Source organism: Pelophylax lessonae (assembly GCF_965119305.1).
Source record: "Pelophylax lessonae genome assembly, chromosome: 10".
Lineage (NCBI taxonomy): Eukaryota > Metazoa > Chordata > Amphibia > Anura > Ranidae > Pelophylax > Pelophylax lessonae.
In genome coordinates, this window is record NC_138777.1 from 44,663,382 (window position 1) to 44,951,739 (window position 288,358).

General features: G+C 44.4%; 3 protein-coding genes across 11 annotated transcripts in view; 1 reads left to right on the forward strand and 2 right to left on the reverse strand.

Annotated features, from left to right (window-relative positions):
• Window positions 1-13,669: 13,669 nt before the first annotated feature.
• On the reverse strand, window positions 13,670-240,583 carry AMBRA1 (autophagy and beclin 1 regulator 1). Of its 3 annotated transcripts, none has more exons than XM_082271115.1 (19): window positions 240,327-240,581; window positions 210,809-211,029; window positions 199,784-199,842; window positions 198,725-198,908; window positions 195,006-195,178; window positions 185,807-185,873; window positions 173,669-175,146; window positions 120,750-120,836; window positions 118,589-118,768; window positions 103,045-103,125; window positions 102,705-102,805; window positions 71,406-71,516; window positions 71,114-71,302; window positions 68,810-68,964; window positions 51,091-51,230; window positions 32,049-32,138; window positions 29,589-29,779; window positions 26,741-26,848; window positions 13,670-16,026 (listed from the first exon to the last, which is right to left on the reverse strand). In XM_082271115.1, the coding sequence occupies exons 2-19, from the start codon at window positions 210,941-210,943 to the stop codon at window positions 15,665-15,667; spliced, it is 3,891 nt and encodes a 1,296-aa protein (XP_082127241.1). In that variant the 5' UTR covers window positions 210,944-211,029; window positions 240,327-240,581; the 3' UTR covers window positions 13,670-15,664. The 3 variants fall into 3 exon arrangements, with proteins under 3 accessions (XP_082127241.1, XP_082127242.1, XP_082127243.1); XM_082271117.1 differs by having other exon boundaries at window positions 15,854-16,067; window positions 240,327-240,583; XM_082271116.1 differs by lacking the exon at window positions 32,049-32,138 and having other exon boundaries at window positions 240,327-240,583.
• An 8,427-nt stretch (window positions 240,584-249,010) lies between these two features.
• Window positions 249,011-280,867, reverse strand: HARBI1 (harbinger transposase derived 1). Of its 2 annotated transcripts, none has more exons than XM_082269727.1 (3): window positions 280,849-280,867; window positions 272,221-272,965; window positions 249,011-249,408 (listed from the first exon to the last, which is right to left on the reverse strand). In XM_082269727.1, exons 2-3 carry the CDS (start codon window positions 272,888-272,890, stop codon window positions 249,035-249,037), a joined length of 1,044 nt encoding a protein of 347 aa, XP_082125853.1. In that variant the 5' UTR covers window positions 272,891-272,965; window positions 280,849-280,867; the 3' UTR covers window positions 249,011-249,034. The 2 variants fall into 2 exon arrangements, with proteins under 2 accessions (XP_082125853.1, XP_082125852.1); XM_082269726.1 differs by lacking the exon at window positions 280,849-280,867 and adding an exon at window positions 280,440-280,458.
• Window positions 280,868-286,397: 5,530 nt separating this feature from the next.
• Window positions 286,398-288,358, forward strand: part of ATG13 (autophagy related 13) — a 65,586-nt gene continuing 63,625 nt past the window's right edge. For all 6 annotated transcript variants that reach the window (XM_082271125.1, XM_082271126.1, XM_082271129.1 and 3 more), the window contains exon 1: window positions 286,398-286,494. The gene's annotated coding sequence lies outside the window, so the exon portion shown is untranslated. The remainder of the gene's footprint in view (window positions 286,495-288,358) is intronic.

Below are 288,358 nucleotides of genomic sequence, written 5' to 3' on the forward strand. Positions count from 1 at the left end.
TTATTTTTTGCGCTATAAACCAAAAAAAGCGACAATTCTGAAAAAATATATATATATAAATTTTTCACATTCTGCTATACAACATTGGCAAATTTTTTTTTAAAAATCCAAATGTTTCATCCTTTTAGGCCAATTGTATTCTGCTATATATTTTTGGTAAAAAAAAAAAAAATATAGCAATAAGCGTATTTTGATTGGCTTGCGCAAAAGTTATCGCATCTACAATCTAGGGGAAAGATTTATGTAATTTTTATTTATTTTTTTACTAGTAATGGCGGCGATCTGCAATTTTTAGCGGGACTGCAACATTGCAGCGGACAGATCGGACCCCTAACTGACATTTTTGACACTTTTGGGGGGACCAGTGACATTACTACAGTAATCAGTGCTAAAAATATGCACTGTTACTGTAATAATGACATTGGCAGGAATGGGGTTAACCTAGGGGTGATCAAAAGGTTAAGTGTGAGCCTAGGGGAGTGTTTTCTAACTGTATGGGGGAGGGACTTGTGAAATGATCATAGAGACCTGTGTTCCTATATAGAAGGATCGCAGGTGCTCTGTGATCATTTCAGAGAGAAGAATGGTCGGCTGTGTTTACAATAGCGGACCGTCCTCTCTTAGCGGGGAGCGAACGCGGGTACACGGTGGGAAATCGCGGGAGCCTGTCCCGTGGATCAGCATCCCCGCTGCCTAGTGGGGGCAGAAAGCGTGCCGCCAGGGGTGCGCGCTCGCCCCCCACCACCACTCCCACGAACCAACGTATCCTACGTCGTTTCGCGCAGCCGAGCCAGCCTGCAGCAGTAAAACTGGCGGGCGGTCGGCAAGTGGGTAAAGAGGAATTCCATGGATGGATATTTTATACATAGTTACTTACATTGGTCCGTAAGTATAGGAAACAAAGTAGATGCGTAGGCTTAGCGCATTTTACTCAAAATATATTTTATTAAAGGGTATAAAACGGAGGTGAATGTATTCACAAACCAATGCTTGAATCATAGCTTAGCCATATCATCTGTTTAAGTCCATATATGTGAATTTACAATGCTCGTAGACACATCGGCTAACGAGTTTCGAGGTTACCCTCTTCTTCAGAGCCTGATACGTGAAGGACACCCCCTGGACTGACTGCCTAGAGCACTTCCAACACTTCTCTAATCAGGCTCTGAAGAATGTAAAGAGTGTTCACAGCCTATAACTTGACCACTGCAAGTTATAGGCTGTGAACACTCCAAGCAAGATCGAATCTCTTCTCCTGCAGCATTAGTGGATGATGACTGGATGAGCAGCACGGCTAATTTCTAGCAAGACACTGTTGGTGTTGGAATATGTTAGAAGCCACTCCCAAGCAAGATGGAATCCCTTCTCTTCTCCTGCAGAATTAGTGGAAGTCTGTGGAAAGGAGGTCTGATTTAGTGTGTGCAGCGGGGATACATCAAGGTCGTTTGTTTACACCCATCATCAATACCTTTGATACCTGCTCATTGTGCTCTTGTGTGAGAACACCTGAGCCACTCTATCTGGTGAGTTGCCACTTCTACTGACCCCTCGGTGTGACACTTGGTGGTGGTTGAAAAGGTGATCCATTAGTAACATCACTCATTCCTGGATGGTCTATGGACTTTTAAAGGACTTTTTTACCCTCATTTGAGTGTTTTAGCAACACCCTTTATTTATGGTTGTATTGTTTTATGCATTTCTTAAGTCAAATCTGAGTGACTTTTTGCACTACTATTCTTTTTATTTGTGAGTACATTCACCTCCGTTTTATACCATTTAATAAAACATGTTTTGAGGATAATGCGTTAGGCCCACGCACCTTCTTTGTTTCCTATACTTAGCCCTTAAAAGACGTCCCCAGTCTTTTGAGGGCAGTGAGGAGCACATTATCCACATGCAGTAATTTGTCAAGATAGGAGTTTGACACCACGTTGAGACTTATCACACAGAGCAGGAGAGTGAATATAGCGACATTTTCAGACTTGCATTGGTCCACCTTGGATCAATGTACCTATGTAAATACCATTCCTGGCTGATTTCCTGGAAGCTGGAAATCAATTAAGTACACACCACTACTGCAGTGATCTCCACTTGCTTCAGGGTCCCGCGTTGAACAGCTGACCTGATGCATTCTAAACACAGAAGGTTCGCTGTTCTGCCCCACTTTCATGCAACGTATCTGTGTTGTATTGAATTGCATTAGGTTCTTATTATTTTGTAGTATGCGAATATCTAGTAGTGGTTTTAGGCCATTGAAACTGGTTTATAATGTGGTTTTGGTATTTTCCTCTGTCCCCCCCGTTTAGGGCTAACTAGTTTAGGCTACTCCGTTTGTGGTACATTTTTAACATGACATGGGACTCAAAAACTGCACTAAACGCACCATGGGTGCATCTTTCATGCTTTGTGTTTTTGCAGAGTTTTTCCATTGAATTCGATGGGGAGGTACGTTTATTTTTTACTGCGCCAAAAATGCAGCAAGCAGGATTTTTAAAAAATGCACCTAACCTGCAACAGATCAGTGTGAAGAGTTTCATAGGAATACATGGTCACCCGTTTTTCTTCTGCTTTTTTTTTTTTTTTTTTTTAAACCCAAAAGCTGAAGAAAAACAGGTCAATGTGAAGGCATCTCCCACTTATTCCATATATGAGACCCACTACATCTGGTAAGTTACCCATTTTATAGATTGCTGCATGGGAAGAAGGCATCGAGCACCTGCACTTTTACCAGTCACCGTTTAATTTTTATGAAAGCACCTGCACAAAGTTTTTTTTAGAAAAAGAACTATCACGGAACTTTGGCAATAATTCACATATATTTTTAAATTTTATATTTTGGTACTTTTGATATTCACATACGATTATATTTTTATCTTTGCAATATAAGATGGACTTGAATTAATTTTTGTATGGATTTGTAGGAATTTGGTATTGGATTGGCACACAATTTTGCACATTTGCACATATTTATATTTTAATAATTGCACAATTTTTATGTTACATGTTTTTACTATTTTAGCAAGCGCGGTAGATAGCCCTATTTTTAAGACTATTTTTTCTTTCAATCTATACCGTTTACACTACTGCTGCTGCTATTTAAACACACTTGTTATCACTTATATTTAAAGCACTTATTCCTAGGCACGGGGAGTACAACTTTCTTTGAAAGAGGTACTTGCTCTCACACACCTTTTGGTAAGAGGCAGTGTTGGAGGATCTATTGTGAAGAACACTTTCTGCTCACTGTGTCCTGAAGCTTAGATGTGCACTCCATGCTCACTGTGTCTTTAAGTTTGTATATTACCAAAAGTGCCTTTACGCACATATGAACTTTAATGTCATCCCTGTCTTAGTCCGTAGGGTTCAATATTGAGTTGGCCCACCCTTTGCATCTATAACAGCTTCAACTCTTCTTGGAAGGCTGTCCACAAGGTTTAGGAGTGTGTCTATGGGAATGTTTGACCATTCTTCCAGAAGTGGATTTGTGAGGTCAGGCACTTATGTTGCACGAGAAGGCCTGGCATGCAGTCTCGAACAGGTGTTCGTTCCTCCACCCCAAACTTGCTCGTCTTTGTCTTTATGGACCATGCTGTGTGCACTGGTGCGAAGTCATGTTGGAACAGGAAGAGCCAACCCCAAACTGTTCCCATAAGGTTGAGATCATGAAATTGTCCTTAAGAGTTCCCTTAACTGAAACTAAGGGGCCAAGAACAACCCCTCAAAAACAACCCCACACCATATTCCCACCTCCATCAAATGATTTGGACCAGTGCGCAAAGCAAGGTCCATAAAGACATGGATGAGCGTGTTTGGAGTGGAGGGACTTGACTGGCCTGCACAGAGTTCTGACCTCAACCCGATAGAACATCTTTGGGATGAATTTGAGTGCAGACTGTGAGCCAGGACTTCTTGCCCAACATCAGTGCCTGACCATAATAATGCTCTTCTGGAAGAATGGTCAAACATTCCCATAGGAATATGCCCTCCAGCTGTTGCAAAACTACAAGTCCCATCACGCCTCTGCCTCTAACTGTCCTGCTAAGCCTCATGGGATTTGTAGTTCTGCAACAGCTGGAGAGCCACAGTTTGCATATCCCTGCCATAGACACACTCCTAAATACTTTTGGTGATAAAGTGTTTATTCTATGGTTGAGTATTTTAATTGCTTCACACAGGGCTGCCATTAGAAATCACTGGGCCCTGTACATCCTACCTGACAAGGCCCCCCTCCCCAAATTACAAATATTATAATTTTTTTTAAATATTTTTTTCTAATTTTATTACAATTTTTAAATTAGTTTTTACAATGCTATTCGGGGGGTTGAATGAAATACCACTAACATCACACCTTTGTGACAGAGAAAGGAATTAAGGACACAGATTCTTCAATTCCTTTCTATGTAGCCTCAGTTGCACCGAAGATGAATGAACAGGAGAGAGAGGCTCCTGTTCATTCATAAACTGAAGCTATGCTTCGTTATAAATGGACACAAGAGTGATCTGTACTGATCGCTCACTGTGTTCAATTCAGAAAAAGGTGCCGGTAAATTACATTTTCTGGCCGCTTCGCCCAATCTCCATCTGTGCATCCTGCAGCAGCTGGAAGGGGAAGCCGGTGGCGCTGCGGAGGGGTCAGGCACACAGGGAATCAGATGTGGGCAGCACAGGTTGGGGGATCAGTGCAGTGGGACGGGATGTGTCTGTCTCTCCCTCCCGCAATGGAAACCTGGCGAGAGGGAGAGGGGAAGAATCTGGTTTTCAGCTGCTGGAGGGAGACACACAGACACAGTGAATTTTTCTGTATTTTTATCCTGCCACACCAATCCCGCTGCTGTCCAGGTCCATCTGTGTGCCTGAGCCTCCTGTAGGGGGTCCGGTGTCCCTGGCTTCACCTTTTTTGTATAATTCTATTTGTTAATTAACAATCAGTGTATTGTGGTCCCTATTCACAGGTATTTAATTATATGACATTTGAAGGAAGCACATCTGTTTGTATATAGGTATTGCTTTACAGTTGTGTATTCCAACTGTCAGTGTGCAGCATCCAGGGGTTCAAACAGCGCAAAAATACTTTTATGTATAAAATATCCATACCTGGAATTCATCTTCAACATACATTTTACAAAATATCCGAGGAGGAATGGGACCAACTTATAATAATTGACCGTTCTTGGCCACATACATTAAGTGAATAAAAGTTCTAAACTGGACCATCACACGTATATGAACTACATTTACGATTAAGCCCTAAGTGGGTGAAATGCATCAGATGGGTGTGGCCACAGCTGCAGACTAACTATAAACCAGTCTGTGGGCATAAACATCAAAGAGTGAGGTCATCGGTGTGCAATCTTCCTTGGATGATACCTATATGGGTTCGTTGCACTTCCTGTTCCAAGAGCAAGTAAGAATTGTTGCCTTTTCGGCACAAACCACAGTAGTAAAGTTGGGTACTGATGTTGGATGAGAAAACCTGGCATTTTAATTCATTCACAAACCTGTTCAGTAGCGTTGAGGTCAGGACTACGTTGAGACCAATGAAGTTCCTCCACACCAAACCCCTCAAACCATGTATGGAGCTAGCTTTGTGCACAGGGGTACTGTTATTGTGGAACAGAAAAGGGCCTTTTCCAAACTTATCACAAGACTAGAGTCACAATTGTCTAAAATATCTGCTGTAGCATTATGGATACCCTTTAAAAATGACTCAATTTATCAGGGTGTGCACAATGGAGTTTTGCTCTCACTGGCTCCCAGGATCAGTGTACAGTATAATTGTTTTCTATGGTTTCTTGGGTAGGAGGACAAAAGGCCCATTGGTGACCTGATCTGCAGAGGTGCCTGTTGGGAGTGTGTAGTGGAATAGTGGTGTTTCTATGAATAGGTCCGAATCACGATGTTGGATGATTAAAGCAGTAGTAAACCCCAGCAAACAAATGCCAAGAAATTGTAAGGCCACTATGCTATTTCTTTATGTACCTCAGTACTAGTTATCCCCATAGCATGTTTCTTACTGCATTTTTCTGCTTGACTTCTTGTTCCTGAGTTCCGGCCAAAGCCGGCGCCATATTTGCGATGTCCGATTCCATATAGCAGTAAACTTTTGTCTTTTTTCTTGTGTCTGTGAGATAATCTCGCACATGTGAATAATAACAGTAATGGGTGTGAACTCTCATGGGATTGCTATGCAATGCAGTGGAGTGCCACAATGGAGGCATGGCACCTATATGAAGAGATTGATGGCACAATAAGTGTGCCGTCAACGGGGGGACAATATGCGCATGCGCCAGTGACATCATGCAGACAAAAATCAGGCGAAATCTCCTTAACAGTGCAGATTGGGATAGCATTAAAGACACCTAGATGTAAACCATTTCACAATGCTTTACATGGTACAGAGTGGCCCAGGAGACTTTACTACCACTTTAACAAACAAGCTTTATCTCCATGAAAAGATGGGTTTTATGGCTCACAAATGCCACTTCACCAGTTTAGGGTGGTATACAACAGTTTTCACTTTCCTCTTCCAGGAGTATGTTTATGTGAGGAATCTCAGACACATCCAGAGACGCACCACTGTCCCACTACAAACTCTAATGGGTGCCTCTACTTAACAGATCGATGATCAAGAGCCTTCTGTCCTACCAAAGAATCCTGCACGATTTCCCCCTGAGGACTCAGGATCAGGACCTCCAATGTATTAAGAGTGACACAGCTTATCCTATATTTATCTACACCTGCAATCATGAAGGACTGCGTTCCTTATATTGCAGGGTGAACTCAAGTTTTTTTTCCCTACCTAATATCTTCTTTTTTTGGTTTGATTACTATAATACATATACACACACTACACTGGAAGGGCTCTCATCCCTCTTGTCTTTTTCAAGTGGACATTCCAAACCACCCTATGGGTCTATAATTCCTTTTTTTGGCTTGACCCATTGGTCCCCTGAGGACCACCACCAGCACTCACAACCCTGCTTCCTGAGGATCACAGTTCCACACACCCCTAGTGACAAGATTTATGAAATTGAACCTAACAGATGTTTTTCCATGCATGCCAAGTAATGTGTACAAATATTTATTACCTCTCTCAGAGATCACAGCACTCCCCTTGACAATGCCTTCCTCCGCTCTCTCTAAATGGACAGTTCATCCATGGTCAGCATATAGCTCCTGGCCTGAGATGCTGGCTTAAAGTGGAGTTCCGGCCTATTTTACAACTTTAGTGATTCCTGGAGTGCTCGCTATGCTGAACAACAACAATTGGGCATTTTCAAATTTTTTTCGGGGATCCCTTACCTTATTTTCAGGGCATTTTTGATTGTACTTCCTCCTTCACCCCCCCTCTGTGGCCACAGCCACCGACATCACTTCCGCCTTTGCATTGCATCCTGGGAGCTGTTTGTCATCACTCCCAGTAGGCTGGAATCAGGAAGAACTCCCAGAGCACTCCCTGGAATCAGGAAGAAGGACACAGCAGATTACACTGCGGCTTCAGATGCCCACATCCAAGATGGCCACGCCCAGACGGCGTTTTTAAAAGTAAGATTTTGACTAAAATCCAATACTGTACACCTTGAGTATGAGAATAGCGGGTCTGTAAAGGGCGATGGATTAGTATTATTGGGGTATTTTTAGTTAAAAAAGGTATTTGAGGCCAGAACTCCACTTTAAGGATGAAAAAGTAATGTAAATGCTGGTGTCTGTGCAATTTTTGGCTGTGTTCACAAATGTCTGATACAGAGCAGTCCCTGCTGCATTCTCTCACCTTGTGACTAGCTACAAAGGTTATATTGTTGTGTAATGATTACTGGAGGGGAGGGGAGGAGCAGGGCTGCTGATAGGGGGGGACAACCAGTCCTGTAGGGTGCCCAGGCACATTGGGGAGGCCCAAACAGCAGGGGAAATTCGTGTGGTCGGGCGGAGGGGCAATTACTGAAGGATGCGCTGTGCAGTTCTCTGCAGCAGCTGAAAGCCAATTTCTCTTCCTCCCACCAGCTTTCAGCTGCTGCAGGGAGAGACGTTGACATAGGGCACTGTTCCTGTAATTGCTTCCCCGGCCCCCTCCCTGTTCTGTTTCTGATCCCCCCGTGTGCCCCCCTGTCAGTCTGACACCCCCAGACTTTTAAACATTGTAATAAATAATTTTTAAAAATTGTAAAATAAAATAAAATGGTTTTAAAAACGTAAAAAACAATGAAAATTCACACAGGTTCTCTGTTATGTTTGTGTCCGCTAATAATGATTTTAGTGTATTTTAAGTGAAAATATTGCTTTGCTATATTCAGAGGGGTCCTGCCAGGTAGGCTGTATGGGGCCCCATGAGTTCTAACAGCAGCCCTGGGGAGGAGACTGAGAAAAATGGATTTTTGTAAAATCTTACCGTAAAATCCTTTTCTCTTAGCTCATTGACAGACGTAGTCCTCGGTGATACAGCACCTTCGGGTTTATGTTGCCTCCACAGGAGTAGGACTAGACAGGAAATAAAATGCTCTGGCCACACCATAGGGGCAGTCCCAGAGGGTATATCCTCTCTCTCTCTGCCTCAGCAAATCAGTTATGTCATAAAAGCAGTCTTTAGAGAATTTAACCCAACCCAACTCAAAAAAACAGAGGGGCGGGTACTACGTCTGTCAATGAGCTAAGAGAAAAGGATTTTACGGTAAGATTTTACAAAAATCCATTTTTCTCTATCGCTCATTGACAGACGTAGTCCTCGGTGATACAGCACCTTCGGGAAGTCCCAGAGCAGTATCACAAATGAGGGGTGGGAAAATGGAAATCAAATCCAATCTAGAAGGCCCAACCGGTGCCAACTAGAAGTTTACAATGCTCATCCTTAATGATGAGACTCAACAAAAAAAAAAAATTTTCAAACAGAAAAAAACCCTCGAGGTAGACCACCGGTCTCCTCAAATAGCGGCCTGCAAAACCTTGCGGCCAAATGAGGCATCCGCCGATGCCATCACATCAATTTTATAAAATTTTGTAAAGGTATGTACCGACGACCAGGTGGCCGCCTTACATACCTGGACCACTGACGCCTGATGGCGAAAGGCCCAGGAAGTACTGAGCGCTCGAGTGGAGTGCGCCCTAACAGGGAACGGAGGACTCTGACCCTTAATAGAATAAGCCTGTACCACCGTTTGTCTAATCCATTTGGCAATCGTCGCGGCAGATGCAGGCAACCCCTTTCTGGGGCCATCCGTGATCACAAAAAGTGAATCCGTCTTACGGAACGATTCCGTAGCTTTCAGGTATACCCTGATTGCCCGAACCACATCCAAGGAATGCAACGCATGTTCCCGATGATGATTGGGCTGAGGACACAAGGAAGGTAGAACAATATCTTCATTCAGATGAAAATCTGAAACCACCTTTGGAAGAAAGGATGGCTTAGGATGAAGCACTACCTTATCCCTATGTATGGGGACTGGCATGATAAAGCAGCCAGTTCTGACACCCTGCGTGCAGAAGTGATAGCCACCAAGAAGGCCACCTTCTGGGATAATGTAAGCAAGGGAATCTCCCTGATGTTTTCAAAAGGAGGTTTCTGTAGAACCGACAAAACCAAATTAAGATCCCAGGGCGGTAAGGGCGCGCGGACTGGTGGAGCCAGGTGCCGCACCCCCTGGATGAAATTCCGCACCAAGGACTTGGTAGCTAAAGGTTTCTGAAAGAAGATTGCTAATGCTGAAACTTGACCCTTGATGGTGCTCAAGGCTAGCTTCTGCTCAACCCCTTTCTGCAGAAAGGCCAATATTCGAGTCACCGAATAGGTACGTGGAGGAAATCCTAAAGATTCGCACCACGAGATATAAGTCTTCCATGTGTGATAATAGACCTTGCTGGAAGTCGCTTTCCTTGCTTTAATAAGGGTAGGAATGACTGAAGCTGACAACCCTCTGTCCTTCAGTACTTGGGTCTCAATGGCCAGGCCATTAAAACCAGCGACTGTAAAGCACAATGGTAGATTGGTCCTCGAGACCGCAGACACTCCCTGAGACGCAGTTCCCACGGAACGTCCGCGACTAGCAAGTCCAAGTCGGCCAGCCTAGAATTTCTAGGACCACTGGCACTGACGGGATTTGAACCAGGCGTCCCTAGAGCTATCTGGCCCCGACCATCCGAGAAAGTCTGGTCGTTCCCTGTTCCCACACATTTATCCGACACCTGATTCCTATCAGGAACGGTGATCTCTCCTGGTTGAATCTCAGGGACCGAAGTCACCCGGCTAGAGGCTTCTTGGTCTGTCTGGTCAACCAGATCCGATTCCTGTGGGGAATTGAGACTAATCTTAGGAAAAGGTAAAGTAAAAGATCTGTTCAGGGAACGGTGACTACCGCTCCCTGTAGCACTTAAATGTTGGAAGGGAAGAATCGCACCGGTAGTAGTAGTCAATGCTCGATCTAATGTCCTGAATACCGGTGAAAACGTCCCCCCACCCTCAAACCGGGTGGGGGCGCACCTTCAGGCTGTGTAATCCTTTGCTTCGGGTTTGGCTGAGTCGGTCCTCTGTTTGTCCGACCAGCCTTTCTTGAACCCTCCTGGAGGAGTCTTGCCTTTCCCGCTTGTTCCAGCCGGGCGTGCGAACCCTTTATGGGCGGTAAAGAAAGGTCCTCGCTTGTTGCGAGGTCCCTTAGCTTTAGCAGCCTGTGGCAAGAAAGTGCTCTTGCCCCCAGTGGCATCTTTAATGATTTCATCTAGGGTGGCCCCAAATAGGCGATTCCCCTGAAAAGGGAGATTCGTCAAGGTCTTTTTGGAACCTAGGTCAGCTGAACAGCATTTTAACCACAGCACACGTCTGAGGATTACCGCTGACATAGATGCATGCCCTAATAGGGGAGTAGTGTCCAAGGCTGCGTCACAGATAAACTGTAGCCCTTGTATAATCTGTTCTATCAAATCAGATGTTCCCTGGGGGATATCTTTTCCCCTAAGGTCTTGGCGTACCAATCTCGCCCATTCCGTGAGTGTCTGGGAAACTAGACCAATAACAATTACTGGTCTAAATGCTGACCCTATCAGAGAGAAGATAGTGCGGGACTCTGCTTCCATCTTCCGATCCACCGGATCCTTAAAGGACGAAGTGTCCTCCACTGGGATAACCGTGGCTTTATTCAGCCTGGAAATAGGTGGATCCACCACTGGTGGTACCGTCCATTTTTTAATGAGGGATTCCTCAAACGGATAGCGTCTAGCAATACGCTTGGAAATAGTAAAGGTACGTTTAGAATGCTCCCATTCTCCTTTAATTTTATTACCAAAACACTTGGGTACAGGAAAAACCTTCACCGTTTTGATGGGCTTGTTAGTACCAAAGGGAATCTCTGTTTCAGTTGCCTCTGCCAGTAAAACCAAGTTTTAAGGTTTCCCGCACCGCCACAACTAGTGCGTCCACCAATGCTTCTTCCTGGATTATGGCGGAAGAATGCACGTCCTCATCACTGTCTGAGGGAGCTTTACCTGAGATAACAGCCCTTGCAGAGGGACCTGCAGCTGCAGTGACCATCTCTGAATCTGAGTCAGAGGTGTCAGATATTATAGGGGTAGGCGGGGGTCGCTTTCTTGACCCCCGTCCCTGACAGGCCGCCTCCACCCGAGCCACCATAGACTCCAAAACTGCTGTAAATGCATCCATGCTCTGTGCACCGGCGGGTCCCGAGGCCCCCTCGAGGGAAACAGGTGGGGGTACTTGTGTGGCAGGGTCCATGATTATTCCAGTAACTACCCGGAAAACTTCAATCCAACTTAAATAAAAAACTTTTTTTTTTTTTTCCAGACCCCCAGCGCCACAAAAGCCCCTCAGTGTTACCTGCTAGGGATCCCTATCGAGCGAGCGAGAGAGAGAGAGATAGACCCCCAGGCTCACCATTTGATGCTCAGAGTTCACTTGCAACAGGTTACAGCGCTGTGTCCACAAACAGGAAGTATTTTGGCTGGCTGCCCAGGAAGAAAGGAGGCGGCTCCGCCCCTCTGCACGCCTTCCGGCGCCTCCCCTAGCTCCACGAGGTGTTGGAGTCACCTCAAACATGGCCGCCCCCATGCTGCAGACACGAGGCTACGCCAAAATGGCGGCCTCGTGCGATCTACGGCGGTTTGCACAGCATAGCGGCGTCCTGCAGTAACTAGGCATCGCAAAACCTTTCTCTCATGGAGATTAGCTTGACCGGCGGTACCGAACCCTGGCGGAACCGCATGGCCGTCGGGAGACCTGCTTCAGCTGGAGGAATGACCTGGCAAGCCGCATCCTTGTCCTGTGACTTCTGACAGGTAGGATACTTCTTGTAACACAGTAAGCTTCCAGTGCTGCCACATATTACAATCATTTAAACATACTTTGTAATTAGATTGTCAGCTCCCAAACCAAGCCTGCTGGCTTTTTGTACACAAAATCACACTCAATTAGGGGGATCTGTGACATGTTATAGGATAGAGGGGAACCCATCCTTACCATTACAGAGAGGGGCCCGCGTTCACCACAAGACCCGTCAGGGGGAAAAGGGGAACATACTACTCACCATACCGGAACCAGGCGGGCGCCATTCCTGACAGTACCCCTCTCCACCGAAGTTGGAGGGCTGTCGACCAATACGGACGCCGTGACTCATGGTCCTTGGCGTTTCAGCGAGACGTTTAACTCGCAGGGTCAGTCCCTCCAGTGGGACAATGTCGCGGCCGACCCAGCGCGGAGCTATGGCCTGCAAGCGCTCGTAGGCTGAACTGGGGTGACCACTGGATCTCAACATCCCGCCCGTCGCCCAGTTCAGCTTTCTTGCTTGAAGATCTCACAGGAACACTGGAGAAAAAAAGCTGTCTAAAAAATCTTTTCTAAGAAAAAAATCCTGCCAGGACCGAAGATCCCAGCAAGGTATCTAGGTCCTTACTCCTGACTAGACAGAAAAAAACTGATTTGCTGAGGCAGAGAGAGAGAGGATATACCCTCTGGGACTGCCCCTAAGGTGTGGCCAGAGCATTTTATTTCCTGTCTAGTCCTACTCCTGTGGAGGCAACATAAACCCGAAGGTGCTGTATCACCGAGGACTACGTCTGTCAATGAGCGATAGAGAAAGTGCTTCCTGCTGCCTGCAGCAGACTGATGACATCATCTTGGTCTAGGCAAAATCACTTGACTGGAGCTCAAGGCCTGTTTTTTTTAAAGATAAAAGGTACAATTTCTTGGAAAAATATATTCTTGCTGCATCTTTCCTAATAGGTCAGAAATATAGTCATCCAGACTCGTAAAGATACTTGAAGGTACACTGTAATGTCACATTGATTTTTGTATTCTACAAGCTGAATTGCCGTTCTGTGTGACTCCACCCACTCATCATAAATACCAAATAAATCCTTGTGTGTCCTTTATTTGTGATATTATAAGGGCCTGTGTTGATTTTGTGTTTACTTCAGACAGGTTTTGTATCCCCCTAAGAGTCTATATGTAAGCAAACCCTGCTTAAAGCAAGTAAAATGCAGGTCAGAAGGAGGTCAAACGCACCTGTCAAGGATTTATTAAATGAACAAGGTGAACACAGGTCCTAAGCGAACAATACCGTACCTGTATTTGCAGAGGGCTTCGTGGTTTCCTCTTGGCACATCCCGCAATAACATAAGAAAATGCTCTGATCACACAAACAGAAATCAAACAAAAACAGAGAATCTTAGCTGGTGTCACAGGGTTTTACTGGCGCAATGCTCTGCAGATTCAACAATTGTTACATGAATTGAGTCATGCCCTAAAAAGGTCACAATGCGTTATTGGAATGATGCTTTTTGCACAGCACCTTGAAAAAAAAAAAAAACAAAAACAACAAAAAAAAAAAAAAAAAAGTGTTACACATAAGAGCAAACCAACCAAGCATTACGGTTTACTGGAGCAATGCTCTGCAAGTCTTATAATGTTACAGCGGGGCACTGGAGTGATGCTCTGCAGGTTTGAATGACAGGAGGAAAGAGTAAAAGACAGTCAAGTGAAAACCTTCCAGTACTCACTGCTACATAGTACACTGGAGCAATGCTCAGCCACTGAGATTAATGGTACAGCAGGGGTTAAAAGCAATGCTCTACGATAGACACTAGCAATAAAGCCGTTACTGGAGCAATGCTCTGCAGTTATGTTAATACAGGCATTGGCAGTTATTGTAGGCGGGGTTCAGTGGTGCTGCTGTTCACACTGAAGGAGGGAGGAGCTTTCATAAGAGGGGGGGGACCCAGAACAGCCCAGTCCAGAAACTGTCTCGAATTGTGCATCCTTCCTGCCAGTATGCAGCTCCTCACCGGCGCCCCCTGTATCACCCTGGTGGGTTACTGCAGGTAGAATGATGAGTTAAAATCTGCACAGCTGGAAATTTAGGATTCACATCAGCGGCTTTCATTGTATTTCGTTAAAAAAAAAAAAAAAAAGCTTTTTGTAGTTCACATGCAAGAGCTTTCATTAAAAACCCAGCCCCTCCTGTAACATTTACGGTTAATACTGCCAACATCTATTAGGGTCTCCAAGAGACCGTGCCAAGTGTGCGTTAGTGGGTGCATACATCCAGATGAGCTCGCCCAAATCTCATAGGTTAAGAGGAGCGACTGGTTAACTGATGCAGCTGCTGGCATGCTGCTGTGTGGGTCTCTGGGTAAGCTGCTGATTGGTCTGGAAAGGTAAGGGTTAACACGAGCTGTGCTACTGGCCTCTGGCAGGGATCTGGGGGTGACGTATTCACACAAAGTGGGGGGGACATTTATCCATCAGAATCAAACACACACACACACACTGTAGACAGAGAGAGCAGATAAAGGAAAAAAAAAGTTATTTTAGACCCGCAAAGAAGCACAGGTCACATTTGCAAAAAAAAAAGATAAAGAAAAAAAAAAAAAAAAAGAGAAAAGCACATCTGAAAACTGTAATCGCAGCATTTTTCTGGAGCTGTTTGGCAATTGGGCAAACCATTGTAGTGAATGGGGGCTGATTATGGGCTTGTGACCACTGCAGGAGAATGAGTGTCATACTGAAAACAGATAGCACTCTTGTGTGCATGTGGTGGAGAGAAAAACCGATCGTCAGCGTGAATCGCTGAGTCTGAATGGAGGTGCAGAGCACCCGGACACGCAAGCCTGGCGTAGAGGAGAGGCGGCTTATAGGCCTCGCCCTTCCCTGTAGTGCATGCATCCCTCCTTGAACTTCAGTCAAAGCAAGAAGGGCAGTAACAGTCTTTTAGCAGCTCCTTGCACTGGACGGGGAAGGTTAGTGCTAGTTCCCCCGCCATGACCAATATATAGCTTTGGAAACAAAAACAAAGAAAACAAAAAAATCTGAACGGGGATTCTAATGGATAAGACTCTTCTTTAGGTTCACCTTCAAGGGAGCCGAGGGAAGAGTAGGAGCCTCAAACCCTTTCCTAAAGGGTGATGGCGGATGATGTCTTTTTGCTATACAAAGTAGGATGGGAAGAGAAGGGGCAGTGTGATATAGGTCAGCTGCGATTTTTACACTTCTCTGCACCTCCCCTCCGCACACTGGTGGAGGGTCAGCTATCAAATAAAATTTCACTGAAAGTCTATAGCACCATAATCCACAGCTCGAAAGCCCCCCCCCGCCCACCGTAAACAGGAGGTGGGGGGGAAGGGGGAGATCTGTCCTTACAGCAGTACCAACTTGGCGGCTTCACGTTTTCTACCTCTCCACGCCCGGAAAGTTGCCGCTGTTCGGAGGTCGGGCATTTAGGTCACCGTTGTTATTGGTCAACGGCACTGGCAGTATGGATCGGCTTGGCTGAAGTGGAGAGAGGCGCCTTTCCAGTTCTGCTACGGTCTCTCTAGACGTGGAGGGCTGTGCAGAGTGCGAGGTGGAGGCGCGCGAGGCGGAATCTGTTGCCGTCTGGGAGCTGCGGTGGATTCGGTGGCTCACGATGATGTTGTTGCCGAATCCCCCCATCGATGCCATGGTTGTGCTCTGCTCCCTCTGGACCACTGCAGTCATCCCTCCTTCTGCCATAAGTCGCTGGATTCTGCTCAGAGCGTCCTCCTGTCCCTCGCCTGTCGGACATGAAGGGGCAGAGTATGAGGGAAGCGAAGGACTGTGGTATAATAGAGAGAGAAGCATAAACAAGTCCGGTATAAGAGGTCAGCTACAAAAGACAGCACGTTTGGGGAAGGTACCCACCCAGGAGCAGTGATAAAAACAAACCACATTGTGACAGTTCAGTAACAAAATAACAAAGCTCTGTACAAGAAGGGCTCATTTACATCTGCTTTGACTTTTTTGACCTAAAGCTTCAACATGCTTTTTTCATGCTTCTGTGATGCTTCAGAGATACTTTTTTGAAGCTTGGCAAATAACCAATGTGTGTTGATTTTTTTCAGCTCTGCTGATGCCCCGCTCAGTAGAAACCCCAGCTCTGCTGATGCCCCGCTCAGTAGAAACCCCAGCTCTGCTGATGCCCCGCTCAGTAGAAACCCCAGCTCTGCTGATGCCCCGCTCAGTAGAAACCCCAGCTCTGCTGATGCCCCACTCAGTAGAAACCCCATCTCTGCTGATGCCCCACTTAGTAGAAACCCCAGCTCTGCTGATGCCCCACTCAGTAGAAACCCCAGCTCTGCTGAATGCCCACTCAGTAGAAACCCCAGCTCTGCTGATGCCCCACTCAGTAGAAACCCCAGCTCTGCTGATGCCCCACTCAGTAGAAACCCCAGCTCTGCTGATGCCCCACTCAGTAGAAACCCCAGCTCTGCTGATGCCCCACTCAGTAGAAACCCCAGCTCTGCTGATGCCCCACTCAGTAGAAACCCCAGCTCTGCTGATGCCCCACTTAGTAGAAACCCCAGCTCTGCTGATGCCCCACTTAGTAGAAACCCCAGCTCTGCTGATGCCCCACTCAGTAGAAACCCCAGCTCTGCTGAATGCCCACTCAGTAGAAACCCCAGCTCTGCTGATGCCCCGCTCAGTAGAAACCCCAGCTCTGCTGATGCCCCGCTCAGTAGAAACCCCAGCTCTGCTGATCCCCGCTCAGTAGAAACTCCAGCTCTGCTGATTTCCTGCTCCGTAGTAAACCCAGCTCTGCTGATCCCCTGCTTCATATTAAACTCAGCTCTGCTGATCCCTTGCTCAATAGTAGCCTCAGCCCTGCTGATACCCTGCTAAATAGTAACCTCAGCTCTGCTGATACCCTGCTCAGTAGTAACCTCAGCTCTGCTGATACCCTGCTCAGTAGTAACCTCAGCTCTGCCGATACCCTGCACAGTAGTAACCTCCAGCTCTGCTGATCCTCTGATTTGCGGATCTTCCTCTCTGGTCCCTGTTCACCTCTCGCTATGTTAGTCCCATGCTGCTCACCATGTGTGATTTTTGCTAGTTTCTCCTGTTCTGTTTCCCCAGCTCTTCTGATCTCTGCCACTCCTCTCTCCGGTCCCCACTCACCTTCTGCTATAGTGTTTCCATGGTGCATACCATGTGTGCCGTTTGCTAGTTGCTCTGCTCCAGTCCGTACCCTGCTCACCTTCCTGATGCTCCTTGCTGCCCACCAGATGTGACATCTGCACCAGACACTTCCAGAATATATACACATGACCTGGAAGTGACTGCTGATGTCTTTTCGGTTCGCTTGTTGGTTTCCCAGTACATTTTGGGATATCTCATACGTAAAATACCTCCAATACAAAGCAAAGCTAACGCTAAATAAAGCCCTCAAAAGACTCAATAGACTTCTATGGAGGCCTTAGAGACGCTTTGAAGCGCCAAGAGAGCAACACGAGGTATAATTTGTGAAGTAAAGCAAACACAACCTGTCAACTGGATTGTAAGGTAAGCATATTTTTTAGTGACAGGTGCTTTGGATTGGCATTTAAGAGTGCTTTTAAAAAAGCAGGTCCAATGCCAGATTTTGAAGCAAGTGTAAATGAGCCCTAAAAATGTATGTCCAACCAAATGTTTACGATTAGTTAGAGGGGGGAAGGATTAGAACCCGTGCCAGATTGCTGCATTAGATCGTTTTCTTCTAGCTTCCTGTCCAGCTGACGTTTACCATACAGAAAAAAAGGAAATTCCCAGCAGCAACAAATACATAAGAAAAATGTTCTTGGTAATATAGCAGGGGGAAAACTTTAACACTTCAATTACTTCTGTCTTCATTCATATTGATTTTTTATTTTTCTCACTTCTTGTCTAGTGAAATTGTCATCAGCGAGACAGGAAGTAAGGGGAAATCTCTCTAAGACCACATTCACATGGGCATACGATTATATGCATTTATAGAACGTTTTTAAATGGACATAAATGCATGTAATTATTTTAAATGGTATAATGCACACCTTGCATTAACTTGTGTTTAGGTGTATTTGCTTTAGCCCCATTTAGAAAAAATAGAAATCAGTGCAACCAGGAGCAGATTAGATAGTCTATACATCTAAATGCATGTAAAGACATGTTAACTTGTGAAAACACATGTAAATGCCGGAGAAATTGAGCTGGAAGTAAATGTTTGGTTATATTTCCCAGATCAATTTCTCCAGTGTTTATTAAAATAAATGCAGGAAAGCCATGCTAATGAAGGCTAACTGGGCCCCGGATAGCAGTAAAAACCCAACAGGAGTTCTAATCTTTCCCCACTCTATTCAAAACTAGAAAAAAAGATTTAGGCTTGACATCCACTTGCACAGGCAGGGTTTAGTCTGAATGAACAGCATGTACAGCAAGCTTTTACAAAGCATTTGCAAAGCTTTTAACCCGCTTCAAGCAGCTTTGCTGAAGACTTTAAAGTGACCTTCACATATACTTTTAGTGATGTAAACCGACATTAAAATGTCACTATCGCAACACTTTTTTTTTCCATTTAGTTTTGGATAGAGTGGAGAGGGTTTAGGACTCTCTTGTCAGGTTTATTGCTGTCTGTCAGTGGCATCACTATGGGGGTGCGAGTGCAGACCACACCCAGATGACACCCGCCAGAGGGTTGACACCATGGGCGGATCTAGAGGGGGTACTAATTTTAGTTGTATGCTGTGCCTGGCAGTTGAGCGCCTTTCCACCTATCTCGGCACTTACAGCCGGGACAAGGGGAGAGCAGCCTGGGGCAGTTAAATTCGTAAAGGAGAGGACAGAGATCAGAGAGCCGAGAGTGTGGGCGGTGTTCTCCCCTTCCAGTCAGCAGAGCGATCCTCCACAAAGCATATGACACAGGATCGCTCTTACATCTAACAGCGTTTGCTTCAATCCCTGCTACCGAGAGATGAGCGGTCATTGGAGGAGATAGGGGGTGGGGTAATCAAACTGTTTACAGCCCGATCCTGTGTCATCTGCTGTATGGAAGAGCGCTCCACTGACAGCAGTGAGAGAGCACAGCAAAACCCGCACTTCTACCTGGTTTCCTATCTTAAGTTGGGAGTGGGGGAGCTCACAGGCCAGGGAAACTTCACACAATAAAAGGGGAGGGGGGGGGGGGGTAACAGTCATTGGTGCTGAGATGAGAAGTTTGTGCAGGTGATTCGGGGGATTTGTGCTAGGAGGGGGTATCATTGCTAGCAGAGGGGGTTGGGGGGATTTTTTACAATGGGGGTTGTGCTGGGAGAGGGGATTGGGGATATTTGTGCTAGGAGGGGGTATTTGTGCAAGGAGAGGGGATTAGGGGGATTTGTGCTACGAGGGGGGATTTATTTGGGGGGGGGGGGGGGGTTTGTGCTAGGATTAGTGGCAGGACACAATGGTGTCACCCCCATCCCCGGGGGGGGGGGGGGGAGTGAAACCATGTTTTACTGCACCAGGTGACACCAAACCTTGTGACACTGCTGTCTGTGGCCCCATTAGGCAGATTCACCCAATTTGTCCTGTTTATTATCGAAAAAAAGAAAATCTCAAATTTTAGGTTGACATCAGTCAACACTAGTTCTGGTGTCAAAACCTGACGGTTATAACCCTCCCTTACTCTATCCAAAAATGGGGGGGGGGGGGGGGGGGAGTTTCGCATATAGTGGCAATTTAAGGGCAACACAGGCTGTCAGGTTTAAGAAAAACATCATCTGAATGTAACACTTAATTTAAGCCTGCTAGCAAGGTGCACAATCAGCACTGTCATTTAGACATACATTAAAGTAAAACTAAATGTAAAAAATTTGTACTTATCGTAAAATCCATTCCTCCGAGTTCGATGGACACAGCGTTCCATAAATCATAACTACTGGATTATATTGCCTCCTCCAGGAGTAGGACTAGGCAGAACACCTGACCAGGCAGAAACACCTGGCTACGCCCATGGGCAGTCCTCGGTTTGGTATATAACCCCCCCCCCCCCCCCCCTCTGCTGCAGCTAATCAGTTTAGTAGCAAGCAGGATTAGAAGTATCAGAACTCCATAGAGGGGTGGGTGCGGTGTCCGTCGAACTCAGAGAAATGGATTTTATGGAAAGTACAAAAATCCCATTTTCTCATTTGTTCCTCAACGGACACAGCGCTCCATAAATCATAACTACTAGGACGTCCAAAGGCTGTGCTAAAAGGAAAATGAAGGGTGGGGAAAATAACCCAAGTCCTAACATAAGAGCCCTTAACCAGGACACAGGAGCCTTAACCGGGTCACAAGAGCTTGGAATCTCCCGGGGAAGATTTAAAAGATCTTTTTCCCTTATTCTCCGTCCCAGAAGAACAAAATAATTTTCTATGGGCTGAGACGACGGTCCCCGTCTGCGGCAAGGCTCCTTCCCTTTCCTTGACTGTGGCAGGAAGGTACTCTTCCCTCCCGAGATGCCTTAATGATGTCATCCAGGGTAGCCCCAAACAAGCGATCGCCTTGAGCCCTGGTTCACACTTGTGCGTGTGCGGGGTTCGCATGTAATGCCGGAGTGCACTGCTCCGACATTACATGCGATCGGCTGTGCGGTGCGAGTTTAGCCATACAGTTTGTATGGCTAAATTCGCACCGCAGCCGCTCCAAACACGCACAGGGACCCTTTTTTCTAGCCGCATCAGGATCGGATCGCACAGCGGTTCACACTTGTGCGATCCGATCCTGTGCGAACTGCACGATCGCACTGCGATATGCGATCAAACTGGGGGTGTCGTTAAGATTACATTGACCCCCCCAGCGTATCGCATATGGCAGTGTGAACTGCCGGGGGTGCGTGTGCGATGCGGGAACAGGCTGCGGATTCGCAGCCTTCCCGCACTCGCATAAATGTGAACCGAGGCTTAAAGGGCAGCTCAATGAAAGCTTTCTTAGAGGCTTTCTTTGGTCTGCGGACCAATTCTTAAGCCACAGCAAGCGCCTAATCACCACAGCTGAAACAGAAAGTTTGGACAGGAGAGCAGCAATATTCAAAGCTGCATCACAAATAAAATGCAGCCCATGGGCCAACTGGTCTGCTAAATCAACATAAGCAGCGAGGACCCTGCTCACCCCCCAGGCCCAAAAGCTTGGCCCATTCAGTTAGAGTTTGAGACACCAGGGCTGAGGGAAAGACTGGCCGCATTACCAAACCAGCCATAGTAAACATGCTGCATGCCACAGCCTCCGCTTTGGTGTCAGGATGGGGATTCCTCTACTGGGATCATGGTAGCTTTATTCAATCTGGAAAGGAAACAGGAGGGTCCACCACTGGTGGACTAAGCCCACTTTTTTTTTTAAAAGTGACTCCTCAAAAGGGTAACGTACAGCAAAACGTTTGGGGACCACAAAGGGTAATTTTGGTTGTTCCCATTCCTTACAGGAAAACCGGTCAAAAAGGGGGCCCCAAGGAAACACCTTTGGAGTACGATGTGACTTGAACGTACATAACGACACAGCCACACCCATGGCTACATCAGCCGCATCCTCCATATTTAAAGTCTCACACTGCAGTGATAAGTGCGTCTACCAGTGCTTTTTCATTCGCTGCTGTGACCATGGAGGAATCATTCTTACTATTGATGATCAGGAGGTGGGATATTAAAACCCCTGGATGAGCCGCATCCACGGTGGCATCAGGCACAGAATCAGATGAGACAGCCTGAGCAGGGGAAGGTGGGGGATGCTTCCTCCTGGGCCTTTGCCCACACGCCACTTCCACCCAGGACACTAAGGACTGCCGTCAGTGCAACCGTGGGAAGCTGGGGTTCCAAGGGACCTGCCACCTCCATGAGGGGGTCAGAGGGGAAGATGTGACTGAGGCTCCATAAGCAAAGGAAGACCTTGCAGTACAAAAAACAGTCTTTTGGCACCACTAAAGGATCCCCTCAAGGCACCTATCAGCAGAGAGAACAGGGACCCCAAAAGACTCACCCTACCCACCGGAGGAGCGCTGAAAATTAGAATCCATTATCATGGATGCTATCCCTGTTCATATGTCCCAGGCACAGGAAGAGGAAACTTAGGAGGAAGAGAAGGAGCTTCGGCATCCCCACGAGATTTCAGTTGTTTTCAGCATCTCCCAGACTAAGGAAAAATGGCCCCCGTGAGTGACATCATCCGGCTACACAAACATGGCCGCCAACAGGAGACCAGCCAGAATGAGGGAAAATGGCCCCTGTGACATCATTCGGCTAAACAAACATGGCCGCCAACCGGAGGCCAGCCAGGTTAAGGGAAAATGGTCACCATCAGCTACAAACGTTGAAGCATGTTGCCAGGATCTTCCCTGTGCCCTCTGCAAGGCTGCACCCTCTGCAAGGGGATCTCCCCCCCAACCACCCCGGACATGTTAGGGGAGACTCCGCTGCGCACTCTGCACTGGGACCCCCCTGTGCTATACCCACACTGCAAACAGTAGGGCATGCACCTAGGGGTCTCCTACACTGAGACCCCTCCAGACTACCAGGGCAGGACAAACACTATCCCAGGACCCTTACAGAGTGGGGATAGCGGGGGAGACCCCTGGGGCTCTGGTGCATTCTCTGCACTGGAACCCCCACCAGACTCCAGGTCCAAACAGGGGGGAAAGGGAGTGGGGGAAGCACGGGTCACAGAGTGATTTTTAAGGATTGGAGGAGGGAACCTGCAGGCAGGTCCAACTGTCCCTGGAGGTTACCAGCATCCACCCCAAAAAAAAACACCAAAAGTGGAGAGGGGGGACTGTACTTACCCTTCCATGGTGCGGGTAACGCTCCAGACAGAATCCTCACCACAGAAGTAGGGGAGCTGTCAGCCAAGGGACCGCTGTGACTCAGACCCAAGCCGGGTCATATGCAACCCTGTGAGACGTTTAACTCGCGGGTCAGCCTCTGTCTGTGAGGCTATGTTGTGGCTGACCTAGTGTGTAGCTGCGGTCTGCACATGCTCGCTGGCTGCACTGGGGGGGATCACTGGATCTAGATTGTCCAGCCTGGCAGTTGACTGTAGATCTCCCGAGAGAAAAACAAAAAAGATGTAAGGAAGGAGAAAAAAATTGCTAGGACCAGAGATCCCAGCCAGGAGCCTAGGTCCTTACTCCTGACTAGACAAATTAAAACAAATTACCTAGAGCAGAGAGGGGGGGTTATATACCAAGCGGAGGACAGCACATGGGCGTAGCCAGGTGTTTTATCCTAGTCCTACTCCGGGGAGGCAATATAACCCAGTAGTTATGATTTATGGAGCGCTGTGTCCGTCAATGAACGAAAGAGAAATTTTTTTTTTTTTTTTTGATAGAGCAGAGGGGGATTAGAACCCCTGTCAGTTTTTATTGCTGTCTGTTCCCATTAGGAAGAGTCACCCTCTTTATTTGTCCTGTTTGCCATTATCATTGAAAGTGAAAGTAAAAGAAAATCCCAAATTTTGGGTTGTCCCCAGACATCTAATAGAGGAGAAATCTTCCCATGAGAAATACTAGCTTTGGTGACCTGAGGCGTCCCCAAGGAATTCCCCTAATTGCGGGATTTTCTCTCACTTCCTGTTTGGCTGTGGAACAGGAAGTGAAGGTAAATCTCTGCAATAGTAGTTCTACTTTAACATCCCTAAAATGCAGCTAAAGGTTTATTCAAAAGCTTGAACAAAGTCTCCCAAAGCCTTCTTAAATGCTTACTGTACTGCCCACATATAAACTGAAGTCTGTATGTCCAAGGCCATATACAGGACAAAGAAGGACTTGTGTTTAATTCCAATTTCGCTTGGCTGCTTCACGTAACACTGGCGCCCCAATTCAGAACAGTGAGGTGCGTGCAAAGTCTAGATCTACAGATATATATTATTGAATATGTCGTTGCTAGAGCACAGAGGGTATAACACACCCAAATGTTCAATTAAATATGTCTAATTATGAGGAACCAGCTAATCCTGATGTAAACAGTTAGCCTAAAATATGTTTATGCAATAGGCAGTGGGCAGATGGTTAGCTGGCAATACTGCAGTAGAAAACCCAACTCCAACCCCGTTTTGGAAAGAGTGGGGAGATATCAGAACCTCTATTAGATTTATATCACAGTTTTTTTACTGCACTGGGGAGATTCCCCCATCACTCTATTGATACCAACAAAATCAACAAGGGAAATGAGTGTCAATGGCTAGAAAAACATAGTAGCAAAGAAAAAAAAAAAAGACCCAGCCTCCCTTAACTGTACTATGTTTTTGAAGCTGTGTCCCTCTTGGAGAGATTTCCCATTGCTTGCTTCCCCTCTGAGACCTTAATACTATTTTTGATCAAACTCGAAAGTACTTTCGGGACAAAAGACAGACCTGTCAATTTTAAGAGCCGGTTCACATAGGAGCAACCCGACTTGCTGGGGCGACCTGTGAAGTCACGGTGCACAGCGCGCACCGCGACCTCGGATCGGCATGCACAGACTTCATATCATTGAAGTCAATGCAGGTTGCTCCAGGTCGCCCCAAAGTAGTACAAGACCCTTTTTCTAAGTCGGAGCGACTTGTGTCGCTCCTATTAGAACGGGTCCTGTGCTAATCTATGGCAGGCAACCCACGGCGACTTGTCAGGCGACCAGGTCGCCTGACAAGTCGCCCCAGTGTGAACCGGCTCTTAATGTAGTGTTATCACAATAAAAATAAAAAAAAGGCGGGTTTTAACCTTTACTTACGCTATCCTAAATTAAAAAGTATTTTGGCTTTAGATAAAAATGTATATTTTCACCACCATCAGAATGATTTTTTTCCCATCTATATGTACTCAATTTAGAGCAGTCAGATCAAAAGAGAACTTTGTAGGTTGCTATAAAATGCTGCATTTATATTACCTAATATTAACAGATTAAACAATATCATAATATGCCAATGGTGGAACAGGGTGTGCCAAGGCTAGGACATGCTATAAACCACAAGTTAATCGACAAAACTGGGGAAAAAAAAAAAAACCTATTATCGTAAAATGTTTAAAAAGAAAAAAATTACAAGGCAGGTAAAAAAAACAACACTCTTCCAGGATAATGCATTAACCACTTATTTCTGGATAAAGTCCCAAGGAATTGAAACCTGTCATCCTGGAGAGCATGTTTTTATTTTTAACCTCCAATTATGGTCTTTTAAGGGATTACCGTTAAGGATTATGTTTTTTATTGTAGATGTGCTGATCAACTTGTGGCTTTAGACTTGGCAATGTAGAGTAGCGCACACATCATGCAGCCAGGATCTATCTCCAATGACAGCACATGGAGGGTGAGATGGTTTGAGTATGTATCTGGGACATGCTATAGATTAAATAGGAATCTCCTATTCTATGTCTAGTCCCAGTCACCTAAAGGCTATGCTGCTACTTAAAGTGTAAAGCAGGCAATACATTGCGCAATTCTCTTTTCTTCCACCACGGTTTGAAGGAAAGAAAATTGCTAGATTTCCCCATAAACACATTCAGTGTTAATGGGGGAATTCGTCCCAAAGCTCTTTTGTGTTCTGCCAGCAGAGAGCACGGGGAGCCTTCCCTGCCGGCAAATCACAATGATTAGTGTTGCAGCTTATAACTGGCGGCACACACTGTTCTACCGCTGGCATATTAGGATATTGTTTGATCGACTTGTGTACAACCAGGATGCCCACACTTGGATCAAAATTCGTCTGGTCCCTGCTGAACCAGACAAATTTCATCCATGTATTCCGGCTTTGGTTCAGCTTTTCAGAAAAAAAATGAAAAAGGTGAACACCGTACACCCTTCTCACCACCCAGTCCCTGCTGTACTTGCCTCTGTGGGTGATGAGCTGTCAATACCCATGCAGCTGGTGCAGTGGTCCAGGGATTTCAAAACCCCACTCTTCTCCCTTGTCTTTCTGCAGTGTTTCTGGGACAGATAAGCACAATTCTGATAGATCAGCATCAGCATCGAGTATTTCTCAACCTTGGACCACTGCACTGCCTGCATGGGCATGGACAGCTCATCACCCACCAAGGTAAAGTACACTGGGGATCCATAGGGGGGTAGGTAAGGCGAACAGCGTTAGTTCGCCTGTTAATTTTTTCAGGAAACTAACCCTTTAAAAGTATTCTTTAGCAGGGCTCCAACAATTAAACTGAAAAACATTTTTAGAGGGCTCTATCCAAGCTTGAGTTTTTTTCTTTAAGAGCACAGCTCAGTACTATTCATTATGCTTTTTTAATTTGCGTTAACAGTTAATTTTTTAGGACAAGCTTTGGAGTTTAAGGGACTTGCACATATCTGGGGGAATCGCTGCTGGGTGGAAAAATCTGGGGGAAAGGTTGGTCATCTTTAGTGTAAGATCTGAGACCAATCTATCCAAATTTGTTCTCCAATAACACAGACTGCACAGTATAAAGAATACCAATAAATTTACAAATATTCCAAATCCTGCAAGTGTCAGTGAAGCGTACTAGTGGATTTCAGGAAGAGAGTACACAAGGGAGCATTTCCTCACCTGATCCAGGGATCTCTGTAGACTCCACATTCCCTTCTTGTAACTCCACTCTATTTCCCACATCACTGGTAGAGCTGCCAGGCTGTGCTGCCTGCTCTATACTGGAGCCTGCAGGTACAAAAAGTTTTTAAAAAACGTTAACGCTAAAAGCAGAAACAGAACACACAGCTAAAATTGGCGGAAAACTAACAATTTCTAGCTCCACTTAGCATCTTACTGACTAGAGTGGTACGAATTTTTATAGGTTAACTGTGCTTTGCATTACCTTATTTAACAAGCCTGTTTATGTGCACAACTTAAATCACAAAGCTAAAAGCTCCATAAGCAGTATGTGTTCCTTTAGAAAAGGATTTTAAATTAACTGTTTGCATGACAGAATTGCTATTGCTGCACATCACTTTGCAGGGGGTTGAATGATCAGGTGAAAATAAGTCAGCTACCCACACCAAGTCCACTATCCAAATCATGGAGCCCCAATAGAAATCTTCTTAAAGTTAAAGACTAGCAGGAAACCCAGGACCATTCCACCCCATTGTTCATTCTGATGAAGAATGGTACCTCTCTCCTAGACTTCCTCTTCTCTCCCAGAGTTGACATTTTGCACCAATTTTCAGTCTAAAGTATGCACAGTATACCAAAAGTATGAACAAAGAGAAAACAGAGGCGCCTCTAAGTGTAGACTTTATAACACATTTATTAATAAAAATATGCACTCACATCTGTAACAAAGTGCTCATGAGGAAAAAACCCATTCCGATGGTTCCGAGATGAGATGGGTGGTAGACGTGATCATCTGAATGGGTTTTTTCCTCATGAGCACTTTGTTACAGATGTGAGTGCATATTTTTATTAATAAATGTGTTATAAAGTCTACACTTAGAGGCGCCTCTGTTTTCTCTTTGTTTGTAGCCCTGTGGAACCCCTGGCTTTGGTTTCTTGAAGGCTGCCCTAAATTGGTAGACTTTTTTCCCCTTCCATCTCACTCAGTGACTGTATTTGATCCATATGGACTTTGGCCTATTGTGTGACTCATGCGCCGGTTACATGTTTGATACCAAAAGTATGATCTGTGGAATCTTTCGGTAAATCGTTGTCAATGCATGATCTGTAAAATCCTGAGGCAACCAATCACAATGGGGAAGAACAAGTTCTGGCAAATACACTACAAAAAACTGTCAAGAGAGGACTTAATCCTGACACAGCCAAGTGGTAAAGAAGGTAAATTTAAGGCATGGCAAGCGAACACTGATTCCATCACTGGATCGTAAGCTCCAAAATCACAACAGCTATTACAATGTAGATCGCTTACCCTCTTAAAGGACAAATACAATTTTTGTCATGATGTTTTCACACATTGCTAAAAATAGCGGTTAACTACAGTGAGTATAGAAAAGAATCACCCCCTTTAAAATAATTACATTTTGTTGCTTTGCAGCCTGAAATTAGGACAGAATTTTTGCTTTATCCAGCTGTATTTACTAGTAGAACTTAATACATCCAAGTGAAAGATCTAACAACATCATGTCAGAAAAAAAAACACCTCTGGAGGGAGTCTATTTCACATTATCACAGTTCTTACTGTGAAGAAACATTTCCATATTTGGAGACAAAATCTAATTTCCTCTAGACGTAAAGAGTGCTCTCTTGTCCACTGTGATGAACTTAAAGTGAACAACTCAACACCAAGTTAACTGTATGGACCCCTTATGTATTTATACATGTTGATCATATCCCCCCTTAATTTCTCATCTCAAGAGAATAAATTCAGTTCCTCTAATCTTTTTTCATAGCTGAGCTCCTCCAAGCCCATTATCAGTTTGGTTGCTCTTCTCTGCACTTTCTCCAGTTTCCGGATATCCTTTTTAGGAAACTGGTGCACAAAACTGAACTGCATACTCCAGATGAGGTCTTACTAATGATTTGTACTGGGGCAAAATTATATCTCTGTCTCTGGAGTCCATTCCTCTGCTAATACATAAAAGGACTTTGCTTGCTTTGGAAACCGCAACTTGGCATTGCATGCTATTATTAAGCTTATGATCTACCAGAACACCCAGATCTTTCTCCGCTATGGATATCCCCAGTTGTACTACCCCTAGTATGTATGATGCATGCATATTCTTACCCCCAAGTGGTTAACTTTACATTAATCAACATTAAACCTCATTTGCCACAAAGTTGCCCAATGAAACAGTGCATTGAAGTTGGCTTGTAAGTTGGAGACATTCTGTAAGGCAGTGGTCCTCAACCCTGGCCTACAGGGCCCACTAACAGGCTAGGTTTGCAAGATAACTGAAATACATCCCAGGTGATATCATTTGCTGCTCAATGATTGCAGTACTCTAGTCTGCATCTCCCCAAGGTAATACTTAAAATCTGGCCTGTTAGTGGGCCCTGAGGACCGGAGTTGTGGACCACTGCTGTAAGGAAGTTATTCAACTGCAAAGCTTGGTGTCATCTGCAACATATTACAAGTCTCTAAGAGATCACAGACACGAAACTAGCTAAAAAAAAGGGCCAGTATTCTTTTCACATGAATTACTATTATCAGGAGAGTATTTTTTCTTTCAAGGTAAAGTTATAGCACCAAAGCCTGCAAATAAATGCACCTACATCTTTTAAGCATTCATAGGTTGAAAACTAGACTGGCGAAATCTACAGTTAAAAAAACCCTAGGAAACAGAGTCCATCTAAATTAATCTTGATAACAGACTGTGAATTTATTTTATCCTGAACACTAAAAAAATGCACAGGAAAGCTTATATAAAATGTGCAGCCTGAGGGTGTGATCAGAAGATTCAAGTGAGTCACTGAGAATGTAGATGACAATATGAAGTTTAACTCTTACCTTCAGAGACTGAGACAGCAGGTCGAGTCTCTGGTACCTCCCGTTCTGTCTGAGTCTCTGCATTCTGCAACTGTGGTGCGGGGGTCTGAGTGCCCTGGGATGTCACTGACGTGCTAGGATTGCGTGGCTGGAGACCAATAGCATTCATCAGACCCAAATCACGATCTGACCTCCATGTGGCACGGCTGGTCCTACAAGAATAAGAGAAATATGTAACATGACTAGCACAGAGCTCATCAAATATAACCTATAATCAGTCTATTTACTGTGTTCATTTAAATCAGAAGGATTATCATTACTCTTATGCAAGTACAGATGATCCCTTTTTACCATGTGCTTACTTTTATTTGAGAAAACAAAGTTTTGTATCTAGGCCCCAAGCTGGATCATAAAGTCTACCAAAACAATTAAAGCTGAACTCCAAGCAGATATAAAAAGAGACACAAATTAATGCAGCCCTATATTTATTAATACATCGTAAATGTATCTTATTTAAAAAGGTAAGCAGTGTTTGTATCCAAATTCAATTCAATACCAGCCTTACAGACAGACTGTAGGAGGGAGAAGCAGCACACAGAGCTAATCAGGTGTGTTGTAGTGCAAGGAGCATGCTGATAGAAAGAGAAAGCAAAGTGACAGGGAGCTGAGCTCATCAGTTTCCCGCTTCTTCTTTCACTTTTCAGTCCCAGTTTGGAGGAGGAACCAGATCTGTAAGTGTTACTTAACTGCAGCAGAGAAAAATCAGGTCAGAAGTTCAGATACATGTGTATTCTACATGATAGAGAATCCACTGTTCGAGTATGCAAGGTATTGCACTGTAATGGCCACAGCACTGGTGAAACCAGACAAACTAAATAGGAGGGATAGTCATAATTAAAGTAGTACAGTCAAAAGCCCATTTAGCTGTACTTCTCCTGTGGATGACAGGAGTGCAGTTCGTTCTGCACTCCTGTGACCAGTTTTCAGCAGACATCAGGCTGAAATCCGCTGTCGGCTGACATCACAGAGCCGGTCCAGGCTGGGGAAAAATCTTGACCCTGTGGTCAGGATCCACCCAGGAGCCTAGACTGACACCTGGCTAAGCCTCTCAGTGAGCCGTCAAGAGGAACGGACCACTGAGAACTGAGCGATCAGTGGTCTTTGATCACTCAGTTTTCAGTCTTAGAGCCGGCGGGGGGAGAGATGCAGCATCGGACCAATGCTGCAACCACTTAGGTAAGGATTAAAAAAAAAAAAAAAAGCCTCTTTTAGGTCAGATACTGAAGTTTCTATGAATATGTGAACACTTGGGTCTCATCTACAGAGTGCCTTGGGATTCCCCAAACCACTTAGGGAGATCATAAACGCAGCATGCCTAGAACTGACCACTGCACTAGACTGGTATCCACCCATCAAGGCATTTAGGTAGCTGCATACTAACCAGCCCACTGCTTGCATAAGGGCTGAGGACTCTTGACAGGAGTACAGAAGCAGGTTGCTGTGATTTCAGGAAGCTATATTCAGCACCATGTTGCCCACAAACATCCCCCCCCCCCCAAGTCATAATATGCCTGTATTGTATAGAGCAGCATTTTTCAACCAGAGTGCCTTCAGGTTTCTTCAGGGGTGCCTTGGCAAATTGCCCAAAAAGTGTATACAAGTGGGATCAAGCCTGCCTTTAAATTCCACAAAGTCACAGGTTTTCATTGTGCACAATTACAACCTTCCAGGTGCCAGTGTCCCAACAACCGATGACATCAGTTCATAAGGACGACATCAGGCGCCTGCAAAGCATCCTTGTTTGCTCCTGCTGATTGTAGTGCTGATCAAGTGGGGGAAATCTGATAGGGCGGATTTACAAGTGTCGATTGGTAGATTAACTTTTGAACAACTGCATTGCCCATATGTTGATTGATTGAAATTTGTCTGGTCCCTGCTAAATCAAATTCCCATGTATGGCTGGCTTAATTCACCTCCAATTCTGGCTGTCCTATATGTGCGATTATGTAAAACTATTAGTTTTGTTTTTTCTATTTTGGAATGGGGTGCCTTGAGATTGTGAATAATTTTGTGTCTTGATAAGAAAGGTTGAGAAACACTGGTAGAGCGAAGCACAGAGAACCAGTGAGGACATCACCAAGCCTCAAATAGGGTCATAAAAATGGAAAGGTCTTTATTTAGAAATGTCAGTAGCACATTGATGAGCAAGGAAGGAAGTAGCAGGAAAAGCAAAATATAAACAGTTCAAACTTTAGCTTTAATATCTTCCTGGAGTTCAGGTTTATTTAGTCTTCACGAGTGGCATTGCTAAAGTTAAACTCCTCACTTTGACAAACTGAAAACCTTACAAAGACGAATTTCACTTTAACAGAATATAACCTTTTTCTTAACACTGGGCCTTTAATGTATTATAACCCCATGTAGGCTAATAAAGTCTTTCAAAAAGGGGGCTCCACACCAGTGATCATTCATGTGTCTCACCCAGGTCTCTCGCTGCTCCGAGTAGTGCTATGCTGTAGAATAGCCTCATTCATTTGCTCCCAAAACTGGTCACATACATTGTCAAATGCCCTACATAATAAGAGAAAAATCAAAGTAAGACAAGTTCAGAATTAAATCCTTTGAATTTCTATTACAATTTAGGCATTTAAAGCGGTAGTAAATCTGCTTTTTATTTATACCTACAGGCAAGCATAGAATAAGGCTTAGTAAAGTTCTCCTAATCATGCACTGTTTAGGAGATATTTACTTTATTAGCAGCAAGTGACATCCCAAATGCAGGCGCAATGTTCCCTGAATGGACGGTGTCATCACGGATGCATGCGCACTGCACCCTGAATGGACGGTGACATCACGGATGCATGCGCACTGCACCCTGAATGGACGGTGACATCATGGATGCATGCGCACTGCACCCTGAATGGACGGTGACATCATGGATGCATGCGCACTGCACCCTGAATGGACGGTGACATCACAGATGCATGCGCATTGCACCCTGAATGGATGGTGCCATCCATTCAGAGCTCTGTGCGGCAGCCGTGACTCCCATGTGTATGCATGGGACTGACGTCCCTGTAGCGCAGCCAAACGACCTAAACCCTCCAACCCGGAAGGAAGACCGAGTGGAGATGGAAGGGTATATAGGTTTCTACTGTTACTTGTGTCCTGCTTGAAAGATTTCCCTTCACTCCCTGCCTTGGAGGCCTAAAAGGAAATTAGAAGAAATCCCTCTGAAGAAAACAGGATTCCCATCTAAGGCCCTTTCAGACAAAGTGGATCCGCCTGCTCAGCGAGGGATCTCTCCACTGAGCAGGCAGATGACAGGTCCATGTCCACTCCGCTATACAGTGCGGACACAGCCACCTCTCCTCTATGGGGCCATTGGAGGGAAACGGACTGCATGTCATCTGATCCACCATGTATCGCCGTACGTCTGTTCTTGTCCTGACCAGCAGGTGTCAGAGGACACATGTCCGCTGACACAGAGAACAATGGGTGGTCCAATCAGGTATGCCTAAACAACGGACAGGCGGAACCAATCAGTCCGCTTGTGTGAGGGAGGGGGCCATAGGGAGTTGTCATAAGAACGTGTTCCAGTTGAAGGAATTCCCTCTCTTCTTGCTGGGGAGACAAGTCTAAAATGTTGGATTTCTCACCACGTTCTGTTTCGGGGTAAATGATTAGCAGAAGAAACAGGAAAGAGGTGAATCTCCCTAGCACAGACAGAAATAAAAACCTGACGGGGGTTATCACACCTTTCCATATTCTACTCAAGACTTGACTTAAAAAAAAAAAAAAATGCCTTTACATACACTTTAAAACTGAACTCTGGGATAAGCAAATATTGTCTAAATACAAGAGTAATGTGTATTTTTCCTTGAATCTTGGTGTGTTTAGTGTATTTCTTCCAGATCTGTGCAGTAATTGTGAAAGTTTGCCTCTCTGTAATAAAAGACCATTCACTGCTGCTCTCCCTCCTTGTGCAGGATGACTGGTCTGGTCTCTGCCCCCTCCTGTAGTTTTCTGCAGGCAACCTGTAGCGGGTGGCGCCTGTGTGGCCCCTCCCACAGCTCTGCTGTCTGAACAAGCATGTACAGAAAGGTGATGTCAGTGCTACTTTTACAAGGTAACTAGGTTTGTAAAGGCCATTGGTGCATACAATGTGGTTTCATATCATAAGTGGCTACTGAGGAAATACATTTAAATGAACATTTCTGTGCCTGGAGTTCAGCTTTAAAGGTTAGTGGTAAACATGAAATTCTGCACTTATTTTTTTAATGTAACAGTTCAAGAAAAATAATACAGCCAACCATAGATGGTCAGATGCTGCCTTAGAATGATTGGTTGGAATACATCTAGCAGTTTCTTGCGTAATGGATTAGGGACACATTCTGACCATTCTAAATCCACAGGTAAAACAAAAAAAACCTTTTAATTGCCTTTACACACCATTACTCATAATACTAAAAGTGAGCTGATAATCCATATTCACGTGAATATTAAAATTTACAAACAAAACACCTGTGTTCTCTGTGTGCGTGCATCAGGCATACTGAACTGCATTGTACTGGCCACACGGCCTCAACAATAGCTTTTAGCGTGATGCTGTGACTTCCGCGGTGCTGCAGAAACCAGCCATAAGCTCTGAAAATAGCTGTATGTTCTCTACAATAATGAATTGTTTTGATCGGCACTGCCTCCTTCTCAAACTTTATCCTTTTGAACAAAGCATATTTCCAGCGGTTGCCAGGCAACGCCTCTGATGCCAATGACTGTTGTGACTATAAAGAAGGATTCTGGCAAGCCTTTGTCTTCGTCATCTGATCAGGATACAATTAGACGGCCAGCCCTAGCGAATTTCAATAAGCCCTGCTCAGGGAAAGTCAGGGCGATCTTCTCCGAGCTAAATCCATGGAAATGTCAACAAGGTTCTGTTATCAAGGTAAACCTGGACTCAGCAGTCTTAAACTGGCCATAGACAGTTCAAATCTCGGCCGTTTCAGCAGGGACCAGCCGAGATTCGAACCATCTATGGGCAGGCTGAATGTATCAATCAACTTGGATAAGTCCAGCCTGTCTAATTATTTTACATGTAATTATTGCTAGCAGCTATTATAGCAGTAAGCACTGTGTTCTCCCAGTGGGGATTGCGTCCCTGTGGTTGCAGGAAAGAAAATCGCTCTACATATGGCTGGCCATACATTAGGCAATCTTCTTTCCTTCAAACATGGGTTATAGGAAAAGAAATCCACTCGATTTCAACAACATATTCAGTGTTCTTGGAGGAATCCCTACGCTATTGTATTCTGACAGTGGGAGGTTTCCAGCCATCAGAATACGATCACTGCTGGCAGCTATAGCCGTCGGCAGTAACGGAATGAAAAAAAAAAAACCCCAACAGGCTGGATGTACCAAAGTCGATTAAAAAAAAAAAAATCAAACTTTGGTGCAACCAACCTGCCCATAGATGATCGAAATTCTAAGGCCGGCTATATATATATATATATATATATATACATATATATATATATACACACACATACACAGAGATGCATACACCAATCAGCGATAACTTTATGACCACCCACACAATATTGAGTAGGTCCCCTTTTACTGGAAAAATCTACTGAGGCAAAATCCATCGAGGCATGGACTCCACTAGACCTCTGAAGGTATGCTGTGGTATCTAACACTAAGCTGTCAGTAGTAGATCCTTGAAGTCCTGTAAGTTGTGAGGTGCAGCCTCCACTGATCAGATTCGTTTTTCCAGAACATCCCACATATGCTCAATTAGAATGAGATCTGGTGAATTTGGAGGCCAAATCAAACTCCTGTTCCTTAAACCATTTTTGATCATTTTTTTCAGAATGTGCAGAGTGCATTATCCTGCCTAAAGAGGCCACTGCCATCAGGTAATACAGTTTCCATAAAGGAGTGTACTTGGTTAGCAACAATTTTTTAGATAGGTGGTATGTGTTAAAGTAACATCCACACGAATGGCAGGACACAAGGTCTCCCAGGAGAACATTGCCCAAAGCATCACACTGCTTCCACTGGCTTGCCTTCTTCCCATAGTGCATCCTGGTGCCACCTCCTCCCCAGGTAAGGGACGCACACACTCCTGGCCATCCACATGATGTAAAAGAAAACATTATCAGACCAGGCCACCTTCTTCCACTGCTCTGTGGTCCAACTCTGATGCTCACTTGCCCACTGTAGGCGCTTTTGACTGTGAACACGGGGCAGCATGGGTACCCTGACCAGTCTACAGCTATGCAGCCCCATAACACAAAATACAATGCCCATCTTTTCTGCTTTCAACATATCAACTTTATGGACAATTTTACTTGCTGCCTAATATATCCCACCCACTTTCAGAAGGCATTGTAATGAGATAAACAACATTATTTACTTACCTGTCAGTGGTCATAAAGGTATGACTGATCATTGTGTGTGTGTGTGTATGTTTATATATATATATATATATATATATCTATATATCTATATCTATCTATAGGTTTTATCTTTTTTTTTTTTTTATTGAATTTTAAGTATACAAAAGATAGAAAGGCGACGGGTAAAATAACCCGAGCAGCCTGTACAGAGTATAAACATAACAGCCATGCTTGAGCACAAGAGTTAGTGGTAGAGGTACAATAGGTAAATAAGTAGAACCTAAACAAACAGAGGAATAAGGCTATCATAGAGAAAGCTGCCGTAAAAAAGAGTAGTAGTGGGGTTGAGCTGGATGGATCTTTGTAAGGGGGGGGGGGGGGGGGAGGTGCTAAAAAGTAAAATGTCCAATGATCAATGATGATTAGTATCAGAATGCAGGAGGGGGGGCATTATAAACCCAAGATACGGAGCTCCAAGAAGGGTATGAGCCATAGAGGTTTTATTTGTTATGTGGGACCAGTATCTTTTACCAATTTCAAGCAGAACTAAATCCATCATTTTAATGGTTTCCCAAAACGGTTACAATCAAGGCATGCTGTAAATGAAAACTGTCACAGTTTCCTCTGCCCTCACCTGAACTGTCAAGCCATCAGATGGCTGGTTTCATCACATGTGCGGCACCATTGCAACTGCAGATCAAGCAGAGGCTATGATGCTTCTATAGCTTGGACTGGAGGGTTTAGTTCTGCTTTAAGAGCTTTATATGACCGCTGATAATTCTATATATTTAAAGACCTGCAAAATGCTTTTATGTGTGCTTCTCACAGCAACTGTCACAACAGCTCCCCCTTCTTTTGACCTGTAACCGCAAGATGTTCTAGAAATCCATAACCGAGAAGTGAAGAAATAGTTTATTATAAAAAGAACTTGAATATCACACAGGATAAAGTTAGTAAGTTGTGGTTTCCTTTTTATCTACATTCTGAGGCCAATAGCTAGGTCCGACATGGTCCACAATTTGTATTTAAAACTGAACTCCAGGCACAAAGACTTCTATATAAATATGTTCCTCAATAGCTACAAAGAATGTTAATCCTTTATGTATTAATCAATTGCCTTTGCAAAGTCAGTTATTACCTTATAAAAGTGATGGTGACACTATCACTGTGCTGCACATAGCCTGTAGAGCTGTGGTTGGGGACCCAGTAGGCCCACCCTCTTCAGGCTCTCTGTAGGAAACTATAGGAGGGGCGGATACAAGACCAGTCACCTTGCACAAAGCGAGAGCAGCAGCGACCGGTCTTCTTATAGGAAGCTTCTGCACAGAGGCAAAGTGCAGGAGTTGTTTTATGATGGATTACTGCACAGGTCTGAAAGAAATACACAAAGGACACCAAGATTCAAGTAAGAATACACAAGCTTCTTATAATAAGACAATACTTGTTTAGCCTGGAGTTCAGCTTTAAATGGTTCCAATACTATACACATCAAATCTGCTGCTGCTTACAATACACTGCTAAAACAAACATTGAGAAAGGGCCTTTGTTGACGGGCTTCTTTTCGCCTCAAGCAGATATTGCAGTCCCAGACAAGTCAAAAAACATCTTAATTCAGGTCAACTGCACCTTTCAAAGAATTCTAAAAAACCTAAGAAGGATCTCAAATTGATGCCATCGACACAAGGCCAAAGTCTGCCGGCACACGCCCTAAATCTGCACCAATAAGCTCCAACCTTTTACTAGGCAAAGGTTATCTGGCATAAGTAGGTGCATTCATGTTGTTTTACCTCATTAACCCCTGGTCTCCCAGCGCTTTAGAAACTTTCAGATGATGGGAGGCAGTATGGGGTTTAGGATCATGTGAACACCGTGATTGGCTGTCACATGATTGGAAAGCTCCTGATCACAAGTAGCGATCGGGAGCTTTCCATTAGCCCCAAGTGCAAGGAGCATGCAGGGCGTGCGCTCTCAGCACAGCTGTATTTACATTCTGGTACGCAAATTTGCAGCTGCTCAGCGTTAAGGCCCACCAGCCAAGAGGCCGCATATTTGTGTACTGTTGAGGTTAAAGACTGCAAACATTCCATTGTTATCAATTTGATAGACCTCATCTGTGAGATAAGGGGAAGCAGGAAGCTAAACCTGCTTATGTAATGAGCGCATTTTTAAAATAAATATCTTTACGCAATTTTGCATTTAAAAAAAGGCGATCTCTACAAACATCTATATGTTCTCTTTAAAGGATAACTAAAACAAAAAAGCAATATATTGCAGCTTTTAGTCCATAGATGTGGTGGTTGGCTGCATTCATTTTTTTATTTTAAGCTAAGAACATTTTCAGCAAATACAGAAAATACCTATTGATTTGGCCAGACACGCAGCGTTGTGTCTTCCTGTTAGTTGCATAGAATATCATCTTCCTTCCTAGCTATCCTCCTAATTATGGCTTGCCTTGTTCACCCATATAATGGAGATGAAGAGATAAGGATATGTTTGTAGTCCAGATCAGGAGATAACTAGGGTGACAACCATAGCTCCCGTCCATAGATACAGTGGAGGAGTGACATAGCCATCCAGGCACAGGAAGTCTGTTATTTGCAGGATTACCAGGTGAAAATAAAGCAAAGAATGTTGGGAATAAAATAAAATAAAGTCTCGACACCAAGGACTAGTAAGCGGTTTCCTTGTTACGGCATATAAAATATTCCTTCCTAGCTATCCTCTGTAAATGAACAATTGTCCTGTCCAATATGTAACTGAGATGAAGAGATAAGGACATGTTTGTAGTCCATATAGCAAGAGACACAGAGTAACAACTACAGCTCCCTTCATAGATACAGTGCTATTTGCAAGATTACCAGGTGAAAATAAATCAAAGAATCTTGAAAAAAAATAAAATGAATACAGCCTCTATATACCAAGAACTAGTAAGCTGTAATATATTATATTTTTTGCTTTATACTGAAGAGATGTGACAATTTTATTGGAGGACAAACACACACAAACTCAAAAGACCATTGCCAAAACAAGGGGCTGACTGGCAACTTTCGGCCCAGGGGGCAAGTACAGTTCAGAGGCCCATGGTGCAGCGATTCGCACCCCTCCCACTTACCCTCTTCCCGGCCTTCTTCTGACCCCCATTCTAGGCTCCGCTCCAGGTACTCCCTGCCCACTGTCCAAATCCGGGTTCCCAACCTGGCCAGCAGGGAGCGTTTGGGGGGAGCTGGGACAGCTCGGTCAGGGCTGGCTGGGGGAGAGCCTCCAGTGGGGCATGCAATCGGCCTCTGCTCAGACACAGTTTACGCCATCCATGGCTGGGGGGGGGACGGAACGGAACGGACGAGGGACCTGCAATCTTTTCTTGTCTTCACCCTGCACTCAGTAGGTCAGCAGTGGGGACTTTTTACTTCTCTCCACTAGGAATCATTTAGGCATGTATGTGGCAGAAGTGGTGCAGCCTTTTTACAGGGCATCAGAGTGGCCCAGGGTGGACTGCCCCCTGGCCCAGTCCTCCCTGGCCAAAACTTGACAGGTCATCTTGCTTTTTTTTTTTTCTCCTCCCTCCAATCGTGTTACATTCAGGCTGATTCATTGCTGTTGTGCCAACTACACACAAACTCCATTGTACGTCTTTTGTACCCAATACACAGTTGCACTTTTGGTTTGCTGACGTGGAAATCTGCCACGTTCTGCAGGAACATCCGCCCATGGCAGATATGAACGGAAGGAGCAGACAGCTGCTGAAGGCTGTCAAAGTTGGCGGAGAAGTGTTAGCATGAAGATCGCAGATCTAACAGCGGCCTCAGAAGCCTATGGATGACTCAGTCTATTGGTACCTAAAATTGAAATACGGTAGCTCTTTTGGATGTGACGTTTCGGTTTTAAACAAACACCTATAGACCGGAAAGCAGATATCAAATAACGAACACGGCAGAACACTGTGCCCTCATCCCCCTGCCTACTTCATGTCACCATACATCCTCATTGCTCCTCTTCCCTCTGCTAGGTGACAGGCTTCACTGGAAGCGGCATGGGGGAACACAATTTTAGTGAAAGGCTCTTGTTAATCAGGGATATTGATCACCTAAATCAATAACCGCAGGAAGCGATAAGCTAATGGTGCTAAAAAAGATGAAACCTGATTTTGTACGAATTACGCCAAACTTCATAACATTAAACTGACACACACAGAGCTCATTAGCAGCCATGTGCATACAGTGCGTCTCCCGGGGTGGCAGTTTGATGCCCCGGGGAAGCAGCTGATGTACTGGCCAGGCACAAAAAACGAGTGACTGTACAAAGGCTTAACAAAGAGTAACCTGAAAGAGAAGCAGATTTCCCTTATAATCCACTATGGAGTAGCAGGAGAAACGCAGGATGAAAAGCAGTCAATTTCTGAGCTAGGAGCATTTTCTTCAGCTCATGACAGTTTTATAACTGTAATCTATTGAATGTCAGAGACAAACATTTAAGAGCGAAAACCTGTTAAACAAGATTCATCTCTTCAAGTGCCATCATCATCTCATATTCAGTCAGTCAATTTAAGTGAACCTTAGTATAGGGCAAGTATGACACATTCATAAGCAAAACTGCACAATCGTAAACATTTAAGACTGAATACTCAGATTCTTGCAAAAGCCCAGCTGTGATCGGTTCACTGTTATGGCCAGATATATCTTATATTGGCCAATAATGCAAGTAGTTCAAGTATCATTTTCTCATCAGATCATACAGGTGTTGGGAGACAGTGTGCCCTCGTAATTTTATTTTTAGAACTTCTACACCAAAGTTTAATTTTTTTTTCATATTCTTATAACTAGAAATGCACTGAAAGGCAGTGGCCAAAAACGGTATTAATCGCAGTGATTTGGACGCAAATTCCCAGCGATTTTGCGACCATTTTACCACGATTTTACTTCGCTTATGGTTTGTTTTTCATAGGTCATGTGACATCAAAAACGTAACACGGGGGTGTTAATGATGTGTTCTTGCTGCGTTTTCAATGCATTTCAAGGGGGAAACGGGAAATGCAGCAAGCAGGATTTTTAACACCACAAGGGAAGCGCAACGGACCAGTGTGAAGATATACATAGAATTTAAAGGGATACATTTTTCTTGAGTTTTTCTTGCGCTAAAGGTGCCAATCAGAGGCCGACAAACTCATGTTCATTTAAATTGATATTAATTAAAAAGTCGCAAATAACACAAAAATATATAAAAGTAATGGGATTTTTGACTTAGCGTGAAATCCATTTTTCTGATGTTCACTGACAGACACAGCTCTTGATCTTCTTAACCATTGGGTTATACTGTCCCCCTACAGGAGTAGGACACTAGGCAGGAAAAAAAAAAATCTGGCTATGCCTATGGGCAGTCCCAGGGGGTATACTCCCCCTCTCTGCTATAGGTACTCAGTTTTTGTTACAAGCAGTGTCAGAAGACGGACACAGCTCCTGATTCTTCTTAACCATTGGGATGTCCCAAAGCAGTATTAACCACTTCCCGCCCGCCCTATAGGCAAATGACGGCGGGAAGGTGGTTACATTATCCTGACCTGATGTCCTATCACTGACGTAGGCTCTTTACCATGTGACCAGTTGTGTCCAATCACAGCTGGTCACATTGTAAATAGGAAGTGCCGTTGATCGGCTTTCCTCAGTTCGTCTCTGCGGCCCTCCTGACAGGGGGGGGGAGGTCGTCTGCACTGGAAATCAGAGCACTGATTACCAGTGCAGACCCTTAGGGGGGGGGGGGGTGCCACTAGGACCACCAGGGATGCCCACCCATGACCCCAGGGATGCCCACCATGGATGCCCACCATGGCCACCAGGGATGGCAATTAGGGCTCAGGGAGTCCACCAGTGCCCTCCCCATCAGTGCTGCCCGCCAGTGCCCTCACCATCAGTGCTGCCCACCAGTGCCCATTATTGACCACCAGTGCCGTCTATTAATGCCGCCTATAAGTGGCACCTCTCAGTACCCAGCCGTACCGCCTATTAGTGCCCACTAATGCTGCATATCAGTGCGGCCTCTTCAGTGCGGCCTCTTCAGTGCGGCCTCTTCAGTGCGGCCTCTTCAGTGCGGCCTCTTCAGTGCGGCCTCTTCAGTGCGGCCTCTTCAGTGCGGCCTCTTCAGTGCGGCCTCTTCAGTGCGGCCTCTTCAGTGCAGGAAAAAGCTATCTATTTACAAAATATTATAACCAACAAAAAAAACTTTTTTTTTTTTTTCAAACTTTTCGGTCTTTTTTTTATTTGTTTATCAAAAAAGAAAAAACCTTGCGGGGATCAAATACCACCAAAAGAAAGCTCTATTTGTGGGAAAAAAATGACAAATTCAGTTTAGGTACAGTTTTGCATGACCGCGCAATTGTCATTCAAAATGTAACAGCGCTAAAAGCTATAAATTGGCCTGGGCAGGAAGGGGGTGAAAGTGCCCGGTATTGAAGTGGTTAAACATAAGGGGTGGGAAAAAAAAAGCAGAAAAAAATTCTCAAGGCTAACCATAGCCATCCAGGTAACATGGAGCTCAACCATAACAACTGGAGCTCACCTGAAAAAAACAATACACCCTTGAAGAGAACCAGGCCCTCTAAAACAGCAGCCTGCAAAACCTTGCGGCCATAGGAAGCATCCGCAGATGCCAACACATCCATTTCATAAAACTTTGTAAAAGTGTGCATGTACGACCAGATGGCCGCCTTGCAAACTTGCATCACTGATGCCTGATGACGGAAGGCCCAGGAGGCACTAAGCGCTGGATAGAGTGTGCCTTAACAGGGAAAGGAGGAACCTGACCCCTAACTAAATAGGCCTGAATCACTGTCTGTCTGATCCATCTGGAAATGGTAGCAACAGAAATGGCCAACCCTTTTCGAGGTCCAACAAATAGTGAGCCTGACTCCGTAACTGCTATGTACACCCTGATTGCTCGAACCACATCCGGGGAATGCAGAGCAATTGCCTTAGGATGTTTAGGCCTGGGACATAGGGAATGCAACACAATGTCTTTATTCAAATGGAAATCGGAGATGACCTTTAAAAGGAACAATGGACAGGAACGAACAACCCCCTTAGCTCTGTAAACCAACAGGTAAAGTGAACGGCAAGACAACGCCGCCAGCTCAGACACCCTGCAGGCAGAAGTAATCACCACCAAAAAGGCCATCTTCAGGGACAACTTAAGCAGGGGAACCTCCCGATATTTTCGAAGGGAGATTCCTGGATAACTGAAAACAACAAGTTGAGGACCCACGGCAGTAATGGAGACGGCACTGGAGGAACGAAGTGTCGAGCTCCCTGGATAAAGGTACGCAGCAAGGAAAGTGTGGCCAATGGAAAATTAAAGAAAACCGCCAAGGCCAAAACCTGGCCTTTGACGGTACTCAAGGCCAGGCGCTGCTCAATACCCCTTTGGAAGAAAGCCAAGATCCGAGCCACTGAAAAAGAGCAAGGGAGAACCCCAAAAAACTCACACCATGCAATGTACGTCTTCCAAATACGATGGTAGATCTTCCTAGAGGTATATGTTCTAACGTTTAACAGTGTAGGAATCACTGATTCAGACAAACCTCTATCCTTCAGCACCTGGCTTTCAACAGCCAAGCCGTTAAAGCCAGTGAATGTAGAGCAGGATGGAAGTTTGGCCCTTGGGAAAGCAGGTCTTGCTTAAGAGGAAGTCTCCAAGGAGCATCGGCAAACAAGCTGTACCAGATCAGCGTAACAAGACCGGCAAGGCCAGTCTGGAGCCAACAGAAAGACTGGAATCCCTTACTGCCTCGATCCTGCACAGGAGTCTTGGCAGAAGTTTGAGAAAGGCATAAATAAGATGATACTGACGCCAAGGAGCCACTGATGCGTCTGCGGCGTCGGCCAGAGTATCCCAAGACCATGTCACATACCTCTGTATCTTCCATGGAATGTGAGCAGAGAGGGTTGGAAAGATCGTTCTGCCCACCTTGGAATGCAAGCTACTTCCCGATCCACCAGGACACTTCTTGTGCCCCCATGGTCATTGGCATTGTCTAATTAAATTCGTACCAGACACCCCTGAAGACGAATCGTCCAATGATCCAGATAAATACTGAACTCTGAGTTCCAGTACATTGATCAGCAGTCTGGACTCTTTCCGAGTCCAGACCCCCTGAGTACAAACTATGCCGAGGACACCTCCCCACTCGGTCAGGCTGGCATCTGTAGTGATAACCACCGAGTACAGGGGGAGAAGGATTTCCCTGTCGAAGTGGCGGAGAACTAAGCCACCTCTAGAGCTGAATCCCAGAGTAATCTCCAAGGTGTCTATCAGAGCAGTTGGAGACACTGCTCGCAGAAGATGATCATCCATGAAGTAGCAAGTCTTGCACTGCCCCAAAGTGACCCCGTAAGCGACCTGGGGACAAGTGCAGGTTAAAAGGGAAGAACCTTTCCGGAGGAAAAGACAAACTATCTTGTAGCTGGACCGAATTACTTTGTGGACCCACTTGTTATGTACCAGGGAAGTCCACGGGTCTGGGAACCAGCGAAAACGTCCCCCCCACCCCAGAAATGGGTGAGGGTGCACTTTCATGCTGAAGGCCATGTCGTCAAAGCCAGCGACTGTAAAGCAGGCTGGAAGATTGGCCCTTGGGACAGCAGATACTCCAACCAGCCGCACCAGGTCTGTGTACCAAGCTGGGCAGTGCCAGTTCGGGGCCGCTAAAATGACCGGAATCCCTCCTGCCTTGAGCCTGTAGAAGTCTTGGCAGAAGCTCGAGAGGAGGGAAGGCGTAAATCAGACGACACTGACCCCCACGGGGCCACTAGCGCGTCTGCGGGGTTCGCCAGAGGATCCCTTGACCGAGCCACAAACCTCTGCATCTTTCTGTTGAGCAGAGACGCCAACAGATCCACCTCGATGGTGTACAGGGGAAGAGGACTGGATTGAACCGTTCTGACCACCTTAGAATGCCGGCTACCTCCATAGCCGCCAGGACACTTCTCGTGCCTCCCTGGTGATTGACACAAGCGACAGTCATGGCACTGTCCGATTGAATGCGCACTGGACATCCCTGAAGACAATCCGAATCATGGTTGCTTTGTTCAATCTGGAGACCGAAGCGTCCACCACCGGTCGAACAGTTCACTTCTTAAGAAGGGACTTCTCAAAGGGGTACCGCATACCAAATCTCTTAGGGACCACAAGAGGACGTGTTGGTCATTCCCACTCTTTAGCGACAATTCTGTCAAAAAGGAGGGGAAGGAAATAACTTTCCTGCCCTGGATGACTTGTAAGTGCCAAAGGGAACAGCCGCAGCTTCAGTTGTGTCCTCCATTTTTAAGGTCTCACGCACAGATACAATCAGTGCATCTACCAGTGCCTTTTCGTGCGTGGCTTCAGGAGTGAAGGGATCAGCCTCACTATCTGAGAACTCAGGGCGTGTGGCCGCAGAACCAGCAAGGTACCCCACGTTTGCGGCGGCCGAATCAGATTTAGGATCTGAGGAGACAGATGAGGCAGGGAAAGGCGAGGAGAGCTTTTTGCTAGCCCGTTGCCCAAAAACCACCTCCACTCGGGACACAAAGGACTCCAGGACCGCCGTCAGTGTTCCAATGGATGGTTGGGACCCAAAGGGCACTGCAGCGTCAGAGGGGATAAGGTAGGGAAATGTGCTCCAAAGACTCCATGAGTCAATAGGGGGACCCTACTAATAAAAGGTGTAAAACACTACTAAGGGACACCCCCACCGCTCCGGTAGCACCACTCGGTCACCAGTAACACAGCACCTAATCGATCCTCAGCAGACTCACCACCCAGCAGAAACAGGCACCTGCAGCCACCAGGATAATCTGCACTCCACGTACGGCGATCAAGAAGTAAAAAGATCCAGGAATCAGCACCAGGAAATGAAGAGGGGCTCTCACCACCAAAATCACTGCCCATAGGGCTCCATTGTCATGGCCGCCACTATTTTCAATGGCAAACCACTGCAAAATGGCCTTCAGACTACAAAAACACGGCTGCCGTGCATTCATGTAGCACAGGCTACATGAAAATGGCGGCACCACGAGTCTCCCAGGGACCCAGGAGGGATCCCTAGGCTTCAGAAAAAAACAGCACAGGCAAAAAGGGGGGCCCTGGCAGGAGCACCCACCAGGAACAGAATCCCCCCACAGCCGATCGCCCACCCCCGTCGCCCAGGACAGCACCCTGACCCCAACCCAGGCAGTCTTCCAGGCCATCACACAGCCCCAGCGTCAGTGGAAGGGGGGTGTGGGAGGGTGGATGGAGGGTGTGATGGCCCACAGGGACCACCAGACCGATATGGGGGGTGCCTAAACGGGAAGGAGGGGAATCCATGGGGCTGACCGTCCCATGGAGGGGCCCAGGTCCACCCCAAAACCCTCGGGGGGTTACTTACCATACCAGGAACCAGGCGGGCACCGCTCCAGACAGAACCTCCTCTCCATCGTATATGACCTCGCAAAACATTTAACTCGCAGGCCAGCCCCCGTCTGGTGGGGCTATGTTGCAGCAGAGCTTAGGTCTGCACGCGCACACTGGCTAGACTGGGGTGACCACTGGATCTAGATTATCCAGCCAGTCGCCCAGTCCGGCAGTTGATTTTAGATCCCACAGGAAAAAAACAAGCAGAAAAAAATCTATCTAAAAAGAAAAAAATTGCCAGGACCATAGATCCCAGCAAGAAACCAGGTCCTTACTCCTGACTAGGCAGAAAAAAAACTGAGTACCTATAGCAGAGAGAGGGGGTATACCCCCTGGGACTGCCCGTAGGCATAGCCAGAGTTTTTTCTGCCTAGTGTTCTACTCCTGTAGGGGGCAGTATAACCCAAGGTAAGATGTTCATTAGCGGTGTCCGTCAATGGACGAAAGAGAAATACATTTTTTGAAAACGGTCTTTTTTGGCCAGGTGCTTTCTGCATTTTTGGTTTCGGCACAAAAATTTATATTCAATGCACCTCTACTTCTCTACTTATAACTCAGACTTCTTAGTTTGTCTCCCTAGTTCTTCCTGTGCAATAGTTGAAAATGCACTCATTCCACTGCAAAATGGTGCAATCTTGGCCAAAACAACATCGCCCTGGCATGCTATCCCTCTATTGATGCTATGTAGCTATCCTGCAAATTTCATAAGTCAGGTGCACACTCCTGGTGCAGATTGCGGCTCAGCTTTCTGTGCAGTCATGTGAAAACAGACAGTCACAGTGCTCAACAAATGTAAATAAAGGCATGGCAACTTTGCAAGGGAATCGTAGCACTGCTGGCAGTAAGCTCCCACACTGTGACCCAGCACTGTTATAAGACTGAGTGAGGATGTGCTGGGAAGACATTCTAACGTGGGGGTCAGCGATCTACCACCAGATCGCAGACTGGACTTGCTGACCTGCCACCCCAGAGAATCAGACAGAGTGCAATGCTGAGGGATTACTTGTAAAGTTGGAGCTGTAGTAGGGAGCAAGAGCCGCATAAGCCAATGCCTCCTCTGTAGTGCTGGATCCTGCCCATGCAGAGTGATACCAACTGCACTCCACCTCTTATCCCGGCTAGCCATCTCCAAAGTGGTGCCAGCAGAAGGAAAGAAGAGATCTTCAGGTCAGTGTGAAGTAATACACTGGCCATAATAGTATAGGGCTGCTTTCACACTAATACACGGCAGTATAACCACACCCTGGGTACAGTGTAGTGTACCTGCAGTTTTCCTACAGGGTTGCTGTGCTTAGCCATAGACTTCTATTATATCCTGCTATTTTATCACCTCCCAACTTTACCTGTGAACGAGCCCTAAGGGTGCCCCTGTCGAATGCAACTATAGGCTCATTCACAAATGCAGCAGGAACTGCTGCTCCTCTGAAAAGTGATCCTAAGGGTGCAACTGCCGAATGCAACTAAGGGCTCATTCACAAGTGCAGCAGGCACTGCTGCTCCACTAAAAAGTGATTTAAGTTTGTGTTGACAGGTGGTAAGGAGGCGATAGCTTGCCTTCTCATCACCTGATTGAAATCCATGATTGCTGTGCAATGCACAGGATTGCGACATGTTAGTATGGCAATTAGAGGTTTAAATCAGGAGAAAGGAGGCGACATTGTGCCTGGTGATCTTTGACTTCTCCTGTGTTGTTCTGGTAGATCTCTACCTCAATGTTTGCCTACCCCTGTTCTAACACCTGGTGAGGGCGAAACGTCTCAAGGTGGGACTACGTCCATAATTTCCAGTTGCATAGTGACAATACTTTCGGAGCGGACTTCCTGGCTTTGGAGCACACGTCAACTCTGGAGAGTGGAGCAAGTACATTGCAGGCATCTACAAATGTGAGTGCAAATTTTGCTTTTAATGGTGCATGTTTTTTTTTTTTTTTTTATATAAATACTGCACTATGATAGTATTTTTATCCCTTTGGTGCTGAATTGTTATGTTCTGGGAGTGGGAAGTCATGGCTGGTGTGTGAAGGACCATTAGCGTAGGGGACCATCTGGAACCAGATCATTAGGAAATATATTGGAATAGCGCTATATGACCTTCTTTCATTAAGAAGTCATATATTTCAGGTGAGTGCGCATTTTGGGAGCATGTGGTGTTGGAGAAAGTGGGAGAAAGTTTAAAGACCACCACCTGTTAAATGCACGATGTAGGACATTTTTCACATTACAGAGTTGGACTTTGTGTTTGTGTGAAAAGCCTTACTTTTAATATTTTTTTTTTTTTATTGCATGATGACCTAGAAAACGGGGGATGGAGGGTGGGGTCGGGGCGTGAGTGCTAGCAGAAACTGACATTCCAGAAAGTGTTGCATTCCTATGAAGTATGCAGCAGTTCTAACTTAAAAATTGAAAAATATAAAATTGTGTGATGATAGGGTCTCTAAGGACGTGACCACTTTTCATAAATGTTAACACGGATAACTGGTATTTTGCAATTTAAAGTTAGTAAAGTGGTATTAAACCCTCACTGAAAAATGCATTTTCCCTTTATCTTCACATAACCATTTAATAAGTGCAAGCATCACAGTGGCACCAGGGAAACCTTGCAAAGCACAAGAGCCACCCTACAGGCAGGAAAACCTTGGACAAACCTTTTGCTGAAAGAGTTTGCACGAAAGACATGCTGTGCAAAGGGGACAGCTATACTGCCACTGCAGCAGATGGCTTGTCGGTTTCAATGGACTACGAGGTTGATGATGAGCGCCTTCAGTCCTTTGACACTTTCTTCAGCATTAAAAGTGAAAGCCCATACAGAAGTGAAGGCTCAGAGCTGTAAGCAGTGTCTGCAGCAGCACTGACACTGCACCCAAGACCCACCACCTTTACCTCATTACTTTAAAGCCAGCTAATAATTTCTATAACTAAATAATTAAAGCAGAACTAAACCTTCCTATACATTACAGCCAAGGAAGCTGCCATCTTAGCCTCGGTTTGATCTGCAGTTGCCGATGCATGGTGCTACACATATGCTCAGTTATGACACCAGCCATTTGATGGCTTGACAGTTCAGTTAAAGACAAAAGCGGATGTGACAGTATTCCAGGCACCCCAGGAATGTAACTGCTTTTTTGAAACTATGGCTTTAGTTCCGCTTTAAGTGATTCAAAAATAGTCCACATATTGTAAGAAAGAATTGTAGCACATTTCACTGCAATGGAAATTCACATTAAATTTCTTCTTTCCTGTATGTTGAGTGTCTGTCATAGGCACATGTCTTGAATTCAAATGTTTTGGGAAACAGGTAAAACGATGGGTTTAGTTCCGCTTTAACTGTTGCCCTTGTAAACATGGCAGTCGGAGAGGTTTTGTATACAGCATAAAAAAAACTTCCCGAGAAATGTAATTTCCTGTTCTTGTGATTATCTTACTGATTTTTCCATACTGGAACACTGGAGCTCATTATGTGACTATGACAGACACTCAACAAACAGGAAGGAAGGAACTTAATATTTAAATTTCCAATTAAACAGCAGGAAGTAAGAGTCTGTAGTGAAATTTACTACAATTCTTACAATAAGTATAACTAAGGGCTCTTTCACACATGGAGTCCGTTGGACGGACTCCGTTTTTCTCAGCGGGGGATCGATCCGCCGATCCCCCGCTGAGCAGGAGGATGACAGCTGTTCTCCGTGCTGTGTGCGGAGACAAAGCTGTCAGGTCCCTATGCATCTCTATGGGGGAATCAGATGGGAACGGACAGTCTGTCCGTTCTCATCCGATCCGCTGGATGGATAGAAAATAGGGTTTCCATCTGTCCAGATTTAAAGGATCGGATGTCAGCAGACATGTCTCCGCTGACATCCGATGCCCCATTGAGATGCATGGGGTGACCGTACAGATCCGCCAAAAAAACTGACAGGCGGATCTGAACGGTCCGCCTGTGTGAAAGGGGCCTAACATTTAGAGGACTATTTTTGAATATCGTAAAGAGGAACTAAACCTATAGTTTCAAAAAATCTGCTCATTCCTGGCATGCCGAGAGTGCTAAATGTCACATTTGCTTGTACACTCAACAAAGAAATCAGTCCCTCAAATGGCGGGAGTCATAACTAATCACACATTCAGCACCATGGCAGCTGCAAATAAAACAGAGGCTAAGATGGTCGCTTCCTTGGCTGAAAAGAATAGGAAGGTTTAGTTCCACTTAAACAACTCCAGCAATAAAAGATCCGTTTTGTATGAGCTTCTCTTACAAATTGGAAAAACAGAATGTGAGCAAGACTTTCAGGCCTCATTCACATTATGGTGCAGAGATGTCAGTTTTTCTGCACGCGTTCTGCAAGGGCTCAAAAAAACAAAAATAAATGGTTCTCTATGTGCCCTGTTTACACCACATTGTGCAGATTTTTTTGCACAGAAATCTGCAATGTGTATGCAGTTTTCTGCATGGAAAAAAAAACGACAGAACATTAACATTAGTGGGATAGGGCACAAAACTGACACACTTGAAAACTAATGCCAGCATGCATATAAACGAATGTCCACGTGCAGGGAAACTGATGCAGACTGATGTCTCTGCAAGTGAAATCTGCACAGTTCTCCCACCAGGTTTCATGCACATATGGTAAGATCGGGCCCTAACCGTTCTTGATTTGGGGAAAGAAGTCAATCCTGTACAGCTGGGTTTAGTCAGAAAATATATTTTATACTTACTCGGGTCGGCAGATCACCAGGTCTCCCTTATTGGTACCATACGCTAATCCCAGTCCAGGCTCAGGCAACCACCGAGCTGAGTTGATGCTGACGTGTCTCCTTTGGTCGGCAGGCATTGGGTACAGCACATTAAAGACACGCTAAAAGAAAACAAGAAAAAAAATCAGCAAAGGTTCTAGATCACCGCTAAAATGTAACCTGCACCAGGTTTTACATTCTCCAGGCCTGAAACTGGGGAAAGAAAAGTGCATGAGTGGCTGACAGAAACCATATTCCAGACATCATGTTTTCAGTACATGAACAAAATATTAGCTGGCACACAATATGCTATAGGCAACCAATATCTACCTTGTCTACTCGATTTTCTTGAACCTCTTCTAGAATATCCTTTTGACTTTTTTAAATTTATTGGTTGCCAGGCATGATATGCACATAGAGGACACCCTAAGGCTTAACTCTGGGATAAGCAAATATTGACTAAATATATAAAGGCATCTGCATTCTTATTTGAATCTTTGTACCCTTTACCGATTTCTTCCATATCTGTGCAGTAATCCAGCATAAAAAAAACAAAAACGTCTGGACATTATCTGTGCAGAAGCTTCCTGTAATAAAGACAGGTCACTGCTGCCCTCTCTCCTTTTTTCACGGTGATTGGTCTGGTCTCCACCCCTTCCTGTAGTTTCTGCAGACAGACTGTAGTGGGTGGAGCCTGCTAGGCCCCTCCCCACAGCCCTGCTCTCTGCACAGGCTACCTTTACAAGGCAACAATGGGTTTACAAAGACATTTGGTGCACACAAAGTGGATTTAGAACCTTTTCGGACGTTGAAGAACATATTTAAAAGAAACGTTTTTGTGCCTAAAGATCAGCTTTAACCTCCCTGGCGGTATGATTCTTTTGGATTTTAGGTGCTGAAAGCGGTACCATTATTTTAGGTGCTGAAAGCATGTAATTCTTTTGAATGAGCAGCCCAAACAAACTGTATACATTTATTATACATATTATATATATATATATATATATATATATATATATATATATGTATGTATACATATATTATATATATATATATATATATATATACAGTTGGTTTGGGCTGCTCATTCACAAGAATTACGTGTATATATATATATATATATATATATACACACGTGTATATGTATGTATATATATATATATATATATATATATACACACACATATACATATATATGTATATATATATATATATATAATATATGTGTGTGTATATATGTATATGTGTATATATATATACGTATATATATATATATACACTGTATATATATGTATGTATATATATATATATATATATATATATATATATATATATATATATATATATATATATACACATATATTTACATAAAAAGTACAGTAAAACTGCAGGAAAGGGCACTGGGGGGTAATGTAATGTGATTTTATTTTATTTTGAACGATATCAGTGTGTTTGGTGCATTTTACATTCGAATTTGCCGCCGGTTCCACCCCCCGGCGGACGTCACGTCGCCGGAGACGGAAGTCGGGGCTCGCAGACGATCGGGAGAGAGCTCCGCCGCCGCACACCGCTCGCAGTCTTCGCTGGATCCCGGAGAAAAGGTAAGTAAAACCTCCTCCAGCATCCAGCGATCTTCTTAGCGCTACCCCGAGTGTGACTCGGGGTTACCGCTTTTGGCACTAAAATCTAACCCCGAGTCACACTCGGGAATACCGCTAGGAAGGTTAAAGAAAGGTCCAACAAAGTTCCCTGCAAAAGAAAGTGAATGATAGGCACCCCTCTGGTTGGCAGACACAACTATCTTTGCGCTTTTAAAGAGCTAAGGCGGCAGAAGAACAATTTACCAAAACGTCCAGATGTGTCAGGTGCCTGGTCCCCCCTGCTGTATGCTGTGGTTTTGACGCCTCTAGGCCAATTTTGCCGTCATAGCTCTTAAAGAGGGTGAAGACAGGAATCACTGCCTACCAGAGAAGTACTGTTCATCTTCCTTAGCAGGGAGCTTTTCTTAAAGTGGTTCTAAAGCCTAAACGTATTTGTCAAACTCCCCCACCTTATACTTACCTGAGACTGATCTTGATCCAATAATATTCACAAGAGCAAAGGCTATTTTGGCTGTCTCTCTCCTCACCCGCTCAGACAAAGCAGTGGAAGCCATTGGCTCCTGCTGCTGTCAATCACAGCCAGTGAGGAGGAGGCGGTTGGCAGGTCTGAGTCAGGCTCTGTGAGACTTAAGGAGACAGAGCTGGCTTAGGATCGAGAATGCACAAGTGCCCCCATAGGAAGAGGCTTGCTATGGGGGCATTCGATAGGGGGAGGAGCCAGGAGGGCCAGCAGGGTACTCCAGAAGAGGAAGATCGGGAATGCTCTGCCCAAAACCTCCAGGCAGAACAGGTAAGTATAACTTTTTTTTTTTTAAATCACTCACTTTAGGCCCCTTTCACACTTGTGCGACCTAAAAGTTGTGCGATTTTGCTGCAATTTTGCTGTGACTTGAAGCAATGCCTATGTCTTTGGACCTCAAAACACATTCAAATTGGCCAAAAGTAGAGCAGGGAATACTTTGAAGTCGTTGCGACTTGAAGTCATACAGATATGAACGGTACTCATTGGAAATCATGGCGAACGACTTGTCATGCCACATTGCAGTCCAAAATCGCAGGACAAGTCGCACAAGTGTGAAAGGGGCCTTAACATACTTTGCAGTGACGGTTGCTTTCAATGTACAAAACAGATTGTCAGCTGGAAATTATCTTGACAAATATCCAGGAGGCATCCTACAGCAGCCTCAGAAGAAAGGTGTTTAAAAAAAAAAAAAAAAAACGAAAACCCTCCCACGCTTCATTTTAATTTTACACACAACACAAAATTTCAGAAACAAAAGTTATAAATATACATCATATATGGTCAATTTTTAGATAGTACAGTATGTGTAAATAAAATCAACAATATCTGTGGAATACATTTTTTGTTCCTCCACAAAGTGGGAAGATTTTCTATAGCTGCAGCTACCATGATCATTTTTGTCTGTAGTGTAGAATAGGGAATGGACAGGCTGGTAATCTCTATCTGGAAGGATGAGGACACGTAGAATACTAGGTCCAGTGTGATATCTCACTAGTCTGGCCTTATCTGCTGTATGATAGGGGGGTTGCACGCAATGTGCCACTGACAGATAAGCCATTAAGATTTCATGAAAAAGAATCAATTGTGGCGCAGGAATACTGAAGTCTGGAGCAAGTGGGTGGAAGCAGATGTATTAAATGTCCTAAAGTCAATAAATGGCTTAAACCCAAGGTGCCAAGGTCCCCCTCCTATAGGTTATTCTATGCATGTACAATGCCACTAGCACAATTCCAGGAGAAAAAACTGATAAGCTTTCCATCAGATTGGCAGCGGATTTCTCCAAGCTCTTGCACTGTTAAAAAAGAAAGCACATCTGCCAGATTCCTGGTGTTATAAAGTGTTCTGGGCTAAAAGAAAACATATAATACATCTCCGCAATATATGCACATTGTCCCAGGGTTATTTCTTTAAGCACTATAGGTGCAGCAAAATACCTGCTCATCTCTATAACATAAAAGATGGGTTTGTAGTCCAGCAGGCAGGGCTGACAACACTGCTCAGGATTTCAGTCCAGCAGATGCAGCGCTGTCTGCTCACTGAAGGCCAATTCACACTGAAGTTGCAGGGCAGCCGGAGAGATTCAATGATTCGGCCGCTCTGAGTTGCCGCTGTGCTAGTGGGCAGAGTGATGCATTAATCACATTGCAATGCCCCCCCTCTTTTTTTTTTTTATTTGCTCTAACAATCGCGACGATAGCTCCCACGTGTGGTTTGAACACCGTTTACATGTGTGGGATCGACTTGCGTATTCATTCGCTTCTGGAGCGCGAGCTAACGGGGACGGGGTGATTTAATTAATTTTTTTTCCAATTTTATCTTTTATTTTTGAACTGTTTTTAAAAAGTTTTGATCACTTCTATTACAAGGAATGTAAAGGTTCCTTGTAATAGAAATAAGCATGACAGGACCTCTTTAATGTGAGATCTGGGGTCAAAAAGACCTCAGATCTCACATCTACATTAAAAAAGAAAAAAAAAAAGTCTTTCTTTTCATCTTGAAAAAAAAAAATGGGCTCTTTAAAAAATCGGTTGCTCTAAAGCGATGTATGACGTCGCTCCGGTCCTCCAAGGACAGAGTAGAGTGAGGGCCATCTTTCCCTCACTTGACTCCCTGCCTGAGGGGACAGCAGACCGGATCATCTTCCCCACTACCCGCAGGTCTGGTAAGCGGGAAAATGACCAGGCACCTCTCCCGCCGCTCAAAAGGGTGATCCCGTGGCGAATCCGCCACTGGGACCACCCTTATGTTAAAGCGGACCGCCCGCAGCTTCAAAAAATACAAGGGTTATGGCAGCAGACCCTGGTATTTAACGTCAAAGTTCCAACGCAAAACTGCAGCGGGCGATCTGGAAGTTGTTAAGGTAAGAGTCAGATTTTTGGCATCCCCTGCAACAAAAATGTCATTTTTGGTGGGATACTCCCAACAGAAAATCACATCTAAAAGGGATGCAGACACTGCAATTTTCCTCAGAGCCCTGCAGGTGCAGCAGCTGGTTGATCATTTAAAAAAAAAAAAAAATTAGATCAGTGGTCCTCAAACTCCGGTCCTCAGGGCCAACTAACAGGCCAGATTTTAAGTATTACCTTGGGGAGATGCAGACTAGAGAACTGCAATCACTGAGCAGCAAATGATATCACCTAGGATGTATTTCAGTTATCTTGCAAACCTGGCCTGTTAGTGGGCCCTGTAGGCCAGGGTTGAGGACCACTGCATTAGATTACCTTTCTACATGGACACAAACACACAGGGATTTCTTCTAAAGGTAGGAATCTGCAACAAAGTTTGTTAAAATCCATGCAATATACAGAGATCACCCAGAGGGAATTTTTTTTTTTCTCAAAAGTGTTTTATATATATATATAAATTTTTTTAAGATATATATATATATATATATATATATATATATATATATATATATATATATATATATATATATATATATATACGCCAAGTACATGTGCAAAAACCTTGTGTACTTTTGTGTGGCTCCTCCATCTCCTTGGCATGCCATAGCTGAGAGGAACTAAACAAAGTAAAATGCTCCTATAATGCACTAAGAGCACGTCGGGTCATACTTTGAAGGTATGCTTTTAATCTGAATGATAAAGTTTTGAGCACAGGGTATAGAAACACTTGTAATCCTATGACAAAGAACAGTGGTAACCGGTTATATTTAGTGAGGGTCCTACATAGCATGTTGCCATTTTAGAACACAAGCCGCGGGGTTGTCCTTCGTTTGCCACTATAAATAGCATGGCAGATGATTGTACGCTTTTGACATTTCCTTGTACAGGTCTGACCGGACATCTTCAGAAGTGTCCTTATTCAAGAAGAATAATTTAAAATTTCCCTGGGTGTACCCATAAATTAAATGTATGGGAAGTACATGTATGTATGTATGTATGTATGTATGTATATGTATGTATGCATGTATCTGTTCAGTCGTATCAAACATGGGGACCATGTCTGTTATCACAAAGAGAACTGTAGAAAATGACAAGATCATTTCACATAAGGACAGTGTGTCCACTGGCATACTTGGAGACATTAAACTCTCCTTAGTACTTTGTGTTTGTTTTAGTTTTCTAAACTGGTCATTAAGCTCCAGAGTCTGTGCCTGCTTTCAGCGTCTAACCTCCGCTCCTTCCTCGCGTACATTCGATCCCCAGAGAGCTTTCAGGCTCATGATGCCGATAAAGGCTTATCCATTCAACCCCTGTGCGGAGGCCGTATGTGTCATAATTACTGAGGAAGCTGCTTTTAATCGCATGACACTGTTTTATACAGAATTAACAAGATTGGAACGTTAGAAGACAATCAGTGGCACCGCCTGTGCAACTGTACATTCCCTAAACCCCAGCCACTATCCAGCCCGTGTCCTCTCCTCTTTGCAAAATGTCATTTGCAAAGCCCTCCACCACGGCCTGCAGCGTTGCCTTAAAAACCTCCTTCCTGATAGAGCCACGAGCGTCGCTCTCATATTCCTGCACCTGTGCCCTGCAGCCTCGATTGCTTCTTAGCTCCGCACCCACATATAGCACCTCCAGCTCACCCCAACGTTCCCCAGTGGGTGCAGTTGCCATGGCGCCAGTGTTAGGTTGCAAACAGCTCCTTATAATTAGAGCACTGACCTGCCGACCATGACCAGCTAGCCGGATCCTTAACAGTGAAGGTTCAACTTAATTACCTTGCGGGTCAGCTGCCACTCATTCTACCCTTCAATATTAAGTGACCATTAAGCCTATGAACCAAGGACCTAAAGAATCTGCAGCAGAAACAATGACAAGCCAAAGCTTTCTCTATGAGAAACATTGTAGATTAATATGCTACTATGGAGAAGGCAATTCTGCGTGCATGAGGAGTACTTATGAAGAACAGAAGCATTTTCGTGAAATTTATCTTTGCAAGAACAAATGCACTTGTCAGATTCTGGGTATACTAATGTACTGACCAGCAAATGGCTATAAACATGACTATTAATTTAAAGTATAACAATGTCATCCTACAGTCAGTTTTCAGTGATGAATGTACTTCAGTTTTCACCTCTATAACAGATTTTCTCATTTGCCTATCTTCATCTTCCTCTGATATATTTCTCTACACTTATTATTGCTGCTTTTCCCTGCAAAATATCCTCATTTTCAATTAGTAGTCTGTCTTTTGTTAAAATAAGTTTATAGGTTATGTTTAAAGCAAGTGTGTAGTGGTTCTGTACATATATTTATACACGCATGCGTGCGCACGCACGCACACACTTTACCAAAAGTATTGGGACACCTGCCTTTACACGCACATGAACTTTAATGGCATCCCAGTCTTAGTCCGTAGGGTTCAATATTGAGTTGGCCCACCCTTTGCAGCTATAACAGCTTCAACACTTCAGGGAAGGCTGTCCACAAGGTTTAGGAGTGTGTCTATGGGAATATTTGACCATTCTTCCAGAAGCGCATTTGTAAGGTCAGGCACTGATGGTGGACGAGAAGGCCTGGCTCGCAGTCTCCGCTCCAATTCATCCCAAATGTTTGAGGTCAGCAGTGGCGTAGCATGGGTTGTCAGCGCCCGGGGCAAGGCAAGTAATCTGCGCCCCCTAACATGCGGACTTTTAGTACTCCCCGAGTCCCTTCCTACAATAGTACTGACCAGCCCGATTCCTATACTGACCTATCAGTCCACTACGCTAACATACCTGATTCCTGTACTGGCCACTACACTGACCTACCTGTCCTCGACACTGACCCTTACAATGACCTACCTGATTCCTACCTGACCAATACACTGCACACTACACTGCCCACTACACAGAGGACACCACCGCGTCATCGAGCCCTTACAGGGGGCGGATCGGGGAGGATTGTGAGAGCTTAGAGGAGGCGGGACAGAGGCACATGCAGGGCTGACTTAGAAGATGGCGAGGCGGGCTCCAGAAGGGAGGCGGGGCTCTGCCACTGGCCAGCCCCGCTGCCGCACATGACAATGTTGGCCCAATCACAGGGCGCCGTCCAGCCATCGTTTAGCCTGAAGATGGCGGCCGCTGAAGTGACACGCTAGGAAGAATTTTTAAAGTTTGCTAGAGTGACACTGGCGTGGAATGCGCCCCCCCCAAATGTTGCACCCGGTGCGGCCGGCCCCCCCTGCACCCCCCACGCTACGCCACTGGAGGTCAGGACTCTGTGCAGTGCAGTCAAGTTCCTCCACACCAAACTCACTCATCCAGGTGAGGTGGACCTTGCTTTGTGCACTTTTCCAAATCATTTGGTGGAGGGGACCCGTAAGAACACCTTTGGGATAAATTAGAGCAGAGACTGCGAGCCAGGCCTTATCGTCCACATCAGTGCCTGACCTCACAATTACACTTCTGGAAGAATGATCAAACATTCCCATAGACACACTCCTAAACCTTGTGGACAGCCTTCCCAGAAGAGTTGAAGCTGTTATAGTTGCAAAGGGTGGGCCAATTCAAAATTGAACTCTACGGACTAAGACTGGGATGCCAATAAAGTTCATGTGCGTGTAAATGCAGGCGTCCCAATACTTTTGGTAATATATTAAAAAAGTGGTGTCGCACTCCCAATGTGCTAGTATCCCTTTAAATCTGTTTGCATAGCAATTTTCAGAACCAGCATAACATATCAAACCATATATACAACAAACAAAACGCATTAGTCCATAAAGTGTCCTTTGGTATGAATTTGTTACATATGCTCAATCTTTCATAAAACAAAACAGGCTTGTGTTCACATATCCAAACGACTGCTTCCTTAATTAGTGTTAACCACTATGTGCTCCAATCATCCACATACATTAGTACTAATCCCCTCATATCCGATATATCATATACACCAGTCTGTGTGTGTGTGTGTATATATATATATATATATATATATATATATATATATATATATATATATACACACACATATATATATATATATATATATATATATATATATATATATATATATATATATATATACATACACATACACTCACACACACCGATCAGGCACAACATTATGACCACTGACAGGTAAGGCCCATTCCACACTGGTGTGCTTTTGCCACGCTTTCCCAGGGCGTAGAAAAAGTGCATGAAAACTATTCCCTATTTAATCCTATGCAACGGTTCACACTGCAGGTACGCTGCCCTTTAAAAAGTCCTGCCTGTTAAAGGGAAGGTGCCTTTTTGTTGCAGTTTTCAAAAGCGCACCAAAAAGGCATCTTTCATTATAGGTCAAAAGTACATCAGGGTGAAAGCGCCCCAAGCTGCACAAAAGTGCATGAAGATCACAACAGAGTGAAAGGACCCTAAAGGAAAAAAAAAAAAAGCATGGACAATCTTGTTACAATGGCATTTGAAGGTAGGTGGAATAAGTTGATGTGTTTAAAACAGAAAACAGGCAAGCCTAAGGATTTGAGTGACTTTGACAAGGGCAAAATTGTAATGGATATTGTGGGATGTTCCCGGTCTGCAGTGGTCAGGAGGATCCACCAAAAGTGGTCCAAGGAAGGAAAACCAGCGAACCAGCAACAGGGTCATGAACTGCTAGGCTCACTGATGCACACATAGAGCGAAGGCTGGTTCGCGCAGTTTGATTCAATAGCTACTGGCGCTCAAACTGCTGAAAAAGCTAATGCTGGTTCAAATAGAAAGGTGTCAAAACACATAGCACATCGCAGTTGGTTGTGTTTAGAGCTGAGCAGCTCCAGACTTGTCAGGGTGTCCATACTGACCCATGTCCAAGGGTCTACAATAGGGTGAGCATCAGAACTGGGACATTGAGTAATTGAAGAAGGTTGCCTGGTCAAATTAATTAATAAATTATTGAACGCTGCCAAATGTTTGATCCCGAGACACTGGAAACAGATCACTTGTCCCACTTAGGCGGAGTGGAAACGAGAGGTGAATGGAGTCATGGGTGCGGAACAGAGGGTGATGACTCTCGGGGGTCAGCAATCCCTGTTCATGGACGGGCTGGATGTTCCACTCTGATGAGCTTCCGGACGACTGAAATGGTTGTGCATGGACAGCATGCTAGATTTCAGGGACAAGACCATTAACTCTTCTCATCCCCCCCCCCCCCCCCCTAGCTAGCTGCCTCCCTTTTGGCCATGTCTCTCACAGACCCCCTACTCCCCTTTTTCTTTTTCCCTGTCTACCTACTTCTTCATGGCTCCTTAGGGAGCGGTTGTCCCCCCCCCCCCCTTTCTTGATCTCTTGACTCAGAGGCGTAACTAGAACCTTCAGGGCCCTGATGCAAGAAACCATGAAGGGCCCCCCAGACCCCTGGCCGGGGCCCTTACCTTCAAGCCCAGGGCTCTTCCCACTAATCTTGGGGCTCTTTACACTCGTTGCATGGCCTTTTATTACGGTCCCGCAGCAGGATTCTTTCACAGGTTCTGCAGTGGGCCCCCTTCCTGCAATCTTGTGGGCCCCCTTCCTGCAATCTTGGGGCCTCCCCACAGGGGTGCAATGCCAGCGTCCGGTCGCAAGTGTGACCTTTGCGATCCTGGAAGTTCACCCACTGGTTTGCTACCGGGCCCCCTGGAGCATGGGGCCCGGTAGCGATTGCAACCCCTGCAACCCCTGTAGTTACGCCCCTGTCTTGACTATCCCTTTGTTACTCCACCTATATGTATACTACTAATGTGGCAGCTTTATTCTATACTTCATGTCAGCTGTCACAAAGTTACCGGGCCACACCAGGGGTTCTTCCCTGGGGGCCAGGCCCACACAGCTGGGCATGAGTTTTATGAGGTTTTTCCTCCATTTGGCCTAGGAGCACACTCTACATCTCAAGCTACACTGCCCCCTATCTCTGTGGTCACTGACTGTTTTATAATCTGCCAGTGCAATGTACTGATTTACATGTTATTCCTTGGTATTGGTTATATTTCTCTGTACTTTGTTTTAGGGAAAAAAAATAAAAATAAAAAACAAATGAATTCATAAATGGTTTGAGAAACAGAACAATGAGTTCAAGTTGTTGACTTGGCCTCCTCAATCAAATCGTGCCTCTGTGGGACAAGCTATAAAAACAAGTCCAAACCATGGAGGCTCCACCTTGCAACTTAAAAGGTATTAAAGGATTTGCTACTGACAGCTTGATGCCAGATACTGCAGCATACCTTCAAAGGTCTAGTGGAGTCCATGTCTTGACAGGTTATGGTGGGTGGTCATGATGTTATGACTGGCATGTGTGTGTATATTTTATTTATTATGGTCATAACTAAAACAAAAAAAAGTAAAATTTTTAACATTTGTAAGTCAGATAAACATCAGCCAAACACCCACCAAAGAGACTGGCACAGGCAATAGGAAGTGCTATCAGGCGGTTTGGCTTGTGGCATCATAAAGTCATTTTTTTCTGATGACTCCAGGAAGAAGGGATTTATGATGGCCGCTGACAAATGCTTGGGAATACTAGTGCCCCTTTTTTAGGTCTGCGGAGAAGTGAGGTCTTCCACTCTGCTGCAAGCTCAACACTTGGCACCTGCGAGGAGGGGAGAGGGCGGATACTGAGGCCTTGGTGTCAGGGATGAGTCAAAATAAGGAAATGGATTCACTGAAATTAGAAGAGCGAGGGAGGCTTGGCATGTGTTCAGATTCCTATAGAAGCACAGCCAGCCTGCGTGTGCGGAGTTACTGGACTACCCGCCTGCATGCCAATTTATTTCTGGCATCTCAGCGGAGGTCTGAAAACATCACGGTTATACACAAGCTAATGGGCTTTGGGGAATCTCACATTCACTAACAGGCAGCAGGGCGCGAAGACAGTGCATTTAAATGTAGGCAGTATGAACAGGCTGAAAGTGATCGAGAGTGTGCGAAGTGCTGGATGATCACCAGCTACAGAGAAAACACGAAAATCAGATTGTACATTGCAAAAGATCAAACCTGAGCTTTCTTTTTTAATCCTGCTATAGAAAAAAAACGCTGGAATCTGATGTAATGATGGTAACACTTACTTATTACAAACGCAAAATAACACTGGAAATATTCATTTTAAACAGTAAAAAGTATCAATTTATAGCTAAAACATTTTTGTCCAACCTTGCATGGGGGTAAAGAAGTGTTTTTGCTGACTATGTACCATTAAAAGACAGAGAGGCAACAGGAAGTCTGGAAATCTCACAAAGTGAAGGGCATTTCCCCTGTTAGACAAGTGTCCCCATTGGAAGAAGATTTCTGCTTCCCTCTTGTACTGGAGACAACTCTATATAGAGGGGTGAAACTCCCAAATGGGAACGCAAACTTAAGGTGATAAAGTCTTGTTTTGTTTTTTTTAATTACAAGCATGCTATACTTACCTGCTCTGTGCAGTTGGTTTTGCACAGAGCAGCCCAGATCCTCCTCTTCTTGGGTCCTTTGCCAGTGCTCCTGGGAGCACCATAGCCACTGTTGTGTGTGTGTCAATTCAGACACAGAATCCCCCTCCCTCTCCTCACTGGCTCCCTGACTTTGATTGACAGCAGCGGGAGCCAATAGCACCCTCTGCTGTGTCTCAGCCAATCAGGAGAGAGAGCCCAAGACAGCCAAGGCTCTCCTGCAATATCCCTGAATCAAGATGGGGCTCATGTAAGTATTTGGAGGGCTGCTGCACACAGAAGGTTTTTAACTTATTGCATAAAATGCATTAAGATAAAAAAAAAAACCTTGTGCCTTTAGAACCACTTTAGCCACTTCCATACCGGGTGATTTCTGGCACTCCGCTCCTACATGTAAAAATCATCATATTTTTGCAACCGTAGAAAATTACTCAGAAGTAAACCCCCAAACATGATTTTTTTTAGCAGAGACCCTAGGGAATAAAATGGCATTCATTGCAACTTTTTATGTTACACGGTATTTGTAACAAATATTTGTATCAGAAATTTTTCAAATGCGTTTTTTTAGGGAAAAAAATTGTGAATTAAAAAACAAAACAGTAAAGTTAGCCCAATGTTTTTGTATAATGTGAAAGATGATGTTACACCGAGTAAATAGATACCTAACATGTCACACTTTAAAATTGCGTACACTCTTGGAAGGACGCCAAACTTCAGTACTTAAAAATCTCTATAGGCGACACGTTAAAAAATGTTTACAGGTTACCACTTTAGAGTTACAGTGGAGGTCTTGGGCTAGAATTGTTGCTCTTGCTGTAACATTCGCGGCGATACCTCACATGTATGGATTGAACCTCGTTTACATATGTGGCCCCGACGTACGCATGGACGGGGGCACTTTAATTTTTTTTTTTTACACTTTCCCTTTAATTTTTTGATCACTTTTATTACTATTACAAGGAATGTAAACATCCCTTGTAATAGGAATAGTGAATGACAGGTCCTCTTTATGGGGAGATCTGGGGTCAATAAGACCTCCAATCTCTCATACAGGCTAGAAAGCCTGAAAAAAAAAAAAAAAAAAAAACACCTCAGCTGAATGCCGAGATCAGTGCAGTATAGAAAAATGCCAGGCCGGGCGTGACGTCATCACGTCGCGCCCAGGCCTTCGAGAGTCATAGAGACTGCCAGGGGACCATCTGGTCCTCGCAACTTCTGCCGGTGGCAGATTTCTTCTCTGGCTCGCCGGTAGAAGCACCGGAGGGCGGCGGGGGGGGGGGGGATGTCCCTTCCCGCCGCCTGTAAGAACGATCAAGCCACTATAATTGCACTTATGGTGAAGGGAATCGCCGGCGGAAAAAGATTATATATCTGAATGATGCCTGCCGCAGATATCCCCACCTAAAGCACAGGATGTCATATGACGTCCAGCGGTAAGGAAGTGGTTAAATAAAAACTTGACAGAAGGTCTTTCCCTTTCCTACTTTACCCAAAACTTAAAAAAAATAAATAAATAATAATTTTTTGCCTAGGGATACACTTTGACTAATGTTATGACTTTTTTTTTTTTAAATAAATCGTTTAACAAAAATGGCTGAACCTAGAGTATTTTATAAAATCTTTCCTATGCACCCTTTCTTCCTTTAATTCTCCCAATGAAGCAAACTTCTCCTTGCTACCACTGGTAAAGAAGTTATAAACCCTAAATGAAAGGCATTTCATTTGCTAAAGCTCTGTGTATCATAAACAATTGTCATTTTTTAAATAAAATACTTCTCTTTGTCTATTTTACATCTGTATTGCTTCTGAACACTCGAGTGACCGAAATGCAGCAGGGCAGCCGCTCACCACAGGACCTGGAAGCAGAGATCACTGGAGTAGCGTTGTCTAATTCAGTGATTTCCAGCTTCCAAGGGGATCAGCCAGGTATGGTACCATACATGGGTACAAGGGACCAACATTAACTCTGTATAAAATATCCATACCTGGAATTTATCTTTAATTCATTCACCAGTCTGAACAATAGAGAGAATTGTCATGTTAGGGCTCTTTCACACGGTCCGCCTCCGTAGGCGGATCCGTGTTGCTCAGCGGGGATCGATCCGCGATCCCCGCTGAGCCAGGCGGATGACAGCTCCGTCTCCGCTTGCAGAGCGGAGAGGGAGGTGTCTCAGCACCCGCTGCCCTCTATGGGGGATCGGATGAGAGTGGACCGCTTGTCCGCTCTCATCAGATCCGCTCCGCTCCGATTACTGAACGGATGGAAAAATAGGGTTTCCATCCGTCCAGATTTCAGCACAGGATCGGATGCGGATGGCAGCGGGTGTCAGCGGAGGTGTCTCCGCTGACACCCGCTGCCCCATAGAGCTGCATGGAGGATCCGATCAGATCCGCCTAAAAAACTGACAGGCGGATCTGATCGGACCGCCCGTGTGAAAGAGCCCTAAGAGGAATAAAAAACAACATGCATGCTTCTGTGCAAAGAGAAGACTCTAATGGCGCTTTTCCACTGCATGGAACCGAACGGTTCGGCTCGCTTTTGTGCTTTTTCACTGCTGGTACCGCATGGTATAGTGTAGGAACGGTTCGGTACGGTACGGCGGCGTTTTTCCACTGCATGGAACCGAACGGTACGGCTCTCAAAAACAGTACCACCTCGATTGTGGTTCCAAGAGGTACCATACCCGGTACCATATCCCACAATCCTTTGCATGCAGTCACTACTAGCCACTGATTGGTCAGAGAATCCCACCCACCCCGTTGTTATCCCACCCACTTAACTTTAGTACTACTTTAGTGGAATAGCAAACCATACCATACCGTACCGAACCGTTCCAACACCGTACCATGCGGTACCAGCAGTGGAAAAGCAAACCGGGCCAAGCAGGGACCCGTAGAGCCGAGCCGGTACTTGCAGTGGAAAAGTGCCATTAATGCACACTTTGAAATAGTCAAATGTCATTTAACTGGAATCATTCTGTGATACGGACGCTGTTTCACCGTTCACCAGTTCTGAGGAAGCCACCGGCATGAGTGGTACTGGTTCTTCAAGATTGGAGAACAATTCCAGCAAATAGGACTAACTATTGCTAGATATACTATGACCTGGATAAATGAGAACCCTCACAGACATATGAAACCAAACACTGCCCCCCCCACACAGGAAATGTGCTTCCCTAGTATCTAATGTTGGTTCACCCTCTGTACTCGTTTCTTGTATTCATGCTTTTTTGAATCCATCATCTACATCACTCATTACAATGTATGTGGACGTTCCTCTGTTGCGTTTGCATATGCAGGATTCTCATGTTTTGTCTTTTTTCCCCTTTTTAATGCTTTATTAATTTTTCTATTTTGGATCTTTCACTCATTAGGATTTTCATTTTTTATGTATAATTCTTTGCTCATGCTACTCTTATTTCCTTATGTTCTTTCTTATCATTTGTTCTTATTTCATAAATGAATACAGACATTTTACCTAGGTTTTTTTGGGGGGAGCGGAGAGTTTGAGTCTTTTGGAGGATTTTTTTTTTTTTCGCTTATTTTTTCAACCTAAAGTGGTTGTAAACTCTTACATATATCCAGTGGAGAGATGAAACAAATCCTCCTACATAAGTTGTACCTGTTTAACTGCAGCCCTCTCTTCTCTAAATTCAAAGTCCATAATATTTAAAGAGGAAGTAAATGGCTTCCATTTTTTTGCAAAGTAAAGGCATAATGTGCATACTAGCACATTATGTGAAACTTACCCTGCAAATGAAGCCCTCATTGTACCACTGGAGACCACGTCCATCTTCACGCGTCTTCCTCCTAGGTCCGCGGACTGCGGCTGTGTGACTGGCCAGAGCCACGTGACGTCATGTGCACAGGAGCCACTGGTCAAGGCATGGGGCTCTGAAGAAATGACACGTGTGGCCATTCCTTCAGAACGCATGTGCCCATGACGTCATCGGCTGCATATACAGTAAACATCTTCAAAACGGTGCATGTTTAGGAGATATTTACAGTACCTATAGGTACAAGGAATCAATGGAAGTTTACTTTCTCTTTAAAACTTGTCTGAGCTGTTAGAAAAAAGGGGGCAAAGATCTGACTTTATACTCTGCAGAGCTCAGTGAGGAGAGCTCAGAGCTGATTAGAGGGAAGGAACACCCCCTTCCACAAAGCACACAGGAACAGAGATAAGGCTGTCAATCAGTTGGAGGTTCCTCCCGTCACCATTTTTTTTCTTGGGTGTCAGAAGTGAATCATGCAGATCGCAGAGGAAGGAAGCAGCAGACAGAAATTACACTTAGTGCTTTTAATTGTGACGAGTACACACTATAGAGGGATATGCTTTATGTCTGAGGTTTACAACCACTTTAAGGATCTTCTCTCTCTCTCTTTTTTTTTTATGTTTTTTTTGCATTCACATTTTCTACCGATCGCAGGGGCTATTTTGTAGTTTGTTTTCGATTTACTTTTTGTTATTTATGTGCTGACCGAAGCAGTATTTTAAACTCATTGACATTTTATGCATTAATGACATTAATCTTTTTCCAACCCTACTAAGCTTCAGCTGACCGTTCTTTCTTCACTGGCTTTTTATTGGTTGTATCACCGCCTTATGATGTTTAAGTGCCTATCGCTACACCAGATTCCCACCTCCATGACTATGCTCTGTGAGCGGGGCAAAACACGTTGGGCACAGGGCCTGGATGGAGCCACGCTGAAGTAGTGTCTAATGATCCTGTATTTGGGCAGTGCTCGTGTGCGACAGTTTGATCTTTTTGTCCCCTGCAAATATTTAATGTTTGAAAATGTTAAAACTTTCATCAAATGGACATATATCAGCCGTGGCTGGTCTTATTGGTGCAGGCATGTGAAGCTCTTGGATCATTCAGCAACAACCTAAGAAGCCTGCTTTGTTTGGCTGCATGAGGTTTATGAAGCTTAGAATAAATGAGACTGACCATGACAAAAATACAAGGGGTGCCCTTGCTGGCCTCCTCCTTGCCAAATGGCTGTCTATGGCTTCATCATTTACAGATTTGTAACAAGTAGCAAGTGACATGAAATTGAAACTCACAATCTACATTCTTCTACCTAGCGAGTAACTCAAAGTACTGAATCTATTGGATCAGCATGACAGCTACGCATCTAACATTTTATCTGGATGGAGAGGGCAGCAACATTCATAGTATAGGCTTCAGTTATAATGAGGGAGTTTATTACATATTGTCATTTTCTCTTATTAAAGCAAACCTATCATAGGAGAACAAAAAGAGGGGTATTGTTGACCACTAGATACATTCTCCATGTGTGATGTGTTAAAGTGTGTACACCCCTCCCTTGGTCTCCTGCAGCCTCTCCAGACTTGAGTTTTTTCATTCTTACCTATTCTCTCCTAAAAATCCTTTATCTCGCTATTTTTGTACTTCTATACTACTGCCTTTTGTATCCTTTTTTTTCTGAAAATTTTTATTACTCATGTTTTTGAGACAAACATTCCTACAGTTCCTGAAAATGTTAGTTGACTGGCTCTCTGGTTTTAAAACCCTCTGAATCATCTGTATAATATAGGTTGATGACTCAAAGGATTGAAGCCAGAGAGCCAGCGTGACAGCATTTTCAGAACATGTTCCTCTTTAACTCCATGTTCCTCTTTAACAGCTCACTGTTTTTTTTACTTGCTATTTACAGTTGCTCATGAACCAGAAACACAGCTATGACATGTTCACTAAAGAAAATGACAAGTAACAAAAGAACTTACCCTCATAGACGTTTCTCCTCCGTGTGGTTTTTGCAGCCGGAAGACCTGAGCCACCATGTGTTCTGTGGAAGGATGCAGCAGGATTCTGCGTGATGCCAGGCCAACCATAACGTACCGGCCCATCGGGGACAAACTTACAGAGATGGCATTGGGACCTGCACAGAGATAATGTAGTCAAACATCTAACACCCAAGTACACCTGTCCTGATGCAGAACAGTCATTCCTGTGTATGCAATCAATTGTATGTGCATTATTGATGTCTATGGGTATCTAAAGGGGGATGGGAAGACACCTATTCAGCTAGCAAATGCCAGAAAGTTATGTGAAATGGAACTTCAGCCAGTATTTTTTCCCTTGTTTGGATACAGTAATGAAATATTAGACTTTCAATCAGATTTTCTTCATTGCTGCCTGTGTCTCTTCTGGAGCGTTCAGGTAAAGGTGCCCACTGAGGAGGTGGATGACAGGCCAGTGTCTGCTTTGCCTATGCAGAGTAGACACGGACACAGCCTGCTTTCCTGCATGGACGGTCAGATATAAACAGACGGTCTGTCTGTTTCCATCCGACTGTAATCCGATCCGCCAGACAAATGGGGAACAGATCGCCTGTTTTAAACGGACAGGATTGGATGTCGGTGGGTGTCAACGGACATGTATCGCTGTTCCATAGAGGGCATTGGATAGTCTGATCGGGTCCACCTAAAAACAAACAGGTGGACACGATTAGTCTGCTCATGTAAAAGGGGCCATACGCATCTTCAATTTTCTAGTGCTTGGCAAATCAAAGTTTCAAGGACATGTAGGTCTTTTACCAAGGTAATAACCTTTGTTAAAGACTTCCATGCCCTTCAAATATCAGGTTGCCCTAATAAGGGTGCAATCAAACTTGCGAATGCACCCTGGCTGCCATTATATGTGAGAATCCCAGTAGGAGTACCACCAATTAGCTGCGAGAGGCAGCCCCACTGAAAGCAATGGAAGGTTGCCGCAGCTAGTTGTGCCCACTTGCACGTAATCTCTCATGAAGCGATCACATGAGTGATCTGCCCTAAACGCAGACAGTCTGTGTCCAGGGCTGATCACTCGCATGCGATTGCTGCATGAGAGATCACATGCAAGTGGGTGCGATTAGCTGCCAGTAGCCTCCTATTGCTTTCTATGGGGCTGCCTCTCATACTGCTAATCATGCGAACCCCTGCTGAGTTTGAATGCACCCTTAAGCCTGGAACAATCGTAAAGTTTTTTTTTTCATTCAAGCCAGCGTGCTGAATGAAAAAAAAAAAAAAACCTGACAGACCGTCATATTAACACAAGCAATGTTAGTTCAGCGATCTTCCCTGCTGTGTCTTGGTGATCTGACAGGGAGACTGCCCCTCACCCCCGCCAGAACACACTGATCAGCCGCAAGTGCTGATTGGATGCTGGTTTTCCAGCATGTCCCTCCAACAAAAGCTAGCCATTAGACTGTCTTTTGTTGAAAAGACAGCTGTAAACATTGACCTAATGTTGGTCGGTTCCTGTTGAACCGGCTGACATTTGACCCATGTGTACCCAGCCTTCGAGTCATTGGAAATTGCCTGAGTGCTAAATTTCTCTTTATCAGATGTTTGGCTGTGGACCCTTTTTCAAGACGGACTCAAATACATTCTGGAGACATTTCCCTCATTTCATTTATCGATGACATGACAGGAAATCTATACAAAGTTAGCGAAAACCCAACCTCAGAGTAATCATGGAGGTAGGTGCCCCACCCTCTTTGCTATTTGGAAATGTGAACATTGGGATTTTCTTACACTTTGTATCCCAGTGACAACTGAGGGAGTGAAGACACAGATGTTTATAAAACAATGGTTGTAACTCTTAATAAAGGGGAGGACATAGGTCCCTAAGACTCCATTCACACTAGCGCGACTTGTCAGGCGACTTGGTCGCCTGACAAGTCGCGGTCGGTCGCCCGCCATTGAATAGTACAGGACCCGTTCTAATAGGAGCGACACAAGTCGCTCCGACTTAGAAAAAGGGTCCTGTACTACTTTGGGGCGACCTGGAGGCGACTTGCATTGACTTCAATTATATGAAGTCAGTGCAAGTCGCGCCGAGGTTGTGGTGCACGCTGTGCACCGCGACTTCACAGGTCGCCCCAGCAAGCAAGGCTCCAGCAGTGTGTGAAGAGAGCAGTGCAACACAATATAGCAAAATGAGAAGAAGAATCTGGATGCTTTTGGATTAATATTTTTTTCATTACTCAAACACACTATGATCAGAGTACAAAAAGATATGTAAAATTCCAGCCAACGTCTTACCAAAACGCTTAGTGAAGAGGATTTCACCCAGGTTGTGCGGAGCCAAGGAATAGACAGCTAATATGCCTTCGTCTGGGAATCCTCGCTGGCTGCTTGGGATGAAGGCTGCAAGTAGCTGCCCATCAGCAGAGATGTCACAACTGGCGTCGTTATAGATCTTGCAGTTCTGAACAAGTACGTTAGCCGTAGCTGCAGAAATAGGCAAAAAACAATGTCATTCCACAGCAACAGTAAAGGCAACATAGTTGGAGAAAAACAAAAAGGGCTGAGAGTCATTGCAACAGGCACTTACCATTACTGATCTCTGGTAAATCATATTTAGTGAAGTCCCACCACTGCAATCTGTAGGTTGTGTTTGCAATATTACTGGCCACAGCAGACTGTCCATCTCCAATCACAGCACCTACAGAAAGAGCACAACATTCACTTCAATGGGACATGCCAGCAGCTTTATTTTACTTTTGGATAAATGTAAAGTTAAAAGCCCTCTTGCCATATAAATGCTTTTGTTTCTTTTCAGCTCTCCAAGTGCCATGTCTGAACTCTGAAATGGCAAACCAGGGTACTAGAGTTAAACCTACAACACCAGGAATTTTGTGATTCTAGTTAAGACAGAATCAGGGTGGCAGGTAAAACGTGCTGCATTATAGTTTATTGTCAGAGATTTACCAGGTATTTTAAAGAAAGCTGCAGATCTAATTTTTTTAAAAATGACTTTTGAAATCATAACATCCTAAAGCTTACATTTGATTTTGGTGATTGGATTTACATTAACTTTAAATAGAATCTTTACATCAGGCCTAAAAGAGGGACCACTTTAGTTAAAAAGAGGGGTTGCATAGTGTGCAAAAGAAAAATGTTTGCATCATGCAAGAAGGCCTGACTATCATTGTTTAAAGCTGACTCAATGTACGTCTAAGGTTTTTAATCCTAGCTATACACAGCTCAAACTATAGCCAATTCCTTCAGAACTGGATAAAATTCAAGTCGTGGGTAACCCTGTTGCCCAACTGGGCTTGACAAACTTCTTTAGAAAAAGCGAAAGAGCCAGTTGAAAAATTGCAGTGATTGCTTCCTATCAGATGCAGTTACTTTTGTGAGTACCAAGGATGTCTGAATACAATAGCAGGGGGAGGCAAGGGCAGGGAAAATTCCATTAGATTTATGCATGTATGGCTAGCCGTAGTGTCTATGTTAAACTAATTGTACAGGGAAAATTTTTATTTTTTAAAAATAACAAACATGATATACTTACCTGCTCAGTGCAATAGAGTTTGACACCCCTGCATTAGGAAGTGGTAAGGGATGAATCAAAAGAATGGGGTGAAGCTGTGCTAAATCCCATGAATATGTGACATGACCCCATTTTGCTGCAATTTCAACCAGTGAACCCAACGAAAATGGGGACAGCGGTGTTTTATCCAAGGGTGCTTCAGCATCATCACCTGACCAAAGTAAATGAGCGAACAACGCTTAAGTCCAGGCAAAACCTAATGCTAAACCTGCTCTGTGCCACATTCTAACCCCAATTTATCTAACCCAGTAATGCAAAAATCACTGTACTTTCCCAATTCTGCAGTCGATCTGGTCCAGTCCCACGCTAAGCTGTCAGCCCAACGGAAGCCCCATAGTAAGTCTATGGGTGACGTCACTTCCCATTCATTTCACAGCCATTGTCGGTCCTCTCCTGCACACAGCTTCCGTCGCTGGATCCGGATCGGGTGCAGAAAATGTAAGTACAGCGATTTTTGCTTTACAGGGGTAGATAGATTAGGTTTATAATGTGGTACAGAGCAGGTTTAGCGTTAGTTAGGTTTTGCCAAGACTTATCCTTTAAAGTATAACTAAAGTCAAAACTTTTTATTTTTTAGTTTTGGATAGAGTGGAGGAGAATTAGAATCTCTGTCAGTTTTTATTGCTGTCTGTGTCTCTGTTAAGGAGATCCCCCCTCTCGATTTGTCCTATTTTGATCATTGAAAGTAAAAGAAAATCCCAAAATTCTGGGTTGTCCCCAGAAAGATAATAGAGGGGGAATGGGAACACTAGTTCTGGTGACCTGGGGTCGCCAAGGAATTCCCTTAGAGTCGGTTCACACTGGGGCGACATGACTCTGTACTACTTCGGGGGCGACTTGTGCGTTACCATGCACCACGACTTCGGAGCGACTTGCAGGGACTTCATATAATGAATGTCTATGCAAGTCGCTCTGAGGTCACCCCGAAGTAGTACAGGACCCTTTTTCTAAGTCGGAGCGACTTGTGTCGCTCCTATTAGAACGGGTCCTGTACTACTCAATGGACCGCGACTTGTCAGGCTGACAAGTCGCCTGACAAGTCGCGCTAGTGTGAGCCGACTCTAAATTTGCAGGGATTTCTTCCCACTTCCTGTTTGGCTATGGGACAGGAAATTTAGGAAACTCTGCAATGGGACACAGAATGTGAAAATAAATCTGAAAGGAGTTATTAACCCTCCCTTGCTCTATCCAAAATGAAAAAAAAAAAAAAAGTTTGCCTATAGTTCTACTTTAAGTGTCAGTATTTTTTTTTTTTAAATGTATCGTACTAGTATATGTAAACCTAACAATTACTTATCTTACTTGTATCCTTTTGGTTGGATAAGTACATCACTGTACGTGTTTTGTTATATTTTTAGAAGTGCAAAAAGACCTGTTGATTTTGGCAGGAACTTTGTGAACTGATAACTTCTTGTGCTCTCTGCCTGTGCACAAGGAGAATGAGGAGAGGAGGAATGGTCTATGTTCTTTGTAATACATGAGAAAAAAAAGTGGGCAGGGCTGACACCACATGCATAGGATTCAGAAACGTGCTGTCATGGTGAAAGATGAATGTAGAAGCACACTACATTTCTGGCAAGTTTTTTTTTCTGAACTTGCAGCATGTTTTAAGGGATAAACCACTGCAGAAAACTGCATGCATCCCAGAGATATACCAAAATGAGTTTTGTTTTTATTTTTCCTTCAAATTTGCTTTACTTTTACTTCAAACAGGAAAATTGGTACAAGAAAAAGAAGCCTGAAAGGGTTAGATGGGTTACTTTTAGCTGTGCTACACTTCTATCAGAAGCAAAGTCATGAGATAAAAGACCCCTTGCAGCTTACTCTGGACTTTCATGCCCTGAAAACTCTGAAAGGGAACAGACAGGGAGACAGAGGGGTCAGTGGAACATGTCTCAGCCAGCCCATCACTCCAAAGCCCTAGAGGCTGCACACTCCAAGAGCTGCCTAATGGTAAAGAAGGGGGTTATTGCAGCAGACAAGCACTCCTAATGGAGGTCCCATTAGGCTGCCTTCACACTCTGCCAATGCATAACTGTCCCCATGAGGCTGATGGCTCATTAGGGAAACTCATTTGCAGCGTCTCCAGCTAGACAAAAGCTGGACGCTCAATATGGAGATACTTAATGGAGAGAGATTCCTATGCTGGTGCCCTTTCATTTAGGAGAGTAAACTAATTAAATGTCCCAGTTATATTCGCAGAACTGAACCGGAGCAAAAGAGGTCATTTCTGGGTCACAGCATCGACTAGAGACGGCTTTTGTCAATTGCTCTGCAAAGTTTTACAGCCAACCACAAACAGGTAATGACATTAACTTATAAAACTGCATAACATTAACAAAATAAATGAAAACTTACGCAGCTTAAAAAAAACAGCTGTCTATAGAGCACCATCGACTAAATAAGTTGATTGCTCTTAGGATGGTGTAACATTTACAAAAGTAAATCAATTGATCGATCAATAAAAAAAAAAAAAAAAACATTCTTAGCAAGCTGGCAATCAACTGTAAAAGAAACTGTTGGAAATCAAAGCTGATATGTACAAGATACCTAAAAAAGAAACTCCAAAACAGAGACATAGTATGGTTAAGTAGCTGGTCAGCAGTGGCACAGCTACCAGGTATAAGCAGCTACCCAACCTCCAAGAAATTACACACATAGCACTTGTGAACAATTTTTGGAAAACAGAACGCTATTGCCCTGTGACACATCCAGATCTCTCTCCAATCTCGTAGTAAAGGCATTAACAAGTTTTAGGCAGGAGTAGGTGTCCAAAGCCGACCAAGATCCCTCGAAACATTGGACAGAATTAAGTGTCTTGTATTTTATTATATTGTAACTATACTTTCTCCTTTAGATCAGCTTTTCTCAACCTTTCCAATACGGAGGAACCATTGAAATAACTTTCTGGTCTGAGGAAACCCCTGCTAAAACGTACTAGGTCTACAACTCATGGTACATTAGTGTGATGGTCAATAGGAAGAATGCTTCTAACACTTGTGGTCATTGCAAAGAATGCTCCTTACACTTGCGGTCAGTGGGAAGAATGCTCCTTACACTGTAAGATACAGCTAGCTAAAAAGATCAATGGTGTCAGTGGTTACTTAACGGAGAGGCACAAATTGCTCATTAGTCAAGGAACCCCTAGGAACCTCTGGAGGAACCCAAGGTTTCAATGAAACCCTGCTTGAGAAACCCCTCTTAGACTGTGAAGTGCTGCGCAAACTGTTGGCGCTATACAAATCCTGTATTATAATAATCTCTTGATTGGACATATACTCCTTTTCTAGACTGGTTAGCACCTTTACTACTTTTTTTTTCCTACTGATTCTCCAGTCCACTGCCAGCCCTCCTGTGAGAACAGGCTGTCATGAGGTGCATCACATCAGCCTGGGCTTACAGTACAATACTGTAGAGCAGGGCTTCCCAAACTTTTTTGGGCCGAGACCCACTTATGAATACAGATTTGTTTCGGGACCCACTTGCTTGTAATTGAATTGTAAAGTGCTACAGAATTAAGGTATAGCGTGCCCCCTTTCAATGCAGAGAGACCGGCGTGCCCCCACTGCACCCACTGCAGCGGCTTCAATCACTTACCTGCTGTCCTGGGCAGTGGGCTGGCTCGCTGGCTTCACTCCTGTAACTCCACACTCCGGCACACTGCTCCTCTCTTCGCTGACGGCGGCGGAACGGGCGGGAAGGTGACTGAGTCGGACGGTGCGTCCGTCAGTCGCCGCCCCTAACGACGTCAGACGGGAAAAGCCAACCCCCCCCCAGCAATACGTCCGGCGCCCCTAGTGGGCGTATTAAATGATAATTTTTTTTTTTCCCTCACTGCTGATCTGACTGCTCCGTTGTAGGCGACCCACTCAGATGCGGTTCGCGACCCACCAGTGGGTCGCGACCCACAGTTTGGGAAGTCCTGCTGTAGAGAAATGGTGCAGACGTTCGATATGCCCGAGGACTCATGTGACAATCATGACTGACAAGACTGCTCTATTTAAGGTATTTTTTAAAAAGTGTGTGTGGGAGGGGGGGGGGGGGGGTTGGGAGAGAAGGGAGTATTTTTTAATTATTTTAATTGAGAATTACAGTGATTTTTAGACAGCGTAAAAAACCCATTCAAAGATGGCAAAAAAAAAGCCAACAATGTAATGTCTGCCACCCAATAATAAAAGTGAGAGACTCGTGGTCTGTTACATCTCAGCAATCCACCTGTGGTTTGCAATATTGATTAACAAGCCAGGTTTCCTCCTACTCCCAAGCATGGCCGGGTGGCAGCGCGTGTTTACACGTTACCGGCTTTATGTCTAATTATCTTGCTAATAAGCTGAACATCTCACCCACCCCGGCTAGTTCTCTGCAACTGCGAGTCAGTGAAGGAATTGGTAAGCTCCGTGTTAAAGGCCTGCCAAACCCAGACATTTAATGAAGCTGGACACGACTATTGAAGAAAGCTTCTAATTAACCGCAGCTTTGATACCGTACCAAGTTTTTCCCTTGTTTGCCGCAGTCAGGAAACAAACCCTCTATTAACACATATCTGTCACAAACTTTTCAGAGAAAGTTTAGAGGCGATGCTGTAGACTTTTTTTCCAAAACAAAACCTTATTTTTCGATCTTTTCATAAAGGGGGAAAATTTAGGGTTTAATTTACTAAAACTGGAGAGCAAAAATCGGGCACAGCTCTGCATAGAAACCATCCAGCTTCCAGGTTTTTTTATTTTTTGTAAAAGCTTAATTGAACAAGCTGAAGTTAGAAGCTGATTGGCTACCGTGCACAACTGCACCAGATTCTCCAGTTTTAGTAAATTAACCCCACAGTGTTTGTGTATTTACACTATATTGCCAAAAGTATTGGGACACCTGCCTTTATACGCACATGAACTTTAATGGCATCCCAGTCTTAGTCCATTGGGTTCTAGATTGAGTTGGCCCACCCTTTGAAGCTATAACAGCTTCAACTCTTCTGGGAAGGCTGTCCACAAGGTTTAGGAGTGTCTCTATGGGAAGGTTTGACCATTCTTCCTGAAGCGTATTTGTGAGGTCAGGCACTGATTATTGGCTGAAAAGGCCTGGCTCTCAGTCTCTGCTCCAATTCATCCCAGAGGTGTGTTCTATCGGGTTGAGGTCAGGTCGGTCAAGTTCATCCACCCCAAACTCCCCAGTGTAATTCACACACTTGTTTGAAGAGGGATTTTACACTGAAATTCCCCTCACCATGCAGCAATAATGTCATTATTATAAGTGTGTCAACTGCCTGGTTTTCCAACACTGACAATGCCCATGAGGCATTGCACTCCCCCCCCCCCCCCCCCCATCAACCACAGCTCTGCTGGGTTCCTCCCTCCCCTCTCCCGTCGGCTGCTGCGGGGAATCTGTTAGGATGGGGAGGAAGGAAGGCGCTGGTAAATGTGTCATTTACCAGCCCCTTCCTTTTCTGAATGGAGAGTCAGTGATCCGTTCCGATTGCCGACTCCATTCATAACTAAAACATAGTAAACTGGGGAAGCTCTGTACACAGCTATTCCTGTCAATTCATTCAGTGCAGCTGAGACTGCAGAGAAGGAGATTGAGGACTGTGTCCTCAATCTCCATTCTTTGTCTCAAAGGTGAAACAACAGAGGTCTGTTTAGACCCCTGCTATCTCACTAAAGCCCCTCAACAGGGCTCCTAAAAAATTATAAATAAATGGCAAAACATAAATAAAAACAACTACTGACACCAGTGGAAGAACTACCAGGGTCACAAAGGTTTCACTTGCGAGTCCTGGCATTCTGCAACTGGGCTTGGAGAGAAGGGCCCCGGCCTGGGGGGTTAGGACGGCCCTTTGTGGTTTCTTTCATTAGGGCCCTGAAGGTTCTAGTTTAGCCACTGCACCATTTTGTGAATGGTGTATGCACTACAGACCTTTTCAAGGCATGGGTGGCCCTACTAAGATCTGTGCTAAACCATGTGGCCAAACGTGTGCAGATACCCAACCATCAAACCTCTGAGTTTGCTGAATATTCCAAAACCATGGGCATTATTACGAATTAGCTCCCCATTTTTGTGGCTATAAAACCTCCACTCTCCACTTCTGAAAAGGCTTTTCAAGGGGTGTCTGTGGTAATTTGTGCCCATTTAGCCAAATAAGCATTTGTAAAGTCAAGTACTAATGTTGGATGAGATCATAAAGTACACAAGGAGGTTGAGGTAAGAGGTCTGTGCAGGCCAATCCGGTTCCTCCACATCAAAGCATGTCTCTATCATGCACAGGGGCATAGCCATGCATAAATAGAAAAGGGCCTTCAACAAACCCACAAGGTTGTAAGGTCACAATTTCTTTTTAAAATGGTTTATATGTTGTAGCACCCTTTAAACACCGGACTTCTGGAGGCCATATAGTTTATGTAATGGTCAGATGTCCACTAACTTTGTATTTTTAGTTACTCTCAAAATCATTTGACCATGCAAGCTCCACCACTACATCAAAGCAGTGAGTTCTTTGAAGGGTAATTATTATTTTTTTTTTTTTGAAAGTTGCTTGGTGGTAACTAAAACAGTCTAGATTAAGCCATTTGCCTCTTAAATGCCATTAATGCTTATTTTTTCACCTTGCTTATGAGCTCCTTAACAACTCTACCAAAGCAAAAACGTGAGTCTGCTTATTTGATCATGCATGCTCTAAGCTGGGGCGGTAGCCTTCATCTCAGAACCTGATAGGTTAATGAGTAAACAGATGCTCTCTGGTTTGGAAAGAGTAAGGGGGGGCCAGTCTCGCTTTCTTTACAAACGCTTGCTGACCCAGCACTGACAAGCGCTACAGACGTGACATTTCAGAAAGATTCCAAGGCTGACGGCTCATCTGCGGGGAAATTCATTTCCAAATTATCCTCTGAAAACAATTCTGCGGCTGATTTAACGCTCAATCGAGTATTAAATGGCAGGGAGGATCAGGCAAACGAGCCCCCCACAGCAGAAAAAAATGGAAGGGGAAAAAAAAAATTGGCTCGGATATTAAGGTGCAGTGAGGCAGCCATATACCAGCAGCACAGTTCTCATTGTACAAAACGTTCAATTTATTCCGATATCTGTTAGCTCCCCATATTCCCTTACAAAGACTAACACTGAAAGATAGGGAGAGCCAGCACTGAGTCTTATTTACTGCACTGCTTTCAAGGGGTGTTGAATGGCATGCCTGGAGAATGTGTTAACAGTAGGAGGTAGGACATTATGAAAGGCATAAAATAGAATACATTTTGTTTAAACCTCCTTAATAAAAACAAAGACATTTTAACTTCAAAAATCAAAAGTTCTGCCTAACAGTACCTCAAAGCTGACTCCAGGCCTTACTTTCAAGTAATTGTAAACTCTATTGTTCAATTTTTTTTTTTTTTTAAAACAAGCAGATTTACATTTACCTGCTCTGTGCAATGGAATTTCACAGAGTGGCCCCAAACCTCCTCTTTTATGGTCCCCTGCCAGTGCTCCTGGCTCCACCTCTTCTGAGTGCACCCCCATAGCAGGCTGCTTGCTATGGGGACACACCTGTGGACCTGCTCCCAAGCCATGCTGCCTGGGTCTATAGACACCAACAGCATGGCTCAGCCCCGCCCCCTCAAAGGAATTGAATGAAGTGGAAATCAATGGCTCAAGCCTGTGAAAGCAGGGAGGCTACAGACGGGCACAGCACTGGATCAAGTGAGGAGTCAGGCAAGTATTTACCCTAATACAAGGAGTGCTTCAAGGTAAAAAATGTTTAGGCTTTAGAACCACGTTCAGTCTTGCACAGTTGTACTAGCTCCTCTCTTATATTGAAATTACTCTGTTTCACTGCACACAGCAAGCTTTTCCCAGTGTGCTTTAGAAGAAGTAGAAAGTCAGAGAGCGTCTAATTTCCATGCCAGGAGGATGTCTGTGCATCGTGTAGTTTTTTCTTATCCAGCCTTAAAGTGATTGTAAAAGCTCAAGGTTATTTACCTTCATGCATTTAATGTATGAAGGTAAAAAACCTTCTGTGTGCAGCAGTGCCCCCAGGACCTCCTAATACTTACCTGAGCTCAATCTCGAACCAGCGATAAGCACGAGAGTCTCAGGTCTCCAGAGTCTCTCTCTCCTCATTGACTGAGACAGCAGTGGTAGTCAGGGGCTCCCACTACTGTCAATCACACCCAGTGAGCCAATGAGGAGAGAGCAGAGGTGGGGCTGGACACACAGAGCAGCAGCTTGGGAACGAGTCTGCTCAGGTGCCCCCATAGCAAGCTACTTGCTACAGTCAGGTCCATAAATATTGGGACATTGACACAATTCTAATATTTTTGGCTCTATACATCACCACAATGGATTTGAAACGAAACAAACAAGATGTGCTTTAACTGCAGACTTTCAGCTTTAATTTGAGGGTATTTAGATCAAAATCAGGTGAAGGGTGTAGGAATTACAACAGTTTGTATATGTGCCTACAACTTTTTAAGGGACCAAAAGTAATGGGACAGATTAACAATTATACATCAAACTTTCACTTTTTAATACTTGGTTGCAAATCCTTTGCAGTCAATTATAGCCTGAAGTCTGGAACGCATAGACATCACCAGACGCTGGGTTTCATCCCAAGTGATGCTCTGCCGGGCCTCTACTGCAACTGTCTTCAGTTCCTGCTTGTTCTTGGGGCATTTTCCCTTCAGTTTTGTCTTCAGCAAGTGAAATGCATGCTCAATCTGATTCAGGTCAGGTGATTGACTTGGCCATTGCATAACATTCCACTTCTTTCCCTTAAACTCTTTGGTTGCTTTAGCAGTATGCTTCGGGTCATTGTCCATCTGCACTGTGAAGCACCGTCCAATCAGTTCTGAAGCATTTGGCTGAATATGAGCAGATAAGATTGCCCCAAAAACACTTCAAAATTCATCCTGCTGTTTTTGTCAGCAGTCACATCATCAATACAAGAGAACCAGTTCCATTGGCAGCCATACATGCCCATGCCATGACACTACCACCACCATGCTTCACTGATGAGGTGGTATGCTTTGGATCATGAGCAGTTCCTTTCCTTCTCCATACTCTTCTCTTCCCATCACTCTGGTATAAGTTGATCTTGGTCTCATCTGTCCATAGGATGTTGTTCAAGGACTGTAAAGGCTTTTTTAGATGTTGTTTGGCAAACTAATCTGGCCTTCCTGTTTTTGAGGCTCACCAATGGTTTACATCTTGTGGTGAACCCTCTGTATTCACTCTGGTGAAGTCTTCTCTTGATTGTTGACTTTGACACACATACACCTACCTCCTGGAGAGTGTTCTTGATCTGGCCAACTGTTGTGAAGGGTGTTTTCTTCACCAGGGAAAGAATTCTTTGGTCATCCACCACAGTTGTTTTCCGTGGTCTTCCGGGTCTTTTGGTGTTGCTGAGCTCACCAGTGCGTTCTTTCTTTTTAAGGATGTTCCAAACAGTTGATTTGGCCCCACCTAATGTTTTTGCTATCTCTCTGATGGGTTTGTTGTGTTTTTTCAGCCTAATGATGGCTTGCTTTACTGATAGTGACAGCTCTTTGGATCTCATATTGAGAGTTGACAGCAACAGATTCCAAATGCAAAAAGCACGCTTGAAATGAACTCTGGACCTTTTATCTGCTCCTTGTAAACGGGATAATGAGGGAATAACACACACCTGGCCATGGAACAGCTGAGCAGCCAATTGTCCTATTACTTTTGGTCCCTTAAAGCGGTTGTAAACTCTATAAAAAAATAAATAAAAAAAAAACCTGCAAGACAAAGGCATAATGAGCTAGTATGCATCGCATACTAGCCCATTATGTGTAACTTACCTTAAAACGAAGCCCCGACACGGACCCCCGGACATCGCTGCGGGCGCTGCCATGGTCCCTCGTCACCTCTTCCGGGTTCGGCGGCTCCGGCGCGATGATTGGCCGGAGCTGCGATGACGTCACTCCCGCGCATGCGCGCGGGAGTGATTTTTCCGGCAAGCTCCCGGCAACTTAATTGAAGGTCCCCCGGACCTTCAGAGCGCATGCGCCGCTCGCGCGAGCGGCTGCATGCACTGTAAATATCTCCTAAACCGTGTCGGTTTAGGAGATATTATTTGTACCTACAGGTAATCCTTATTATAGGCTTACCTGTAGGTAAAAGTGTCAAAAAGCGGGATACTACCGCTTTAAAAAGTGGGAGGCACATATACAAACTGTTGCCATCCCTACACCTTTCACCTGATTTGGATGTAAATACCCTCAAATTAAAGCTGAAAGTCTGCAGTTAAAGCACATCTTGTTTGTTTAATTTCAAATCCATTGTGGTGGTGTATAGAGCCAGATTAGAATTGTGTCAATGTCCCAATATTTATGGACCTGACTGTATGGGTGCACTAGGCAGGAGGGAGGGGCCTGGAGCATCGGCAGGGGACCCAAAAAGAGAAGGATCAAACAATTGCACAGAGCAGGTAAAGTATAACATTGTCAAAAAGAAAAAAAAAAAGAAATAAACCTTTTAACATCACTTTCAAACAGAGATTCAGTAACACATGTGTGCATTAGCTAGGTGGTCTGCATACAAAAACAAATGACATGCCTGAATTGCACATAGGAGCACAAAGATCCATGAAGACATCACAGGGCTTAAATTAAGTATTAAAAAATAGGAAATTATTTAAAAATGCATGTTGATTTTATATTCATTCTTGATGTTTTGCTATGCTCTGCCTGCATTGTGGGCCTTATCCTTAATGGCATTCTTTGCCTTCAATGTATGTCCCTTTTTGGAAAAGCTTTCAATAAATTTATTGAAACAGAAAAATGCATGTTAATGAGGGAAGAGGGAATGAACTAAGGAAGGCAGAATTATAAGTAGATTAAACTTCAGCTTTAAAAAGGTACGCACTTTTTACCTTTGTTAGACAGAAAGCCCTTTTACAAAAACACACCATGCTTATAGAGTTAATCCAGCCCTAAGAGTCGTCATCCCACTATGCATACATGGCTGTTTTGCTGAGTTTATTGCAGAGTACTTCAATATGGCTGGCTTCTACTGAGAATTTTTGCAACGCACTTAGCTAAAAAGACAAACACAGCCCAATGTAGGTAGGGTTCGGAACTCCCATGCACCCTTACCGCCCACTGAGCACTGAGGACAGACGAAGATCAGTAGGGCTTGGCCCTAAAATCAGAGCCAGACCCCAAGAAACAAATTTAAACTAGTTTCAGACAGGCAAATAGTGCTGTGAAAAAGTATTTCCCCTTTATGATTATTTAAAAAATTTTTATATTTGCGTATTTGTCACACTTAAATTATTCAGATCATCAAATACATTTTAATATTACATAAATATAACTCAAGTACTACTACTACTAACACATTATGAAATATCTACCTTAGAACGAAGCCCTTCCAGCAGCGTTTAGTCACCGCTGACAAGGCTGACATCTTTCCCCTGGCCTTTCTTCCGGATCCTCTGGCTCCGGTGCAGTGAGTAGCCAGAACTGCGCGGGAGACCTCAGTTCTGGCATGAAGCTCTGAAGGTCGGGCATGGTATGCCGGACCTTCAAAGCACAGGAGCTGGTGACTTCGGTAGTTGCATGCAAGGTGAATATCTCCTGAACGGTGAACGTTTAGTAGATATTAATTTTACCTACAGGTAAGCCATATTAAAGGCTTACCTGTAGGTAAAAATACCAAAGCAGGCTTTACTACCGCTTTAAGGGAAAAATTGGATTTTTGACTTGCTGTAAAGTCTATTTCTCTAATGTTCATTGACGGACACAGCTCCTACTCTTAACCATTAGGTTATACTGCCCCCTAAAGGAGTAGGCCACTTGGAAGAAAAAAAAAAGTTTGGCTACGCCTATGGGCAGTCCCAATGGGTATAATCCCTCTCTCTGCTATGGTTACGCAGTTTTGTTAAAAGCAGTTGCAGAAGAATTAAAACTCCACAGAGGGCTGGGTGCTGTATCCGTCAATGAACATCAGAGAAATGGATTTTACGGCAAGTCAAAAATCCCATTTTTTCTTTCAATCATTGACGGACACTGCTCCTGATCTTCTTAACCATTGGGACGTCCCAAAGCAGTGTTTAACATGAGGGGTGGGAATAGCTAAAAAGAAATTCCCAAGGCTAACTATAACCAACCAGGTAAACAGGACCTCAACCAAAACAACTGGAGCTCACCTAAAAAAAAAAAAAAAAAAAAAACAATACTCCCTCAAAGAGGACCAGGTCCTCTAAACAGCAGCCTGCAAAATCTTGCGGCCAAAGCAAGTATCCACAGATGCCAACACATCCACTTTATAGAACTTTGTGAAAGAGTGCACCGATGACCAGGTGGCCGCCTTGCAAACCTGCGTCACTGACGCCTGATAACGGAAGGTCCAGGAGGCACTGAGCGCCCGAGTAGAGTACACCTTGACAGGGAAAGGAGGAACCCAACCCTTGATGGAATGGGCCTGAACCACTGTATGTCTGATCAATCTGGAAATGGTCGCAGAAGAAGCGAACAACACTTTCCGAGGCACAAAAAGTGAGTAATCTTCTAAAAAGACTCCGTAGCTGCCAGGTACACCCTAACAGCCCAGACCACATCCACGGCATGCAAAGCAATTTCCTTTGGATGTGTTGGCCTGGGACACAGGGAAGGCAACACAATGTCTTCATTCAAATGAAAATCAGACAAACTGAGGAAGGAACGACGGACAGGGGCAAAGAACCACCAAGTAAGGTGAGCGTCAGGATAACACCGCCAATTCCAACGCCCTGCATGCAGAGGTGAAAGCCCCCAAAAAGGGCACCTTCTGGAACAGCGTAAGCAGGGGAATCTCCCGAATATTTTCAAAAGGAGGCTTCTGGAGGACAGAATACCAAATTGAGGTCCCAAGGCAGCAACAGAGACCGCACTGGAGGGGTCAAGTGCCTAACTCCCTGAAGAAAAGTATGCACCAAGGAATACATGGCCAAGGGGAAAGAAGACCGCTAAGGCTGACACCTGACCCTTGATAGTACTCAAGGCCAGTTTCTTCTCAACCCCCCATTGAAGGAAGGTCAAGAACTGAGCCAAAAAGAGCGAGGATGAACCCCAAGAGACTCATACCACGCAATGTACGTCTTCCACGTACGATGGTAGATCTTCCTAGAAGTAGATTTTCTAGCTTTTAACAGCATTGGAATCCCCGACTCAGACAAACCTCTATCCATCGGCACCTGACTTTCAACAGCCAAGCCGTCAAAGCCAACGACTGTAAAGCAGGATAGAAGATTGGTCCTTGGGACAGCAGATCCTTCCTGAGAGGAAGCTTCCAAGGAATGTCGGCAACCAGCCGCACCAGATCAGCATTCCGGGGCCAGTCCGGGGCCACTAAGATGACCGGAATCTCCTCTGCCTCAATCCTGCTTAGAAGTCTTTGCAGAAGCTTGAGAGGAGGGAAGCCATAAATCAGATGATACTGAACCCACGGTGCCACCAGCGCATCCGTGGCATCCGCCAGAGGATCCAGTGACCGAGTCACAAACCTCTGCACCTTTCTGTTGAGATGGGATGCCAGATTCACCTCGGGGATGCCCCACCGGAGACACAACTGATGAAACCCCTCCAGATGAGGGGACCACTCCCCTTGGTCCAACGCCTGCCGACTGAGGTAATCCGCCTGCCAGATTCCCCCCCCCCCCCCCCCAGGAATGTGTACGTGGAGAGGGCTGAAAGGAACCGTTCTGCCCACCTTAGAATGCCAGCTACCTCCAGAGCTGCCAGGACACTTCTTGTGCCCTCCTGGTGATTGACATATGCCACGGCCGTGGCATTGTCTGATTGGATTTGCATGGGACATCCCTGAAGACGATCCGTCCAATGTTCCAGGCAGAGTGATCGCTCGGAGTACCAAGACATTGCTCAGTAGTCTGGACTCTTCCAGTGTCCAGACCCCCTGAGCAGAAATTTTGCCGAGGACACCTCCCCCGCCTAACAAGCTAGCATCCGTGGTGACCACTGTCCAATACAAGGGGAAGAAGGATTTGTTGAGCCAAATCGCCGAATGACAAAGCCACCATATCAGGGACTCTTTCATTCCCCGGCTCTGTCGGATCGGATTGTCCAGAGACTGCAGTTTCTGAAGTTTGTCCAGAGGGAGGAGCACTCTGGCTAAGGCCGAGTCCAGAGTCAAACCCAGATAGTCCAGCTTTGTGGATGGAAACAGAGCAAACTTCTGAAAATTCAGAATCCAGCCAAACACTCAAGCTCATATGGTGATTTCCAGGTTTTCCACCAGAGCAGTAGGAGACTCCGTTCGCAGAAGGAGGTCGTCCAAATAGCCCAGTACCATGATCCCCCATTGGCGTAACAATGCTAGCACCAGGGCCAACACTTTCCTGAAGACCCAAGGAGCAGGAGCGAGACCAAAGGGTAATGCCAAACTGATAATGCTCCTCTCCCACAGCAAAGCAGAGGAAGCACTGGAGACCAACACATATTGGAATGTGAAGGTAAGCATCCTTGATGTCGATGGAGGCAAGAAATATCCCCCTGATAAAGGGAAGCAAAACTGACTCCATTCTGAACTTCTGCACCTGCGCAAAGCAGTTCAGCGCCTTAAGGGCCAAAATTGGATGCATCTTGCCTGCCTTCCTTCCTGGGGACTGTAAACCGGTTTGAGTAAAACGCCTGAAAACATTCTGAAGTCGGAAAGAAGACCATCACTCTTTATGGTAAAAGAGCCTGTAAGCGGACCGGGGACAGTCGCGCGTTGGAAGGAAGAACCATACCAGAGGGTAAGAATGAAACCCGATCTTGTAGCTGGACCAAATGACCTCGTGGACCCACCTGACTTGTACCAGGGGAGTCCACGGGTCCGGGAACCAGCGAAGACATCCCCCCACCCCAGATATGGGTGAGGGCGCACCTTCATGTCCGCAGGTCTGGAGAAGCCTGCTCTTGACTTGCCAGACCAAGTTTGCTTGGATCCTCCAGAGGAGGCCCCGAAAAGCTCTGATCCCTTGTCAGTCGACCCTGAGGGACGAAGAAACTTCTTATGAGCAGAGGAGGGCGATGAGGGTCCTTGCTCTTAGTAGCCTGTGGAAGGAATTTACTCCCCCCCCCCCCCCCGTGAGGCCTTTAATGATGTCATCCAGGGTAGCGCCAAACAGGTGATCTCCTTGAAAGGGAAGATCAGTCAAGGCGTTTTTAGAAGTCTGGTCCGCAGACCAGCATTTGAGCCAAAAGACACACCAAAAGACCACTGCCAAAACAGAGAGCCGAGTCACTAGGGGAGACGCATCAAAAGAGGCATCACAGATAAACTGCAGCCTCTGAACCAGCTGGTCCGCCAGCTCGGCAAAGGCAGGGGGAAGCCTACTGCCCCTCCAGGTCATGGCGCAAAAAATCCTAGCCCCTTTGGTCAGAGTCTTCAACCCCAGGGAAAAGGTGAATATCGGCCTCAGTGCCGAACCAGCCAGGGTGTATATATTGTGGGCCACAGCCTGCGCCTTCCCGTTAGCCGGGTCCTTAAAGGCCGGGGACTCTTCAACAGGAATCATGGTTGCCTTGTTCAATCTGGAAACTGGAAGGTTCACCCCCGGTGGTACAGTCCACTTCTTAAGGGACTTCTCAAAGGGGTATCGCCTAGAAAAATCGCTTAGGGACCCCAAAGTGACGCTTTGGTCGCCCCCACTATTTAGTGACAATTCTGTCAAAATAGGAGGGGAAAAAGGAACACCTTTTCCACTTTGGATGGCTTGTGAAAGCCAAAGGGAAACTGCGCCTCCGCCACAGTTGCATCCTCCAGCTTTAAGGTCTAATGCACAGCTACAATCAGTGCGTCCACCAGCGCCTTTTCGTATGCGGTTGCAGAAGTGAAGGAATCCTCCTCAATATTTGAGGATTTTGGGAGCGTGGTCACAGACCCAGCAAGGTGACCCATGTCCGCGGTGGCCGAATCAGAATCTGATGAGACAGGGGAAGGTGGGGGGCCCTTTTTGCCAGTCCGTCGCCCAAAAGCCACCTCAACTTGGGACACCAAGGACTCCATGATCGCCATCATTACATAGATGGATGGATGGATGGATGGATGGGTCCAGGAGGGCCCCGCAGCCTCAGAGGGGGTAAGGTGGCCGGGGGGATGTGCTCTAAAAGACTGAGTCACCAGGGGGACCCAACAAAAAAGTGAAAAACACTGCTAAGGGACAACTCCCATTGCTCTGGCAGCCCATCCAGTTGCCAGCCACAGAGCACCAATCAACCCTCAGTAGAGAGGGAGAGGACCCCACCAGACTAACCACCCTGCAGCCACCAGGAGAATCTGCCTTGCACAAACGGCAATCAGGAAAGAAAAAGATCCAGGAGTCAGCACCAGGGGATGAGTAGAGACTCCCACCATCGAAATCGCCGCCCAGAGGGCTCCACAACCATGGCTGCCGCTATTTTCAATGGCAAACCACCGAAAAATGGCCGCTGGACTACACAGACATGGCCACCGTGAATTAAGCACACAGGCTACAAGAAAATGGCAGCCCTGCATGGCACCACAAGGCTCCCAGGGATCCAGGAGGGATACCTAGGCCTCAGGAAACGGGACCGGCAGGAAGTGGGGCCCCTGGCAAGAGCCCCCACCAGGCACAGCTGCCCCTATTGCCAGCACAGCACCCTTCCCTCACCCCAGGCTGTGGACCAGGCCACCCCACAGCCCCAGCGTCAGTGAAGGGGGGAGGATAGGGGGGCAATATGGCCCACAGGGACCACCTGACCGATGAGGGGGGTGCCTAAGGTGAAAGAGGGGAACCCGGGGGTGCGACCATCCCATGGAGAGGCCCACTTCTACCCCAGAACCCTCCGGGGGGGCAGTCACTTACCATACCAGGAACCAGACGGGCACCGCTCCAGACAGAACTTCCTCTCCATCTAAATGGGGGGGGTGGGGACTGTCTGCCAGGTAGAACACTGCAACTGAGGCCGAGACTCAGTCGTACAGGACCTCATGAAACGTTTATCTTGCAGGCGAGCCCCCGTCCGGTGGGGCTAGGTCGCAGCCGACCTAGCGCAGAGCTAAGGTCGGTGCACTCGCTGGCCAGACTGAGGTGACCACGGGATCTAGATTATCCAGCCCGTCGCCCAGTCCAGTAGTTGATTGTAGATCTTACAGGAAAAAATCCAGGAGAAAAAAAAATCCATCTAAAAAGAAAAAAATTGCCAGGACCAGATAGGAACAAGGTCCTTACTCCTGGCAGAAAAAAACTGGGTACCTATAGCAGAGAGAGGGAGTATACCCCTCTGGGAGTGCCCATAGACAAAGTCAGACTTTTTTTATGCCTAGTGTCCTACTCCTGTAGGGGGCAGTATAACCCAATGGTTAAGAAGATCAGGAGCTTTGTCCGCCAATGAACGAAAGAGGAAAAAAAACTGTGCAAACCTGCCTGGCCCTAGGTTTTGTTTTGGGGGTAATAATGGGCACCCAGTGTTGGCGTATGGTCTAAAGCTCACCACACAAGTTACAATCTCCTGTAGATCTGCCAGCAACTATGTACAGTAGTACAAGAGCCTACCTGATTGGACAGATTAGTTAGGTCCTTATATTACATAGTTTTAGTAAACCTAAAGTTCAATGTACAAAGATTGTACAGTAAGGTTGGAATGTGATCGGTGACCATTAGGCAGTACCTTCTTATGAGTGAGGCAACCATGGCTTCTGGCAAGAAATAGATGGCCAGTTGCAGACTGTAAGCTGTGTAGAGTACTTGCAAAACAGATCTTCTGGGTATTCAGGACTCCCGAGCACTCGCAATTGAGCAGTTGTGCAGGCATTTAGAAGGGTCTGCTTTTGGACCCAGTCCCACTGGTAATGCTGTAAGGCAGCCTTCTTCAACCGGGGTGCCTTGAGGTTTCTTCAGGGGTGCCTTGGCTAGATGCCTAAAAAATGCCCAAAAATTGTATACAAGCCGGGGTGTGGATGAAGGCTGCCTTTTAGTTACAGGTTTTCATTGTGCACCATTAGGCCTCATGCACACTGGACGTTATCAAAACGCCAGTAGAAAGCTGTAGAAGAAGTTTTTCCAGCTTTATTGCAGAAGCGTTTTTTAGCTTTTTTCAGCTGTAGCGTTTTTTTTAGCTTTTTATAGCAAAACTATACTCCCACCAAAGCTTATGGCTCAAAAACCTTGATAAACGCTGAATAGTCAAGTTTTTCAGCGTTTTTAAGTTAGACTGTTTTTGCAGCTGAAAAACTCCTCTCAAAACCCACTAGTTCTGGGGGGTTTTTCCTGCCAGAAAATGCCCCTGCAAAAAACCGCTGATAACAGCTTATGTGTGCATGGATGCATAGGACAACATGCTGGGAGTTTCCTGGCTGCAGAAAAAAATGTCGGAAGCCAAAAACAGCAGCTGTAAAAATGTCCAGTGTGCATGAGGCCTTACAACCTTCTAGCTGGTGGCATCCTAACAACCAATTGCGTCATCAGTTGATAAGGAGGATGTCAGTCACCTGTATAGCATCCTTGTTTGACCCTCCCCTGCCCCTCTCCATCAGCGTTGGGGTCACATTAGCTGAGTGATGGAGTAAAACTGAGGGAAAATAGAAACATTGGAACAGTACCAGTTTGCAAATGTGTATTTTCTTTGGAAGAATAAATCGCCTCTAATGTTGGGTGTCCTACTTGGACTTGTGGATGTTGCTGCATTATGTAAAATGATTAGAATAGTTTTTACATTTTAGGACTGGGTGCCTCGATATCTCGTGTCCATAATTTTTAAAGTGTGCCTTGATATTGTCCAAAATTGTTAAAAAGTGCCCTGACTGAAAAAAAGTCTGAGGAACACTGTAAGGGTTATTCTTGTATGTATTTTTACACACAGTTGTCATAAATACCTGGTTCGGTCTTGATCTCAAACTCCAAAAAACCAATACAAGGCTGAAAGCCAGCAAACAGTGTATGTCAGTCTATTACCATTTCATTGCACGGTGCTGTTCACCTAACATGAAATCTTCACGACAGAAGGTGGTACACATAGGATCACTAATACTTCCTGCTCCCTCAATGTCCAATCACAGGCTAGGGCAGGTCCTAGATTAGGCTTCATTGTCCAACTGCAGTGAGATTTACAAAGGGGTCTCGGGGAGCAGGACCTACATGTTTTGTCTGACTGGGGTGTCCATATCACAAGACAGAGTGAGCAGAACTACAAATTCTTTGGCATGTTGGCAGTTTCTATGCTGCAAGTCTGTTGTATCTTTGAGCTTTTGCTTTGACTCTGCTGGCAACTATTGATACAATTATCTGGAGGAAATCTTTGCAGATTGAGAGAGAAATGCTGAAATAGGTGACATAAGGACACATTACAGATATAGGGAGAAACATTTTTTTACAGCTCTTATACATACCAGCAGTGAAAACACTTCTTTATTCCAAGGATGCCGCAGCTTTAATCACTATTAATTCCCAGAGGAATAAAGCCTGGTAACTATGGCAACAGGTTGGGGGAGGAGGGGTTGGGGGGGATTCTAGCATCTAGGGTGCAAGCTTTGCACACACTCCATAAAGGGCACAGGACAGCAAAGTCCTCCTTGTGTTGTGCTCTCTCAGATAGCATACAGCTGTCTGGGCTCCTGTGTTGTCATAGAAACCAAATCACTGGCTGGATCTCCCTCGTTAGAGCGAGAGGTAATTGGGTTAATTATCCCCTCACGGAAAGGTTTCCTGATGCACCTATTCGAGGGGGGTCACTGGGAAAAAAATGAGGACGGCAGCAGCTGCAAACGCGCTGCGCAGTTTTAAATCCCCTCAGAGAGAATGCCTTTTGGAATCCCCAGATAACGGGAAGCCGAGGGAATTGAATGAATGGGAGGTATGTAGGGATTCACAAGAAACTGAAAACAAACCTTCTGTAGTACCTCTAGAGACCCTTAAATATTAGAATTGATAAAAGCAGACACAGGATTAAAAAAAACATATACTTCCATGTAGACCATAAAGCATTATAAATGCATGACTCATCCTTACTTATATAGGCCAATGGCAGCCATCTTGTGACTAGATCAAAAAAAAAGAGAAAGTGATCTTTTGGCCATAGTTATCATAAAATGTCAACGTTTGTCGCTGGCCATGTGAGGCTTCAGAATGGGCTAGCAAATGCTCCTGTGTGAGGAGAGCTAATTTTTGCCCACAAATCACTGGAGAATTCATGCAACAGTCTCCATCATTTTTAAACAATTGCAAATTTAGTAATGTGTGTGTAAGTGCTATGAACACTCAGTAACAATTTATCATTCTAATTACAAGGTGAGCATCAAAACATACATCAAATTAATACATCCATATGTCATTTGTGACTAAAAGCTCCGACAGTGTCCCCCGGGTCCGGAATAAATGGATTTTTGTAAGAACTTACCGTAAAATCCTTTTCTCTTAAGCTCATTGACAGACGTAGTCTTCTTGATTCTCAAGAGCTGGGTTATGTTGTCTCCGCAGGAGTAGGACTAGGCAGAATGACAAAACGTTCTGGCTCCACCTTAGGGGCAGTCCCTGAGGGTATATCCTCCCTCTCTCTGCTACAGGGAATCAGTTCTGTTTAAAGCAGTACAGAGAATTTAACCCAACCCAACTCAATGATAGAGGGGCGGGTACTACGTCTGTCAATGAGCTTAAGAGAAAAGGATTTTACGGTAAGTTCTTACAAAAATCCATTTTTCTCTATCGCTCATTGACAGACGTAGTCTTCTTGATTCTCAAGAGCTGGGACATCCAGAAGCAGTGCCACAAATGAGCGGTGGGATTGACAAAATCAAATCCAATCTAGAAGGCCCAACCGGTGCCAAACTAGAAGTTTTAAAGGCTCATTATAAACAAAGAATGAGACTAAAGAAAAATTTTCCAACGGAAAAAACCCTCGAGGTAGACCACTGGTCTCCTCAAATTGCGGCCTGCAAAACCTTGCGGCCAAACGAGGCATCAGATGATGCCATTACATCAACTTTATAATGTTTAGTAAAGGTATGCACCGACGACCAGGTAGCCGCCTTGCACACCTGGACCACTGACGCCTGATGGCGAAAGGCCCAAGACGCACTAAGTGCCCGAGTGGAGTGCGCCTTAACAGGGAACGGGGGCTCCCGACCCTTAATAGAATAAGCCTGTACTACCGTCTGTCTGATCCATCTGGAAATGGTCGCGGCAGATGCAGGCAACCCCTTTTTGGGTCCATCTGGGATCACAAAAAGTGAATCCGTCTTGCGAAACGAGTCTGTCGTTTTCAAGTATACCCTGATCGCCCGGACCACATCCAAGGAGTGTAACGCAAACTCCCGAGGATGACTGGGCTTAGGACACAGGGAAGGTAATACAATTTCTTCATTCAGATGAAATTCTGAAACCACTTTTGGTAGGAAGGATGGATTCGGACGAAGAACCACCTTATCTCTATGAACCACCAGATATGGTGAACGACAAGATAATGCGGCCAGTTCTGACACCCTGCGTGCAGAAGTAATAGCCACCAAGAAGGCCACCTTCTGGGACAACGTGGGTAGAGGAATCTCCCTAATATCTTCAAAGGGAGGTTTCTGAAGAACCGACAACACTAAATTAAGATCCCAGGGGGGTAACGGCGCGTGCACTGGCGGAGCCAGATGTCGCACCCCCTGGATGAAATTCCGCACCAAGGAATGAGTAGCCAAAGGCTTCTGAAAGAAGATGGCTAATGCTGAGACCTGACCCTTGATAGTACTCAAGGCCAGTTTCTGCTCAACCCCTTGTTGCAGAAAAGCCAATATTCGACTAATCGAATAAGACAGAGGACGGAACCCCAAAGGTTCACACCATGCAATGTAGGACTTCCATGTGCGATGATAAATCTTTCTGGAAGTCGCTTTCCTTGCTTCAACTAGAGTAGGAATAACTGAAGCTGACAAACCTTTGTCCTTCAGCACCTGGGTCTCAATAGCCAGGCCGTTAAAGCCAGCGATCGTAAAGCAGGATGGAAGATCGGTCCCTGAGACAGTAGATCCTCCCTGAGAGGAAGTCTCCACGGGACGTCCGCCACCAGTCTGACCATGTCGGCGTACCAGGCTCGACTAGGCCAGTCCGGAGCTACCAGGATTACTGGGATTCCTTCCTCCTCTATTCTGCGAAGAAGTCTTGGCAGTAACGCGAGAGAAGGGAAGGCATATATTAGCTGGTATTGCCCCCACGGGGCGATCAGTGCGTCTGCAGTTTCTGCTAGAGGATCGCGGGAGCGAGCCACGAATCTCTGAACTTTCCTGTTGAATCGTGATGCCAACAGATCCACATCCGGGGTGCCCCACCGTAGGCACAACTGGTGGAAAACGTCTGGATGGAGGGACCATTCCCCCTGATCCAGGGTCTGACGGCTGAGATAATCTGCCTGCCAAATCTCCACCCCCGGAATGAACACCGCAGAGATTGCTGGAACAAATCGTTCCGCCCAGCGAAGAATGCAAGCCACTTCTTTGGCCGCTCGGGCACTCTTGGTGCCCCCCTGGTGATTGACATAAGCCACGGCCGTGGCATTGTCCGACTGGATCCGAACCGAGCTGCCCTGGAGCTGCTCGGTCCAGTGAATCAGACAAAGTCTGATCGCTCTCAGTTCCAATACATTTATCGGTAACCTGGATTCTTCCGGGGACCAAAGTCCCTGGACAGATAACTGACCGAGAATTCCTCCCCATCCGGATAGACTGGCATCCGTGGTCACTGTCGTCCAATATATTGGCAGAAATGACTTTCCCTGGCTGAGCATCGGAGACCGAAGCCACCAGACCAGAGACTCTCTGGTCTGTTTGCTCAATCGGATCTGATTGTCCAGGGATTCCGGATTCCGATTCCATCTGAGAAGAATCTCTTGCTGAAGAATTCGGGTATGGGACTGGGCAAATGGGACTGCTTCGAACGAAGCCACCATCAACCCCAGAACCCTCATGCAAGTCCGAAGGGAAGACCAGCTGTTGGACAGTAACAACTGGACTGCAGATTGAATCTTTCGGAGTTTCCCTACCGGAAGAAAAACTCTTGTCCTGACTGTGTCTAGAATTAGACCCAGATATTCGAGCCTCTGGGTGGGAACCAGAAATGACTTTTGCTGGTTCACCAGCCACCCGAATTCCTGTAAAGAAATCATAGTAATTTCTATGTTTTGTAGCAAGGTCTGAGGAGACTCTGCATGAAGCAGAAGATCGTCTAGGTAACCTAGAATCGATATACCTCTTTGGCACAGAAGTGCCAACATTGGGGCCAACACCTTTGTGAAGACCCGCGGAGCCGTGGCGAGACCGAAAGGTAACGCCACAAACTGATAGTGGTTCTCCTCTACGGAAAAGCGTAGAAAACGCTGATGTCCTGCGAAAATGGGAATGTGAAGATAGGCGTCCTTGATGTCTATGGACGCTAGGACATCCCCTGGATGCAGGAAGGCTGCTACCGTGCGAATGGACTCCATTCTGAATCTTCTTATGTTGACGAAAGAATTGAGTGCTCTTAAGTCCAGAATTGGACGCACTTTGCCCTCTTTCCTGGGTATTGTAAACAGGTTTGAATAAAACCCTTGAAACCGTTCTGTCCAAGGAACGTGGACTACCACTCCTTGTTGTAGTAAATCTGTGACTGCTCTCCGCAGATCTTCTAAACGATCTGCGGATAGTCGGATATTGGAAGGGAAGAATCGCGCCGGTGGGAGAGATCGAAACTCGATCTTGTATCCTGACCTTATGACTTCGCAAACCCATTTGTCCGGGATTCTGGAAAGCCATGGATCCGGGAACCGGCGAAGACGTCCCCCCACCCCAGTTATGGGTGGGGGCGCACCTTCAGGCTTTGGATGGTTTATCTTCAGGTCTGGAGGGGGCGGGCTTTTGCTTGCCCGACCAACGACCCCTGACGCCTCCTGCAGGAGCTTTGGAGGACTTAGTTTTTTCACCCGCTGGACGAAAAAACCTCTTGTGAGCAGAAAAAGAAGGCCCTCGTCTTTGACGAGTTCCTCTACCTTTAAAATTTTGCGGTAAAAAGGTGCTTTTTCCACCGGTGAGATCCTTAATGATCTCATCTAAGTTGGCTCCAAATAGACGCTCTCCTGAAAAGGGGATATTAGCCAATGCTTTTTTGGAACCTTGGTCGGCTAACCAACCTTTTAGCCACAGTGTACGCCTGAGAACCACTGCTGAGACTGATGCTCGCGCCATTAATGGAGTGGCGTCTAACGCCGCATCACATACAAACTGTAACCCCTGTATCATTTGTTCCAACAAATCTGATACCGCCTGAGGGACTTCTTCTAAGTCCCGGCGTAACCACTTGGTCCATTCAGTTACAGCCTGCGAAACCAGACCAATAGCAATTATTGGTCTGAAAGCTGATCCAATCAAGGAAAACATGGTGCGAGACATAGCTTCTATCTTGCGATCCACTGGATCTTTAAAAGACGGAGCGTCTTCTAAAGGAATAACCGTGGCTTTATTCAATCTAGCAATAGGTGAATCCACCACAGGTGGTTCTGTCCATTTCTTAATAAGGGTTTCCTCAAACGGATAACGCCTGTCAATGCGTTTAGAAATATTAAAAGTGCCTTTTGGCAGACGCCATTCTTCTTCGATTGGATTGCCAAAACATTTGGGCAATGGAAAAACCTTCGCCACTTTGATGCGCTTTTTAGTCCCAAAAGGGATCTCAGTTTCAGCTATTTCTGATGGAATACCCTGTAACCTTAAAGTCTCTTGAACAGATATAATGAGTGCGTTTACCAACGCTTCCTCTCGGGCTATGGCGGATGCCGAAACATCCTCCTCACTGTCTGAAGAGACAGGACCCGAGACACCAATACCAGATGAAGTACCTGCAACTGCAGAAATAGGCTCAGAGTCTGAATCCGAGGTTTCAGATAATAAGGGGTTAGGCGGGGGTCGCTTTCTTGCGCCCTGTCCCTGACAAGCCACTTCCACCCGGGACACAAAAGTTTCCATAATAGCTGACAAAGATTCAATTGTCAATGGGGTGCTGGAGGATCCCGCAGACCCCTCGAGGGGATCCGGAGGAGATACATGAGTGGCAGGGTCCATGTTAATACAGGACACCTTTGCCAGCAAAACAAAAAAACTTTTTCTTTTTTTTTTTTTTTTTTGTGCGTCTCCCCCTAGCGCAATAGCGCCCCTCAGAGTACCTGCTTCTCGATCCCAGAGAGAGAGAGAGGGACCCCCAAGGCTCACCAACCGATGCAGTGCAGTTTCCAACAAACTGCAGTCAGCGTCTGTCTTACACAGACTGGAAGGAGCTGTTTGCTTTTTCCCGGGCAGAAGGCGTGGCTCCGCCCCCTGTGTACGCCTTCCGGCGTTCCCAGCCCTCCACGAGGTAGCTGGGCTCACAAAACATGGCCGCCCCCATAGAAGAGACATAAGACTCCAAAAACATGGCGGCCGGCGTGACCTGAGGACATACATGCATTCGGTCTACGGAAAAATGGCGGCGGACCGCCGATATCGTCTTCCCAGCACATCCACCTGCACTCTGCTAAGAGGTGACATATGGATCTACAGAGATACACTGCACATAAGGTAGGATTATACCTCCTATGTCTGCTGTAATGTTACAGTCTGCTGGGTAGAGTGTTAGCTCTTGAACCAAGTCCACTTCCCACAAACACATGCTGTATTACAAGGGGGACTTGTAAGTATCAGATATATACTGACCATATATGGAGGGGCCCATAATATATACTGCCTCATAATGAGGAAAAAAGGGAACGTTTACTCACCATACCGAACCGACAGGCACCCTCTCTTCACAATACCCTCTCCACCGGGGTGGGGGTTTGTGGACGCCTCGACTCTCTGGTACCTGGCGTCCAAGCGAGACTTTTAACTCGCAAAGTCAGTCCCTTTACTGGGACTCCGTCGCGGCCGACCCAGCGCACTGGTCTGCACGCGCTTGTAGGCAGAAACCGGGGTGACCACTGGATCTCAACATCCAGCCCGTCGCCCGGCCCCGCATACTTACTTGAATATGTCGCGGCCGACCAAGCGCAATGCCATGGTCTGCGCGCGCTCGTAGGCCGGCTGGGGTGACCACAAGTGTCGCCCAGTCCGGCATTTTTGCTTGAAGATCTCACAGGAAAAAAACACTGGAGAAAACTACCTAAAAAATGTATTTTTCTTAAAGAAAAAAGTCTTGCCAGGACCAAAAGATCCCAGCAAGGAACTTAGGTCCTTACTCCTGACTAGACAGAAAAAAACTGATTCCCTGTAGCAGAGAGAGGGAGGATATACCCTCAGGGACTGCCCCTAAGGTGGAGCCAGAACGTTTTGTCATTCTGCCTAGTCCTACTCCTGCGGAGACAACATAACCCAGCTCTTGAGAATCAAGAAGACTACGTCTGTCAATGAGCGATAGAGAAACACCGTTCTCCATCGGCTCAAGCGGACCTCTTCAGCGGACCGGTCAGATCCTTTTCCATAGGCACCCGGACTTTCCGATTCTTTGGATGAACCCCATGGTCGAATATCCACTGCTGCTTATACTTACTTGTTTGTGAGTATGTAGTGTGTCGAATTTTTAAATAAAATACTAGTCCTATTACACTTAAAGTGGCGCCTGTCTTTCTTTTATAGCCCTCTGCAAGTTCCTCTTCTTCACTTGTGACAGAGCAGCCTTCAAGTGTGTAAAGACTTGCTGTTTTCTATGGACTTTATGGACTCTATATGTGCCATGCCATTATTTTCCATTTTGCCCTAGATGGTTGTTATTGATGGTATCCCTTCAATTTCTTTGCGCCAGTACACCCCCAGTATTGTAGTTTGCAGAATGCCAATCTCATCATACTGTTTTGTAAGTTTTCTAACCTTTCTAATAAATGCTGTATTGAAGATTTTACACGATGCAAGCTTTGTGCTCTCTTTTCTACCTTCCCGGAGTACTGGTCTTGAAAGGTATATACGAGGCGGTAGAGTGACAGATTTGTATATACTGTTGACCGCTGGGCAGATTTGTACAAGCACTTTTTGACTTCTCATTTATTGAGAGTCTTATGTTCTCTAGTAAGCGTATATATGTGGTCTCTCTGGAACAAGCACTGGGTGTTTTTTTACGCTTAACTATCCCATAGCCTAACAGGAAGTGAGAGGAATACTCGACAGCTTTGATCCAACTTTACATTCTCTGGATCAAAGTCACATTAAAGTAGTGCAGGCAACTTTTCAAAGTCGCATAGATGGGAACAGATGCCATTGAAATCAATGGGCTGTTACTTGTCATGCAAATTTGTGTGTCCAAAGTCGCATGACGAGTCGTACTATTGGAAACGAAGCCTAAAGCTCATTACTCAAATGTGACCCCCCCCCCTCCCTTTCTCTCTCAGAAGCTGCTAGCCTAAACGAGGCTATGAAGACAGGAGGAGATCATGTTCTGTGAAGGATAGGAGAGATTGGGGGCAGGGCTGGGCAGGTCTAGGCATGTCTAAGAAAGACCAACAACTTTTTCAGGAAGTGAAAGACAGCCTATCAAATTCAAATAAAGGGAGATAGCGCTGTCGGTGAAGAACAGGAAGAAGCTATTTGTCTAGTTTAGATAAGACTTTCTAAGATACACAAGCAGCTAGCCAGAAAATGAATAATACCAAAGCTAAAGAGGTTTAACATACTATTAATAGGTAGAGTTTCATTTTTGACTGGAGTTTCCCTTTAATGACCTGTTGACTGGTGCATGGATTGTATGTGTGTTTATTTCATGTTATTTATTGGCAGTCTTGCAGATTTACTTATATCTTTCACATTGATGTAATTATTTGATGTACATTTTGATGCTCACAATAAGCATAGCAGGATCCTTTGTAATTAGAATCTATTGTATATGGTATCCAGTACATGTGCTTGCGCATTACTATTTGCACAGTTTATATCTACTTTGTAACAATTTAGCATTATAGAAAGTCTTATGGCTTGCTCGCAAAGCAATGCATGGTAACACACGGTAGAATCGCAGTGCAATGACAATTGCACCACAACACACGTAAACAATGTGCTTCAATCCTCCTCCATTAAGCGCATCACAATGCAGATACATATTGTTATGCTTAAAATACGGCACAGAACCTATTTATTTTGTGCATTGAGGTGCGCTGATAGTCCACTTATTTTATAAACGCAATGAGCCTCAATGCACGAAAACATGCATTGCAGCACACGGTGACAATGTGATTTAGCCCCTAGGGAGTCAGAGGTTGGGCAGACGTCTCAGTGCAATCGGCTGAAAGCGTGTATAATTACTTAGTCCTTGTACATATAGAAAACATTATGTTCAAGAACAGTGCATACCGCACGTTTTAAAAAGCTTTAAAACCAACTTGGAGCAGTATGGATGAAGCTTTTAAAAGCAGCCTTTAGTTCCAGCTTGGAAATGTTGAACACAGGTCCTAAAGGGAATGCAGCCTGTCACTGTAAACAAGCTGCTGCCAGGCTTCAGGAAGCTTCAGCACTATGTGAAACTCGATTAAAGCCTGCCAAAGACTGAAAGCAGCTTGCCTAAAGTGACAGCCAGCACACCTATTTGGATGTGTGGGAAAATATCTTTAAATTGGAGCTGGGGTTTCTCTAAAACTTCAACGAGGATTCGCAACGTTGAAGCTACAAATATCTATATATGTTTTTCTGTGCCCTACGAGGTGCAGGTGGGACCTACAGCTGTCTACAGAACTGAAAGGCTGCTGCGTCCCTGTACTCATGTAAATGTTGATGCTTTTGTGCATCAGCATTAATCTGCGCTTGCCCGTCATATGTTTTTTCAGAATGTGGAAGTTTTATGATTGGGAAATACATGGTATACAGATGCACACAAGCATTCGTGTTTACATAAGTACAGCGGCATACAGTCATTTACTTCCCTGCCTGCACTCCTTCTGGTGCCAGAAAAAGCCAGGAATTTTAAGTTGGGTATATTTTATACATGCACAAACCCTGCAAGATTTTCACCTCAACCCACCAGCGATGCGACAATTCCATCATTAGAAGGCGTTGTCATCTTCACCCCAGGCTTCTTCCAGGTGCTGAGTTTTCAGTCTTTTGTCTGGTCGAAGGGGATGCTGTGATCCCAAGCATGCTCATGGAAGTCAGTCACTCCAGCATAGCCACAGTGTGTTGGGAATGCACGTTGAGCTGCACATGCATTTGTTTTCTATGAACCCCATTCTCACTGGTGCGATTTGTGGTGGAGTGAGCTTCAGTAAAATGCAGTATGTCTACATTTTTCGACTGCGAGCCAATGATGTGTGTGAGCGCCGCTCAGGTTGTATGGCAGGGGTCTCCAAACTATGGCCCTCCAGTTGTTCAGAAACTACAATTCCCATTATGCCTAGTTTTTGTCTGTGTATGTCAGCGTTTTACAATGCCTCACGGAACGTGTAGTACCACAACAGGTGAAGGGCTGTAGTTTGGAGATCCCTGCTGTATTGGAATGAAGTCCTGTGCCCACCGCTGTGACTGCCGGCTGGGAAGGGAGCTTGTCTATGCTCCAGGCATTGGTAGAGATTGACTAGGTGTCCCGGGAGCGGCACATCAAGTCAAGAGCTGTTGTATGATGATGAATAGAAGTCTCAGCCTGCGAACATTTGTACATATGATGTGGCCCTCGTTCTGAAAAGCTTAAGACCCCCTTGTTAAAGGAAATGGAAACGATGAATTTTTAAACCATATGTGGTCAAATTAGTTTTTAAAACGCAGTATAGGCACAAAAGAGGGGAAAAAAAAAAAAAAAGCATTTTAACAAACTTAGTTTACACCATTTAAGTGCTTGTACTACACTGCAAACCCATGTAACTGCAACTCCGTGAAAAAAAAAGAAAAACATCTCACATGCACCCCAAAAGCATTACAAATTCATGTAAACACAATTATGATTTTAGTACCATTTTAAAGTGTTTGCAAATCCTAACATTGAACCTCTTATTTTCTCCGGTCAGAAATCCAGGAAGCTAATCTCTTTTAGTGAGCTGACAATTTTGCACTGAAGACTTAAACACTTATCAGCCCTGCCCAGTTCACCTAAGTGGACTACAGGACACCACCGCCTAGGTTATTGGGATGGGGAGGGACTGTTCTGTATTCTTAACACACTTCCTGCCCTAGGTTGACATTTCTGCTCCTACATAAAGTACAGTGAGCGTTATTACCCCAGGATAGGAAATGTGTTACTTGCAGGATCAGGTAAAAATAATGGAAAAGAAAGCCTGATGGAAATAAATTAATGCAAAATTTAACGACTCAAATATATGTTCCTGGGTTTAGATACACATAAATCTAGATATAAAACAATTCTCTATTTCTACAGTTGTCGTTTAATATTGCTCTTACCCGCCAGGACTCTGTTCACAGAGGAGTGTGTGGCAAGTCCCGGCTGACCCCGCTCGTGGAAAATTCCAGCATATGGAAGGTATTCAGGCAGTAGAAATCTCCTGCAATGAAAGAGGATGATGAATACAGTGTAAGTCATTAAAATGAGGGAGAACAAAACATTGGCAGAGTGAGGAAGTGCTGGTGGTGATCACAGACAAAGCACGGCGCAGAGAAGTGACAGGAAGACAGATCTGAGAAGTTTGATGAAGACAGGTGGAACATGGAGGCAGAATCTCACGGCATAAGCCAAAAATGAAAAGCTCTGACAGATGCGTTAGGAGGCAAATGATTGTTTCACCTGGGAACAAAGCGGCCCAGTGATGGTGCAGACATGCGGGCGTTCCGAGGGGTCCTGTGCCGGGATCGGTCCCCATTATCCCTGAAAATGAAAAGAAGAATTATTTCCGTTTGCCAACAGACTAAAAGGAAAACTCCACTTATTATTCATGATGTTAAAGCTGATATAAAATACACAAACCAATGCCTTATATGAGCAAGTAGGCAAGATTGGGCGCATCCAGGGTGATGTGGCTGTAGGGAGAGCATCAACTACATAGTTGATGGTGGATATAAAAAGAGATTGTACAGTATATGGCCACCTTAGAGGAAGAAGGAGGGTGGGTGGAAAAAAATTGGATTTTTGTACTTACCGTAAAAATCAATTTCTCTGAGTTCATCGACGGACACAGCGCTCCATAAATCATAACTAGTGGGTTATATTGTCTCCTCCAGGAGTAGGACTAGGCTGAACAAAAAACACCTGGCTACGCCCATGGGCCGCCCTAACCTGGTATATAACCCCCCACCCTCTGCTCTAGGTAATCAGTTTAATCGAAAGCAGTATTAGAAGCATCAGAACGTTTTATTCATCGACGGACACAGCGCTCCATAAATCATAACTAGTGGGACGCCCAAAAGCAGTGCCGAAAGGAAAATGAGGGGTGGGGAAAAATAACCCAAGGCTAAAAACATAAGAGCCCTTAACCAGGACACAGGAGCCCTGTTTGAAAATGAAGGTTTAAAGAAGAAAAACCCCTCAAGAGGTAATAGCCCCTCTTAAACAGCAGCCTGCAAAACGTTGTGCCCAAAAGAAGCATCCGCAGATGCCAAAGTATCTACCTTATAGAGTTTTGTAAAGGTGTGCACCAAACACCAAGTGGCCGCCCCGCAAACTTGCTATATTGAAGCCTGATGATGGAAGGCCCAAGAAGCACTCAGCGCCCGAGTAGAATGCGCCATGACAGGAAAAGATGGAACCTGACCTTTTATGGAATAGGCCTAAATCACCGTCTGTCTGATCCATCAGCCCTTTTCTTGGTCCGTCCGTAACCACAAAAAGCAAGTCTGACATCCGAAAAGACTCATTAGCTGCCAGATACACCCGAATCGTACGAACCACATCCAAGGTATGCAAGGCAAATTCCTTGGGATGAGTCTGCTTGGGACACAAGGAAGTCAACACAATGTCCTCATTCAAATGGAAGTCAGAGACAACTTTAGGCAGGAATGATGGACAGGGACGAAGAACCACTTTATCCCTATGGACCATTAAATAGGGACTGCGACAGGATAATGCCGCCAATTCTGATACCCTGTGGGCCGAGGTAATAGCCACCAAGAACGTCGCCTTCTGGAATAACGCAGGCAAGGGAATCTCCCGAATATTCTTAAATGGAGGTTTCTGGAAAACTGAAAGTACTAAATTTAAATCCCATGGCGGCAGAAAAGACCGCCCAGGTGGAGCCACATGTCAAACCCCCTGAATGAAGGTACGAACCACAGAATGCGTGGCGGGGGGGGGGGGGGTCTTGCGGTTCGCTTAAAAAAAGATTGCCAGGGCAGACACCTAGCGCTTGTTGGTACTCAAGGCCAACTTCTGATCAATGCCCTGTTGAAGAAAGGTTAAGATCCGAGCCACAGAAAAGCATAGAGGATGAGCACCAATCGACTTACACCTAGAAATGTATGCTTTCAATGTACGATGATATATCTTGCTGGACGACGACTTCCTCGTCTTCACCATAGTAGGGGATCAATGATCTAGACAGACCTCTATTCCTCAGTACCTGGCTTTCAATAGCTAAGCCACTAAAACCAGCAACTGTAAAGCAGGATGGTAGATTAGCCCTTGGGACAACTGGTCTTCTCTGAGAGGAAGCCCCCAAGGGACGTTTACAGCCACCAGGATGAGTGGAAGATCCTCGCTCTTGATTCCTCGCAGGAACTGCGGAAGAAGCCTTAGCCGAGGATGATACTGGCCTTATCGTGGCCCTTGGACGCCTGCGGCGTCTATCAGAGGACCTCGTCACAAACTTTGGTATCCTCCTGTGGAGTCAAACCTGCTAATGGAGCTGCATGGAAGACTGCAAACAGAACTGTCTTGAAGGTGGATACCACCAGACTCAGAACCTGTATGCAGAATGGGAGAGAGAGCTATTTGTGTGACAGCAGCCGATGAATAATGGCCTGTGGTCCCTGAAGTTTGTGCAGAGGAAGGACCACCCTGGTTAGAAAAAGGTCAATTCACTGTACAGGGATAGGGGGGACCTAGGTAGTTCAGACATCACCTGAACCTTTGCAGAAATTAAATACGCACAAGGAGACTCAAGACCTAAAAAAACCTTAAAAGGACAAGCGTTATCCTGCTTTCTGGGTTCCCCCAAACAAAACATTTCGTGGACCTCCTTGATTCTCAACAAAGAAGTCCACAGGGCTGGAAAACCAAGTTGTCCCCCCAACCCAATAATGGGTGAGGGCAGACCTTAATGCTGAAGGAGTCTTGTCTGTTGGTTCGGGGAAGCTAGCTTGAGGCTTACCTGACAAAGTTGGCTTGGAACCTCCCAAGGAAAATTTAAAAGATCTATTTCCCTGATCTCCATCCTAGAACCATGCGAAGGAGGGCCGAGAAGGAGGGCCGAGAAGGAGGGCCGAGAAAGAGGGCCGAGAAAGAGGGCCGAGAAAGAGGGCCGAGAAAGAGGGCCGAGAAAGAGGGCCGAGAAAGAGGGCCGAGAAAGAGGGCCGAGAAAGAGGGCCGAGAAAGAGGGCCGAGAAAGAGGGCCGAGAAAGAGGGCCGAGAAAGAGGGCCGAGAAAGAGGGCCGAGAAAGAGGGGCTGCGAAGGAGGGCTGAGAAGGAGGGCTGAGAAGGAGGGCTGAGAAGGAGGGCTGAGAAGGAGGGCTGAGAAGGAGGGCTAAAAAGGAGTGCCCCTGTCTGAAGCCAGGCTCCTTCCCTTACCTTGACAGTGCAGGAAGGTAATCTTTGCCCCCCTCCCCCCCCTACGATACCCTTAATTATGTAATCCGGGGTAGCCCCAAACAAGCGATCGCCATCAAAGGGCAGATCAATGAGAGCTTTCTTAGAGGCTTGGTCTGTGGACCCATTCCTAAGCCACAGCACACGCCTAATTACCACCGTTGAAACAAAGTTTGGACAGCAAAGGAGCTGTATCCAAAGCTGCATCACAAATTAACTGCAGCCCATGGACCAACTGGTCTGCTAAATCAACATAAGCAGCAGGGACCTGCTCACCCCCCCAGGGCCTGGCGCAAAAGCTTGGCCCATTCAGTTAGGGTCTGAGACACCAGGGTTTAGGGAAAGACTGGCCCCAATGCCGACTCAGCAATAGTAAACATGCTGAGTGCCATAGCCTCTGCTTTCTTGTCAGCCAGGTCTTAAAGGACGGCGATTCCTCTACTGGGATCATGGTTGCTTTATTCAACCTGGAAACAGGAGAGTCCACCACTGGTGTACTAGCCCACTTTTTTTAAAAGTGACTCCTCAAAAGGATAACGTACAGCAAAACGTGTGGGGACCACAAAAAGTAATTTTGGTTGTTCCCATTCCTTACAGGAAAACTTGTCAAAATAAGGCACATAAGGAAACACCTTTGGAGTACGATGCGACTTGTGCGTACCAAACGACACAGCCACGTCCGTGGCTACATCAGCCGCATCCTCCATTTTTAAAGTCTCAAGCACTGCAGTGATTAGTGCGCCTTTTTCTTTCGCTGCTGGGACCATGGAGGAATCATCCTATCGGATGGATCAGGGGGTGTGATATTAAATCCTCCTGGACACGGAGCATTTCCGTCGGCATCAGGTTCAGAATCAGATGAGACAAACTGAGCAGGGGAAGGCAGGGACACTTCCTCCTGGGACACTAAGGACTGCAGGACCGCCGTCAGTGCAACAATGAGAAGCTGGGGTTCCGGGGGACCTGCCACCTCAATGAGGGGGTCAATGGGGGAGATATGACCCTGAGGCTCCATAGGAAAGGAAGACCTGGCAGTACAAAAACAATCTTTTGGCATCACTAAAGGATCCCCTCAAGGCTCAGGGTATCTATCAGCGGAGAGAGAAAGAGATAACAGGGACCCCCAAAGACTCACCCTACCGACCAGAAGAGAGCAGAGAATTCTAACCCAGCATCATCATGGACGCTATCCCTGTTCATATGTCCCAGGCATTGGCAAAGGAAATTAAGGAGGAAGAGGAGGAGCATCGGCATCCCCACGAGGCTTCAGTTGCCTCCAGCATCTTCCAGACAAAGAGAAAATGGCCCCTGTGATATCATCCGACTACACAAACATGGCTATTAGGCGGAGACCAGCCAGACTAAGGGAAAATGGCCACCATCAGCTACAAACACTGAAACATGGATCTTTCCTGCACCCTCTGCAACAGGACCCCCCCTGCAGGTAGGACACACGTTTAGGGGATTTAAGGATGGGAGGAGGGAACCTGCAGGCAGGTCCGACCCTCCCTGGAGGTTACGCGCATCCACCCCAAAGAAAACCACCAAAAGGGAAGAGGGGGGGGACTGTACTTACCCTTTCATGGCGCGGGTAACGCTACAGAGAGAACTCCTCACCACTGAAGTAGGGAAGCTGTCAACCAAGGGGCCGCTGCGACTCAGACCCAAACCCGCAAGATGCTTAACTCGCGGGCAAGCCTCTGTCTGTGAGGCTATGTCGCGGCCCACATAGCGTATAGCTGTGGTCTGCACGCGCTCGCTCACTGGCTGGGCTGAGGGGACCACTGAATCTAGATTATCCAGCCCATCGCCCAGCCCGACAGTTGATTGTAGATCTCCCGAGAGAAAACAGAAAAGATGTAAGGAAGGGGAAAATTGCTAAGACCAGAGATCCCAGCCGAGAGCCTAGGTCCTTACTCCTGAATAGACAGATTAAAACTCATTACCTGGAGCAGAGAGGGGGGTTATATACCAACTGAGGATGGCCCATGGGATTAGCCAGGTGTTTTTTCTCTGCCTAGTCCTACTCCTGCAGGAGGCAATATAACCCATTAGTTATGATTTATGGAGCGCTGTGTCCATCAATGAACGAAAAAGAAAGAGGTGGTAAAGTAATGAGGGGGGGTGTGGTCCACAGAAGTAAAACATACCCCATTCTGTAATGCAGTAAGGCAGTGCATGATGGGAGATGAAGGTCCCTGAAAGGTCAAAGCTCAGAAAGATTTTTTTTAGTTTTGAACCAAGAGGTGCAGATTCAAAGCTGCTTTGGACTAGGCAAGTTAATTATAAGCACATTGGGAAGGCTTGGGCCAAAAAGACATTAGAAAACACTTGTATTGATTATGAAAAATGAAATTCTGCCTAAAAAAGGTGAACCTAGCCTTTATTAAATTATATTTTCTCAGCTATCAATCACAAAATAGATTTGGGGGAAATGCCTATTCTTCTCAAATATTCACTTCTAGGGAACATGGTGATAGGAGGATAGAGCAGCTTTGATGATATTAGTGTCACTGACCCCTTACTGTCCATTCAGCAGACTGGGGGTGAGGAGGTGAAACCACTGAAAGTTGAGGAACACCTCAGAATTACTCCATGGAAACTGCTGGCCATTTACCAGTGACATCATGCAACTTATGATATTGTTTAACTCTTCTTTGTGCTATGTCTTGGACAGCACCAGGGCCCAAAGGTAGCATTTTCTAGTTAGGCTTTACAATCACAACTTGTAAATAAGCATGGGGAGGCTAAAGCTGGCCATAGAAGGATCGAAATTTAGCAAGGACTAATATGGATCCATCTATAGATGATTCCGTTCAAGAGAAGGCAATCTAAAGGTTGGCTTCTGTCAAACAGGAATGTTGGAAAATTTGGAACTTCTCCTCCAGCACGGTTAGCACCTCCAGTGGCTATGATTTTCTATCATCGGCAGGACAGGGACACTATGCGGATTTTGCATTTGACCAGATATGTACTTAAAGAGGTTGTAAACTCGTATAAATTTTTTTTTTTTTTTTTACACCCTGCAAAAGAAAGACATAATGAGCTAGTATGCATCGCATATTAGCTCATTATGCAATACTTACCTCAGAACGAGCCCCCGCCGTGCCGCTCACTCACCTCTATGACGGGCGACATGTCTAGTCGCCCGTCTTCCGGGATCGCGGCATCCGGCCATCTGATTGGCCGGAGCCGCGGTGACGTCACTCCCGCGCACACGCGCGGGAGCCGACAGTCACGGCACGGGGCTCTGAAGGAACGGCACGATCGGCCGTTCCTTCAGAGCGCATGCGCCAGTGACGTCACTGGCGACATGTAAGGTAAATATCTCCTAAACGGTACATGTTTAGGAGATATTTACAGTACCTATAGGTAAGCCTTATCATAGGCTTGCCTATAGGTACAAGTTGTAGAGGAGGGTTTACTTCCTCTTTAAAGCGTTTTTCACCCAAACACTTCATATTTCTGATATGTGCCTGCTATACCATGTACTTGTATGAGAAAGTATCCTGTTCTCTTTGTATTGCTTCCTTTATGTGAAATCCTTGGTGTTCCTGCCAGTCCCTCTGCTTTCCTATTAAAAACTGACCACACTAAGCAGGAGAAAGCACTGGTTAGTTCTCTAGCTATGCTGGGAACTCAGCCTGCTCTCCTCCAATGATCAGACTTGTCCCGACACGCCCCCGCTGCACAGTCATTCACTGGGAAGCTCAGTGTGCTGCTGCTTCTCCTCTCCCAGCTCTTGCAGCTGAGAATAGAGGGAATGTGATCACTTATAAAAGAGGGAAAAAGGTATTTATAATTTTTTTTTTCATATCTATACAAACATTTTTTGCCTTTTTTTCTATTTTAAACTGAATGGGTTGTTTTACAAGGTGATCGTTTACAATCAATTTAATTTGAGTAACATATTTAATAAACTGCCCAAAAGATGGCACTTCCCTTTCTATACACACAGGCGTGGTGGGGAAAATCGCATGCGATTCGGACAGGAATAGCATCGCATATCGCATATTGCATGCGGAGGCGAGCCGAGGTTGGCACCCGTAGCATCATTAGGCTTCCTCTTTTCTCACCTGGAGCAGCGAGACTCTCTTTGTTTGGACATTAGGCCCCTCTTCATATCTGAGAGTTTTGTCGCCTGAAGCTCAAAAAAGTACATGAGCTTCTTTTTTGGCAGATTACCAGCGTTTTTGTTAGATGTCAATGCCTGCCTCCAAACACCTGCAAAAAAACGCCTGAAAAAAACCCCGAAAAACGCCTGAAAATGATACGCTCAGGTGTGAATGGAGCCTAAGGTATTAGACATTAAATACATACATATATTATATACATACACACTATATATATATATATATATATATATATATAATCCATTTAGAAATGCACTGCGGATGGCCATTTGGATAAAAGATTAAAAAAATGGGTGGAACTCCGCTTTAATGTCTGGACCTAGCTAATCTACGCATCTATAGGAAAATTGGACAGAAGGATGGGTATTGGCTGGGACATTAGTATTGATTAAAGACATCTCTGTGTCGAATGTTTTTGAACTGTGTTGGCGCTCGTAAAAAGTAGATTGCAGTCTTTCAGGAGTTAAGTATTTAATGACGCAGTGAAAACTGTAAAAACCTATTTCTGCCAACAAAGAATCTGCAGGTGCACAGACACAAAGGCGACACTTCCCGCCACGCTGTAAAGAGCAGGCAGCAGCTAGGAGCCGCAGAGCAAAGAGAAAGGAAAGGACTTCTCAAACTCAGCACCCTGCAGCCTACATACCAGGCGCATCTCTGACAGTTGCTCCCATGCGATGTTCTGACTGCTGCGGGATCTCACCACCATTCATACTCAAGAAATGCACACTAATGCAGAAATCCACCTGCATGCATATATAAGGACTGCAGGGCAGATACAAAATGCAATACACAAGGAAAAATAACTTAAGTGCACGTTTGGGGGGCCCAGCATAAAATATCAAAACATGGCAACCTGCCACAAGTGATACTTAGCCCTGTTTCACACCAGTGCGACTTGACAGTTAAAAGTCTCATGACAAGCCGCACCCTACTTGCGGCAATGGAACCGTTCAAATTGCTGTGATTCAAGTTGCGACTTTTAAAAAGGTTCCTGCACGGTTTCTGTGCAACTTGCATTGACATCTGTTAAATTAAGTTCCACAGATGTCAGCAAGCCGTACTGAGGCCTTGTTCACACATAGTACCACTACTCATTTACCAAAAAAGTGGTAAAAGTGGGTAAAAATGGGAATCATCCTTCTCTTTGTAATACTTTCTAACGGTGTTTATCGTAGTTTTTTTTTTTTTTAATAGCATTTGATTAAAAAAAAATATTAACAAAGCTAGACAAGAGAGGTCAGGAGTAAAAGTCGGACAGGAGAGGTGACATATATTAAAGTGGGACAACTTTGACGCAGTTGGCCAGCCTAAACCTGTATTGCAATACAGTGGGTGTGGAAAGTATTCAGACCCCCTTAAATTTTTCACTCTTTGTTATATTGCAGCCATTTGCTAAAATCATTTAGGTTCATTCTTCTTCCTCATGAATGTACACATATCACCCCATACTGACAGAAAAACACAGAATTGTTGCAGATTTATTAAAAAAGATAAACTTAAATATCACATGGTCCTAAGTATTCAGACCCTTTGCTCAGTATTTAGTAGAAGCCCCCTTTTGATCTAATACAGCCAGGAGTCTTTTTGGGAAAGATGCAACAAGTCTTTCACACCTGGATTTGGGGATCCTCTGCCATTCCTCCTTGCAGATCCTCTCCAGTTCTGTCAGGTTGGATGGTAAACGTTGGTGGACAGCCATTTTTAGGTCTCTCCAGAGATGCTCAATTGGGTTTAAGTCAGGGCTCTGGCTGGGCCATTCAGGAACAGTCACGGAGTTGTTGTGAAGCTACTCCTTCGTTATTTTAGCTGTGTGCTTAGGGTCATTGTCTTGTTGGAAGGTAAACCTTCGGCCCAGTCTGAGGTCCAGAGCACTCTGGAGAAGGTTTTTGTCCAGGATATCCCTGTACTTGGCCGCATTCATCTTTCCCTCGATTGCAACCAGTCGTCCTGTCCCTGCTGCTGAAAAACACCCCCACAGCATGATGCTGCCACCACCATGCTTCACTGTTGGGACTGTATTGGACAGATGATGAGCAGTGCCTGGTTTTCTCCACACATACCGCTTAGAATTAAGGCCAAAAAGTTCTATTTTGGTCTCATCAGACCAGAGAATCTTATTTCTCACCATCTTGGGAGTCCTTCAGGTGTTTTTTAGCAAACTCCATGCGGGCTTTCATGTGTCTTACACTGAGGAGAGGCTTCCGTCGGGCCACTCTGCCATAAAGCCCCGACTGGTGGAGGGCTGCAGTGATGGTTGACAACTTTCTCCCATCTCCTGACTGCATCTCTGGAGCTCAGCCACAGTGATCTTTGGGTTCTTCTTTACCTCTCTCACCAAGGCTCTTCTCCCCCGATAGCTCAGTTTGGCCGGACGGCCAGCTCTAGGAAGGGTTCTGGTCATCCCAAACGTCTTCCATTTGAGGATTATGGAGGCCACTGTGCTCTTAGGAACCTTAAGTGCAGCAGAAATCTTTGTAACCTTGGCCAGATCTGTGCCTTGCCACAATTCTGTCTCTGAGCTCTTCAGGCAGTTCCTTTGACCTCATGACTCATTTGCTCTGACATGCATTGTGATCTGGAAGGTCTTATATAGACAGGTGTGTGGCTTTCCTAATCAAGTCCAATCAGTATAATCAAACACAGCTGGACTCAAATGAAGGTGTAGAACCATCTCAAGGATGATCAGAAGAAATGGAAAGCACCTGAGTTAAATATAGGAGTGTCACAGCAAAGGGTCTGAATACTTAGGACCATGTGATATTTCAGTTTTTCTTTTTTAATAAATCTGCAACAATGTCAACAATTCTGTGTTTTTCTGTCAGTATGGGGTGCTATGTGTACATTCATGAGGAAGAAGAATGAACCTAAATGATTTTAGCAAATGGCTGCAATATAACAAAGAGTGAAAAATTTAAGGGGGTCTGAATACTTTCCGTACCCACTGTATGTATAAACAAAATATCCCTGTTTTTTATTGCAATGTTTGCTAGAAAGGGCATAGCAGTGTGCAGAGGGTTCATTCAGCATTTTTAGTGTTGACATGTGGTCACACCCCTTTAGAACCAGGTAGATTATATGCATGTACAAGCTATTAGAAAATATGAATATCTTGTTTCTGTTGTATTGCAGTTCAGTGGCCAGACCGAAGTCTTGCTGCTGTCCCCCCTTTTTTTTCTCCCCCAGGTTGGCATTGTGTCCACAATAGCACTTGCAGTGGCAGAGCAGAGTAGGAGTGACCATAGAGGGAAGCACCTGGTAGATTATATGCATGGACAAGCCACTGAGATCCTAGCACTGGTATATCTGGTTTCTTTTTAAAGTGGGACAAATAGACATGAGGAGTAATGAAGATGTGAGAATTGAGTAGGACGGGAGAAGTAAAGAGCAGTGATGGGCTTGGGCATGTTCGGGATCTCACCTGCCCAATCCTGCCAGGAAGCGGATACTGCACATGGCTAATCACAGACCGTGAGATAGTGAGACATTTCAAAAGTAACGAAGTAGGCCAGGAAAGGTGAGTAATGAAGTTAGGGCAGGAGAGACGAGGAGTAATGAAGTAGGGCAGGAGAAGAGGTAATTAAGTAGAACAGTAGAGATGGAGAAATGAAAAAAGATGGGAGAGGTGGGGAGTAATGAAGTAGGGCAGGAAAGAGGAGTAGTAATGAAGTAGGACTGGAGAGAGGAGTATAATGAAGTAGGATGGAAGAGGTGAGGAGTAATGAAGTAGGACAGTAGAAGTGAAGAGCGATGATCAGAATGGGACATGTATTGAATAATTAAGTAGGACAGAAGAGATAAATAGGAAAGAAAAAAGATACGAGAGGTGGGGAATAATGGAGTAGGATGGGAGAGAGGAGGATTAATGAAGTTGGATGGGAGAGATGAGGAGTAATGAAGTAGGATGGGAGAGATGAGGAGTAATGAAGTAGGATGGGAGAGATGAGGAGTAATGAAGTAGGATGGGAGAGATGAGGAGCAATGAAGTTGGATGGGAGAGATGAGGAGTAATGAAGTAGGATGGGAGAGATGAGGAGTAATGAAGTAGGATGGGAGAGATGAGGAGTAATGAAGTAGGATGGGAGAGATGAGGAGTAATGAATTAAGACGGAAGGGGTGGGGAGTGGCAAAGACGGAAGGGGTGGGGAGTGGCAAAGACGGAAGGGGTGGGGAGTGGCAAAGACGGAAGGGGTGGGGAGTGGCAAAGACGGAAGGGGTGGGGAGTGGCAAAGACGGAAGGGGTGGGGAGTGACAAAGACGGAAGGGGTGGGGAGTGACAAAGACGGAAGGGGTGGGGAGTGACAAAGACGGAAGGGGTGGGGAGTGACAAAGACGGAAGGGGTAGGGAGTAACAAAGTAGAACAGTGGAAGTGAAGAGTGATGAAGCAGGATGGGAGGAGTAATTAAATAAGACAGGAGAGATGGAGGAGTAAAGGGAAGAAAAATAAAAAAAAAAGATGAGGTGGGGAAACATGGAGTAGAAAAGGAGAGATGAGGCGTAATGAAGAGGTGGGGAGTAAAGAAGTAGGAGGAGAGAGGTGAAGAGTAAAGAAGTAGGAGGAGAGAGGTGAAGAGTAATGAAGGAGGAGGAGAGAGGTGAAGAGTAATGAAGGAGGAGGAGAGAGGTGAAGAGTAATGAAGTAGGAGGAGAGAGGTGAAGAGTAATGAAGTAGGAGGAGAGAGGTGAAGAGTAATGAAGTAGGAGGAGAGAGGTGAAGAGTAATGAAGTAGGAGGAGAGAGGTGAAGAGTAATGAAGTAGGAGGAGAGAAGTGAAGAGTAATGAAGTAGGAGGAGAGAAGTGAAGAGTAATGAAGTAGGAGGAGAGAGGTGAAGAGTAATGAAGTAGGAGGAGAGAAGTGAAGAGTAATGAAGTAGGAGGAGAGAGGTGAAGAGTAATGAAGTAGGAGGAGAGAAGTGAAGAGTAATGAAGTAGGAGGAGAGAGGTGAAGAGTAATGAAGTAGGAGGAGAGAGGTGAAGAGTAATGAAGTAGGAGGAGAGAAGTGAAGAGTAATGAAGTAGGAGGAGAGAAGTGAAGAGTAATGAAGGAGGAGAGAGGTGAAGAGTAATGAAGTAGGAGGAGAGAGGTAAAGAGTAATGAAATAGGAGGAGAGAAGTGAAGAGTAATGAAGTAGGAGGAGAGAAGTGAAGAGTAATGAAGTAGGAGGAGAGAAGTGAAGAGTAATGAAGTAGGAGAGAGGTGAAGAGTAATGAAGTAGGAGGAGAGAAGTGAAGAGTAATGAAGTAGGAGGAGAGAGGTGAAGAGTAATGAAGTAGGAGGAGAGAAGTGAAGAGTAATAAAGTAGGAGGAGAGAAGTGAAGAGTAATGAAGTAGGAGGAGAGAAGTGAAGAGTAATGAAGTAGGAGGAGAGAAGTGAAGAGTAATGAGTAGGGTTGGAGAGGCAAGGGGCTCTCTTAAGTAAATGGCATTGGGAGAGTTAATGGGGTGACCCCCCCCCCCTTTTCCCCACTGTGGAATGGGAATTAAATGTCAGTTTTCAGGAGGCAAAATATGTGGTATTCAGTAATATCAAAGTGTGGATTTTCTTGCTCTATAAATCTCCACGTCATACAGCTCGGCACAGATACCTCAGAATATTGCAAAGACCAACCAACGCTGTTTAAAGGACACTCTGGCAGCCTTTCAAGAATGAGCGATAAATGCAATAAATCTTTGTCATGTTCTGAGCACAAACAAAATAAATAAAAAGCTTTTCTTTCAGGTTCATAGAAATGTGGACTGGCACTGGATATGAGGAAACGCTCCAGGATAAAGGAATTTGATTACTTCACGTGTCCCTATTATATCAGGATTACAGATTACACGAGAGACGACGCATGCTGAGGGTTGAATATATAAATAAAAAACAGCCTGTGAACTCATTTGTCGACAGAGAATTTCAATGGCCCCACAGAATTTCTATTAGTCTACAATCCATTTAGAATCCATGAATAACTGAGCTGGATTGGAGTTAAGACCTCTTTTCATATTACAGTAACCCCATAAAAATATGGTAGTGTATGCACAGGTAACGTACTGCCTAGCACTGTGGTTTTAAAGCACACAAGCCAATGCTTGTCGGGGGCCCTCATTTGCATTTTTAAGGATCACCAATCCAAAAATGTATGGCAACAGCAGATCCCACACTAAAGGAAATTAGTACAGCTTTTCTTTAAATATTAATCATACATTTCAAGCACATTAGCAGTCCTAATATAAACCAAGCAAATTAGGGCAACTATTAAAAATAGCAATTTAACCTTTCCTTTTTATTCCTCCACTTTGAAAAATAATAATAAGGGTCAAGTCGATCCAGAATTAGCCACTCACACTTTATTGTGTTTTTAAAATAAACCTATGCCCATGCAGGGGAAAAAACAGCATATAATTGTAATTAACCCAACTCTGAAAGCACATATTCACCTGTCTGTCCACATCCGTCTCATCCTTCCATTTAGCTGCCAAAAATAAAGACTGACAGCCATGTGTAAGCTCAGTGTCATTCTAGACTGAGCTTATACATTGCCGAGGACACTCCCCCACCGGCATATGACAGCTCTAGCACAAATCAGTAAGCACCAGTGCTGTCACAAAGTCGCATGCTACTCCAGAGAAGGCAGAGAAGGATAGGCAAATGAACTGCTAGGGCGGGGAACTCTAATGGCGGATTCCAATCTTTAGCAACGCGTTACATATTACGCAATCATATTTCCGCAGTAACATGAGGCTAAGCAACCCTCCCACCCCCATAGCACCCATCAACGGCAGCACGTGGGGGTTCTTCTCCCATGCAGCAGCTGTCAAATATGGAATCAGAGACCTGTGAAAGAATGAACTATAAGTCCTGTTTGCCACCATGGCACATGGACTTGAAGATCTCATTGAAACACCAGAGCAACATCACTGTGTCCGCTGACACTTCCGTCAGCACTGCAACTGAAAGCCCACTGATCGTGGATGCAATGCTTTCCAGGCTACTGAAAAAATAAATAAAAATTTCCCTGCAAAAATATGTGCATTTTAATATAGTTGATCTTAGCCTTTAAAATGTAAGTTTATCTTTTCACAAAAAATTAATAGGTGAACATCGTAGATCATCTCCTCCCAATCCCCTCCCCCCCAGTCCCCACTGCACTTACCTCCTTTGTGGAGCTAGGGTATTGCTCGCTGACCATGCAGCCGATGTAAGAGGCCTGGGATCTGAAAGTTGTACTCTTCTTCTAGGATGGATCAGAGTGATTCTGGCCTGTGATCGTGTTGACCAATCAGAATCGTTCTGATTCGTCCCAGCACCCCTAAGGAAAAAAGAGAATATGACCGCGGTTCGCAAATCCCCGGACCCTACACTGGCTGCCAGGGCAGCGAAAGCTTCCACAGAGGTAAATGCAGCAGGGACTGAGGTGGTGTTAGTTTACCGTTTCATTTTTTGTAAAAACCTGAACTTACCAATTTAAAGCAAACCTGCTGTTTTTCCCTACATGGTCAAAGCACAGTTGCTTTAAAAGATAAATTGACTTTCATAAAAAAAATATATATATATTATATATATATATATATATATTTATATTTTATATATAAAATTAAATGCCCATTTACTTGAAGCTAAAAAAATATGCATTTTATTCTTCTTCGTTTTTTTTTTTTTTTTTGAGACTTGTAAATCATTGCACCCCTGATCAGTAGATCGTGGGTGTAATGCCATGGTCCTGCAGACTATCTGTGTAGTTGTCTACCCATACCTCCAATATGGCAGGAAGTTAAACTCTGACAAGACGACTCAACGAACTACCTAGAGCAGGGGTGCCCAACCTGTGGCTCTCCAGATGTTGCAGGGCTACATCTCCCATACTCCCTTGCCAGCCTCTTTGCTGACAGAGAATTATAGGAGATGTAGTCCTGCAACATCTGGAGGGCTGCAGGGTGGACACCCCTGACCTAGAGCGATCAACAGTGCTCTGGTAGTTAAAGAACTACAAGTCGACAGCCAAAAGGAAAGACTGTAAATCAATGATGCGGCCAGAGCGTTTTTTTTTTTTTGTTTTTTACAGATTGTGACAGCAAGCAGGGGGGGAAGGGATCCCCAGCTCACTGTCAAGACAGAGACTCAAGGGGCTAGGGTCGGTGCATTTGTAACCCTCGCATATGGGTGGAACATGTAACAAATGGTGAACTTTTTCCATTACGCCATCTTCATAGTTCTGGCCTCTGTGGATTTGGAGTAACAACAAAAATGCATCTCTGCTATCCCTGTAGGTGTGTTTTCTATTAAAATTTTACTTAAATTTGGATGGTTCTGGGTCACACAGGCTGCCCTCATGTCACTTTTTTTTTTTGCAGTTACTTCATTGTATTTGCTCTTTTTAAGTCCTACCCAACCTATAAGCCATGTAGAAAATCACTTTATGATTCCTGCCACTATAGGAACTGCTGTCCCACAACACCACACACAGATGACTCACTCAAACTCCTCAAATTCCAGGTCACCAGCTTCCACGGCGCTTTGGCCTTCGCTGGAGGAAGGGGCCGATGCAGAAGACCTCAGGCGATTCTGCTGGTAGCGCATAGAGCGCTGTCGGATACTGTCCCTCCGAGATAGGTACTGGATCATTCTTTGTGCGTAATAAGCAGCTGGCGACAACCTTCAGACCACAAGAGACAATTATGAGTTTCTTCAAATCAATCAATATTAAAAAAGAAAAAAAGAAGCTGCATCAAAGACTAAAAGGATAATTCAACCTATTTTTACACCTTTTAGTAGATAAAAGGCTATATGAAGAATGCTTGTTATTCAGAAAATAAGTCTAGCCAGCACTTTCTGTGTTGACTGCGGAAATAATCAATTATGCTGCTAGATTCAAGTGAGCTACTGATGTGGTATTTAAGCAGTTAAAACCAAAGCCGACAAATAGGGATAGCCAGCTCTATACAGAACTGCTGCAGCAGTAAGAAAGTGGTCTTCTCTAGACTTTTACATGGTCATAATTAATATAATCAGGTTGCCACTTTAGGCGATTATTAAGCTTCTGTACACTTCACCCTTGCACCATTCCTCTGGAGGGAAAAAAAGGCTCTAAATGCTGTAAAAAAAAAAAAAAAAAAAAAGGAGGGGGGGGGGGTCTCAAAATGTATTGTGTCAGTGCTTTCACAGGGTCAAGGTTTTCATCCCATCCCTCAAACAGTGGTAAGGCCTGGTGATTGGCCTCTCAAGTGTTATTACCCTATCCTGGCATAAGGACGTTGTTTTTCCACAAACACTAGGTGACTACCTTAATAAAAGCCAAAAGAATGGCAGAAACAAGTAAAAGTGGATGGAGATGGGAGTATCTTCCTTCAATGAACCTGCCATTTTACGCTGAATGTGGAATGGGACAGTTCTTCTTTAAAGATAAGTGAACTTTTCTCGGTCTAGCTGCTCGGTGTCCTCCTCTGGATTTTAGTGCACCCAGGAGGCCCAGATTCAGCGTCCAGCCAAAGTCTATGGCAGGTTGCAGCAAGATGGGGCTGAATGCTGTGCCAAGTTGCACTTGCATTTAGCGCCCTATGTGTTCAGGGATGAATGCTCTGTTCCAGGCAAGGCCCTAAACAGAAGTACCACTCAGGGTTTAGTTCTGTCCAGCTAAAAAACCTGTCAGTCTTTGACATGCTGCAGGCAATGGGACTAGATGCTGCACCCGTCCCTCCTGGGTACACTAAGATGCTGGGAAGGGAGCACAGCAGTTAGGCGGCACCCTGTGCAAGAGGCTTTAGGGAGAACTTGTAAGGAAAAAGAGAGAGAGACAGACATTGAAGAGGAATGCATACTATGACCACACTGCTTACAAAAAACTGGGATTAGATGACCAACTTTCAAAGTGCTGCTCCTTTTAGGTAGGTCCTATGGCTGTTACTTAAGTGTTTGTTAAAGCGACTGTAAAGTCTCATTTTTTTTCCTATAAAAATAAATAACAAACATGTTATACTTACCTCCTCTGTGCAGTGGATTTTCACATAGCAGCCCAGATCCTCGTTTTCTTGGGTCCCTCTTCTGTCATCCTGGTCTCTCCCTCCTGGTGAGTGCCCTCACAGCAAGCAGCTTGCTATGGGGGCACCCAAGCAGAGTCACAGGGCTGTTACATTCAGACAAAGAGCCCCAACCCAGCCCAGCCCCAGCCTCTCTCATGATTGACTACTGACAGCAGCAGCCAATGGCGCCTCTGCTGTGTCTCAGGTAATCAGGAGGGAGAATCTTGGACAGCTGAGACACTTGTGGACATCGCTGGACAGAGAGAGACCTCAGGTAAGTGTTAGGGGGGGCCGAGGGGGGCTGCTGCACACAGAAAGTTTTAAAATAAATGCATAGAATGCATTAGGATAAAGAACCTTCTGACTTTATAACTCCTTTAAGCTTCAACCTTTTTTTTTTTGCTTTGCATTTTTTGGAATGAGGAAGGATTAGAGTCCCTGTCAGGTTTGTTTGGTTGTCTGTGTCCTCAATAAGGAGATATACCGTTTACATTTTCCTAGTGATCTTTGTCGCCAGGACAAGGAACTTTTTTTTTTTTTAAATAGTTACAGGAACAGGAGAGGCAAGCGGAATTGCCTCCAGCATGGTCACCCTTGAACAAAGATTATGAAACTTACCTGGCAGGATCGGGGTATATAGGGTGCTCTCGGGAACCAGTGCCATCATAACGAGACAGAGAGATCAGTGAGGACTCCAGAAGCCTCCTAGAATAAGAGAGAAAAAAAAATAGAAATTAAGAGAAATAAAGGGTCTGCAATTGGTGATCTTCTGAAAAAAAAGAAGTTAAATGTTCTTATCGGAATACTTGTTATGGATGTTAAAACATTAGTGCTAAGCATGACATAATTGTGAGGAGGAAAGGTAGGAAATAGGGGGCTACATGGTTTCCCTCAAAATATTTTGTTTGAATGTTTTGAGGGTAAAAATAATTGGATTTTTTACTTACCGTAAAATCCATATCTCTGATGTTCATTGACGGACCTAGCGCCTGAACTTCTTAACCATTGGGTTATACTGCCCTCTACAGGAGTAGGACACTAGTCATAAAAAAAAAGTCTGGCTAGGCCTACGGGCAGATTCAGGGGGTATACTCCCTCACTCTGCTATAGGTACTCAAGTTTTGTTATAAGCAGTTTTAAAAGAATTACAACTCCACAGAGGGGTGGGTGCTGTGTCCGTCAATGAACATCAGAGAAATGGATTTTACGGTAAGTCAAAAATATAATTTTCTCTTTTGTTCACTGACGGACACAGCTCCTGATCTTCTTAACAATGGGGATGTCCCAAAGCAATGTTAAACATGAGGGGTGGGAACAGTGAAAAATAAATTCCCAAGGCGAACTATAGCCAACCAGGTAAACAGGAGCTCAACCAAAAAGACTGGAGCTCATCTGAAAAAAACAATACACCCTCAAAGAGGACCAGGTCCTTTAAATAGCAGCCTACAAAACCTTGCGGCCAAAAGGAAGCATCCGCAGATGCCAACACATCCAGTTTATAGAACTTTGTGCTTTGTGCAAGTGTGCACCAATGACCAGGTGACCACCTTGCAAACCTGCGTCACTGACGCCTGACGACGGAAGGCCCAGGAGGTACTGGACGCACCGCACCTTGCCTTCCTGGGGACTGTAAACAGGTTTGAGTAAAATCCCCTGAAAACGTTCCCAAGTCGGAACCAAGACCATCACCCTTTACAGTTAAAGGTCTTGCACTGCCCCAAAAAGAGCCTTTTCGGACCAGTTTGATAACGTCATCTGACAAAACGCGTCGGGTCACGGCATGCTGACGTCACCTTCACGAAGCGTCCAGGAAGTACGGGTGAGCGGAGCCGTCCGGCCGGCGGCTGCCACATTTCCTTTGGCGTTCTCATTCTTCTTTGTTTGTAAGTGTTATCCTTTTTATACATTAAATTTTTGTGGGATTTTAGGCTATGGCGTCCTCTTTATTTTATGGCTGATACCTTCCCACAATATCCCGAGTCACTAGAGGTTGTGTGAGCAGATTTGGTAAGCGTTTTATTCACAAGGTTACCCTCAATCACGTGGTCAATTTCTGGATTGATATATGGACTTTTGAATGGACTGATTTTTCCAGTTTATTTTATTTTATTATTTCTTTATTTCAACTCACACCAATTTATTTTTCACTGTTTGGCAAATCTCATTTACGTTTGATCATACTTTACCGCAACTTATATTATTAATGAAGAGGAAGACCCACACACAAAAAAAGTGTACAACAATGCTAGGGACACCCCACCGCACTGGCGGTACGACAGGGCCCAGCAGTGAGCACTATCAATGCTATAGCAGATAAGAGGGAGAGAAAACCCCACAAAAAGACTCACCACCACCATGCGGCGATTAGGAAGAGAAAGATCCAGGAGTCAGCACTAGGGGATGAGGAGGGGCTCCCACCACCAAATTCTCCACCCATATAGCTTCAAAAACATGGAGCTGCTATTTTCAATGAGAAAACCACAATAAAATGGCAGCCAAGGCTACACAAATATGGTCGCTGATCCACAGCACAAAAGGCCATAAGAAAATAGCGGCGCCGCGCGGCTCCTGGGGGCACAGGGGAGACCCTAGGAGCACCGAACACGATCCCAGCAGGAAGGGGGGCCCTGGCAGGAGCCCCAACCAGGTACAGCCCCCTCCCAAAGGTCAATCATCCAGTCGCCAGAGGCATGTCCCCCCCCCCCCAGCTTGACATCCCAGACCAATCTAAAAGGTATAACCACCCCATGGGAGGGGGGTACGCAGAGGACCACAGAGAAGGGGAGGGGGGTACTGCATGGGAAGGAGGGAAACCAAGGGAGGGGCCCACGTCCACCCCAAAAACCTCCAGGGTTTAAGGGGGGACAGCTACTTCCCATACCAGGAACAGGGTGGGCACTGCTACTGACAGACCACCACTCTATCGGAATAGGGGTGGCTGTCGGCCAGGAGGAACGCTGCGACTCAGGCTGAGGCCTGGTTGTATGCGTCCTCGCGAAGCGTTTAACTTGCAGGCCAGCCCCAGTTAAGAGGGGGCCACCTCGAGGCCGACATAGCGTGGAGCTGAGGCCTGCACGCGCTTGCTGGCCAGACTGGGGGGACCCTCTGACTCTAGATTATTCAGTCCGTCGCCCAGTCCTGCAGTGGATAGTGGATTCTCACAGGAACAAAATAACAAAGAAAGGAAAAAAATTCCATTTAAAGAAAACAATTGCCAGGACCAGAGATCCCAGCAAGGAAGTAGGTCCTTACTCCCGACTAGACAGAAAAAAACGGAATGCCTATAGCTGAAAGTGGGAGTATACCCCCTGGGGCTGCCCCATAGGAGTAGTCAAGCTTTTTCCCTGTCTAGTGTCCTACTCCTGTAGGGGACAGCATAACCCAACTGTCAAGAAGATAAGGAGCAGTGTTCGTCAATGAACGAAAAAGAAAAAAGAAAAAAAATCACAAATCTTTCAAATAACTTTAAAACATAACAACAACATTTATTTTTCTCATTTTGGAAAGAGTAAAGAAGAGTTATAACCCTCTTTTTCGCCATTTCCTGGCAGGTATACTTCAAAATCATAGCAAGTACATTAGCAGTGAACAGATTAGACAACTATATGAACTATTTATTCTCTTTAGCCCCAAATTTGTCCAACTGGGAAAGTATATTGTCAGTAAGGCACAATGTGAAGACAAAGCATTTTTCCAGATGCAGCAGCACCAAACCAGAATCATCTATTCTACTTCAACTGTACCTGTGTGAGATGGCAAATTATTTTAATGAATGATAAAAATCAACACAAAATACACATAACAAAAAAAAGTAAATTTTACATGCTAGAACACATATTTGCATGCGCCAAGTCAGTGTCAACAGTAAAACAGTAAAATTAAAGCTAAATGCCAGGCAGACATGAAAAAAAAAAACCCATCACTTGATGCAAGAATTTATGCATTAAAAAAACTGAATGTATTTAAATACAATTAGCATAAGTACCTGAATCTGTATTATTTTAACCAACTGCAATTCCCCATACAACACCACTTGAATCTGTAATAATATTAACCACCTGTAACTACCCACAACAGGGAAAAGCAGCAATCTGTGTACAACAATGCTTAGCAGTGGGGAGAAAGCACAGGTTTAGAGTGGTTCTAAAGGCAGAGGACTTTATTGACTTAGTGCAGCTCACCCCCCCCCCCCCCCCCCATACTTACCTGAGCTCCAGATAGCTCACTGGCCATTGGCTCCTGCTACTGTCAATCACAGTCAGTGAGGAGGGGGGTGGAGCCACACTATGTGTGGCAATAGGCACACAGAGTGCGGCTTGGGAGTGAGCCCACATGAGTGCCCCCATAGCACGTGGCTTGCTATGGGGGTGACCCAGCAAGCAAACCATTGCACAGAGCAGGCAAGTATGAATTTATTTTTTTCATTTTCCCTTTACAATCTCTTTAAACTTCCCAGAGTGTTGCTGCTTGTTTGTGGTCTAATCACAGGTTGGGGCATCTCCTGGACCAGGCTGTATAGGAGTGCCTGAATCACAGGACTAGCTGAATCACTTTACAAATCTTTAACAGCTTACACACTTTTCTTTCAGCTCAGTTTCTAAACTAAAAATAGTTGCAAACTATTAGAGCCCATTTACATTGTTGCTTATTAATGCAAGTGTTGCAACATGTATCCAACTTATCAATCATAAAAAATAGTGTTTCAATCTCAGCACTGCAATGCAATAGGTTTTTAAAAATACAATATGCCCATTTTTCTTTTCAATATTTTTATGAATTTTGTTGTATAGAGAACAATTTGAACAGAGTGTACAGATAGATGTCCACAAACTAAGCATATATGTCTTTATTTTCTGCGTTTTAGTGTGCTGGGAGACAAATCAACATCCTCCTAAAAAGCCAGGGATAAAGAATGCTAAGTGAACGGGGTATCTATAATACAAAAGGATAAGGTGTTCACAGAACGCCCAGGAAGAATTTCAGCCGTTAGGCCCCTTTCACACGATCCGACTGATCGGGTCAGTCTGTTCAAAATGAACAGGTGGACCCGATCGGGCCACCCAGTGTCATCTATGGGGAGGCGGATGTCAGCAGAGATGTGTCCGCTGACACCCGCCTGGCATCCGATCCAACAAGATCCGCTGACAACAGACATATGGCGATACGTTCGCCTTCTGACGAGCGGTTCAGGTCGGATCGGATGAAAACACACAGGCTGTCTGTTTGTCATCCGATCTCCCCATAGAGAACAGGACTCTGACAGGTCCGTCTCTGCACAGTGAGCAAAGATGGAACTGTCATTCGCCTAAGCAAAAGGAGTCTAACAAAAAACAGATCTGCCACGTGTAAAAGGGGCCTTAGGGAGCGGGATGCACTAAACCTTCACAAAAACACTAAAAAACTCTAGTCTGGGAGATGGTCCATAATAGGGATGCATTGATATTTTGGGCGTGAAAATTATCGGACAAAAATAGGGCTATTAGCGTTTTGTGGATAAAGTGCAGATAATGGCCGCCAAAGAAAAAACGCGATTTTGACGCATTTTTCATATAAAAACAGGAATAAATATGGACTAGGTCAAGCAAAAAGAATGAAAAGGTAAGTAGCCACTTAACCAACTATAATACCAGCTGTAAATGATCAATATAAATAAGAAGATATCCTAATAGTGCAACCATGAATAATCATATGGTAAATAAGGTTGCATGAAAACAACTAAACATGCAGTGAATAGATTAGGAGCAAAATATATCATTGAAAAAAAATCAATTATATATGAAAGTGATATAATGAAATAGGTGCAAAATCCAGTGTTCGGTGAACATAAAGTCCTTACAATGAAAAAGCACTTTTCAATATTAAACAAGTGTCCATAAAGTGCAAAAAAAAAATCTATCAGTAATGCTGATTGATGAAATCCCCCACCAAACACCAACACTTAGCATACGCTTCTTACCAGATAGCATGGACCATAATTTAGAATGGTCATAAAAGCACAAAATAACCTGGCATCCGAGATAGGCGGTGGCTGCTCAGCAGCAGCTCCAAATGGATCAGGAATAAAAAAGAATGAACAAGCATAGCGAAGCCTGCTAACATTTAAGGCCCTTTTATTTAAAATATAATAAGAAGTACCTTCGATGAGTTGTAAACGGGTACAAATGAGTCAAAACCCAACAGAATGACTGTCAGCTCATGAGAAAGGAAGGCCGTAACGGCTAAGCAAGCGTCATGTCTTCAGTAACAGCCATCCTGACACGTTTCGTCATCAGTGAAGTTTTCCCAGGGCAGGCCGAACGTCAAGTGTCATATGACTCAAAAAACACAACAAAAAACACAAGGGTGTGTTTGTGATGCGTTCTTGCCGCATTTTCAATGCATTTCAATGGGAAGGTGCGTTTTAGTAATTGACCAAATATGCACCAAAAATGCAGCAAGCAGGATTTTTAACATTGCAACGGAAGCGCAACAGACCAGTGTGAAGACATACATAGAATTTAAGTAAATGTATTTTATTTTGATTTTTTTTTTTTAACCGCTTTTTTTTTTTTTAAACGCAAAAGCACTTCAAAAAACTAGTAAAAAGTCAAATGCAATACAATTTTATATATATATATATTTTAAAAACTGTCCATTTCGGTTTTCGGCCAAGTGCGTCGTAAATTTTCATTTCAGTGCACCAATAGTCTCTATATTTGTTTGAAGTATTCTTTTTTTTTTTTTTTTAAACTAATGACAAGTAGGTTTTCTGTATGACAGATAAGACTGTATTGCCCCTGCTGTCATAACTGCTTCTCCCTACCGGTCTGCATTTGTGTATACCAACCTGTGCATGCGCAGCTCATTGTACAGTACTGGCACAGTCATGTGCTGACACAAAGTAACTTCTGAGCGCATGCATAGGAGTTACGTTGTCCTGGTCCACCCAATAAAAAGATTGAGGTGGAACCCAGAAGACCAGGAAAGAATGGAAGTGTCGGGGAAAGAGGATGGCTTTGCAAAGTAAAGCCTAGTACACAATTTTTTTCTTTTGCTCTAGTGGTTTATTTCTGCTGTAACCCCCTTAGTTACAGTTACAAGTTAGGCCAGAAATTTACTGAAAACCCCCAAACATTATACATTTTCTTAAAGCAGAGGACCCAAAGAATAATAAGAATTGCAATTTTAATGGCGCACAGAATTTGACCAACTGTTTTTCAAAACTTTATTTCAGTAAAAAGTTTTTTTTTAAACTATAAAAGAAAAGACTGTCAAGTAAACAAATATGTGAAATGGGAAATTGCGTAAAAATGGCGATAAATTAGGCCACTCAAAAAAGGTCTATAGGCATTAAAAACCTATACAGCTAGAGTTACCCGTAAATAATGGCTCTAGAATTACTCGTCTTTCTCCAACATGTGTGGCAACATCAATACGTTACGCAATTGTCCTTTACTTACAACGTATCATCCTCATTTCAGGCATTAGTCTAAAGCAAACCCATTCATATGTGTGTGTGTTGTATAAACCCGGCTAGTACATTATGGTAGCTTCTAGCTTTTTAACATTATGGCAGGGGAAGAAAAAAAAAAAAAAAAAAGAGCCAAATGCGAGTACACCCCTCACATTTTTTGTAAAAATTTTATCATAGCTTTTCATGTACCAAAACAGTGAAGAAATGACACTTTGCTACAATGTAAAGTAGTGAGTGTACAGCTTGTATAACAGTGTACATTTGTTGTCCCCTCAAAATAACAATTGCTGTATAATACATTGCTAGTGCTCATCTTTTCTGTAACAAACATAAAATAGACTGGCGCAACAGGACTCAAAGGTGAACCTCAATGGCCTCCTAAAAATCATATGGGAAGATAAACGGACCTTAATGGTATACTGAAAAGTCCAAAAAGTCCATGGGTGGAACCGGTCTGTGCACTCCAGAAGGCAGCTGAATCTCAAGTGGAGAAGAAAACTTGCAAGAAACTGGAAAAGAAGAAAAGCGCCACTCTAAGTGCAGTAGACTCGGTAATTTATTAAACATCTACCATACTGGGTACTCACAAGATAAAAAGAATAAAAACATGGTGAATATTGCTCAAAGGATCGGTTGTTCAATATCATCCACGATCAGTTCCTAGGTCCCATTGCCGTCCAGGTGTCCTTAGTTAGGTATCCGTCACATTGGACTCTTCTTAGGACCCTGCGGCAGCCGAGTGTTCCTCCCCTATATAATGCCCCTCTCTAAGATGGCGGTTCTAGAGGCCTGAGGAAGGAGCGCATGCTCCGACAACGCGTCGCCTACGTCATCACGCCCCACGCTCTACGCCCAACCCGGAAGTCCGCCGCCGGAGGCGCTGCTGGTGTCCCCTGGGTCCGGATATCGCTGACTCTCGCAGTCGGACACGGATTCGTTTGGAGCATATCAGTCCCTCCTCGCCCAGGCATTGGAACAACCGATCCTTTGAGCAATATTCACCATGTTTTTATTCTTTTTATCTTGTGAGTACCCAGTATGGTAGATGTTTAATAAATTACTGAGTCTACTGCACTTAGAGTGGCACTTTTCTTCTTTTCCAGCATCTTTTCTGTAAACCTACTGGATTTATTTTGACAATCTAAACTAGTGCTAGGGTCTCTTTACCTTACAACCTTGTTGTTGTGATTCATACATGTTTGTGCTGTCAATTATATTGGTTTGTTTCACAGGTTTTGAAAAGGATGGGGGGCAGGAATATTTTTAAAATTTTTATAATAGTGCCCCACCATTGGTGTCAGTGGAAGAAATAGTGCCCCACCACTGGTGTCAGGAAAGAAATAGCGTGTTATCGCTGGTAGGAATTATGCCCCATTGTTTTTGTCAGTGGGAGGAATAGTGACCCAAGGGCTGGATAAAGGCAAGAAAAGAGCTGCATCAGGCCCATGGGCTGCAGTTCGGAGACCACTGCTCTATACTATTTTCAACCAACTATTGCAGCTGACCGCATAACTTAACCAGCCATCATGCGGAACATAATACTAGAACTTGTGGTTCCAAAATACAGGACAACCAAAGACTGTCTATACTAAATCATAGATAAGAACCATACTGGATGAGATTCTGCTTCAGTACTGGTATAATGTGTGTTTTGAGCTTTCTTCCATCACATCCCATTGACTTAACAGTTGACTAAATGGCATTTGTTCAGCATTTTCTGTGCTCACTGATCCCAGACATTGAAGCATTTTTTCAGTCAGCCAAACAGCAAACCCTTAATTCCATTAAATGGAGAATCATCTTCCGCAAGGAACATATTTTCTGCCTGGTGACAAAGCAGACAGGAGAAAGGATATATCTGCAAGGAGGGAGTATTGGAGGATGGAGACTTGGGGAAAGTACAAAGAAACTGTATTTAAAGAATAAATGCATTCAAAAAACCACACACCCCTTCAAAATGTTAAGGCAAATCAAGCAAGTTTCAAATTGAATATTTAAACTTGTTCCTGTTGTCCCTTGAAAGTTCTACAAGGATCCTCAGATGTACTACCTAATTTTAGTTTCCAAGGATTTTTAAGTCTGACACAGACTTAAAGGAGAAGTACAGCCAGGGCTCATTTGGCTGTACTTCCCCTGTGGATCACAGGAGTGCAGCTCCTTTTGACCAGTTTTTGTTTGTGACCCGTTTTCAGAGGACAGTGGCCTGATGCCTGCTGTCGGCTGACGTTACAGAGCCGGTCCAGGCTCAGGCAAGAATGTGACAATCAAGTCAGGATTCGCCCACATGCCTGGACCGTCACCCGGCTCAACCTCTCAGTGAGCTGCTGAGAGCCTGAGCCAGTCGCTCCCACCCCCTCCACAGCCCAGCGCTCCAGTGAGCTTGGGGGGGGGGGGTTGGGGTTTGCAGAGAAGAGAGTGGTGACTGACAGCTCTCTGCTCAGAGAGCCCTTAGAAATAAGCGATTGGCAGGTTCTCAGTAGTAGAGCCGCCGGGGGGCCGATGCTACATCCACCTAGGTAAGTATGAATCTACAAAAAAAAGTCCATACTTTTTTAAGTTACATTATAGAAAACTGTGACGGGAGTCCATTTGGTTGGGGGGCCCGTGGAACCCAGCTTACCTTAGAGAGGTTGGGAAATCCCTATCTTAGCTCCCTAGGCCCCTCTTATGTATAAGTCACCCTGTGTCTATTAGGGGCACAGGGTGGCCAAGAAAATGATGGACTTAATGGACACTGAGAATATGGTTTGGATTACTCAAATGGGACAGTAATATTTGTCAACAATATATCTCAAAGAATATATGAAGACTCTGGGACTCTATTAGCTTAGCTGCCTATTGCCAATAAGGCTTCACACAGTCAGACTCCTAGCAGATGATAATATCAGCTCAACCACCTGTCTTCTACACATCGTAATTATGCTGATTTACTCTGTGTTTACACTTATAATAATGTGGATTGTATTTTGTTGTAGCCTTGTTGCCGGCAGTCTGGTCTTCCAGTCTGGTTTAAGTGTGCTGAGTTAATTAGCATGTTAATGATAACCTTGTCTAGATGGGATTAGCCACGAGTCAACTGTACCTCGTTATCTAACCATTGTGTGATGTTTTGGGTAAATATTCGGGTTGTTCATGTAGTGACTGACATACTTCTCAAGTGTATAAAAAGTTTGTTTCTTGTTCAATAAAGAGTTTGCGGTTTTCCGATACATACAAGCTAAGTTGTCAGGCTAGTTTTGTATGTAGGGGCGGCTGGAGTTTGATATCTACGTTCAAGACTGTAGGAAGCCGTATACTGACGGAAGCCCACAAACACAGTGTGGGTTGCGGTTCCGTTACAAAAACATCACCAGCATCTTTGTATATGGGCACCAAGTCCTCCATCTCCTTTAGAGATAAGCAACCCAAAAGAGTATCCATGCAGCTGCCAATGTGCAGTCCTTTACAGTGGAAACACAGGTTACCCGTCTCTTCTTCTGCTCCCTTTCAGATTTCCTTCTCTTAAAGTGGTTTCAACAGCATTGCTGAAATCCAGAAAGCAGGGAAAGTGATCTGATGTCACACACTGCACAGCATAGACCAGTGAGCTGGGTGTAATCTGAGATCTGAGTGGAGGGAAAGGTCACACACCTCTACAGTCTCATAGGGAAACATGCACAACTGAGGCTATCACCTGTTGTGTGCTGGAGGCAAGGGGGGGGGGGTTCCTTGGATTGGCTGGTGTTCACATAGACTGTTGTCAGTGACTTATACAGATAGCAGAAGGAGGAGAGAAGAGGCAGAAATCACACTTGATGTTTTGGATACAGACAAGTACACACTATAGAGATATGCTTTGTTCAATTTTCATTTCAGAGGTTTACAACCACTTTAAAGCGGTTGTAAACCCAAAATCGAACAAAAAAAAAAAAAACCTGCAAGACAAAGGCATAATGAGCTAGTATGCATCGCATACTAGCTCATTATCTATTACTTACCTTAGAACGAAGCCCCAACACGGACCCCCGGACATCGCTGCGGGCGCTGCCATGATCCCTCGCCGTCTCTTCCGGGTTCGGCAGCTGTGATTGGCCGGAGCCGCGATGACATGCGCGGGAGTGATTTTCCGGCAAGCAAAACTGAATGTCCCCCCGGACCTTCAGAGCGCATGCGCCGCTCGCGTGAGCGGCTGCATGCACTGCAAATATCTCCTAAACCGTGTCGGTTTAGGAGATATTAATTGTACCTACAGGTAAGCCTTATTATAAGCTTACCTGTCGGTAAAAGTGTAAAAAAACGGGATACTACCGCTTTAAACCATTAAGCTGCCAAATACTGTTGAATCTAAACCAGCTTGTGGAGCAATGGATTGAATTATACTGTATCATCTCTAGCAACTCTTAAACCATAAATCTAGTTTGAGAAGCAATGCAATGGTTAAATGTATAGAATAAAAGAAAACTTTTTGTTACGATGTGGCTGTCATTTCTATAGTCAAGAACAGAAAGAAATAGGAAAATTGTGAAAAAAAAAAATTATAGCTCTGCTCAGATCTCAGCCAAAGACTACACTGACCTGCTCAGAAATTACAGTAAAGTGGATGTCTAGAAATGTATTTAATCCACAACACTAAACTGCCATTCTGATACTCTAGGCTATTGGTAGAGGGAATTGAGGCCCTAAAAAAGTTTAACTCCTGCGTTGGCAGACGAACACAAGTGCCTCCACAGCCAGCATGGGGCTCTTCCTTCTTTTTGAAGAGCCTCCTAACAAGTGCTGAGCATCTGTTCATGTGAACACCTGCAGCTTTATAAGCTTATCATTATACCTTTTCATTAAAGGGGTTCTTTACTTTTATATGTATCCAATCCTCAATAATGAGAAAAATTAAACATTTTATGTGATGGAGCCGTTTGAGCTTTTTAATCAGTGCAGATGAGCCCCTCTGCCTTTCTTTCATGTTTACATTTTTCCTGCATGGTGCCGGGATACGGGGGGGGGGGGGGCTGCTTTGAATCCATCTGATCTACTTTAGCTGCACGTATGGGGAGGGGAGGGGAACAAAAATATATTATATGTAAGAGTGCATGGAAGCATGCTATGCTCAAAGGAGCTAACTGTACATGACACTTTGATTAATTCTGCCCATAAACTAATTTACAAGCCAAATACAAATTACAATAACATGTCGAGAAACACCAGAAGCAACTGACACTCGGATACACAATGTAACTAATACATATCATATTTCTTATATTACCATAAACCTAAAAGGGGGGGGGTTTTCCCTTAAGGCCCGTACACACAATAAGAAAATCTGAAGGGAAAATTCGTCCGACGACCGATCTGCCGATTTTCGGATTGTTAGTATGGTGCTTTCCACAGCCGATTTCGACTTTTCAGCTGACAAAATCCCGATGGGCAGGCTATAAAATTTTTGTTGTCCGTAATACAACGTCTGATTTTCATCTCATTAGTACAGATTTCGACGGAAAGAAAATCTTAAGAGCAAGACTAGGCATGCTCAGAGACGAAAGAACACATACAAAGCAATCCAACACAAGACATCACTTCTGAAGTAGAACTCTGTCGTACGGGAAAATTCGTATGAAAATAACCTCTTCACTTTCCACGTCAGACTAGCATGCCACAAAAAACGGACGACAGATCGTTTGATAATCTGATCGTGTGTACGAGGCTTTAGGGTTTGTTCATGCATGGTCATAAAATTCCCTGAAATTTCCAGCAAGAGGAAACCAATAAGGATAAATCAAAGAAACTCCAAAGTTTTAGATGGACTTTTTCTTCGGCAGAAAATATGCCTAACATGCTGCATACATAGTAGTTGCGGTTGAATAAAGACAATAGTCCATCCAGATCAACTTGTGTGGGTGTTTGTGGACACATTTATTTCCCATAGCCATGAATGTTTTGATCTTTGAGATGTACGTCCAAGAGTCTTCTAAAAGTAGCCATACTCCCCGCAGTTAGCACCATTTGTGGAAGAGAGTTCCACAATCTTATTGCCCTTACTGTAAAAAAACCCTTGCAAAGCCTGAGGTTAAATCGCTTCTCTTCTAATCGCATTGTGTGGCCTCGTGTCCTCTTACCTTCTTTGCGACTGAATAGTTTTACTTCTATGCCGAGATCACCGTTGAGGTATTTGTAAATCGCTATCATGTCCCTTCTCAGGCGTCTCTTCTCCAGGGAGAATAAATCAATCTCTTGTAAGCGCTCCTCATAATTAGGGTCCTCCAATCCCCTAATTAGTTTAGTTGCCCTTCTCTGGACTCTCTCCAGTTCCAACACATCCTTTCTGAGGATTGGCGACCAGTACTGGACAGAATACTCCAGAATAATGCATGGTGACCTTCAAAAAAATATGACGTCTGAAAAGCGTGTCAATGGTCTAAGGTGGTTATAAACTCTTACATATACCCACTGAAGTGACTGGCCTCAGGTGATTCACAGAAATTAACCACTTTAGCCCCGGAGGATTTGGCTGCTCAATGACCAGGCCCCATTTTGCGATTCGGCACTGCGTGACTTTAACGGACAACTGCGCGGTCGTGCTACTTTGTACCCAAATGAAATGGACATCCTTTTTTTTCCCCACAATTCCTCCTACATAAGTCGTACCTGTTTTTCTGCAATCTTCTCTTCTCCACAACAAAGTGCTGATTTTTTAAAGCTTGTCTGAGTGTTCAGAAAAAAGGGAACGGGGATCTAAAATTAAACTCTGCAGAACTGTTAGAGCACTAAGAGCTGATTGGAGGGAAGGGACACACCCCCTCCGACACAGCACACAGGAACAGAGCGGAGGCTGTCAATCAGCTGGAGGTCCCTCCTCTGTTGCCATATGTTTTAATAACAAAATGTAGAAAAATCTGGGGCTATTTGTCCTTCTAAATTTTCCAGTCTTTTCGTTTACATAAAAACTCAGTGGTGATCAAATACCACCAAAAGAAAGCTGTATTTCTGTAAAAAAAAAAAAAAAAAAAAAAAAAAAGATACATTTAATTTGCATACAGTGTTATATGACCACGCAATTGCCAGTAAAAGTATTGCAATGCTGAATAGCAAATATGCCCTGGTCATGAAAAGGGTAAAACCTTCCACAGGTCAAGTGGTTAAAGATGGGACTGAAAATTAGAAGCTGTGGCCAAAAAAAGACAGGCAAAGGGCTACAACAGGGAAAAGGTCAAGTCATTGGGATTGATTTACTAAAGGCAAATATACTTTGGAATGCAAGTGCATTTGCTCTAGATCTGAAGGGAAGTCCTGCTAATTTCTTTCAACCAATCATGTACAAGCAAAAATTATGTTGTTTTTTTTCCTTGCATCTGATTGGGTATTCTTTGCAAAGTGAAGCTTTACCTCATTTGTTCTGGAGCAACTGCATTTGCAGCGCACATTATATTTGCCTTTAGTAAATCAACCCCATTGTCTATTTAGTAGTGCAACAATAAAGTTTTCATATCAATACAAAGAAAAAATTTGACTGGATCAGAAATAAGAACCATACGTGCTGAAATGTACATAAATAGGGAGAAGGCAGAGCGAGTTGTCAGATTTTGGGGGTCTATGTATGAATGACTGACCTGGAGCCTGAATAGATCATGTTTGGTTAGGAAGGCCCAACAATATATCTTTTTTTTTTTTGACGGCCTACAGTGCATCCAGAAAGTATTCACAGCACTTGACTTTTTCCACATTTTATGTTACAGCCTTATTCCAAAAAGGATTTAATTTAGGGATGCACCGAATAATCGGCGGCCGAACATTATTCGGCCGAAAATAGAAAAAATAGCACTTTCGGTGTTCGGCCGAATAAGTCAAAAGGCCGAATAATTTTGTGCCGAACAATAGGGCTGAACGATAGTCGATATGATATCGACTATCGTTCTGTGGCCGTAGGCGATATTCATATCGCCGAGGTCACGATATTTACATAGGCAGGGGGAAGGGACTCGGAGGAGGACTCACAGACTTCCGTGAAGCCGGGACACTTCAGCGGTGAGCATACATACATTACTCACTCGTGCATTGCAGCCGCCCCACACATTCAGTGAGTCTTACTCTCCTCCCTAGTTTTTTTCAATGGCACATTCAGGGAGGCAATCACGCCGTGATTAGCTGCACAGCGAACCAATCACGTGTGCCTGCACACCTGATTGGTTCCGCTGTGCCGCTACTCACGGCGTGATTGGCTTCCTGAATGTGCCATTGAAAAAACTAGGGAGGAGAGTAAGACTCACTGAATGTGTGGGGCGGGCTGCAGTGCACGAGTGAGTAATGTATGTATGCGGCTGTGCTCCTTTCCAGGCTCCTACTAGTCCACCTCCAGCCTCCTACTACCACCACTATGAGAGACTGTCTGTCACTGTATAATCTGATCGAGTCCACACTGACACTGACTGACTGTCACTGAGTAATTGATGTTACCACATTAACCCTGACCTGCCCAGTGCCCTGTATCTGCAATTAAAATTTACAAGGCTGCCTGCATGCTTCCTGATTTCCATTCCCAGCATCCTTCCCAATCCCTACAGTGTCACTAACATTAACCCTATGGTACAAGGCTGCAGTGTGCACTGAATCCCATTCCCTACAGTAACATTTAGGGAGAGAGAGAGACATGAGAGGACAAGAGAGAGAGAGAGACATGAGAGGACAAGAGAGAGAGTGAGAGGACAAGAGAGAGAGAGACATGAGAGGACAAGAGAGAGGACAAAAAATTGGCAAAATAAAAGGAAAAAATGCGAAACACCGCGTTCGGTATTCGGCCTTCGGCCAAACATTTCATTATTATTCGGCTTCGGCCAAGAATTTCATTTCGGTGCATCCCTAATTTAATTCATTATTTTCCTCACAATTCTACAAACAATACCCCATAATGACAATGTGAAAGAAGTTTGTTGAAGCACCTTTGGCACTAATTACAGCCTCTAGTCCTTTTGAGTATGATGCCAAAAGCTTGGCACGCCTATTTTTGGGAAATTAGCCCATTCTACTTTGTAGGACCTCTCAAGCTCCATCAGGTTGGATGGGGAGCATCGATGCATAGCCATTTTCAGATCTCTCCAGAGATATTCAATCGGGTTAATGTCTGGGCCACTCAAGGACATTTACAGAGTTGTCCCGTAGCCACTCCTTTGTTATGTTGACTGTGTGCTTAGGGTCGTTGTCCTGTTGGAAGATGAACCTTCGTCACAGTCTGAGGTCCAGAGCAATCTGGAGAAGGTTTTCATCAAGGATGTCTCTGTACATTGCTGCATTCATCTTTCCCTCAATCCTGATTAGTCTCTCAGTTCCTGCTGCCGAAAAACAGCCCCACAGCATGATGCTGCCACCACCACCATGCTTTACTGTAGGGATGGTATTGGCCAGGTGAGGAGCGGTGCCTGGTTTTCTCCAGACATGATGCTTGCCATTCAGGCCAAAGAGTTTAATCTTTGTTTCTTCAGACCAGAGAATATGGTTTCTCATGGTCAGAGTCCTTCAGGTGCCTTTTGACGAACTCCAGATGGGCTGTCATGTGCCATTTACTGAAGAGTGGCTTCTGTCTGGCCACTCTACCATACAGGCTTGATTGGTGGAGTGCTGCAGGGATGGTTGTTGTTCTGGAAGGTTTTCCTCTCTCCACAGAGAAATGCTGGAGCTCTGGCAGAATTACACCTCTCTGACTAAGGCCCTTCTCCCTTATCGCTCAGTTTGGCCAGGCGGCCTGCTCTAGGCAGAGTCCTGGTGGTTCCAAACCTCTTACATTTATAGAGGATGGAGGCCACTGTGCTCATTGGGACCTCCAATGTTGCAAAAACTTCCCCAGATCCATACCTTGATACAATCCTGTCTCGGAGGTCTACAGACAATTCCTTGGACTTCATGGCTTGGTTTGTGCTCTGACAAGCACGGTTAACTGTGGGACCTTATATAGACAGGTGTGTGCCTTTCCAAATCCAACTCCAATCAAGTTGTAGAAACAACTCAAGGATGATCAGTGGAAATAGGATGCACCTGAGCTCAATTTTGGGTGTCATAGCAAAGGCTGTGAATATTTATGTACATGGGATTTTATTTTTTATTATAAATTTGCAAAGATTTCAAATAAACTTCCTTTACGTGGTCATCATGAGTTATTGTTTATGGAATTTTGAGGAAAACGAACTGAATCTATTTTGGAATAAGGATGTAACAAAATGTTTAAAAAGTGAAGCGCTGTGAATACGTCCCAGATCCACTGTATATTATATAGCCCTTTCTTGCTGCAGACTGCAATGCCTACTTAGAAGAAAAAAAAAAAAAACAACAAGGTTTAAAAGAACGATGCTTATAAAAGATCTTAAAGCGGAGTTCCACCCTAAAATAAAACTTACCTCAATCTTCATGCCCGGGGTCACCTGAAAAACAAATGGATAATCGCAATTTTTTTATTTTTTTTTTTACTTACCTGGTTTAGAAGAAAATATACTCACCTTACTTCCTCTTCCTCCCCTCGGCGGCCACGGCAATTCGTCACTTCCTGGCTTTGCAAGGATTCCTGGGAGCTGAACGTCATCGCTCCCAGGAATCAATGCGCCTGCACCGGCCCCGACGTTAGTTCCGGTGCATGCGCCGTCATACCTTGCTAAACAGCTTCTGGGCATGCCCAGAAGCTGTGCAGGGATGACGCTGACGCACCGGAAGTGACGGCGGGGCCGGTGCAGTGCATCGTGGGACCGAAGAAGACGGAAGAGGACGCAGAAGAGGATTGCGCTGGCTTCAAGCTGCCCACACCTGAAATGGCAGCGCTGGACAATACTTTTTCAAAAGGTAAGTATTTCTTCTTGCAGGTAAGTGCAACCCGGGACAGATCAGAGGCTAGCCATTGTGGAATGCGCTAGCCCTGACTGTCCTGGGGGTATTTCTATTAAAAAAAGTATTCCCAGGGTGGAACCCTGCTTTAATCATTGAGTATAGATCTACTTTAAAGAAATTATTGGAATAAGAAATAAACATCTTCTCACTAGCTTGTCAACAGGTTGACAGAAGTAAACTGTAATAAAAAGGAGGCTCACTGGAAATGTGAAAGAAGAGCATTATGTAAAGATAATAGGAAGCAGAACTTCATTGGAGTCATTGATGAAAGTCACAGGTTTAGAGATGCCCTGCAGCGCACAGTGCCACATTATGCGTGTCGCTGCAGCAGGTGCGCGGAGGATGCATGCAGAGAACCAGACTCTGTACAGAGCAAACCTGCCTGCTATTCACACCAAACTGGCTGCAGAATTTAGTAGAAAAAAAAAAAATCAGCTTCAGCAGGATAAAAGTGAAGATGCACATGCCATTCACTAACTCTTCGGGAAAAAAAAAAAAAAAAACCAAGTGCCCGATTCACAAGCGCAGGGATTTCCTTTTGATTTGGAGTGCTTTTGTACTTGTCGTTTCATTAAAAATGTTTCATTTTCCACCAGATTGGAATTTACATATCCTATTAGGACGAACAAAGCAGTGGAAGTCGCGGAGCTGGCAAGCCTTGTCTGCGTTCAGGGGCTGCGCTCCCTTCTCTACCACCCCCCCCCTCCCTTCCCCATCTCTGAAAAGGACGGGCGATGCAGGCTACCATTCTCCAGAGTGGAAGAATGGAATTGAGGGCAAAGAAAGATGCTGAATTGTGTTTAACGTTGCTCAGAAAAACTTATCTGTGACAGCAGGTTTAAAACAGCGCTGCAGGAAAACGCCAACTTGCCTCGACCGCATGGAGCCTGGAGCTAAGCTTCTTTTGAGAGCGGACAGATAAAGAAAGAGGGAAGGAGAGGGAGCAAAGCCAGATAAGGCGTGAAAAAAAAAAAAAAAGGAGAGGATACAGGAATGCATACAACTCAGAGGCAGGCAGAGAGAGAAAGGAATAAAAGGAAACACAGAATACACAAAAACAGGACAAGAGAAAATGGAAGAGAACCACAAAAAAGGGCAAAGGACATGCAGGCAGGACACTGGTAATAGGGCTGTGACAAGGAAAATAAGAGCAGGATAGATAGGGATTACAGATCGTGTATTCAGTGTGGATAAATAACGCAGTGCAATAATGCTATTTTAACGCAAAGCATTAATTCTTCTTCCTATCTGTATTCAGAGATGCCAAGAAATTTGTCATGTCGATTACTCTGCTTAAGTTGAAGGCTTCAGCTGTAAGCTGTTACCGCTGGACAAAATATTAAAAATGGAAATATACATTAGTCATCCACAGCGAGTTCATGGAGCGGGGTGAGGAGTGCGCAGCGTAGAAATGACAATCACCTTATATACGTTCCGCCATTTAATGCTTCGATCAAAGCGCTGCCAGGCAGGATTGGATATAGACAAAGCAGGGCTCTGGATGGAAATCAAAGTAGTGAAATAAGCCAAAAAGGTGGCATAGCTCCAATTCCTTTATTATCAGAGGAAAAACCATGGTGGCAGTTATTGCAACTGACACAAGTCTTGCCATGTGGATACGGTGGCTGGACAAAACTGGTGGGGCTGAAACACCCGTTTTAAGCCAAGCTGTCTACTAACTTTTTTTAGCTGGCTCAGAGATTCAAAGATTCTCTACATCCCTTTAAAGTGCTGAATTTTAAAGCTTGTCTAAGACTTCATAAAAAGGGGGTGGCCAGCTGATGTTACAATCCGAGAGCTGATTGGATGAAAAAGACACCCCCTCCCCTGCACACAGCTCTTAGGAACAGAGATGACCCTGTCACTATGCTGGAGCTCCCTCCCGTGTCAGGAAAACTTATCAGAAGTGACTCATGATGATAGAGGAATGAGGCAGCAGACAGAAATGACACTTAGTGCTCCTAATTGAGACCAGTACGCACTCTAGAGGGATATGCTTTGTTCATATTTCCGGTCTGAGGTTTACAACCACTTTAACTACTTGCCGCCCTCCATCAAACGGGACTTTGACAAAGCACAGCAGTGCGAAACATGTCGTCACGGCAACCCTGATGCTTTCCAGGCCAGGTCCCGACGCTTGCTGACGCCGATTCCGAGTAGCGGCCTCCGCTGTGGATACCTCTGGTTGGCGGCTCCGCGGCACGTCTACACTGCTTCGGTGCGAGCAGCCACACTATCGGGTGGGAGGAAGCCACGCCACCCTACCGGCTGGTCCGATCTGCTTTTGGCACATAAGATCCTTCTCCCTCCTGCCTGGTTCCCTGTTGTGATCATGTACACAGTTCCGGCTCACCCAGCAACGCCACAGATCTGGTTTGGAACACATTCTATTATGTTTTAATCATCACTATATATATTTTTTTATAAATAAACTTTTCAAGGTTTTCCATCAAGCCTGCCTGAGTTACATTGTAGACTATGTACCGTGGGATAGCGCTGCTGCCCCTTCCCCCCCCCCCCCTTCACTGACTTATTCTGAATCAGCATTAATTAGCAGCAGTACCACACGGTAATTTGACTTTATTCATTCCTGAGAGTGAGAGATGTGACAGTTAGCGCTGGAAGTCCCTTTGTTGTTCGATCTGGCAGAGCGGTGCGGCTCTCGTTCTGGGAGGACGTTATGACGGCGCCCCAGAAGGGGCACGCCAATTGCGGCCGCGCTGTGTTCCTAGGACAAGGCGTGACCCTGATCTTGGTAAAGAGCCAATGACGTGGTTCTTTACCCATGTGATCGGCTGTGTCCAATCACACCTGGTCACATGTAAAATGTGGAAGTGCCATTTGTCGGCGTTCCTCGCCTCACACTGTCAAGAGTGTGGCGAGGAGAGCCGATCAGAGGCTCCTTCTCAAAGGGGTGTCCAGGACAGGTAATCCGGGCACTGATCAACAGTGCCCTGATTACAGTAAAGCAAAAACAGTGCACATCAGTGACCCCACTCAGTGCCCACCAGTGACCCCACTCAGTGCCCACCAGTGACCCCACTCAGAGCCTGCTCACCAGTGATGCCCATCAGTGCCACCTCTCAGTGGGACATATCAGTGCCTCCTCATCAGTGCACATCAGTGAAGGAGAAAAAATTACTTATTTATAAAATTTACCTACAAACTAAGAAAAACTTTTTTTCTTCAAAATTTTTTGTTTTGTTTTTAGCAAAAAAGAAAAAACCCAGCAGTGATTAAATATCAATAAAAGAAAGTTCTATTTGTGTGAAATAAATTATAAAAATTTCATTTAGGTACAGCATTGCATGACCACACAATTGTCATTTAAAGTGCGACAGCGCTGAAAGCTGAAAATTGGCCTGGGGAGGAAGAGGGTGAAAGTGCCCAGTATTGAAGTGGTTAAAGGAAAACTTTATGAAATAACTTTACAAAATGAAATGCAATGCGTTAACTACCTCCTTACTGCCGTTCCCAGAAACTACCGTCCTAAAACTGTGACCAAAGTGCAGCAGTAGCCTACAGGTAAGACATTTACCTACAGGTAAGCCTTATATAAGGCTAACGTATAGGTAGTGAAAAGATCTCCTAAACGTGTACCATTTAGGACAGATTTAGATTAAATGTAGCCAGTGACATCACTGGCGCATGCGCTGTCGGAACGGCCACACATGCCATTCCTTTTGAGCCCCGTGCCGTAAACGCTGGCACCTGCGCACATGCTTGGGAGTGAGGTCATTGCGGCTCCGGGCAATCACAGCGCCGCCGGACCCTGCAAACCCGGAAGAAACTCAGGGGAAAATGGCAGCCGTGTCAGCGGGGTGCGGGCGCCGCTGGAAAATTTTAGTTCTAAGGTAAGTATTACATAATGAGCTAGTATGCGATGCATACTAGCTCATTATGCTTTTGTCTTACAGGGTTTTTCTTTTTGCAGAGTTTACAACCTCTTTAAAGTATGGACCCGAAGCTTTCTATCTCCAGTTTTTGCTATTTTCTGAATGAGATTAGTCAACGCAAATGGCAGCCCAAAAAATGTTGTATTCTATAGTAGACACCGGAACCAATGTTTTAACCATACCACAGCGTTCTGGTCCCAGTTTTAGAAGACCAGAAAGTGGAAGCTGCACATAGGGTTTTCCAGTGTTTCGAATAAACTTTATTGCAACAGAGAGACAATGGACCACCATGAGATCCTCATCCTCTGATGCATTTTGCTCAATGGGATTAATTGTAAAGATCTAAAATTAGGTCCATAGGTGGGCGAAACGCTTCAGAAGATAAGAATCCTGAAGAAGTCAATAGAAGGTCTGTTGCAAAAAATGTTATTCAAGACACTGAAAAGCAGGCTTTATTCTTCAGGACTTCAATATGAGCAGAGAGCATGGGCAAGCGTTGGATCGGTGTGGCTATGAGTAAGCAACCTACAGCGTCGTGAAACGCGTCAACCAGGCACGTCTGTTTGCACACTGTCTGTCTACTTTATACATGAGGAATAAAGAAACCTTTTTGATTTCATCATATACCTTGAGTGCAGTCTCAAATTTTGGATTTCTTCAGTTCTCGGATGACGGATCTGACCTGCACCAGGTTTGGAATACACACCTGAGCGGCTTTCCACTTCTCCTTGCAAGCGTTGGATCGAAGATTGCACCAAGGGGTCAGAGGGGGATGCTGGTTGGGACTTCGTGGTCCCTAGTTATTGGAAGAGCTGTATTTGGAAAATGACAGCCCAGAATAAGTATGACACACTATACCAGGGTTCCATGGAACCCTAAGGTTCCTTCAGAGGTTGCTAGGGGTTACTTGATCAATAAGCAATTTCTCCCTTGCAGATAAGTTCCCTTTGACACAATTTATCTTTTTATCTATGGATGAGGTGGAGGGTGTGGGGGGGGAGGGGGAGATATTCTTCCCAATGACCACAAGTGTAGGGTGTATTCTTCCCAAGCTCCCCAAGTTATTTCAAGGGTTCCTCTGTATTGACAAGGTTGAGAAAGGCCGCATTATACTTACCGTTACGTGTCCTTCCCAGGGATAACTCATTGCATTCTCCTTTAAAAATGACATATATATTAGGCCAGAAGCAGGACCATTTCCACATGTTCAACCTCATAACAATGTATTTTTATTTATACTGTGCCTCATCTATGAACTGCAGAGACAGCTATTTTTTTAGTTGCAGCTCTATTCATGAGAAAGCAGTGACCTCAATAAGCCACTGTCTGTCTAAGCAAAATCTATGTATCTTAGTGAGCTGATAAAATGTATTCCTGGGACTACAGCCTCAGCTATCGAGTCTCAGCGACATCAATTCCCAGGAAATTAACAGACTGCAGTCTTACGGCTATTATTACAGTTATTTTGTGCATCAGCAAAATTCTTAGCTCCTAAAAGACTGAAGAAAAAAAATCACCTTAAAAAAATGGACTTTGCCAACAAATTTATGGATTATCCTCCAGTGGGAACAGGACAAGTCTATTCACACGTATAGGATATAACTATAGCCCTAAAGTTCTGACAGCGCAAAGTAAAGTAATCCCTTCATTACCGAGATTCTTAATGGGCCTTCATGTTCTTAGTCAAAATCCAGCCAAAACTTATGGCTGGGGGGGATTAGAACCTCAATCAGGTTTTTATATTTACTTGTGCCAATGTTAGGAGTATTTTCTAGTGGTTTTCTATTGCCAGAAATAAAACCCAGAGTTGACGGGCCGGAGGGAATCCATGAAAACACTTAAAATGGGTTTTATGCTTGTTTTGAGTTTCCAATCCTTGGCAAAAGTCCCAAATGCTGTGTTTTTATTACCACACACTGCAGCGTGCTGCAACATGTCGTTCGATGCAGTGTATTGCGCAGTGTTTACAAGCAGCAGGTCCCATTTTCTCAAAACAGAGAGGGGGGGGGGGGGCTCCAGCCTAGCGCATTATACCAAAAACAACCCAAATATACCATATCAAGCACAGCTCATCAAGATATCAGCTCATTGGTGCACTCCGCATGCTCCTGGGTTTGGGAAGACACCATCTGGATCCAACCTGGCTTACATGTTTCAAGGGGAATCCCCTCTTCCTCCGAGCCTGGCTCTGAGGAAGAGGGTACTACCCTCAAAACTAGTGATCGACCAAAATCGTTTTTTTAATGCCGATACCGATATTTTGGTCATCGGATATTGGTATCGGCCGATAATTTCAGACATGTAAAAACATTTTTTTTATTTTTCTAAAAAGTACTCCTTGTGGAGGGATCTGGGGGGTCTAAAAGACCCAAAACCCCTCCTCGGCACCGAAAAGCATTTAAAAACGCCAAGTTTGGCTGTTTTGAATGCTGTCAGTTTTTTTAATTCGGCGCAGAGTACCCGGAAGTGATGTCATCACTTCCAGGTTTTACATGGAGACCAGGTCTTCTCTTTGGCGGCGGTAGGATGCCTGGGTCTCCCGGTAGGACAGGAGACCCGGGTGAGCCGCGGAAGGCGGTGGGAGAGGTACGTCCCCTCCCGCTCCTTGTAATGACAGCCGAGCGGCTTCTCAGCCGCATCGGTTGTCATTACAAGTCAGCCAACCGTCGACTATGGACGCCGTTACCGGGGTAATGCTTTTAGCCCCAGGCATCACTCCGGTACAGCACTTTCCCTAAATATCGGTAACCTCAGGGGCCGATTCCGATATATCGGGGAAAGAGCATATCGGCCCCAGATATATCGGTGTTACCGATTATCGATCGATCCCTACTCGAAACTAGAGATGCACCAAAATTTCGGCGGCTGAAACATACCAGCTGAAAATGTTTTTGGCATTTTGCCAATAAGAGAAATAAGTGCCAATAATAGTGCCGAAAACCCAGTGTATTTTACAAAGGTCATGTGACTCAAAAACTGTACCAAAAACGTAACACTGGTGTGGTATTGATGAGTTTCTGCTTCGCTTTCAAAGCATTTCAACAGGGAGGTGCGTTTTTGGAGTGTTTTTTTTTAACTGACCAAAAATGCAGCAAGCAAGATTTTTACCACAACAGAAACGCAATGGACCAGTGTGAAGACCTACATAAAATTTTAAGGGATACATTTTTCTTGAGCTTTTCTTGCGCTAAAAGTGCCAATAAATTGATATTCATTTAAATTCATTATATTAATTAAAAAGATATATACAATTATATATTTTTTCAAAACAACTCATTTTTGGTTTGAAAATGTATTTTCGGTGCACCTCTACTAAAAACGTGTAAGCCAGGCTGGATTCAGGTGGTGTCCTAACAAGCCCAGGAGCAATGCGGAGTGGACTGATGAAATTGGATATCTTGATGAACTTTGCTTGATATATTTGCAAGTAGATTGATTTTCATTTTACAATAAATGTTACATGGGAAAAATGTGCTAGGCTGGTGCGCCCTCCTTCTGTTGTGTTTTTACAGAACGGTAATTAGGCTTCCCCAGTCCTAAGAGGGCAGCAAAGTGTGGTGTATCTACTGTTCTAGTGGAGAAGAGCATTTATTTAAAAAACTGGTGTCAGGTCACCACCACACAACAGCGCAGGAGGTGCTTTGTCTTATTATGTTCCATTTTCACACAGTGCACATAAACATAACATGTTGGTATACACTGGGCCTATTGGAAACAATGGGTTTCAACTTATGTTCAGCCTGCACCGAGCAACACAGACCAACAAATGTCATGTGAACGGGCATAAAAGTAAATGAAAGATTTTGACTTTTTTTATGTTCAAAGATTATAATCATTAAGCCCCAGTTCACACTTCTGCAAGTGCGGGGTTCGCATGTAATGTCGGAGCGCACTGCTCCTTCATTACATGCGATCGGCTGTGCGGTGCGAGTTTAGGCATACACTTTGTATGGCTAAATTCGCACCGCACCTGTAGCAAACACGCACAGGACCCTTTTTTGTGCGATCCGATCCGATCCTGTGCGAACTGCAAGATCGCACTGCGATATGCGATCAAACTGGGGGTGTCGTTAAGATTACATTGACACCCCCAGCGTATCGCATGTGTGCGATGCGGGAACAGGCTGCGGATTTTCAGCCTTCCCGCATCGCATAAGTGTGAACCAGACCTAAGACCCCGTTCACACTGGGGCGACCTGTCAGGCGACCTGGTCGCCTGACAGGTCGCCTGCCATAGAGAAGCTGTGGACCCGTTCTAATAGGAGTGGCTCCTATTAGAACGGGTCCACAGCTTCTCTATGGCAGGCGACCTGTGGCACAAGTCGCTCCGACTTAGAAAAATGGTCCGGAGCTTCTTTGGGGCGACCCGGAGCGACCTGCATTGACTTCAATGATATGAAGTCCGTGCCGGCCGCTCCGAGGTCGCCCCGGCAAGTAGCGTCGCCCCAGTGTGAACGGGGTCTAAAAGTATTGTAAGTGGATTTTTATATACACACAATTTTTGTTCCAGGTTTTTGTTGCAAATATTTTTTTTCTGACAGTCAGAAGAAAGAAAATTGTATAATGTATGGCCAAGCCTAAGATACAAGTCAGATTTCTGGCATCCCCTGCAACAAAAATGTAATTTTTGGCGAGATACTTCCAATAGGAACACGTCTAAAGGGATGCAGGTTCAGCAGATTTCCTCATTAGTGCCCTGCAGCTGCACGGCTGATAATTTTGAAACCACTCTCATTTGACCCACTAAGCACAGAGCAACAAACAGTGATTTCTTCAGAACAAAAAGGTAGGAATCTGCAACAAAGTTTGTTATAACCCTTGTAATGTACAGAGATCACTCAGAGGGGAATGTTTTTTTCTCAACAGAAGTGGAGTTACGCTTTAAAGTAATAAATTATTCTTGAGCTTTTCTTGCGCTAAAGGTGCCAATAATGTCTGAAAAATTCATATTCATTTAAATTCATGATAATAAATCAAATATAATACAATTCTATATAAAAAAAAAAATAAATATATATATATATATTTTATTTAAAACTCTCATTTTCAGGTTCCTGCACTACAATTTCCATTCAGTGCGCTTCTAGGTCCAATGTTTTCAGGATAGCATTACCTGACTAACATTTTCTGAAGCTGCTCTTTAAACATCTTATGTAATTATTGTAAAAACCCCTTTTACACGTGATTTGTAATTCATATTTAAAGCGGAGTTCCGGGCACAGAATCCATTTTTCAATAAACATACCCCCGGGACAGTCAGGGCTAGTACATTCCACAATGGCTAGCCTCTGATCTGTCCCGGTTCGCACTTACCTGCAAGAAGAAATACTTACTTATAAAATTTCTTCCACAGCGTTTCCATCTCTGTTGTGGGCAGCTGAAGCCAGCGCAATCCTCTTCGGCGTCCTCTTCCGCGTCTTCTTGTCCCAGAATGCGCCGCACCGGCCCCTCTCGTCACTTCCGGTGCGGCGCCGCATTCCTCCACAGCTTCTGGGCATGCCCAGAAGCTGTTTGGCAGGGAATGCGGCGTCGCCCCGGAAGTGACGAGCGGGGCGGTTCCGTCGCATTGATTCCTGGGAGCGATGACGTTCAGCTCCCAGGAATCATTGCAAGCCAGGAAGTGACGGCGGAGCCACGGCGCAGAGGGAGGAAGTGAAGAATAGGTGAGTATCTTCGATCTACAATTACAAGGTGAGTACATAAAAAAAAAAAAATACCTAACTATCCAATTCTGTTTCAGGTGAAGGTGAACAAGCGGACGGGCACACAAAAAAAAAAAAGATCGATTTTGTGCCCGGAACTCCGCTTTAAGTGGCCGTGTGTATGGCTATGAGCAGCCGTCGTCTGCCCTAAAAAATAAACCTGAATAATGTGCAGTTTCAGGACACACTGACGTCCTAATTCAAGGTTCATCCTTCTGCCTCCTGTCCCCAGAGATGAGGCACTGCCAGCTATCTGCCATTTCTGCCCCCAGAGAGAGCCGTTTAGTACAGCGAGCGTATCTCAGATGACTTTCATTTCACTTGAGTCAGACGGCTGTGCCCTGACACACAACAATCAGGGTCAGGAGACCCATCATCCCAACAGCTGTAAGGTTTGAGGTTAACGAGTACAACCAACAGGAGCCAAAATTTGGCCTTCCAACATTGCCTGAGTATGCATATGGCACAGCCGCTCAGTTATCTCCATCAATGTATGATGCTAATGCTGGCCATACACTAGCCGAAAGATCGTTCAACAATCTCATTTGGTCCGATCGTTTTTCGTCCAGTTAATGGGCACGAATAGAAAATCGTCTTTAACTTTTCAGAGCCGAAAAAAATCTAAGGAACAGTTTTGAAAATCCACCAAACGATAAATTGAAAGGTTAATGTATTTCTCGACCGACCTGTTTGCACTTGGCACATGTGACAAACTGAACGAAAAACTGATTAATTTATGTCCATTGAACGATTTATCGTTAGAAATTCGATCATTACATGATGGCACGATGGTCTGCTCTCACGATCGATTTTTAGTTTTTCGAAAATGAGTTCGCCCGATATTTCGGCTAGTGTATGGCCAGCTTAAGGCCCCTTTCACACATGCTGTCCGTTTTTCAGCCATCTGTTTTCAGATGAAAAAACGGAACATCAATGCATCTCTATGGAAAAAACGGATGTAAATGGGTGATCATCATTTACATCAGTTTACATCCACATCCGTCATCATCCGTTTTTTTTTTTTCCACTGATCAAAGCTTTATTTTTCTTCTGTTAAAAAAAACAAATCGGACGAAAAACGGACGTAAACTGACAAATGGTCAGTTTTTCATCCGTTTTTGCATTGTTAATGAATGTAAAGAAAAACTGATGAGTACATGAGCACCGAGGGAAAACCGGAATGAGCACCGAGGGAAAACCGGAATGAGCACCGAGGGAAACCTGATGACTACTTCATCCATTTTGATGTGACTGAACTGATGAAATGAACGATCTGCATGTGTGAAAGGGGCCTACGACAAGGATAAAAACAAACTACTATATGTAAATGATGCAAAAAACTATTAGATGGGCACCTTAAAGACTACAACATACAGGGGTATACAATGTATGGTTAACAGCAAACACACACACATCATAGGTTTAACTGGATGGATTGATGTCTTTTTTCAACCTCACAAACTATGTATGTTATTTTTAAAGAAAAAAAAGGAGACTTTACAATCACTTTAATACCACGAATTCTAGTATCTGAACTGAAAAAAAGTTTTCCTAAAATGTGATGGATTATAGAACTTAAAGTGCACATTTAGTGCCGGTTCACACTGATGCGGGAACACTGCGAATATATATGCGTGTTCCGGCATCGCATCCGCAGCACAGGCAGTTCACACTGCCATACGCGATACGCTGGGGGTGTCAATTCTAAGTTAACGACACCCCCAGATCAGATCGCATATCCCAGTGCGATCTGACAGTTCGCACAGAATCGGATCGCACTGGTTTAAATCACCATGCGATTCGATTTTGCTGCGGACCAAAAAAAGGGTCCTGTGCATGTTTAGTGCGATTGCGGTGCATATTCAGCCATACAAACTGTACGGCTGAATTTGCACCGTACAGACATCGCATGTAATTATAGGAGCAGTGCGCTCCGAAATACATGCGATGTTTGTGATCGCATCAGTGTGAAGTGGCATTTAACCGCTTGCCGACTGCTGCACGACTATTTACTGCGGTGGTCAGCCCCTCACAGGCAGAGCGACCTAGTACTACGTCGCTAGCCTGTGAGGGCCAAGGGAGCAAGTGCGCGCCCCCAGAGGCGCGGTCACGGACCCCCCGCGCGCGTGTGACCGGCGGACCCGATGTGCAGAGGGAGAAAGGCAGGCGGCTGATGTAAACAAGCCGCCTGTCATTCTCCCCTGTGTAGAAACAGTAATCATACGGTTCTACTATGTAGGAAACCCCAAGTGTCAAAAATGTCAGTCAAGGGTCCGATCTGTATCAAAATACGCTTTTTGCGATTTTCTTTACCAAACATATGTAGCAGAAAACAAATTGGCCAAAAATGTTAAAAAATTTTGATTTTTACAATTTTTTTGGGGGGAATTTCATATAAAAAAAATGTGAAAAATATTGTTATTTTTGCAAAATTGACGCTCTTTTTTTGTTTATAGCGCAAAAAGTAAAAATCACACAGGTGATCAAATACCACCAAAAGAAAGCTCTGTTTGTGGGAAAAAAAGGACGTCAAATTCATTTAGGTACAGCATCGCACGACCGCGCAATTATCCGTTAAAGTCACGCAGTGCCGAAACGCAAAAAAAAAACCCTGGTCGGAATGGGGGTAAAATCTTCCGGGGCTTAAGTGGTTAAAGATTAACTCACGGTTAAGCAATCTACAAATACCAAATCAGGCGCCCTTACTACAGTATATAGAGAGTTATTGACCAATGCTGATAAAGTGACGTCCGCGATAGGGAGCTAGGAGCCCCAAGGTGGCCACCCATTGGACAATATGTTCAACGACTTTGCCTTTTACAAGGAACAAGATGTTGCATCAGAATGCCCTAGACTACAGTCCCCATATGAAGGCACTCGATTATTCAATTGGAAAGATAAATCAGTATTCTTTTACACTACGGAAGGGGGGTCACCCAGTAGACTATAAATGGTAGAGGTGCCTAATGAGGGATCTGGAGATCTCCTGAATGTTCCAGAATTACAGCCATTTTACGGCCAGCTTAAAGATTTTGATGTGCCGTATAGATCCAGACCGCCATTACCAACAATTATCCCCAATACCTAACTAGGAAAGAGTTAAAGGAATCACTGGAAGAAATGCAGGGCCAGAGTGAGCCCCCACCACCTGCTTCTATATATAACTCGAGCCCCTCGCAGAGATTCCGCAGAACGAGGGCAGCACCTGCCGGCTCTGTGCATGCTCACTGACAAGAGAACTTACAATCTGGATGCTGCCGGGAAAGCAGGATGGACCTTGGCCTGATGAACCTTTATTTCCTGGAGAGCTCATATGGTTCAGGTGCTCTGTAACCCCCCCCCCCCCCAACTAGTAAGGAACTACAAGATCCAGCATGCTTTGCATGATATTGAATGAAAAGAAAAAAAATAGCATTTACATATTCTCAACAGAGGCCTTGAGTTGTCAAAACATCACAGCTCTTGGTTTAACCACTTAAGCCCCGGAAGATTTTACCCCCTTCCTGACCAGGCCCTATTTTGCGATTCGGCACTGCATGACTTTAACAGACAATTGCGCAGTCGTGCGAAGCTGTACCTAAACAAATTTGACGTCCTTTTTTCCCACAATCAGAGCTTTCTTTTGGTGGTATTTGATCACCTGTGCGATTTTTTAATCATGCGCTATAAACAAAAAAATAGCGTCAATTTTGCAAAAAAAAAATATATATTTTTCACATTTTTTTTTATATGAAATTCCCCCCAAAAAAATGTAAAAATCAAAATTTAACATTTTCGGCCAATTTGTTTTATGCTACATATGTTTGGTAAAAAAAAAAAAAAAAAATCGCAAAAAGCATATTTTGATTGGTTTGCGCAAAAGTTATTGCGTTTACTAACAAAGGGAAAGATTTTTGTCATTTTCGGTGTTTTTTTTTTTTTTAACGAGTAATGGCGGCGATCTGTGATTTTTTTTGCGGGACTGCGACATTGCGGGGGACAAATCGGACCCTTGACTGACATTTTTGACACTTTTGGGGGTACCAGTGACATTACTGCAGTAATCAGTGCTATACATATGCACTGTTACTGTAAAAATGACACTGGCAGGGAAGGGGTTAACTGTATTGGAGAGGGAGGGGTTAAGTGTGTCCTAGGGGCGTGTTTCTAACTGTAGTGGGACATGGCTACTAGTGTAAAAACAGAGATCAATGGTCCTACATAGTAGAACCGTCTGATCTCCATTTTTACACAGGGGAGAATGACAGGCGGCTTGTTTACATAAGCCGTCCGCCTTTCTCCCGCTCTACCGACGATCGTAGTGTGACCGGCGGACATCGGGTCCGCCGGTCACACGCCCGGACTCCTCTGTGAACGAGCCGAGGCGGGCGGGCCCGCCCGCTATTGGCTCAAAACCCGGTGACAGGCTAGTGACGTAGACCTACGTCACTCTGCCTGGCCGGGGATGACTGCCGCAGTAAATATACTGTGCGCAGTCGGCAACCGGTTAAAGACCATCTTTAGTGTCATTCCAACAAAATCAGTTTTCTATTAGCTGGGTAGATTCCAATGGCTGACTCGGCATCTTGTGTTTGATTTTTTTTGGCAAGATCTACAAATCACTTAAAAGTGATTAATGTAAAATGAGAGGAATCAATCAAGTCAGATTTCCCCTGAGCTTTCCAGCGCTGAGAGTCTGTCCACAGCAATTGGCTGCAAGTGTTCAAGGTGATGTTGCCAGGGGCAAACCCAGTATGATGCTGCCAAAATCAATCAGTGATCTTCACAGTATCCATATGTGTCCAATCACATTTCAAAGCAAAACACTGTATGCAAGCACTATGACCAAAAGGCCTAAAGCGGATGACTGCAAATGAAACCAGAAGCAGCAGAGCATTACAATGTGCTCCACATATCTCCAGGAGTAATCATTCCTTAAAGATGATCTCTGCCAAGTATTACATCGAAATTTAGCATTTAAAATAAATCTAAGGCCAATACCAAAACAGCATATAAAACTTTAACATATTACTGTAATCTACTGTATTTAATGAGCAGCACCGTGGCTCAGTGGTGATCATTTCTGGGGTCCCTAGTTTGAATCGCGGCCTTTACGGAGTTTACACATTCTCCCTCCGTTCATTCTGGTTTCCTCCTCCACTAAAACATGCTGGTGGATTAAGTGGCTATTGTCTAAAGCAGCCTCTCTCAACCTTTTCAAGGTGGAGGAACCCTTGAAATAATTTTCAGGTCTCAGGGAACCCCTGCTAAAAATGACAATATTTACAGCTCATGATACATTAGTGCGATGGTGAGTGGGATGAATGCTCCTTACACTTGTGGACATTGGGAAGAATTAACTTCTTCCAGATAGCTAAAAAGATCAATGATTTTAAAAGGTTACATGCCGGGGAGGGTTTCTACGAGGAGGGCTGTTCTAGTCTGTTCTCTCATGGGGGACTCACGTTTGATCTGCCATCCCAGGTGGCCCATTACGGATTTGAAGCACTGTCCTACCTTGTAAAGCGGTAAAACCTCGCGCTTATGGTGTAAATAGATAAATATAAGTATAAAGTGTCTGTGCAATTAGTAGCTGCTGGCTGCAAATTAAAGTGCAAGTGCCTTTAAATTAATGATAAACCAGTGTTGCAGCGCTGCTCATTATTACATAGTTACATAGTTCGTGAGGTTGAAAAAAGACATAAGTCCATCCAGTTCAACCTATGATGTGTGTGTGTGTTTGCTTTTAACCGTACATTGTATACCCCTGTATGTTGTGGTCTTTAAGGTGTCCATCCAATAGTTTTTTGAAACTATCAATGCTCCCTGCTGATACGACTACTTGTGGAAGAGAATTCCACATCCTTACCGCTCTTACAGTGAAGAACCCCTTACGCACTTTAAGGTTAAACCGCCTTTCCTCAAGTTTTAGTGAGTGGCCACGTGTCTTATTGTATCTCCTCTCTCTGAATAGTTTGTTCCTTATGCTAGGGTCACCAGTACAGTATTTGTACATTGATATCATATCCCCCCTCAATCGTCTCTTCTCCAGAGAGAATAGGTTCAGTGCTTGTAGTCTTTCCTCATAGCTGATGTCCTCCATTCCCCTAATTATTTTTGTTGCCCTTCTCTGGACTTTCTCCAGTTCCAGCACATCCTTCCTGAGGACCGGTGCCCAGAACTGGACAGAATACTCCAGGTGTGGCCGGACCAGAGTCTTGTAGAGTGGAAGAATAATCTCTTTATTTCTGGAGTGAATCCCCTTTTTTATACAACCCAGTATTCTGTTGGCTTTGCTTGCGGCGGCTTGGCATTGCATGCCACTGCCAAGCCTGTTGTCTACCAGTACCCCCAGGTCCCTTTCCATCCTAGACTCCCCCAGAGGTTCCCCCCCTAGTGAGTAGCTTGCTTTCTGGTTTCTGGCCCCCAAGTGCATTACTTTACATTTTTCTACATTAAATCTCATCTGCCATGTAGTTGCCCACCCCGTTATTTTGTTCAGGTCTGCTTGCAAGATTTCCACATCCTGCATAGAAGATATTGGCATGCCTAATTTAGTATCATCTGCAAATACTGAGATTGTACTAGATATACCCTCCTCTAGATCATTTATGAATAAATTAAATTACAAATTAAATTGGATACTTAAATATGTGCAAAATATATAAACCAGTGCAAATGTGCAAACATGTGCAAAGTAAAAAGTGCAAACCAGAACACTCAAATGATCAGATGTTAAAAACATAAAATTCATAAATGTGTAGATATTTAAAAATCATAAAGTCCATAGGTAATGTCCATCAAAGTGCAGATATATTGCTGTGCTCCACTATGTGCATTAATCGGGGTGCTCCCCCCCTTGTGGTGGTCTACTTACCACAAAACGCTCGATCATCAGCAATTCAATAATATAATCACAGCTTGCCTCGCCAGCCTGGAAACAGTGATCCTGTGGAAATCGATCCTTTCTATGGTCCTTTATGCATGTTCCGAATTCCCTCAGAAGAAAGGCCATCCATAGTGAAGTATATTCCAACCAAATTTATTAAAAACCAAGGAAATTTACTCACAAACATTCATAAAATGTAGGCGATCAGGAACACGGCTCGGTGGTTTGCTGCTCTCGCAGCGTGCGCTTCACCGGCCGGAGGTGGCGTAAGGTCCGCTCAGCCAATCGCTAGACGCGTTTCGCCGTCCAATCACGGCATCTTCTGTGAGCTACAGGCCGGATGCCGCGATCCCGGAAGACGGGCGACTGGACATGTCGCCCGTCAGAGGTAAGCGGGCGGCACGGCGGGGGCTAATTCTAAGGTAAGTATTTCATTATGAGCTAGTATGCGATGCATACTAGCTCATTATGTGTTTCTCTTTCAGGGTGAAGAAAAAAAAAAATATGTGGGTTTACAACCTCTTTAACAACCTAATGTTAGCACAGCGATCTCCCCTGCTGTGCTATTGTGTTCAGACAGGTGGCCCACTAGACGACAACCCCCCTCCAGCAGAACACTGTAGTCCGTGCTGATCAGGAGCCGGTCGTCAAACCTTTTTTGGTCATGAGCCTTCGACAGAAGGCGGTCGAACAGCCGACTTCTGTCAGACCGGCTGCCATACATGTGGGTCGAATGTTGGACGGTTTCTATTGAACCAGCTGGCATTCGGTCGGTGTGTACTAGGCTTTAGTCCCCAATCACACCAAAGCTGAGTGTTTTCCAGGTGATATGGAAGAGGTTTTTTTGCATGCTCTTGTAAAAGTTTTTGAACATGTACGCAAGCTCTGGCATTTTTATTCTGTGAGAGGAAGAGGAAGAGAACAGAGGAGAACAGTTGTCCAGGTGCAAAAAAAAAGTGAAAATGCTTGTGTCGTGCATCTATAGATGCTTCCATTAAAAAGTCTATGGGGCCAAAAACATATGACATTAACTCGAGAAAAGCCCGTTTAGATGACTGTGCAAAGAGATGTGAACAGCCACAAAAAAAAGGGGGGGGGTTCTTGATGCTGAGTATTGTTGCACTTGAAAAGGGAAATGTGAAAAAACAGTGAAATGTGCAAAAACGCTAAACAAATTGCATAGGTGTAAATCAGGGCTAAATTGCCCCCTAGTACATGTATGTATGTATGTATGTATGTATGTATGTATGTAAGGTAGGAATCTTGGATTGTAAACTCCTTGAAGGCAGGGACTGATGTGAAAGTACAAAGCAATATATGAAATATATATATATATACATATATTTCTAAAAATGTGTTATCAATCTCTTCCTATTTGCAACTTTTATAGGAATACAACCTTCTGCAAAGGTCCTTGTTCAGGAACTTTCTCTTATGAGATTACAACTGTCTACCAATTGTGCTGCTGTGTTTGCACCCATGGCCCTGATGGAGGCTAGAAATGGCCATGCTGATGCACTTTGTGGAGGCATTTTCCACCATTGTCACCATTAGGAACCTGGTCATGAACTAGGATATTCAGTTGAAGCGGAAAAGCATGTAGACAGGAAGGAGCGGAGACTCAGCAAGATAATTATTAATTCTTAGGGTCCTTTCACACGGCCGCTCCGTGTGTCCGCAAATCATCCTATTTTTTTTGCGGATGATTTGCGGACATAATGTAAGTGAATGGCACTGCGGATGTCAGCGGAATACCATCCGCTGACACCCGATTTTCCTCCTTTCAGTTCTGTTCCGTTTTTTGGAACGGAACCCTATTTTTTCATCCGTGTAAAAAACGGAAAGGAAGGAAAATCGGATGTCAGCGGTGTCATCCGCTGACATCCGCAATGCCATAGACTTACATTATGTCCGCATATCATCCGCAAACGGATGGGATGATATGCGGGCACACGGAGCGGATGACACAAATGTCATCCGCTCCGTGAAAAAAAAAAAAAAAAAGTCCCGCAGCGGACTAAAGCAGCCGAGCGGCCGTGTGAAAGAAGCCTTACACGGGATTTATATAGCGTCAACAGTTTGCGCAGGGCTTTACAACGTGAGGGCAAGACAGTACAGTTCATAACAATGGGAATTCGAGGGCTCCACTCGTTATCAGCAGGAGTATTAAAAAAATAAAAAATTAAAAAGCACAAAGTGTTATATTTAAAGATCTTAACAGCTTTGCCAAAAGAAATTACAGAAAAGATTTTATTTACACCAGAGTGCCTCAACAGAGAGGCTTATTAGATATAATTCGAAAAGGAAAAGTCATATTTTCTACATTAAAATAGCGTGGGATTCTAAAACAAAAAAAAAAGGATTGGTGTTGACGCTGCAGCTATCCCCCACTGGCTTCAAGTCTGAGAACTGAGCAATCACATGACCGCTGATTGCTCAGTTCCCTGTTTGCTCTGAGCAGAGAAAGGTGACTGTCAGTCAGCGGATTTCTGCTCTGCCCCTCCAGTGCTCACTGTAGCGCCGTGCTTGGAAGCGGCTGGCTTAGGCTCTTCGTTTTTTATTGAGAGGCTGAGCCATATGCCAGTCAGGCATCTGCGTGGAGCCTGAAATTATTGATGGGATCCTTCTAGAGTCTGATGTAGGCCAACAGCATGCATTCCTGGGTCACAGGAGAACACAAGTGCATTCCTGTGAAGTATGGCCAAAAACGAAATCTTTGGCCATAAATCCTTTAATTTTCCACCACTTATGGAACATTACTGGTTGAAAAGATCTACTGAAGTAGAAAAAAACACACCTAAGCATCCGATGGAAATAATAGCAGGTATCTCTAAGTCACGTCAGACCGCCATGGCTTCAGCCCTACAGCTTCCTGAGCCTCACTATTGGCCAGTGAGGCTGACCATCTGTGTGACAGGCGAATATTGTGACTTCAGAGGCAGGGCCAGGCACTCCACTAGAAAATCTGGTGAAAATGTGCATATTAGTGCTTCCAAGGAGATAGGGAACCCAGAAGACCAACAGGCTTGCACTTGACATGCTATGTCGTGTCAGCAGTGCATTGGTGCATGTGATGACACAGCGGCTGTGTTTTGTGAATGGCAAAGGAGATGGTAGAAGCAGAGGCAGAGCAGGAGCAGAGGGACAATCCTGGAAATGTTTTCTGTAATAATGTTTTCTGTTCCCATTCAGCTGGGAGCCAAAAGCGCGGTTGGCGCTATAAACTCTGGCAGCAGCACAGTGGCCGTTTAGACTTGAATAATCAATCTAACAGTTTATTAAATTAAAATAAACTATTAAAGCTATAAAAATGTAAAGCAGGATGTCAAGTACAAAATAAATAAAATTTGCCCTGTCCAGCTATAACATTATGACCACTGACAGGTAAAGTGAAAAACAATAACCTCGTTAGAATGACATCTGGAAGTGGGTGGGATTTATTAAGCAGCAAGTGAACATGTTGTCTCTGAAGTTATTGTGTTGAAAGAAGAAAAAAAAAAAATAATAAAAACGGGCAAGTGTAAGTGCCGGTGTTCTGTGAGAATTACCTACCCTGTGAGAAAAACCTACCCTCGTCACTTACGGCCAGGAACAGCTGAGCAGCGCAGCATGCTCACAGCCCCGGATACCTAATGGAACAGCTGAGGAGCTGACTAGAGCGCATGCGCACTAGTATGAAAAGATCACGGTGTACCGTGAAAAAAACCTACCCACGCGGCGGTTACATAAAACAGCTGTGCTGCAATATGAGAGTCATCTCCGCTCCTGTCCCTGTCACTTCCCTGATCTTGGCTAGTATATATAAAAGCGGCTCTCGGCTCTATTTATTTATTTTTTCATACACCCGCCGCCGCCGCTTTAATATTTAGTTGCCGAGATCAGGGAAGTGACAGGGATAGGAGCGGAGATGACTCATATTGCAGCACAGCTGTTTTAATGTAACCGCCGCGTTACACACACTGCCGTGCACCGGAAGTGACGAGGGTAGGTTTTTCTCACGGGGTAGGTAATTCTCACGGAACACCGGTTCACACTGCAGTGGCACGACTTCGGCGCGACTTGCATGGACTTCATAAAATGAATGTCTATGCAAGTCGCTCCAGGACGCCCCGAAGTAGTACAGGAACCTTTTTCCAAGTCAGAGCGACTTGTGTCACTCCTATTAGAACCGTTCCTGTACTACACAATGGACCGCGACGGTCCACGACTTGTCAGGCTGACAAGTCGCCTGACAAGTTGTACTAGTGTGAACCGGCACTAATGCCCCGTACACACGCATCGATAGTTGGCCGTGAATTTTCGGCCAACGTCAGATCGGGCGATTTTCGGCTTGTTAGTATGATGCTTTCGACAACCGACTCCGACTTTTCGGCCGAATAAAATCTGGTGTGCAGGCTATAAAATTTTTGTTGGCCGTCACCACGGCCGATTTTCCGTCAGTCAGTACAGATTTCGTCAGACAAAAATCTGATGAGCAAGACTGGGCATGCTCAGAGATGAAAAAACACACGGAAAGTAAACCAGCACATGACATCACTTCTGAAGTAGATTTTTGTTGGCCGAGAAAATGTGTGCAGTCTAGAGCACATTTCAACCAACACAACAACACTGGACAAAAGTCGGCCGATAATCGTTGCGTGTGTACGAGGCTTAAGGATTTGAGTGACTGACAAAGACCAAATTGTAATTACTAGACGACAGGGTCGGAGCAACTCCAAAACTGCAGTTCTTGTGGGATGTTCCCGGTCTAGAGTAGTCAGGATGTAACCCAAGTGGTCAAAAGGAAGAAAATCTGACAAACCAGCATCAGGGTCATGGGCAACAAAGGCTCATTGATGCACAGGGATAACCAGAGCTGGCCCATGTAGTTCGATTCATTAGAAAAGCTTAAATTGATGAAAAAGTTATTACTGGATCTGATAGAAAGGTGTCTGAACACATCACATTGCAGTTTGTTGTGTATGGTGAGCATCAGAACTAGACCACAAATGAAGAAGGTGGCCTGGTCTGATGAATTCAAGAATTTTTTAGGAAAAATGGGTATGACGTGTGTTGACTTGGCCTCCAAATTCTCCAGATCCCAATTCAACTGAGCATCCGTGGAATGTGCTGGAAAAACAAGTCTGTTCCATGGAAGCCCCACCACACAACTTATAGGACTTGTTACTGACAGCTTGGTGTCAGATACCACAGCATACCTTCAGAGGTCCCATGTAGTCCATGCCTTGATAGGTTACGGTGGGAGATTACAATGTTCTAGCTGATCGAAAGGATATAAAACCCACTTTGTGTGCATACATTGACTTTGCAAACCGAGAAACAACCTTCTAATAGTAACAGTGACATCATCAGTGTGTTGTGCATAGACTGTGCCAACAGCATAACTGTGAGAGGAATCCAGAAGGTCTGTCCACTACTGGCTGCCTGCGAAAAACTAAAGGAGGGGGTGGATACAAGACCAGTCACCCTACACAAGGAGAGAGTATGGGGGTGACCGGTCTGATCACAAGAAGTTCCTGCACAAAGACAAAGCTTAATATGCTGGACTGCGGCACAGATCTGGATGAAATACACAACGCATACCGAGATACAAGAATACATATTAGCAATATATGCTTAAATTGGTTGTACATTTACCCTACATAAACCCCGTTTAGTGACTGGCCTCAGGTGATCCTCTTACATAGGTAGTACCTTTTTATCTGCAGTCTCTTTTCTCTCTCTTCTCTACAGCCAAAGTCCAGAATTTATACAGCTTGTCTGAGCTGTCAGGAAGGGGAAAAAAAAAAAAAAAAAGGGGGTGGAGAGCTAAAATTACACTCTGTATAGCTCAGTGATGAGAACTCTGAGAGGCAATTGGAGGGAAGGGGGACACACCCCCCTAATCCATAGAAACAGAGCTGAAGCTGTCAATCGCAAGCTGTGTGCTGGAGCTCCCTCTGTTACCATTTTTCTCTTGGCGTCAGGAAAACTTGTCCAAAATGATTCATGCTGATAGAGGAAGGAGGCAGCAGACAAAGGACACAGTGCTCTTAATTGAGACAAGTACACACTAGAGGGATAGGCTTTGTTCATATTTTATGTCTGAGCTTTACAGCCTGGCTTTAATAATTGACGGGCCTGAAGTTGGGGTTTGAACACGAGATGGCAAAAATGCAATAATTGCCGATCAAAAAAGGGCACTGCTCTCCTTCCCTTCTCTCCATCTCCTTGGTTCCACTGGCTCTTATAGGTACATTTGAAGACTTCATCTATGCAGCAGTGTTAGTGCCTACTGATCCCCAGATCGAATGATACAATAAAACATGGGCACACTACCAAATCTGCTTCTGCTATCTATAGATTACATTCAGATGAGCAGCTCCCATTACACTAAGCAAACTCCCCTCCACCTGTACGCACGCATAATATGATGCACCACCAACAGTATCAGTCAACCATCCCCAGCTCATTAAGCATGCAATAGCTGAGTCATTAACCGGAACAGAGATAATTAACCTAGGACCTCCAATCTGTGATGTATGTGAAACCTCTCATTTTCCATCTCTGTCAGGGAACAGGTCTCATCTCCTCTATAGGCTCATCTCTCACTGTGGGGTCCTGACTTTTGCAATGTGTTATTAAGAACAGTTTTTGTGTCAACGCTGAACATGTATCGTATGCCTCCAATTGTTATATCCAAATGAATGCCTGCAGCAAATCACACCCTGCAGCTTTCTATATGTCAGTTTGGAAAGATTCATCATGGGAGCAAGCATCCTCTATAGCCAGCTGGTGCTGGTGTGATTACACAACATTCACATCCACAGCTGGAGGGAGAGAGTGGGATACATATACATATATATATGCATATATACACACACAGACACACTATATATATATATATATATATATATATATCTATATATATCTATATATATCTATATCCACTTTAAGACCGGAAGATTTTGCTGCTTAATGACCAGGCCCTATTTTGCAATTCCTTCAAAAAAATATGACGTCTGAAAAGTGTGTCAATGGTCTAAGGTGGTTATAAACTCTTACATATGCCCACTGAAGTGACTGGCCTCAGGTGATTCACAGAGATTAACCACTTTAGCCCTGGAGGATTTGGCTGCTTAATGACCAGGCCCTATTTTGCGATTCGGCACTGCGTTACTTTAATGGACAATTGCGCGGTCGTGCGACGCTGTACCCAAACGAAATTGATGTCCTTTTTTCCCACAAATAGAGCTTTCTTTTGGTGGTATTTGATCACCTGTGCGATTTTTATTTTTTGCGCTATAAACAAAAAAAAGAGCGACAATTTTGAAGAAGAAAAAAAAAAACAATATTTTTCACAGTCTGCTATATTACATTTCCCCCCCAAAAAAATTTTAAAATCAAAAAATTAACATTTTAGGCCAATCCGTTTTCTGCTACATATTTTTGGTAAAACAAAAAAAAAAATAATTGCAATAAGCATATTTACATTGGTTTGAGCAAAAGTTTTTGCATTTACTTACTACGGGAAAGATTTATGTCATTTTTATTGTTTTTTGTTAGTTTTTTTACTAGTAATGGCGGCGATCTGCGATTTTTTGCGGGGCTGTGACATTGCGGTGGACAGATCGGACCCCTAACTGACATTTTTGACACTTTTGGGGGTACCAGTGACATTACTACAGTAATCAGTGCTAAAAAATATGCACTGTTACAGTAATAATGCCATTGGCAGGGAAGGGGTGTGGGTGACCAAGGGGTTAAGTGTGAGCCTCGGGGAGTGATTCTAACTGTGGGGGGGTTAGGTTTTTGAAATGACCATAGAGACATGCGATTCTATATAGCAGGATCGCATGGTCTCTGTGATCATGTCAGGGAGAAGGACAGACGGCTGTGTTCAGCCGACCGTCCTCCTCTGTCAGCGGGGGGGAGATCGCCGGTGTCAGACGGCCATCGGAGCCACCTGGCACCCGCACTGGCTTCCCCGCCGACGATCGGGGGCGGGAGCGTGTCTCCGGCGGGCCTGCACTTGCCCACTAGTGGCCTCCCAGGCAGATGACGCCTATTTATGTGATTTTGCCTGGGAGAGCCACACTGCCGACGAAAAAAGGCAGTGCAGCGACGGGAAGTGGATATACAATGCACATCTATACACACACACACACACACGTGTGTGTGTGTGTGTGTGTGTGTGTGTGTGTGTGTGTGTGTGTGTGTGTGTGTGTGTGTGTGTGTGTATGTATGTATATATATATATATATATATATATATATATATATATATATATATATATATATATATATATATATATATATATATATATATATATATACACATACACACACACATATATATATATATATATATATATATATATATATATATATATATACATATACACATACACACACACACACACATTTTTATATAAAACTAGGCCACCTATGTAATATATAAAGCTAGGCCACACATATACATACATATATATATATATATATATATATATATATATATATATATATATAAAGCTAGGTCACCTATATAATAATATTCTATATATATATATATTTATAAAGCTAGGCCACCTATATATAGAACTGCTGCACCCAGATAAGGGCTGAACTTCTTACTGTCCCTTTACTCATACAGTACAGTAGGTACGGCTATATATGTAAAGGTTTTATTTTCTTCATTCAACTCACAATGGAGATGTCTGATCTGCAACAGATTTGCCTAGAAAAAAAAAAACATGGTGGTGAAGTGCATGATGCTTTTCAGCATTGGGGTTCTGGGTTCAAATGTCATCAAGTACAGTATCTGCATTCATCAAAACAAAAATACGGTCTGGGTATCTAAACAAATCTCTTATATGTACATTACTATGGCAGGACAGTAAGGACAGATTAGTCCCGCTTCAGATCAGTGCAATGGCAGACATCGCATGTGATTCGGAGCGCACTGCTCTGAGAATCACATGCAATGTCTGTGCGATACGAATTCAGCCATACAGATTGTATGGCTGAATTCAAAACGGATGCGGACGCAACATGCACAGGACCCTTTTTTGGGTCCACAGCATAATCGGTTCGCATGGTGGTTCACACCAATGCCATCCGATTCATGTTCAAACTGACAGTTCGCACTGCGATATGCGTACTGATCTGGGGGGGTCATTAACTTAGTATTGACACCCCCCAGCGATTTGCATATGGCAGTGTGAACTGCCTGCGAATTGAATATGATGTGGGAACCCGCAGTGGATTCACAGGGTTTCCGCATTGCGTATATGTGAACCGGAACTTAAGACTAAGTGCCTACTGAAGCATAGTATGTGCTCTATGGATTTTGAAGGAATCTTTCATCTGGTGTTTGGTTCACACTCCAGCCTAGACCTAACCACAGGCTACTGTGATTGACAGCCTTATTGGCCAACAAGGAGGGGGTGCAGACCAGTGTGTGACCATGCAAACTCTGCTTGCAAATTGCATAATGGAGCTTCTTGGGCTTTGGAGCATCAAGAGAGCTTTAGGAATAAATTAAGCGTGACGCAAGGGCACTTGGAGAGATCAGTTCTACATTCTAAGTGTCAGTATAACATACTAGGCTATACCACAAGTATACATCAAGGCATATTAACAATCAGCAGAGCGTAAAGTCATACTAAACACACACTGTATAATTTACAGTATCCCATCTTTGGACACCACATTTCAATTTATTTATACTATGAATGAATTTGTTGCAATCTATACACGTGGAAATTGTATTTCTGCTACTCATCAGTCCTACAGCATTATACAGTGCCTTGCGAAAGTATTCGGCCCCCTTGAACTTTGCGTCCTTTTGCCACATTTCAGGCTTCAAACAAAGATATAAAAAACTATAATTTTTTGTGAAGAATCAACAAGTGGGACACAATCATGAAGTGGAACGAAATTTATTGGATATTTCAAACTTTAACAAATAAAAAACTGAAAAATTGGGTGTGCAAAATTATTCAGCCCCGTTAAGTTAATACTTTGTAGCGCCGCCTTTTGCTGCGATTACAGCTGTAAGTCGCTTGGGGTATGTCTATCAGTTTTGCACATCGAGAGATTGAAATTTTTGCCCATTCCTCCTTGCAAAACAGCTCGAGCTCAGTGAGGTTGGATGGAGAGCGTTTGTGAACAGCGGTTTTCAGTTCTTTCCACAGATTCTCGATTGGATTCAGGTCTGGACTTTGACTTGGCCATTCTAACACCTGGATATGTTTATTTGTGAACCATTCCATTGTAGATTTTGCTTTATGTTTTGGATCATTGTCTTGTTTGAAGACAAATCTCCGTCCCAGTCTCAGGTCTTTTGCAGACTCCATCAGGTTTTCTTCCAGAATGGTCCTGTATTTGGCTCCATCCATCTCCCCATCAATTTTAACCATCTTCCCTGTCCCTGCTGAAGAAAAGCAGGCCCAAACCATGATGCTGCCACCACCATGTTTGAAAGTGGTGATGGTGTGTTCAGGGTGATGAGCTGTGTTGCTTTTACGCCAAACATAACGTTTTGCATTGTTGCCAAAAAGTTGGTATTTTGTTTCATCTGATCAGTCTTCTCCTTGTATGAGCTGAAAGTTGAGGGACGGCCAGGTCTTCGTAGATTTGCAGTGGTCTGATACTCCTTCCATTTCATTATTATCGCTTGCACAGTGCCTTGTTCTTCATGATGCTCTCTGCGCTTTAAAAGGACCTCTGAGACTTGATTACACACAGGTGGATTCTATTTATCATCATTAGTCATTTAGGTCAACATTGGATCATTCAGAAATCCTCACTGAACTTCTGGAGAAAGTTTGCTGCACTGAAAGTAAAGGGGCTGAATAGTTTTGCACGCCCAATTTTTCAGTTTTTTATTTGTTAAAGTTTGAAATATCAAATAAATTTCATTCCACTTCATGATTGTGTCTCACTTGTTGATTCTTCTCAAAAAATTACAGTTTTATATCTTTATGTTTGAAGCCTGAAATGTGGCAAAAGTTCAAGGGGGCCGAATACTTTCGCAAGGCACTGTATATGTATTCAGTCGCTATCAGTTTAAAATTGGACTAATAAATTTGTAATCATATGTATTGATTTTTACTACTTTGATGTCATGGCATCATTCATGTCATGATTTAGGGATGGAGACACATGCTTATAAATGCTGCTCCAGGCCACAATTATCCTCTATCTTTCTTTGTGTGGATGATGGCACTGTAATTATTTTAAAGAAAATATCCAAGTACCATTTTTCCTAATGGATATACAGCCGTCACATGACCCAGATCTTTCCCAGCCTGTCTGCAGGGAAAAATAAGCAGGAGGGGCTTCTAGTTCTCTGCTGCTGGTCACATGTTCAAAAGAAAAAAAAAAACAGCTTTTGGGATACAGAGTAAAAACAAATAATCAAAATCTTTAAACTATTTTAAATTGTCATATAAATATATACATTTTTTCTGGCATGAGAACATGGTGTGGGCATATTTCTGCCAGTCACACCCCTCCAGCCTGTGTCTTAGAATAAGGAGGAGGTGAAGCCTTCATCAATCAAGATGTAATATCCTGCCCCATTGTGTTTAGCTGGTTAGTGAGCATGGAGGAGGGAGGGGGCTGTAATTTATCACTGTGTATACGCCCACATTTTTGACTCTATAGTCACATGGGCTGCTCAGATGTGATAAGGAAGAAATGCTCAGCATAGGAACTCACTGAAAACTGAGCATGTGCAGTGCTGCCAACACTGCTCTGCAAAATCCCCAACTGCAGTGGGGGACATAAACAGAAGATGGAGAAAGAGAACAGAAGGATCAATCAGGTTTTTTTGCAGAACATGGAAAACAAATCCCATAGTGACTGAGTATGACCAGCATGTAATACACCATTTATTGATAGTTTTTAATGATGTGGGTTTATTGACACTTTAACCCTTTCGCTGCCAGGCCCTGTGCTCCACTTCGAAACTTAGCTGGCAAAGGCCATTTTTGCAATTTATCCGAAGCCTTTTTTTTTTCCTTACAGATTTCAGTCCCCCCAAATCATATATTTTCTGAAAGCACATGACCAGTAGAATACAAATACGATGCTACTGATTTTTAGGGCACAATGATATTCGCTAAAAATACATTAAAACCATTATTAGCCAATAAAAACACAGCACATTTTACAAAATTCCTATTAAATATAAAAGCTAACCTGTATTGAGTTTATAAATATCATCTATTTGTAAATTTTAGATTGCGCCTTTTTGCAAAATGGTGAAAATAGAACACTCAAAAATGAAAATATCCAATTTTCTCTAAATATCTAGAGGTTTTCATTGTTCCCTTAGAGTTTTCGGAGTTTAAGAATCCAAAACCATATATTTTCTGAAAGCACATGACCTGTAGAATAAAAAGGTGCTACTGATTTTAATGCCCTGCAATGATTGCGCAAATGTTTATCAAAATAATATATTCGCAAAAAAAATTCTCTAAAATCATTTTTTAGCAGATATAATCAAAGCACATTTTACAAAATTCCTGCTACATTCCTACTAAATATAAAAGCTTAACCTGTATTGAGTTAAAAACAAATATTTGTAATTTTTAAATTACGTCTTTTTACAAAATGGTAAAAATTGAACATACGCAAAAATGTAAAATACCACATTTCTCTAAAAATATGAAGGTTTTCATTGTTCCAGGGTTTGTTAAAGACCCCCCAAACCAAATATTTTCAGAAAGCATAGGATTAGTAGAATAAAAGGAAGGTGCTACTGATTTTAAAGGCCCCACAATATTTGTGCAACTGTTTACCAAAGCAATATTTTCGCTAAAAATACACAAAATTATAATTCGATACAAACCCAGCAAATTTTACAAAATTCCTGCTAAATTCCTTCTAAATATAAAAGCTTAACCTGTATTGAGTTAATAAATAACAAATTTGTAAATTTTAAAATTGCACTTTTTTGCAAAATGGTGAAAACTGAATGTACACAAAACTATAAATAATTTTTAACTTTGAGCTTTCAGAGTTTTCAAAAGACCCCCCAAACTATACATTTTCTGAAAGCAAAAAGGGCCACTAGAATAAATGGAAGGTGCTACTGATTTGTAAGGTCCCGCGATATTTGGGCAAATGTTTAACAAAACATTTTTTTCGCTAGAAATGCACTAAAATCATTATTAGCAGATACAAACACAGCAAATTTTACAAAATTCCTTCTAAATATAAAAGCTAAACCTGTGAGTTAATAAATAAATATCTGTAAGTTTTAAATTGCGCCTTTTTGAGTAATAGTGAAAATGGGATGTACCCAAAGATTTCTCTAAAAATCTGGAGGTTTTCCTTCTTCACTTACGGCTTTCAGTTTGTTGCTGCTGTTCCCAATCTGACATCCGCGTGAGTGTATGCCGCCGAACGCAGACAGTGTGAGCTCAGGGACATGCACGTGGACCTACATGGATGTCAAATTGGGAGCAACGGCTCTGTTTATGCAGTTGCTAGATCCCAAATGACCTCAATGGGACTGCCTGCACAGAGATGCATGGAACACCTGTGCATCCCTGTAAAGGTACGCCGTGTATGCCCTGTGTGAACAAGGCCTTATGCCCCGTACACACGTGCAGATTATCTGCAGACTTTTGTCTGCAGACTTACCTTTTCTATGTAGTGCAAGGGCCTGCCGGATTGCATACAAATTGAAAGTGTTTAGGTTTGACCTCATATTATATGGTTTTGGTAAGTCTGCAGACAAAAGTCTGCAGATAATCTGCACGTGTGTATGGGGCATTAGTCCCCTTTCACAAAAGCAGACCAATCGGATCGGTCTGTCCATTTTTCAGGCACTGTTTTCTATATAGAGGCTGGTGTAACAGGACGTGTCTGTTTACACCCAACTGCATCCGATCCACTAAACACAGATGGCTGGGGATCCCATTCCCCATCTATCTATAGTAGATCGGATGATATCAGATGGAAATGGACAAGCGGTCCATTTCCATCCAACTGCCCCATAGAGAACAGCGGGCTGCGTCTGTGTCAACTCTGCAATAGCAGAGTGGATGCGGATGTGTCATCTGCCTGCCAGTGGGGGATCAGCAGAGAGATCCCCGCTGAGCAGGCGGATCTGCATGACACATGAGTCTGCCTGAATTTTTTTTTTTTTTACTTTAATTTTTTATTGTAATCCGCTGATCAGAGTTACAGAATTGTACAACAAAGTCTGCTGAACAATTCTGTTATACGTTTATGGCCATTGAAGTGACCATGAGCTTATAGGAGGGGGAGAGATCAGGTCCGTACGGCATACGACCCTGGCCAGCAGCAAGCAGTGCTGTAGGTCCATATGGAGAACGAACCAGGCAGTAAAATAGTTAAAGAGGTTGTAAACTCGTTTGGTTTTTTTTGGGGTTTTTTTTACACCCTGTAAGAGAAAGACATAATGAGCTAGTATGCATCGCATACTAGCTCATTATGCAATACTTACCTTAGAACGAGCCGCTCACTCACCTCTATGACGGGCGACATGTCCAGTCGCCCGTCTTCCGGGATCGCGGCATCCGGCCATCTGATTGGCCGGAGCCACGATGACGTCACTCCCGCGCGCGGGAGCCGACAGTCACGGCACGGGACTCTGAAGGAACGGCACGATCGGCCGTTCCTTCAGAGCGCATGCGCCAGTGACGTCACTGGCTGCATGTAAGGTAAATATCTCCTAAACGGTACATGTTTAGGAGATATTTACAGTACCTATAGGTAAGCCTTATCATAGGCTTACCTATAGGTACAAGTTGTAGAGGAGGGTTTACTTCCTCTTTAAAGCGAATCTATAAGGATATAAATAACGTCTGCATTAATAAAAGAGGATTGCCAAAATAAATAAAAGAGAAGCTCTGTTTCAAACTTTTGTGCAGCAACCTGGTCAGGTTCATTCTAGACTTTACAGTGTTTGAACCTATTGATACCCATCCTAGACCATTACTCGTTTTACTTTAGGCTTTAAAGGGTACATCAAATAACAAGACAGACAGATCCGTGATCTCATTCAGGCTGTGCTGCACTTTAAACAATCAATAGATGGGGCATTGGTATGCCATATAAAAAGTAGAGTTTTTCATAATGTTGTAATATGTGCCTAGTTTTCTGCAATTACAGCCAGTTCACACCACATGCAGTCCATTCCTTTTTTTCTGCATCAAAAATGCATATATAGTAGGTTATATGGTTTTCAAACTAGTTCAGTCAGTTCCAGTAAAAAAAAAAAAGTAGAACATGCATTTTTTGTGCACTGGACTGCACTGGAATGCACCAAAAACGCACTTAAAAACACACATGTTCTTATTTAAGGTTAAGGAAAAGAGGGGGGGGGGGGAATGCACAGGAACAACTCAAAAACACACATGCAGAAAAGCATCCGGAACACATTTGGACTGCGTTTGTTTGGTGTGAAATGGCCCTTAAAGAAAATGGATAGTTTTTGGAACTAAATTCAGGCTGTCAGTCCTCCAGAAAACTTATGAAGTCAGTGAGGCGTGCAGACTGAGAATATAAGATGGCTGTTTCACCTGTGAGCGTCTCTGCGCTATTTGCTGTCTGCTCATATACTGAGTATATTTAGGCTCGGAGCTCCTATAAGCATTCTACAGTGTTACTGTGCGGTCCACCAGCACCACCAAGTGGAAACACAGAGAATGCTGATCATAATTCAAAGAGCAGGAAACGATTTTTATATTCATTTTCTTTTAAACAAAACAGGTACTGGATAGAAACCATTCTATATTACCAGGAAGATAGAAAGCACCAGAATTATCTTCCATTTTTAGCTTTGTCAAGATGGGGAACTGCCTGCTCTCTCCAAATCCCAGAGTTTGGATTGGAGTGCCTTATTGACAGGACCAAGGTGGGGGTCATGCTTAAACTGATCGGGTAGACATTTTTGCCCTGTCCCCAGCAGAGCATACCTGCCTCTCACTCCATTTAGCTGCTGGAAGAGGAAAGGAAGCCCTGTGTCAGCCGACTGAATTCATTTTAAGGGAGGAAGTCTTCCTGTTCCAACTATTTAACCACTTTACCACCGGAGGATTTTGCTGTCTTGGGCTGGGCCACTTGTTGCGATTCGGCACTGTGCGACTTTAACTGACAATTGCGCGGTCATGCGACGCCGTACCCAAACAAAATTTACGTCCTTTTTTCCCCACAAACAGAGCTTTCTTTGGTGGTATTTGATCACCTGTGAGATTTTTACTTTTTGCGCTATAAACAAAAAAAGAGAGTAAATTTTGAGAAAATTAACAATATTTTTCCCATTTTTTTATATGAAATTCCCCCCCAAAAAAAATTTAAAAATCAAATTTTTTTTAAATTTTTGGCCAATTTGTTTTCTGCTACCCATGTTTGGTAAAAAAAAAATCACAGGATTTTGATTGGTTTGCGCAAAAGTTATTGCGTTTACTAAGGGAAAGATTTGTCATTTTTGGTGTTTTTTTTTTTTTAACGAGTAATGGCGGCAATCTGGGATTTGTTTTGCGGGACTGCGACATTGCGGTGGACAGATCGGACCCTTGACTGACATTTTTGACACTTGTGGGTACCAGTGACATTACTACAGTAATCAGTGCTATAAATATGCACTGTTACTGTAAAAATGACACTGGCAGGGAAGGGGTTAATTTTATTGGAGGGGTTAATGTATGCCTGGTGCTTACTGACATGTGTGGGGGGAGGTGACTGAGTGACACAGGGACAGATCGCATGTTCAGCTATGCTGAACCCTGCAATCTGTCACTGTGTCACTTAGGAGAACCGCCCGCTCTGTTTACACAAGCGGGCGGATCTCCAAACTCGATTCCCCGACGATCGGGGAAGAGCAGCGGCGATCGCCGCTGCTCCTCCCCTGGCCCGACTCCCGCTGTGACTGAAAACAGCGGGAGCGAGCCTCCGGCGGCACGCGAGCGCCGCCCACAAGGGGAGGATACCAGCGACGTAGGTCTACGTCGCTGGACGATAACGAGGAACTGTGCCGCAGTAGAGGCACAGTGACTGGTCGTAAAGTGGTTAATGGTTAACTTAGGACTTTTTTTTATCCAGTACCAGCAGCTTGCTGTGGAGGCACCACTTCCAGTGCCGCAGGTCGGGCCTGCCCCCTCAGTTTCCCGATTGGCTCACTGGCTGTGATTGACAGCAGCGGAACCCATTGCAGCTTCGGTTGTGAAAAGCCAATCAGGAGTGCGAGTTCCCAGAGAAGCAAGGCTCTTGTGGACACTTATGTATCAAGAGGGAGCGCAGGAAAGCATTAGGGGGGCTGCTGCACACTAATGTTTTTTTTTTGCCTTCACGCATAGAATGCATGAAGGTAAAAAACCTTGTGCCTTTACAACCACTATAAGGATACAGAAAATTCAGGGAGTGGCGCTGATTGATCCTGGGCCTAATGACCATCATAAATGACAGCAGGTGTCTGGTTGCAGAAGAGATCATAACATTGCTGAGACTTATTTGCCTTAATGTTGTGAATGCATTGAAGTATAAAACTGTAGCCCTTAGAACTACTTGAATGCTAGAAATAGAAACAGACTGTTATTTTTTTTATTTTGCCCATACCTCAACAAAGAGCTCACCCCTTCCACCTTCCTTTTACAGTATATTACCTATACAAGACATTATTAGGGCTAGAAGTGAACACTATGCCAGCCACACATGCACAGGGCAGTTGTCCTTTGCTGCCATTTAGGCTACGTTCACATCTAGGCGTTGCTATTTTATAGGCGTTTTTCTATAGGCGTTTTTACAAGCGTTTTTATAGGCATTTTTTGTCCCTAGTCAAGTCTGAATGTGTCCTCTGGGCCACAAGGAGCTGCTCTCACCACTCTGTCTGGTGGGAGCTGCCCAGCTGTTTAGAATCTAGGCCACATGTGTCAAACACAAGGCCGGAGGGCCGAATACGGCCCTCCAGGCCGTTTTATGTGGCCCTTGCACCTCTACTAGAGCTGCATTGGAGCTCTAGCCCTCCTCCTTTGGGCATACTCCAGACCCTGCACTTTCTGCTTCCCAGCTCTGTCCCCAGCTTCTTTCTAGCAGCAACAAGGTAAGGGGGTGCACTTTGATGTGGGGGGGGGGGGGGGGGACTATTGACATTTAATGCAAGGGGATTGGGATACTCTGGACATCTAGTATTACAGATACAAATGGCCCCTTGAGGGCAATCGTAATGCTGATGCAGGCCTCAATGAAGTTGAGTTTAACACCCCTGATCTAGGTGGTGAGATGACACCAATGTATTTCCTATAAGTGCATGGTGTTCTCAACCTGGCTGTGCTGTTTTTATGGGGCTGTGTACACAAATGCAAATGCTTTGGCAAGTAAAACCAGCTCCCATGTGTTATTTTATCTATCTGCGGATTTCAGCATTTGTCTGGAGTTCAGCTTTTAAAAGTGGAGATTCCCTTTTTGAAATAAAAATAATGAAATGTACATATTTCCTGTAAAAACAAAAATGTGCATTTAAGATTTTTTTCCTGCAGGAGCCTGGAAAGCAATTGCACCCATGATGCAATGCCAGGCTCCTTCAGACTCCGTATAGCTGTCTGCCCGTACCTCCTGTATGCATTGGTTAAAATGAATCGCATCTATTTAGAAGTACAATAACATCCATCTAACCTGGTCTGATTGCAGACAGGGCATAATATAACCAGCCTTCCAGTGAGGAACATTAAAGATAAAACACAAAAGCTTTGCTCTGTTTGGACTAAATAACATTATTATAAATTAAAAGAACATTGTTTTTGCAGCTTCTGTCCTATTTCTTACCTCCTCAAAGAATCCTCCTCTGTGCTCTCCTCTGGCAGATCCTGCGGTAAGGCTTCTTGGGATACATTCGGCGCTCTGGTGACGGTAGCAGGCTGACTGTAGACCCGTTCCCAGTGACCAGTCTCAGGGTTATACACTACACCCACTGTTCTCTCATCCTGTGGTGTCCCAGGTTCCAAACGGGCACTTGCACCTGGCACACTTCCTATATCTGTTCTTTCCACCCCTGATGCCCCAGGCTGCTCTGTGCTGCCAGCTGTCAGGCCAGCTTGGAAAGAACTGGGTGAAGGGACTGGTGGAGTTTGCCAGGATGTTGTGCCTGCTGCTTCAGGATAAGCTGGTGGCGTCCTTTCCCAGCGCAGTGTGTCATTGTTGAAGGTCAGCAGATTGTGGCATGCACGGCAACGATTCAAGTGTCCTCTGGGCTGGTTGGAGCTGCTCTCGCCACTGTGTGCCTGGTTTGGCTGGTGGGAGGTGCCTGGCTGCTCAGGCTCTAGGTTATTATTGAGCATCTCATGAGCCTGTCCCTGTGATGTGCCTGATGCTCCGGGTTCAAGCTCATGCAGCCTATCATACTCAAGGAAAAAGCGCCTAAGGTCACACTGCAGATCCGTTCGGGCAGAGGTGGGGTGGACAGGTGGCTGAGCTCCTGGGCTCTCCTGCTCTGTGCTTGAGAATCCTCTCCCTTCGGTGGCTGAAGTATATACAGATGAGGACTCTCCTTCCTGTTGGCGCAAGACAGACAAAAAACCTACAGATGCAGCACTTGTTCTGGGAGGAGGCATGGGTTCCGTTTCCGGCCTGGATCCCATGTTCAGTACAGTGCGAGTCCACTCAGAACCAGCCATCTCTGTTGAAGGCTGCTGGTAACGGGACAGCTGCCCTGTAAGGGAGCGACGTGTAGGTCCTAGGCTCAGATTGCGCAGTGTGTTACCGGCTGTACTACTGTGTACACTGCTAAAGGCAGAAGGTCGGCTTAGAAGTCCGTGATCATGCTGGGCAGAGGACTGGTGCTGCTGACGTTCTAGAGAATGCTGGGGGTCAGTCTGTACTGGCGAATAGGAAGTGGAGGTCAGCCCTGAAGAAGTAGAGGGAGCACCAGGCGCTTCAGGGTGGGGAAACAGAGGCGAAGATAGCCGTGCACTGGAGCAGCGGATGCATAGGCACAGCATATTGGGGTCTTGGCAGCATGGAGCACTGACCCCAGGGGCCCGCTCCCGCATGCGAGAATATAAGAGCCTTTGGTTGCTCTCTGTTGCGGGTGGAGGGGGTGGAGGGGGAGGAGGCGGTGAAGGTGTAGCAGAGTCTTGTACAGGAGGCTGCTCTCCAGCTTGTGTTCCAGAGGAGCGGGATGACAGCATGTGCAGGAAGTTGTGGAGCAACGGAGTACGTCGTACCGGCTGAGTCGGTAGCAGCGATCGCTGGCGGTAGATGGGGATCTCTGCGCTGTCCAGGGAAATCTCCGACTCCTCATCACTCTGAAAGAGAACAAAGATCAACAATGGTGTGTGGAGTCCAGCATGCAACCTGCTAAAATGTGAGTGTGACAAGACAAGAATTTTGGGCTGCAGTATGTGATGGCTGCCCTGCCCTGACATTGCTTCAATTACTTGCCAACAAGAGCATCATAGCAAATTACTCAAGAACACAGAAGACACATCCTGGGGAAACTTCTGTTAAATCTGCTTTACTAATCCTACAAATTAACTGAAAGTGGACATTATCCACGTTTATACCTCGCCAATCAGACCTCTGACTAGTTGCCTACTAAAATAGAAAAAAATAGCAAACCCTATTCTTCTTGGCTATCTTCTGTGTCTGTGTGAAGCAGAAGGCCTTAAAAACCATATCGGTGCATCTAAACAACCCCCAAGAGCTGTATATCCACTTGCTGACCACAATACATACGTATATACATATATATATATATATATATATATATATATATATATATATATACATACATATGTTGTGACTTGTAGGTGGTTTACTGGGGTTATGGCTAAAGCTATTGGCCACTACCCCAAAGTTTTATTTTTATTTTCCAGTCGGCGATTGGCTCTCTCATGAAAGCGGTCCGAGCGGCTAATTAACCACTGATCACTTTCAGAAGCAGCAAGAGGAGCGTAAGATAACATTTTGAAAATAGCGCCGCAGCTGCCGCTAGCCAGTTATCACAACAAGCTTACTTACCTTGCTGTTCTGTTTTTAATTTTACCTTCATTTATAGCAGTTATAGAGGGCAGATTATTGCTCCGTTTCTTTAACACTTAAAGGTTCTGTACTGTTAGCATTGACAATACTGGCAGAAAGAAAGTGTGCTTTTCTAACAAATTATGTCTTCTTCAATGTTTTTCATTCAAATGACTGTCAACCTGAAGCATGCCTTTAACCACTTTAGCCCCGCTCACATGGAGGCTACTGCGGCAAAGTGCCGCGATCCCGTCCAGCGACGTAGACCTACGTCGCTGGACTCCGCCCCTTGTGGGCGGCGCTCGCTCCCGCTGTGTTCATTCACAGCGGGAGTCGGGCCAGGGAGGAGCAGCGGCGATTGCCGCTGCTCTGCCCCGATCGTCGGGGATCGAGTCTGGAGATCCGCCCGCTGTGTGTAAACACAGCGGGCGGATCTCCATAGTGACAGGGACTGACAGATCGGAGTGTTCAGCATAGCTGGACATCCGATCTGTCCTTCTGTCACACAGTCACCTCCCCCCCCACACGTCAGTAAGCACCAGGCATACATTAACCCCTCCCTCTCCAATAAAATTAACCCCTTCCCTGCCAGTGTAATTTTTACAGTAACAGTGCATATATATAGCACTGCTTACTGTAGAAATGTCACTGGTACCCCCAAAAGTGTCAAAAATGTCAGTCAAGGGTCCGATCTGTCCGCCGCAATGTCGCAGTCCCGCAAAAAAAAAAAATCGCAGATCACCGCCATTACTCGTTAAAAAAAAAAACACCAAAAATGACAGAAATCTTTCCCTTAGTTAGTAAACGCAATAACTTTTGCACAAACCAATCAAAATACGCTTATTGCGATTTTTTTTACTAAACATATGTAGCATAAAACAAATTGGCCAAAAATTTTAAAAAAATTTGATTTTTACATTTTTTTGGGGGGGAATTTCATATAAAAAAATGTGAAAAATATTGTTATTTTTTCAAAATAAACGCTCTTTTTTTGTTTATAGCGCAAAAAGTAAAAATCGAACAGGTGATCAAATACCACCAAAAGAAAGCTCTGTTTGTGGGGAAAAAAAGGACTTAAAAATGGATTTTTGTAAAATCTTACCGTAAAATCCTTTTCTCTTAGCTCATCGACAGACGTAGTCCTCTGTGATACACCACCTTCGGGTTATGTTACCTCCGCAGGAGCAGGACTAGACAGGAAATTAAAAAGCTCTGGCCACACCCTAGGGGCAGTCCCAGAGGGTATATCCTCTCTCTCTCTGCCTCAGCAAATCAGTTATGTGAAAAAGCAGTGCTTAGAGAATTTAACCCAACCCAACTCCAAAACAGAGGGGCGGGGACTACGTCTGTCGATGAGCTAAGAGAAAAGGATTTTACGGTAAGATTTTACAAAAATCCATTTTTCTCTAGCGCTCATCGACAGACGTAGTCCTCGGTGATACACCACCTTCGGGACGTCCCAGAGCAGTATCACAACTGAGGGGTGGGAAAATGGAAATCAAATCCCAATCTAGAAGGCCCAACCGGTGCCAACTAGAAGTTTACAATGCTCATCCTTAATGATGAGACTCAACAAAACAATTTTCAAACAGAAAAAAACCCTCGAGGTAGACCACCGGTCTCCTCAAATTGCGGCCTGCAAAACCTTGCGGCCAAATGAGGCATCCGCCGATGCCGTCACATCAATTTTATAGAATTTAGTAAAGGTATGTACCGACGACCAAGTGGCCGCCTTACATACCTGGACCACTGACGCCTGATGGCGAAAGGCCCAGGAAGTACTGAGCGCTCGAGTGGAGTGCGCCCTAACAGGGAACGGAGGACTCTGACCCTTAATAGAATTAGCCTGTACCACCGTTTGTCTAATCCATTTGGCAATGGTCGCGGCAGATGCAGGCAAACCCTTTCTGGGGCCATCCCTGATCACAAAAAGTGAATCCGTCTTACGGAATGATTCCGTAGCTTTCAGGTATACCCTGATTGCCCGAACCACATCCAAGGAATGCAACGCATGTTCCCGATGATGCTTGGGCTGAGGACACAAGGAAGGTAGTACAATATCTTCATTCAGATGAAAATCTGAAACCACCTTAGGAAGAAAAGATGGCTTAGGATGAAGTACTACCTTATCCCTATGAATCACTAGGTATGGGGACTGGCATGATAATGCAGCCAGTTCTGACACCCTGCGAGCAGAAGTAATAGCCACCAAGAAGGCCACCTTCTGGGATAAAGTAAGCAAGGGAATCTCCCTGATGTTTTCAAAGGGAGGTTTCTGTAGAACCGACAAAACCAAATTAAGATCCCAGGGCGGTAAGGGCGCGCGGACTGGAGGAGCCAGGTGCCGCACCCCCTGGATGAAATTCCGCACCAAGGATTTGGTAGCTAAAGGTTTCTGAAAGAAGATTGCTAATGCTGAAACTTGACCCTTGATGGTGCTCAAGGCTAGCTTCTGCTCAACCCCTTGTTGCAAAAAGGCCAATATTCGAGACACCGAATAGGTACGTGGAGGAAATCCTAAAGATTCGCACCACGCAATGTAAGTCTTCCATGTGTGATAATAGACCTTGCTGGAAGTCGCTTTCCTTGCTTTAATAAGGGTAGGAATGACTGAAGTAGACAAACCTCTGTCCTTCAGTACTTGGGTCTCAATGGCCAGGCCATTAAAACCAGCGACTGTAAAGCACGAAGGTAAATAGGTCCTAGAGACTACAGACACTCCCTGAGACGAAGTTCCCACGGAACGTCTGCGACTAACATGTCCAAGTCGGCCAGGCCGGCTTGAAGAGGCCAGCCTAGAATTTCTAGGACCACTGGCGCTGATAGGATCTGAACCAGGCGTCCCTAGAGCTATCTGGCCCCGACCATCCGAGAAAGTCTGGTCGTTTTCTGTTCCCACACATTTATCAGATACCTGATAGTTATCAGGCAAGGTGATCTTTTCTGGTTGAACCTCAGGGACCGAAGTCACCCGACTAGAGGTTACTTGGCCTATCTGGTCAATCAGATCCGATTCCTGTGAGGTATCGGGACTAATCTTAGGAAAAGGTAAAGGAAAAGATCTATACAGGGAACGGTAACTACCGCTTCCTGTACTTAAATGTTGGAAGGGAAGAATCGCACCGGTAGTAGTGGTAGATGCTCGATCTAATGTCCTGAATACCGGTGAAAACGTCCCCCCACCCTGAAATCGGGTGGGGGTGCACCTTCAGGCTGTGTACTCCTTTACTTCGGGTTTGGCTGGGTTGGTCCTCTGCTTGTCCGACCATCCCTTCTTGAACCCTCCTGGAGGAGTCTTGCCTTTCCCGGGAGTACCAGCCGGGCGCCCTTTATGGGCGGTAAAGAAAGGTCCTCGCTTGTTGCGAGGTCCCTTAACTTTTGCAGCCTGTGGCAAAAAAGTATTCTTGCCCCCGGTGGCATCCTTAATGATTTCATCTAGGTTGGCTCCAAATAGACGATTCCCCTGAAAAGGGAGATTGGTCAAAGTCTTTTTGGAACCTAGGTCAGCTGACCAGCATTTTAACCACAGCACACGTCTGAGGATCACTGCTAACTTAGATGCATGCCCTAACAAGGGAGTAGTGTCCAAGGCTGCGTCACAGATAAACCGTAGCCCTTGTATGATCTGTTCTATCAAATCAGATGTCTCCTGGGGAATATCTTTTCCCCTAAGATCTTGGCGTACCATTTTCGCCCATTCCGTAAGTGTCTGGGAAACTAGACCAATAACAATTACTGGTCTAAATGCTGACCCTATCAGAGAAAAGATAGTGCGGGACTCCGCTTCTATCTTTCGATCCACCGGATCCTTAAAGGACGAAGTGTCCTCCACTGGAATAACCGTGGCTTTATTCAGCCTGGAAATAGGCGGATCCACGACTGGTGGTACCGTCCATTTCTTAATGATGGATTCCTCAAACGGATAGCGTCTAGCAATACGCTTGGAAATAGTAAAGGTACGTTTAGAATGCTCCCATTCTCCTTTAATCTGATTACCAAAACATTTAGGTACAGGAAAAGCCTTCGCCGTCTTGATGGGCTTATTAGTCCCAAAAGGCCTCTCTGTTTCAGTTGCCTCTGCCGGTAAAGCCTCAAGTTTTAAGGTTTCTTGCACTGCCACAACTAGTGCGTCCACCAATGCTTCTTCCTGAATTATAGCAGGAGAAGAAGCGTCCTCCTCACTGTCTGAGGGGGCTTTACCTGGGATAACAGCCCTTGCAGAGGAACCTGCAACTGCAGTGACCATCTCTGAATCAGAGTCAGAGGTGTTAGATAGTATAGGGGTAGGCGGGGGTCGCTTCCTTGACCCCCGTCCCTGACAGGCCGCCTCCACCCGAGCCACCATAGACTCCAAAATTGCTGTAAATGACTCTACACTCTGTGCACCGGCGGGTCCCGTGGCCCCCTCGAGGGAAACAGGTGGGGGAATATGTGTGGCAGGGTCCATAATAACTCCAGTTACTTCCTGGATGATATAATTCAAAAGTAAAGAAAAAACTTTTTTTTTTTTTTTTTTTTTTGACCCTCAGTGCCACAAAAAAACCCCTTAGTGTTACCTGCTAGGGATCCCTATCGATCGAGAGAGAGAGAGATAGACCCCCAGGCTCACCACTTGATGTTCAGAGTTAAACTGCAACAGCTTACAGCGCTGTCTTAGACAAACAGGAAGTCTTTTGGCTGGCTGCCCAGGAAGAAGGGAGGCGGCTCCGCCCCTCTGCACGCCTTCCGGCGCCTCCCCCAAGCTCCACGAGGTGTAGAATCACCTCAAACATGGCCGCCCCCATGCTGGAGACACGAGGCTACGCCAAAATGGCGGCTCGTGCGATCCAGCAAAAAAAATGGCGGCGGCCTGTGCTGACTAGCGGTGTGCTGCAGGCACACAACACTCTCTCTGCATGGGGATATGGCGTGGTTGGCGGTACCGGCCCTGGCGGACCGCATGGCCGTTCGGGAGGCCTGCTAATAGCTGGAGATCTGATTTGGAAGGCAGTCTACATGTCCATGGCTTCTGACTGGTAGGTAGCTTATACTTAACCCATAAGATTCCCAGAATGCCACAGATTACATCTTTAAAACATGTATACAATAGATTGTTAGCTCCCAAACCAAGCCTCCTGGCTTTTTGCACACATAAAATCACACTCAAAGTAGGAGGATTTGTGACATGTTATAGGATAGAAAGAACTCTTTCTTACCATACAGAGAGGGGCCCGCGTTCACCACAAAACCAGTCAGGGAAAAAGGGGGAACATACTACTCACCATACCGGAACCAGGCGGGCACCAACTCCTGACAGTACCCCTCTCCACCGGAGCGGGAGGGCTGTCGACCGATACGGACGCCGTGACTCATGGTCTTTGGCGTTTCAGCGAGACGTTTAACTCGCGGGTTCAGTCCTTTTAATGGGACTTTGTCGCGGCCGACCCAGCGCGGAGCTATGGCCTGCACGCGCTCGTAGGCTGAACTGGGGTGACCACCGGATCTCGACATCCAGCCCGTCGCCCAGTTCAGCTTTCTTGCTTGAAGATCTCACAGGAACACTGGAGAAAAAAGCTGTCTAAAAATCCTTTTAGAAAAAAATTCTTGCCAGGACCTAAGATCCCAGCAAGGTATCTAGGTCCTTACTCCTAACTAGACAGAAAATAACTGATTTGCTGAGGCAGAGAGAGAGAGGATATACCCTCTGGGACTGCCCCTAGGGTGTGGCCAGAGCTTTTTAATTTCCTGTCTAGTCCTGCTCCTGCGGAGGTAACATAACCCGAAGGTGGTGTATCACCGAGGACTACGTCTGTCGATGAGCGCTAGAGAAATTTCGTTTGGGTACGGCGTCGCACGACCGGGCAATTGTCAGTTAAAGTCGCACAGCGCCGAATCGCAAAAAGTGGCCTGGACGGAAGACAGCAAAATCCTCCGGTGGTAAAGTGGTTAAATTAATTTAAAAAAAAAAAAAGAAGCAGCAGCAGGAGGGGTGGCAAAGAATAAGTCATCAGAAGCCTCCTTACAGCTGACCTTTCCCCCATTAGTGACTTACCATGCCTTCATCTGCACTGTGTCTTTGCTTGGAAGAGGTCATCCTTGTAGGTACAAGCAGACTTTGCATCTCAAATGTATAAATGTATAAGTTACTCCCTTGGCGAATGGTGGGGGAAAAATTACTAAAGCTGCATTCGCACATGAGCATCGTTTTTTTAGTGTTTTCTTCTGGTGTTTTTATGCAGGTTTTTGAGCATTTGTGTAGAGTTTTTAAAGCTTTTTACGAGCTTTGAAGTTTAAATTAGCCAATAGAGAAAAAATAAAATCCATTTCCTCTTTTGTTGCTTTGTTTTTTAGTTTTTTTTTATCCCATTTATTATTTTTATTCTTTTACTTGTTTTTGTAAAGGGTTAAGCCCCCGTTCACACTAAGGCGACCTGTGAGGCGACCTGGTCGCCTCACAGGACGCCTCCCATAGGGAAGCTGCGGACCCGTTCTAATAGGAGCGACACAAGTCGCTCCGACTTAGAAAAATGGTCCGGAGCTTCTTTGGGGCGACCAGGAGGTGACCGCCATAGACTTCAATGTTATGAAGTCCGTGGCGGCCGCTCCGAGCGTCGCCCCTATGTGAACGGGGGCTAAGAGTCAGGAGTTAAAGGTTAGGGGTTTATTTATTATGTTACGGGTTACTATTAGGGTTAGGACTAGGAGTTAATATTGGGGGTTAAGAGTTGGGGGTTAGGGTTTATTTTCTTAAATTATTTTACATTTTTTATTTAAAGCGAGTTCCGGCCTCAAAACCGACTTTACATGATCCGCTTGCTGTACTGTCGCTAAAAAAGAATTGGATAATTTCAATTTTTTTTTTTTTATTTACTTACTTATTAAAAGAAAATATACTTGCCTTTCTTCCTCTTCGGCCGCGGCCCACGCCGTCTCTTCCTGCTTGCATTGACTCCTGGGAGCCGAACGTCACCGCTCCCAAGAGTCAATGCGCCTGCACCGGCCCCGCTCGTCACTTCCAGTACAGGCGCATTATTCCCTGCTGAACAGCTTCTGGGCATGTCCAGAAGCTGTGCAGGGATGACGTGCCTGCACCGGAAGTGACGAGCAGGGCCGGTGCAGGGCATTCTGGGAATCCAACGTCACCGAAGGACACCGAAGAGGATGCTATGGCTTCAGCTGCCCACACCTGAGATGGCAGCGCTAGACAAGACAAGACATTTTCAAGGTAAGTATTTCTTCTAAAGGGTAAGTGAACCCGGGGACAGTTCAGAGGCTATCGTTGCTGAAATGCACTAGCCCTCACTGTCGAAGGGGTATTTTTATCTAAAAAAAATTTTTGAGGCCGGAACTCTGCTTTAAAATCGTGCATTTGAGCTGAAAAACGCTCGAAAAAAAGCACAAAGAAACACTTAACTTGAAGTTCCATGCATTTCTATAGAACAAAAAACACTTTAAAAAGTACACCTATCTGCCTGATTCAAGCTACAAAAAAGCTCCAGAACTTTTTTGAGCTTCAGACGACTTGTAGTGGAGACGTGAACCATCTCCATAGAGAATAGATTTTTTCTCCTCTAGTGTTTTTGAGCTTTTGGGCGACAAACGTCCCGTGATTCTGTTTGTGCGATTACCACAATTCATCGGGCGACAATCTCTGCAAAATTGCTCCACGATTTGAGAGCTATTGAAAACAACAGATCACAAGGGTGTCCCGAGATTTGCAGCAATTCGGAATCGCCGGCAGAATCGCAGCAATTCTGCCCGCAATTCAGAACACCATAGTGTGAACAGAGCCTTAAAAAAGTACATTAGCTACTTTTTAGGCAGAATTGAGAGGTTTAGTCCCTATAGACTTCAATGGAAATGCCTTAAAAGCGCGACATGAGCTTTTTTCCCAAGCATTTTGTCGTGCGTTTTCTGTTCAAACAGCAGCTCTCTGCTCCTTTTCCAGATGCACTCCACATCATTTAGTTGAAAAAGGGCTGAAAACCCCCTCAAAAAAAAGTTGCAAAAACTGGCAATTCTGCTCCAAAAAAAAAAAAATCTAAAAACCGATTGAAAAAAAACATTTGAAAATGTGACGCTTAGGTTTGATAGCAATAGAGGTGAAGGAAGCTCAAATCTGCAGAATGAATGAAGCACAAGCAGGGAGATGCATGTGCTGCAGGTCCTTAGGTACAGCTTCCTCTCCAGCAAGGAGATTAGCACAGTAGTGGCAACGCCATTATTAGCCATCAGTTAAAGACAACTGTGGTTTTGATTATTTCACACTGCTGATGTGCATTATAAAATATATATAAACTTAGACACCCAATGTCAAGAAGAATATTCCACCGACGGGGTTAAACATTGAACTGGACTTAAATTGCTATATCAGCGATTCTTAACTTTCCCTTCCTCGCTATCATTGCAATCTATCCGATGAGGCTTGATTATTTGCTTTCTGCTATGAGGTTTTATGAATTATTGCATTTTTATCAATTGCAACTTTTTAATAATGATTTCTATTATTTTATGACATTTTAGCTTGTTTAGATATGCATTTTATATGTATTTTATTATGCATTGTAACACCATTAGTGTATTGCATTTTTTACGATATGTGCAGATTTCCCAGTGTATATGCAGATTGTTACTGGCGATGCTCTACAGGTTCATATCGGCAAGGAGCGGCATTGTATTATAGCCATTCCTTTTTATCTCTTTTTATTTTTGGCCCATATTATTTGGTTAAAATCAATATTATTATTGTTTAATTTTTTGCATTAGTTATAGTGCCAAATTAAACTGGATTCCTGCAAGGGACGACTTTTTAGTTTGTTTTTGTTTATGTTGATGTCGGAAGTTCCGCGGCGTGGTGAGCTGGTTAACTTCCGGCTTTCGCCTCGTTGCCGATTGGACGTAGAGCGTTCCAGCAGGGCTACTTAGATGCCGGATGTTGTTGTTCTGGTCACGCCTCCAGTTGAAGTCGGACATGACGAAACCGGTCGGGGCGTGACCAGACAACACATCCGACATCACGTGACGGTGGGGGACCTACCCGGAAGGTACAGGGCTGGCGTGGAGTGAGCCCGGGGACTGGACGAGCTAGGTTTCCTTCTACCAAACATTATATGCCTATTGATGAGCTTGTACATGTGAGTGCAACATTTTACTTTTAAATAAAGCAATTGTGGTTACGGTATTTCACTATGTGGGGCCATCCTTTCTCTTCATGATATCGGTATATCGAGGGAGTGTGTGCAAGGATTTGTTTTGAAGCAGTGTTGAACAGGCTCTGGTTCCATATCCGTCTAACATTTCTGCGCAGTTTGCTCTTGTGTGAGAACACCTGAGCATTGAGTTCTGGTGAGTTACCAATCCTACTGTTTCTTGGTGTGACACCTGGTGGTGGACGGTGATCCAGTAATTCATCTCACTTACCCTTGGATTTCATGGACTGAAGGGACATTATTTCTTTCCTGAATACTATTTTTTCTGAAATATTTTTTCTGAAATGTTTGTCTAGCAGTATCTTTGATAGCTTGCTTACATCATCTTGAGTCATATAAAAGTGATCTCGTGCGCTACTCTTTTTCCATTTGCTGATGTGCATTATTCAGGGTACTGCTTGTGGCTCGATTGACATTTCCAAACTTTCCCTATAACATAAATTTTTTTTTTTCTGAGCTCAGGCCCACTGTAAGCATTTGACCTGACCAACTAGTAGTATAGGAGGTACGACTTTAAATGCTCTGCCTGCCATACATTAATCCCCACAGAAGAACATACTTTATGCTTCCATTATAAGGATTATTATTATGGAATTAATGACAAATCTTTTATCAATGCTGCAACCAACAGGTTCACATACGCGCTTTGCAGTAAATGTAATAAATAATTTCTATGGAGAATCCCTTGCCATTTACATTAGGTAAGAGACTTATCCGCAGGATTACATTTACATCTGAGTTATATTTATGGTCTTACCTGCTGGTTAGACGGGTTTACAATAGCAGTAAGAAGATAATGCCCAAGGGGATCAAATCGTACCAATCTGCAGGAGAAACACAAGAGCATTAGAAAGAAATCATCCAGACAGTGATTTCTTGTTGGTTTACTATGATATTTTCACTCAGTCATTTATTAGTAAAGTATTTCATTCCAAATCTAATTACCAACCAGCAACAATCTACTTGCCAGGCAATGTAACTTCAATGTAAAAAACTTTTGGCTCAAGGAAGGGCTAGAACCTCTGCCAGGTCTTTCTTAGTGTGTGTCCATACTGGGAGGGTTCACCCTTTCTAACTAATGCCCTGGTGACCAGCGTCAACAAGAGAAAAAAAAAAACGTTTTTTTACTTTTGTCACTAGAGCAGGTGGTGAGTGGGCTGGTCAGCGGGGATGTTTTGTTGAGAATTGCTTTTATAGAGACTCCCTTTTTCTGTTCTGGCAGCATTTTTCTAGCTGTACTGTTAAAAAAAAAAAAAAAACTTGGATCTCAACCATAGTCCCCAAACCAGGAAGGAAGACCAGGTGAAGATGGAAGCCTCTGCAGCAGTGACAGTGCGCCGCTGGAGGGCTTCATTTTAAAGCAAGTCTTTCATAACATTATGAATATGCACACTAGCAGGGTCAACAGGTATTTGTGGGTCTTTGGAGGAAAATGGATTGAAAACCCTAAGTGCAAATGGACTTTTAATTCAGTGTTACAGTATTTATTTTTTCAATTAAAGGCCATACAATAAGGCCTCTTTCACACGATCAGACACGCCAGTCTTTTTTTTATGCCGACCCGATCAGACCACCTATTGTCCTCTATGGGGAGGCGGATGTCAGTGGACATATGTCCGCTGACACTCGCCTGGCATACGATCCAACAAGATCCACTGGAAACAGGCGTATGGCAATAAGTTTGCCATCCGTCCATCGGTTGGGTCGGATGAAAATGGACAGGCTGTCTGTTTTCATCCGGTCTCCCCATAGAGGAGAGCAAGGCTCTGACAGGTCCATCTCTGCACAGTGAGCGGAAACGGACCTGTCATCCGCCTGCTCAGTGGGGATCAGCAGAGTGATCACCTCTCAGCAATCGGAGTGCGTCAAAACGGATCCACTCCGTGTGAAAGGGGCCTTACTTTAAGCAATGGTTGATTCTGAAGCCATCTACCTAATAATAGTTTTATATCACACAGCACCCTTGATTCCTGACAATAAAATGTTACCACGGACACAATGAGGCCATTCTTCTAAAAGTGACAACCCAGAATATGTGTCAGCATCTAGCGACAGTAATAAAGTGATCTGCCTTACAGTCAGTATGAACGCAGAAAACAAGCCAAAAAGGCGGCACAATGAAAGTTACATGCTGTGACAAGCTGCAAAGAAATGGGGACAAATGAAGTACACCTGCATCATGTTCAAGCAAAGTATAAAGCACAGGCATGGACTGCAAACCTAAATTTAGTGCCTTACCACCTGTATCAAGAGCAAATACATGAAACAGACATAAAATTCAGGAAAGAACAGAAACTCTGCTTGTTAACTTCAAAGTGTCTCCATGTTTATAAAAGTCATCCTCACATGAAGTAAAGTAATAAAGAAAATTTAAAGTATAGCTAAAGGCAAAACTTTTTCTTTAATTTTGGATAGAGGGGAGAGGGATTAGAACCCCTGTCAGGTTTTTATTGCTGTCTGTGCCTCTGTTAGGAGATTTACCCTCTATTTGTGTACCATTATCATTGAAAGTGAAAGTAAAAGAAAAAACCCACATTTTGGGTTGTCCTCAAAAGTAATAGAGGAGAAATCTTCCAATGGGGACAACAAATGTAATGGCTTGGGGGTCCCCAAGGGATTCCCCTAATCTTACGTTTGTATATGTGCATGTCTCCCCTGTGCTCCACTGCATGCAATTCAGTGCAGATCGCACTGCATTACATTCTTTCACGGTCATGCTGGCCAGGGAAACTTTTACCAGGGACATGGAAAGAACATCATACACATCGTTTCCAGGTCAGAAATAAGATGAGGAGGAGAGTGGATAGGTGTCTGCTCTCCTCCCTCCCCTCTACGCTGTGGTGCCCGCTATGTTGGTCCCGGGTTCGCATATTGGCAAGCAGAGCCCAGAATACATAGAGGGCGCGTGGGCACTTTACGCAACACAACAGAAGGCACGTGGATCATTCCCTGTAGGACACAGGCCCAAGGCTGAAAGGACATCCTGTCTGTCACCTGGCCACTGTATATTAAAAAAGAATAGCGCACACATGCAAAAGAAATGACTATCAAATATGGAGACAATCCATAAATAAAAATGGGGATTTGGTCCCACTATATGGCCATATCGTGCTCAAGCCCACCACTACGTCAAAGTACCCCATTATCAGTGGGTCCTGTGTGCATGTGATTAAGCAGCGGCTCACTAGGGAAGAACAGTGCAGCAAGGTGGGGGTGATGGGAGATCCAGTGACTATGGCATTCTCATGCTACCTTAGGCTGTTTAGCTGTGGCAGAAAAGAGAGAGACAGAAGACAATGCAAAAACTGAAGACAAAACTGTGTGTCCCTCTTTATGGGGGAGGGGGTGCGTAAAAGGAACTGAAGCCATTCCAGCCAGCTTCCCCACACCCCCGGTGGTAAGGAAAGGGCACCAGATCAAGCATGCAACACCTTCAACTGCAACCCAGCTGTCAATTTGGGAAGAACAAGATGTCAGAGTTGGGCGGGCAGTGAGAGCAAGCATGGGAAGTCCTCCACAGCGTCAGTGACTGCTTATCGCAGCCCCACCCACCAGAAGAGGGCCCTAGTTTCCCGGAAAATATTTATTTTATTTATTTCACTTACTTATATAGCGCTGTCAATTTACGCAGCGCTTTATATATACAATGTATATTCACATCAGTCCCTGTCCTCAAGGAGCTTACAATCTAAGGTCCCTAACTCACATTCATACTTACACATAGTAGGGCCAATTTAGACCTGATCCAGTCAACCTACCAGCATGTCTTTGGAGTGTGAGATGAAACCGCAGTACCCAAAGAAAACCCACGTGGGCACAGGGAGAACATGCAAACTCCAGGCATGTATTGTCGTGGTTGGGATTCGAACCAAGAACCCTTTTGCTGCTAGGTGAAAGTGCTAACCACTACACCATTGTGCCGCCCAAATATAAGCCTTGTAGACCTTGAAGGCCGCCTTTCAGACAAGACCCCTGCTGCCTTGCAGCCCAGGCGCCAGGACACTATTTCTAGTCGCCATGGCGACCTGGCGCCCTGGCACCTGGGGTTTGTTGAGCCCTGACCTAACCCATATAGGTAAAGCACTGCTTAAAGCCTTTTGAAAACATACGGTTTCCAAATACATTTTATTACTCCCTGTATTTACAGTCTTGCAAGTTAGTTTCACATAACTGGGATGCTTTAAAATATTTTTGAAAACAGACCGATTAAACTATATTGAAGAAATATGCTCACAAGAGCAAAGCTATAAAAAGTCAATAAAACATGTTGCTAATTTTACACTCCTTTAAAATTTGGCAATACATCTCTCCCTTCTACATTTCAGTACAAAGTAACTGCTCCCAGATCGCTGTGGGTTTATGTGCTGCGTAGTAAATTTCATTTCTCATGAGCCTCCGTGAAAACTGACATGAGTCCAAGTTGCTGGGTTTCATTAACTGCTCGTTTTCATGGCTTGGGTTTCCAATATTACACTGCAAAATGACAAAGGGAGGGGCAGATAGATGCTTTCTGTGACTCTATGTCAAATTGGTGAAATACAAGAAATGCTTAAAAAGGGTTTGAAAGCATTTCATTAATTCACCTGAAGTTGTAAACACCTTTGTGACAGGTCTTTGCCTTCCAATTCAGAAGAAAAGCAGTAAATTAGGAAAAACAAGTTCCGGGCTTGCAAGTCCTTTTCTTGGACATTTGATGGTGCTAATAAAGAAGGCAGTGCTTGAATCCGAAAAAATGTGTTCTTTTGATGGTGGAAGCAAGCATCAACGACTGGAGAATTAGTCAAAGCATTATAGCAACTTCCTACTAACAGGGCAGAATGGGGCAACACGGGCTATAGGAGTTTTTTGGTCAGGCTTTAAAAAAAAAAAAAAAAAAGTACAATTTAATTTATTTATTTCAGGTACTTATATAGCGCTGTCAATTTACGCAGCGCTTTACATATACATTGTACATTCACATCAGTCCCTGCCCTCAAGGAGCTTACAATCTAAGGTCCCTAACTCACATTCATACATACATAGTAGGGACAATTTTTTATTTTTTTTTTAATAAAGGATCCAATTAACCTACCAGCATGTCTTTGGAGTGTGGGAGGAAACCAGAGTACCCGGAGGAAACCCACGCAGGCACAGGGAGAACATGCAAACTCCAGGCAGGTAGTGTCGTGGTTGGGATTCGAACCAGCAACCCTCTTGCTGCTAGGTGAATTTAATGAATTTTAATTCACAAAAACACAACATAATACCCAATTTTTGGTCAAATTTAAAAGATGTTATCATGCCAAGTAAATAGATACCCAACATGTTATGCTTTAAAACGGCATGCCATTGGAATGGCGACAAATTGGGTACACAAAAATCTCCATAGATAAAACACTTTAAAAGCCTTTACAGGCTACTTGTTTCAAGTTACACAGGAGGTCTGGAGCTCCTTGATCCTTTGAACTTTAAAATTAAAAATGTATTTTATTATTTTTACACTCTATTGAGTTTTTATTTTTTATCAACGTTATCATTATCACAAGGGATTTTGTTGTGAAAACATGGGCAGTGACAAGTATGCTTTACTATTCTAATATACCCCAGATCTCTCGTTTGCCCTCAAAAGCATATGTGTCCTGTAAATGAGATCAGAAGGCTATAGAGCTGCTTGGATCACTTCTGCATTAAAGGATAAGTTCACTTTTTGTGAAAAAAAATAAATGCACAATTTTTTGCAGGTAAAAAAAATGTGCAATTTTTTTTATTTTATTTTTTTGAGACATTAAAGCAGTCATGTCCAAAGTCCGGCCCGCGGGCCAGTTGCGGCCCGTCCTTTACTTTCATACGGCCCCCCAGAGACACCACTGATCAATGTCTCTCTCTGAGACATCCCACATCCCTGTCCAGATGCGATGGCTCGGGGGCGGGGCCTCTGGCCTCCATCGGCAGCTCCCAAGTTCCGCTCCGCCCCCCGCTCTGCTCTATGTGGCTGGTGCCGCGGGAATGCAGAAGGAATTTGAAATCTGCATTCCTTCTCTCCTTCACCGCACAGCCACCTGTAGAAGCCGTGTGGAGCTGACCGAGGAGGTGTCATCTCCTCTACTGCTTAAGTGTGATTTTATCCATAAAGCACTGATGCTTTTTATTTCATATATATATATATATATATATATATATATATATATATATATATATATATATATATATATATATATATATATATATATATATATATATATATACACACACACACACACACACACACACACACAATGTATTTATCGGCGTATAACACGCACTTTTTCCTCCTAAAAATGGAGGAAAAAGTAACAGGGAAGAAAAAAAAAAAAAAAAGTAGCAGCGCTGAGAGGAAGAAGGGGGCGGGCGGCGCCGAGGAGAAGGAAGGACGCGCTATCGGAAGTCCCGCCTCCTATGCGGACGTCCATCATAGGCGCCGGGACTTCCGATGACAGCGCGTCCTTCCTTCTCCTCTGCCCCGCCCGCCCCCTTCTACCTCACAGCGCTGCTTCCTGGACTTTTTTAAAAGTGATTTGGATAGTGTCAATGGTGCTGGTGAGGCTGCATGCGTGGGCACTGCGCTGGCGAGGCTGCATGCGTGGGCACTGCGCCGGCGAGGCTGCATGCGTGGGCACTGCGCCGGCGAGGCTGCATGCGTGGGCACTGCGCCGGCGAGGCTGCATGCGTGGGCACTGCGCCGGCGAGGCTGCATGCGTGGGCACTGCGCCGGCGAGGCTGAATGCGTGGACACTGCGCCGGCGAGGCTGCATTCGTGGACACTGCGCCGGCGAGGCTGCATTCGTGGACACTGCGCCGGCGAGGCTGCATTCGTGGACACTGCGCCGGCGAGGCTGCATTCGTGGACACTGCGCTGGCGAGGCTGCATTCGTGGACACTGCGTATTTAATTTTAAATGTCAGGCAAAATGGTCGGCCCTCACGCATTTTCACTTCAAGTCGGCCCTCTTTGAAAAAAGTTTGGACACCACTGCATTAAAGCCTTGCACCAGTCCTATGATGGACGTCGGCATAGGAGGCGGGACTTCCGATGACAGCGCGTCCTTCCTTCTCCTCGGCGCCACCCGCCCCCTTCTTTCTCTCTTTTTACTAAAAGCAACAAGACCAGCCACAGTGTCTACACCGCTCATTACCCAGGACAGTAAACAAATGAACATTGGACCAACTAACATTTTTCTCATTAATGTTGAATAGGCACCTTTGCTTGTGGCATCTGTTCGCTGTGTTGCTTAGTTGAACTGCTTTTGGGCATCCCAAAAGTTAAATACTTCCCATGTCCCTCAACAAATAAGAAGCAAAATAGTATTTTTGCACTCACTATAAAATCCTTTTCATAGCATTCACTGAAGGACGCAGGCCAATACATCTGTTTTAATGATCATACTCTCAGTACTGCTTTGCTACAAAACTGAAGCATGCTGGTAAGTAGGAGAGATTATCCTGGGCTGACCAACAGTTTTGTTTGCCAGTGTCCAAAACTCCCGCAGACAACAGTATAACCCGAAGAGTAAAAGACTTCCCCATGTCCCTCAATGGACTTCAGAAAAATTATTTTACAGCAAGTACAAAAAACCTGTTTGTAAAAACTGTTTTAAAATGCACCTAAAATCTGTGTTTGCATTATGTTTGGACCCAATTTTCTAAACAAGTATTTCTTGTATCATAAAATTCTTACACTAGCTACAGAACTTACAATCATTCGATATGTCCAAGATTTATTCAAGGTAATGAGAAAGATGAAGCCGCTCAGGTGTGTCAGTCCGACCTGGTGCTGGTAAGACCCGCCATCCGGATGAATGCAAAAAAAGTGTTGGAACCGCACCCAGGTAGATGAAAACAATTGAAGTGCTTTATTCTTTAAATCAAAATATGAACAGACAGTGCAGGGAACAGGTAATCCAGGTTAACGCGTTTCACGGCGCACACAGCCGCTTACTCATAACCGTGGTTATGAGTAAGCGGCTGTGTGCGCCGTGAAACGCGTTAACCTGGATTACCTGTTCCCTGCACTGTCTGTTCATATTTTGATTTAAAGAATAAAGCACTTCAATTGTTTTCATCTACCTGGGTGCGGTTCCAACACTTTTTTTGCAAGATTTATTCAAACCATATTTCAAATCATATGGCCAACATTGACATGCTAAATATGATTTAATGTAATGTAATACATGCATTTGTAACATGTTACACCCTGAATATTGGTGTAAGGTGTACTTATCCTAAGGTGTACTACAAGCAGATATAAGAGACATAAATAGTTCCAGCTCAGTGTTTATTAAACGCAAGTTCCTGAATTTTGACTTGTTATTAACCACCTGCAATCAGCACTAACACATAAGCCCCGTACACACGTACCGATTGTCGGCCAACGACCGATCGGACGATTGTAGGCTTGTTAGTATGATGCTGCCGACAGCGCATTTTCGGCCGAACAGAATCTGTCGTGCAGGCATTAAAATTTTTGTTGGTCAACACCAGAACGGCCGATTGTTCGCCAGTCAGTACAGATTTCGGCCGACAGACAGCAGATTAGCAAGACTGGGCATGCTCAGAAAAGAAAAAAGACAAGGAAAGTTAACCATCATATGACATCACTTCAAAGTCGGCTGTTGTTGGCCGACAAAATTCGTGTGCAGTCTTTTGCAGTTTTCAACAGACACGACAGCCCTGGACAAAAGACGGCCGATCGTTCGGCCGACGATCGGTACGTGTGTACGGGGCTTTAGGGAGGTTAGGAGCAGAACTGAAAGACAATCAGTTCTATTGCACACAATAACCTAACAAGGAATACGACAGCAGAAAAGAGCAGAGAGCAGAGAAATGACTTTATGGGGTACATTTACTAAAATCTTTACTAAAACAGCTTCCAGTGTTCATTTTTATTTTTTTGTCAAAGCTTTATTGATCAAACTGAAGTTAGAAACTGATTGGTTTTGTATGCAGAGCTACACCAGATTATGCACTCTCCAGTTTTTGGGGTGGTGAGAAGACACCACTGTATTCATTACAGTGAAAGCGGCATAATCCACTTGGCTGTGCTGCCAGGCAGGGTTGTGTTAATCCTAAGATTGAAATACAAATTCTTTGGTAAAACAGCCTGTATATCATTATGCATGTTTACAGTAGCTGTAAGGCAGGCCATACACTGAGCGAATTTCTTTCCTGCAATCACGGTTGCAGGAAAGAATTTTGCTCGATTCCACCATCAGACAGTGTTGATGTGGGAATCCCTCCTGCTGGGCTTGTCTTCTTCCATTGGGGAAGGGCAGGAGAAGCTGTCTCCACCGGGAGAAGATAGTGATTACCACTAGCGGCTATAGTAGCTGCTAGGGATACTCGCAAGCGAATCCGGCAGGCTGGTTGTACCAAAGTTAAACGATAAACTTGGTATATTCAACCTGCCCATTATTAGTTTAAATCTCGACTGAGATTCGAACTGTGTGTGGCCAGCCTTACACTGCAGTTCAGCCTCAGATCCACTTTCCAGGAGCATATGTAACAAAAAGAAATAGACTTAAAGGTAAACAGGAGCATGGAAACCCCAAATCCCACAGAGAATGTTATCTTTAACCATTTAGGCTCGGTTTCCACTAGTGCGACTTGCGGTGCGACTTGACACATGTCAAGTCGCACAGCAAGTCAAAACCCATTGTTTTCAATGGGGCACGTTTCCACTGCCGCGGCTTCAGTTGCCGCGACCTCAAAAGTAAATCGTGTACTACTTTTGAGCGCGACTTCCCTCTATATATGAGGGACAAGTCTAACTGAAGCCGCGGTTTACTTTTGCTACGAAGTCGTGCTAGAAGTAGCACGACTTCGTAGCCGCACTAGTGGAAACCTAGCCTAAGAGAGGATTGGACAAATTCACAAAGAAGTAGAAAAGCTTGTCTCCCTTCAACTTTTACCACATCACCAGATCTCTTGGCAAAAGAAACTTACCGCACACGTTCCATCTCACTGGCCGTTTTCACTACAGCAAAAGGTTCTCGCCGACTCCAATCCCAAAAATGGATTTCATTGGCAGTGGCGATGAGCAGCAGCTGAACTGTGGGGTGGAAGGCCAGGGATGCAATGGCGTTGTTACTATCTGTAAACCAGCTCTCACTGCCGCCCTGGTGGAAATAAAATGAAGGAATGTAATTGGTGACTGAACTTCTCTTATTTGCTACGTTTTGGTGAGGTAAATGTATCATTGGAAGCAATTTGTTATTCTTGGTTGAGTAATGCAAAGAAAAAAAAAAACCTCTGTTTATTTTGTCAGCTAAGCTGATGCACACCCTTCTCCAGCCTACATGCCTAAGGCTATTTACACCCTCTCCAGCCTACATGCCTAAGGCTATTTCCACCCTCTCCAGCCTACATGCCTAAGGCTATTTTCCACCCTCTCCAGCCTACATGCCTAAGGCTATTTACACCCTCTCCAGCCTACATGCCTAAGGCTATTTTCCACCCTCTCCAGCCTACATGCCTAAGGCTATTTACACCCTCTCCAGCCTGCATGCCTAAGGCTATTTACACCCTCTCCAGCCTGCATGCCTAAGGCTATTTACACCCTCTCCAGCCTGCATGCCTAAGGCTATTTACACCCTCTCCAGCCTACATGCCTAAGGATATTTACACCCTCTCCAGCCTGCATGCCTAAGGCTATTTACACCCTCTCCAGCCTGCATGCCTAAGGCTATTTACACCCTCTCCAGCCTACATGCCTAAGGATATTTACACCCTCTCCAGCCTGCATGCCTAAGGCTATTTACACCCTCTCCAGCCTACATGCCTAAGGCTATTTCCACTCTCTCCAACCTACATGCCTAAGGCTATTTCCACCATCTCCAGCCTGCATGCCTAAGGCTATTTTCCACCCTCTCCAGCCTGCATGCCTAAGGCTATTTACACCCTCTCCTGCCTGCATGCCTAAGGCTATTTACACCCTCTCCAGCCTGCATGCCTAAGGCTATTTTCCACCCTCTCCAGCCTGCATGCCTAAGGCTATTTACGCCCTCTCCAGCCTGCATGCCTAAGGCTATTTACACCCTCTCCTGCCTGCATGCCTAAGGCTATTTACACCCTCTCCAGCCTGCATTCCTAAGTCTATTTACACACTCTTCAGCCTGCATGCCTAAGGCTATTTACACCCTCTCCTGCCTGCATGCCTAAGGCTATTTTCCACCCTCTCCAGCCTGCATGCCTAAGGCTATTTACACCCTCTCCAGCCTGCATGCCTAAGGCTATTTACACCCTCTCCAGCCTGCATGCCTAAGGCCATTTACACCTTCTCCTGCCTGCATGCCTAAGGCTATTTACACCCTCTCCTGCCGTCATTGCCTAAGGCTTTTTACACCCTCCCCTGCCGGCATGCCTAAGCTAAGGGAAGATGGATTCCAGGAAGTAAATGCTACATAAATCATCTACCCTTACTCAAGCTAGTGATGGGCAGAAAAGCTACGGGGGAGGGGGTTCAAAGTGATTTCCCAGCAAAATAAAACATGGAGACATGGATGGATGGATGGATGGATGGATGGATGGATGGAGGAGCTTGCTTAGAGCATTAAAAATGAATTAAATTGCAATTTTGGTTTGTGGTGCTCAGACACACTGTAGTTCTGAAAGTAAATTTAGCTTCAGCCAGGCTATGTACATTTAAATATTTACATATTCTAAATAAGCAAATAAGCCTTAAAACAAGCTCCTCAAGGACTGCTAAATCTGCAGGCACTATACATTAATGCATATACAAAGTTCAGAACAGAAGCACTGAAGTCCTTCCTTAAAGCAGAATTTCACCCAAAGGGGAAGTTATGCTCCCATTCCTCCTCCCACCCCCCATTTACATTTGGCACTTTGTTTTTGACAGGTACCCAATTCTGGGCAGATCGCTGTGACGATCTAAGAGTAAGTTTGTCCCCCGCCCCCCCCCGCCCTTCCTCTCAGACTTCTGGGAAAGATCACAGATCCCAGAAGATTATGGGACCAACCAATCACTGCGCGACTCGTGCATGCGCAGTTGGAAACTGGCTGTGAATCCACAAGGCTTCACTGCCTGTTTCCCTTAATGAAGGGACCTTAATCAGCTTGGGTGACGACAGTGGTGGACAAAGGGGGAGGAAGTATCCTTACATTAAAAGTCAACAGTTCAGCACCCCCTCCTCTTCCCAACCATGACTCCGAAACCAACCTCACCCTGCCCCCTCCTAAAAGTAACTTTGCAGCCTTCTACTCTACTAAAAACATTACAGGTACTCTGAGGAAAGCAGGGGGAGCCAAGCTGCTGAGAGAACAGACTTGACCTCAGTGCTTCAGTTAGAGAAGTTTGAGGATGATTTGCTCCACAACACCTAAAGCTACAAAGGTCGGTGAGGGCTTGTTTTAAAGCTCATTTCCTGCTTATTAAAGAACATGCAAATAACAGAACAAAGTTTGTCTCAGGCCCCGTTCACATACAAGCAACGCTACTTCCCGGGGCGACCTCCGAGGTCGCGGTGCGAACAGCGCGCCGCGTCCTCGGAGCGGCCGGCACGGACTTCATAACATTGAAGTCTATGACGGTCGCCTCCAGGTTGCCCCAAAGAAGCTCCGGACCCTTTTTCTAAGTCGGAGCGACTTGTCGCTCCTATTAGAATGGGTCCGCAGCTTCCCTATGGAAGGCGACCTACGGCGACCTGTGAGGCGACCAGGTCGCCTCACAGGTCGCCTTAGTGTGAACGGGGACTAAAGGTTCAATATAAATATCAACCGCAGAAAGAAATAAAAAGCCTCCCATTTGGGTGACCAAGTAGATACTTAATCCCCTGATGACGTCAGGTCGTACTGACGAAACGTACGTCGGGAAGGGAAACGTGAGACCGTAGCCATTTCCGGGTTAGAGGAGCGCTGTGCGATCGGCAGTGCTCACAACCCCGCTGGATATTTTTTTATGAGAAAGGCGATTGTTTTATGGAGATTCTAGTAAGTGCAATTCTTTTTAAATAAAGCGACATGTTTAGATTTACTGCACCATGAGAGTCTCTTTTTATTCCACCCATGTTTGCCACCTGATCCGAGCTATGCTATAAGGGCTTGATACTGGAATACCTACTGTGTAACAGAGGAGCTGAGGATCGTGCACTGAGTGGAGATAATGCCTATGTGACCCCCTATAATCAAGGGGTCATATATTTCCGGTAAGGAGTACCTTACTAGATCACTGGGTGAAGTGTGGAGGTGAAGGCTTAATCTGCACGAATATCAAGTCTCTGCTACTTTGTGTGACACCAAAGATATGTGGACTGTTTGATGCTGCATATGGACTGTTTGCACTTTATAATGTTGAGCACAGATCGATTGATTTTTTGATTGATACCAATCATGAATTTTTGAATTAAGGTTTAATATCTGCACAGGCACTTTATATTTAAGTTTGAGCGCGACACTTTCCTTCTTTTAAATAAAAGTAGATACTTAGATGAGATTGTAGGATGGAGAGAGCTAAGGGTTAGTATAACCATTGCGATTATGTTCGCTAGAAGTCCAAAAAGGGTGGATTTACAGGCTCTTTAATGTATTGTCAGTCTAAACATATAGCTCAGCAGGGCCAAGATGACCACAAGAATGGCTGCATTACTATACAAATCAATCTCTGAACAGAGATAAATCACCAATCCTATAATTTGTATCACACTTACATGTAGATCCCATATCCGCACTTCCCCATCAAGGCAACCAGATGCAATGAGGCCTGGGATGGTAGGGTGAAAGGTTACACACCATGGAGTACGACGATGTCCCACCAGAGAATGTATACAGCGCCCAGTCTTCACTTCCGTAATGTAGATGTTGTGGTTGACGTGTGTGGATGCTAACAGGGTCCTAGAGGTGAAAAGTTTAAATCAGAGTTTTAAAAGGCAAACCACAAAAAACTGATCACCCATATTAAATAAGAGAAAGAGCCACGCCTAGAGTCATAACCCCAAATCATCCTTAAAATAGAATTCTTGCCACATTTTTTTTTCTTGGAAGGAGGAAAAGGATTTTACTGCAAAGAGTGTCAGTTGGTAGAAGTTCCCTCACTATCTGTCCCCATTGGTAGTCACCATAAAAAGGAGAGCACCCCAGTGGGAACACATATAATATATAAAACTTTGACTGAGATAAAGTAAATATAAAAAAAAAAAAAAAAAAAAAAAAAAAAAAAAAAACGGGAGGTGCTTTGAAGTATTATTAAGGGTAAACCCATATTGTCTGAATACAAAGTCATGTGTATTATTCATTGAATTTTGCTGTGCTTTGTGTATTTCTTCCAGATCTGTGCAGTAATACAGTGTTAAACTTTTTCTCTGTGTAGGAACTTCCTGTAATAAAGACCAGTCACTGCTACTCTCTCTTCTTGTGCAGGGTGACTGGTCTTGTCTCCACCCACTCTGCTAGTTTTCTGCAGGAAGCCTGCAGTGGATGGACCTGCATTCTGCACAGGCTACGGGCAGCATAGTGAGGATGTCACTACTACTTTTACAAATTTGAAATGACATTTGCTGCACACAAAATGCATTTATATACTTTGTAGCTATATTTATATGAAAGTTTTTTTCCCTCCAGAGTTGAGCTTTATGTGAACAGAGTGTGCAATACAGTTGGTAGAATCAAACTAGTATTCACAATTTTTTGGCTAATAAAGTAGATGACATTCCGCCAGCGGGCAGGGTGGCTTCGGAGAATATATCTGTCATGAAGAGGAAGAGGCTCACCTGTCTGGGCTGAACGCCAGTAGGAATGTAGAACGCGGACTGTCTGGAAGATCCACCTTCTACAAGACAAACAGCAAACGACAGTCACAAAATCTGCAAATGGCAGGTCACTGAGCAGGCAAGAGATGATTCAATACATGGAACAGAACTGTAATGTCCACAGTGAAGAGAAACAATTTTCCTTTAATTCTCTTAACATAGAACTATAGGCAAAACCTTTGTATTCATTTTGGATTTTTTTTTTCGCTTTTACAAATGAGTTTATTAATATTCTATTCAACAAATAAAATCAACATTTAGTCCCCTCCCCCGTTCTACCCGACAAGCTATGGTAATTAAAGCTATGTTCCTTAAATCTGCATTAATAATAATCAGCACATATATTCAGTTATATACACACACGTTTGCAGGCACATGTATTAAGTTTGGTCTATGAGCCTCTATATTTTCATCAAAGTGTTTTACAGCTGTTCTACTTGACTATGTTCTCCTGATTGCATATTCATTATTTGTATCGTATAACAAATTCAATAAAAATCTTTTGGAAATAAAAACCGACATTTGGGTGGTTACATGGTATAATGCACTAAAATAAAGCAAAAAGTTAATAATGTGCAAGAAAATTATGCAAGTTCAGACATCCCACAGCAGCAGAAGTCCCAAAACTCATTATTTGCGGTATCCTAATGGAGCACATTACGCTGCATGGTACTTGAAGACAAAAATGTCCAAACAGAGATTAACAAAATCTAAACAAAACACTTTTGATGTCTATAGTTTCATAGTTGAGGAAAATGCAATGCAAAAATAAAAAACAAAAAAAAAAAAAAACATCACCATAACCAACGCAATCAGGACAATGCCTGGCGGCCTGATAGACACATGAGATAAATGCATAAAATAACTGACAGAAAAAAGAGAAAGAAACGAAAGAAAAGAAAACTGGATAGGAGAAAGGGGGAAGGAAAAAAGGGGGGGGGGAAGGAAAAAAGGGGGGGGGGGGAGGAAAAAAGGGGGGGGGGGAAGGAAAAAAGGGGGGGGGGGAAGGAAAAAAGGGGGGGGGGAAGGAAAAAAGGGGGGGGGAAGGAAAAAAGGGGGGGGGGAGGAAAAAAGGGGGGGGGGAAGGAAAAAAGGGGGGGGGGAAGGAAAAAAGGGGGGGGGGGAAGGAAAAAAGGGGGGGGGGGAAGGAAAAAGGGGGGGGGGAAGGAAAAAGGGGGGGGGGAAGGAAAAAGGGGGGGGGGAAGGAAAAAAGGGGGGGAAGGAAAAAGGGGGGGAAGGAAAAAAGGGGGAAGGAAAAAAGGGGGAAGGAAAAAAGGGGGGGAAGGAAAAAAGGGGGAAGGAAAAAAGGGGGAAGGAAAAAAGGGGGGGAAGGAAAAAAGGGGGGGGGAGGAAAAAAGGGGGAGGAAGGAAAAAAGGGGGGGAAGGAAAAAAGGGGGGGAAGGAAAAAGGGGGGAAGGAAAAAGGGGGGGAAGGAAAAAAGGGGGGAAGGAAAAAAGGGGGGAAGGAAAAAAGGGGGGAAGGAAAAAAGGGGGGGGGAAGGAAAAAAGGGGGGGAAGGAAAAAAGGGGGAAGGAAAAAGGAGACGAGTCCACGGGCGTGCCTCAGAAAAGTGCTAGATCGAGAGAAGCGTACTATGAAACCCAGAATGTTGGATATATGCAACCCACGGTTGCCAGACTTGAAGAAATTTGCCATGTTTTCCGAGAGGATAGCCGTCAACCTTTCATTCACCATGACATTGTTCATACGGTTTTTGACTGCCTCAAAGCGAAGTACAGAAGTTTTCCACGCCTTGTCAGATTTTTTTTTTTTTCCCACTATTCGTGTCCCATTGCAGAGATTTCCCTTTACTTGCTGCCCTATAGCCAAACAGTAGGTGAGATAAAAATCCCTGCAAATTTAGGAAATTCTTGGGGCCCTTAGGTCACCATAACTAGTGTTACTGTTGGAAAATTTCTCCTCTATCACTTTTGAGACAACCCAAAGTTTGGGATTTTCTTTTGCTTTCACTTTCAATGAAGGTAAACAGGACAAATCAAGAGGGTGAATCTCCCTAACAGAGGCACAGACAGCATTCAAAATTGACAGTTCTCATCCCTCTACACTCTATCCAAAACTAAAAAAAGTTTTGCCTTCAAGCTTTGAGACATAGCAGGAAGAATATATGATTGACCACTACAGATAAGACAGAGCTTGATAACAGCATCACACACCCAACCAATAATAGTAGAAGAAAAGTACTTAAAAAACGTTTCAGTTACGGATATTTTCCCATTGGATCTCTTCACTTTCAGTCTTGAAAATTTTCCCAGGAAGGGAGTGGAAATCTCTACAAAGTAGGAGTTTTCCTCAGAGACAGATGTCTGAAAGCACCACCATTAGAAGATTTCCCACCTCTTGTGCTTGTGGCAACTGTAAAATGTCCTATTCACTTTTTGTCTAGGTGACAGTGGTGAATCCACTCCAAGTGGTTGTAAACTCTTCCATATACACAGTGAAGTGACCATCCTCAGGTGATACACAGAGATTAAACAAATCCTCCTACATAGTACATCCCGGTTTATCTGCAGCCCTCTCTACTCTACGGCCATTCAAAATCAAAAATGTATAAAGTTTGTCTGAGCTGTTAAAAAAAAAAAAAGGGGCAGAGAGCTGAAGTTGAGCTCAGTAAAGAAAGCTCTGACAGTTGATTGGAAGGAAGAGACACCCCCCTTCAAACAGCAAACAGGAACAGAGCTGAGGTTGTCAATCAGCTAGAGTTCCCTCCCCTGTCACCTTTCTTCTCTTGGTGTCAGAATTGATTCATGCTGATAGCAGGGGAGGGGAGCAGTAGACCGAAATGACACGGGTGTGCTCTGGATTGAGACAAGTACACACTATAGAGGGATATGCTTTGCAAGTACCAGCCTTTGCAGACATAAAAGCATTACTTTTTTTTTCCCCTTACCCATCCCTTATTTATCCAAACTAAAGAAACATGTGTTGGTTATGCCTAAACTAAACAGAACAAACATTATACATGCTTTAGCTTTCAATCATCGACAGACGCAAAACAGGGTGCGTTCCGAACAGGAGATACATGGAATGACTGCTTTCCTGTCTATCTTTCAACATGCATCTTATACTAGCTTGCTATTGGTTCACTGAGATCATCAGCGCATGCACAGCTAAAGGGATGTTAGGCATACAATTATCTTGGAAAAGCACATTTCATCTTAAATATCTGCTTAAAGGCACTGAACCAAAGTGGAGTGTTGTATTAAAATAAGTATTTAGGACTGCTGACACTGAATCATTCAGATATGAGGACTTTATTTTAAAGTGGTTGTAAACCTCAGACATGAAATCTGAGCAAAGCATATTTCTATAGTGTTTACTTGCCTCTCTCCAAAGCATGAAGTGTCATTTCCTTTCTGCCGTCTCATTCCCTTTCTATCTGCACGAGTCACTTCTGACAAGTTTTCTAGCAAGACCTAAAAAGGTGACGGGAACAAAGCTGAGGCTGTCAATAACAGGCTATGTGCATGGTAGCACAAGGCTACAACAAAATGGTGGCACCACGAGGCTCCCAGGGACAGGCCCAGGCAGGAGGGTGGCCCTGGCAGGAGCCCCCACCGCACAGCCGATCGTCCAGTCACCGGCGGCGCACCCCCCGAATCACCAGCATAGCGTCCTCTGCCCCCACCCCAGGAGGTGGACCAGACCACCCACACAGCCCCAGCATAAGTGAAAGGGAGGGGGGTAGAATGAGGGGACAGATGAAGGGGGGTGCCTGATGGGAAAGGGAATCCGGGGATCTGGCCATCCCATGGAGACAGAACCCCTCGAAATGAGCGGGAGGAACGCTCTGACTCAGGCCGAGACTCGGTTGTATGCGACCTCGCGAGGCGTTTAAGGACAGGTCAGCCTTAGTCCGGTGAGGCTATGTCGCGGACGACCTAGCGTGGAGCTAAGGTCTGTGCGTGCTCTCTTGCCAGACTAGGGTGCCACTGGATCTAGATTATCCAGCCCGTCGCCCAGTCCGGCAGTTGATTGTAGATCTCACAGGGAAAAAAAAAAAAAGAAAAAATTTGCCAGGACCAGAGAACCTAGCAAGGAACTAGGTCTTTAATCCTGGCTAGGTAGAAAAAAAACACTGCTTGTAACAAACCTATAGCAGAGAGAAGGAGTATACCCCCTGGGACTGCTCATAGGCATAGCCATACTTTTTTTTTCTGCCTAGTGTCCTACTCCTGTAGGGGGCAGTATAACCTAATGGTTAAAAAGATCAGGAGCTGTGTCCGTCAATGAATGAAAGAGAAAATCCTTTTTATCTCTGAGTTTTACAAGGATGTACAGAATTCCTGCAGATAAACAGGTAAAACTTATGTGGGAGTATTTGTTTCACCTCTGTGTATCACCCGAGGCCAGTCACTTCACTAGGGAGAAGGTAAGGGTTTACAACCACTTTAAAATCATGAGAAGGTATACTTAACCCAAATGCCAACTCTGATTCCTACACGTAGCTTCAATGTTCTGCAGATAAATTTTAATTACTACTGGGGTCAGGTCAAAAAGTAAATCATTGAATGAATAATGAATATTTACAATGGCCCCAGAAAGTGGGTGGGAAATATTAGGCAGCAAGTGAACATTTTGCTGATTTTAAAGTTCATATGTTAAAGTGCTTCTAAAGGCTCAAGGTTTTTTACCTTCATGCATTCTATGCATGAACCTCTGTAAACCTCTGTGCAGCAGCCCCCCTAAATACCTACCTGAGCCCCATCGCGATCCAGCGATCTGCACAGGAGCCTCGGCTCTCCGGGGACTCTCCCTCCTCGTTGGCTGAAACAGCAGCCAGGGAGGTACTGAGAAGAGAGAGGGGGCAGGCCTGAGTCATGGCTCTGTGTATGAATGGACATGCAGAGCAATGGCATGAGAGCGAGCCTGTTCAGGTGCCCCCATCGTAAGCTGCTTGCTCGGCAGGAGGGAGAGGCCAGAAAACAAGTAACAGTTTGTAGTGAGGTAAAGACAGAGGAAACCCCAGAGTGCTCTGGCTTACCTTGGAGAAGCATCCGACAATTGTCAGCCTTAGCAAAAAAAAAAACCTGCATAGGGGCTTTTTAACTGCTTCCTGCTGCAGCTCCAGCCCCACCTCCAGCTGACCCTATGCAGGTTGGTCGACTGGTTGACATACCTGCACTGCCATCTGCTTTCCTGGTGTGTTTCTTTAGGGAAAAAGAGTCCATCTGCCCCCCCCCCCCCCCCGTTTTTTTCTTTTTGCCCGGAAATAAGGCGGCGGAAGTGCCCCGCTCTGTCATCCAACTCCGGGGCTTCTGCCTTCACCAAGATAGCTGCAGACCGGAAGTGCGCACTGGAAGTTTAGTGGGGCTCTGGAAATTCCACCTGCCGCCATCTTGCTCCTCCAGCAGCGAGGATGGGCTGTTCTGTGATGAGGCTGTCCGGCGGAGGGGCAGCTTGTGGTCAGCCGAAGCCCTTAAGATGGCGGTGACTGAACAGCTGGCTTGACTCCAGGTGCAGTGGTCTTTTGGGGGGGAATGCCATCGACATTTAGTGCAGCTGGGGGGGTGGTTGCAAACCCCTTAGTAGGAGGGAAACCTCAGGCAGGGGCCAGCTTGCCCTGAGATGCAGCCCCTGACCTGCACAACCCAAAGCCCACTGAGCTGAATGGGAGGCTGGCCAGGGAGTCCCCCGCAATTAGCACAGAGACTGGAGAAAAAAATAAACGTCTGCAGCTCCTGTGGATCCAGAGGAAACACAATCAAACTGAGGCACACTGGTGTGGACTGACATTTTTATAATGGTGGACTACTGTGATTCCTGTTTCAGGTGGGAGGAGCCTATCTCTCAGATGCTGCCCTGGAAGACGATTAGAGAAAGATATAATAAACATATTTACAAAAATGTGAGGGGTGTACTCACTTTTGTGAGATACTGTATGTGCTTAGATCAAATTTCATAAATAGGGTTTACAACCACTAACTAAAATATGACTATTTGCTCTTTTTCCCCCATGAAGGTGGAGTTTCCCTTTAAAAGGATCTGCTACTGATGGCTTGATGCCAGTTACCACAGCATACCTACAGAGGTCTAGTGGTGTCCATGCCTCGATGGGTGAACCTACTCAATACTAGGTGGGTGGTCATAGATACATGTTATAGCTGATTAGTATCTGTGTTTTATATGCATATATGCAATTGTGAAACTATATGCACTTGCACTTTTACAATTATTTGAACCTGTAGGAGTTTAATTTTTGGAGATCTAGTATTATATAGATCAGTGGCATTTCTATGGCTCCCCATGCTACACTTCTCTCTCAGACTGTAGGCACGATGTTCATATGCAAGTTATTACTTCAGTTCCAATTAAGGAAATGCTGCTAGGTGTGTATTTGTTAAATTAAAATGCAAATTAGTTACCTCAAATGCACCCAGGAATAGTTGACAGTTAGGCATTCATGTTGCCAGAATAGCTGATGAGCCTACTGTTATAAATACACAATTGGGACATTGTATATATATTAAAAAAATAAATTAAAAAGCTCGTAAACTTTCAAAGAATTCTTTTAGAGAAAAAAAAAAACTTCCTGCTGCCATAGCAGACTTAATCCTGAGAATGCAGGGTGCCTGGCTGCCAAGCTGCTCTTCTGGCTTTAAAACTACAAGCTTAAAGCGGAGTTCCGGCCTCAGGGGTCAAATATAGATAAAAATACCCCCGGGACAGTCAGGGCTAGTACATTCCACAATGGATAGCCTCTGAACTGTCCCAGGTCGCACTTACCTGTAAGAAGAAATACTTACCTTGACAAGTTCTTCTCCAGCGCTGCCATCTCAGGTGTGGGCAGTCGAAGCAAGCGCGTCCTCTTCAGCGGCCTCTTCAGTGACGTCAGGGTCCCACAATGCACTGCACCGGCCCCGCTCATCACTTCCAGTGCAAGCGCGGCTTGCCCAGAAGCTGTTTAGCAGGGAATGCCGCACCTGCACCGGAAGTGACGAGCGGGGCCGGTGGAGGCGCATTGATTCCTAGGAGCGATGACGTTCAGCTGCCAGGAGTCATCGCAAGCCAGAAGTGACGGCGCGGGCCGTGGCCGCTGAGGGAGGAAGTGGAAGGAAGGGGAGTATATTTTCTTCAATATCAAGGTAAGTGACAAGAAAAAAAAAAAAATTGGGAGCATCCATTTCTTTTTCAGGTGGCCCTTAGCAAGCGGATGGCCCAAAATCAATTTTTTTGATTTTGAGGCCGGAACTCCGCTTTAATTTCTGCTGTGACCAATGTAACTGACCGGTCACCTGCTGAGAACTGCACTGACCCGCTCATGGCTTTTACTACCGGACAGCTTTCTCCAACCTGTGACACCCCCTCACTGTTCTCTACTTACTGTACAAGTCACGCCATTCTATCTTCTACAACAAGGGTCTCCAAGGTATGGCCTGCAGACATCTGGCCCACTAGGACATTTTATCTGGTCTGCAGCAGCAGCAAGGGCCCCCATCACCCACCTCCACCGCACTGTGCTATCGGTTACTAGGAATGTCGGTTTCCTAGCAACCAGGGACCGGCTTCTTTGCAAACCTGCTGTGCTTCCACGCTACTGCACCACAACCACAGGCGTGGTGTATTTACAGTGGAATAATACAGGGAATATAAGGGAAACTGAGGGGGGGCACAGATTTAAAGGGGGAAGCGACAAATATTAAGGGCCGGTTCGCACCACATGGACTCCAATGCGTTATTTTTCTGCATCAAACGCATGGATAGTAGGTTTTATGGTTTCTAATGGCATAGTTCACACCAGTGCGGTCAGTTTCAGTGAATTCTAGTTCCAGAAAAAAAGTAGAACATGCTGCATTTTTTCTGCAATGAACTGTACTGGAAAAACGGTAAAACGCTATAAAAATGCACTGGAATGCACATGTCCCCATTTAAGGTGAAGAAAAAAAAAAAGGAAACAAATGCACTGGAAAGCATCAAAACACATCAAAAACGTGCATGCAAAAATGCATCTGGAACATATCTGCACTGCGTTTCTAAAGGTGGGACTTTGAAGGGGGGGGGGGGGGGCACAGATTTACAGCAGTATTAAACCCCAAAATTTATCATACTGCAGCTTACTAATCCTTATATGTGGCGACTGTTTTCGTTATCTTTTTTTAGGGCTTTCTCCCCTCTGTTTCCACCTGATCCAACCAGTAACACTTTTGGTATTAGATTGCCTTCACTCTGGATGAAGGAGCAATAGGGACACCTTTTAAAAGCAGCACTGTCAGTCAGGGGGGGGGGGGGGGGAGGGTTTTAGAAATACTAGCAGGTTTAGATACGCTAACAGATTGAAGCTGAACTACAACGAACACATTTTAAGTAGTTACAGCAACAGCTTTTTTTTCTCCTTTTTGTGATAAAGGATTTACATAAATAAAAGCGGATCATTGGAAGCACTTCTGTCAATGGTGAATGGCTTGTCTCAACCCTCTAACTGCAACATCTGCAGATTGGTTAGTTCTGCTGAAAAACAGACTTACTGGCTAAAAGGAAAGAAAGCTTAAAAAAAAAAAATAACTTTGTAATAAAATAAAAGTTTGCTTTTGGGTTTAATATCGCTTTAAGGGGGGACTCTGAGGGGGCACAAATTTAGAAAGGGGGATGGGATAAAATTTAATTTATAAAACTGACATTTTGGCCCATAAATATTTGTAAAGTATACAGCATGGGCCTCATTGTGGGCACAGGTTGAGGAGGAGGTAGGCACAGCTGATTATAGCTATCAGTCGCAGGTTGAAAGCTGGAGCCAGCTATCAATTTGGACGGTCAAGTGGATTCCGACAATATTGCCAAGATCCTTCTCCAACATGGTGAGGCTCCCCCCATCACCTAATAGTGAGCAATAGCCTGTTATCAGGTAAGTACATTCCTAAATGTGATTCTGCAACCCAAAAGAAGAGAATTATATCCATACAAGGTTTGGCCAAACTTTTCTACATGTTCCATAAGTGAGAGATACAAGCATGGCAACAGTCCTTGTTTTTAAAGCCCAACTCAATGTTTGATGACCTCTAAATAGCGTGTTTGGACCAAGCTGGTTCAAATGAACAATTTCTTTAACAAATTCATGCCGCGGCTGTTGGCCCTGCATGAGCGCATGAACTGCAAGTAGCCTCAGCAACACATAGGATACAGTGCTGTGCTTCGGCAGCATTACGGAGACTTCAAGTCCCGCTCCTGGAACAAAATTCAGTCATGCTGGCCAGCCATTTACAGGTGGCTTTGCATTTTTTAATAAATACAAGGCTTCCACTGATTGAGGTGGGTGGATGACAATACAAACTTCATCCATCCTGCTTGGACACTGGCAAAAAACTGAGGTATGCTGGGAGAGGGAGAGGGTTATTCTGGTTAGCCTACAGTTTGTTAGCCAGTGTCCAATCCCCTTTTAAGTGGCAATATAACCAGAAGCTTAAAGTGGTTCTAAAGGCACATAACTTTTTACTTTCCTGCATTCTAAAAACTTACCTGAGCCTGATCTTTCTCCAGCACTGTGCATTCTCTCTGGAGAAGAGACGCTTGGGAGGGGATATGGGATCAATGTACAAATACCGTACTGATGGTCTTAGCATAGGGAACAAACTTTTCAAAGAAAGTATTCAATAAGACACAGGGCCACTCACCAAAAGGGGTTCTTTACTGTTAGACCAGTTAAGGATGTGGAATTCTCTTCCACAAGCAGTGGTACCAGCAGGGAGCATCAATAGTTTCAAAAAACTATTAGATGGGCAGCTTAAAGACCACAAAATACAGGGGTATACAAATGTACAGTTAACAGCACACACACACACACACAAGGCTGAACTGGATGGACTGGTTTCTTTTTTCAACCTCACTAACTATATAACTATAGGAGCCTCAGCTCTGCTGGGTCTCCCCTCCTCATTGGCAGAGACAGTAGTGGCAGCCATTGGCTTCCGCTGCTGTCAATCACAGCCAGCAAACCAATGAAGAAAGAGGGGGGGGCAGGGCCAAGCCACGGCTGTTTGTGTGAATCGACACACAGAGCAGCGGCTTGGGATCACACCTGCTGGGCAGGAGGGAGGGGCTAGGAGCGCCAACAGGAGACCCAAGAAGAGGAGGATTTGGGCTGCTCTGTGCAGAAGCACTTCACAAAGCAGGTAAGTATAAATGTTTGTTATTTTAAAAAAAATATTGCCTTTATTATCACTTTAAGGCTCCGTTCACATGTGAGCGTATGGATCGCGGGCAGAACCGCCGCGGTTCCGCCCGCGATCCGGAGATTTATGCAAATCGCGGGACGCCTAGCGTTGCCCGTTGATTTGCAATAGCCCCCCAAACGTCGAGCGATGTTGCCGCGATTTCCGCCTGCCGAATCGCGGCAACATCGCGCAAACAAAATCGCGGGACGCAATACGCTCCAAAGAAGCTCTTGTACTTTTTTGGAGCGCATTGCGTCCCGCGATTTTGTTTGCGCGATGTTGCCGCGATTCGGCAGGCGGAAATCGCGGCAACATCGCTTGGCGTTTGGGGGGCTATTGCAAATCAACGGGCAACGCTAGGCGTCCCGCGATTTGCATAAATCTCCGGATCGCGGGCGGAACCGTGGCGGTTCTGCCCGCGATCCATACGCTCACATGTGAACGGAGCCTAAAGACTTCCTGTGTCCCACAATAGACGAGAAAGTAAACTCAACTAAACACTTTCAATGTTTAATATATCACATAGAAAATCCAATGTAGTCAGGAGGCACAGGAGCCATAATCCAAGTATGTAACCAAAAAAACAGCTAACAGGACCAGAAAAATCTAGTCTAGACCATGACCACAAGCTACAGGTGCAAACTGGGTGGCAGGGTAGTGAAAAGGAGGCACTTGGAATGGTAGCATAGAAGACCCCTTTTGCTTTGCCCTGTAATTTATGGCTACGAGTGGCTTTAGTAACAGTGGAGAAAGACATGAGGCAGACAAGCAAAAATACAGCTTTGTGCAAAAATAGGACACAAGTTTATAAGAACCCTCACCTTGCCTTCCCATTTCATGAACCGAGTTTTATCCTCCACCAGGCACTGTAAGAGACGCTGGGCACCCTGCGCCTGTGTTCCCCTCTCTCGGCCCGAAAGGATCCGGACCGCATTCTTCTCCGGCACAACCCTCATGGCACCGCCGGCGCCGTCACTACGACTTCTCAGAACAATACGAAGGAGCTGACATTCAGATACAGAGAGGCAGACTTCATGGAAGCCTAAGTGGGTAAAAGGGAAAGAAAAGGTTAGGGTGTTTAGAATGGAATACAGGAAAGTTAAAACTGGAGCCAAAATAAAAAAAAAAAAAACACATTTAGACGTCACCTTTGTGAAAGTAATAATGGATGCCAGAAACTACAAGCTTGCCAAAATAATTTAAATCCAAAAAAATAAAAAAACACAATAAGGAGTTGCCCATCTAAAAGTAGTAAGGGATTTTCCGAAATCTCTGCTCCAAGCTCAGATACCCAGGGAGAAGGTGCATGGACCTGATTCAGCGGACATCAGTGCACAACAACTCACTACAATCAACAACATACGTCAGGGGCTCAGCAGGCCCCAAGGGTGCCCCTCTACTCCACAACTACTGAGAAGATACAGGGGAAGATTCGGAGTCTAACCAAACACGAGTAACGGCAAGCTCCACTATAAATCCTCTGCATCTACAAAGATAATTTCTTCTCCTCAGGCACAGAAGAGACCTTGGGGAAACCCAAGAAGATGATGGGGAGGGAAGGATCAACAATTAAAGCGAGCCAAAAAAAGACCAAGTATGCAAACCCAGACCAAATATGCAACCCCTCCAAAATCGACTGTCCCTGAAATTATATGGGGGAAACATACTAGAAGCCCCCTGCAACTAGCATGAAGGCCTGAGGGAAAACAAGAAAAAACATTTTGATGTTCCTGTTAGGCCAGAAGAAACAATACTGGGGAGACTTAAGGCCCGTACACACGTAGCGATTGTTGGCCGTAAATATTCGGCCGCCGAACGATCGGCCGATTGTCGGCTTGTTAGTATGATGCTTCCGACAAACGACTGCGAGTTTTCGGCCGAACAGAATCGGGTGTGCAGGCTATAAAATTTTTGTTGGCCGTCACCAGAACGGTCGATTGTTCGCCAGTCAGTACAGAATTTGGCCGACAAACAGCAGATAAGCAAGACTGGGCATGCTCAGAAAAGAAAAAACACACGGAAAGTTAACCATCACATGACATCACTTCTGCAGTCGGCTGTTGTTGGCCGACAAAATTCGTGTGCAGTCTTTAGCACTTTTCAACCGACAGGACAGCACCGGACAAAAGACGGCCGATCGTTCGGCCGACATTCGGTACGTGTGTACGGGGCTTAAGTCTCCATTCACACTGGTACGACTTGTCAGGCGACTTAGTCAGCCTGACAAGTCACGCACCGTCGCGTCCCATAGTGTAGTACAGGAACGGTTCTAATAGGAGGGACACAAGTCGCTCCGACTTAGAAAAAGGGTCCTGTACTACTTCAGGGCGACCTGGAGCGACTTGCATAGACATTTTATGAAGTCCGTGCAAGTCGTGCCGAAGTTGCGGTGCACGCGACTTCACAGGTCGCCCCGAAAGTTTTGTGTGAACCAGCACTAAGGCTTGCCATACATTATACAAAGTTTCCTTTAGATTTACTAAAACCATATAATATGAGGTCAAACCTAAACACTTTCAATTTATATACAATCAGGCAGGCCCTTGCACTACATAGTTGAAGGTAAATCTTAACGGAATTTGAATAAGAAAATTGTATAATGTGTGGCCAGCTTAAGGCACTATGCTCTTTTTATTGATTATGGATGATAGGTTTCCTATTTTAGGTGGGCAAAGCCTCACTTTTATTATATGCTGTTCTGAAAGAGGATTTAGGAAAAACTTGGTGAAATTAAAGTGTTATTACAGCAGTTCTAAGCACTTAAATACAGCACACCAGTCAATGTTTTAACGCTCTTAAAGTGGTTGTAAAGGCTGAAGGTTTTTTCCCCTAATACACCAGCCCCCCTCTTATACTTACCTGAGCCCCATCTACAACTAGCATCGTACATTAAAGCAGCGACTCTCTCTTCTCACATGGCTCCCGCTGCTCTCAATCAAATTCTGTGACAAGGGATCGGTGAGCAGGGCTGAGACATGGCGTGGTTAGTGAACAAGCACGTAGCAGTCGTGTGAAACGCGTCTACTGTCCTACCCTGCTGTACCTTGTACCACTTATGTAAGTAAAGAACTTTTCTTTATTGGGTTCCGTGGTGGTGTGGGACCATTTTCTACTTTCATGCTTCTCCTGGTGGCGAGCCCAGGTTCAGCACCCACCTTGAATCACGGACTTTGACTCGCCTGAGCGGTGTTATTTCTCTTAGTGGTTCGGGAGTGAGCCCACCCAAATGTTTACATAGAAAGTGGTTTTTCATGGGGGCACTTGCTAATGGAGGGGCCAGGAGCGGCGGTGGGGACCCCCGAAAAAGAGGATCGGGGCTGCTCTGTGCAAAACCATTGCACAGAGCAGGTAAGTATACCATGTTTATTATTTCATAAAAAAAAAAAGTTTTAGTATCACTTTAAAGCTGAAATCCATGTAAGGTTTGTATTGCATAGTTACATTGGTCAAGCTTGGACCTATGCAAGTATGCAAATGCCATACCTCTGGGACTGTTGTAGAAGCAGAGATTCACTGTGGTGGTCACCACAGTCTTCTGGGTCCCCTGCAGAGCAGCTGCCCTGCTGCATAGCAACCACAGGGTGTCGCTCACTTGGCACGGCTGCAATTCGGAGAACTTGTAGGGTGAAACCATTGCTCAACTGCCTGTTTTAACATCCCCTTGTGTAAACAAGACCGAAGGGGCATTTCAAATATATTGTGAGACTAGTTTTCAGAGACAGTGGGGAGAATAAAAACTTTCTGAGACAACGTTGGTCTCAACTGGCACGCAGCCATTAAACCTTTCAATTTTAATTTTCTAAGCTGTGTGGAGAAAAAAATGAAAGAGAAGCTGAGTGGTTGCTATGGACAATGACAAGCCGAGATTAAAAATGTTTGTTAATGCCCCCCCAGTGTCTTAGATAAACTCCAATTGCAGATATAAAGCTATTCAGTGCAGGATGTGCAATGCTGTTTTCCTGGACGTATGCAACACGAACGGTATATATTTTAGGGTACTGCTTACGCGCAACAATCATTTTTAGATTTTGCCTATAACAAAGCAAGTCCAAGTTCAAGTCCATGTTAACGTTTCAGTAAGGACTGTTGCAATACAATAAGGCTTTCATGTTAGGGCTTTCTGAACTGCGAATCCAAGTACTTTCTCAGTATATGGTCATTTCATTGGCTCAGTGAGTGAGAAGATGCTACTCTCTTGTCAGATTAATGGGAGGATTAATCACGCAAAGCACTGACATAATCAGACTCCTGTCCAAAGCAAAACCAGCCGCCTTTTATTTAGCAAAGACTATTCAGTAGGTTATGTGTGAATTTGTGACCTCTGTGTCTACAGTCCTAGATAGCCACTGGTAGAGCGGCACGATTCTGGATAAAATGAGAATCACAATTTTTTTTGCCTAGAATAAAGATAACGATTCTCGGCGCAAGATCATCTTTTACATTACACAAAAAAATGTGGCTAACTTTACAGTTTAGTTTTTTTTTTTTTTAATTCACAAAAGTATATTTTTTCCCCAAAAACTGCTTTTGAAACACTTCTGCGCAAATACAGTGCGACATAAAAGATTGCAACGATCGCCATTTTATTATCTAGGGTCTCTGCAAAAAAAAAAAAAAAAAAACACACACACACACACACACACACACACAAGAGCTGCACGATTCTGGCAAAAATTTGAATCACGATTTTTTGGATTAGAATGAAGATCACGATTCCCTCACAATTCTCAAAATCTTTTCTATTTTTAAGATTTACAACATCTGAACATTAGGCCATCAAACAAGATGGCAATAAAATAAGCCATAACACTCTTTGCTTCAAACAAATGTAATGCAAAAGATAGAGTTATGTGCAGTCAGAAAATGTAAACTTAAAATATATATATATATATATATATATATATATATATATATATATATATATATATATATATATATACACACACACACATATATATATATATATATATATATATATATATATACACATATACACACACCTCATTATAATATACATTTAATTTTTTTTTTTTCTCAAGGAATACACCCCCACCTCCTTTATATATATATATATATATATATATATATATATATATAAATATAAGGTCTGGACTTTGGGTCATTCTAGCCCATGAGTATGCTTTGACCTAAACCATGGGTGTCCAACCTTTTGACTTCTCTGGGCCACATTGAGTGTAGAGAAATTTTCTTGGGCCGCATATAAAATATATACTATAGTGAAGGTAAATTAAGTAATAAAACGCTGCCCCCCCCCCAGCACTAATTTAATACAACTAGTGGATGATCCCCTCCGAGGCTGCCTCTGTGGCCGTGCCCCCGACTTGACTTCCTCCCTTCCCAGCAAAAAAAAAAAAAAAAAAGTTGTCAGGGGGCAGTGGGCCGCATTGCCTGCGGTTCTGGGCCGCATGCGGCCCCCGGGCCGCAGGTTGGACATGCCTGACCTAAACCATTCCATTGTAGCTCAGGCTGTATGTTTAGGGTCGTTGTCCTGCTGGAAGGTGAACCTCCGCCCCAGTCTCAAGTCTTTTGCAGACTCCCAGGTTTTCTTCTAAGATTTCCCTGTATTTGGCTCCATCCATATTCCAATCAACTCTCACTAGCTTCCCTGTTCCTGCTGAAGAATAGCATCCCCACTACATATCATTGCCACCACCATATTTCACAGTGGGGATGGTGGGTTCAGGGTGACGTGCAGTGTTAATTTCCCGCCACACATAGCGTTTTGCTTTTAGACCAAAAAGTTAAATTTTGGTCTCATCTGACCAGAGTACCTTCTTCCATATGTTTTCTGTGTCCCCCACATGGCTTCTCGCAAACGGCAAAGGGGACTTTTTATGGCTTTTTTTTCAACAATGGCTTTCTTCTTGCCACTCTTCCATAAAGGCCAGATTTGTGGAGTGCACGACAAATAGTTGTCCTGTGGACAGATTCTCCCACCTCAGCTGTGGATCTCTGCAAATGTCACGCTTCCAGTAGCAGAGCCTAACGTGTAAAGGGGTCACTTTCACGCCTACCGTACCTGAGCCTAACGTATAAAGGGGTCACCCTGGTGGAAGGCACAGGCTAACCTGAGGTGCGGAGTCTAAGCGCTAACCTGCATTCAACAGAGCTCCTGAGGGTGGAGATGGACTTCACTGCTAGTTAGCACCAGGTCGCGGTCCTCAGGATCACCCCACCATGAGGTGAGCGAGTTTGGATTTGGGAGCGGAGGAACCGATAGGGATTAGATGGAAGCGTAGTCACAGGAAAGTCGTCAGCCAATGGGAATCGAGAGCCAGGAAGGTCGCCAGCCAAAGCCAAGTCACACACAGAGGAACACGGAAAACAGAAGATAGCAAGCAGAGATGCACCTTGAAGCACAAACACGCGCACAAAGTACTGCAAGCCAACAGGTGATATATATACCCTGTATGCAACCTCCTCACTAAGCGACGTCCAGGAAGCAGCAGGAATTGATGAAGCAAATCAGTCTATAAAAGACAGCAGTCAGCGCATGTTCAAGATGGCTGCAAAAAGGAAAGGCAAGGCAAGGTAAGGTAAGACCTTGACGGCAGCTCCTCCAGAGTTACCAGGGGCCTCTTGGCTGCTTCTCTGATTAATGCTCTCCTTGCCCGGCCTGTCAGTTTAGGTGGACGGCCATGTCTTGGTAGGTTTGTAGTTGTGCCATACTCTTTCCATTTTCAGATAATGGATGCTGTTTGTCCACTAAGGTTCTCTAACAAACCTCTTCATGGAACAGCTGTATTTATACTGAGCTACACAGGTGGACTCTATTTACTAATTAGGTGACTTCTGAAAGCAAATAGTTCCACTAGATTTTAGTTTAGGGGTATCAGAATAAGGCCCCTTTCACATACTCCGTCTGTCGGACGGAGTCCGTTTTTCTCAGCGGGGGATCAATCCGCCGATCCCCCGCTGAGCAGGAGGATGACAGCTGTGTCTCCGCACTGTGTGCGGAGACACAGCTGTCAGTTCCTCATGCATCTCTATGGGGGGAATCGGATGGGAACGGACCATCGGTCCGTTCTCATCCGATCTGCTGGACGGATGGAAAATAGGGTTTCCATCCGTCCAGATTTGACGGATCGGATGTCAGCGGACATGTCTCCGCTGACATCGGATGCCTCATAGGGATGCATGGGGGGACCGTTCAGATCCGCCAAAAAAACGGACAGGCGGATCTGAACGGTCCGCCTGTGTGAAAGAGCCCTAAGGGTCCTTTCACATGAGCTTTCCCGCCTAGCAGACTCCATTTTGCTCAGCAGGGATCGATCCGCCGATACCTGCTGAGCAGGCGGATGACAGGTCCTTCCCTGCTTACTGTGCTGAGATGGACCTGTCAGATCCCCGCTCTCCATTATGGGAGATAGGATGAAAAGGGACTCCAGACGGATGCAAAATAGGGTTTCCAGCTGTTTGGATTTCATGGAAAGGATCGGATAGCAGCAGGTGTCAGCGGACATGTCACTTCTGACATTCACTGCTCCATAGGGGTGCATGGAGCATCCGATTAGGTCTGCCTGAAAAACGGACAGGCGGACCTTATCGAGAAGCCTGTGTGAAAGGACCCTAAAAGGGGGCTGAATACATATACACACCACACTTTTCAGACATTTGTAAAAGAATTTGAAAACCATTTTATCATTTTTACTTCTACTTCACAATTATGTGCCACTTTGTGTCGGTTTATCACATAAAATCCTGTTATGTTTTTAGTTGTAACATGACAAAATGTGCAAAATTTAGAATGAGGAAAATTTCAAAGGGTGTGAATACTTTTTCAAAATACTTTTCCCCTGCTGTAGCAAATTGGATCATGCTTTTCTGGGGTTTTTCGCCTTCCTCTGGATCAACTGTGGGTTTAGGATTATGTATATGGGATTCTATGGTTGGGTTTTCTTTACTGTTTTTTGTTTTTTTTATTGGTTAAGCCAGATGAACTTGTGTCTTTTTTTCTATGTAAGGGCCCTTTCACACGGTCCGCCTACGTAGGCGGATCCGTGTTGCTCAGTGGGGATCAATCCGCGATCCCCGCTGAGCGGGCGGATGACAGCTCCGTCTCCGCTTGCAGAGCGGAGAGGGAGGTGTCTCAGCCCCCGCTGCCCTCTATGGGGGATGGGATGAGAGCGGACCGCCTGTCCGCTCTCATCCGATCCCTGAACGGATGGAAAAATAGGGTTTCCATCCGTCCAGATTTCACGGACAGGATCGGACACGGATGGCAGCGGGTGTCAGCGGAGATCGCTGACCCATAGAGCTGCATGGAAGATCCGATCAGATCCTCCTAAAAAACTGACAGGCGGATCTGATCGGATCGCCCGTGTGAAAGAGCCCTAACTATATACTGTAGGATTTAAGTGAATGATGTATGGCAATTAACACATCTTTGTTTAGTATCACTTTAAATACAAAAGCCAGGCAGACATTTAAAAAGGGCCAGGATGCATGTTCTTGCATTGGCAATGAAAGGCTTGAAAATAAAGTTAGGCATCAACTCGAGATTTTGGCACTGGAGAGAAATATGTAATTTTTAAAACAGCACATTTCCTGAAAACTCAACATGCGCTGGCAGTCGCTGGTGGTGGTAACCTACAAGTTAGAACAAAACGCATAGACATCAGAAGAAATGAACAGAACTGGGACAAATGCCCATGCCGATGTAATCAGATATCCACACCTCTGTACAAAGCAGCCCTAATAAACAGAAACATCATTTGAAGATTAATAATAGAGAAGAGGATAGAGAGATAAGGGCGTGGGTGTTTGATATCTCAGTATTGTTCAGGGAGAAGAGGAAAATTTAGTACAGCAGGATAAAAAGTCAGATGTAGTGAACAGAAGGTGCTGAATTCAACATTAATTTGTCTACTTCTGCTTCAGGAGGGTTTAAATGTATGGCTTTTGAATGCATTATCTGCAATGTTATATAACAGATACACAACCAGGAAAGGTTATTTAAGGTTGACGGATACATAAACTGAAATTAAAGTACTATCATAAATAATACATTAGAAGTAATAACAGACTGACACACCAGTGTACACACTCTGCGCTCATCTAGATATGCAAATACAACGCTGTGCAGCTTCTGCAGATTTTATTGGATCGGTTACACAATGCGCCCTCTTACATAAGCGCAGACTTTGGTGCCACAAAAAACAAAGGTTAAACGTCAACACTGTTCTGGATACTCCACAATGCTCAGGTAACAGCTCTTGCAAAACTGGAAAGAGGAAGAAGAGAGGATTACACGGCAGAGACAAGTCAATGAGATGACTGACAAGCAATGGGGCTTGTTGAAGGTCTAAGCGCCTAACATAACTCTATGTCCCTCTATGTCAACCTCTCAACACAGAGGAACCCTTGAAAAAAAGTTTCCAATTTTAGGGAACCCCTGCTAAAAATGTCTTTATCTACAACACATGATACATTTGTGTGATGATTAGTGGGAAGAATGCCCCTAATGCCCCTTTCACCCGGGCGATCCGATCCACCTGTCAGTTTTTCAGGCGGACCGTATCGGATGCTCCATGAAGCCCTATGGAGGGGCGGATGTCAGCAGAGATATCTCCGCTGACACTCGCTGCTATCCGATCTGATCCTATAAACAGAGTGGGTTCCGCGCTAAGATAAAGGGAAGTGGCTGCAGCCTCCCTCAAACATAACCAAAGGTTATATTATGGGGCTTTTCCACTGCATGGAACCGAACGGTTCGGCTCGCTTTTGTGCTTTTCCACTGCTGCTACCGCATGGTACGGTGTAGGAACGGTTCGGTACGGCACGGCTGCGCTTTTCCACTGCATGGAACTGAACGGTACGGCTCTCAAAAACAGTACCGCCTTGATTGTGGTTCCAAGAGGTACCATACCCGGTACCATATCCCACAATCCTTTGCATGCAGTCACTACTAGCCACTGATTGGTCAGAGAATCCCACCCACCCCGTTGCTATCCCACCCACTTAACTTTAGTACTAGTGGAAAAGCAAACCATACCGTACCGAACCGTTCCAACACCGTACCAATGCGGTACCATGCAGTGGAAAAGCAAACCGGGCCAAGCAGGGCCGAGTAGAGCCGACCATTAGTAGAGACGGGGGGGGGGGGGGGGTAGGGATTATGGCGCTGCCTGGGAAGGGGAAGAAAAGGAGAAAAGGAGGTAAATAGCTAAATACTTTACCTATATTCAGCTGTCTACCTCTTTTTCATCCCCTTCCCAAGCAGCGTCATAATCCCCCCCCCCCTATATCCGACCCAATCCGGTCTCTGAATTCCGGACGGATGGGAACCCTATTTTCCATCCGTCTGGAGGATCTGATCAGATGAAAACAGACAGGCGGTCCGTTTCCATACAATCCCCCATAGAGGAGAGCGGGGATCTGACAGCTCCGTCTCTGCAAAGTAAGCTGAGACGGACCGGTCATACACCTGCTCAGCGGGATCGGTGAATCGATCCTCGCTGAGCAAAACTGAGTCCGTCAGGCGGAAAGCCTGTGTGAAAGGGGCCTCACACTTCTAGTGATTGGGAAAAACTACCCCCTTACAGATAGTTAAATAGTGCCAGCCGGGTCTTATCTGAGGGACAAAAAATTCTCATTGCTCAAGGAACCCCTAGCAACCTTTGGAGGAACCCTGGTTGAGAAACTCTGCTCTACGTGGATATCGGTTAAAGTGGTGGTAAACCCCCCACGGCACAGTTCGCTCCCACATGGGGTGTCCGGGGGCTTCTGACAACACCTCATAATTTAATTCAATATCTAGAATTTCTTACATTGTTCACACGTTTATTATTGCTCTGTCACTTACTTTTTTTTTTAAATTTACTGGATCCTACTGTACAAATATTGCTCACTCTGATAAGCTTCAATAAAAATATTTAACAAGAAAGTGGCGGCAAACATATAAACTTATTTTTTCATTAACTTTATTGTCCGAGTATAGATCTACGCTTGTCCCAAGCGTGTTTGAAGCCATTTACGGTTGACTGTTTCACTACCCCTGCTGATAGTTTATTCCAAGTATCAACTACTCTTTTAGTAAAAATACTTTCTAAAATTAGTTTTGATTTTTCTTCCAGTTCGTTTGAGGTCATGTCCCCGTGTTCTTGATTTTGGTTTCATAATAAAAAAAAAAAAAAAAAAAACTGCCCTTCTGAACCTTATTTAGGCTCGGTTCACACTACGTAGCTCCGACTTAGGGGGCGACCAGTGAAGTCGCGTGCATAGACATTCATTTTATGAAGTCCGTGCAAGTCGCTCCAGGTCGCCCCGAAGTAGTACAGGAACCTTTTTCTAAGTCGGAGCGACTTGTGTCGCTCCTATTAGAACAGCTCCTGTACAGTGCGTGACTTGTCAGGCTGACCAAGTCGCCTGACAAGTCGGACTAGTGTGAATGGACACTTACACCCATGATGTATTTAAAGGTTTCAATCATGTCTCCCCTTTCTCTTCTTTCCTCCAGAATGTACATTTTTTCGGGTCCTTTCACACGGGCTTTCCACCCAGGGGACTCAGTTTTGCTCAGCGAGGATCGATCCGCCAATCCCCGCTGAGCAGGTGGATGACAAGTCCATCTCTGCTTACTTTGCAGAGACAGAGCTGTCAGATCGCCACTCTCCTCTATGGGAGATCGGATGAACGGGCCGCCTGACGGTTTTCATCCAATCCGACAAGACGGATGGAAAATAGGGTTACCATCTGTCTGGATTTCACAGACAGGATTGGATAGCAAGCGGGTGTCAGCGGACATGTCACCAATGACATCCGCGGCCCCATAGAGGTGCATGGAGCATCTGATCAGGTCTGCCTGAGAAACTGACAGGCGGACCGGATCAGAAAGCCCGGGTGAAAGGGGCCTTACATATACCCAGTGAAGTGACTGGCCTCAGGTGATACGCAGAGATGTAAAAATCCTCCTCAATAAGCGTTACCGGCTTATCTGCAGTCTTCTCTTCACTATTATCTGTTCAAAGTCCAAAATTTATAAAGCTTGACTGAGCTATCAGAAAACAGAGGGCAGTGAGCTGAAGTTGCACTCTGCAGAGCTCAGTTAGGGGAGATCCGAGAGCTGATTGGAGGGAAGACACACAACCCGTCACACAACTCACAGGAACAGAGCTAAGGCTGTTAATCAGCTGGAGACCATTCCCGTCAACATTTTTCCCTTGGTGTCAGGAAAACTTGTCAGAAGTGATTCGTGCTAATAGCAGAGGAAGGAAGCAGCAGACAGAAATTACACTTAGTGCTCTGGAGTGAGACAAGTACACACTATAGAGGGATATGCTTTGTTTATATTTCATGTTTGAGGTATACAACCACGGCTTGCTGAGAACCTGAGCTAGATGCCAGTCCAGGCATACGGGCGGATGCCAACTCAATTGTCATGATCTTGCCTGAGCCTGGACTGGTTCTGTGACGTAAGTCAACAGCAGCTTCAACCGCTGTCTGCTGGAATCATGTCACAGGACTACAGAACGAACTGCACTCTTGTGATCCACAGGAGAAGTACAGCCAAATGAGCTTTGACTGTATTTTTCCTTAAAAGCCAACTCCAGGTAACAGCAGTTACAGTTTTTTTCCTTTTGGGATAACGTTTTTATTACATAATCGATCATCGATTATCGTAAGCATTGCCTTGTCTCTGACCCGCATCTGGTGTTTTGGGATCTCGGGAAGAATCGCTGCGATTCTGCCCCTGATCCCAAATCGCACTGCAACTGTGGCAAAAAGCACCGTGTGTGTTTGGGTGCCATTCATTTTCAATGGCACCCAAATACGGTGTGGTTTTGAAGTGATAAATCACAGCAAACTGCAACGTGTGAAGCTTGTTGCCCAAAAAAGATGCAGGAGCTTCTTTTGGGCAACAAGCTTTGCGCAATGCGATATATCATGGCAAAACCGCACTGCGTTCAGGTGCCACATGCGTAGTGTGTTTTGCCACTATTGCATTGCTATTTGGGATCGCAAGCAGAATTGTAGGGATTCTGCCCGATATCCCAAAACACCAAATGTGAATAGGGCCTTAGCCCTGTTACTGCCATTTTGCTGGATATCTTGGTCTGTTAAAAATAATTGGGGAAAAAAAAAAAAAAAAAAAAAAAGCAGACTTACTGGCCAGATCACCAGGTAAAAAAGGCCTCATGTACACTGCTACTTGTAAACGACCGTTTTGGAGCAGTTGGGCATTTTTTTCAGAAGCCCCTGAACCCTCCTCTATGTTATCTTATCTGTCCATGTACACCGGGTCGTTTACAGTCATTAAGAGGCAGTTAAAGCGGAGTTCCACCCTGGGACATTTTTTTTAAATAAAAATAGCTCGGGACAGTCAGGGCTAGTACATTCCACAATGGCTAGCCTTTGATCTGTCCCGGGTTGCACTTACCTGCAAGAAGAAATACTTACCTGGAAAATGCATTGTCCAGCACTGCCATCTCAGGTGTGGGCAGCTTGAAGCACTGCACCGGCACCGCCGTCACTTCCGGTGCCACAGCATCATCCCTGCACAGCTTTTGGGCATGCCCAGAAGCTGTTTAGCAAGGTATGACAGCGCCCGCACCGGAACTGACGTCGGGGCCGGTGCAGGTGCATCGATTCCTGGGAGCGATGACGTTCAGCTCCCAGGAATCATTGCAAGCCAGGAAGTGACGAATCTGCGTGGCCGCCGAGGGGAGGAAGAAGGAAGTAAGGTAAGTATATTTTTTTCTAAACCAGGTAAGTAAAAAAAAAAAAAATTGCGATTATCCATCTGTTTTTCAGGTGACCCGGAGCGAGAAGATGGAGGTAAGTTTAATTTTAGGGTGGAACTCCGCTTTAAGTTCAGTGTCGTTTTTTGGAAAGCAATTATTTGCGTTCAGGATGTTCAGAAGGTGTGTTTAACGGCGTTTCAAACACAAAACGTGACCGAACGCGATCACCCGGGTTTAGCGCTTGCAATTTTCCATTTTAAAGGGGAAAGATTTTTTAACCTCTAAAAATGGATCTGAGCGCAAACTCCCGCTAAACGTACGTTTTAAAACGTCCTTTAAATTCCAGCGTTCAAAGGACTTTTTACAACGTCCCGTGTACATGTAGCCTAAAGGAAAGAAGGAAATAATAATAATAATAATAATAATAATAATAATAATACAGCCATCTCATCTAAGAATGGCAAATTGCAATACATATACATTTTGCATTTGGGTTCAGTACCATTTCAATAAGAATTATAGGTGTTTTAATACCTCTTTGTAATCCTCCAAGTATTTCTTTTGTTTCCAATCATATTTAGTTTTAAAGCAGACCTGGAAATAGAGAGTGCCAATAAAAGAGACATCATTTGTTCCATTTCTTTTCCTGCAAGCTCTGCCATACTGGTTAGAAGGACGCAGAAGGAGTGCTGCAACGTTTGTACTTGGCTCACAAGTCTTGTCTATTTGCAATGACCCAACACTGAAAGTCACCTGATCAGCATCTCACAAGACTGGCCCCTGCCAGGGAGTTCTCCACCACCCTCTGGCATTAGAAGGATGCCAAAATTACAAGAGCAAGTGCACAAGCATGAGGAAAAAATATTAAAGTCATCTGCAATAGCTGGCTATTTATACCACTGGATACATTTTATTTAACAAGGTCATCATATGTTTTGGCAAATGTTATCTATACACATCTGTTACTGGTTTACACTCATCCTTAATCTGCCAACCAACCCCAAGGAAATCACCATTAACCTGTAAGCCAACCACAACTCAAATCTATCATCTTCCACCAAAACACATTTCCAATCGAGAAAAAGTCTGGGCTCAATTCCATCTTTTTTTTTTTTAACAGCTAGTCATTTAACAATACATTTCTAAAGACAGACATTCTGACAACCGAAAAGTACAAATAAGAAGAACGGGCAATTTGTGAAGTGCTCATTATGTAATGCAGTACATTTTATACAAGCGGATCTATAGAGAGCGGGTGCTGGGCACACAAGTCATACTGACCCCATGTATTACACGCTTTTATCTTTTCCCATTTCTTTCTTGCCTGCTTTGTCTATACAAGAAAGAAAGATGTAAGCTTGATTTAATAAAGTCAAGTTCACTTTTACAATAAAATGTACTATGTAGTCAAGGGGACCCATTAGTAAAAAAAAAAACACTGTACAGCTTATAAAACTCTTAGGCCCCTTTCACACGGGCGATCCGATCCACCTGTCAGTTTTTAAGGCGGACCTGATTGGATCCTCCATGCATCCCTATGGGGCAGTGGGTGTCAGCGGAGACATCTCCAATGAAACCCGCTGCCATCCAATTCCGATCCTGTCCATGAAATCTGGACGGATGAAACCCCCATTTTCCATCCGTCTAGAGCAGGGGTCTTCAAACTACGGCCCTCCAGTTGTTCAGGAACTACAATTCCCATCATACCTAGCCATGTCTGTGAATGTCAGAGCTTTACAATGCCTCATGGGATGTGTAGTTCCGCAACAGCTGGAGTTAAGTAGTTTGAGGATCCCTGGTCTAGAGGATCAGATCAGATGAGAATGGACAGGCGGTCTGTTCTCATTCGATCTCCCCGTAGAGGACAGCGGGGATCTGACAGCTCCGTCTCTGCACACAGAGCGGAGACGGAGCTGTCATCCACCTGCTCAGCTGGGATCGGCGGATCGTTCCTCGCTGAGCAGAACGGGCTCCGGCGGGTGCACCACCCGTGTGAAAGAGCCCTTAGAGTGTAAGCTCTAATGAGCAGGGCCCTCCGATTGATTAAAGTGTACATTTGTATTTGTACTGTCTACCCACAAGTTATAAAGCGCTGCGTAAACTGTCTGCGCTATATAAATCATAAATAATAATAAAACAATGGTTTCGTTTGAATGCCATGCCTTTAGGTGAATAGGGGGTTCCTCACAGCCTGGCCAAAATACTCCTATTGCAAGGGATCAGCCCCTTCCTGCCTGGGGTTTTAGGATGTACTGCACATTGGGTGCGCCTCCAGCATCACAGGAACGAGCGTCTCTCCAAGACCTGGTGTGACCTGGTGTATGCTCCCTCTCCCCCTTGTTAGAGATCAGCAGCCTCCCCTCCTCCCCCTCTTCCAAGAATCTTGGCTGCAATGGATGCTGGGTGCACCCCCAGCATCTCAGGAACTAAAGCTCTCATTCTTTCAAGACCCACACATTTGCAGTGCGCTCTCTTCCCCGGCAGCAGCTCTATACATTCACGGATCTTAAGAGCAGGGGAAAGCCTGTTCCTGGGGGTGCACCCAACATACAGCAAGTCCCAGATCCTAGGTAGGAAGGGGGAGTTTTTCTGTCAGCCTTTGAGAAAGCCGCCACTGACCTAAAGGTATGGCAAACAAAAGGTGCAATCGCTTTGGGTATGATTGACATGAACCGTGCCAGAGTTCGATAATCTCCACTCCACTGGTCTGCACTCACGCGGTTCTGTAAAGAGGAGCTCCGGTCATATTTGTGTAAAAGTCAGCAGATACAAAAAAGTAGCTGCTGACTTCAAAAACAGACACTCACCTGTACCAGGTTCCAGCGATGTGCTCACCCAAGCCATTTGTCTCATCTGTCCCTGGCATCTCATCTATAGGCGCCCGGCTGTGACAGCTTCCAGCTTTACAGCCTGGTGTGCATTGTGATGGGTCCAAGTGTCTTCTGAGACCTGTGACATGTCCCAGAAGGAGAAGAAACTCCTTGGCTATCCAAGCAGAATTGGGAGCGGGAACCAGGCCCCCCCCGCTCCCCATCCCCCCCAAAAAAAGTGTCATTTCCTATAGAGTTGATGGGGGAGGAGGCCCCCTTTGGGTGGTGCTCTGCTATAAAATAGGTTTTCCTGAGCACACTTACATCATCCTGGCCACAGTGATCCCTGCTGCTGTGGTCGGTGATCTATACAGAGTTCTGTGCTTACTCAGGCATGGGCTGTACTAACACTGAAGTGAACAGTGACCGGGACAACCTCTTCTAAGTGGTAAGTTTAAAGCAGAGCTCCATTCAAAAGGGGAGGCTCCGCTAGTTCAAACCCTCCACCCCCCCTTCCATATTTGGCACTTTTTTGGGGGGGGGGGGGGGCAGGTACCCACTCCCACTTCCAGGTAGGCTTCCTGAATGCTTCACTGGTTTCCCTTAGTGAAGATGCCAGCGCCTGCACCCAAAGTCGATTGAAGAATTGGCTCGGGTGCCAACATTGCTGGATCCCTGGACAGGTAAGTGTTCTTATATTAAAAGTTAGCAGCCACAGTATTTGTAGCTGCTGACTTAATTTTTTTTTTTTTTCGTCCAGACTGGAGCTCCTCTTTAACTGTTCCTGGCAGCAATTCAGAGCCCTCAGACTACACAAACACACCGAACCGAGGTGGTGAACCGTGCCCGGATGTGATTATAACTGCCAGTGTGAGTAAACCCTAAGCAGGAATTAGGCAAGCTGCACAGGGTTTAAAATAGGGAAAAGTAGATGCCCCCAGGGGTTTTCGGGCAGCAAAGGAGTCTTCTTAGACAGGGTTTAAAAATTAATTTTTTATTTACAAATTGTTAAAAAGTATCTGTTACATAATTTTACATAAAATATGAGCTTTGGTTACAAGCATTAATCCATCATAGGTAATAACATAACTGGTAAAATCAGACGGGTCAATGAACAATCACAACCAACGAGGTGGTACTCCGACGCGTTTCGACCTATGGAGTAAGGTCTTCTTCATGGGGCATGTGATGTCTATAAAGTACATTATAGAATTAGAAATGTAATATACAACACACATTGAACTAGTTATGAGAATAGTATTTATATATTTACCCTGAAATTGATAGATATCCATTTACCAAAGAATATTTCTATGAATCATCCCAAAGGGGCGGGTGAAGAAATGGACCGACTTGTAGGGGGGTCACATTTGGAGTGCCCTGTGAGACAGTGAGAGACCTGCCTGCAAAAACCTACCCAGTGTAACGAATGTATTATATACAAGTTGAAGATTATTTGAATCAATAAGTAGATATGAAAGAATGAATCCAGCCAGATGGTTCGACGGATACACCTGGTGGACAGGGTTTTAAAAAACTGCTGGGGCCCCTGAACTACATGGATTTTTTTTTTCCAAAGGTGCACTAAAAAGGAAAAAAAAAAATCAACTGATAGAAATGAAAACCAAAGATTTTCTCCTACAGCCAAGCCAGCTGTACAATGCCAAAGCATTGGTCAGACGCAGCAACGGATCTGACAACTGACCATTAGAAGTTCCATTTCATATATCTAAAAAGACAGACAACACCACTCTTCTCATTCAGGGCAAAGTGACCGCACCTTCTTGCAGCCCTCTCTTCCAACAAGGTATTCTCACTAATCCATGCTGCCAGGCTTGGGGGAGCACAGGACCACTCCCCCCCCCCCCCCCCATGTGACAGTGCTTGGGACTGGGCAGCCAACCAGCAAGACAATGAAATCATCCGCCTGTGTAAGAACAAAATACAGGAGCTAACCTACATTGGACTAGATTTAGAAATAATTTTCCCAAATTTAACCCCATCAATGAGACCAAGTAACCGTTAATCAGTTCCCGTCGGCAGGGCGTAAATGGACGTCCTCCAGTTTCAGTGGTTATACCAGGAGGATGCCTGCACCTACAGGAATCATCCTGGTATCACTTCGTTCAGCCGGCGATTATATACAAGGCAGAAGTGATCCAAGTGGCGCCACTTGATCAATTCTGTGGGTGAAAGAAAGGGGTCCAATCCCCCTCCCACCACCGCCTCTCCAGTGCTCTCCTGTCCCATCGCGTAGACCAGGAGCGATGGGGTTGGCGGCGATGGCTGCCCTGTACAGAGAGAAAGGAACTGATGTCATTCCCCTCTCTCGTCACTTCCAGTTCCGCCCCTTTGTATACTTGACCACCAGCAGGCAGGAAAGCAGCCAATCAGACTGATCTCGGTCTGACCAGCTACATGGGAGGACAGAGGAGAGATTTGGGTTCTAATAGACCCCAAATCTCTTCATAAAGAGGGCCTGTCATGACCCATGCTATCACAAGAAATGTTGTAATAGCAATAAACTTAGTACAAAAAAAAGTAAGAAAAAATATTTTGCTAGGGGGTCTCACAAGTCCGATCCTAATGCCCTGTACACACGCATCGATAGTTGGCTGACCGATCGGCCGTCTTTTGTCCAGTGTTGTTGTGTTGGTTGAAATGTGCTCTAGACTGCACACAAATTTTCTCGGGCCAACAAAAACCAACTTCAGAAGTGATATGTTCTGGTTTACTTTCCGTGTGTTTTTTCATCTCCGAGCATGCCCAGTCTTGCTCATCAGATTTTTGTCTGCCGAAATCTGTACTGACTGACGAACAATCGGCCGTTTTGTTGATGGCCAACAAAAATTTTTATAGCCTGCACACCAGATTTTGTTCGGCCGAAAAGTCGGAGTCGGTTGTCGGAAGCATCATACTAACAAGCCGAAAATCGACCGATCGGACGTTGGCCGAAAATTCACGGCCAACTATCGATGCGTGTGTACAAGGCATAAGTCCCACAAGTGTGAAAGGAGCCTAAATCTGTGTCTATAGTGTATGTTCAATCCTTAAAGTGGTTGTAAAGGCAGAAGGTATTCTATTCTTAAAGCAGAGTTCCACCCAAAAGTGGAACTTCAATTATATGCTTTCTCCCCCCTCCGGTGCCACAATTGGGGGGGGGGGGGGGTACCTGTTTTGACAGGTACCCTTCCCCACTTCTGGGAAACAGCGCCGCGGCGCTGTCACTCGGAAGTTCACCCCCCCCCTCCTCCTTCCTTCGCCACCAGGCCCATTACAAATCGCAGTGCGCTTTGCGCATGCACAGTAGGGAAACGGCAAAGAAGACGAAAGGCTTCACTGCTGGGCTTCCTCACCCTGGATGGCGGCGGCAGCACCCAAGAGTCAATTTGAAAATCGGCTTCGGGTACCAACATACCAACATTTTGGGCTCCCTGGACAGGTAAGTTCTACTATTTAAAAGTCAGCAGCCACAGTATTTGTAGCTGCTGACTTTAAATTTTTTTCATGGAGGGCGGAACTCCGCTTTAATGCACTCTATGCATTAATAAAGCGGAGTTCCGGCCACCAAGCGTTACAGGTCTTTTTGCCGTAAGGTAATTTAGACCCATCATTTCTGGTGAGTTTACATCTTTACCTTTCCTAAAGCCACTTCATATGACTGGCCTTTGGACCACTGGAGGATCCAACACTGAGCACTTGCACTTTTTCTTTTGCACCAAACTGTAATTATTTTTCACTATAGTCACCTATGAACTTTATTTGGCACTAATATGCACTTATATGACACTTATGTTATTTGATAATTTATTTAACACTGTATGAATTTTATTGGGTTTACATTGTAATATTTCTATTTAGTCCATGATATTTTAGCTATATTTACTGATTTTATATAACACATTTAGATGATCCTGGTTCCTTATTAGCAAGCACTATATAATCCCATTTATCTTGGGGTTTTTTTATCCACTGACAAATACTAACTGTACATTATGTCCCTTGTGCTGATTCTTCTGTTTTCAGCTTTAAATACTTATTTCTAAACGGCACAGCTTTCGGATTATTTTTGAAGATTGCAACTACAAGCAGGCAACAGCAACCCCCTCCCCCCCCCCCCATATTCTCATATGATCGCCAAAAGCCAACTGTCAAAACAGAACACACATCAGGAGGCATCCCTGATGCTTTCCTTGTTCCCAGCTCTGGTCTGGAGACATGTTTATTTTACTCCGTAGTAAAACTCGAGCTTTTAGCATTTTGTGATCTGTCACTCCAGTAAACGCATGAAAACCGTACAGAAATAATAGCTCCCAGCATGAACTCAACCATTCAAATGCAAAACCATTTAACCACTTGACCTCCAGAAGGTTTCACCCCCCTTCATGACTAGGGCATTTTTTGCTATTCAGCACTGTGCTACTTTAAGGGTCCTTTCACACGGACGCTCCGTGTGTCCGCAAATCATCCCATCCGTTTGCGGATGATTTGCGGACATAATGTAAGTGAATGGCACTGCGGATGTCAGCGGAATACCATCCACTGACATCCGATTTTCCTCCTTTCAGTTCTTTTCCGTTTTTTCGAATGGAACAGAACCCTATTTTTTCTTCCGTGTAAAAAACGGAAAGGAAGGAAAATCGGATGTCACCGGTGTCATCCGCAGTGCCATATACTTACATTATGTCCGCATATCATCCGCAAACGGATGGGATGATATGCGGGCACACGGAGCGGATGACACAAATGTCATCCGCTCTGTGAAAAAAAAAAAAAAGTCCCGCAGCGGACTAAAGCAGCGGCGCGGTCGTGTGAAAGGACCCTAAGTCATTCGCGTGGTCTTGCAACACTGTATGCAAGTTACATTTTTATCATTTTTTTTTTTTTTACACACAAATAGGGCTTTCTTTTGGTGGTATTTGATCACCGCTGGGTTTTTTATTTTTCGTGATATAAACAAAAAGAAAAAAAAAAAAAAGACCGCAATTCTTTTTAAAAAAAAACCCCGAAACATTATTTTCTATTTTGTCATAAAACATGACAAGAGAAAACCACGCTGGATGCAAAAAACATGTAAATGCAAAATAGCTGCTGTCACAATACCATAACACAAGGCATACATATAAATGAACACAAGTTCTGTTCTTTATTGCATATACTATACATTCTATATAGTGCAAAGAGATTGTCAATGTTAGAAATACGTAAAACAATATCATGTATGAATGCATAAATCTCTAAACGAGCAGGGCCCTCTAATTCCTCCTGTATTGAATTGTAACTGTTTTGTCTTCACTCACATTGTAAAGCGCTGCGCAAACTGTTGGCGCTATATAAATCCTGTATAATAATATAATAAGAAATAAAATATAGTCCCATGAGGAAACAAAATAGCACAAGTGACTGGTGACGTAAATGGCATGATGTGAAGGTATATCCCAAAAAGAGATTGGCTTCCAGATTACAGTTTTAGTGCCACTATGTGAATCACCCCAGCGAATGTAAGGAGGGGACTTACCAGATTGTAGTGACTCCTATTAACCAGTTGCCGTCCATCCACTGCAGCAAGTCGTCAGGTTCCCGCAAAACGGCGTTCCCGTGCGCCTATTTGCCAGAGGGGAATCTGATCTGCGGGGCCAGCGGCCGCGATGGTCACAGGGCACCCGCGATCACTCCCCATGGAGACAGAACGGCGGTATGTCGTCGTAAACACAGCAGGCCGCTGTTCTGTTAGCAATAAACACAGGGATCCTGCATTCCTCCTATTCCTATAGGTCCCTGTGTTCATTCCATAAGTTAATCCCCCACACAGTTAGAAAGCACCCCCTAGGGACACATTTAACCCTTTGATCCCCACGTGGTTATGAGTAAGCGATCTTCTGAATCGTGAAACGCGTCAACCGGTCCCATGTCCGTGTGATGCACTGTATGTATTCATTTTTTTTTATGAGGAATAAAAGCACTTCTACTTCATCATACTCCTGAGTGCGGTCAACTTTCCTTTGATTGCTTAGTATCTGGAGTACTTCACCTCAACTGTTATTATGTATGTAACCCTTTGATCCCCCCTGGTGTTAACCCCTTCCCTGCCAATGTCATTTTTACAGTAACAGTGTATATTTTTAGCACTGATTACTGTAGGAATGTCACTGGTACCCCCAAAAGTGTCAAAATGTCAGTTAGGGGTCCAATCTGTCCGCCACAATGTCGCAGTCCCACTAAAAATCGCAGATCGACGCCATTACTAGTAAAAACTAAATAAAAAATTACAAATCTTTCCCCTAGTTTGTAGACGCGATAACTTTTGCGCAAACCAATGAAAATACACTTATAGGGATTTTTTTTACCAAAAATATGTAAAATACAAAATTGGCCTAAAATGATGAAAAAATTTAATTTTTTTTCTTTTTTTATTGGGAATGTTATATATAGCAGAAAGTGAAAATTATTGGTTTTATTTTTTCAGAACTTCCGCTTTTTTTTTGTTTATAGCCCAAAAACAAAATAAAATAAAAAAAAAAAAATCAAATACCATCAAAAGAAAGCTCTATTTGTGGGAAACAAAGGACATCAATTTTATTTATATATATTTTCGACTTTAATTCTTTTTTTATGAATTTGTCACCCAATATCAGCACATTTAAAGCGGAGTTCCGGGCACAGAGGTCATTTTTTAATAAACATACCCCCGGGACAGTCAGGGCTAGCACATTCCACAATGGATAGCCTCTGATCTGTCCCGGTTCGCACTTACCTTTTAGAAGAAATACTTACTTAGAAAATTTCTTCCACAGCGTTTCCATCTCTCTTGTGGGCAGCTGAAGCCGGCGCGGTCCTCTTCTGGGTCTTCTTCCGCGTCTTCTTGTCCCAGAATGCGCCTGCACCGGCCCCTCTCGTCACTTACGGCGCGGCGCCGCATTCCTACACAGCTTCTGGGCATGCCCAGAAGCTGTTTAGCAGGGGAATGCGGCGTCGCCCGGAAATGACGAGCGGGGCCGGTGCCGTCGCACTGATTCCTGGGAGCGATGACGTTCAGCTCCCAGGAATCATAGTGAGACAGGAAGTGACGGGGTGAGCCGCGGCTCCGAGGGAGGAAGTACTCTGAGGTGAGTATTTTCGATCTTCAATTACAAGGTAGGTAAACAAAAAAAAAAAATAACTATCCAATTCCTTTTCAGGTGAGGTTTACCTAGCAGAGGGGCACAAAAAAAAAAAAAATATTGTTTTTGTGCCCGGAACTCCGCTTTAACTCAAGAAAAGCTAAGAAAAAATGTATCCCTTTGACTCTATGTATATCTACACACTGGTCCGTTGCGCTTCCGATGTGCTAAAAATCCTGCTTGCTGCTGGAAAAAAAATAGATAAATAGGACTAAAAACGCACCTCCCTTTGAAATGCATTGAAAATGCAGCAAGAAAGCATCAATAACACTCCAGTGTTACATTTTTGATGCGATTTTTGAGTCACACGACCTATGAAAAACAAACCATAAGCACAGTAAAATCATGGCAAAAAACGTGTGTGTTTTCGGCGCCAATTATCAGCAAAATGGCGATAACACAATTTTCGGCCGCCGAAATTCCAGTGCATTTTTAAGCTCCATTCTTGTTGCAAGCAATACAGCTCAAGCAGATCCTCAGCTGCACTTTGCATTTGGACCTTTGCTTATGAGTTGCACCGCGTTCAAATGCCAAACAAGTTCATGAACAAAGGCCATCTATGTAAGCCCAAACACAGCACAAGCCCCAGTCAAAAGAGACTATCCTTACATCACACGAAAGATAAACAGTAATAAAGATTTTATCACCAGAGAGGCCAATGGGGGTTAAAGAGGAGCTCCAGTCGCCAAAAAAAAAAAAAAAAAAATGTAAAAGTCCGCAGATCCAAATACTGTAGCTGCTGACTTTTACTATATAGACACTTACCTGTCCAGGGATCCCGCGATATCGGCACCTGAGCCGATTCTTCAATCGGCTTCGGGTGCAGGCATTGTAAAGCTGGATACAAACTATACAATTTTCTTTAGATTTTTTTCCTTCAGACTTACCAAAACCATATAATATAAGGTCAGACCTACTAAACACTTTCAATTTGTATACAATCAGGCAGGCCCTTGCACTACATAGTTGAAGGTAAATCTAATAGAAATCTACCAACAAAAGTTGTATAGTGTGTATCCAGCTTAAAGCGGAATTCCGGGCAGAGAAACGTTTTTTTTTTTTAACATACCCCCGGGACAGTCAGGGCTAGCACATTCCACAATGGCTAGCCTCTGATCTGTCCCGGTTCGCACTTGCCTTTTAGAAGAAATACTTACTTAGAAATTTTCTTCCACAGCGTTTCCATCTCGGTTGTGGGCAGCTGAAGCCGGCGCGGTCCTCTTCTCTGTCTTCTTCCGCGTCTTCGTGTCCCAGAATGCACTGCACCGGCCCCTCTCGTCACTTCCGGTGCGGCGCCGCATTCCTAAACAGCTTCTGGGCATGCCCAGAAGCTGTTTAGCAGGGGAATGCGGCGTCGCCCGGAAATGACGAGCGGGGCCGGTGCGGCGCATTGATTCCTGGGAGCTATGACGTTTAGCTCCCAGGAATCATTGCGAGGCAGGAAGTGACGGGGTGAGCCTCGACGCTGGAGGAGGAAGCTGTCATAGGTGAGTATTTACGATCGTCAATTACAAGGTGAGTTTTAAAAAAAAAAAATCTAACTATCCAATTCCTTTTCAGGTTAGGCTGAACCAGCGGACGGGCACAAAAAAAAAATATCGTTTTTGTGCCCGCAACTCCGCTTTAAGTAAGGGAAACCAGCAGTGAACCCTTCCAGGTTCACAGCCGGTTTCTATGCAGGAGTTGTGAAGCTCTTTGTGAATGGTCCCAGAGTCTTCTGGGACTTGTGATTTGTCCTAGAAGGCTGCAGATGGGGGGGGACAATCATGTTTGTAGATTGCCGTGGTCAGGATTGGGAGCAGGTGCCTATCAAAACCCAGTAATGGCTCCCCCCTCTCTCCACAAAAATGCCTAAAGTGACTGTAGGGGGGTGCAAACAAGTGGAGCTGCACTTTATTTTGCCTAACTGAGGGTTAGAGGACGAGGAGGGCAGAGCCAATCATCTCTCTAAGAAGCTGTCCTGGAAGATGAAGGGGGAGATACACATATACATGTTAGAGCTGTGCGATTAATCGTTAAAAAAAATTAAAAAAAATTGCGATCATGTCACCCTTCTCACGATCTTAAAACAACAAAAAATAAAAAGCCTCCAGCAAACGTTTATCAACATTAAGGCTGATAGATAACTATAAACACGTTTTACAATGTATCATTTCTTTCTCTTTAGGCTCCGTTCACATCTAGGCGTTTTGGGGCGTTTTTGGGGCGTTTTTCTGCTCTAGGATCAGCTCTCAAAACGCCCAACGAGACAAATCCTATTCATTTCAATGGCCCCTGTTCACATCTGAGCGTTTTGACGCTGTATACAAAACGCCCAACGCTCAAAAAAGTACATGAGCTTCTTTTTGGGCAGATTACATGCGTTTTCCATTGATCTCTATTCAATCTAAAAACGCCTGCACAAAAATCGCGGTAAAAATCGCGGTAAAATCGCGGTAAAAAACGCCGCAAAAATCGCGGTAAAAAACGCGCGAAAAACGCTACGCTCAGGTGTGAATGTAGCATAAGCGCCGGTTCACATTACCGCGACGCTACTTGCAGGGGCGACCTCCGAGATCGCGGTGCGAGCAGCGCGCCGCGACCTCGGAGCGGCCGCCACGGACTTCATAACATTGAAGTCTATGGCAGTCGCCTCCTGGTCGCCCCAAAGAAGCTCCGGACCCTTTTTCTAGGTCGGAGCGACTTGTGTCGCTCCTATTAGAACGGGTCCGCAGCTTCCCTATGGGAGGCGACCTGCGGCGACCTGTGAGGCGACCAGGTCGCCTCACAGGTCGCCCCAGTGTGAACCGGCACTTAATCAAAGGAATGAACTTCCGTCTGTAACTGAGGGCAGTTTAACCTTTTAGTGCCGGGTCACACTTGTGCGATGCGGGAAGGCTGCGAATTCGCAGCCTGTTCCCGCATCGCATCCGCACATCTGGCAGTTCACACTTCCATATGAGATACGCAGGGGGTGTCAATTAAATGTTAACGACACCCCCAGTTTGATCGCATATCGCAGTGCGATCTGACAGTTCGCACAGAATCGGATCGCACAAGTGTGAACCACTGTGCGATCCGATCCTGATGCGGCTGAAAAAATGCCTCCTGTGCGTCTTTGGTGCGGGTGCACGTCGAATTTCAGCCATACAAAGTGTATGGCGGAATTCGCATCCGCGCTTGAGATCGCATGTAATGAAGGAGCAGTGCGCTCCGATATTACATGTGATCTCCGCAGCCGCACATGTGAACCGGCACTTTAAAGTGGTTGTATACTCATTTTTTTTTACTTTTACCTACATGCGCGGGAGTGACGTCATCACGGCTCCGGCCACTCACAGCGCCGGAGCCGCAGACCCTGGAAGAGATGCCAAGGGAGCATGTCAGCTCCCACAGCGGTGTCCGGGCGTCCATGTCGGGGCTTCGTTTTAAGGGAAGTATTTCATAATAAGCTAGTATGCGATGCATACTAGCTCATTATGCCTTTGTTTTGCAGGGTTTGTTTTTTTTTTTTTTTTGGCAGTATACAACCGCTTTAAAGCAGAGTTGCACCCATTTATTCAAGTTCCTTGAAACACAATGCCCACCCGTACAACAGTCTGTACAGTGGTGTAGTGGTTAGCACTTTCACCTAGCAGCAAGAAGGTCACTGGTTCGAATCCCAACCACGACACTACCTGCCTGGAGTTTGCATGTTCTCCCTGTGCCTGCGTGGGTTTCCTCCGGATACTCCGGTTTCCTCCCACTCTCCAAAGACATGCTGGTATGTTAATTGGATCCTGTATAGAAATGTGCCCTACTATGCATGTATGAATGAATGTGAGTTAGGGACCTTAGATTGTAAGCTCCTTGAGGGTAGGGACTGATGTGAATGTGCAATGTATATGTAAAGCGCTGAGTAAATTGACAGCGCTATACAAGTACCCGAAATAAAATAGCAATTATTTATTTTCTAAATACCTTTTTTTTTCTTTATGTAGTCTGCAGGTGGTTTCGTCATTAGGCGATTTGCTAGGACTCATGTTTGTGTCATCTATCCCGGAGTCTTTGAACAACATTTGACTTCCGTCCAGGTTCTGTCTTGATTGACAGGTTGGCATAGAAACAGGGCGGGAACTTCCGCCACCGCCATTGTTATGGCATCCTGTAAACAACACAGTGCGCCGTGCTTCTGCCTAACTGCGCAGGCGCGAGTTCAGGACGTGCATGCTGGGTAGCCAGCTACACGGGGTCCTGGAGGCAAGTGGGAGTGGGTTTCAGATGCCCATACTTATAACGACCGCCGTCTGTCTGCCAGGATCCTGTGATAAACACCATAATTAGAAGTAGGAAGAAGAAATTCAATTATACCAGTATCCGGTTTATATTGTGCAAATAAAGAAAATCACAGGGTGCTTTCTGGAGAAAACTGACAAGGAGACTGGAGCCCCGCTTTAAAGGATAAGGCCCCTTTCACATAGGCGGACCGTTCAGATCCGCCTGTCTGTTTTTTTTGGCGGATCTGAACGGTCCCCCCATGCACCTCTATGGGGCATCGGATGTCAGCGGAGACCTGGATAGAGAACTGGCTCCAGGGGAGGTTGCAAAGGGTGGTGATAAATGGGGAGTACTCGGATTGGGCGGGTGTGGAAAGTGGGGTCCCCCAGGGTTCTGTCCTGGGACCAATCCTGTTTAATTTATTCATAAATGATGTAGAGGAGGGGATATATAGTACAATCTCAGTATTTGCGGATGATACTAAACTAAGCATGCCAATATCTTCTATGCAGGATGTAGAAACCTTACAAGCGGACCTGAACAAAATAATGGGGTGGGCAACTGCATGGCAGATGAGGTTTAATGTTGAAAAATGTAAAGTAATGCACTTGGGTGCCAGAAACCAGAAAGCAAGCTACTCACTAGGGGGTGAACCTCTGGGTGAGTCTAGGATGGAAAAGGACCTGGGGGTTCTGGTGGACAACAAGCTTGGCAGTGGCATGCAATGCCAAGCCGCTGCAAGCAAAGCCAACAGAATACTGGGATGTATAAAAAAGGGGATTCACTCCAGAAATAAAGAGATTATTCTCCCGCTCTACAAGACTATGGTCCGGCCACATCTGGAGTATGCTGTCCAGTTCTGGGCACCGGTCCTTAGGAAGGATGTGCTGGAACTGGAGAAAGTCCAGAGAAGGGCAACAAAAATAATTAGGGGAATGGAGGACATCAGCTATGAGGAAAGACTACAAGCACTGAACTTATTCTCTCTGGAGAAGAGACGATTGAGGGGGGATAAGATATCAATGTACAAATACTGTACTGGCGACCCTAGCATAAGGAACAAACTATTCAGAGTAAGGGAATACAATAAGACACGTGGCCACTCACTAAAACTAGAGGAAAGGCGGTTTAACCTTAAAGTGCGTAAGGGGTTCTTCACTGTAAGAGCGGTAAGGATGTGGAATTCTCTTCCACAAGCAGTCGTATCAGCAGGGAAACATAGAAACATAGAATGTGTCGGCAGAGAAGAACCATTTGGCCCATTGCATCGATAGTTTAAAAAAACTATTAGATGGGCACCTTAAAGACCACAACATACAGGGGTATACAATGTACAACATACAGGGGTATACAATGTACGGTTAACAGCAAACACACACATCATAGGTTGAACTGGATGGACTGATGTCTTTTTTCAACCTCACTAACTATGTAACTATGTAACTATGTAACTATGTCCGATCCGTCAACTCTGGACAAATGGAAAGTCTATTTTCCATCTGCCCAGCGGATCAGATGAGAACGGACAGACGGTCCATTCCCATCCGATTCCCCCATAGAGATGCATGGGGACCTGACAGCTGTCATCCTCCTGAAAAACGGAGTCCCCCTGGAGGACTCTGTGTGTGAAAGGGGCCTAAACCTTTTTCTGACACTTGTTGTTTACAAGTTAAAATCGGTATTTTTTTGCTAGAAAATTAACTTATAATACACACACACACATATATATATATATATATATATATATATATATATATATTTCAGCAGAGACCCTAGAGAATAAAACGGCGATCGTTACAATCTTTTACGCAACACTGTATTTGCGCAGAAGTCTTTCAAACGCAGATTTTTGGGAAAAAAATACACTTTAAATGATTTTTAAAAAAAACGAAACAGTAAAGTTACCCCAATTTTTTTGTATAATGTAAAAGATGTCACCCTAAGAATCGCAATCTTTATTCTAAGCAAAAAAATAAACTTGTGATTCAAATTTTTTCCCAGAATCGTGCAGCTCTAAATATGTGTGTGCGCATATATATATATATATATATATATATATATATATATACACATATACACACACACATATTATATATACACAAATAAATATACACATACATACACACATACACATATATATATATATATATATATATATATATATATATACACACACACACACACACACATATTATATATACACACACACACATATTATATATACACACACACACACATATATATATAGCTAGATAGATATATTTACACACACATACAGAGACAGATATATAATAGTATACAGTACATGATGAGATGTATATATCAGGTATACTGCCCCCTGCAGGCTGTCCCCCCCCTCCCCGGTGCACCCCCCTAGCACTGCCCCCCAGCACCCCTCCAGGTCCCCCCCCCCCCCCCCTCAGCACTCACCTCTCGGGCGGCTCAGGCCTCCTCTCCGGCCTGGGTGTTCCCGGTGACGGCGAGGCCCGGCAGGGCAGGCCGCTGTAGGCCCCGGAGCGGGTTATGGGAGGGATCCCGGAGTGCGGGGCGGCCCGGCGGGGAGGGAAGGAAAAGCGGCGGATGGACACACAGACACCGAGAACAGCTACCATCCGGGACAATGGCGGCCGCCAGACCGAACCAACCGAGTGCCGATGGGGGGGGCCACCGGATGCCCGAGCGCATCGATGAGGAGCCAGCTAGGATCGAACTGAGCCAATCACAGGGCGGCGTCTTGGTTAGACCAGAGCAGCCGAGCGCTGCTTTGGCAGCAGAGATCCAGCGGCGTAGGCTGATTAATCGAGCAGTTGGCAGAGAGCGGAGAGCCTTGTACGTTGTGGCTCCTGAGTGGGCAGTGTGAGAGAAATGCTGCTTGTTCGGCTGTTCTGCTGATCCTGTAATCTGAGTCACTGATAGAGAACAAAATGTACTTCAGCAGTTCTGAGATCACTTGCTGCATGCTTGTTTGTATCAGGAATTCAGAACATATGGAAGCCAGACAACCAGCATTTTCAAAGAGCAGTGATAGGATTTATACTGTACAGGTTTCAATAAATGTCCCTGTATTACCTGTTGAAGCTGCCAGTAACCCTGAGCCAACATTCACAGTTCTGCGTGTTGGAAACGCACATAAAATCACACGCTGTCCTGGCGTGTGCAGAAACGCATTGCTCCTTAGCTGTCACACCGCGGTGCCATTCATTCTTAACCACTTAAGCCCCGGAGGATTTTCCTGCTAAAAGACCAGGGGGTATTTTGCGATTCGGCACTGCGTGACTTTAACGGACAATTGCGCGGTCGTGCGACGCTGTACCTAAACTAATTTGGCGTCCTTTTTTTCCCACAAACAGAGCTTTATTTGGTGGTATTTGATCACCTGTGCGATTTTTTGATCACACGCTATAAACAAAAAAAGAGCGACAATTTTGCAAAAATAGCAATATTTTTCACTTTTTTTTATATGAAATTCCCCAAAAAAAATGTAAAATCAAAATTTTTTAAAAATTTTGGCCAATTTGTTTTATCCTACCTATGTTTGGTAAAAAAAATCGCAAAAAGCGTATTTTGATTGGTTTGCTCAAAAGTTATTGCGTTTACTAACTAAGGGAAAGATTTCTGTCATTTTTGGTGTTTTTTTTTAACGCGTAATGGCGGCGATCTCCGATTTTTTTTGCGGTACTGCGACATTGCGGCGGACAGATCGGACCCTTGACTGACATTTTTGACACTTTTGGGGTTACCAGTGACATTTCTACAGTAATCAGTGCTATACATATGCACTGTTACTGTAAAAATACACTGGTAGTGAAGGGGTTAACTTTATTTGGGAGGGAGGGGCTGTGTGTGTCCCTAGGGGCGTGCTTTCTACTGTGATTGGCTGTGGCTCTAGCTGTAAGGACACTGATCAACTGATCTACATACTAGATCCGTGTGATCAGTGTCTTTACAGCGAGGAGAATGACAGGTGGCTTGTTTACACAAGCTGCCTGCCTTTCTCCCTCTCCCCCGACGATCGCCGAGTGGCCGGCGGACATCGGGTCCGCTGGTCACACGCGCGGGGGGGTCCGTGACCGCGCGCTCGCTCCCCAGACCCTCCCAGGCTAGTGACGTTAATTAACGTCACTCTGCCTGGCAGGGGCTGACCGCCGCAGTAAATCTACTTGCGGCGGTCGGCAAGCGGTTAAAGCAGAGATCCTCTGGCTTTTGTGTTTATTAACCGCTCGTCGACCACCCTCCACAGTTTTACTGCTGCAAGCTGGCTCGGCTGTGCAAACCGACGTAGGGCTACGTCGGCCCATGGAAGCGGTCCTGGGGGGGGGGGGGCAAGTACACGCCGCTGGGGGCACGTTCCCACCCCCACTAGGCAGCGGGGATACAGATGCACGGGGCTGGCGGCTTTGATTGCTGCTGGCCACCCACGATCGTTCCCCACTGAGAGAAAAGGGCAGTCAGCGGCGCGCTCCCGCCCCCACTAGGCAGCGAGGATACTGATGCACGGGGCTGGCGGCTCTGATTGCTGCCGGCCACCCGCGATCGTTCCCCACTGAGAGAGAGAAGGACGGTCGGCTGACCGTTCTTCTCCCTGGAATGATCACAGAGCTCCTGTTTTCCTTCTATATGGGATCACATGTCTCTGTGGTCATCTCAGAATCCACGCCCCCCACAGTTAGAATCACTCCCCTAGGCTCACATTTAACCCCTTGATCACCCACTAGGTTAACCCCTTCCCTGCCAGTGTCATTAATATATTAACAGTGCATATTTTTAGCACTGATTACTGTAGTAATGTCACTGGTCCCCCCAAAAGTGTCAAAAATGTCAGTTAGGGGTCCGATCTGTCCGCCGCAATGTCGCAGTCCCGCTAAAAATCGCAGATCACCGCCATTACTAGTAAAAAATAAATCAATAAAAATGATTAATTTGTAGATGTGATAACTTCTGCACAAACCAATCAAAATACGCTTACTGCAATTTTTTTTACTAAAAATATGTAGCAGAAAACAAATTGGCCTAAAAGGATGAAAATTTTGATTTTTTTTTTTTTGGGGGGGGGGGGGGGATGTTATATAGCAGAATGTGAAAAATATTTTTTTATCGCTTCTTTTTTTTTGTTTAAAACACGAAAAATAAAAACTGCACAGGTGATCAAATACCACCAGAAAAAAGCTCTATTCGTGGGAAAAAAAGGACGTCAATTGTATTTGGGTACAGCGTCGCACGATCACGCAATTTTCCGTTAGTAACGCAGTGCCAAATCGCAAAAAATGGCCTGGTCATTAGGGGGGCCAATCCTTCCAGTCCAGAAGTGGTTAAAAGTCAGCAGCTATAAGAAGTGTATCTGGTCACTTATAATAAACACACACTCACCCGTCCCTCGGTCCAGCGATGCGGTCCGGGGGGAGCCTTGGTTCTCTCTGTCTTCTCCCTGTGGCGCTGGCATCTCTAGTGTGGGCACCCGGCTGTGACAGCTTGCGTCATGTGCGAGTCGCGCTGCACGTCCTGAATGGCCGGGCAATCTTCTGGGACCTGTGACGTGTCCCAGAAGATTGCAGGGAGGGAGGGGGAGAGGAGAACTTGTGCCCGAGCCATCTAGGCGACCCGAGCGGAAGTGGGAGCGGGTACCTGTCAAATCTAGGTATACCCCCCCAAAATTTGGCATGTCCGGGGGTCAGCACCACTTAACCACTTGCCAACCGCCGCACGACTATTTACGGCGGCAGCCAGCCCCTCACAGGCAAAGTGACGTAGGACTACGTCACTAGCCTGTGAGCCTCTAGGGGGCGAGCGCGCGCCGCCGGAGGCGCGCTTCCGCCCCCGCTCGCTCCCTAACAAGTCCGCGCGTGTGACCGGCGGACTCGATGTCCGCCGGTCACTCGCGATCGTCCGGTACAGAGGGAGAAAGGCAGGCGGCTAATGTAAACAAAGCCGCTTGTCATTCTCCCTTGTGTAAGTGCAGAAACTGTACGGTCCTGCTATGTAGGATCATATATCTCTGTAGTTACACAAACAGCCACACCCCTTTACAGTTAGAATCACGCCCCTAGGGACACACTTAACCCCTCCTTCTCCAATAAAGTTAACCCCTTCCCTGCCAGTGTCATTTTTACAGTAACAGTGCATGTGTATAGCACTCATTACTGCAGTAATGTCACTGGTACCCCCAAAAATGTCAGTCAAGGGTCCGATCTGTCCGCCGCAATGTCGCAGTCCCGCAAAAAAATCGCAGATCGCCGCCATTACGCGTTAAAAAAAAAAACAATAAAAATTACAAAAATCTTTCCCTTAGTTAGTAAACGCAATAACTTTTGCGCAAACCAATCAAAATATGCTTATTGCAATTTTATTTACCAAACATATGTAGCAGAAAACAAATTGGCCTAAAATGTTAAAACATTTTGATTTTTACATTTTTTTGGGGGAATTTCATATAAGAAAATGTGAAAACTATTGTTATTTTTGCAAAATTGTCGCTCTTTTTGTTTATAGCGCATGATCAAAAAATCGCACAGGTGATCAAATACCACCAAAAGAAAGCCCTGTTTGTGGGGAAAAAAGGACGTCAATTTCATTTGGGTACAGCGTTGCACGACCGTGCAATTGTCCGTTAAAGTTACGCAGTGCCGAATCGCAAAATAGGCTTTGGTCAGGAAGGGGGTAAAACCTTCCGGGGCTTAAGTGGTTAAAGCGGAAGGTCCACTTTTGAATGGAACTCCGCTTTAATAACACCCCGTGAATCTGCTAATGTATGCGTTTTTGTGTGCAACAAAACACATGGCGACAGAACCATTCAGTTTGGAGCAGCGCAATTTTGAAAAAGGGTTTGGCGACTTCTTGTAGACATTTTTCACACGCTGGAATGAACAGATTTCCCTACAGCCCATACAGATAAGGGTAGAATGCAGATGTTATAGGTGTAGGCCATGTACATACCTCCCAAAGCCTGGCTGAAAAACTCCCAAAGATGGGATCATCCCATCATGGACGTTGCTAAGTCACTCCGAGCTGATACTGTTCTCCTTCTCCATCACAGAAGCGAGCTTTTTCTCCGATTCAAACCCCCTCACATACTCATTCTCTCCCCTGATGCAGTGTCAATGAGCTCAGCATTTCAGAGCTCACTCCTGTGATGGTGAACAGTAACAGCTAGGCCTCCCTTAGCAACACCCTAGCAACAGGGTAGGACGGAATGATGTAATCCCTGGGAGTTTTCTAGTTAGGCTTCCATGAGGTACACTATATTGTCAAAAGTTTTGGGACACCTGCCATTACACGCACATGAACTTTAATGGTATCCCAGTCTTAGTCCGTAGGGTTCAATATTGAGTTGGCCCACCCTTCGCAGCTATAGCAGCTTCAACTCTTCTGGGAAGGCTGTCCACAAGGTTTAGGAGGGTGTCTATGGGAATGTTTGACCATTCTTCTAGAAGCGCATTTGTGAGGTCAGGCACTGATGTTGGATGAGAAGGCCTGGCTCACAGTCTCCGCTCTAATTTATCCCAAAGGTGTTCTATTGGGTTAAGGTCAGGACAGTGCAGGCCAGTCAAGGTTCTCCACCCCAAACTCGCTCATCCATGTCTTTAAGGACCTTGCATCATGACGTCTCTTCTGGTCTAAGCTGGAATTTTTTTTTCTTTTTTTAAAGCAAAAGATCTTTATATATATATATTTTTTTTTTTTTTTTTGATCATTTGCTTTTAAAGGTAAAGAAGAGATTTTTGACTCTAGATCTAGAGGACCTGTCATCATTATTATTATTACAAGGATGTTTACATTCCAAGTAATAGGAATAAAAGTGATTAACCACTTACCCACCAGGCCTATTTTTGACACTTTTTGGCACCTTGCACACGATACTCCTGTTAGAGGATCTACGTTTTCTGGCGTAATTGTAATGCGCACATTTTCGCGCTTACGTGCGAATTCGCGCAAATTCGTGTAAATGCGCGCAATTGCGCATAAATTTATTCTAGCGTTCTGGATATTCTGGCACAAGAAAAAGAAAGGGAATCCAACAGTTGCTACCATGGAGAGGCCTGAGGAAGGAGCGCATGCTCCGACAACGCGTAGCCTGCCTACGTCATCACGCCCCTGCGTCACGACCGGGGGAGTGTCGCCGGAAGTCAACCTCTGTGTCCCCAGCATCCAGGAAGTGTCGACATCCATCGGCTACAGCGGATTACTTTTGTGGCACCCGGACGAACCCACCTCATGGACGGACCTTTAATATGTTATACACTGCTCATTTTCACCTGCTCATTGTGAGTATATTGGTGTGTATTGATGCCTTTTATTAAACTTTCCTTACTGCACTTAGAGTGGCGCCTGTCTTTCTTCTACATCATCAGGGAGATTGTTTAAAAATTGGACAATCAGACTGGAACATGTATGACCAGATTCCAGCAATGCTGTCACTATCCCCAAACAAAACCTGGCAAATGCAAAGAAAATACCCTACTGGATTTGATTGCGTCTAATGCCCCATACACACGTGCAGATTATCTGCAGACTTTTGTCTGCAGACTTACCTTTTCTATGTAGTGCAAGGGCCTGTCGGATTGCATACAAATTGAAAGTGTTTAGGTTTGACCTCATATTATATGGTTTTGGTAAGTCTGGAGACAAAAGTCTGCAGATAATCTGCACGTGTGTATGGGGCATTAGAGCTGCTCAATGCAGTTCAACAGACATGCTGTGCATGAACCCTATTTGGAATTCCCCTCATGTTTTGATCACCAGGACATATAGAGGGGTGAATCTCCCCAGTGGCACAGGTATAATAAATTGGCAGAGTGTCTGAGGATGAATTCACATTGCAATGCAGAGCAGTTGCAGCGATCCAGCGCATCACAACTTTTTTTTTTTTTTTTTTTTTTTTAATAAACTTTATGCTAAGTGTACAAAACATACACTTAATTTACTGCAAATTTGGCGGTGCCTTACATTGCAGTGCAATTCAGCACGGTGCACTGCAATAAAATGCGCATGTCTGAATTTTAACACAGCACTAGGCTGCGTTGCCGTATGAATAGGACACTGTCCCTGCAGTGACGGACGTTTTACAATGCGCTAAAACATCTTTTGATGCAAATAGTGTGAATTAGCCTTAACTCTTTGCCTCTTTACTCAAAACTAGATTTTGACTTGATAAACACTCTAGGGTGCCATTCTAGTGCACTTGCTGAAATCAAATTTCTGAGGGGCAGGGCCTGCCTACTATAATCACCTGATCAGTTCCAGTATTGTAGTATAAAAGGAAACCTTTCACCACCTCTGCTTCCCTCTGAGTGTGCAGAATGTCTTCATAAATTATGAAATGGATTTAGTGCAGGGCATTGCTGGTGCTGCCTGGAATTTGACCTCAGACTCTGAGCTCACTTCTAGGAAAATCAGTAAGCCAGGTAGAATTCTATGAAGTATTGCAAACAGTGTACTGTTGCCATGAATGAAAAGCAAGATCCAAATATTTTGGCGTTTTTTTAAAAAATCAAAGCTGGCCCCAGACTGAAATGTAAAGATTTAACAGCACTTTAATGGTAATTAATTAAAAAAAATGTATATATGTTATTTGAGATTGCTTCTCTACTCCAATGAAATTGCGGCGATATCGGGCGAAAATGGTGTTATATGTATTTTGCCGATTAGAGAAAAAGGCGCCGATAATGGTGCCTAAAACGCACCTGATTTTGCCACGAATTTGTGACAATGTTGACGTGATTTTACAGCAAATTCGCTGCGATTTTGCCACGATTTTACTGTGCTTATGGTTTGCTTTTAATAGGTCATGTGACACCAAAACCGTACTGCAAACAAAAAACAAAGAAAGGGCGCACCGGCTTAGCGCATTATTCTCAGTTAAGCCTCGCACACATGCATCGAAAATCGGCAGGGAATTTTCGTCCGACGACCGATCTGCCGATTTTCGGCTTGTTAGTATGATGCTACCGACAACCGACTCCGACTTTTCAGCCAAAAAAAATCTGGTGTGCAGGCTATAAAATTTTTGTCCTCCGTCAAAACACGTCCGACTTTCGTGCAGTCAGTACAGATTTCGACAGGGAAAAATCTGATGAGCAAGTCTGGGCATGCTCAGTGAAGAAAGAACACAAAGAAAGCAATCCAACACATGACATCACTTCTGAAGTCGATTTTCGGCGGACGAGAAAATTCGTGTGCAGTCTAGGCACATTCCAACCAACAAAACACCACTCTGGACAAAAGACGGACGATCGGTCGGCCAATAATCGTTGCGTGTGTACGGGGCTTAAGGCTTTATTAGTACAAAATAAAAATGGCTACTCACAAACAGAAGATGTAAACCAGCATATCAAATTCAAACATCGGAATCCATTGTTACAATGTCCACTGTCCTTGATACAATGACGGCTGATGCGTTTCGAGGCTTTGCCTCCTCCCCAGGGCTCCGAGGAAGAGCCGAAGCCTCAAAACGCATCAGCCGTCATTCTATAAAGGACAGTGGACATTGTAACAATGGATTCCGACGTTTGAATTTGATATGCTGGTTTACATCTTCTGTTTGTGAGTAGCCATTTTTATTTTGTACTAATAAAGCCTTACTGAGGATAATGCGCTAGGCCAGTGCGTCCTTTCTTTGTTTTTTGTTTGCAGTACTATGTTGACCACCCTGGTCTTAGAGGGCAGCAAAGCCTCAGCCATTGGGGATGCCAAGTAAGAGTTCCGTGATAGGAGTGGTCTGGAAGCCCTGTTTTTGAGCGCAGGCGCTATGCATCGCAAATTTGTTTTGGAGACATCAAATATGTAACATGGGTCCGTTAATGATGCGTTCCTGCTGCATTTTCAATGCATTTCAACGGGGAGGTGCGAAATGCAGCAAGCAGGAGTTTTAAAACCACAACGGAAGCACAACAGACCAGTGTGAAGACATACAGAATAATCGAGTTTGGGATACATTTTTCTTGAGCTTTTCTTGCGCTAATGGCCGATAATAAATTCATATTCATTTAAATTGATGATATTAATGAAAAAGTTAAATATAATACAAATTATATATAAAAATATAAACATTTTTTACAACGGTCATTTTCGGTTTTCGGCCAAGTGCATCCAGCATTTTCGGTTTCGGCACCAACATTTCCATTCAGTGCACCTCTAGATTGGAGTTAGCTGAAATGTGTGAGGACAAGTTCCTGCCTCATGCGATAAGCTTCTGTCTCCACCGTTTCCATATTGTTACAGTCCTCTTCGGCCTCCAGAGCAGTACAGCCGGCCTCACACCAGATGTCCAGGCCATGCTGTAGTGCAATGTTGTGTAATATGCAACAGGCCAAAACAATCTGAGAAGATTTTTCAGGAGAATATTGCAGCGTAGCCCGAGAGCTATCCAGGCAACGAAAGCGGTGGCGCAGAGCTCGCTGGGTGCGCTCCATGACACTGTGAGTAGCGGTATGGGCCATATTGTAACGGTATTCTTGAGGACTCTCAGGAATCTGCACTGGGGTCATCAGCCAAGGCCGGAGGAGAAAAGCACCGTCCGCTGTTTTAAAAAAAATGAACAATACGGTGAACAATAATGTAAAAAAAACACTTTTCTTAGCAGAGTATTTAAATGGTAAACATACAGTGGGTACGGAAAGTATTCAGACCCCCCTTAAATTTTTCACTCTTTGTTATATTGCAGCCATTTGCTAAAATCATTTAAGTTCATTCTTCTTCCTCATGAATGTACACATAGCACCCCATACTGACAGAAAAACACAGAATTGTTGACATTGTTGCAGATTTATTAAAAAAGAAAAACTGAAATATCACATGGTCCTAAGTATTCAGACCCTTTGCTGTGACACTCATATATTTAACTCAGGTGCTTTCCATTTCTTCTGATCATCCTTGAGATGGTTCTACACCTTCATTTGAGTCCAGCTGTGTTTGATTATACTGATTGGACTTGATTAGGAAAGCCACAAACCTGTCTATATAAGACCTTCCAGATCACAATGCATGTCAGAGCAAATGAGAATCATGAGGTCAAAGGAACTGCCTGAAGAGCTCAGAGACATAATTGTGGCAAGGCACAGATCTGGCCGTACAAAAAGATTTCTGCTGCACTTAAGGTTCCTAAGAGCACAGTGGCCTCCATAATCCTCAAATGGAAGACGTTTGGGACGACCAGAACCCTTCCTAGAGCTGGCCGTCCGGCCAAACTGAGCTATCGGGGGAGAAGAGCCTTGGTGAGAGAGGTAAAGAAGAACCCAAAGATCACTGTGGCTGAGCTCCAGAGATGCAGTCAGGAGATAGGAGAAAGTTGTAGAAAGTCAACCATCACTGCAGCCCTCCACCAGTCGGGGCTTTATGGCAGAGTGGCCCGACGGAAGCCTCTCCTCAGTGTAAGACACATGAAAGCCCGCATGGATTTTGCTAAAAAACACCTGAAGGACTCCAAGATGGTGAGAAATAAGATTCTCTGGTCTGATGAGACCAAAATAGAACTTTTTGGCCTTAATTCTAAGCGGTATGTGTGGAGAAAACCAGGCACTGCTCATCACCTGTCCAATACAGTCCCAACAGTGAAGCATGGTGGTGGCAGCATCATGCTGTGGGGGTGTTTTTCAGCTGCAGGGACAGGACGACTGGTTGCAATCGAGGGAAAGATGAATGCAGCCAAGTACAGGGATATCCTGGACAAAAACCTTCTCCAGAGTGCTCTGGACCTCAGACTGGGCCGATGTTTTACCTTCCAACAAGACAATGACCCTAAGCACACAGCTAAAATAACGAAGGAGTGGCTTCACAACAACTCCGTGACTGTTCTTGAATGGCCCAGCCAGAGCCCTGACTTAAACCCAATTGAGCATCTCTGGAGAGACCTAAAAATGGCTGTCCACCAACGTTTACCATCCAACCTGACAGAACTGGAGAGGATCTGCAAGGAGGAATGGCAGAGGATCCCCTAATCCAGGTGTGAAAGACTTGTTGCATCTTTCCCAAAAAGACTCCTGGCTGTATTAGATCAAAAGGGGGCTTCTACTAAATACTGAGCAAAGGGTCTGAATACTTAGGACCATGTGATATTTCAGTTTTTCTTTTTTAATAAATCTGCAACAATGTCAACAATTCTGTGTTTTTCTGTCAGTATGGGGTGCTATGTGTACATTCATGAGGAAGAAGAATGAACTTAAATGATTTTAGCAAATGGCTGCAATATAACAAAGAGTGAAAAATTTAAGGGGGTCTGAATACTTGCCGTACCCACTGTAGTTTTACTTGCATAGATTGAGATAGGATTAGACCTTTGTATATGTGACCCTGCGCCGGATGCATGGAGACTGCAATAAAAACTTGGCACAGGTTCTGTCCTTCTCCCACTTTACTAAAACTGTTTTAATACTATCCGTATTCCTGTTGGATAGTTCTCCCCTCACTTTCTGTTTTGGTGACCATCATCACTGCCACAGGAAGTGAGGAAAATCACCCACATGGGGAAAAAAAGAATAGAAATAAAAAGCCTTTTTAACTTTATACAAAACAAAAAGATTTACTAAGACCCCATTCACACTGCCGTGACCAGAAAGTCGCCTCATAAGGGGCGACTTGTTAGCGCGACTTTCAGCGCGACTTTGCGCGTATTCAGTTCGACTTGTATGATAGACGACTTTGTATTTGGCCAATCAGAATATGATTGTTCTAGGTTATGCTCAATCACACAAAAAAAAGTTCTTAAAAATTGTCGTTTTTGATAGAGAGCCAATTATTGAAAAAATTATTGAAAAAAAAAATGAGATTTCTTTGGATTTAGTGTCTGGGGGTGTAAAAAGTGTACCTGTGAAGTTTCAGCTCTTTAGCATGTCCAGAACCAGAAAAAAAAGATAATTTTTCTTAGAATTTTTAGTAGCAAAGGGATGGGGCTCCTCTCCACCTGGGCGTTTTTGTTGCAGGCGTTTATCGGGCATTTTTTTTGGGCGTCTTTGGAGGCAGGCATGACATCTGAACTTCTGTGTAGGGGTGTATATATATATATATATATATACATACACACACACATATATGTATACATACACATACACACATATAGGTGTAATAGGAGCGGAGCCACATCCATGCGCTAATGAAATTATCCCTGTGCTACTAAAAATTCTAAGAAAAATTATCTTTTTTTTCTGGTTCTGGACATGCTACAGAGCTGAAACTTCACAGGTACACTTTTTAGACCCCCAGACACTAAATCCAAAAAAAGTCATGCCTGCTTCCAAAGACGCCCAAAAAATGCCCGATAAACGCCTGCAACAAAAACGCCCAGGTGGAGCGGAGCCCCGTCCCTGTGCTACTAAAAATTCTATCTTTTTTCCTGGTTCAGGACTATTTTAATGGAAAGTCGGATCACAAGTCGCTTCAATTAAGATAAGGAGGCGACTCCCATTGAAGTCTATGGGACAAGTCGGATACAAGTTGCCTCAAAGTAGTACAAGACCCTTTTCTGAAGTCGGAGCGACTTCAGTAGTGCCAATTAAGACGGCTCTCATTGATTAACATTGCTTTTGTTATGTCAAGCGACTTGGGGCGACTTGAGGGCACACAAGTCGCCTCACAAGTCGCGGCAGTGTGAATGGGCTCTAAAGCTCCATTTCAAACCCCAACTTTGTTCACAAATAAATAATAGTTAACCCAGTAAAAAAGCAGCAATACTCACCTCCTTTTCAGAGCTGTCCCCAAAGACTCACTACTACCTCCTCCTGGCTATCTAGAACGAGGGATGAACCTTCTACTTAATCTAGAGTTGGCCGTTTGTCTCACCAACCAATCACAGCGACTGTCTGCACAATTATATGATCATCTTAAAGTGATTGTAAAAATTTTTTTTACATAATAAACATGTCATACTTTGCTCTGTGTAATGGTTTTGCATGGAGAAGCCTCGATCCTCCTCTTCTGGGGTCCCCCGCCGGCCCTCCTGGTTCCACCTCTTCCGCTTTGATACCGAGTCACGCTGCCTGCACCTGTAGACACAGGCATACATACAGGATTTGATTGACAGCAGCAGGAGCCAATGGCTTCCACTGCTATCAGTCTGCCCTGTTAGGAGAAAGAGAGCTGCTGCTCTTGGGCACATTGCTGGATCGAGAACAGAGACTCCAGGAGGAAAAGGGTGGGCTGGGAGGGGATCCTCTGGCAAAGCTTTTTACCTTAAGGCAGTGTTCCAGCTGGGGGAAAAATAAAATAAAAAGTCAGCAGCTACAAATATTGTAGCTTCTGACTTTTAATATATAGATACTTACCTGCCCAGAGAGCCCGCAATGTCAGCATCCCAGCAAATTTTCAAACCAGCTGCTGGGTGCTGCCACCGCCATTCGTTGTAAGAGAGACCAGCAGTGAAGCCTTTTGGCTTTACAGACGGTTTACTATTGCGCATGCGCGAAGCACGCTGCGCTTTCTAATTGGCCCAGGGGTGGAGGAGGGGGCTGAACTTCCAAGGGACGGCACCGCAGCGTTGTCTACCGGAAGTGGGGAAGGGTACCTGTCAAAAACAGGTACCCGTTCCCCCCCCTCCCCCTGAAAAGGTGCCAAATGTGGCACCGGAGGGGGGGGGGGGGCTGAAAGCACATCAGCCGAAGTTCCACTTTTGGGTGGAACTCCGCTTTAATGCAGAGAATGCATTAAAGTAAAAAATATAAAATAATAAAAAAGGTGCGCTTGGCCTTAAAACAAAAACAAATAAAATCAAAAAACTGCTACACTCAAAAAATCCTTGAATAGTGAGGAGATAAAGGCATTGAATGAAAAAGGTGCGCTGTAAATTGACTGCCACATAAATTAAAGTGGAGTTCCACCCATTTTTAATAGGTTGGAATACATAGCTGTATGTAATCCCCTTTAAAACGGCTTTTACCAATAGAAACCTTTTTTTTTTTTTTTTGCTAGTAAATACCTTAATTTCGGCTTTATTCCTCCTCTCCTCACTTCCTGGTCCGATCGGCGATGACGTCATTCGGCGATCCGCAGTGTCTGCTGGGATGTATTCTATTCCAGAAATCTCGCAGTAGCTGTATCTGTACTGAGCCGTGCCTGCCCCGCCTCCGCCCCGCCTCCTCTCATTGAGTTGCATTTTAGAATGTATTAAGGCTGTTCTCTGCCCCGCCTCCGCCCCGCCTCCTCTCATTGAGTTGCATTGTATGAATGTATTAAGGCTGTTCTCTGCCCCGCCTCCGCCCCGCCTCCTCTCATTGAGTTGTATTGCAATACAACTCAATGAGAGGAGGCGGGGCGGAGGCGGGGCGGGGGCGGGGCAGGCACGGCTCAGTACAGATACAGCTACTGCGAGATTTCTGGAATAGAATACATCCCAGCAGACACTGAATGACGTCATCGCCGATTGGACCAGGAAGTGAGGAGAGGAGGAATAAAGCCGAAATTAAGGTATTTACTAGCAAAAAAAAAAAGTTTCCATTGGTAAAAGCCATTTTAAAGGGGATTACATAGATCTAAAGTTCCAAAAATGGGTGGAACTCCACTTTAAACAGTGAAATGTCCGTGTCTACTGACACTATATAAGTGATCCCTAATGTCTTCTACACTAAATAAAACCACAATGTAAACAAAACATGTTAGATCAAAAGCAACTTGATACATAAAAGTCCAGATGTTGGAAACAAATGTATCCACCGGAACAAGGGGTGAAAAAAAAATATTATTAACCACTTGCCGTCGCTGCACTGCCTTTTTACGTCAGCAGTGTGGCTCTCCCAGGCAAAATCACGTTAATAGGCGTCATCTGCCTGGGAGGCCACTAGGGGGCGAGTGCGCGCCGCCGGAGGCGTGCTCCCGCCCCCGATCGTCAGCGGGGAAGCCAATGCAGGTGCCAGGCGGCTCAAATGACCGCCTGACACCGGCGATCTCCCCCCCCGTTGACAGAGAAGGACGGACGGCTGATGTAAACACAGCTGTCCGTCGTTCTTCCTTGCATGATCACAGAGACTATGTGATCCTGCTATATAGGATCACAGGTCTCTATGGTCACCTCACAAGCCCAACCCCCCCCCCCACAGTTAGAATCACTCCCCTAGGCTTACATTTAACCCCTTGATCACCCACAGGGTTAACCCCTTCCCTGCCAGTGTCATTATTACAGTAACAGTGCATATTTTTGGTAGAAGGGGTTTTTGATCTCTATGACCCTATGTATAGTTGGGTTTGCCGTCGTCCCTGGTTGAGTATTGTATCGGTTTGTTGGTACCTCAGGCCAATAAGAAGTGGGACTTTTAAGGCAGGTATGGGGTATAAGATAAAGTACAAGCAAAAAATTGCTAATAGTAACTAAATGATAATGATGATAATAATAATAATAAATGTTTAATTCTTAAAACATATGTACAGTGAAGTACAGTTGCGTGAAAGGGTTATAGACCCTTGTGAAGTTGTGTAATAGAAGGAGGGTTAGTGACATGTGAGAAATAGTGACTTTTGAGGGTATATCTCTGTCTGTTCCTGCTGTTAAGTTTGGGTGGTTCAGATCAGAGGTGTCTCCTATATCCTACGCGTTTCGGCCTTTAATTGGGCCTTTTTCAAGGTTGATTGTCACTATTTCTGTTGATAAAATGCAGGTTTTTATTAAATATAAGTATCACCACTTTTTTAAAATTAAATAATAGTGGTGAATTTTTCAAAAGTAGTACATACATGTTGTTTTCTTTGAATCCTTTTGTGTTGAAATGGCTCCCTCTTTAGCACAGCGAGAACCATGCGGTTTCCTGAAAAATTATATGTATATATATATTTATGAGATACAGCTACAAAGTTGATAGTGGTTCTACAGGTGTGTTGTTGAACTTACATGGGCTGTGTCTCATATCTGGGGTAGATCATATGAATCTCCCCTGGTGGTTAGTTTTGATTCCGGTGTGTGTGAAACCGGTTCTGGGCAAGGATATCCTTGTGCCTTTAAATGGTACAGTTCTATATGAGACAGGTACATGTATAGGAAGATTTTATATCTGTAATGCAATAATGCAGTATATACAGTATATAACATTTTGGGTTTGTTTTTACCTTCATTATCACTTTGCAACAAGTGTTGTCCCATGCGGTTTCCAGCTGGGTCACACTTAAAAAGAGGGAGAAAAGACTCCTTCAGTAATGTATCTCCTTTTCAGGGTGGAGTAAGTGGTAAGGGTGGTGTTTCAAAACTTACAATTTTTCTTGTGCGCCGCTCTTGGTCCTCTCTCATCCCCATTCAGTTGTGGAATGAGAGAGGCAGAGGTTCCCCGGCCTTTTATCAGACTCGCGCATGCGCTGTGAGCGCCGCACGTCTGAAACCAGATCACATACAGCTGGTGTGTGTCTCTGGTGCGCCTGCGTCCTATGGACGAGTGCGCTTCCAGTTTCCACCGCTGTTGCTCACTGGCGCGGCCGCCGACACGGAGAGGACACAGGTCACAGACTGGCAGAGTCTGAGGCGCCGATGTCGCTGGCTGTTACGTTGTGCCTGTAAAAAGCCCCTGGGAGGGAAAACAGTGAGAGATCCCCCCAGGGGCTTACCGTGCCGGGTGTGCTAAAAGTATGTGGAGATTTTTTCAACAAGGATTCAGTACAAGGCATAAGTGCATTATAATTTGCAAACAAGAGGTATATAAAAGGAAAAAACAGGGGAGAACATTCCATGTAATTAATAGCAGTTTTAATAGCAGTGTAATGAATAGTCAGGTTAAAGGGAAAGGAGGGGGAATTTTCCGGTTATATCCCCATTGGAAAAGAGTGGGGAAAGTCTGTCAGATCGGTCTTCTCAAAGCTTATGGAATCTAAAAAGGGGGGGAAAATTCCGCATCTCCAATTCGTGTTTTTGATAAAAGATATAAGATGTATATATATATATATATATATATATACATCTTTGGACGAGTTTTTTTGTGAATGGATTGGATGATGTGAATGGAGGATGATTATAAGTGTGGGGTGTGTCAATGATTGCTTCATTGTATTTTATCCTTTGGTAGCGAGATTTGTGTGGCTGATGTTTTTTTGAACAAGAGTTTTTGTGAATGGACTTTCTCACAGTTTTGTGATTTTTTCATTTTTTGATGAAGGTTTTTTATTCTAATCAGTTTTCCCTGATGAGAAACCTTCTAAAAAGGGGGCATAGCTTTCTGCTTCATTTAGGCCTGGAAAGGTGGTTGCGTTGAGACGTTTTATCCATCTCATCTCTAATTGAAGCAGGGTTTTGTTCCAATCACCCCCCCTCCTCGGGATGTGGATCCGTTCTAGGGCCATAAACGATATTTTTGGCATCTTATGGGCGTGTTTATAGGCCACGTGTCGACCCAGTGGTAGATGGAAATTGCACATTTCCATTGAATTTACGTGTTTGTTGATCCTCTTTCCGAATTCCTGTCTTGTTTTACCTATGTAGAATGCGTTACATTCGCATCTCATCATATACACCACGCCTTTAGTCCGACAATTGGTGAAATGTTTGGGTTCAAAAGTTTCTCCATTCGGTAGAGTGGTTTTAGTGCATTTTCTTATGACTTTGCATTGGTCACATGACCCACATGGGTATGTGCCTTTTGTCTTGCATGGGTCTTTGCGTGAATCTTCTTTAAAATCGCTATGAACTAGTCCTTGTTTGACAGATCCTGCCTTTCTGTACGTGATTGGTGGGTGGTCCGTGAGGAAGTCTTTCACTGTTGGGTCCTCTTTCAAAATTGCCCAATGTTTTTCCAAAATTGCTTTGATTTTTTTATTTTCGTTGGTGTATCTTAAAATGATTCGCGTTTTTTGGTCGGGTTGTTTAGGGTCCTGGGATGGTTTTTTAAATAGTAACTCTTGTCTTTCCTTGGAGTTGGCCTTGTTGTAGGCTTTCCTTAGTGAGGTTTTGGTGTAACCCCTTTCCATCAGTCTTGTGGTGAGTGCATCAGCTTCTTTTTTGTATATTTCTTTTTTGGTGCAATTCCTTTTAATCCTTAAGTATTGACTATAAGGTATGGCTTTTTTTAGTGGGGGTGGATGAAAGCTCGTGGCATGTAGAATTGAATTGCCTGCGGTTTCCTTCCTATAGAGTGCGGTTTGTATGCGTCCATCGTGTTCCTTGTGGATCCATGTATCAAGGAATGGAACTTTTTTGTCACTGTAATTTAAGGTGAAATACATATTGTATGTGTTGTTGTTTAATGCGTTTTTTAGATCCTTGATTTGGTTTTCTGGTCCTGTCCACACTATCAGAATATCGTCTATGTATCGTTGCCATAGAAGTATGTTATCAGTTAGCCAAGCATTTTCTTCTTTGATGAGAAAGTCTTCTTCCCACTCTCCTAGATATAAATTGGCGTAGGTGGGGGCACAGCTTGTGCCCATCGCCACCCCGCAGGTTTGAAGGTAGTAACGACCATCGAACGTAAAGAAATTCCGATTTAAGATGAATTCAAGCATAGTAATTATAAAGGTGTTAAATTTTTCATCCTGTGGGCTTAGCTGGTTGAGAGCATTCTTGATTGTTTCCAGTCCTTTATTGTGCGGTATATTGTTATACAAGGCCTCGACATCCACAGTGATAAGAAAGGAATCACTGGGGATGGTCATGTCGTTCATTATCTGTAACAGATGCATGGTGTCTCTAGTATAGGAGGTCAGTTTTGAGACATGTGGTTTTAGATATGCGTCAATCACTTTGCTTATGGCTTCGGTGATGTTGCCATTCCCAGATACTATTGGCCTCCCGGGTGGGTCGATCGGGTTTTTGTGAATCTTTGGGAGTGAGTAGAAAGTTGGTGTCTTCGGGTGTCTTGATCGGATATAGTTCCAAAGTGTGGGGGAGATAGTTCCTTCAATTCCAGCTTTGTCAACTTTGGCATAAAATTCTTCTTTGTATTGTTCAATCATGATGGGCATGATTTGTTTATAACATTTTCGGTTGTTTAGAATTGTTTCACACATGTCTTTATACTTGGTGTTGTCCATCACGACAACATTCCCTCCTTTATCCGCAGGTTTGATGGTTATATTTTCGTTGTCTTGTAACTCTCTTAGGGCTTTTCTTTGACTTTTGGTTAAGTTTTGTTTGTTTCTTGTCATGGTCATTTTTTCAAGGTCTTTCGTGGTTTCCCTGACGAACAGGGCTATGGCTGGGTTCTGGTTGATCGACGGGAATTTATGTGATTTTTTCTTAAACTGTGCGTTGATTTTTTCAACTATTGTTTTACTGGTATTAGTGGAGGTTGTGGTTTCTTCCTCATCGCTGTCGGTCCAACATTCTAGTCCCCCTTCTTCTAGGAGGAGGTTTAGGTCCCGTATAGCCCTGTATTCTGCCGCCGATAGTGCTGTTTGAGGTTCTGCTGTTTCGGGTTTCTTGCTGTACATAATTTTTTGTAATAGGTTCCTTGCAAAAAGGTTAACATCTTTTATGGCCTCAAACTTGTCTGCTGGTTTGTTGGGACAGAAGGAGAGTCCTAATGTAAGGACTTCTATTTGTTCCTTGGTTAGTGTGTGTGAGGAGAGATTGACTATCGTGATGGTTTCTTTGTTCATTCCTGTGTTTGGTTGTTGGTGTGTTATTTTTCTTTCGTCTGTTTCCGCGCCTTCCCTAAAAAAGGTCCTTGTTTGCTTAGAGGTTGCAGTCTCTGATTTTCCCGTTGAGATCTTGTGAAGATTTTATGGAGTTTTGCTGGTGGGTTGGTCTCCTCAGTCTCTTGTGCATTCTGTTCTGTGGTTTCATTATCCTCATCCGTGTTTTGTGGGTCTTCATTGGATCTTTCTGTTTCATATTGGTTTTCCCTTTGTTCTCTGTTTTTGGGTGGGAATCTTCTCCTCTGAGGGTTTGCCTCTGTTCCAGATGTGTAGGACGATGAGTCTGAGGAGATATAATTTTGTGGGTTCTTTCTCTGTCCGGATGGTGCATTTTTCCTCTGGTTCTTGTTGTTGTTCCAGCGGTATGCTCTGTTTTGGCCAAATTCGTTCTTATCGCGCCAGTACTTTTTTTCTTTCTTCCTTAGGATGTCCAGGCTGTGTTGTTCAATATGTGTTTTTAACTTTTTTTCTTGTTCCGAATATAGGGGGAGTGGTTTAAGGGGGGTCAACAGATCATATGTTTCTTTTATTTCTTTATCTAGATTTTTGAGTTGTCTTTCATACTCGTTTTGTAGGAGTATCATCAGATTTTTAGAACATTCGTTGAGTATGGCCTCCCAGTCTTTTTTCATTTGTAGGGTGATATTGTCCATAGTGGGAAAGATTTGTATTCTAAGTCCCACTGGGTTGATGTTTTCCTTTATGTAGCGTTGAAACGATTTGATGTGCCAATACAAGGCTGATTTTCTTTCGAGATGTCTCCGTAGTGTATTGAAAAGTGCCGTGACGTCAGAATTCTGTTGTTCATTGCCCTGAAAGTCTTTTTGAATCCCGGTCATAAGACTCTCCCACTCATTGCCAATTAGATTTCCGTTTGTTTCCTCCTCCATTTTGTCTTTATCCTTTTTAATCCAAAGACAATTATTATTCTTTGGGAAATTGGGTGTCTTTGGATTTTTTACACAGTGGGGTGTCGTTGATCAAATTCCTCTCTGTTGTTACTGCCCTTGGGCATACAGTTTGGAGAAGATCATTATGTGATTCCACTTGTGTATAATGAAATGCAATGTGATGGTAGTCCTGCTAATCGGCTACCATAGGTGAGTAGGGGAGGTGAGGTGTTATAGAGATCGTGAGGTTTTGGATGTGTTTTCCATCCGGGTAATAATGTAGAAGGGGTTTTTGATCTCTATGACCCTATGTATAGTTGGGTTTGCCGTCGTCCCTGGTTGAGTATTGTATCGGTTTGTTGGTACCTCAGGCCAATAAGAAGTGGGACTTTTAAGGCAGGTATGGGGTATAAGATAAAGTACAAGCAAAAAATTGCTAATAGTAACTAAATGATAATGATGATAATAATAATAATAAATGTTTAATTCTTAAAACATATGTACAGTGAAGTACAGTTGCGTGAAAGGGTTATAGACCCTTGTGAAGTTGTGTAATAGAAGGAGGGTTAGTGACATGTGAGAAATAGTGACTTTTGAGGGTATATCTCTGTCTGTTCCTGCTGTTAAGTTTGGGTGGTTCAGATCAGAGGTGTCTCCTATATCCTACGCGTTTCGGCCTTTAATTGGGCCTTTTTCAAGGTTGATTGTCACTATTTCTGTTGATAAAATGCAGGTTTTTATTAAATATAATTATAAGCAACAGCGGTGGAAACTGGAAGCGCACTCGTCCATAGGACGCAGGCGCACCAGAGACACACACCAGCTGTATGTGATCTGGTTTCAGACGTGCGGCGCTCACAGCGCATGCGCGAGTCTGATAAAAGGCCGGGGAACCTCTGCCTCTCTCATTCCACAACTGAATGGGGATGAGAGAGGACCAAGAGCGGCGCACAAGAAAAATTGTAAGTTTTGAAACACCACCCTTACCACTTACTCCACCCTGAAAAGGAGATACATTACTGAAGGAGTCTTTTCTCCCTCTTTTTAAGTGTGACCCAGCTGGAAACCGCATGGGACAACACTTGTTGCAAAGTGATAATGAAGGTAAAAACAAACCCAAAATGTTATATACTGTATATACTGCATTATTGCATTACAGATATAAAATCTTCCTATACATGTACCTGTCTCATATAGAACTGTACCATTTAAAGGCACAAGGATATCCTTGCCCAGAACCGGTTTCACACACACCGGAATCAAAACTAACCACCAGGGGAGATTCATATGATCTACCCCAGATATGAGACACAGCCCATGTAAGTTCAACAACACACCTGTAGAACCACTATCAACTTTGTAGCTGTATCTCATAAATATATATATACATATAATTTTTCAGGAAACCGCATGGTTCTCGCTGTGCTAAAGAGGGAGCCATTTCAACACAAAAGGATTCAAAGAAAACAACATGTATGTACTACTTTTGAAAAATTCACCACTATTATTTAATTTTAAAAAAGTGGTGATACTTATATTTAATAAAAACCTGCATTTTATCAACAGAAATAGTGACAATCAACCTTGAAAAAGGCCCAATTAAAGGCCGAAACGCGTAGGATATAGGAGACACCTCTGATCTGAACCACCCAAACTTAACAGCAGGAACAGACAGAGATATACCCTCAAAAGTCACTATTTCTCACATGTCACTAACCCTCCTTCTATTACACAACTTCACAAGGGTCTATAACCCTTTCACGCAACTGTACTTCACTGTACATATGTTTTAAGAATTAAACATTTATTATTATTATTATCATCATTATCATTTAGTTACTATTAGCAATTTTTTGCTTGTACTTTATCTTATACCCCATACCTGCCTTAAAAGTCCCACTTCTTATTGGCCTGAGGTACCAACAAACCGATACAATACTCAACCAGGGACGACGGCAAACCCAACTATACATAGGGTCATAGAGATCAAAAACCCCTTCTACATTATTACCCGGATGGAAAACACATCCAAAACCTCACGATCTCTATAACACCTCACCTCCCCTACTCACCTATGGTAGCCGATTAGCAGGACTACCATCACATTGCATTTCATTATACACAAGTGGAATCACATAATGATCTTCTCCAAACTGTATGCCCAAGGGCAGTAACAACAGAGAGGAATTTGATCAACGACACCCCACTGTGTAAAAAATCCAAAGACACCCAATTTCCCAAAGAATAATAATTGTCTTTGGATTAAAAAGGATAAAGACAAAATGGAGGAGGAAACAAACGGAAATCTAATTGGCAATGAGTGGGAGAGTCTTATGACCGGGATTCAAAAAGACTTTCAGGGCAATGAACAACAGAATTCTGACGTCACGGCACTTTTCAATACACTACGGAGACATCTCGAAAGAAAATCAGCCTTGTATTGGCACATCAAATCGTTTCAACGCTACATAAAGGAAAACATCAACCCAGTGGGACTTAGAATACAAATCTTTCCCACTATGGACAATATCACCCTACAAATGAAAAAAGACTGGGAGGCCATACTCAACGAATGTTCTAAAAATCTGATGATACTCCTACAAAACGAGTATGAAAGACAACTCAAAAATCTAGATAAAGAAATAAAAGAAACATATGATCTGTTGACCCCCCTTAAACCACTCCCCCTATATTCGGAACAAGAAAAAAAGTTAAAAACACATATTGAACAACACAGCCTGGACATCCTAAGGAAGAAAGAAAAAAAGTACTGGCGCGATAAGAACGCATTTGGCCAAAACAGAGCATACCGCTGGAACAACAACAAGAACCAGAGGAAAAATGCACCATCCGGACAGAGAAAGAACCCACAAAATTATATCTCCTCAGACTCATCGTCCTACACATCTGGAACAGAGGCAAACCCTCAGAGGAGAAGATTCCCACCCAAAAACAGAGAACAAAGGGAAAACCAATATGAAACAGAAAGATCCAATGAAGACCCACAAAACACGGATGAGGATAATGAAACCACAGAACAGAATGCACAAGAGACTGAGGAGACCAACCCACCAGCAAAACTCCATAAAATCTTCACAAGATCTCAACGGGAAAATCAGAGACTGCAACCTCTAAGCAAACAAGGACCTTTTTTAGGGAAGGCGCGGAAACAGACGAAAGAAAAATAACACACCAACAACCAAACACAGGAATGAACAAAGAAACCATCACGATAGTCAATCTCTCCTCACACACACTAACCAAGGAACAAATAGAAGTCCTTACATTAGGACTCTCCTTCTGTCCCAACAAACCAGCAGACAAGTTTGAGGCCATAAAAGATGTTAACCTTTTTGCAAGGAACCTATTACAAAAAATTATGTACAGCAAGAAACCCGAAACAGCAGAACCTCAAACAGCACTATCGGCGGCAGAATACAGGGCTATACGGGACCTAAACCTCCTCCTAGAAGAAGGGGGACTAGAATGTTGGACCGACAGCGATGAGGAAGAAACCACAACCTCCACTAATACCAGTAAAACAATAGTTGAAAAAATCAACGCACAGTTTAAGAAAAAATCACATAAATTCCCGTCGATCAACCAGAACCCAGCCATAGCCCTGTTCGTCAGGGAAACCACGAAAGACCTTGAAAAAATGACCATGACAAGAAACAAACAAAACTTAACCAAAAGTCAAAGAAAAGCCCTAAGAGAGTTACAAGACAACGAAAATATAACCATCAAACCTGCGGATAAAGGAGGGAATGTTGTCGTGATGGACAACACCAAGTATAAAGACATGTGTGAAACAATTCTAAACAACCCAAAATGTTATAAACAAATCATGCCCATCATGATTGAACAATACAAAGAAGAATTTTATGCCAAAGTTGACAAAGCTGGAATTGAAGGAACTATCTCCCCCACACTTTGGAACTATATCCGATCAAGACACCCGAAGACACCAACTTTCTACTCACTCCCAAAGATTCACAAAAACCCGATCGACCCACCCGGGAGGCCAATAGTATCTGGGAATGGCAACATCACCGAAGCCATAAGCAAAGTGATTGACGCATATCTAAAACCACATGTCTCAAAACTGACCTCCTATACTAGAGACACCATGCATCTGTTAAAGATAATGAACGACATGACCATCCCCAGTGATTCCTTTCTTATCACTGTGGATGTCGAGGCCTTGTATAACAATATACCGCACAATAAAGGACTGGAAACAATCAAGAATGCTCTCAACCAGCTAAGCCCACAGGATGAAAAATTTAACACCTTTATAATTACTATGCTTGAATTCATCTTAAATCGGAATTTCTTTACGTTCGATGGTCGTTACTACCTTCAAACCTGCGGGGTGGCGATGGGCACAAGCTGTGCCCCCACCTACGCCAATTTATATCTAGGAGAGTGGGAAGAAGACTTTCTCATCAAAGAAGAAAATGCTTGGCTAACTGATAACATACTTCTATGGCAACGATACATAGACGATATTCTGATAGTGTGGACAGGACCAGAAAACCAAATCAAGGATCTAAAAAACGCATTAAACAACAACACATACAATATGTATTTCACCTTAAATTACAGTGACAAAAAAGTTCCATTCCTTGATACATGGATCCACAAGGAACACGATGGACGCATACAAACCGCACTCTATAGGAAGGAAACCGCAGGCAATTCAATTCTACATGCCACGAGCTTTCATCCACCCCCACTAAAAAAAGCCATACCTTATAGTCAATACTTAAGGATTAAAAGGAATTGCACCAAAAAAGAAATATACAAAAAAGAAGCTGATGCACTCACCACAAGACTGATGGAAAGGGGTTACACCAAAACCTCACTAAGGAAAGCCTACAACAAGGCCAACTCCAAGGAAAGACAAGAGTTACTATTTAAAAAACCATCCCAGGACCCTAAACAACCCGACCAAAAAACGCGAATCATTTTAAGATACACCAACGAAAATAAAAAAATCAAAGCAATTTTGGAAAAACATTGGGCAATTTTGAAAGAGGACCCAACAGTGAAAGACTTCCTCACGGACCACCCGCCAATCACGTACAGAAAGGCAGGATCTGTCAAACAAGGACTAGTTCATAGCGATTTTAAAGAAGATTCACGCAAAGACCCATGCAAGACAAAAGGCACATACCCATGTGGGTCATGTGACCAATGCAAAGTCATAAGAAAATGCACTAAAACCACTCTACCGAATGGAGAAACTTTTGAACCCAAACATTTCACCAATTGTCGGACTAAAGGCGTGGTGTATATGATGAGATGCGAATGTAACGCATTCTACATAGGTAAAACAAGACAGGAATTCGGAAAGAGGATCAACAAACACGTAAATTCAATGGAAATGTGCAATTTCCATCTACCACTGGGTCGACACGTGGCCTATAAACACGCCCATAAGATGCCAAAAATATCGTTTATGGCCCTAGAACGGATCCACATCCCGAGGAGGGGGGGTGATTGGAACAAAACCCTGCTTCAATTAGAGATGAGATGGATAAAACGTCTCAACGCAACCACCTTTCCAGGCCTAAATGAAGCAGAAAGCTATGCCCCCTTTTTAGAAGGTTTCTCATCAGGGAAAACTGATTAGAATAAAAAACCTTCATCAAAAAATGAAAAAATCACAAAACTGTGAGAAAGTCCATTCACAAAAACTCTTGTTCAAAAAAACATCAGCCACACAAATCTCGCTACCAAAGGATAAAATACAATGAAGCAATCATTGACACACCCCACACTTATAATCATCCTCCATTCACATCATCCAATCCATTCACAAAAAAACTCGTCCAAAGATGTATATATATATATATATATATATACATCTTATATCTTTTATCAAAAACACGAATTGGAGATGCGGAATTTTCCCCCCCTTTTTAGATTCCATAAGCTTTGAGAAGACCGATCTGACAGACTTTCCCCACTCTTTTCCAATGGGGATATAACCGGAAAATTCCCCCTCCTTTCCCTTTAACCTGACTATTCATTACACTGCTATTAAAACTGCTATTAATTACATGGAATGTTCTCCCCTGTTTTTTCCTTTTATATACCTCTTGTTTGCAAATTATAATGCACTTATGCCTTGTACTGAATCCTTGTTGAAAAAATCTCCACATACTTTTAGCACACCCGGCACGGTAAGCCCCTGGGGGGATCTCTCACTGTTTTCCCTCCCAGGGGCTTTTTACAGGCACAACGTAACAGCCAGCGACATCGGCGCCTCAGACTCTGCCAGTCTGTGACCTGTGTCCTCTCCGTGTCGGCGGCCGCGCCAGTGAGCAACAGCGGTGGAAACTGGAAGCGCACTCGTCCATAGGACGCAGGCGCACCAGAGACACACACCAGCTGTATGTGATCTGGTTTCAGACGTGCGGCGCTCACAGCGCATGCGCGAGTCTGATAAAAGGCCGGGGAACCTCTGCCTCTCTCATTCCACAACTGAATGGGGATGAGAGAGGACCAAGAGCGGCGCACAAGAAAAATTGTAAGTTTTGAAACACCACCCTTACCACTTACTCCACCCTGAAAAGGAGATACATTACTGAAGGAGTCTTTTCTCCCTCTTTTTAAGTGTGACCCAGCTGGAAACCGCATGGGACAACACTTGTTGCAAAGTGATAATGAAGGTAAAAACAAACCCAAAATGTTATATACTGTATATACTGCATTATTGCATTACAGATATAAAATCTTCCTATACATGTACCTGTCTCATATAGAACTGTACCATTTAAAGGCACAAGGATATCCTTGCCCAGAACCGGTTTCACACACACCGGAATCAAAACTAACCACCAGGGGAGATTCATATGATCTACCCCAGATATGAGACACAGCCCATGTAAGTTCAACAACACACCTGTAGAACCACTATCAACTTTGTAGCTGTATCTCATAAATATATATATACATATAATTTTTCAGGAAACCGCATGGTTCTCGCTGTGCTAAAGAGGGAGCCATTTCAACACAAAAGGATTCAAAGAAAACAACATGTATGTACTACTTTTGAAAAATTCACCACTATTATTTAATTTTAAAAAAGTGGTGATACTTATATTTAATAAAAACCTGCATTTTATCAACAGAAATAGTGACAATCAACCTTGAAAAAGGCCCAATTAAAGGCCGAAACGCGTAGGATATAGGAGACACCTCTGATCTGAACCACCCAAACTTAACAGCAGGAACAGACAGAGATATACCCTCAAAAGTCACTATTTCTCACATGTCACTAACCCTCCTTCTATTACACAACTTCACAAGGGTCTATAACCCTTTCACGCAACTGTACTTCACTGTACATATGTTTTAAGAATTAAACATTTATTATTATTATTATCATCATTATCATTTAGTTACTATTAGCAATTTTTTGCTTGTACTTTATCTTATACCCCATACCTGCCTTAAAAGTCCCACTTCTTATTGGCCTGAGGTACCAACAAACCGATACAACAGTGCATATTTTTAGCACTGATTACTGTAGTAATGTCACTGGTACCCCCAAAAGTGTCAAAAATGTCAGTTAGGGGTCCGATCTGTCCGCCGCAATGTCGCAGTCCTGCTAAAAATCGCAGATCGCCGCCATTATTAGTAAAAAAAAAACAATAAAAATGACATAAATCTTTCCCGTAGTTAGTAAACGCAATAACTTTTGCGCAAACCAATCAAAATACGCTTATTGCGATTTTTTAACCAAAAATATGTAGCAAAAAACAAATTTGCCTAAAATGTTAAAAAATTTAGATTTTTAATTTTTTTTGGGAATGTTATATAGCAGAATGTGAAAAATATTGTTCATTTTTTTTTCAAAATTGTTGCTCTTTTTTTGTTTATAGCGCAAAAAATAAAAATCGCACAGGTGATCAAATACCACCAAAAGAAATCTCTATTTGTGGGAAAAAAAGGACGTCCATTTCGTTTGGGTACAGCATCACACGACCGCGCAATTGTCCGTTAAAATAACGCAGTGCCGAATCGCAAAATAGGGCCTGGTGATTAAGCAGCAAAATCTTCCGGTCCTAAAGTGGTCAAACAGTGTTCCACATACAGTATGTATTCACATGTGAGATAAAAAAGTAGAACAAGAAAACTGGAAAAATAAAAGTGAGTCCCAATTCCCACATGCAGTTCCAACCAAATGCTCGTAATAGAGCGATTATTTCCACATGAAGAGAGTATTACCCCTGTGCCTTTACAATCCCTTTAATAACAAAGAAGAGGACTTAGCACTAGGAGGGGGTTGGGCTTAAAAGAAAATGTCACCCCCTCCCCCATACCCCCTTTTATATTTATATCTTTTTTTTAAATTTCCTCTTACCTAACGCTGGGTTGTACTCAATTCACATACTAACCCACCCAGCAAATAAAGCCACGTGCCGGTTTCCCTGATGTCATCGGAAGCCGGCTGTCTCTTCCAGCTTCAAGCAGCCGGCCCCCGATGAGACGCATATCTCAGGAGGCAGGAGAAGCAGAGCGCATCATTCTCACCTAGGTGAAAATAGAAGATGGAGGGGTGGGTCAGAATGTGAATAGTTAAAAAGAAAAGAAAAAAAAAAAGTGCACCCCTCTCAAAAAGCAAATTTTAAGAGGCGAAAAGTACAACTGCGATAAATTTTCATTGAGCTGTGATATACTCTACTTTCAACTAGAACTAATTAGCTCCTATGGTTCTTTAACCACTTTACCACCGGAGGATTTTGCGGTCTTACGTCCGGGCCACTTTTTGCGATTCGGCACTGTGCTAATTTAACTGACAATTGCGCGGTCGTGCGACGCCGTACCCAAATGAAATTTACATCCTTTTTTTCCTACAAACAGAGCTTTCTTTTGGTGGTATTTCATCACTTGTGCGATTTTTACTTTTTGTGCTATAAACGAAAAAAGAGCGTTCATTTTAAAAAATAACAATATTTTTCACATTTTTTATATGAAATTCCCCCCAAAAAAATGTAAAAATCTAAATTTTTTTACATTTTTGGCCAATTTGTTTCCTGCTACCTATGTTTGGTAAAAAAAAAAATCACAATAAGCGTATTTTGATTGGTTTGCGCAAAAGTTATTGCGTTTACTAACTAAGGGAAAGATTTCTGTCATTTTTGGTGTTTTTTTTTCCTAACGAGTAATGGCGGCGATCTGCGATTTTTTTTGCGGGACTGCGACATTGCGGCGGACAGATCGGACCCTTGACTGACATTTTTGACACTTTTGGGGGTACCAGTGACATTTCTACAGTAATCAGTGCTATAAATATGCACTGTTACTGTAAAAATGACACTGGCAGGGAAGGGGTTAATTTTATTGGAGAGGGAGGGGTTAATGTATGCCTGGTGCTTACTAACGTGTGTGGGGGGAGGGGACTGTGTGACACAGGGACAGATCGCAGGTTAAGCTATGCTGAACCCTGCAATCTGACCCTGCCTGTCACTTAGGAGAACCGCCCGCTTTGTTTACACAAGCGGGCGGATCTCCACACTAGATCCCCGACGATCGGGGAAGAGCGGCAGTGATCACCGCCGCTCCTCCCCTGGCCCGACTCCCGCTATGACTGAAAACAGCGGAAGCGAGCCTTCCGGCGGCGCGCGCACGCTGCCCACAAGGGGAGGAGTCCAGCGACGTAGGTCTACGTCGCTGGACGGGAACGAGCCACTTTGCCACAGTACAGTCAAGGTGACTGGTCGGCAAGTGGTTAAAAGGACTCTTTGTTATCTACCAGTAAACTACAGGTGCGCTGAATAGAAATTTTGGTGCGGAAACCAAAAATGCATGATGCACTTGTCCGAAAACGGAAACTGAAAATTACAGTTTTTAAAAAATATTTATATTTTTATATATTATATTATATATATATTATATTTTTATGTATTATATTTAACTTTTTTAAATTCTCCACACTGATCTGTTGCGCTTCCAATGTGGTGTTAAAAATCCAGCTTGCTGCATTTTTGGTCAGTTAAAAAAAACGCACAAAAAAAAAACACACCTCTGTTGAAATGCAGCAACAACGCATCAATAACACATTAGTGTGATGTTTTTGATGCGGTTTTTGTGTCACATGGCCTATGAAAAACAAACCATAAGCATGGTCAAATCGCAGTAAAATCAAAGTGAATTTGCAGTAAAACTGCCACGGATTCGCTGCAAAATCGTATGCATTTTTGGTCTCATTATCGGCACCTTTTTCTCTATTCAGCAAAATGCCGATAACACCATTTTCGGCCGATATGTTTTCGGCAGCCGAAATTTCGGTGCATCTCTACAGTAAACTGTAAATTTAGATGGATATCACACAACTAGGAAGCAATTTGATTTGTTGTTTCATGTTATTGCAACTATATAGCTCCTCCTTTTTTCCATCGAGGTCCTTCCAATTTTCTATGCTATGTAATGCTTATTGTCCTACGATTTATTCTATTTTTAAACTTTTTAATTTTCTAAAAAAAATTGTTAATTACGGTATATAAAAAAAAAAAAAAAAAAAAAAAGAAAAAAAAAGGAGGAGAAAAGTTAATTGTTAGTATAAAGGTCCAATGTAAAAGTATCATAGCAGAGTTCATGGGCCATATACAGCCTGGGCCTATAAAGGGCATAACTGGGACACAGAAAGTGTTTTCAAAACTAACACCAGTATCTGTACATATTCCCTGAAGAGTAAAGCCGGCCATACATGGATCGATATTAGGTCAGTTCAGCAGGGACCAAACGAATTTCGATCCATGTATGGGCAGGGTGGTTGTATGATCACCTTCTGTACAATTAGCCTGTTAGATATTCCTTGCTCAATCAGCGCTGCCAGCTACAGCCAGCAGTTCTGATCGGTGTATTCTGACAGCGGGTAAGTCCCCCCACTGTCAGAATACAATACTTCAGCGGGGAGGATTCATCATCCGCAATAAGTGTGTGGATGGGGGAATTAGTCATTTTCTTTTTGTCCAACCCGCTGATTGAACGAAAAAAGAAAAACTCAAGTATGGGCTGCATAACAGTGCGGATTCCAAAATCAAAAATAAATAATCCCTCAGTAGAGCCTGTTCAGCATTGGACAGAAACACACATGTAAGAAACATCTACTTACTTGGGAACAGAGGTAACAACTATTGAATCTTCAAGGCATACAGGTATGTAATAGTGATTGACCGATATTGTTTTTTTTTTATATTTTATATTTTGGCCATTGAATATCGGTATCGGCGGATATTGGCCGATATATTTGTACATTTAAAAATGTTTTTTTTCTTTTCTTAACAGGTACTGTTGTGGAGGGATCTGGGGGTCTAAAAGACCCCAAACCCCTCCTTTGCACTTAAAAGCATTCAAAACGCCAAGTTTGGCTGTTTTGAATGCTGTCATTATTTTGAATTTGGTGCCTAGTACCCAGAAGTGATGTCATGACATCACTTCCAGGTTTTTGCATGGAGACCCGATCAGAGCCGAATGCGGCTTTAATCGGGTCTTCTCTTCAGCGGCCGTGCAGGCTGGTTGCCCGGGTCTCCCGGTGGGACGGGAGACCCGGACGAGCTGTGGAAGGCGGTGGGAGGGGACTTCCCCTCCCGCTCCTTGTAATGACAGCCGAGCGGCTTCTCAGCCGCATCGGTTGTCATTACAAGATAGCCGACCGTCGGCTATGGACGCCAGTATCGGGGTGATGCCTCTAGCTGCAGGCATCACTCCGGTACAAGCACTTTCCCTAAATATGGGCAATATCGGTAACCTCAGGGGCCGATTCCGATATATCGGGGAAAGTTCATATTGCCGATAATCGGTCGATCCCTAGTATGTAACATTCACTTCCTGGAACTTTCACCCATATAACAAAATATTTAGTTCTCCTAGATCTTCTGAATTTGACTTACCCAGCATCCAGCCCTCCTTGTGCATTTTTGTCTCAAACAAACAGGAGAGCTCAGATTGATGAAGGACAATATTGTCCTGTGTGCTGCCTGGTAGTTGGGTTTCAGCCCACAGTAGAACCCCTTGAGCATCACAGACTAGAAGACAGTTCAAAGAATGAAACCCCCTCCTGTTTACATATGACAGGTCCTCAGCATTAGGGGCTTTGATTGTTACGTGCACACAATCTACAACTCCCAAGACCCCAGGAACCCCCGCCAAGTTATAGAAGTCATCTTTTAGCTTCTGCACTGAAGCTTCCTCATGAGGAAAACTTATGAACTGCGAGGCTCTCTCCACCAGGGCTTCAGTTACGTTAGTGACGCAGCGACTCATGGAAGCTTGGCTGATCCCTATAGTGTCTCCCATGCGTGTCTGAAATGACCCCGAGGTGTAAAACCCAAGAGCGGCCATAATCTGGGTCTCTGGGCTGATCGCTCTGGAGCGCTGCGTTGGTCTGGACAGGCTTCCACCCAAAAGATCGACCAGGTAGTCGATAAAAGGACGTGGGAAACCATAGGTAGAAAGCAAGTATTCATCTGTGACATCATCCAGTCGAAATCGGTCAAGTGTGCGGTGTCCCCGGCCATACAGCAGTAGGTCACAGTCCAGGATAGTAATGGGAATGGCCATGTAGAAAACTACAAATGGATCATCAAAGTTAAAACAAATTCCTCAAAGTAGTCTGAAACATCACACCAGGAATTGCTGAAAAAAAAAAAAAAGAAAGCAGACTGAAGATGAGTGCGTGTACTGTATTTATTTTAAATAAATCCATATTCAACAATGAAGCGTCATCATTACTGTAAGGGCAATTTTGTTAGGAAAACAATCCTGTCTAGGGTAACTGCATACATTTTAAGAATTTCCAACTATCTTTATTTCACCATTTTCCCTATTAGGTCAATTTTAGCATTGGAGAGTCAATCTTGTATATAACCACCTAATCCAATCTCAGTGTTGCAATAATTCTGGGCTGATATGGTGCTGTTAATTTTATTTTTTGCCGAATTTAACATGAAGACTTTACTCCCTGCCCCCCTCCCATCCACCATTGTGATCCCCACTGTGCCTCCTGTGTGGCAGTGCTCAGACATAGTAGTTGGCTGCTCAAGTGTTGCATTGTGGGAGGACAGTGTCCAAGAGAGAGAAGGAGGGAGGAGAGGGAAGGGAAGGGGGGGGGGTGGAGGAAAGGAAAAGGAGGGGGGGGGGGGGGAAGGGAAAATTGGATTATTGACTTACCATAAAATCTATTTCTCTGATATTCATTGATGGACACAGCTCCTGGTATTCATAACCACTGGGTTATACTGCCCCCTACAGGAGTAGGACACTAGGCAGAAAAGAATTCTGGTTACACCCATGGGCAGTCCCAGGGGGTATACTCCCTCTCTCTGCTAAAGGGACTCAGTTATGTTAAAAGCAGATTTAGGAGAATTATAACTCCACAGAGGGGTGGATGCTGTATCAGTCAATGAACATCAGAGAAATTGATTTTACAGTAAAGTAAAAAATCCCATTTTCTTTTTCGTTCATTGACGGACACAGCTCCTGGTATTCATAACCACTGGGATATCCCAAAGCAGTGTTAAAACATGAGGGGTGGGAACAACCAAAAAAAACAGTGTAAGCAGAGGAATCTCCTGAATATTTTAAAAGGGAGGCTTCTGTAGGGCTGAAAGCACCAAATTGAGATCCCAAGGCAGCAACGGAGCCCGCACTGCAGGGACCAAATGTCAGACACCCTGAAGAAAGGTACACACAAGGGAGTGTGTGGCAAAAGGTCATTGGAAGAAGACCGCCAAAGCCAACATCTGGCCCTTGATGGTACTCATGGCCAACTTCTGTTCAATCATCTGTTAAAGGAAGGTTAAGATCCGAGCCACCGAGAAGGAGCGAGGATGAACCCCAAGCGACTCACACCACGCAATGTACGCCTTCCTTGAGAGGAGGGAAGGCATAAATTAGCCGATACTGACCCACGGGGCTACCAGCGTGTCTGTGGCATCCGCCAGAGGATGCCTTGACCGAGCCACAAACCTCTGCACATTTCTGTTGAGCCGAGACGCCAACAGATCCACCTCGGGGGTACCCCACCGGAGACACAAAGCATACGATACTGACCCCACGGGGCAATTAGCATGTCTGTGGTGTCTGCCAGGGGACCCCGTGACTGAGCCAAAAACCTCGGCACCTTTCTTGTTTCCACCTCGCAGATGCCCCACCGGAGACACAGCTAATAAAAACCCCTTTGGTTGAAGGGATCACTCCCCTTGGTCCAACGCCTGCCGGCTGAGGTAATCCGCCCTGCCAATTTTCCACCCCGGGAATGTGTACAGCGGAGAGGGCTGGAATGAACCATTCTGCCCACCTTAGAATGCCGGCTACCTCCAGAGCCACCAGGACACTTGTTCCCCCTTGGTGATTGACATAAGCCACGGCCGTAGCATTGTCTGATTGAATACCCACTGAACAACCCTGAAGACGATCTGTCCAATGATCCAGACACAGACTGATTGCTCTGAGTTCCAAGACATTGATCGTTAGTCTGGACTTTTCCAGCGTCCAGATCCCCTGAGCATAATGCTTGCCGGGGACGCCTCCCTAGCCGGACAGGTCGGTATTCGAGGTGACCACTGTCCAATAAAAGGGGAGGAAGGATTTTCCCAGCCGAAGTGCCAGAGAATGAAGCCACCATATCAGGAACTCCCTCGTTCCCCGACTGATCCGATTGTCCAGAGACTGCAGAGTCTTGTCCCATTTGGTCAGAATCTCCCTTTGCAGGGACCTCGTATGGAACTGTGCAAACGGAACCGCCTCAAAGATAGACACCATTAGGCCCAACACCTGCATGCAAGTCCAGAGGGATGGCCATCTGTTGGGCAGTGTAACGCTCCTGCGTTTTACGTATGATGTGGATTTTCAGCTGCAGAAATATTCCACTTCAGTAGTCATGTAGAGAAACGCTGAGACACCAATCCCAACTCTCAATGACTCATCATGTGTGGATGATCTCAATTCAGCAAGTAAATACACACACTCAATAAGATGTTTCCTAGAGTGACTTATGTATATAGTAACACAGTGATGATAGGCTGAAGAGACAGGTTGGGTAGAGATGGTAGATGACAGACACTTGAAAGGAAATGTTCTTGAAAGTAAGATAGTAGCAGATGGGATGCAGATAGGTTTAGCAATCATGTATGGTAGTAGATGACAGAGTAGCAGGTGGACATACAAGAGAGATCAACCCAGTGCAAGAACAGGTGGTAGTAGGCTCAAGAGCTAGGTTTCCCCTGTGGGGTACTTATCACTAATAGCAATGTAGCAGAGGAGAGGTTCGGCAAGAGCGGATGATCCGGTAGCGGGATACAGGGATCAGCGCAGCGTGGTTCCGACAGCGAGGTATGCTTGCAAGCATGAGAGCTTCAAGACAGGTTAGCATCAAGGCACAAAGCAGTTTGAACGAACACATGTGAGTGAGAGCCGGCGATCTAAATAGCCATCCAGTCCGGCGCTCAGTGATGACAGCATCAGTCTTAAAGGTGTATGCGCACCTTACCAAAAGAGAATGGTGGGGCGCATACACTTATGAAAGAGTAATTAGGGTACCCAAAGGTACCAGAACATTACAGGCAGGAGGTTAATTGCAGAATTTCTGCAGTTTGTCCACAGGAAGGAGAAATCTCGCTAAGGCCGAGTCCAGAGTCAGGCCCAGATAGTCCAGCTTCTTGGACGGAGCCAGAGCAGACTTCTGAAAATTCAGAATCCAGCCGAACTCCCACAGAGTTCATATTGTGATCTCCAGGTTTTCCATCAGAGCAGAGGGAGACTCCGCTCGCAGAAGGAGATCGTCCAAGTAGCCCAGTGCCCCGATCCCCCGTTTGCATAGCAAAGCTAGCACCGAGGCTAACACTTTTGTGAAGAGCCGAAGAGCAGAGGCGAGACCAAAAGTTAATGCCACAAACTGATAATGCTCCTCTACCATACCACAGCAAAGCTGAGAAAATGCTGGTGACTGGCACACATTGGAATGTGAAGGAAGGCATCCTTGATATTGATAGGGGCATGGAAATCTCCATGATGCAGGGATGCCACCACCGATTGAATGGATTCCATTATGAACTTCTGTACCCGCACAATCTAGTTGAGCGCCTTGAGGTCCAGGATCGGACGCACTTTGACTTCATTCCTGGGTACTGTGAACAAGAGTAAAAACCCTGAAAATGTTCCGAAGTCGGAACCGGGACAATCACCCCTTGAAGGAACAGGTCTTGTACCATCCCAAACAGGCCCTGTAAGTGGTCTGGGGACAGGCGCAAGTTGCAGGGGGACAAGAGCATAAATCGATCTTGTAGCCGGACCGAATGACTTTGTGGACCCACTTGTCTTGCACCAGGGAAGTCCATGGATCCAGAAACCAGTGAAGTCGTCCCCCTACCCCCAATAGGGGTGAGGGCGCACCTTCATGCTGAAGGAGCCTTGTCCACGGGTCTGGAGAAGCCCAATCTTGGCTTGCCAGACCAGGTTCATTTGCATCCTCCTGAAGAGGCCCTGAAAGGCTTTGAGCACTTGTCAGTCGATCCTGAAGGACAGAAAAAACTTCTTATGAGCGGAGAAGGAAGGCTCACGTCTACGACGCGGTTCTTTGCCCTTAGTAGCCTGCGGAAGAAAAGTACTCTTCCCCCCCTGTGAGACCTTTAATGTTGTCATCCAGGGCAGCTCCAAACAGGCGATCTCCTTGGAAAGGAAGATCAGTCAAGGCCTTTTTTGAAGTCTGATCTGCAGACCAGCACTTGAGCCAAAAGACACGTCGAAGGACCACTGCCAAAACAGAGAGGCGAACCATCAGGGGAGCCGAATCCAAAGAGGCATCACAGATAAACTGCAGCCCCTGGACGACCAGCTCGGCAAAAGCAGGGGGGAGCTGTTCCCCCTCCAGGTCACGGAGTAAGAGCTTAGCCCACTCGGTCAGAGTTCGACACTAGGGCAATGGTGAATACCCGCCTCATTGCTGAACCAGCTAGAGTGTACACATTGCAGGCCAGAACCTCCACCATCCTGTCAGCAGGATTTTTAAGGGTCGGGGATTCTTCAACTGGAATCATAGTTACCTTGTTTCATTTGAAAACCAGACGGTCCACCACCGGTGGCACAGTCCACTTCTTAAGAAGAGACTTCTCATAGGGGTAACGCCTAGTAAAGCTGTAAAGAACCCCATGGGGACGCTTGGTCGTCCCCACTCTTTAGCGACAATTCTGTCAAAATAGGCGGGGAAAGGAAACACCTTTGCCACTCTGAATGGCTTGTGAGTGCCAAAGAGTACCTGCTCCTCCGTCGCAGCTTCAGCTGCGTCCTCCTTCTTTAGGGTCTTACGCACAGATACAATCAGTGCGTCCACCAGTGCCTTTTTGTGCACAGTTGCAGACGTGGGGGAATCATCCTCACTATCAGGATTCCAGGTGCGTGGTTGCAGACCCAGCAGGGTGACCCACGTCCCCAGCGGCCAAATTAGATTCAGGATCTGATGAGACAGATGAAGCAAGGTAAGGGGGAGGGCGCTTTTTATTAGCCCATCGCATGAAAGCCACCAGGACTCCAGGACCGCCATCAGTGCATGAATGGATGGTTGGGACGCGGAGGGACCCGCAGCCTTACAGAGGGGATAAGGTGGGGAAATGTGCTTCAAAGACTCCATGAGTCACCAGGGGGACCCCACAAATGGTGTAAAACACTGCTAAGGGACAACCCCCACCGTGCCGGCAGCACCACCCGGTCGCCAGGCACAAAGCACCAAGCGATCCTCAGCAGAGTGGGAGAGGACCCCATCAGACTCACCACCCGCAGAAACAAGCACCTGCAAGCCACCAGGATAATGCACTACACATGCGGTGATCAGGAAGTAAAATCATCCAGGAGTCAGCACCAGGGGATAAGGAGGGGCTCCCACTGCCGAAATCGCCATCCACGGGGTTCCACTGTCATGGCCGCCGCTATTTTGAATGGCAAACCACAGAAAAATGGCTGCTGGACAACGCAAACATGGCCGCCATGTATAGGAGTACAAATGCTACAACAAAATGGAGGCCCCGCACCGCACCATGAAACATACAGGGACCCAGGAGGGAGACCAGGTCTCAAGGACAGATCCAGAGAGGATGGAGGGGCCCTGGCAGGAGCCCCCACCAGGTACAACTCCCCCCACACAGTCGATCGTCCGGTTGCCGGCCCACGTCCACCCCAAAACCCTCCAGGTGAAAAGGGGGGGGGGGGGGGACAGCTACTCACCATACCAGAAACCAGGCGGGCACAGCTCCAGACAAAAACCCTCTCTATCTAAATAGGGGGGAGGGGCTGTCGGGCAAGAGGAACGCTGTGACTTGGGCCAAGACCTGGTCGTATGTGACCTCACAAGGCATTTACCTCACAGGCCAGCCCTTGTCCAGTGGGGCTATGACGTGCCCGACCTAGCGTGGAGCTGAGGTCTGCGCATGCTCGCTGGCAAGACTGGGGTGACTACTGGATATAGATTATCCAGCCCTTAGCCCAGTTCGGCAGTTGATTGTAGATCTCACAGGAAAGAGAGGGAAGGGAGGGGGGAGAGAGAAGGGAAGGGGGAGAGAGAGAGAGAAGGGGGAGAGAGAGAGAGAAGGGGGAGAGAGAGAGAGAAGGGGGAGAGAGAGAGAGAAGGGGGAGAGAGAGAGAGAAGGGGGGAGAGAGAGAGAGAAGGGGGGGAGAGAGAGAGAGAAGGGGGGAGAGAGAGAGAGAAGGGGGGAGAGAGAGAGAGAAGGGGGGAGAGAGAGAGAGAGAAGGGGGGAGAGAGAGAGAGAGAAGGGGGGAGAGAGAGAGAGAGAAGGGGGGAGAGAGAGAGAGAAGGGGGGAGAGAGAGAGAGAAGGGGGGAGAGAGAGAGAGAAGGGGGGAGAGAGAGAGAGAAGGGGGGAGAGAGAGAGAGAAGGGGGGGAGAGAGAGAGAGAAGGGGGGGGAGAGAGAGAGAAGGGGGGGGGAGAGAGAGAGAAGGGGGGAGAGAGAGATAGAAGGGGGGGGAGAGAGAGAAGGGGAGAGAGAGAGAGAGAAGGGGGGAGAGAGAGAGAGAAGGGGGGAGAGAGAGAGAGAGAGAGAAGGGGGGAGAGAGAGAGAGAGAGAGAAGGGGGGAGAGAGAGAGAGAAGGGGGGAGAGAGAGAGAGAGAGAGAGAGAGAGAGAGAGAGAGAGAGAGAGAGAGAGAGAGAGAGAGAGAGAGAGAGGGGGGGAGAGAGAGAAGGGGGGGAGAGAGAGAGAAGGGGGGAGAGAGAGAGAGAGAAGGGGGGAGAGAGAGAGAGAGAAAGGGGGGAGAGAGAGAGAGAGAAGGGGGAGAGAGAGAGAGAGAGAAGGGGGGAGAGAGAGAGAAGGGGGAAGAGAGAGAGAAGGGGGAAGAGAGAGAGAGAAGGGGGGAGAGAGAGAGAGAGGGGGGAGAGAGAGAGAGAAGGGGGGAGAGAGAGAGAGAAGGGGGGAGAGAGAGAGAGAAGGGGGGAGAGAGAGAGAGAAGGGGGGAGAGAGAGAGAGAGGGAAGGGGGGGAGAGAGAGAGAGGGAAGGGGGGAGAGATGATTATGAAGGGATTATGATATGAAGGGTGATCAGTATACTCACACTTCTCCTATATATAAATGATATGAGTGGTGATCAGTATACTCACACTTCTCCTATATATAAATGATATGAGAGGTGATCAGTATACTCACACTTCTCCTATATATAAATGATATGAGGGGTGATCAGTATACTCACACTTCTCCTATATATAAATGATATGAAGGGTGATCAGTATACTCACACTTCTCCTATATATACATGATATGAGGGGTGATCAGTATACTCACAGTCACACTTCTCCTATATATAAATGATATGAAGGGTGATCAGTATACTCACACTTCTCCTATATATAAATGATATGAAGATGATCAGTATACTCACACTTCTCCTATATATAAATGATATGAGGGGTGATCAGTATACTCACACTTCTCCTATATATAAATGATATGAGGGGTGATCAGTATACTCACACTTCTCCTATATATAAATGATATGAGGGTGATCAGTATACTCACACTTCTCCTATATATAAATGATATGAGGGGTGATCAATATACTCACACTTCTCCTATATATAAATGATATGAGGGGTGATCGGTATACTCACACTTCTCCTATATATAAATGATATGAAGGTGATCGGTATACTCACACTTCTCCTATATATAAATGATATGAGGGTGATCAGTATACTCACACTTCTCCTATATATAAATGATATGAGGGGTGATCAGTATACTCACACTTCTATATATAAATGATATGAGGGGTGATCAGTATACTCACACTTCTCCTATATATTAATGATATGAGGGTGATCAGTATACTCACACTTCTCCTATATATAAATGATATGAGGGGTGATCAGTATACTCACACTTCTCCTATATATAAATGATATGAGGGGTGATCAGTATACTCACACTTCTCCTATATATATAAATGATATGAGGGGTGATCAGTATACTCACACTTCTCCTATATATAAATGATATGAGGGTGATCAGTATACTCACACATCTCCTATATATAAATGATATGAGGGGTGATCAGTATACTCACACTTCTCCTATATATAAATGATATGAGGGTGATCAGTATACTCACACTTCTCCTATATATAAATGATATGAGGGGTGATCAGAATACTCACACTTCTCCTATATATAAATGATATGAGGGTGATCAGTATACTCACACTTCTCCTATATATAAATGATATGAGGGGTGATCAGTATACTCACACTTCTCCTATATATAAATGATATGAGGGGTGATCAATATACTCACACTTCTCCTATATATAAATGATATGAGGGGTGATCAGTATACTCACACTTCTCCTATATATAAATGATATGAGGGGTGATCAATATACTCACACTTCTCCTATATATAAATGATATGAAGAGTGATCAGTATACTCACACTTCTCCTATATATAAATGATATGAGGGGTGATCAGTATACTCACACTTCTCCTATATATAAATGATATGAGTGGTGATCAGTATACTCACACTTCTCCTATATATAAATGATATGAAGGGTGATCAGTATACTCACACTTCTCCTATATATAAATGATATGAGAGGTGATCAGTATACTCACACTTCTCCTATATATAAATGATATGGGGTGATCAGTATACTCACACTTCTCCTATATATAAATGATATGAGGGGTGATTGGTATACTCACACTTCTCCTATATATAAATGATATGAGGGGTGATCAGTATACTCACACTTCTCCTATATATAAATGATATGAGGGTGATCAGTATACTCACACTTCTCCTATATATAAATGATATGAGGGGTGATCAGTATACTCACACTTCTCCTATATATAAATGATATGAGAGGTGATCAGTATACTCACACTTCTCCTATATATAAATGATATGAGAGGTGATCAGTATACTCACACTTCTCCTATATATAAATGATATGAGGGGTGATCAGTATACTCACACTTCTCCTATATATAAATGATATGAGGGGTGATCAGTATACTCACACTTCTCCTATATATAAATGATATGAAGGGTGATCAGTATACTCACACTTCTCCTATATATAAATGATATGAGGGGTGATCAGTATACTCACAGTCACACTTCTCCTATATATAAATGATATGAAGGGTGATCAGTATACTCACACTTCTCCTATATATACATGATATGAGGGGTGATCAGTATACTCACACTTCTCCTATATATAAATGATATGAAGGGTGATCAGTATACTCACACTTCTCCTATATATAAATGATATGAGGATGATCAGTATACTCACACTTCTCCTATATATAAATGATATGAGGGGTGATCAGTATACTCACACTTCTCCTATATATAAATGATATGAGGGGTGATCAATATACTCACACTTCTCCTATATATAAATGATATGAGGGGTGATCAGTATACTCACACTTCTCCTATATATAAATGATATGAAGAGTGATCAGTATACTCACACTTCTCCTATATATAAATGATATGAGTGGTGATCAGTATACTCACACTTCTCCTATATATAAATGATATGAAGGGTGATCAGTATACTCACACTTCTCCTATATATACATGATATGAGGGGTGATCAGTATACTCACAGTCACACTTCTCCTATATATAAATGATATGAAGGGTGATCAGTATACTCACACTTCTCCTATATATAAATGATATGAGGATGATCAGTATACTCACACTTCTCCTATATATAAATGATATGAAGGGTGATCAGTATACTCACACTTCTCCTATATATAAATGATATGAGTGGTGATCAGTATACTCACACTTCTCCTATATATATATAAATGATATGAAGGGTGATCAGTATACTCACACTTCTCCTATATATAAATGATATGAAGGGTGATCAGTATACTCACACTTCTCCTATATATAAATGATATGAGTGGTGATCAGTATACTCACACTTCTCCTATATATAAATGATATGAGAGGTGATCAGTATACTCACACTTCTCCTATATATAAATGATATGAGGGGTGATCAGTATACTCACACTTCTCCTATATATAAATGATATGAAGGGTGATCAGTATACTCACACTTCTCCTATATATACATGATATGAGGGGTGATCAGTATACTCACAGTCACACTTCTCCTATATATAAATGATATGAAGGGTGATCAGTATACTCACACTTCTCCTATATATAAATGATATGAAGATGATCAGTATACTCACACTTCTCCTATATATAAATGATATGAGGGGTGATCAGTATACTCACACTTCTCCTATATATAAATGATATGAGGGGTGATCAGTATACTCACACTTCTCCTATATATAAATGATATGAGGGTGATCAGTATACTCACACTTCTCCTATATATAAATGATATGAGGGGTGATCAATATACTCACACTTCTCCTATATATAAATGATATGAGGGGTGATCAGTATACTCACACTTCTCCTATATATAAATGATATGAAGAGTGATCAGTATACTCACACTTCTCCTATATATAAATGATATGAAGAGTGATCAGTATACTCACACTTCTCCTATATATAAATGATATGAAGAGTGATCAGTATACTCACACTTCTCCTATATATAAATGATATGAGGGGTGATCAGTATACTCACACTTCTCCTATATATAAATGATATGAGGGTGATCAGTATACTCACACTTCTCCTATATATAAATGATATGAGGGGTGATCAGTATACTCACACTTCTCCTATATATAAATGATATGAGGGGTGATCAGTATACTCACACTTCTCCTATATATAAATGATATGAGGGTGATCAGTATACTCACACTTCTCCTATATATAAATGATATGAGGGTGATCAGTATACTCACATTTCTCCTATATATAAATGATATGAAGGGTGATCAGTATACTCACACTTCTCCTATATATAAATGATATGAAGATGATCAGTATACTCACACTTCTCCTATATATAAATGATATGAGGGGTGATCAGTATACTCACACTTCTCCTATATATAAATGATATGAGGGGTGATCAGTATACTCACACTTCTCCTATATATATAAATGATATGAGGGGTGATCAGTATACTCACACTTCTCCTATATATAAATGATATGAGGGTGATCGGTATACTCACACTTCTCCTATATATAAATGATATGAGGGTGATCAGTATACTCACACTTCTCCTATATATAAATGATATGAGGGGTGATCAGTATACTCACAGTCACACTTCTCCTATATATAAATGATATGAAGGGTGATCAGTATACTCACACTTCTCCTATATATAAATGATATGAAGATGATCAGTATACTCACACTTCTCCTATATATAAATGATATGAGGGTGATCAGTATACTCACACTTCTCCTATATATAAATGATATGAGGGGTGATCAGTATACTCACACTTCTCCTATATATAAATGATATGAGGGGTGATCAGTATACTCACACTTCTCCTATATATAAATGATATGAGAGGTGATCAGTATACTCACACTTCTCCTATATATAAATGATATGAAGGGTGATCAGTATACTCACACTTCTCCTATATATAAATGATATGAAGAGTGATCAGTATACTCACACTTCTCCTATATATAAATGATATGAAGAGTGATCAGTATACTCACACTTCTCCTATATATAAATGATATGAAGAGTGATCAGTATACTCACACTTCTCCTATATATAAATGATATGAGGGGTGATCAGTATACTCACACTTCTCCTATATATAAATGATATGAGGGTGATCAGTATACTCACACTTCTCCTATATATAAATGATATGAGGGGTGATCAGTATACTCACACTTCTCCTATATATAAATGATATGAGGGGTGATCAGTATACTCACACTTCTCCTATATATAAATGATATGAGGGTGATCAGTATACTCACACTTCTCCTATATATAAATGATATGAGGGTGATCAGTATACTCACATTTCTCCTATATATAAATGATATGAAGGGTGATCAGTATACTCACACTTCTCCTATATATAAATGATATGAAGATGATCAGTATACTCACACTTCTCCTATATATAAATGATATGAGGGTGATCAGTATACTCACACTTCTCCTATATATAAATGATATGAGGGGTGATCAGTATACTCACACTTCTCCTATATATATAAATGATATGAGGGGTGATCAGTATACTCACACTTCTCCTATATATAAATGATATGAGGGTGATCGGTATACTCACACTTCTCCTATATATAAATGATATGAGGGGTGATCAGTATACTCACACTTCTCCTATATATATAAATGATATGAGGGGTGATCAGTATACTCACACTTCTCCTATATATAAATGATATGAGGGTGATCGGTATACTCACACTTCTCCTATATATAAATGATATGAGGGTGATCAGTATACTCACACTTCTCCTATATATAAATGATATGAGGGGTGATCAGTATACTCACACTTCTCCTATATATAAATGATATGAGGGGTGATCAGTATACTCACACTTCTCCTATATATAAATGATATGAAGAGTGATCAGTATACTCACACTTCTCCTATATATAAATGATATGAAGAGTGATCAGTATACTCACACTTCTCCTATATATAAATGATATGAGGGGTGATCAGTATACTCACACTTCTCCTATATATAAATGATATGAGGGTGATCAGTATACTCACACTTCTCCTATATATAAATGATATGAGGGGTGATCAGTATACTCACACTTCTCCTATATATAAATGATATGAGGGGTGATCAGTATACTCACACTTCTCCTATATATAAATGATATGAGGGTGATCAGTATACTCACACTTCTCCTATATATAAATGATATGAGGGTGATCAGTATACTCACATTTCTCCTATATATAAATGATATGAAGGGTGATCAGTATACTCACACTTCTCCTATATATAAATGATATGAAGATGATCAGTATACTCACACTTCTCCTATATATAAATGATATGAGGGGTGATCAGTATACTCACACTTCTCCTATATATAAATGATATGAAGGGTGATCAGTATACTCACACTTCTCCTATATATAAATGATATGAGAGGTGATCAGTATACTCACACTTCTCCTATATATAAATGATATGAGGGGTGATCAGTATACTCACACTTCTCCTATATATAAATGATATGAGGGGTGATCAGTATACTCACACTTCTATACAAGCAGCCCGGGGGAGGAGGGATCTGTGATCTCACTCCATCTGACCATTCGCACCAGCAGATTCCGCTTTCCTCTGTATAAACAGTAGAAGTAATAAATCTCCCCTCACTCTTTCTATGGAAAAGGCGTCCCATGTTCTTTGTATTTATGAGGTAGAGGCCGCTGTGGTGATGTTTGAATTATTTTCACTGTGGAATGTGTGAATGTGAAGCGTCAGCCGGCTTTACCTTCCAGCAGACAGCAAAACACAAACAGTAATGGCGACCCTGAGGTCTGTAGGGGGGACGTGATCGTGGGGAGCCGAGCAGCGCCGGGGACATCCGCTGAGGATAGCTGGGGACAGAGGAGTGGAGCAGCCGAGGCTGTGCTGCTGAGCTGGGCCCAGTCTGGGCCTCCATTACCATAGAGAAGAGGAGGTGTGGAATGAGAAGAGGTGAGCTGTCGGCTCATACAGGCCTCCCTCACACTGAGAGATCTGTGTTTATCTGCATTCATAGCACCTGGACAGGTAATGATCTCCTTCACACCCTCAATAAACCATTGGTCACACCATTCTGGTGGCTTGGACCCTTTATAATGGGCTGCACCTAGTTCTGGAAAACCATACAGCAGGTTCATTCTGAGTTTAAAGGGAAAGGAAATGCAAAACATTAAAAATTGTGAACAGGCAGGCTTTGTGTTGCAGAGAAGACACGCAATGTCACCTCTGCAATGAAATACTTGCCTGTCGGTTTGCAATCCCTCTGTATACAAGGGTCTCCAAACTACGGCCCTCCAGCTGTTCAGGAACTACAATTCCCATCATGCTCAGTCATGTCCCTTCATGTCAGAGTTTTATAAAGCCTTGTGGGATTTGTAGTTCCGCAACAGCCGGAGGGCCCTAGTTTGGAGATCTCTGTCCTATAACATGTATGCTGAGCATGCGCAGGTAAGTTTTAAGTTCAGCTCTCATTCTGTGTGTCGGGGTGACTACACTCCTGTACATGTGCTGCTAGGTTTTCAGTTCAGCTCTCTTTCTGTGTGTCGGGGTGACTGCATTCCTGTACATGCCCTGCCCTGACTTCATCCCACACAGGCCAATGAAAACAGCTGGAGAGCAGCCCCTGAAAGAAGCCGGGAAAATAATGCCAGTATCGGCGACCAACCTTGAAGTCTGTAGACGGTTGGCGCATAAGTATTTGTGCTTTTAGTATCACTTTAAAACTGGTAATGGGCTCAGGCCTGTTTGGGTCCTAGTCCCAACCGACCTGAGCAATCCAGTCATAGGCATTTCCTGGTCTGTGCAGCTGTGAACCTGGAAGTGTCTCACTGCCTATGATTAGCAGAGTACAGCGATGGCTTCCTGGCTGGATTTCTCAGGTCGGTTGGGACTAGAATCCAAACAGGCCTGAGCCCTTTACTATTTAAGACTAGGGATGGGCTCAGGCATGTTCAGACACAAGTCCAAACCTGCCTGAGCTGTCCCACTGAGAAGCTGAGGCGGATTCAGACTCCTGTCTCAATACGCCTGAATCCATCACTGATTAAGAGCAACTCTGAGTTGGCGTGAAGAAAGAGTGGGCCATGTATGTGCTGGGAAGTTATTTTGACAGCTTCCCCCACATGGCTTACATTTGCAGGGATGCCAGTGGCTGCATTGCTTCCTAGCAACCATTGACTCCTCCTTGGCCCCTTTAGGCTACCAGCCAGGAGATTCCAATAGCTGAACATAAAGTGGTAGAAAAACTCACATTCAATAGTTTTCCCCATCTAAAGCAGCCTAGAGTAACCTACATATTGGCTTCATTCATATTATTCCAATGTGTGCCCTTTAGGATAAATTGATGATGTATTATTCAGCGACGTCACCAACGCATTCGTATTTTGGCTTTTTTTTTAGCAGGGCTTCTGTTAGAAATCTCCAGGCCCCATACAGCCTACCTGACAGGGCCATTCTCCCCCGGCCGAAAGGGACTAAGGACATGGATTGATCAGTCCCTGAGGCTGCAGAGATGAATGAATAGGAAACACTGTGAGGCTTCCTGCTCATTCCCAAACTGAGGCATAGTGAACACAGTTTACAATGCTTTAGTGATGAATGGACACATGAGTGATTGGTACCGATTCCTCACAGTGTTCATTCTGGAAAGAAAAGAACCAGTAAATATCATATTTACCTTCCCCTTTCCCCCACTCTCCATCCTGAAACATCCCCAAGGTTGGACACGTAATGTGTTTCCAATGCTGCAGGTGCTGCCCGATTCCGGCACTCCCTGTAACAGCAGTACAGGGAGTACAGGGAGAATTTTCCTGTACTA

Coding starts and splice junctions, on each gene's coding strand:
- AMBRA1 (XM_082271115.1), bottom strand. CDS start 210,943: ATGAGGGTTGTGCCGGAGAAGAATGCGGTCCGGATCCTTTCGGGCCGA. Junction 185,874..195,005: donor AGTGAGATGGAACGTGTGCG/GTAAGTTTCTTT, acceptor TTTCTCCTGCAG/ATTGGTACGATTTGATCCCC. Junction 118,769..120,749: donor ATATACCCCGATCCTGCCAG/GTAAGTTTCATA, acceptor TGTGGTCTGAAG/GTTGTCGCCAGCTGCTTATT.
- HARBI1 (XM_082269727.1), bottom strand. CDS start 272,890: ATGGCCATTCCCATTACTATCCTGGACTGTGACCTACTGCTGTATGGC. Junction 249,409..272,220: donor CAAGGAGGGCTGGATGCTGG/GTAAGTCAAATT, acceptor TTTTTAAAACAG/CGGACGGTGCTTTTCTCCTC.